Source organism: Astatotilapia calliptera, chromosome 13 (assembly GCF_900246225.1).
Source record: "Astatotilapia calliptera chromosome 13, fAstCal1.2, whole genome shotgun sequence".
NCBI classification, from domain to species: domain Eukaryota; kingdom Metazoa; phylum Chordata; class Actinopteri; order Cichliformes; family Cichlidae; genus Astatotilapia; species Astatotilapia calliptera.
The window spans coordinates 13,709,822-13,996,433 of record NC_039314.1 but is presented as its reverse complement, the minus strand read 5'-3'; the positions used below and the strand labels follow the sequence as shown (position 1 = coordinate 13,996,433).

Here is a 286,612-nt window from a genome sequence, read left to right as displayed (position 1 = left end):
TATAGTCTCTTGCTGGCCTGGAAATGCTTGTTCCCCTGGATAAGCTAGAGGAGGTGACTAGGTAGAGGGAGGTCTGGGCTTCTCTGCTTAGGCTGCTGGCCCCGCGAATCGGTCCTGGATAAGCACAAGAAGATGGATGGATGGATGTATTGATAGCAATGCTGAATATTCCGGCCTAGCAAAAAAAAAAGTTTGGGAACAACTGCCCATAAACTAGTTACATGTTTACATATCACAGCTGATTATAATATACAGTAATACACAATGTATAAATTAAAAGAAAAACTGATTACACATTATTTTACAGTTTAATTATATGTTAACTGTCAACACAGATTGATCTGTGGCATCTTTCTTGAGTAATTGATTAATAGATTGGTCTATAAAACATAAAAAAAACCCCCCAAACAATAGAATGTCAATGTCTTACAGCACAAAGTCCAAATTACAAATTTCAACATAATAGCTTTTCTAAACTCAAATAAAAAATGATGTGCAGGTCTGTATCTGGAAGCTACATTTTAGATACAGTTGGCCAATGTCAGCCAGCAGAAAGCTTGCACACGTTGTTAATAGTTAACCTTTTAAATTAAAAAATAGTGGTACAATTTTATATATTATGGATTTTTCAATGAGGGAGAAAAAATCTTCCCAATGATTTAATGTCCATCCAATTTTTTTCTTTTTCTTTTTTAGCAGTGCATGCTTTTGTATCTTTGGTGAATATGATATCAGATACAGTAAAACCTATAACTTTTACAGGAACTTTATACATATATGGAGACTCTCCCTCTCACGCTCACACACACACACCTTCTCAGTGCTGTTGATGTCACAAGTGATTCCATGCAGCACTAAATCCAATTCAGGTCTGTAACGGACTTTGTAGTTCTCAAAATGCACTCTTCCTGCCTCTGGCCACATCTGTGGAGGTCGAGTGTCAGTTACCCAGTCAGCCTGTAACAACAGAAAAAGAAGCAGAACGCATGTGTAATATAATACAAAAGCTATCAAATTGAGCTAAGTTAGCTCTTTTATATGTTGTGCATTAATATTCAAACCAAGATAAATAAGAAACAAAATTATACAGACGCCATACATACAGACATGCACACATTACACCACTAAAATAAAGGAAAAAAAGAAAACTTAAAAAGACGTCACACTTGGTAAAAAATTAAATAGCTCAAATGAAAATATGCAACCAAGATTAACAATTAAGGCCAAGTGTACATGTGCAATGTTATATTCTAAATCAGATTAAATTCAGTATGAACATCATGATGGGATGTGCTAATCATTGGAGCTCTGGTGCCATTATGAATAAACAACCCAACTCAAATATAACAGGTGGAGTTCAAACATGTGAACTCAAATGTTAGTGAAACATAAAATGAAATTGTTGCATCAAAATCTCGTTTGTTTGACAATTATCTGAACTATTATCGGTAGTATGTTAAGAAACAGTGGAGAAACAGCAGCTGGGAATAAAAGTATTATCACTGTACAGTGAGCAAATATTGCAGTTGATGTCGCACACAAGCGTATTAGATTCCCGTTAAACTGTCAAAGTTACAATAAACTCACAGCCTGTAGAAATCTTAAAATTCATGTCCTATTTAAGAAAACAGTAGATTTTAATTTAACCAAAGTATAAATAATGTCATATGGCAGCATGGTCGTTAACACTGTTGCCTCACTGCAAGAAAGTCCTGAGTAAGACTCAAGCATCTGGCTGGGACCTTTCTTTGTGGAGTTTGCATGCTCTCCCCATATCTGTGTGGGTTCTCTCTGGGTACTCTGGCTTTCTCCTACAGTCCAAAGATATGCAGTTACTGGGGTATGGTCAATTGGAGATTCTAAATTTCCCACAGGTATGAATATCAGTATGAATGGATGTCTGTCTTTTGTGTTATCCCTGTTTCAGATTGGCGACACATCCAGGGTGTATCACCCTCACGCTAGGGTAGCTGGGATAGGCTCCAGCACCCCCGTGACCCAGATAAGGATAGACTGAAGAGAATGGATGAATGGATAAATAATGTCTCGCTCACAAAGTATTTCTACATGCCTCGTTCTTAAGCTGAGTGTATTCGTTCACTCTCTCCACAGCTACAATATTGGTCTCCAGCTCTGAGGTCATCCTCACCAGCCAGTTGAGGGTCTGGGTTACCTGCAGAACCCCAACAGGAGAGAGGTCTGTGTTTACATTATTCCTGCATTTTAGTGTTACCGCATACATAAACACAGATGAAATAAGGATAAATTCTGAGTGTTTTTGTGACTGACATTAAGGGCATATGATACAGATAGGCCAACCACATTACTGTCAATAGAATCTCTGGAAATGACAGCAAACAGAGCAGCAAAAAACACCACCAGGTTTCCAACAAACTCCAGACGTATGGCCAGCCATCTGTCAAGAAAACAAACCCCACAAATATGCACACAAACAAATTTTAGGGTCTCATCATTTAGCATCACATGCTTATCTGTATTTGGTACACTGTTCAATGTCTGACCTGTCAGACACGATCCGCAGATAGATACTTTTGAGGTTCTCATCTATAGTTACTTCATTGTGTTTAAGAAACCTTTCTTGATGCTTGTAGGCTCTTATCACTGACAGGCCGGACACCGTCTCACCAAAGTGAGAGTATATCGGTGAGCGAGACACCGAGTCCAGCCGGCGCAGCTGTCTTGAAGCGGCAATATAAAAGCGCTGGGTGTAGAGAGAAAGACAAAACAAAATCAGTTTGCATGTCATATTATAGGAAAGTTAGGTTAGCTTTTTTTACATATCTTCTTTACCTTGTTTAGCTTACCTGTACAAAGAAATAGATCAGGGCCAGAGGAATGATAACTATGGCAAAGAAAGGAGTTGCCATGCAGATGACAAATACTGTCCCCAGTACAGACATCAGACACAGAAGGCAGGAGCGCAAGGAAGCAGGAATGGCCTCATCTATGGTAAAAATGTCCTTTGGGATAATATTTGGAGAGTTAGTACTTATTTAAGTAAAACGTCAATTTTATTTATAGTGCACATAAAAACAGAAAAAATACATAATTAGCAAAATTATAAGTGTAAATAATACTAAAAGAATAAAGTCAATTATTATAAAAGCTAAAGTCAGGATATTGGAAAAAATGTCAATGATAAGTCATGGATGTTTATCAGTGACTAAACACTTTTAAAGATTTGAGTTGTTCCTGAGATTAGAGCTGTTCCAAAGAATACAGAGTCTTACTGTCATGGTCCTGGGTCATGTGACCCAGCGTTTTGTGTTTATTATTATTGTTATGCCCCCAGAAATGTGTTCTTTGTGTTCTCTTTATCTCGCTATCGTAGCTTAGAGCGGTGTGTGTATTTTCGTAACCATGACAACACGAGAGCAGTTTACGCTGAGAGTCAGAAAGTGAATCTACTGTGTGACTCGGGATATTAGCGTGTGGGCTCATTCAACCGCCGTTACAGGATTAATCCTTTTCTCTTCGCTAAGGCATAGTCTGTGAGTATAATTCATTTTGTACAATTAAGCGGTGAAGCGTTTTGAACCGTTGTCTGTTATTCGGTTAACTTTATTGTGTCTCATATAAGCTATGCGGCTAGGCTGTCAAGCTGTGATAATTAGCCAGATGCTTTGAGCTTATTGCATCTATAATACATTTCATATATTTCATTGTATTGTGTTTACAGTATATTTCATTGTATTGTGTTTACAGTATATTTCATTGTATTGTGTTTACAGTTTCACAAAAGTGCCCAGTAAAAACTTCTGGAATCCAATCGTCTGAGTCCTGGAGATTTTCTTGGGAGTGTTTAAGCTGAATGGAAACTTAGCCCATTACAGTGAAAAGACTGCAACGCAGCTAATAGGGATACGAGGATCGCCGCTGTACGGAGCTACTCATTATCGAGAGATAAGCAGCCTCCAATATAGCCTCGGAAAACTTCGCCGCAGCCGACATCTCCCGATACTGGAGACCCAACGACACGCAATGTCACAACGTAGCAATGCTGACAAAGGAAATGGAGACAACCAGTCAGAGTGTGTGCGCTCAAGGAGCAGTCGCTCATCTGGTACATCGTCTGGCTCAAAAATCAGCATAGCCATTGCCATGGCAAAAGCAAAGGCTGAAGCCGCGCAAGCTAGAGCGGCACATTCAAAAAGAGAAATCGAGCTTAAAGTGGAGCAAGCACGTATTCAAGCCAGCCTCGACGCACTAATCGATGAAAAAGAAAGGGATGCCGCCGTTGCTGAGGCGAACTCCCTAGTAGCTGGTCTGCAGGATATGGGTCTCGAAGTACACAGCGAAGTTAACAGCCTGGTCCACCAGTCTGTCAAAGACCAGCGCGTAGCCGCCTTTGTCTCCGAACAGGCCAGCCTGAGCGCCAAGGGTCTATCGGCTACAGAAAATAACCTTCCCCCTTCTCAGCCAGTCACTCACCCGCATAACGCGGCTCAGACCCAAGCTGCCGCTCCTGCTGCTATTACGCCACACCAAGCTCTTCAGGGCCCCTGGAGAAGCGACGCACCAACACGACAGAGCTCCAAGTCACCCTTCTACCCCCCTCCAACTCCACTCCTACAGCAGAACCCCAAACGAGATTCTACGTTTCCCACGCATCAGCCCATCCACGGGACACTCTACGGAGGTGATTACGACCATTCTACAACCACTGACCTCATCAAATATCTCGCTCGTAACCACTTGGTGACTTCAGGTCTCACCGCATATGACGACCAGCCAATAAACTATTGGGCCTGGAAAACATCATTCCAGAACGCCATTGCCAATCTAGACCTGTCTGCTGCAGAAGAACTCGACCTCCTAACCAGACACCTGGGAAAGGAGTCAACAGAGCAGGTAAGAAGAATAAAAACGGTCAACATCAGGAATCCAACTATTGGACTGTGCTCAGCATGGGGGCGCCTCGACGAACTATATGGCTCCCCAGAAGCCGTCGAACAAGCTCTGTTCAGCAAACTAGAAAGCTTCCCAAAGCTCACGACAAAAGATCCACGGAGACTCCGGGATCTAGCCGACCTGTTGTCAGAGCTACAAGCCGCTAAAGAAGATGGCTACCTCGCGGGCATGTCGTACTTGGATACCTCCAGAGGAATTAAGCCCATCATCGAGAAACTTCCATACAGCATACAAGAAAAGTGGCTATACCACGGGACGAGATACAAACAAGAACATTTCGTCAGCTTCCCACCTTTCTCCGTGTTGGTGAACTTCATCCGCACCGAGGCGAAAGCACGTACGGACCCAAGTTTCAACCTCTTCACGCCAAGCCCCCCAAACGAGAGAATGAATAAATGGGAGAGGCCCACGAAGACGTCCGTTCACACCCACAAAACACAAGTCTCAGGCACTGCCAAGTTCGAGTCTAAGGAAAGCAGGGAACGTATTGACCCGAATAAACATTGCCCCCTGCACAAAAAACCCCATCCTCTGAGGAAATGCAGAGGTTTCCGCGAGAAGAGCTTAGATGATCGCAAACAGCTTCTGAAAGAACACTACGTCTGCTTTCGCTGTTGCTCGTCAACAGAACACTTTGCAAAGAACTGCACAGCCAAGATAACATGCACCGAGTGTGGTAGCGCTGCCCACGTTACAGCCCTCCACCCTCACCCACCTACCTGGAAATCTAAATCGTTCCCCTCCATCTCAGAGGATAGCGGGGAGGAGGACAAAGCTGATAACCAGGAGGTCAACGCAACGTGCACACAGGTATGTGGGGAAGGTCTGAGTGCTAGAGCGTGTGCTAAGATCTGTCTCGTCAGGGTGTTCCCAAACGGACGAAGAGAGGAAGCCAAGAGAATGTACGCTATATTGGATGAGCAGAGTAATCGCTCCCTCGCGCGGTCAGAGTTCTTCGAAGCCTTCAAGATCCCCGGGCGCTCGTACTCATACACACTAAAGACCTGCGCGGGACGTACGGAGACATCAGGAAGGAGAGCCAGCGGCTACACCGTAGAGCCGTTGGACGAGAAACTGAGTATCTCTCTGCCTACACTCCTCGAGTGTAACCAAATTCCCAACATCCGCGCGGAGATTCCCACCCCCGGTGTGGCCTATCATCATACCCACCTAAAACGCATCGCTGACAAGATACCACCTCCGGACCCAGACGCCAGCATTCTTCTCTTACTTGGCAGAGATATCTTACGGGTCCACAAGGTCCGAGAGCAAATAAGCGGCCCAGGAGATGCTCCCTTCGCCCAAAGGCTTGACCTGGGATGGGTCATCGTCGGAGACGTGTGCCTCGGAGGTGCTCACAGACCACCGGAGGTGAGAAGCTACAAAACAGCCGTTCTAGGGAACGGTCGTACAAGCCATCTCCAGCCATGTAACAACCAGATGAAAGTAACAGAGGTGTTTGAACAAGCACGTGACTATCAACAACATCCAGCGCGAACCCCGACGACGCTAATCGGAGACAATTTGGGGCAAACCGTCTTCGCTCGCACTCCCAACGACCACAAACTTGCTCCATCCAGGGAAGATTTGGAGTTTCTAAGGATAATGGAAGCCGAGTGTTGCCAAGACAGCTCCAACAGTTGGGTCGCACCTTTGCCGTTTAGGTCACCGAGGCAGCGACTCCCTAACAACAGGAAACAGGCTCTCGAACGCCTCGTCTCACTTCGGCGCTCACTGGAAAAACGACCACGGATGAAAGCCGACTTCCTAGAGTTTATGGAGAAGACGCTCAAGAAGGCGCACGCAGAAGCTGCCCCTCCCTTGCAACCCGGTCAGGAGCGTTGGTACTTGCCCCTGTTCGGCGTGTACCACCCCCGGAAGCCGGACAAGATCCGCGTGGTCTTCGACAGCAGTGCATCCTATGAGGGAGTATCGCTCAACGATGTCTTACTCAGTGGTCCCGATCTTAATAACAGCCTACTAGGTGTTCTTATGAGGTTTAGGAAGGAACAGGTTGCGATCACCGCCGACATCGAGCACATGTTCCACTGCTTCATCGTGAAAGAAGACCACCGGGATTTTCTCCGCTTCCTGTGGTATAGAGACAATGACCCTACCTCTGACGTCGTGGATTACAGGATGCGGGTGCATCTCTTTGGTAACAGCCCCTCGCCTGCCGTCGCAGTGTATTGCCTGCGGCGGGCGGCTAAGGCAGCAGAGGCCGACTACGGCAGCGATGCTAGGAGATTCGTCGACCGCGATTTCTACGTCGACGATGCCTTAAAGTCTTTCAGTACAGAGGAAGAAGGCATCGCAGTTCTCCAGCGAGCGCAGAAGATGCTCGCGGCTTCCAACCTCAGGCTGCACAAGGTTGCATCAAATTGTTCCGCGGTCATCAGAGCATTCCCCTCCCAGGATCGCTCTCAGGATTTCAATGGCCTGGATCTCTCCATCGATGATCTGCCTATCCAGCGTAGCCTGGGACTGTTCTGGAACATGCGCACGGACACTTTCACGTTCCAGATCGAGATCGATCAGAAGCCGTTCACCCGCAGAGGGGTACTCTCGACCGTGAACAGTCTATACGACCCCCTAGGGTTTCTAGCACCCATCACAGTTGATGGAAGACGGATCCTAAGAGAACTCACCTTGCAAGCGGAAGATTGGGACGCACCCCTTCCCAAAGACATGGAGACCGAGTGGACTAGATGGAAACAGTCTCTTCAAGACCTGGAGGGGCTCCAAATACCACGGCCTTATACGTCCCTCTCCACCACAGGAGCCCTAAGGAGAGAACTCTGCGTCTTTGCCGACGCATCCGTCAGAGCAATAGCGGCCGTAGCCTACATCAGGGTAACTGGCAAGCAGGGACAAACTGAGATTGGGTTTGTCTTTGGGAAATCGAAGTTGGCTCCCCAACCTAGCCTAACTGTCCCTAGACTTGAACTTTGTGCTGCTGTGCTCGCCGTCGAGATCGCCGAGATGATAGTCGCAGAGATGGACACAACGTATGACAACATCACCTACTACACAGACAGTAAGGTCGTACTGGGATACATCCATAACCAGTCAAGGAGATTTTATGTCTACGTACACAATAGGGTCCAACGTATCCTTCAGTCACCCTGTCCCGGCCAGTGGAAGTACGTTCCAACGCATCTTAACCCAGCTGACGTTGGGTCAAGAGCTGTAGCATCAGCCCTGCTCAGCAGTACACCATGGCTCAAAGGACCAGCCTTTCTTTGCGACGCATCAGGGCATCCATCCGAGCTTCAAGAGACGTACAATCTTGTCGACCCCGACATCGATGCCGAAGTGCTTCCACAGGTGACAACGAAACTCACCCATGTTGCTAAAGGCGTGGTACGCCCTCAACGCTTTGAACGCTTCTCCAAGTTCAGCACACTCCATGCAGCCATTGCACATTTGATCCACGTAGCTAGCTCCTTCGCTCGCTCGACGCAGGGCGAATGTCGAGGCTGGCACATCTGTCGTCCTACAGAAGAGGAGCTGCTGAAAGCCAAAGTGTGCATCGTAAAGAGTGCCCAGGGTGAGTGCTACGCGGAAGAGCTCAAGTGTATCGGTTCTGGAGTCGACATACCATCTTCCAGCAGCTTGTGGAGATTGCATCCCATTATGGACCAGGATCGACTACTCAGGGTAGGAGGTCGGATCGAGCAGTCAGGCTTAGGCATGAACGAGACTCATCCCATCATCATTCCTGGCCGGCATCACCTCGCAACTCTGCTTGTGTCCCACTATCACGAAGCAGTAAAACACCAGGGGAGACATCTTACTGAAGGTGCCGTTCGGGCCGCAGGTTTTTGGCTCGTGGGAGCCAAACGCTGTATCAGCAGTCTGCTCTACGGATGCATCACTTGTAAGAAGCTGCGAGGGAAGGCCGAACATCAACGGATGGCAGCCCTGCCGGCAGAACGGTTACAAGTAGCACCTCCCTTCACCTACATAGGTGTCGATGTCTTTGGACCGTGGGGCATCGTTTCACGCCGCACAAGAGGAGGAGTTTCGAACTCCAAGCGATGGGCGGTGATGTTCTCGTGTATGTGTTCCAGGGCAGTGCACATTGAGGTGATCGAAGCCATGAGTGCCAGCAGCTTTATTAACGCCTTGAGGAGATTCTTTGCGGTCAGGGGCCCCACGAAGCAGATACGCTCGGACTGCGGAACTAACTTCGTCGGCGCTTCCCGTGAGCTGGGGATGGACAAGGAAAACTCAGGGTTCGACAGGGTGGAGAAGTACCTCAGTAAACAGAGCTGCACCTGGGTGTTTAACCCACCCCATGCATCCCATATGGGTGGCGCATGGGAGAGGATGATCGGCATTGCCCGCCGTATCTTGGACTGCATGCTGCTTGAACAGAGAAAGTCTCGCCTGACGCACGAGGTTCTGACCACGCTTATGGCCGAGGTAGCAGCAATTATGAACGCAAGGCCGATCATTCCAGTGTCATCCGACCCCGAGTCGCCCTGCATCCTCACACCAGCCATGCTCCTGACTCTCAAAACAGGCTCCGCGCCTCCTTTGCCGTCAGGCAAGTTCGAGGAAGCAGATCTCTTCAGGGAGGAGTGGAAACAAGTTCAGGGCCTGGCAGACATGTTTTGGAACAGATGGAGGCGTGAATACCTCAAAACACTGCAACTTCGACACAAGTGGCAAGGGAAACAGCCGAATCTTCAAGAAGGGGACGTAGTTCTCTTAAAGGATGATCGGGCAGAGAGAAATGAGTGGCCCATGGGCATCATCACGAAAGCCTTTCCAGGGAAGGACGGTCTGGTCCGGAGAGTCGAAGTGGATGTCGTTAAAGATTGAAATAGAAGAGGATTCTCTCGTCCCATTACAGAAGTAGTTCTGCTTCTTTCTCCAAAGTCTGACTCTGCCAATTGATGTGGGCTCTTAAAGACCCCAAGCGGGGAGTGTTATGCCCCCAGAAATGTGTTCTTTGTGTTCTCTTTATCTCACTATCGTAGCTTAGAGCGGTGTGTGTATTTTCGTAACCATGACAACACGAGAGCAGTTTACGCTGAGAGTCAGAAAGTGAATCTACTGTGTGACTCGGGATATTAGCGTGTGGGCTCATTCAACCGCCGTTACAGGATTAATCCTTTTCTCTTCGCTAAGGCATAGTCTGTGAGTATAATTCATTTTGTACAATTAAGCGGTGAAGCGTTTTGAACCGTTGTCTGTTATTCGGTTAACTTTATTGTGTCTCATATAAGCTATGCGGCTAGGCTGTCAAGCTGTGATAATTAGCCAGATGCTTTGAGCTTATTGCATCTATAATACATTTCATATATTTCATTGTATTGTGTTTACAGTATATTTCATTGTATTGTGTTTACAGTATATTTCATTGTATTGTGTTTACAGTTTCACAAAAGTGCCCAGTAAAAACTTCTGGAATCCAATCGTCTGAGTCCTGGAGATTTTCTTGGGAGTGTTTAAGCTGAATGGAAACTTAGCCCATTACAATTATGATTATGATTATTATGATTATTATGATTATTATTATGTATTCTGTTTGTGGTTCTGTTTGTGGTTTCGGGTTCTGTTCTTCCTCTGTTTAGTGTTTAGTCATCCCTGTCATTCCTCGTCTGTACCTTGTCTCTGAGACCAGTCTGTGTATTTCCTGTTTTACTTTGAAAGTCAGTGTCTGATGTCAGTGTGTTCAGTTTTGCACCCTCCCTGTTTTGTCATGTTAACTAGGTTCAGTCGTGTCTCCCTCCTGTGTGTAGTTTCCCTGTTTCTCTGTGTATTTATAGTGTGTGTCCTCTCGTGCTCGCCGCTGGTCTGTCTGTGTTGTCTCCCTGAGTCACTCTGTGTTACTTCCGTGCGTTTCCCCCTGCATGTCCTTCTGTGGATTAAGGTTTCAGGTTTGTTTTACTACCTTCCCCAGTTTAGGTTTCCTTTAGGTTCTGCACATCTCTGCGTAAAAGCTCGAAGAGTTGAGCGCGAACGGGCAGAAGTGTTGAGAGCGCAAGCAACACATTGCGAGCGAGCGCAAGTGCAAAAACTGAGCGAGAGGGGCTGCTATTGTGTGTGTGTATGGATAATAGCAAACAACGAAATAAATTTTTTGCACGCAGCAATGAATTTTTCTTCACTCAAAATAAATTTCTCCTCAAACTGCAACACTTGTACCTGCATTTTTTTTTACGTGTGCTCATTTTTTTTACGTGCGCTCAGAAAAGTGGCATAAAAATAATGCCATACCGCTAGCCGTGACACTTACAACCATTCTAACGACGTAATAATTTAATGATTAATTATTTGTCCATTAAGACCCTTTTGTTGGTATAAGCAGGATGTGAGGATACAAGAGAAATTAGCTCCTTCTTCCCTTTTTCAACAAGTGGCTGAATTTAGTAACCGCAGCTAACAGAGACAACAGATCTACACACATATTACAACATTAACGCAAACAGGTTGATTTGGGACTGTGCAGATAAAACTGAAATGAATTGAACAGCATATTGATTTATTGAATATATTCATATTAAATTCATATTGACTCATAGGGAGTCATCTGATTGTTTGAGGGATTTTTCTTGATTGTTGTAAGAGCTTTACCTTTACAATACAATGTACCTTTAGTGACTGTTATTGTGTGTCAGCACCAGATAAAATTGAACTGGACTGCATACTTGAGGAGGCACTTGGGAAGAAAGCCTCTTTAAAGAATGACTTAAGGAGAGAACAATTTTAAGAATATTTAGGATTGTATTAAAAAATGTGAGATAAAGTGGGAAAAATTAAATTAAACAAGTGGATATACAACTTGCAGCAAACACAAATAAGCCTTTTTAAAAAATTTAATGTTTAGTTTTTTCAATTTTTAGCACTGTTATTTTAGAAATGACATTAAAAACTAGTTATACTTTGTATTTGTAATCATACAAGCCACAAGAAGATAAAAATAAATATTGAAAACTATGAAAAGAATCCTTAAAAAGTGAACTACAAGACCCTACCTTTGCAAAGCGGTTGATCACTCTTCCAATAGGTGTAGTGTCAAAGAAAACCATAGGAACTCGCAGGATGTTGTTAAGAAGTCGTGAATGCAGGATACGAGATGCATCAATGGAAGCATTGGCTAGGAGCAGTGTGCCAAAGAACACAAAGAGGCCTGCAATAAAAACAAGAACGTTTCTAAATAATAGAACTACATTTTTAACAAAGACAAATCCACTGTGGACAGAACCTTGAACTTACAGTAACACTCAGGTGTGCTTTTTCCTGCCTACTGATATAAAGTGGCTGTTATTATTACAAAATAATATTTATTTTCAAAAATGCTAATTGTCATTAAGAATCTTGTTAATTGGAGACCAGACCAGGTTTGGATGTTCAGAAATTCTTAATGACAAAGTTTAGGTTGTATGAAATTCAGGGTTGCAGGGGCTGGAGCCTATGCTGCCACAGAGCAAGAGGGAAGGCACAAGCTGGACAAATCGACAGTCTTTCGCAGGGCTATAATGACAACACAAATAGTATTTTACTTTTTTCAAATTCAATTCTTATTCTTATAAAAAAAAAAAATAGTTCAATCAGTAATATATGTACTGCATGTAAAGCTAAGCTCAAGATGAACCAAGGTCCAAATTGCCAGTCTTTTTACAATATAAAGCAGCTGGACTAAAACATATCACTTTGATCAATGTAATTGGTCACCCATTCACAATACGAAAGAGCAACTGTGGAACAGGGGGTTGGGAAGCGCATCTGTAACTGGAAGGTCGCCGGTTCGATCCCAGGTTCTCTGTCCTGGTCGTTGTGTCCTTGGTGTTGGCCAGAGGGGCCGATGGCGCAATATGGCAGCCTCGTTTCTGTCAGTCTGCCCCAGAGCAGCTGTGGCTACAACTGTAGCTTGCCTCCACCAGTGTGTGAATGAATAGTGGCATTGTAAAGCGCTATATAAATGCAATTCATTAAATGTACACACTTTTGGTGATTTTAATATCATATGAAAAGAAAAAACATACTTCAATGGTGCAAAAAAAATACTGTTAAAGAACTAATAAATAACAAATGTTTTCCCTCCCTTTGTACTCCTCTCTACTTTTATACTCATCTCCACCCTCTACATCAGCCCCATCATTCCCCCAGACCGAACAGCTCTGAAGCATCCACCTTATTTTTTGTTTTGTTTTTCATTGATTTGTTTAGTTTTATTACACTTTTTTTATTACACTGAGTAGTTTAGCTTGAGAAGATTCAGTTCAGCTTAACAGAATTTTATATATAAACAAATTCCTCCTAATTATTAACATAAAAAGTTATAGGTGCCTATGCACTTTTCAGCATGAGTCCCTGTGACAAAGGACCTAACGCACACAGTGCACAAGTCCTCTAGTACAATAAAAAGACTGTTTAGGTTGTCTATATAGCGCTCTAAAAATGAGAGGATCCTAAATAACAGAGTAGGGAATTTTCCTGTCTGTAAGACATAAAGTTCCTTAACGTTAATTTGCACGAACCTGAAAATATTTGCAAATACAAAAGGAATGACTGTTTTATTACCCTGAGCCACTCCAAGAGCTCCGAACACTCCCACCCTTGTGTCCCTCTTCCAGGAAGGGTATGTCATGTTGTAGTACTCCACAGAATCACTGGTCCAGTCACTCAGCCACAAATTCTGACCGATGAAAGCAGCGTTTTGGATGAAGTAAATCAGGAAAACCATGGCAGAATATCCCCAGCCCATGGCTCGCAGGTGCTGCAGGAACACTGCAAGCTTCACCTGGAAATCAGCGCGAGACGGCACTCAGGAAACAGGCTATCATTTGTTGTAATCTTGCGCTAGTTGTACAAAAACATTTTGTTACCTGTCCTGTTTCCATAGTTTCCTTCTCTATAAGCTTCTGGCCTTTCTGTGTTTCATCAGCATTTGCAGATTTTTTAATGGAAATATTTCTTCTTAATCTGACACTAAAAAAAATAGAGGAAAAGAATGAAATGGACATTCTGCTAAAGATGCTATTTGAGACAAGCTGTTTCATTGGTTTCATCTGCAACTTTAACAAGCTCGAACCTGCCATTGCGCTGGCTGCGGCGGATGCTGTTTTCTCGCCTCAGTGTAAGAGAAACAGTGTCCTCCGAAGCACCGTCAGGTTGGGCATCGTCTCCATCTGGGATGAGCTCAAAGTCTTCTGCGTCCTGGCCCTCACCTAAATTAACAATATACATGGTGTTTTATATATATGGCAGTAATTTATGGTATTTGGGTCAATATGTGAACAACATCAACACAAAGTATTCATAAAAGATGACAAAAAGAAATTTAATTCATTCATATTTGTGATGTATAATTTTAGCATAGGTTTTGGTTGTACAGCTAACAAAAACATGTGATGTGTGCAGATCATATTCCTAATATACTAAGAAAAGGTTGTAATTACCTGTTTCTGAATTTCTCTGATTGCTCTGCTCTTTGGCATATGTGTCGAGAAACTTAGAAAAAGTTCCTCCACTGGCACGAAGGGTTTCATAGGATCCAACTTCAGAAATGACTCCATTCTCCAAAACCACTATTTCATCCACGTATGGCAGGAAGCTTATGCCATGAGTCACCAGGATACGAGTCTGTATGGTCAGAATTCACCAATCAAATAGGGTTAGATAGGATTTACAAAAACATTGTTAAGTATTAAAGGAAAAGAAAGAAAAAAACATAAATTATGTTTAAATATGTTTATAAATTGTATTTATCAAAAAAGAGAATATGTTTCAGTTCACAGACTGAATTAACAATAATTGGTTTAATCATTTAAAAATCAGTTATAAAGCCAAACCTTTTCTAACTTGTAATTCCATTTCCAAGTGGCTTTTATTCCTAACCTTTCATAATTAGCTATTCAGTTATCCTGGTCATTTAGTGTGATATTTAGCCTATTGTAACCTCTATGTAATGCTCAGGTCCTGGGTAAAATGATGTAAAATACTACAAATTAGACGCCATGTTTTCTAAGCAAGTAACAGCTGGAATATCCTGTGTAGAAAGTATTTGTCAAGATTCCTCAGAAGAAATTAAATGGGAAATGGTCGCGTTTTTTTCACTTTAAATACTGATTTCTATTTAAAATATTAATTTTAAAGTAAAATGTTTAGCATATGGTTTTTTTTTTGATATACAATTTTTATTCGTTCAAGAATAGCATAAAACAACACAACCAAACAGAGAAGAAAGAAGAAAAAAAAAAACACCCCAAAAAAACCCACATCCACACAGACACACAAAAAAACATATTTTCACTCAATTACCCACAGATATAGAAAGAGAAAAAGATAAACTCCAAGAATGAATTGTCCTTTACACTTGCTTCCTATTTAACTGAGAACATCTTAATCGCAACCACCCCCCCTCAACAGTTGGGACAAATCATTTGGCAAATAAGAAAGCAAAGGGGACCAAACATTGAGAAAGAGACCCTCATTTCCTCCTAAAATAGCAGCAGTTCTTTCGTGAGGAATAACTTTAAATAATTCTCTGTACCACAACGTCACAGAGGGAAGTTTATCCTTAACCCAATTAATGAGAATACATTTCCTAGCTACCAGCAATAGTTTGTGACATAATTTGCGCTGCAAGTGATTCAATGTTAATTCTTTTGAGGGTAGGCCAAGAAGAAAGTACCCGGGGTCCCTTTGAATCAGGTTGTTAAAAATATTACTTAGTTCTTGAGATATGAAGCTCCAAAATCTTTTGATTAATTTACATTCCCAAAAGTAATGGAAAAAAGTGCCAGTTTCTTTTTGACATTTACTACAAAGATGGGAAATATGAGGTGCAATCTTATGCAAGACATTAGGAGCTATATAAAGGCGATGTATGATTTTGTATTGGGTTTCTCGCAAGCGGTTACAAGTAAAAGTGGAACTACTCATGTTAATGGCTCCTTTCCACTCCTCTTCGGTATATTGATTATTAAGATCTCTCTCCCATTTATAAATAGCGCTCAGTGTGTTGCTACTAAGAGTATATAGGAGAGAGTAAAAAGCTGAGATAAAATGAGTTCTGTCTTTTCGCTTAATAAGAAATGTCTCAATATCATCATATATAACTATTTCTGAAGACTGTGGAATTCTAGAATGAACGAAGTTACGAACCTGGAGAAAGCCAAAAAAGTGGTCTCTAGGAATATTAAAATTTGACTGCAATTGCTCAAAGTTCATCAGTGTGTTGTTTTGATACAAATCGCCAATTACCCTTAATCCCTTTTTGTGCCACTTATCGAACATGCTACAAGACATTCCTGGAACAAAACCTTTGTTTCTCAGTAAAGGAGTCAAGAATGAAGTGCAATCTTCTCTACCCAACCTTTTACGCATTTCCCCCCAGACCCTTATTGTATTATAAATGATTGAGTTATTCTTAATCCCCATTTTTAATATTGTTAGCATATGTTTTTAAGCACAAACCTTGTCTTTAAGTAATCCATTGGGTCCAATTACATTTTCAAATAGATGCTTTCCTACATGTGAGTCCACAGCAGACAAAGGGTCATCTAATAGATAGATATCAGCCTGACTGTAGACTGCTCTGGCTAAGCTCACACGCTGCTTTTGACCCCCTGAGAGATTGATACCCTGAAAAGAGAAGAAAGGAGGGGAAAAGAGACACACTCTTTTAGCCTTTCCTTTATAATCAGAAGAGCTCTTCTGTTTTGTTACTTTTTTGTCATGTATTTAAGAAACAAATATTTTACATGTGTTTATAATAAACGCCATACACAGTATTTGCATACAGGAAAAATATTTGTGTAACCAAAAACCTGAACCTTTCAAAGTGTAACTCACTTTCTCTCCAATCTCAGTGAGGTCTCCTCCAGGCAGCAGCTCAAGGTCAGGGGCAAGAGCACAGGCCTCTATGACCTTTTTGAAGTTCTCTTCCTCATGTGGAGATCCAAACAAGATATTATCCTTCAAAGTAGCATTTTGGATCCAGGCTTGCTGCGGTACAAAAGCAAGAGAACCCTGGAAAGAAACAAATTATGACTCAATTACAGATGTCTCACTACATCTGTCTTATCATAAAAAAAAACCTGGCATCCACACATTTTTATCCAGACCAAACACTACAGTGGCTAGGTGAAAAACAAATCAATTTACTGGAAATCTAAGAGAACAGTTTATTCTGTGGGTAAAATGGTTTGAGTTATAAGCAAATCATCTGCCTCCATTTCACAAAATTTGTGCAGAAATATACTTCTTTATTCAGCTGTTTTTTCCTTCAATACTGATGAGTTTAGACCAGATTATCAAAACTGGCTTGAATGAATTAGGCTGGTGATGTTTTTTTTATTTATGCATCTTTACTTTGTTTCTTAAAGTCTTTAATGTTTAATTGTTGAATTATTTTAAAAAAATTAAAATATTGTATTGTGATTGTTAAATTATACGCTTTTTGTGCTCCTTGAATGTAACTACTACTATGTAGATCACAAAACGTTTATGCTTTTCATGTAGAAATATTGTTTTCAGTGGGAGTCTATGAGTCTAAATACACTATGAACTTTTTGGGATATCCTTATCTGGATGATTGAGAATGCATAGATACTGCTATATAGAGGAATTTTATACTTTTAGTCATTAAATAAACTCAGTAAATGATTCAATCAACATTGATTTTCTCTGTATTTAAAAAACAAAAAAATAACGAACATAATTTCTTTATGGAATAATAAAGTATTCTGCCTTCGTGAAAGATGAGGGAAGGCGCTGAAGTAAAAACTGAAGCAAACTTAATTTGATTGTGCCACAGTCATGCTACATGTTAAGTTAAAAAAACAAAAAAACATTTGTGTGAACATTTGTGTTATTTTAGTTAAGACGTAATTAGATGTTATGGATTTTACATGTTTTTTTAACACACACTGATAAATACAAACGGGGAAAAAGCCATTACCATAATGTTGATAAAACCTTTGGTACTGTGCATCTCTCCAAGGAGGGCTGACATAAGAGACGACTTTCCTGACCCAACAGCTCCCACTACGGCAACCAACCGACCAGGCTCAATGTCCAAATTCACACTGGAGACACATAATAACTATACTCAATGCTGTGAACACATCAGGGGCAAATAAACAGACTTGAAAAACTTAAGCAATGCTAAAAAATCCTGGTGAACATCTCACAGTTAATTAAGTTAACTAGTAAATTGTGATGACCAACACAGACATACTCTTTCAGCAGAGGCTTTGCATCTTTTTCCCAAGCAAAGGAACCATCACATACGCTCACAGCAGTATCTAAAAAATGAACACAGACCAAGACAGAGCTTAACAGATGATCCGCACACATAAAAACTGTGACTAAGCTTCAATCTTCAGCTGTAGAACAAGTGCAAATTCTAATGGTGAACATACTGAAACTGGGGTCTTGGCGCACAATGTCACTGTCGATGTCTTCCCCTGCCAGAAACTTCTCCAGGCGCTTCTTAGACACTGCTGTCTGAAAATTCAAAGAACAGGTTAAGTTTGATGCTATCACAGGCTTGATACATGTGCAAGATGTAGCTCTGTTCACTTACTTGTACAATGGAAGCAATGAGCATGGGCAGCATGGCAAGAGGAGCTCGGAGGATGTTGAAGAGAGAGATGGAAGTAAAAGCTCTCTCAGCAGTTAACACATTATCGCTGCTCACACTAACAAATACTGCAAACGTGGCCAGAGAAACCTGCAAGTACAGACAGTTTAAGAAAAAAGGTTTCTTTACCATTTGATTCTAATCTCTGTGAAGCTCCTTGACAGAACTCACCAGAGCTGGACTGCAGCGGAAGGTAAGGATGGAGATGGACTGTAGGTAGGCAAACTTCTTCATGACTTTTAGTTCTTCCCCTCTAATGTCTTCCACCTGCTTCTGGAAGGATGGCTCCCAAGCATACAGCTTCAGAATCTGGTGGGAGACAAAAGAAAAAGACAGTGAGGAGGCAGTGAGGCAGAAGGAAGGGTGCGGCAGCAGAGCACTTATTGTTCAAGTTACTGCAGTTTCTTGAAGCATCAATGTCTTACATGTAAGGAAGGCATCTACATACACCATGAATACACTGAATAAGGGAGCTCACCTTGATCCCATTTAGAATTTCATTCATGATTTTCATTCTCTTATCTTTAAAGTTCATGTTCTCTATCTGAAAAGAGACACAATGTAGCTCATGTTAAACAGGCAATAAGACAATACTTAAAGTGTTTTGAACAGCAATTTATTCTGTGTAATTCATTTGAAAAAACAAAACAAAACAACTTTTTCACCAGCAAGAATCGCATGTTGAAAGTTACAGTGATCACTTTCTTCACATTATAATTAATATAATTAAACTCCAAAGAAATTTTTGGTCAGTTTATAGAAGGGAGACTGGTCTATGAGAGCAAATCTGTATGTTGACTGTGAGACACGTGGCTGAGCCTGCATGCTGCGTCACTCAATTGTCTATCTACTTTTGAGCCTCTGAAAGAGGGGGACTGTATCAAAATCTATTAAACAGTCAATGCAATAATTTAGTTAAACATCTTGAATAAAACTTATTAAATTTATTGTGTGAACTATTTACAGCACTGTAAATAAACGCACTGTTCATCATAAAGAGTCCAGCGTTTGGGTCCTCATTCCTCACATCCCGACGGCCTGCCACGCAGACCATGACATGATTTAGAATCTCGCACAGAGGTGTACAGAAGATTTGGCTAGTATTTCCCCTGACCTGGAGTTTTCTGGCCTTGGTTGCTAGCACTGCATTGGTTGGAATTATTAACACCATGACTCCCAGTCCTGCCAACACAGAAGGTCCTAACTCCAGCCACAGGAAAACAATGGATATGATGATCTGCAGAGGGCAGGACCACAGCAGGTGGATAGAGGTGGTCACATCATTGAAGCGCTGGGCATCTGCTGACATCAGGTTCACCGTTTCCCCTACTGTTGACTCCTTACGAGTGTCATTGGACACCACTAATGCCTTAGAAAAGGGATAAAAAGGGCTTATTAATTAGAAAGTGGGGTGAAAATTAAGTAAGAGAAGCATATAAGTGATATTTTGTCTTACTCTGTATGTTTTAGTACATCAACAAAGCAGGAGATGGGTCTTTGTGTCATTTTTTTTAAAACCATAATCCTACTCTAACCCTATATATTGAAAAAAGCAAAGCTGACCTTATCTAAGAAATAATGTAAATAGTTTTTCTGTGACAAGTATGCGCTGATAAAAGTTATTTATAACTGAAACATCTGACAACTGACTTAAGCAGAAAATTATGACTAGTAATTTTTTTCTTCTAATGTGTAACAGTAATTTATATTATACAGCATTTGATTTTTTTTTCACACCAATATCAATAAATGGTGTTCTGTCACTCCTGTTTTTACCTTTTTATACACAGCAGCCATAAGTGCAGTGCGAACCTTCATCCCCAGCACATGGCAGCGCTGGAAATACTGCTGTAGGGTTAGAGACTGTAGCAGAACCACCACCATCAGCAACACTGCATACAGATAGCCCTCCCAGGCATATCTGGATTTGTCCTGAGTGAACGAGATCATCAATCTAGGAAAAACAGAAAAAAAGAAGAAAACATGCTAATCTCCAGCTTCATCTTTAGCACTTATCTAACAATGTCCTCATTTCATCCTGCCACTCCTGTTATCGGTTATGAATGACTAGTGTCAAGACATGAGGGACAGAGAGAGATTAAAGACCCCCTGCCTTCTTCTCATCACATCAGAGAGAGGGTGAAAAGGCTTAACATCCCTTTTTTTTTAAGTGATTTATAGTTTTAATCTTTATTTTTATCCTCATTTTTTATTGTTTTTTTTTTGTTTTGTTTAAAGATAAATCAAAATATAAGCTTGATCAATATGTTAAATGAGAAATGTAGTTTGAGTAGTGAAACAGTCTAGATTTTGTGTCTGTAGACATGATCCAACTTAGTTCTTTACCTATTGGTGTCAGCAATGTGAAGGATGTCTCTTAAATGTTCAAATGTCATGAGATCTTATATGTTAAGAATTACGAAGAAAATGTAAAGAAGTGTTGTTGAAGTAAACTTTGATTAATCAAATACATATTGTGTGGTTGGACATCAGATGATCCTAAGTGAACAATGTGCTTGAATGACTAGATAGGAGGAGAGAGAACGGGGGGCAAAAAGGCACTTGGGAGAGTATAAAAGAGAGCGCCCAAATGCATTCTTTGCTCTTCCCTTCATCTGCTGTGAGATGAACAGTTCAGAAGATTGGATCTCAAAGTGAACTTTGTGCCTGACGGTGGTCAGGACTACAGAACACTGAGATAAGCACATCTTCAGACCTGGGCGTGCCTGTCTCCTCTCCAGTGTTAAGAAAAAACTCAGCATTAACTCATTATAATTTTTGTACAATTAAAGTCTAAATTGTTGATATTCACCTTTTAACCCGTTGTGAAACAGTACAGGTAAAAATCTGAGTATTGACCCATTTTAATGTAAATAGCTCTTACAGGTTACTTCAGCCCTTTACACATAACATACCCTTGAGGCCTACTGTCAAGCCCTCTAAAGCTAACCCACTTAATAAATACCAAGCACACCAATAAAGAGGGGAGCCGCTGTAACTATGTGCCTGACGGAGGCCAGGACTGCAAGGCTACTCGGGCCCCCGGATTTTATCAGATAAGCAGGAAAAACATACAGACGATTTTGAGACCATTAAAGCTGGGCGAGCTCCCTGAGCCACATCAGCCCCATCTGATCTCTGCATTGCCTGCTGGGTAATACTCATCCAGCGATTAGAACTTCTTAAACAGAGAGCTGACCCAGACTTCCTGTATAGGGGTGCTGGTCCCGCAGACTGACAATAGGGAATAGTTAACCCAAAGGATTGTAAAAGGTAACTGCAAGTGAATAAAAAAAAAAACATCTGTGACAGATAATTGTATAAATTCCTTTCCTTTTGTTAAGGAATATATATATATTTTTAGTACTTATTTTCTGATTATTTTTGTTTTATGCAGACCAGAATATTAAGAGGCCACTTTTCACTCATTAAGTGTTTTAAAGGTCATAAATTGCTGAGCAAGACTGGAACACGGTGCAGAACAGGAAACTGTGCAGAACAGGGAGTCTTGTGCAGAGCTGCAGAGGCAGAGTGTAGCGCAGAAGTTGTTTTGATCAAAACTGTGTGTGACGTGTAAGTACCAAAATAACAGGAGGAGGGAGCTGACTATAATATAGGTTATAGGCTTCTAATGCTTCAGATCAGGTCTGCACGCATTCAGGTCCAGACCAAAAAGGCTAGGCAGTGCATGTATCACCTACGACAACTGAAGAAGCCCTACAACATCCAGAGCCTTCAGGTACTCGGGGCGGACCTCATCAACACCAGGGGCTCTGCGACCAAGGAGTTGTTTAACTGCCTCAGTGACCTCGCCCCCGGAAACTGGCGGGTCATTCCCCTCATCCCCAGACTCTGCTTCCTCCTCGGAAGACGTGTCAGTGGGATTAAGGAGGTCCTCGAAGTATTCCTTCCACCGCCTGACAATTTTCTCAGTAGACGTCAGCAGCGCTCCGCCAGCACTATACACAGTGCAGGTAGAGCACCACTTTCCCCTCCTGAGACGCCTGACGGTTTGCCAGAATCTCTTCGAGGCAGTCCGAAAGTCTTTTTCCATGGCCTCTCCGAACTCCTCCTACACCCAAGTTTTTGCTTCAGCCACTGCCCAAGCTGCATTCCACTTGGCCTGTCGATACCTGTCGGCTGCCTCCGGAGTCCCACAGGCTAACCAAGCCCAATAGGACTCCTTCTTCAGCCTGGTGGCTCCCTTCACCTCTGGTGTCCAGCATTTGGTTCGGGGATTACCACCACGGCAGGCACCAACCACCTTGTGGCCGTAGCTCAATGCAGCAGCTTTGGCAATGGAGACGCTGAACATGGTCCATTCGGACTCAATGTCCCCAGTCTCCCTCGGAATGCTGTTGAAGCTCTGCCAGAGGTGTGCGTTGAAGATCTCGCAGACTGGGGCCTCAGCTAGACGTTCCCAGCACACCCTCACTACGCGTTTAGGTGCACCGGGTCTGTCCAGCGTCCTCCTCCGCCACCTGATCCAACTCACCACCAGGTGGTGATCAGTTGACAGCTCAACCCCTCTCTTTACTCGAGTGTCCAGAACATATGGTCGCAGGTCTGGTGATACGATTACAAAATCGATCATCGACCTATGACCTAGAGCGTCCTGGTGCCACGTGCACTTATAGACACTCTTATGTTCGAACAAGGTGTTTGTTATGGCCAAACTGTGATTTGCACAGAAGTCCAATAACAAAACACGGCTCGGGTTCAGATTCGGGAGGCCGTTCCTCCCAATCACACCCCTCCAGGTCTCGCTGTTCTTGCATTGAAGTCGAAGTCTCCCAGCAGGACAACAGGGTCTCCAGGTGCAGCACCTTCCTGGTTCCAGAGCTCAAGCCATGCGTAGAGGTGAGCCCGATTATATCTAGCCGGTACCTCTCAACCTCACGCACTAACTCAGGCTCCTTCCCCACCAGAGAGGTGACATTCCATGTCCCTATTGCCAGTCTTGGCAGCCGGGGATCAGTCCGCCAGGGCCTCCGCTCCTGGCCACCACCCGGCACACAATGCACCCGACCCCTATGGCGCCTCCTGCGGGAGGATGGGCCCATGTCTCCTCTTCGGGGTGTGCCCGGCCGGGCCCCATGGACTAAGGCCCGGCCGCCAGACGCTTGCCCTCGGGCACTTGGCCCCGGTAACCCTATTCCAGGCAGGGTAAACTGTTCCCTTGATGTTCTCTTCATAAGGGTCTTCTGAATCGCTCTTTGTCTGGTCCCTCACCCAGGACCAACTTGCCATGGGAGACCCTACCAGGGGGCAAAAGCCCCCAGACAACATAGCCCCTGGGATCCCTGGGACACACAAACCCCTCCACCACGATAAGGTAGCGATTCACGGAGAGGTCTCTCCAAAGATCCTCAGGATTTTCTATACAGGCGCTGTGGAGAGCATCCTCACAGTGGTTTGGGAACAGCTGTGTGAAGGACCAAAAAGCTCTCCAGAGAGTGATCCGTACAGCAGAACGCTGCTGCAGGATTGCTCTCCCCCCGCTTCAGGACACTTATACCAGGAGATGCCGGACTAGAGCAGCGCAGATACTGAAGGACCCGTCCCATCCTGGCAACAAACTGTTCCAACTTATGCAATCTGGTAGAAGGTTCCGCATCATCCGGGCAAGGACAGAGAGACTCAAGAGGAGCTTCTATCCCCAAGCCATCCGGGCCCTAAATACACACACATCCGCCCTCTCACATCATCTATAATTGACTGAGACAGGACTCTTCCAGACACTCTAAACCCAGGCACAATGTACATTTCAAATTCCTTTAATTTTAAATATGTGACAAATAAAGAACCTTGAACCTTGAACCTTGATCTGCAGATGCTTACATCGTGCGGATCTCTCTTCCGGAAGATAATATATTGAATAAAATGATTATAAATACTTTGAAGACTCTGAGTCTGCATCTTCTCTGTCCAGTAGAAAAATAAAAAGAACTGGTTTCAATATTTTCCTTTTCTTTTTGAAAAGTATGCATCAGAAAGTCAGAACAGTGAACTATTAAGAGACCACTGTAGTCCAATACAGGGTACAACACAGCTGAGTTGCTGGTTTAAGTCCAGCGACATTGTACAAGCACAACATTGTTCTTCTCTTAAATCTGTTGTTTTATTTCTGTAACCTTCTGTAATATCTTACTCACTTAAGAAGCTGAGGACTGACAAAGGTTAACACATCCTGCAGAAGTTTGAAGCAGACAGATTCAATCAGAATCCTTTTAAAGGTCTTGTAAATGGTGGTAATCAGCCATGAATTGGGATAGTTCTCTTCCTCCTTATTGTCCTTTTTCTTCTTTTCATCTTCCTTCTTCCCCCTTTCCTCCTAAAAGAACAGATCGTTTAAACACAGTTGATGAGATTTATTCAGAAAAAAACATAGTGATGTTGATTAGTGATGTTATTAAAATCCGTTTAGACTGTAGCTCAATATAGTGTACATGTGTGTGGAAGTGTTTGAATGCTCTCACCATCATTAGTACATCCTGACTGACTCCTTTCCCCAGACCACTGGAAAGCCCATTTTGCTGTGGGTTTTCCTGGGCACTGTCTCTGGTTTTAGCTGATTTGTTTTTCATCTTGTTCTGGAAGCGGACCCTAGCTGCATCCAACTCAGGCTTCATGAAATGCTGGAAACGCTCATTGATGAAAGCAGTGCTATCACTCTCATTCAGATCCCACATGTCCTCCTGAACCAGAGGTTGTTTGTAGCCTTTTAAGACCATACTGTAAAAACAATGAAAAGACATGGAGCACATATGTAGGTGCTTGTTAAGATTCCTACTATACTGACTTTAATGTTACCTGTTTAACCAGTTTAAAGTGATTCTGCTCAAAAATGGTGCACCTGCTTCAGGATTCTGTGGATAAAAACAAGATTAACATTTGACTCCTTATGAACTTTGCCCTCGGAAAACAAACAAGCAAAACCACTAACAAATAAAGGGTACCTTTTTTATAAAGTCTTTAGCTTCTGGGGGAATATCAGCCATAATAGAAAGAACTAGTGCAATCAGTTCAAGCCCAAAAGAAATGTAGAAAAGGCTGAAACGTGGGACATCACGGACCTCGCCCTAATTGCCAAAAATGAGAGAAAGAAAAACTTTAAAGGGTCCCGAAGAAAAATGAAAATGGTGTGTTATGCAACACATAGAGAGCTAAAAGTCAATCATATCAAGTTATTGCACCATGTCTGAGTAAATCTACTATTTGTCTTCTACTTTAAATCCAACTTGATCAAATGTCTTCACTCATACCAGTCTGAGAGCCTCTCGTAGGAGGGTCTGGAAAGGAAAGATGTCACACAATACAAGGAGCAACCAGAAGAAGAAAATAGAGGCAGAGTCTATTGCTCCTTCCCGTCTTAATCCTTCATGGCAAAGCAGGACAAGGATCTAACAAAGAAGACACATCAGAACATAAAAACAAATCCTTTCAAATTTAAATAAATAAATATAAAGGTTGCTCAATTTACCCATGTGACTGCAAATAAAACTGGATTTGCGTAGTATGCAGCAGCATTTTCTGAAGATTGGTCACTGTTTGGACCAAAATCTTCTCCTAGTGTGACTCCCAGGTGTGCTATGGCCGTCAGGAACAACAGAGACGCCACAAGCTGAAGGAAGAAAACACAGACCAGACAGGAGAATAAATCATGTTATTTTATGCAAAAAAAAAAATTAATAATCTTTTGCATAAACTTTTGACCAATACTATGTTTTTTTTTCATGAGATAACAAATACTTAAAACTAAGTTCTTTCCCTTCATTCCTTCAAGGTTTTAGAGAAGTGATAACAGATGCTTAAAATACGCAGAATGAGACATCTCTTTGCCCTTTTGCTGTAAATGACTTGTCCTTTCCATGTTAGAACATTTCATACACAGTATATGCATTTATAATAAACTCACAGAGAATGGCCTCTTGGTGTTTTTGACCTTAACAGTGAATTTACACTACATGTGTTTTAGCTTCAATGTATACACTCTTTTTTTACACTGACCTTTGGAAAAACATTGTTCTTTTTATATTACTCCAGTCCTCAAGGGCCAGTTTTCCCAAATTTTTCCATGTGTCCCTGCTGCAACACATCTGAATAAAATTCAGTAGGTCATAGGTTCTCAAACTGTGGTACGCGTACCACTGGTGGTACATGGGCTCCCTCTAGTGGTGTGCAGGAAGTCTCTAAAATTTTTTGAAGACTGAATAATATACCATGTTCTGATTCAGGGATTTCTGAAAAATTAAAACGTAAAGCTCTGCTATCACTTTCGACATAAATGACGACAGGAAACTAAACAGCAGTAACATTTATATGGTTACTGTAGTTGGACTAGCTGGTATATAATGATGTGCTACATGGTGGCTAGATACACAACTATGGTTAGCATAATATAAACACAGTGAAGCTGGAGGATGAACGCTAACTTTTTTCAACTCGACAAAAGTTAACGTGAGGTTTCCCAATGTTTAGGGACAAATGCAATTACATGTCGGGATGATGTAAATGGACCAAAAGTCAGTCATTACTGAGATAATCCATTCACAGTACGAGGTTGGTCATTAATATACTGCTGCATGGGCTGGGCTGTTGTTACATTGTAAGGTTTTCAAAACTGAGTTTTAAAATGAATAGTGGTAATAAAAATTGAGAGAGGTCAACAGTTATCACAGCCTTTTTTAGGGGCTTGTTCAGATTAAGTAGGAAAAGATACAAAGCATTAAACATGCTAAAAACACAACAGCCTTAATAAATGCAGAGTAGTTTTGACCCGAAGGCAGGGTTCATCACTTAAAGACTGGATAGCCACCTGCTGTGAATGTTTTAATGCAGTACAGTTGTTATTATTATCACTTGTCACATCCTGATTATGACAGTTAAAATAAATAACATTCACATAAGAAATAAAATTGTCTCATGTAAACTGTATATGGTGTTAAATAGGCCTATACTACTGTACTTTTGTTTGGGGTTGCCACCTCAGCATGCAGTCAAGGCATCAGAATAATATAGGAAAATAATGAAAAAGCCTAACAATAGGTGCAGTTGTAAAGAGGTTTGCACAGTCTGTAAAATGAGTAATATATGTATTGATTGGGGCGACCGTGGCTCAGGGGGTTGGGAAGCGTATCTGTAACCGGAAGGTCGCCGGTTTGATCCCCGGGCTCTCTGTCCTGGTCGTTGTGTCCTTGGGTAAGACACTCTACCCTACAGCCTACTGGTGTTGGCCAGAGGGGCCGATGGCGCGATATGGCAGCCTCACCTCTGTCAGTCTGCCCCAGGGCAGCTGTGGCTACAACCGTAGCTTGCCTCCACCAGTGTGTGAATGTGAGAGTGAATGAATAGTGGCATTGTAAAGCACTTTGGGTGCCTTGAAAAGCGCTATATAAATCCAATCCATTATTGTGTTTTTCATTGTGTAGCTATTTTTCTGCATTTGAAAATGCATTTGTGAACTAGCATGAAGTGTGGAAAGAGGGGAATGTTAATGCAATACTGAGAAACCCTCAGATTAAAGTGAAAGCTAATCTTTAATTAGGATGATTACAGTCCATAGGGGGAAATGAACAGCAAAAATCAAGCTTTTTCAGAGAACTTGGAGCACTTGAAGGCAGGTTAACATATGACCTGACAAAGAACAAAGGAAATAGGTTATAAAATCCACACATAAGAATTAAGGGAAATGGACATAGCTGGGGAACAAAGCAAAACTTAAAAAGAAAGAAAAACTAAATGCAAGAGACAGGAGAAAAATGACTAGCAAAATAAAAACAAAACAAAACAGGGAATGAGAAACAATAGTTAGAAAGAGGGAGACAAGAACTTTACAGAATGAAGAACACTGAATGAGCACATTGAGCAAACACTGAGAGAAAAACTTCAAAGTTCTACAATCAGGACTACGGTAACTTTGTACTTCTACGTAGTTCTACAAAGGTCCCTGCAAAGTCACAGAAAATGTTAGTGGTAACGGTAAACAAAACCTTTAAAGCACTGTAATTCTTCATACTTGCAAACTGCTACACAGCGTACAGATTAGCAATGTGCCTCATTTTTGTGTAGGTCCTGATGGTGTCTGTGAAGGTTCTCAGTCATCGAGGTCATCGTAGTCTAAGGCAGCGGTCCCCAACCCCCGGGCCTCGGACCGGTACCGGTCCATGAGTCGTTTGGTACCGGGCCGCGAGAGTTGAGGCTCAGGTGTGAAATGTATAGTTTTCAGGGTTTTTATCAGTTTTCAGCGTTATCTTGTTATCGTTTTTATCGTTTACTCGGTTTTCGTGTGTTATGAATAAATTTTCTTTTTTTCGGTACCAGTACTAGTTTTATTTTGTTGTATTTATCCGCGACACCTTAAAGGCCGGTCCATGAAAATATTGTCGGGCGTAAACCGGTCCGTGGTGCAAAAAAGGTTGGAGACCGCTGGTCTAAGGAGTTAGAAAGAAAAGCGTCTGAACTTCTATAAGTTGCTTGAAGAGGTTTCACCTCTCATCCGAGAAGCTTCTTCAGTTCTAAGGTCAAATGGTGGAGAATCCCAGATTTAAACCCAGTGGGAGTATCCCCCCAAAGAGGGACAAAGGACCCCTGATGATCCTCTACCTAATCACATGAGCCAAGGTGTGAAAACGGGAGTGGGTCACAATCAGCCAGGGTTTCCCTAGCTGGTGTTAGGGAGGATAAGAAAGACAGACAGCGAGGAATGCCCAGACCTCTACATTGGAGAGACCAAACAGCCACTTCACAAGCGCATGGCACAACATAGAAGCGCCACCTCCACTGGACAAGACTCAGCAGTCCATCTGCATCTAAAGGACAAAGGTCACTCTTTCAAGGATGCCAATGTTCACATTTTGGACAGAGAGGACAGATGGTTTGAAAGAGGAGTGAAAGAAGCCATTTATGTCCACTGTGAGTGACCATCTTTGAACAGAGGCGGTGGTTCACGACACCAACTGTCTGCCTTCTATAATCCAGTTTTGAGATTCCCTTTCCCAGACGCCTTAACGCCCACTCACACCCTGGGCCATCTGATCTCAGGAAATCACATGATAAGGTGGGGCCACGTTTCACAATGAGCTCACCCGAAACCCTGGCTCATTGTGACCCACACCCGTTTTCACATCTTGGCTCATGTGATTAGGTAGAGGATCATCAGGGGGTCCTTTGTCCCTCTTTGGGGGGAAACTCCCACTGGGTTTAAATCTGGGACTCTCCACCGTTTGACCTTAGAACTGAAGAAGCTTCTCGGATGAGAGGTGAAACGTCTTCAAGCAACTTAAAGAAGTCCAGACGCTTTTCTTTCCAAGCTCCTTAGAGTAGGTCCTGATGATGTACAGATAACCTTTTAGGGTTTTCACTGAAACACCACAGGTATGACAATTTCTGAACTACCTTAAAATGCTTATTCAAACTCACCTTTTTACCATACCCCTTGACACCAATAAGTCATATAATGAATGCTGAAAGAAAGAAAAGCAAGTCTGTTTGACTGGAGGGTCACTTGAATAAATAAAGCTGCCTAAATGCAAATAACAATAATAATAATAATGATAATAATAAAATGTGTACTGAACAGTATCTATTGCAGGTAGCCAAAAAGATAAAAACCCTAACATCACTTCAGCCTTTAGCTTTGCTAGCAAGCCTGCTCTCAGTATCATGCTAGGAAAGAGTTTGTTTAATAGTTAACTAACACCTCTGTTAACTATATAGAATAGTACTAGTCATAGAGATTTAGTGCCAAGCTAGAGTAAAGACAGTGTGCTAATAACACTGTGTTTGCTACACTTGACTTGCAGGTGCAGTGTGTACGGTTGTGCCCTGCTGCTGACTGTGACTGCTCCTTTTTCCTCCTTTCAAAGAAGCTATTGCTGTTTTTACAACAAACAATGTCAGACTGTTCTGGCCTGTGCTTATACAAAAGTAAGCACTGTTAGGTCTTTTAGGTTATATTTGTATAAATGATCCATTTTCCTCTGATGAATTGTTCCCTAGCTTTTTGAAAAAAAATCTTCACCTTCTCTTCCAAAAGGTAAAAATTCCAAACTGTCAGTTTGTAAGCATCCCATAATCCACAGTGACCTCTCCATATAAAGTCTGTTTCCTTTCTGTATCGTTGCTGACTTGAAAGCGAACTGCTATTAAGCTTAGATGGAAAGTGCCCGTCCTTCACGCCTAGTTTCTTTTTAAAACTAAAATGTGAAATCTTCCGGAGTTAAACCCTTCACTTCTTACAGACATTTTTGTATTAAAAAAAAACTAAGCAATTCCAAATACATTATGATCACTTTAGTGTTACAAAATTTATTAAAAAAATTTTTTTAATTTAAAATGCTATTAAATCATATAGTATTTTTAATTATACAATCCTGTGATTTCATAGGCATTTAACATGTATTGTCCAAGCTCATAGGCATTTAACATGTATTGTCCAAACTCATTAATATATCTTGAGAAAAATATAAAACATGTATTTTTGTTTTTATAAGTTTATGGTATATTTACCAGTTTTGGTCAATGATTCTAAAAAAGTACATAACCAATAAAAAATGCACCATTTTTTTAAAAATATACCCTGTGAAGGTTTACAAATACTAAATGGAAATTATTTACTCATAAAAGGAACATTTATAGATGTTGTCACCATTTTCTTGGGATGAATGTGTGAGGTCAAATATTTCATGAATCTTACTTTATATGCATTTTTATGATTTTGGCTGCAGTACAGTGAACAATACCAAAGCCTGGAATAAGTATGCATTTCACATACCACCATGACCACCATCACATGAAACCAGGCTGTTATACAGAAATGGGAGAGGCAGGTTACCACCCCAGATGTGTCCTCGCCTGACCGGAGGAAAGCGGAGTGCCAGAAGGCTGCGACCAGCCTTTGGGCCAACGAGGGATTGCCAAGTCTAAACCACGGCATCTCCCCAACAGTTTTGACCAATTAAAAGCATCATACATAATTCTCTGTAATGTTAAGTAAAGGTCGCTCTCTTTCAGGACGTTGGTTACAGCTAACTGCTTGCAGACTGTGGTTTTCTGAATCAAAGAGATCCATGTACATGCTTATGGGTTGAACTGCTTGAGGCAATAAATGATTAGAAACTCAGACTACATCCTTCTTTTACTCAAGATAAAAAGAATGCGCAACAAATGCTTCCATCAAAACACAACATATGTGTTAATTGTCAACAAATCCAAGTAAAGGTACATAAACTAGTTTTAATGTCATTTTGTCATCTTTTACTGTCATTTTACTGTCATTTGATTCATATTTTATATATTAAAAAAATCTCATTCAGTTTTTCCTGTAAATCCTGTAAAACCTTACAGTAAAAAATATTTATTTGCAGTATACAGTTAAACATTTGAAACTAGAAGACAGCTACCTAAGCTATGAACTGAAACAACAATTTTTTATGAAGATGTCTTTATTAGATAGTATTTCTTACCTGTTTGCAGATGTAGAGCTTGGACAGTTGTTTTGTGTTTACATTTGCACTCTGACAGAGAGCCAGCAGGTGCCATGGGGCACAGAGCCACAGGAAACAAAGGGGGATCCATACAAGAACTGTCTGTTCCACACATAGTGGAAGGTCTGGGTCTGGTCGCTTCAGATATGAAACATTCTGAAGAACACATACAAACAAACACATATACATAACAAAGTCCCGCTGCCCTTCTAAGGGAACCATAAAGTTGTTTTAAAAGTTCAACTGATTAACTTTTTGAAACCAGAAACTTTCTGAAACCAGAAAGTTAATCATTTTCTTTTCTGCCTTTTTGGAAGATGTCTCACAGTTGCTGTGACAAATAGAAACCATGACCTTCTTGTTTGTCCATTCTGTGTTGAACAGACTGACACAATAACATGAACAGCTTTTTACACGTATATCTTTCATTTTTACTGCCTTTTAATCAGCTTCACTTATCTTACAGCTTTTATTTCTCCAAAGCATAAAAAAAAAAGCAAAAAACTATGACATCAACATGTCCCTGACATGGTATTATAAGGTCAAATCAAATAAAATCAAAATTTATTTAGATAGCACATTTTAAAACAACAGTGTTGACCATAGTGCTTCACAGTCAGTAAAAGCATGAGACAATTAAAACAAACAATAAAACAGGACAACAAACAATAGGTAACAACACAATAAGCTAGAACAGCCAACTAGTTAGAATCAAAAGCCAAAGTAAAAAGATAAGTAATAATAATATAAAAAAAAAACGCCAAAAACTATGACATCAACATGTCCCTGACATGGTATTATAAGGTGTTATATGTCTGTTTGCTGTCATTTTCAACATACCTTCCAGACAATTTACTTTGTATGTTACTAGTCTTATATGTTTGTTTGAATTAATTCTTCAGTCTTTCTGCTTGTTTAACTCACCCAAAAAATGGACCCACAGTACTCCTCCAGAGCTGCCGCACACATGCTTTACAGTGATAGCTTCAGTCAACCTCAGCTGATCAGACAAGCCGACGCCTCTCACCCTCTGCCCCACTACTGCCGGGTTTTACTCAAATACTGCTGCTTTCTCCTCTGTCCACCCACAGCTTACTGACAATTGTAGGATGTGGCTGTAAGGGACTTTGATCCATGAGGTTTTTTAAGCAGAAAAAAAAAGTTGCTTATTCCCTCTACAGAGAAATGACATTAATCCAACAGAGAGGTGCTGGATTAGCGTAGAGAATACAAGATTCGAATCTGTGCCTGGTTTCTACAAAAAGTACACTACAGGCTTTCTAGTGAGTCAATGAGAACATTCAACCGATAAAGCAAAATCATTTACAGAATCAAGCTTTGTAATTTGCGCAAATAAGCTCCTGAGAGAGGAAAAAAAAGTGAAGGACTTACATAAGTCTTACCATGCTCTTTTAACTGTGTTAGGGGGAAAACCTACTGAAAAGGGGAAGGGGACGGGAGCATTTAGGGATTTGGAGGGAGTGGGGTCATTAGATCCCTTTTCCTGTTATTTTCTACATAAATATTTTAAACCAGTAAGGTTTTGATAAATGATTGTTGTCTGACTTTAAAATAAGAAAAGTACTCTAGTTCCACTTTGTCATAAGTACACATACAGTTGTGGTCAAACATTTACATAAACTCATCATTGATATGAATGTCATTCTATTTTTTTGGCTTTTAATGATTTCTTTGAAGTCTGTCATGGTCCAGGTGTGTGCCAGTGTGTCTCCCTCCGAGCCGGCATCTCCACCCCTGGGAGGAGCCTCAGTGTTCTGCTGATTGCTCACACCTGTGGGTAATTTAGCCGGGGACTCATAAGGCCAGCGTACTCAACCTCTCTTTGCCAGATTCTCAGCTAACCCTAGTTAGTGCAGGCCACCACCGTGAGTTCGCACTCGCTTGGTGAATTACCTTGTCTCATCGTGTGTTTCTCTCATAGCCACACCAAGCTGCCAAACATTAATCTCTGCCGAAGAGCTCCAACCCGGACACTGGACCACCTGACAGTCCCACAGGCTGTTCACCTGAACCACCTGCCTGCCTCCCTGCCTCCACGCCAGGAATTTCGGACCACACACCCGGACCACTCACCCCTCCACGTCACCACCGACCACCCGCGGCAAGTACGAAGTATGAAGGAAGATTCAGAACAAACGGCTTATCCATATTTCTCCTGAACCATACCTGAACGTCTGTACTCTATTTACAGTGACTCTGACCCAGATTGCTTACTTAGCCCAGGCTGCTTAAGACCCCTTTGATTCAGTTGTGGCACTCCGCACTTGTTAACCTCACTTTCCAGTTTATGAACACTTACTGAGTAAATAAACAGTCTCTAAAACTACTTACGTGCTGTTCAGCATCCTGCATTTGAGTCCTTTCACCTTTGAGGCGGCCTCGGCCGTGACCAGAGATGGGCAGTAACGCGTTACCGGTAACACGTTACCAGTAACACGTTACTGTAATCTGATTAATTTTTCAAGTAACGAGTAAAGTAAGGGATTACTATTGCAAAAACGGTAATTAGATTACCGTTACTTTCCCGTAGGAATACTGCGTTACTAAAACCGTGTTTGTTTGTTTGTTTGTTTTTTTGTTTGTTTGTTTGTTTTTTGCAAGAATGTCTCACGACAGTGACGTAAGCGAGTGCGCCGTTAGTGACAACAGCTGTGTGCAGATCAACAATGGATCACATATCGATTGTGGGAGAGAGTATGAGCGTGCAGCGTGGAAGTACTGACCTTTGAGTTTGATTCCATTAAAAAGTGACAAAAACATTAGCGTCCATCGTGCGTGGGAAGAAAACTTGAGGTTACTCTATTCCGTAACCCCTGTTCTCTGATAACATGAGTGAGGTGTCTCACTATGGGGAACGCTCTCTCAGCGTTGTCCTCAGAAGCCTCTATATCATTACTCCAGCCAGTATTGGCTGGCAGTCGTGACGCTTGCGTCAGGGAGGGGCCACCCTCCTCCCTATAAAAGGGTGTGACGCAGCGTCACCCGCCATTCAAGATAAGCTCACCTCTTCCTCGCTTCGTGCAAGGAGGGTGATCTGGTGAGACACCTCACTCATGTTATCAGAGAACAGGGGTTACGGAATAGAGTAACCTCAAGTTCTCTTTCAAACATTCGTTTCGGTGTCTCACTATGGGGATATGCAGACTCCCGTATTGCCAGATAAGCCCATCTGAACGACTGACTGCCAATTTAGGAGGTCTCGTGGGGACCCACACTTAACACAGTGTGGGCTAGAGACGGTGCAGTGACATCCAACCTGTAAAACCTTGCAAAGGTCAAAGGTGAAGCCCAGCTCGCAGCTGCACATATCTCTTCTATAGAGACACCCCTAAAAAGGGCCCAAGAGGTTGCCATCCCTCTGGCAGAATGAGCACGAAGTCCCTCCGGGGGGGGCAGACCCGTGCTGGAATAAGCCAATTGGATCGCCTCAACAATCCAGTGGGAAATGCGTTGTTTGCTAACGGGCTTGCCAAGATGTGGTTTAGCCCAGGAAACAAACAGCTGATCCGACCTCCTGAAAACCTTCGTTCTCTCCATATAGGTACATAAAGCCCTGACTGGACAGAGAGCATGTAGGCGCTCCTGTTCAGGGGAGGAGAAAGGAGGAGGGCAAAAAGCTTCCAGCTCCAATGGGGTGCATTGAAGATAAGGGTTTTTGGGCACAAAGGCCGGATTTGGCCTGAGTGTGACTCTAGAGTTATCCCGTGTGAAGCGGGTGCACTCTTTGTGTATTGACAGCGCATGAATATCACTGACACGCTTCGCAGATGCGAGGGCCAGGAGCAATGCAGTCTTCAAAGACAGGATTTTTATTTCCACCTGGTTTAGTGGTTCAAATGGTGGCTGTGAAACTGCCCCCAGCACCAGGGATAAATCCCACGTGGGAACGAGAGGTTTAGACACTGGGTGGAGCCGTCGTGCCCCTTTCATGAAACGGCAGACTAGCGGGTGATGGCTCACCGGGCCATCTACGAAGCCCACATGGCAGGCTGAAATGGCTGCTAGATATACTTTAATTGTGGAAAAGGCCTTTCCTTTATCTAACAGTTCTTGGAGAAAGGAGAGAATTGTTGTCACAGAGCACTGAAAGGAGAGAGTGTGAGACTTTCCACACCATTCCTCAAATACCCTCCACTTGTTCTCATACAATGATCTTGTGGAGGGGGCTCTAGCACTCTGAATAGTGGCTATAACACCCTGGGGGAGTCCTGCCGTACTCAGATTCAACCTCTCACGGGCCAAGCCCACAGGGCGAGGCGCTCGGGGTGAGGGTGAAAAATCTCCCCCCTGGCTTGGGAGACTAGGTCTCGTCGGAGAGGGAGAGGCCAAGGTTCGCTCCACAAGAGTGGCATGATCTCCGCTAACCAATGGGACCTCATCCACCTCGGGGCGATCAGTATCATTGTTAGCCCTCTCTCTCTCACTCTGGTTAGAGTGGGAGAAATTAAGGCCAGTGGAGGGAACGCATAAAGCAGAGCATGTGGCCAGTTGTGAGCTAATGCGTCTACCCCTAGCGGAGCCTCCTGGTCCCTCAGGGAGAAATACAGTGGACACTGAGCGTTCTCCCTCGAGGCAAACAGATCGACCTGTGGCTGGCCAAAGCGGGTCCAGATTTGGGTCACCACATGTGGGTGCAGGGTCCAGTCCCCGTACTGCGGGTTTCCCCTGGACATTAAGTCTGCTCCCAAGTTCAGGGCTCCTGGAATGTGAGTGGCTCTCAGTGACAACAGATTGATGCTGCTCCACATGATCAGTCTGCGAGCCAGCATGTGCAAAGGACGGGAACGTAACCCGCCCTGTCTGTTGATGTATGCCACAACAGTGGTGTTGTCTGTTCTGATCAGAACATGGTGGTTTCTCAACAGGGGAAGGGAGTGTCTCAGTGCTAGAAAAGCTGCTAGCAATTCTAGCCAATTTATATGAGCACCCCTCTGTTGTGAGTCCCAGCTGCCGCTCACTGCTCTGCCCTCGTGAGTGGCACCCCAACCCGTGAGACTCGCGTCCGTGGTCACCACCTTTCTGGCTGTGACAGCTCCCAGTGACACCCCCTGAGTGAGAAATGTGGGATTTCTCCAACAGTGGAGTGCTGCAGCGCAGTCTGCTGTCACTCTGATATAGCGGTGGGTATGGCGCTTTCGATTCAGTCTCAGTGATGCAACCCATCGCTGAAATTCCCTCATATGCAGTCTGCCTAGTGGAATGACTGCCAGTGAAGACGCCATTAATCCCAGCATCTGCAGGCATTTTCTGAATGGGAGATATCTTCCCAACTGAAAAATGCCGGCATGTGATAGCATTTTTTTTTTTACTCTGTCCACAGAGAGACACGCTCTGTACGAGGCGGAGTTTAGAGCTATTCCTATGAAAGAGATGGCCTGAGCTGGCTGCAGGACACTCTTTTGGTAGTTTATGGTGAAACCCAGAGCCATCAGATGATCCACTGTCAACCTGGTGTGCTCCCTTCCCATTATTTCTGACTCTGATAGCAGCAGCCAATCGTCTATGTATGTTGCTATGCGGATGCCCCGCCTCTTCAGTGGGGCTATGGCCGCCTCTGTGCATTTCACAAATACCCGAGGGCTCAGTGAGAGACCAAACGGCAGGACCTGGTACTCGTACATTCTGCCCTGAAACGCATAGCGCAGGAATTTTCTGTGAGGCGGGTAAATAGGGATGTGAAAATATGCGTCCTTCAGGTCTATTGATGTAAACCAATCGCCTGGGCGCACTACATGCAGCAGAGTGGTGGTCGTCAACATCCTGAATTTGTATGACCTCAGATGCTGATTCAGAGCCCGTAGGTCCAGTATCGGACGTAGTCCCCCTCCCTTCTTGGGCACGAGAAAATACCTTGAGTAAAAGCCGCATTGGCTCTGCTCCTGGGGTATTTCTCGTACTGCCCCCTTTGATAGCAAGGTAGTTATTTCTTCTTGCAGGATCCTGGCTGATTCGCCTTTTGCAAGAGAGAAAATCACTTTGTAAAATCTGGGAGGGGTGGTTGCGAATTGCAAACGATAGCCTCGCTCTAATGTCCTCACAACCCATTCTGGCGCAGCGAGAGCTCGCCATCTCTCTATTCTTGCTGACAGCGGCCCCAAAGATAGGCGCTCCACAGTAGACGGAGCTCTGGCTCCCTCTTGTGGCGGAAACTGGTCCTTCTGACCAGACCCGACTGCGCATGCGCGAGCGGCCCGCGCTTGACCAGCGCTTATGGGGCCGGACACCACTGAGGGAATCAACCCCGGTGGTGTCTGGGTGCGTGGGGGCATTATGTTTTTCAACATATTTTCTGTGTTTTTCACACATTTTTCCCGTGCCCTTGGCAACATGCCTGGATGCAACGGGTGAGTTTTTAATAAACAGTGTGTTTTGTGAGACAGACATGCTTGAATCAGCTGAACAGCGTTTCGTCGTCTCTTTTTTGAAATCCGCTCTGTGGGATCCAACTCGAGTCCCAGGCGCTGAAAGGTGGAGGCAGAACACACTTCTCCGAACGGGCTCCGGAACTGAGCCCTGGAGTGAACTTGGAGCCCGGGCTGGTCCGGCTCCAATCTCCCCGTGGGGGATGTTAGGCAGTCCGCTTCTTCTTGCGGTCCGACTGCTTGGCTGGTGGTGGGGCACCCTGAGCAGCAGCAGGCGGGACGTGTTTCTTGGGCCAGTGGGTCTTAGGGTTCTGCGATCCTAGAGGACCCTGGGCCGCGACCTGCGGGGCTGGGCAGCGAGGGATTTTAAACGTCGGCACGCCGGCTGGACGGCTGGTGACCTGAGCGAACGTGCGGCGACCGGGTGGAGGCGCAGCCTGGGTCTTCCTAGGGAGACACAGCTGGAGGGCCTCTCCCTCTTTCTTCTTCTCCTCGCACCGTCTTTGCATGGTGGCAACGGCGGTCCCGAAAAGCCCAGCGGGGTCGATGCTTTCGTCCAGAATGTCACGTTTTTCTCTGTCCGAAAGCCCCGACAAGTTCAGCCATCTTGCCCTCTCCTGTAGGACGATGATGCTGAGGGCTCTGCCCGCCGCTTGTACTGCTGCTCTAGTGAGGTGGAGACACTGGTCCGTAACTACGCCCAGCTCTTCCCACAACTCGCTAGCATCCGGGTTCGCAGCAGCCTGGTCCTGGAGCTCCGCCGAGTAGGCTAGCAGGAGCGACGAGGCGTTCAATGCCCTCGCGGTGGTGGCCACCGATTTATACGCCTTGTCAGCCAGGGAGGACTGCAGGCGTTCGGCCTTGGAGGGCAGGGACGGACCAGATGACATGGAGAGTTTCTGGTTCGGGTGGAGATGAGAAGCCACCAGATTCTCCACTGTGGGAATTTGGTAGATGCCCTTCTCTTTCATTCCAGCGCAGTCAAACGCCGCCGCTCCCTGCACGGGGTTGGGTGACAAAAATGGCTTTTCCCAGCAGCGTGTGACCTCGTCCACGCATTCGGGGAAAAGCGGCAGTACCTGCTTAGTAGTGCGCTTTGCTTTGGGGAGCCTTTTACCCTCGTATCGTGAGGTGGAGGTCTCCGTTGTCACCGCGGGCCATGGGATTGCCAGCTTTTCAGCTGCCCGTTTTGCAACGTCAAATAGCTCCACGCCGCGGGACTGTGTGCCGGGGTTATCACAGTCGGCCCCTTGTGTCGCAGAATTCCGACCAGAGGGGGCAAAGAAAACGTCGTCATCCTCGTCCGAGACGAGATGTTCCGACGCTCCCTCAGAGGATTCGCTGAGTAGCTCGTCATTAGCCTCGAGGGAATCAAGCATAGCTTCGCAGCTGACCTCGGCATCATCCACCAGCGGGAGGACGACATCCATCTCGTCTCCCCAGCTGGTGCCTGGTGTGGCGGACTCAGTGTGCTCCATCGGTGGGCCGATTGGAGACAGCATTGGGTCCTCCTTCGACAGGCTAGCCTGGCGGGCTAGCCTTCGGCGAAGGCTTTTTAGGGTGAAGCGAGCGCAGTGTTCGCATATACCCGGTGTGGAAATAGCCGCTTGGGCGTGTTGCAGCCCGAGGCACATCACACACGCGTCATGTGTATCTGAACCTGAGATTTTGCAACCGCAGGGGCAAATTCTGGGCAGCGGTTTGCAGTCTGCCATATTAAGGAAGCTTGGTGTAGCTAGCTTGGAATGGCTGGACGGCTAACGCTGATCCTTTATTTTTTTTATTTTTATTTTTTTTGGTTTTTTTTTTGTTTCTTCTCTCGGTCGGGTAGCTATGGTGAGCTAGTATGACCTGGCTAGTGTGGTGGCTAGCGCTTGTGCTACTTGGCTTGGTGACCGTGTGTAGCAAAGACAGTTAGCTTGATCAGCTAACTGTTGTGCTAGATGCGTGGTGGCAGCTAACACACTCTCCGACCTGGCTCTGTGGTGAAGAGCAGGCGACTCGAAACGCGAGCCGTGCTGGTGCCCGGTGACCAAGGTGTTAGCTTGCTCGTGTGGACAGTTAAGCTAGCACTCACGTTCGCAGTCAGGAGAGATGAGGTTTCTAAGAAGCGAGAAGAGGAAATTGAATGGCGGGTGACGCTGCGTCACACCCTTTTATAGGGAGGAGGGTGGCCCCTCCCTGACGCAAGCGTCACGACTGCCAGCCAATACTGGCTGGAGTAATGATATAGAGGCTTCTGAGGACAACGCTGAGAGAGCGTTCCCCATAGTGAGACACCGAAACGAATGTTTGAAAGAGAACTTTTTTTTACAGCGAAAAAAAACCCCTAAACTTCCAAGCAAGCACAGAGTGCGCAACGATGTAATGGGAAATTCACAGAGAAAGTCGCGGATTCTTCAACTGACCGCGGCACACCTGCACCAGGGTAAACCTCCGACTACCACAGTCCTGCTTTACAGGTGAAATAAGAGCAACAGGACCGCTGAGTCTTTGACTTGATTTATTTTCTGCTGTGTTTTACTTGCATCTATTTGAAAGAGTGAGTGTAAACACAAAAAATATTTTATTTTATGTGCTGGAATGTGCAGAAAATAGGTTTAAATGTTAAACTAATTTATGCAAGTCATAGAATGTTGCATATAATTAAATTTTTGCTTGATGCATAAAGTTAAAAGATTAAAACTGATAAAACAAGTTAAAAAAAAAAGACTTTTCCATTTGATTACATTTTGTATGATGTGTAGAAAAAGTAGAATTGGGCTGACAGATCTATCGCTTTATCACCTCTTCAGGTTGTAAATCGTGTTTTTAAAAAGTAACTAAGTAATTACTTTTGAAAATAAGTAATTAGTAAAGTAATGGGATTACTTTTTTGGGGAAGTAATCAGTAATTAGTTACTGATTACTTTTTTCAAGTAACTTGACCAACACTGGCCGTGACAAAGTCATCGTTTTCAAGGATGAAATGATTGTACAGCATACATCCTGAGTCACTTTAAAAAAACAAGAATTGGGTGCACAGGATGAATTTATTTTGGATTTTCTCTAATCAAGACAGGGTCAAACATATAAATACATGTCCACTAATATTTGGTCAAATGTATGGGCAGAAATCTGTGCCATCATAAACTGAATTTGAATAAGTGAAATTTGAATTTGAATTGCTCAGATTGAATCTGAATTGTAACTTGAATAAATGCTTTTGAAAATTGAATTTGAATTAGTCTAATTTGAAATTGAATTTATGGTTTGAAAATGATCATCACTAAATTGAAATTGAATTTTATATTTTGAAAATGAATTGATTTGCTTTGAAACTGCATTTTTATCCTTAAAAAATTCAGCTCTCGAATAATTTCAGTCTCACTTCTCACCATTCAGTTTCAGTTCTACAATTCAATTTCAGTTCCAAAATTCAGTTTTTTGGAACTTGCATCCGGTTCCGGTTCAAGCGCAGATTAATGGAACTACGTTTTACTAGCGGACCGAAAGTGTTACTGATGGGAATCTACAGCATCTTGAGCTGAATTAAGACTTCAGAAGTCATTCATCATGTCGAATGACCAGCGGATAAACTCTCAGGTTGGTAATAAATGTACTACATGTATAAGAACAAGCGTCATGTTAACAAATGATAGCCGTAAGGTAACTTTTATGCTTATTGTAGCTGCTAGCTAAAAACGCTAATTTAGCGTAGTTTGCCCTGAATTCAGCTTTGACAAAACAAATATGATCGAGTGTTTCTAGTAGAATTCCAAAGTTGTCATCTTGTACCCTCTCAGAGTACCCCCTCTGTATGCTTACAGAGACCCCTACAGTAGGGAAACATGCAAAACAGTGCATATATACAATTTAGTGATGATCATTTTCAAACCATAAATTCAATTTCAAATTAGACTAATTCAAATTCAGTTTTCAAAAGCATTTATTCAAGTTACAGTTCAGATTCAATCTGAGCAATTCAAATTTAACTTATTCAAATTCAGTTTATGATTGCACAGATTTCTGCCCATACAAACGTCCCTTTGTAAGTTACACCTCAGAGTGACATTTTTGGTTGCTGTCAACAAGATTCTGGAGTAATTATGGCTGGATATTTGACCATCTTCTGGACAGAATTGGTAGAGTTTAAATGGGTGAGTTTCCTAGCATAGACCCGGTTTTAAGTGTAATCGACAAATTTTCAGTAAGGTTGAGGTTAGGGTTGGGAAGACCATTCCCGAAGCCTAATATTAGCCTGTTTTATCCATTCCAAAGCCAGTTTTAATAGATGGATGTAAATGGATGCAGAGGCCTGATGAACAGACTAATAACATTGTATCAAAAAATAGGTTTTTTTAAAATTAAAACCAGTTAAGCATGATTTCAGAAAGAAATTTTATTTTTTACACAAAATGCGTTACATTTACAATATGGTTTTCCTATGTTGTTCCCTATAGATACGACACATATGTCAGTTTTGCTGCGAGATCGATCAACTTTAGACCAGACAACAAACGACGGAGGCTCCGGAAAAGTGCAATCAAACGATGAGTTTATTAACAGCCCGGAGAAAACATCAACATATGTCTTCTGACCAAAATACATGTTGTGGATACTTATAAAGCAGTGGGGTACACGCCCCCCCATGGCGTCAATGACAGATTAGAATAGGTTCCAGACCTTAGTCACAGTTAATCGTACGTCTTGTACATCTTTTAATAGCTATAAGCAGACATAGAACTTCTCTTTTCTATAACACCTTCCATACAAGGTAATAATCTTAAGCCCTCAGGGTCTCTGAGGCTAATTATTGACTCTGCTCATCTGTTACCAAGTAGAATAAAATGCAACAGGTTTGCAACAAGAAGCTGGAAACATTGGGGCCTCTGCTCAGGCCTATTCCTAGATTATATGTATTATATGTACTGTAAGCATGCATTGCAGTTATCCTTCTATGTTCTAGTTTCCCTCAGCATGTATCACCTGGACAGTCACGCCAGTGAAGCTTAAGACCCTTAATGAACTGAACATCAACTCTAACCAAGCACATTCATGCATTGTGTATAAAATGAACTCAACCTGTAAAAATAGAAAGGTTAATGTGATGACAAACATATTCAATGCAATTTTTATAAACCCTGCAGGAAATATTACCGATAAATGATACTGTAAAACATGTTATTAATACATTCTTCATAAGGCAGATTATATGGTAGCAATAAAAGAATCTCTGAATCCCAACAGTTTCTTTACATAAAAGTAAAATCAGGTCTTCACAATGAAACCTACAAATAAAACACATACACAGAAAATTGTGGCCCTAAATCTTCCCTAAAAAAAACAGTATAAGTAGAGATTATAAATTTGTGTTGCTTTCTAATGTTATCCCAGCATCTCTTGCCATGGCGTAGAAATGACCTTCCTTTTCAAGCAGGTTGCTCGGCGAATCAAATTCCACTACTTTTCCAGCATCAAGCACCATTACCCTGTTGGAAAGACACACAGGATTTAATAGTAGCCCACTGAGAAATGTCCATACTGTGTGGCTTTGGCAGCCCCAGCTCAAAAGTGAAAACTGATGTGTAAATATTTGTGCTGTCTCTGTGAACAGTTAACTCAGGGGAGATACAACAGACACCGGAGGGAAAGGGTACGCTCATTATTCTAAGGAATCAAAGTTTAAAGGGTTACACAAATAGTGCTGCCTTTTATTACAAGGTTGAGGTCAGGGCCAATCTGTTGTACTGCTAGTTGTTCACTTTTATAATGTCCTGCTAAACTGGCAGAACTATCTAGCATATACCCATTTAAAGATTCATTGAATCCAAGTGAAGTTACTAGTGATGTAACTTCACTTGATGTAACGCCAAAGTATAAACCAAAACAGAACAGAAATGGAAAGCAAAATAATCTAAGTAATGAAAAGAACACACAGAAGACCTACAAATGCACAGTATCAGATAGTCAGCTCAACATCTTAGCCAAAATAAAGTAACTTACAGTAAAGTAAGTTTTAGGTTCAAGTCCAAGTGTTAAAACTACTAATGGAAAACAGAGTCAGTACCCCTTGGTCTAGATCATTTGGTCAAATATTACTCTCATGTATGATTAGGGGTGGGTTTAAAAAATTGATTTCCCAATTCAAATCGATTTTAATTTGAATAATGTGATATCGATTCAGTAAATCCTGAAATCTGTTTTTTAATATAAATGTATTTTCCAGAAACACCAGCTTAAAACTTACCAAACTATTTCAGCAATCGCCATACAGCTAAACTAGGGTAAATGGATACCACGAAAAGATGTAAACACAAAGCAAGATCCAACGGCACGTACATGTACATGCTGTTGGGTGCTGAAAGCCGATATCTCATAGATTCTGAAACTACATGTTTTGTCAATCTCCGACCAAAATTCACTGAACCAGCAGCAAAACAAGACCAAATTTAAGCTTCATGTCAGAAAAACATCGTCATGAATTCCAAAAATGTTAAGGGAAAAGGTATAACTCACCTAGAGCTGTCCATGATACTGTGCAGGCGGTGGGCGATGGTAAGCACTGTGCAGTCTGAGAACTCTTTGCGGATGGTGTTCTGAATCAGGTTGTCTGTCTCCAGGTCAACAGCTGCCGTGGCTTCATCCAGAATTAGGATACGTGACTTTCTCAGGAGAGCTCGGGCCAGACACAGCAGCTGCCTCTGCCCAACACTGGAAAGATTGTATTAAAGTATTGATATCTTAAGAGGGTTTTTGTAGCGCAAAAGAAAAAAGTAAACCACAAATGACACTCATGTGTTCAAATACAATTAGGGTTTATGTAAGTTTTGCAGAACATTACATAAGGTTTAGAATAACGAACTGTACAAAACTTATACTTATATATAACTTATACCCAGAGGCCGTATTGTTAATTTTATTACCCACCTGAGGTTTTCTCCTCCCTCTGCCACTTTATGCTGTAATCCTTCCTGCAGCCCTGATACATAGCTCTTTAGATGAGAGAGCTCCAGCACTCTCCAAATCTCCTCATCGCTGAACTTGTCAAATGGATCCAGGTTCATCCTCAGTGACCCCGAGAACAAAACGGGATCCTGTGCACACGGGATTACAAATATCAGTGTACTTTTAGAAATATCAAACTCTTTGACAAGGTTATTGTTTATATTTATGTGTATACCTGTGGTATAATTGTGAGTCTGTGTCTCAGGTCGTGCAGGCCTATTGTAGCGATATCTACATCATCAATGAGGATGCGACCTTCAGCAGCTTCAATAATTCTAAACAGGCAGTTGGTAAGACTTGATTTCCCAGCTCCTGTGCGACCAACAATACCGATCTGAATGCAGTGAGAGAAAACACATAAGATCAAAATAACAGCTGGCACATATTTGAAGAAAAAAAAAAAATCTACACATTTTTCTTTCTGGATATAAATTGTATTTAACAGTATAGCAATAAATAATGCAATAATAAGCAAATATACTCAGTCTGTACTTAGTTTGTAAAAGATCTTAGACATTTCAGTAATGTTACAGAAAGAAGCAACATTTTTCAGAGGTAGCAGATATTTTACAGTGCTTATAGTCATCACTGCTATTGACAGTAATTCCATGATATATGTTATTGCAATGCAGACAGTCTTTACTCAGTTTTACTTTGACACCAATATTTCAAAGTTGTCAGTGTTTGAGCTTACTCCAATCCATTGGGGACTCTGTTGTCCTATTGGGAGACTTCAGTGCACACGTGGGGAACAACAGGGGGACCTGGAGGGGCGTGACTGGGAGGAACAGCCTCCTGGATCTGAACCCGAGCGGTGTTTTGTTGTTGGACTTCTGTGCAAACCAGTGCATGTAGCACCAGGATGCTTTAGGCCACAGGTTGATGATTGATTTTGTAATTGTATTACCAGTCCTGTGGCCATATGTTCTGGACACTCAGATAAAGAGAGGGGCTGAGCTGTCAGCTGATCACCATCTGATGGTGAGTTGGATCAGGTGGCGGAGGAGGATGCTGGACAGGCCTGGTGCACCTAAATGTATACTTAGGGTGTGCTGAGAATTGCTTAGCAGAGGCCCCAGTCTGCGAGATCTTCAACGCACACCAAACAACTTCTTGGTGGCAGAGCCCCTGGGGTGGATGAGGTATGCCCTGAGTTCCTGAAGGCTCTAGATATTGTAGGGCTGTCCTGGTTGACACACCTCTACAGTGTTGCGTGGACATCAGGGGCGGTACCTCTGGATTGATAGATGGTTCCCATTTTTAAGAAGGGGGACCGGAGGGTTTATTTCAGTTATGGGGGATCACATTCCTCAGCCTCCCCGGGAAAGTCTATGCCAGGGTGCTGGAAAGAAGGGTCTGTCTGTTAGTCGAACCTCGGATACAGGAGGAACCATGTGGTTTTCGTCCTGGTTGTCGAACACAGGACCAGCTCTTTATCCTCTCAAGGATACTTGAGTGTGCGTGGGAGTTTGCCCAACCAGTCTACATGTGTTTTGTGGACGTGGAGAAGGCATTCGACCGTGTCCCTTGGAGTGTCCTGTGCTCCAGGAGTATGAGATCCTTGGCCCATTGCTACGGGCCATTCAATCCTTATACAACCATTGCAAGAGCTTGGCCGCATAGCCGGCAATGTCAGGCTCGTTCTTGTTTGGTGATGGGCTCTGCCAGGGCTGCTCTTCTGTTCATAAATTTTATGGATAGAATTTCTAGGCGCAGCCAAGTGATGGAAGGCTTTCACTTGGGTGGTCTCAGAATCTCATCTCTGCTTTTTGCAGATGATGTGGTTCTGTTGGCTTCATCGGGTAATGGCCTCCAGCTCGCACTGGAACAGTTTGCAGCCGAGTGTGAAGCGGTGGGAATGAAAATCAGCACCTCCAAATCTGAGGCCATGGTCCTCAGCAAGAAAGCAAAGACCCAGGAAACCATGGAGAGATTATATCTCTTGGCTGGCCTGGAAATGCCTTGGTGTTCCCCTGGATAAGCTAGAGGAGGTGACTAGGTAGAGGGAGGTCTGGGCTTCTCTGCTTAGGCTGCTGGCCCCGCGAATCGGTCCTGGATAAGCACAAGAAGATGGATGGATGGATGGATGGATGGATGGATGGATGGATGTATTGATAGCAATGCTGAATATTCCGGCCTAGCAAATAAAAAAAGTTTGGGAACAACTGCCCATAAACTAGTTACATGTTTACATATCACAGCTGATTATAATATACAGTAATACACATAATGTATAAATTAAAAGAAAAACTGATAGTTCACATTATTTTACAGTTTAATTATATGTAATTACTGTCAACACAGATTGATCTGTGGCATCTTTCTTGAGTAATTGATTAATAGATTGGTCTATAAAACATAAAAAAAAAAACCCCCAAACAGTAGAATGTCAATGTCTTACAGCACAAAGTCCAAATTACAAATTTCAACATAATAGCTTTTCTAAACTCAAATAAAAAATGATGTGCAGGTCTGTATCTGGAAGCTACATTTTAGATACAGTTGGCCAATCTCAGCCAGCAGAAAGCTTGCACACGTTGTTAATAGTTAACCTTTTAAATTAAAAAATAGTGGTACAATTTTATATATTATGGATTTTTCAATGAGGGAGAAAAAATCTTCCCAATGATTTAATGTCCATCCAATTTTTTTCTTTTTCTTTTTTAGCAGTGCATGCTTTTGTATCTTTGGTGAATATGATATCAGATACAGTAAAACCTATAACTTTTACAGGAACTTTATACATATATGGAGACTCTCCCTCTCACGCTCACACACACACACCTTCTCAGTGCTGTTGATGTCACAAGTGATTCCATGCAGCACTAAATCCAATTCAGGTCTGTAACGGACTTTGTAGTTCTCAAAATGCACTCTTCCTGCCTCTGGCCACATCTGTGGAGGTCGAGTGTCAGTTACCCAGTCAGCCTGTAACAACAGAAAAAGAAGCAGAACGCATGTGTAATATAATACAAAAGCTATCAAATTGAGCTAAGGTAGCTCTTTTATATGTTGTGCGTTAATATTCAAACCAAGATAAATAAGAAACAAAATTATACAGACACCATACATACAGACATTACACCACTAAAATAAAGGAAAAAAGAAAACTTAAAAAGACGTCACACTTGGTAAAAAATTAAATAGCTCAAATGAAAATATGCAACTAAGATTAACAATTAAGGCCAAGTGTACATGTGCAATGTTATATTCTAAATCAGATTAAATTCAGTATGAACAGCATGATGGGATGTGCTAATCAGTGGAGCTCTGGTGCCATTATGAATAAACAACCCAACTCAAATATAACAGGTGGAGTTCAAACATGTGAACTCAAATGTTAGTGAAACATAAAATGAAATTGTTGCATCAAAATCCTGTTTGTTTGACAATTATCTGAACTATTATCGGTAGTATGTTAAGAAACAGTGGAGAAACAGCAGCTGGGAATAAAAGTATTATCACTGTACAGTGAGCAAACACGGCAGTTGATGTCGCACACAAGCGTATTAGATTCCTGTTGAACTGTTACAGTTACAATAAACTCACAGCCTGTAGAAATCTTAAAATTCATGTCCTATTTAAGAAAACAGTAGATTTTGATTCAACCAAAATATAAATAATGTCATATGGCAGCATGGTCGTTAACACTGTTGCCTCACTGCAAGAAAGTCCTGAGTAAGACTCAAGCATCTGGCTGGGACCTTTCTTTGTGGAGTTTGCATGCTCTCCCCATATCTGTGTGGGTTCTCTCTGGGTACTCTGGCTTTCTCCTACAGTCCAAAGATATGCAGTTACTGGGGTATGGTCAATTGGAGATTCTAAATTTCCCACAGGTATGAATATCAGTATGAATGGATGTCTGTCTTTTGTGTTATCCCTGTTTCAGATTGGCGACACATCCAGGGTGTATCACCCTCACGCTAGGGTAGCTGGGATAGGCTCCAGCACCCCCGTGACCCAGATAAGGATAGACTGAAGAGAATGGATGAATGGATAAATAATGTCTCGCTCACAAAGTATTTCTACATGCCTCGTTCTTAAGCTGAGTGTATTCGTTCACTCTCTCCACAGCTACAATATTGGTCTCCAGCGCTGAGGTCGTCATCACCAGCCAGTTGAGGGTCTGGGTTACCTGCAGAACCCCAACAGGAGAGAGGTCTGTGTTTACATTATTCCTGCATTTTAGTGTTACCGCATACATAAACACAGATGAAATAAGGATAAATTCTGAGTGTTTTTGTGACTGACATTAAGGGCATATGATACAGATAGGCCAACCACATTACTGTCAATAGAATCTCTGGAAATGACAGCAAACAGAGCAGCAAAAAACACCACCAGGTTTCCAACAAACTCCAGACGTATGGCCAGCCATCTGTCAAGAAAACAAACCCCACAAATATGCACACAAACAAATTTTAGGGTCTCATCATTTAGCATCACATGCTTATCTGTATTTGGTACACTGTTCAATGTCTGACCTGTCAGACACGATCCGCAGATAGATACTTTTGAGGTTCTCATCTATAGTTACTTCATTGTGTTTAAGAAACCTTTCTTGATGCTTGTAGGCTCTTATCACTGACAGGCCGGACACCGTCTCACCAAAGTGAGAGTATATCGGTGAGCGAGACACCGAGTCCAGCCGACGCAGCTGTCTTGAAGCGGCAATATAAAAGCGCTGGGTGTAGAGAGACAGACAAAACAAAATCAGTTTGCATTTCATATTATAGGAAAGTTAGGTTAGCTTTTTTTTACATATCTTCTTTACCTTGTTTAGCTTACCTGTACAAAGAAATAGATCAGGGCCAGAGGAATGATAACTATGGCAAAGAAAGGAGTTGCCATGCAGATGACAAATACTGTCCCCAGTACAGACATCAGACACAGAAGGCAGGAGCGCAAGGAAGCAGGAATGGCCTCATCTATGGTAAAAATGTCCTTTGGGATAATATTTGGAGAGTTAGTATTTATTAAAGTCACAGGACAATTTTATTTATAGTGCACATGTAAAAACATAAAAAGTACATAATTAGCAAAATTATAAGTGTAAATAATACTAGAAGAATGAAGTCTATTATAAAAGCTAAAGTCAGGATATTGGAGAAAATGTCAATGATAAGTCATGGATGTTTATCAGTGACTAAACACTTTTAAAGTTTTGAGTTATTCCAAAGATTATAGCTGAGTCAAAGAATATAGTCTTACAGCCACTCTAAAGACTTAATAATTTAATAATTAATTATTAGTCCATTAAGACCCTTTGGCTGTTATAAGTAGGATTTGAGGATACAAGAGAAATTAGCTCCTTCTTCCCTTTTTCCACAAGTGGCTGAATTTAGTAGCAGCAGCAAGCAGAGACAACAGCACTACAACCATATTACTGCATTACAGCAAATTGTTTTGATTTGCTACTGTGTAAATAAAATAAAATTGATCAGTATATTGATTTCATATGTTGTGTTTATACACCACTCTGCATTTAATTATTAATTATTATTAATCTCTGGCTCTCTTCCGCATTATGTCTTTGACTCGTCTCCCTTCTTTCACCCCCAAACAGACGGCGTCTCTGAGTCTAGTTCTGCCAGAAGTTTCTTCCTGTTAAAAGGACGTTTTTCATTCCAACTGTCACCAAGTACTGACTCATAGGGAGTCATCTGATTGTTTTTCTCGATTGTGGTAAGATCTTTACTATTACAATATAATGTACCTTTAGTGACTGTTACTGTGTGTCAGCACTAGATAAATGAAATTTAACTGAACTGTATACTTGAGGAGGCAATTGGGAAGAAAGCCTCTTTAAAGAAAGACTTAAAGAACGAACAGTTTCTTTACATTTCCAAGCTACAGATTTTGCATAGGTGCATGGACTCCATTAGAGGTTTGATGGTTGATAACTTTCTTCGACTTAATGAGGTGAAAACTGAAGTCCTTGTTTGTGCTCCTAAAAAAATTTGTACCTAGGGTTATGGAAAACTCAGGGTCACGTTCTACATTTGCCAAACCTTTTATCAGGAACCTTGGTGTAACTTTTGACTCAGATCTGACTTTGGACATTCATGCTAAATCTCTGGTCCACTCCTGATTTTATCACTTGAGAAATATTGCTAAGCTGAGTCCCATTGTATCACACTCAGAACTGGAAACTGTCATACATGCATTTGTTTCATCTTGTTTGGAGTACTGTAATTCTTTGTTCACTTGTCTATGGAAAGCTTCTTTGGAGCATCTGTAAGTTGTTCAGAACGCTGCTGTAAAGCTTCTGACCAAGACTTCTAAGTTCTCCCGTGCCACATGCCTGCTGAACCAGCTGCACTGGCTCCCTATTAAATTCACTTTAAGATTAAGATTATGACTCTGACGTTCAGGGCCCTGCATGGAAAAGCACCAACATATATCAGTGATCTTTTACATCTATACATGCTCAGAAGGTCCCTGAGGTCATGTGATAGGGCTTGCTGGTTGTCCATTATACGAGGCTGAAAACAAAGGGCGACAGAGCTTTAGTAACTGTGGCCCCCAGACTGTGGAACTCTCTTCCTTTGAACTTGAGATCTGTGGACTCAGTGGTCTCTTTTTAAAAAAAACAGCTAAAAACTCATCTTTCTAAACTTGCTTGATTTTTGTTTTTATGTTTTAGCTTCTCTGTGAAGCACTTTGTGATATTTATCTTGAAAGATGCTATACAAATAAAATTATACTTACTTTTACTTTACTTTAACAATTTTAAGAATATTTAGGGTTGTATTCAAACATTTAAGCTAAAGTGGGAAAAAATAAATAATACAAGTAGATATACAACTTGCAGCAAACACAAATAAAAGCTTTTTTTAATGTTAAATTTAATGTTTAGTTTTTTAATTTTTAGCACTGTTATTTTAGAAATGACATTAAAAACTAGTTATACTTTGTATTTGTAATCATACAAGCCACAAGAAGATAAAATAAATATTAAAATTCATGAAAAGAATCCTTAAAAAGTGAACTACAAGACCCTACCTTTGCAAAGCGGTTGATCACTCTTCCAATAGGTGTAGTGTCAAAGAAAACCATAGGAACTCGCAGGATGTTGTTAAGAAGTCGTGAATGCAGGATACGAGATGCATCAATGGAAGCATTGGCTAGGAGCAGTGTGCCAAAGAACACAAAGAGGCCTGCAATAAAAACAAGAACGTTTCTAAATAATAGAACTACATTTTTAACAAAGACAAATCCACTGTGGACAGAACCTTGAACTTACAGTAACACTCGGGTGTGCTTTTCCCTGCCTACTGATATAGAATGGCTGTTATTATTATTACAAAATAATAATAGGGCAATAATGACAGAAGAAATTGTATTTAACTTTTTTCATATTCAATTCTTATTTTTATGGGGAAAAAATAGTTCAATCAGCAATATATGCTCTGCATGTAAAGCTGAGTTCAAGCTGAACCAAGGTCCAAATTGACAGTCTTGATTCTTTGTCCTTAATTTACAATATAAAGCAGCTGGAATAAAACATATACAGTGGGGCAAAAAAGTATTTAGTCAGCCACCGATTGTGCAAGTTCCCCCACTTAAAATGATGACAGAGGTCAGTAATTTGCACCAGAGGTACACTTCAACTGTGAGAGACAGAATGTGGAAAAAAAAAAATCCATGAATTCACATGGTAGGATTTGTAAAGAATTTATTCGTAAATCAGGGTGGAAAATAAGTATTTGGTCACCTCAAACAAGGAAAATCTCTGGCTCTCACAGACCTGTAACGTCTTTTGTTAGAAGCTTTTCTGTCCCCCACTCGTTACCTGTATGAATGGCACCTGTTTGAACTCATCTGTATAAAAGACACCTGTCCACAGCCTCAAACAGTCAGACTCCAAACTCCGCCATGGCCAAGACCAAAGAGCTTTCGAAGGACACCAGGAAAAGTATTGTAGACCTGCACCAGACTGGGAAGAGTGAATCTACAATAGGCAAGCAGCTTGGTGTGAAAAAATCAACTGTGGGAGCAATCATCAGAAAATGGAAGACATACAAGACCACTGATAATCTCCCTCGATCTGGGGCTCCACGCAAGATCTCATCCCGTGGGGTCAAAATGATCATGAGAACGGTGAGCAAAGATCCCAGAACCACACGGGGGGGACCTGGTGAATGACCTGCAGAGAGCTGGGACCAAAGTAACAAAGGTCACCATCAATAACACACTACAACGGCAGGGAATCAAATCCCGCAGTGCCAGACGTGTTCCGCTGCTGAAGCCAGTGCATGTCCAGGCCCGTCTGAAGTTTGCCAGAGAGCACATGGATGATACAGCAGAGGATTGGGAGAATGTCATGTGGTCAGATGAAACCAAAGTAGAACTTTTTGGTATAAACTCAACTCGTCGTGTTTGGAGGAAGAAGAATACTGAGTTGCATCCCAAGAACACCATACCTACTGTGAAGCATGGGGGTGGAAACATCATGCTATGGGGCTGTTTTTCTGCCAAGGGGACAGGACGACTGATCCGTGTTAAGGACAGAATGAATGGGGCCATGTATCGTGAGATTTTGAGCCAAAACCTCCTTCCATCAGTGAGAACTTTGAAGATGAAACGAGGCTGGGTCTTCCAACATGACAATGATCCAAAACACACCGCCCGGGCAACAAAGGAGTGGCTCCATAAGAAGCATTTGAAAGTCCTGGAGTGGCCTAGCCAGTCTCCAGACCTCAACCCCATAGAAAATCTGTGGCGGGAGTTGAAAGTCCGTGTTGCTCGGCGACAGCCCCAAAACATCACTGCTCTCGAGAAGATCTGCATGGAGGAATGGGCCAAAATACCAGCTACTGTGTGTGCAAACCTGGTAAAGACCTATAGTAAACGTTTGACCTCTGTTATTGCCAACAAAGGTTATGTTACAAAGTATTGAGTTGTATTTTTGTTATTGACCAAATACTTATTTTCCACCCTGATTTACGAATAAATTCTTTACAAATCCTACCATGTGGATTCATGGATTTTTTTTTTTTCACATTCTGTCTCTCACAGTTGAAGTGTACCACTGGTGCAAATTACTGACCTCTGTCATCATTTTAGGTGGGGGAACTTGCACAATCGGTGGCTGACTAAATACTTTTTTGCCCCACTGTAACTCTGACATATAATTTGTCCCCAGTTTACAACATGATAGTGCTGGTTGCTCTATTTCATTGTTATCCATGGCAGCATTGACAATTCAATGATAATTTCAATAACTTCCTGGGGTATATTGATATCAACTGTTCTTCCATTAGATTTCTATTTATATTAAAATATGCTGCATGTCAAATGTACACAGTTTTTTTTTAATATCATATGAAAAGAAAAAAACACTTTTGAAAGGTGTAAATAAAATACTGTTAAAGAACAAATAAATAACAAATGTTTTCCCTCCCTTTGTTGTACTCTGTATTTTTTCACTCATCTCGTCCCTCTCCCTTTATTTATTTTCCATTTAAATAAAATAACTGTTGGTGATAAACTCAGTCTCAGGCTGCTCTTAATGTTGCAGTGAGTAAGATAACTTGAGCCTTTATATTTAGTAATAGTGAGTTAAAAAATTACTGTAATTAATCATCTTTACTTCCTGGATGTTTGGCTCCTAGTTGTACAACACTTCCACTTTCCACATGACATCATCATCATACTGATGTCATTGCTCTAGTTTAATTATCTTTCTACCCACCTTCTTCAAGCATATCTTTCTACTATCTCCCCTAAGTATCCACAAGTATCACATGTGGAGTTCCCCAAGGTTCCATCTTGGGACCCCCTCTGTTTAACATTTACATGCTCCCACTGGCACAGATGATGAAGAACAACAAAATAAACTATCACAGCTATGCAGATGACACACAAATATATATCACAATGTCACCAGGAGACAGAGGCCCTGTACAGGCTCTTGGTAAATGCATTGAGGAAATTAATGACTGGTTGTGCCACAATTTTCTCCAGCTAAACAAAAACAAAACTGAAGTAATAGTCTTTGGTGCCAAAGAAAAACGATTACAGGTCACCAGAGAACTTCAATCTATACATCTAAAAACCACAAACCAGGAGAGAAATTTGGGTGTAGTAATGGATGCAGACCAAAACTTAGAAAAACACATTAAGACAATAACAAAATCATGGTCCCTAAGGACCCCAAAGCGCTTTACATATCCAGTCATCCACCCATTCACACACTGGTGATGGCAAGCTACATTGTAGCCACAGCCACCCTGGGGCGCACTGACAGAGGCGAGGCTGCCGGACACTGGCGCCACCAGGCCCTCTGACCACCACCACTAGGCAACGGGTGAAGTGTCTTGCCCAAGGACACAACGATCGAGACTGTCCAAGCCGGGGCTCGAACCGGCAACCTTCCAATTACAAGGCGAACTCCCAACTCTTGAGCCACGATCGCCCAAGAATATTTCAAGGATAAAAGATCTGTCTCAACAGGACCTGGAAAAACTAGTCCATGCATTCATTTTTAGTAGGCTTGATTACTGTAACAGCATCTTTACAGGTCTGCCTAAAAAAATCAGTCAGACAACTACAGCTCATTCAGAACTCTGTTGCTCGAGTCCTCACTAAGACCAAAAAAGTGGACCACATCAGTCCAGCTCTGAGGTCTTTACACCAGCTGCCTGTCCGTCAGAGGATAGACTTTAAAGTTCTGATGCTGGTCTATAAAGCTCTGAATAGTTTAGGACCAAAATACATCAGTGACCTCCTGACCCAGTATGAACCTTCCAGATCCCTCATCTGGATCCGGTCTTTTATCAGTTCCCAGAGTCAGAACCAGACACGGAGAAGCTGCATTCAGCTTTTATGCTCCATATATCTGGAACAAACTCCCAGAAAGCCTCAGATCAGCTGAAACACTCAGTTTATTTAAATCCAGGTTGAAGACTCACCTATTCTCAGCTGCATTTGAATAAAACACCAAATCCACACTTTTAAAGCTTAAATTTCAAAACTTACATTTTAACTAGAGATGGCACGATACCACTTTTTAATGTCCGATACCGATTCCGATATCATAAATTTGGATATCTGCCGATACCGATATGAATCCGATATAGCGTATTTTGTAATCAATAAAACTGTTTTTTTATAAATATATTGCTGCATTTTGTATAAGTTCATACTCAAGTTTTAAAAAACAAGAGATTGAAGCTATTCTGTTATACCTGTATGCAAAAAATGCACTCCATTTTATAGTTCAGCAACACTGATCAATCTAATAAATTTAAACCTACACCATCCTCCCTATTCTGGTATTTTAAAGAGTACTTAGTGGATATATTAAGCAACCTAACTAATAGGGTTGCCAACTCCCAGCAAAAATATTAGGGAACCACCCCCCGCCCTTAATCGATGTAATCAACTTTAATTTAATGCAAGTGTAAAACAAATGCACAGAAATCAATTATTTTTCTTCAATATTTAAATAGATTCAACATCTTGCTTCAACAGAATTGCAGACTGCACAGATGGTACCTTTCCAAAGGAAAAAGTACTATAGCTTACTAGGGTGTATATTAGACTTATTAGTTACTATATACAATAATGGATTTCTATACATTTAATCAGATGACCACTTTTGTTGTAAGATTCAGATAATTATTTATTCAAAGTTTTTAAATGACATAACAAAGAAAAGTATTTCTTTGTGCCCCCCTCTCCCTGTTAGTGCCCTCCCTGGCCCCTGACAAAGCTTTGCTAGACCCGCCCCTGCACAGTTACCAGCTGTCAGCTACTTAGAAAAGGATCTTGGTGTTATTTGTCTCTCAGAAACAGTTCATAACTTCCCTTCAACTCATTCATGTCACCTAAAAGGTAAACCTGTTTCTCCATCACCTGCTCGGCTCTGATGATTCAGTAAGGACATCTCCTGGATTCATCTTCATGTTTCCCTCTCGCCACATATCCAAACAGATATCATGACCAGCAGCTTTTACAGCTGTGGCCCCAGCAAACCTCAGCTGATACTAGAAAGTAATGTTAAATACATTCTAACAACAGCTTTTCACGCTTAAACGTGCCGCTGGTCTCCTCTTTCTAGCGCAGTGGGCGATAAACAAACAAGAAAGACGGGACTTGCGGCAGAAAAGCCGATCAGCTGATGATTGATCAGTTTCATGTTTGAAGTAATAACAGGAGAGGAAGGGGGAGGGAATGAGAGAAGTAGATGCAACTGCGCAGCAAAGACAGAATAACTCCAGCTTTGTGTCTATTTTTTAATTCTAGCTGAAGTATGGGACAAATCGCTTCCTTTTCACCTCAATATGGAACTCCGATGGCCAGTCCAGCTGTGGCTCAATATATCAGTTGTTAAGCTTAACGTGGAAATACTATGCAAACATTCAGGGATGAACTTACACACTTGCTTTACTTCTCTGGGATAGTTTTCGCCGAGATGAAATGCCGCAGTTAGGAAGCACGTACGAGGCTCCAAATGCTCCAACAGACCGCCAAACAGCCGCTCTATCACGTGACACATACTGCTCCGATGCGCCGATCTGGGTTACGCCAAGTAGCGCGTTTTGTGAGGTGATTTTGTGATACTTCGGATCGGATTACATTTTTTATTTCTCTCCGATATCCGATCCAGTAATTTAGGTCCGTATCGGACCGATACCGATACGTAATATCGGATCGGTCCATCTCTAATTTTAACTACTGATTTTATCTACTGTTTTTTTTTTAAATAAATTTTAAATCATGCTTTTTTTTTTCTTTTCTTTTTTTTTATTACCTTGTTGTTGAATTGTGCTATATAAATAAACTTGCCTTGTCTTGCCTAATTCCTATTATTGCTGGAAATCCATTTTGCTAAGATGGGCCAACAGAGTTTAATCATTAAATAGCTTAACTGAATTCTGTATATCAATAAATTCCTCATAATTGTCTCTACTTATTAACCTAAAAAGTTATAGGTGCCTATGCACTTTGCAGCATGGGTCCCTGTGACAAAGGACCTAACGCACACAGTGCACAAGTCCTCTAGTACAATAAAAAGACTGGAAGTTTAGGTTATCTATATAGCGCTCTAAAAATGAGTGGATCCTAAATAACAGGGTACAGAATTTTCCTTACTTTAAGACATAAAGTTGCTTAATGTTAACTTACATGAACCTGAAAATATTTGCAAATAAAAAAAAGGAACAACGAACGTCTGTTACCCTGAGCCACTCCAAGAGCTCCGAACACTCCCACCCTTGTGTCCCTCTTCCAGGAAGGGTATGTCATGTTGTAGTACTCCACAGAATCACTGGTCCAGTCACTCAACCACAGATTTTGACCGGTGAAAGCAGCGGTCTGGATGAAGTAAATCAGGAAAACCATGGCAGAATATCCCCAGCCCATGGCTCGCAGGTACTGCAGGAACACTGCAAGCTTCACCTGGAAATCAGCACGAGACGGCACTCAGGAAACAGGCTATCATTTGTTGTAATCTTGCACTAGTTGTACAAAAACATTTTGTTACCTGTCCTATTTCCATAGTTTCCTTCTCTATAAGTTTCTGGCCTTTCTGTGGTTCATCAGCATTTGCAGATTTTGTAAGGGAATTATTTCTTCTTAATCTGACACTAAAAATGAAAAAAAAAAAAAATGAAATGGACATTCTGCTAAAGATGGTATTTGAAACAAGCTGTTTCCCTGGTTTCATCTATAACTTGCCTGCCATTGCGCTGGCTGCGGCGGATGCTGTTTTCTTGCTCCAGTGTAAGAGAAACAGTGTCCTCCGAAGCACCGTCAGGTTGGGCATTGTCTCCGCCTGGGAAGAGCTCAATGTCTTCTGCATCCTGGCCCTCACCTAAATGAACAATATACATGGTGTTTTACAAATATGGCAGTAATTTATGGTGTCTTGGGTCAATATGTGAACAACATCAACACAAAGTATTCATAAAAGATGACAAAAAGAAATTTAATTCATTCATATTAGTGGTATCCTGAGACTATTACCAATGCTATTATGTTCCCTTTCAGACCGTGCAATATTACCCAACAGTACCTTATTGAATATTTGTTTAATCCCCCTCATCATACGCTGCTACTCCCTTTATTCTATTGCACAATACTATGTCACTTTCTAGAATTGCCTGCACAGATAGTTAAGTTATTTATTTTCCAGGATATAGTTATATATATTACTTTGTTAGAGTTATTTGATACTATGCCTTTCACTATCCTACTGTATATTACTGTATACTACTATTCTTATTGTGTATATATTGTAAATCTTATTCATCTGTTCCTCTGTCTCTCCTGCTGCTTTGAGCATGTACATGACAAAAGAATTTCCCTCGGGATAAATAAAGTTATTCTTATTCTTATATAATTTTAGCATCGGTTTTGGGTTTACATCTAACAAAACATGTAATGTGTGCAGATTATGTTGCTAATATACTAAGAAAAGGTTGTAATCACCTGTTTCTGAATTTCTCTGATTCCTCTGCTCAGTGGCATATGTGTCGAGAAACTTAGAAAAAGTTCCTCCACTGGCACGAAGGTTTTCATAGGATCCAACTTCAGAAATGACTCCATTCTCCAAAACCACTATTTCATCCACGTATGGCAGGAAGCTTATGCCATGAGTCACCAGGATACGAGTCTGTATGGTCAGAGATATATGAGACTCAAGTGCATTCACCAATCTAATAAATGAAAATATTAATATTTATAAAGTATATAAACACATCTACTGTATATCTCCCAGCCTGACTTTAAAACCAGTATAAATTCACTATCAGATGAGAAGTGTTGCAAAAGCAGTAATAAAGCATATTAATTAAATTTAAAGCAGGCGCTAATAAAGTTCAAATGAGATAGTAATTAATAATAGAGTAAAGATATCCAAAGTTTAATGATTTTTAATAGACAATTATTAGAAGAATTAAATATAAATTCAACAATAACAAAAATACTGAACTGACAGGATTTACAAAAACATTGTAATTATTAAAGAAAAAGAAAGAAAAATGAAAAATTATTAAGTTGTATTTATCAAAAAGAGAATATAATTCAGTTCACAGACTGACTTGACAATAATTAGTTTAATCATTTAAAAATCATTTATAAAGCCATGTTTCCTAGTGTTTTGGGTTTAATTTCTATTTCCAGATTATTGGTTATTTGTGGTTTTGTTCTCTTGATGTTATTTGTTATTCTGGTTTCTAGTTTAAGTCACTGTCTTCCTTGTGTTCCATGTGCCATGTTCCTTCAGTCTGTCTCTCCATGTCAAGTCCGCATCTTTGTGAATTGTCTCTTAGTTCCTGTTTTATTTTGATAGTCCCAGTCCTATGTGTCTAGTTTTGCTTCTCCTTGTCTTGTTATGTATAATGAACCCCAGCTGTGTCTCCCTCCTGTTTCTCATTCCCTGACTGCTCCTGTGTTTTCTCCTTCTTTTTACTGGTCTGTCTGTGTTCCTCCGTGCTGTTTTCTCTGCTTGTTGGTCTTTGTGTTACCTCCCAAAGGTTTCCCTTTAGGTTCTGCACATGCCATCACCACTTCTGTTTGTATTGTCATTGTGTAAATAAAGCTCACTCTCATTTAAGTCAGTGCCTGCATTTTGGGTCGTATCTCACCTCCACATGGCTTGCCTTGCTAGCCGTGACATTTTCTAACTTGTCAAAGGAGCTTGCAAAGAAAAGCGTCTGGACTTCTTTAAGTTGCTTGAAGACGTTTCACCTCTCATCCGAGAAGCTTCTTCAGTTCTAAGGTCAAATGGTGGAGAGTCCCAGATATAAACCTAGTGGGAGTATCCCCCCACAGAGGGACAAAAGGACCCCCTGATGATCCTCTAATCCCCTGCAAGCTCCTTTGACTACGATGACCTGGATGACTGAGAACCTTCACAGACACATTTTCTAACTTGTAATTCTATTTCCAAGTGGCTTTCATTCCTAACCTTTCATTATTAGCTATTCAGTTATCCTGGTCATTTAGTGATATTTAGCCTATTGTAACCTCTACATAATGCTCTGGTCCTGGGTAAAATGAGGTAAAATACTACAAATTAGACACCATGTTTTCTATGCAAGTAACAGCTGGAATATCCTGGGCAGATAGTATTTCATGTCAAGATTCATCAGAAGAAATTAAATGAGAAATGGGAAAGTTTTTTTTTTTCCTTTTTCCTCCCTTTTTTCCTGTAAAATAATTATCAAATGTTTTTAAGCACAAACCTTGTCTTTAAGTAATCCATTGGGTCCAATTACATTTTCAAAAAGATGCTTTCCTACATGGGAGTCCACAGCAGACAAAGGGTCATCTAATAGATAGATATCAGCCTGACTGTAGACTGCTCTGGCTAAGCTCACACGCTGCTTTTGACCCCCTGAGAGATTGATACCCTGAAAAGAGAAGAAAGGAGGGGAAAAGAGACACACTCTTTTAGCCTTTCCTTTATAATCAGAAGAGCTCTTCTGTTTTGTTACTTTTTTGTCATGTATTTAAGAAACAAATATTTTACATGTGTTTACAATAAAGACCATACACAGTATTTGCATAGAGGAAAAATATTTGTGTAACAAAAAACCTGAACCGTTCAAAGTGTTACTCACTTTCTCTCCAATCTCAGTGAGGTCTCCTCCAGGCAGCAGCTCAAGGTCTGGGGCAAGAGCACAGGCCTCTATGACCTTTTTGAAGTTCTCTTCCTCATGTGGAGATCCAAACAAGATATTATCCTTCAAAGTAGCATTTTGGATCCAGGCTTGCTGTGGCACAAAAGCAAGAGAACCCTGGAAAGAAATAGACTATTACTCATGTCTTATCATAAAAAACTGGCATTCACAAAATTTCATCCAGACCAAACACTACCATGCTAGATGGGAAAAAAAATCAATTCTTTTACTAGAAATGTTAGAAAACTCCACTGAACTTAGTTTATTCTGTGAGTAAAATGATTTGAGTTATTCCCTTTTCAATATGGATAAAACTGTTCTTTGAACAGGTGGCTTGCCCAGTGGATTTAGCATTGTTTTACATTGTCTTTCTAAAAAAAATGATCACACCAAGCTGGAGTAAAGACACTTATGTAATAAAAAGACAAAAAAGAAACTGGAATTTAATTTTATGAATTAGAAACCTTGCTGAGCAAAAATTCTTATTCTTCTTTTGGCTAATTTTTTTAAGGGTTGCCACAGCAAATCCTCTGTCTCAATTTCACAAAAACTGTGCTAAAATGCCTCAATTTGTAGAAAAATATACTTCTTTATTCTGCTGTGTCTGAATTAATCTCCACCAATGCTGATGAGTTTAGACCAGATTATCAATACTGCCTTGAACGAATTAGGCTTTTGCTGTTGCTTCTATATCTTTGCTTTGTTAGCTAAAGCCTTTAATGTTTATTATTGCATACTTAAAAAAAAAAATTGTAATGTGATTGTTAAAGTCTTCTATGCTTTATTGTTTATTTTATGTGTTTGTTTTTGTTTTATTTTGCATGTTTTTTTTTAACACACACTGATAAATACAAACGGGGAAAAAGCCATTACCCCAATGTTGATAAAACCTTTGGTACTGTGCATCTCTCCAAGGAGGGCTGACATAAGAGACGACTTTCCTGACCCAACAGCTCCCACTACGGCAACCAACCGACCAGGCTCAATGTCCAAATTCACACTGGACACACATAATAAATATGGTCATTACTGTAAAAACAGTAGGAAAAATACAACTGTGTTTCATAAATGTGTGGAACATAGTGTACCATTTGGATAAAAAAAGCACGCAGTGATTTGCAAATCATTTAAACCCTACGTTTAATTTAAACTAGGACACAGATGATGTTTCATATGTTGAAAACGAAAATTTGTGTGAACTTTTAAACATATCCTGAGTTTAAATTTAGCCAGACAGGAAAAACTTTTAAAAAGTGCCTGAAGCAACATCTCACAGTTAATTAAGTTAACTAGTAACTTTTTGATGACCAACACAGACATACTCTTTCAGCAGAGGCTTTGCATCTTTTTCCCAAGCAAAGGAACCATCACATATGCTCACAGCAGTATCTAAAAAATGAACACAGACCAAGACAGAGCTTAACAGATGATCCGCACACATAAAAACTGTGACTAAGCTTCAATCTTCAGCTGTAGAACAAGTGCAAATTCTAATGGTGAACATACTGAAACTGGGGTCTTGGCGCACAATGTCACTGTCGATGTCTTCCCCTGCCAGAAACTTCTCCAGGCGCTTCTTAGACACTGCTGTCTGAAAATTCAAAGAACAGGTTAAGTTTGATGTTATCACAGGCTTGATACATGTGCGTGATGTAGCTCTGTTCACTTACTTGTACAATGGAAGCAATGAGCATAGGCAGCATGGCAAGAGGAGCTCGGAGGATGTTGAAGAGAGAGATGGAAGTAAAAGCTCTCTCAGCAGTTAACACATTATCGTTGCTCACACTAACAAATATTGCAAACGTGGCCAGAGAAACCTGCAAGCACAGTCAGTTTAAGAAAAAAGTTTGTTTACCATTTGATTCTAGTCTCTGCGAAGCTCTCTGACAGAACTCACCAGAGCTGGAATGCAGCATGAGGTAAGAATGGAGAAGGAGTGTAGGTAGGCAGACTTCTTCATGACTTTTAGTTCTTCCCCTCTAATGTCTTCCACCTGCTTCTGGAAGGATGGCTCCCAAGCATACAGCTTCAGAATCTGGTGGGAGACAAAAGAAAAAGACAGTGAGGAGGCAGTGAGGCAGAAGGAACGGTGCGGCAGCAGAGCACTTATTGTTGAAGTTACTGCAGTTTCTTGAAGCATCAATGTCTTACATGTAAGGAAGGCATCTACATACACCATGAATACACTGAATAAGGGAGCTCACCTTGATCCCATTTAGAATTTCATTCATGATTTTCATTCTCTTATCTTTAAAGTTCATGTTCTCTATCTGAAAAGAGACACAATGTAGCTCATGTTAAACAGGCAATAAGACAATACTTAAAGTGTTTTGAACAGCAATTTATTCTGTGTAATTCATTTGAAAAAACAAAACAAAACAACTTTTTCACCAGCAAGAATCGCATGTTGAAAGTTACAGTGATCACTTTCTTCACATTATAATTAATATAATTAAACTCCAAAGAAATTTTTGGTCAGTTTATAGAAGGGAGACTGGTCTATGAGAGCAAATCTGTATGTTGACTGTGAGACACGTGGCTGAGCCTGCATGCTGCGTCACTCAATTGTCTATCTACTTTTGAGCCTCTGAAAGAGGGGGACTGTATCAAAATCTATTAAACAGTCAATGCAATAATTTAGTTAAACATCTTGAATAAAACTTATTAAATTTATTGTGTGAACTATTTACAGCACTGTAAATAAACGCACTGTTCATCATAAAGAGTCCAGCGTTTGGGTCCTCATTCCTCACATCCCGACGGCCTGCCACGCAGACCATGACATAAACAATCAATCCAATACTGTAGTTAAACATTTTGAATAAAAAATTACAATTTGCAGTTTAATCTCATCCTGATTATTTGATTTAGAATCTCGCACAGAGGTTTACAGAAGCAAAGAAGATTTGGCTAGTATTTCCCCTGACCTGGAGTTTTCTGGCCTTGGTTGCTAGCACTGCATTGGTTGGAATTATTAACACCATGACTCCCAGTCCTGCCAACACAGAAGGTCCTAACTCCAGCCACAGGAAAACAATGGATATGATGATCTGCAGAGGGCAGGACCACAGCAGGTGGATAAAGTTGGTCACATCATTGAAGCGCTGGGCATCTGCTGACATCAGGTTCACCATTTCCCCTACTGTTGACTCCTTACGAGTGTCATTGGACACCACTAATGCCTTAGAAAAGGGATAAAAAGGGCTTATTAATTAGAAAGTGGGGTGAAAATTAAGTAAGAGAAGCATATAAGTGATATTTTTTCTTACTCTGTATGTCACTTAAAAAAAACCTCCATAACCCTATATATTGAAAAAAGCCAAGCTGACTTTCTTTTAGAAATAATGTAAATAGTTTTTGATGTCTCAGGAGTATTTTCTTCATTTCCTGATTTCCAAGATTTGGTAAAACTTAATAAAACTTCATAAAAACAAAAATTATGTATTCTGATTGGCTATTCAATCAGGGTCTTCACCAGTAGTGACTGAGAACTCACAAAATTAATCATTGAGATCAATAGTAAAAGTATTGATGGAAACTAGAGCTATAGACTAACACAGGTTTTTTCTGTGACAAGTATGTGCTGATAAAAGTACTTTAAAACTGAAACATCTGACAACTGACTTAAGCAGAAAATTATGACTAGTAATTTTTTTCTTCTAATGTGTAACAGTAATTTATATTACACAGCATTTGATTTTTTTTTCACACCAATATCAATAAATGGTGTTCTGTCACTCCTGTTTTTACCTTTTTATACACAGCAGCCATAAGTGCAGTGCGAACCTTCATCCCCAGCACATGGCAGCGCTGGAAATACTGCTGTAGGGTCAGAGACTGTAGCAGAGCCACCACCATCAGCAACACTGCATACAAATAGCCCTCCCAGGCATATCTGGATTTGTCCTGAGTGAACGAGATCATCAATCTAGGAAAAACAGAAAAAAAAAGAAGAAAACATGCTAATCTCCAGCTTCATCTTTAGCACTTATCTAACAATGTCCTCATTTCATCCTGCCACTCCTGTTATCGGTTATGAATCACCAGTGTCGAGACATGAGGGACAGAGAAAATTTTAATGCCCCCTGTCTTTCTTCTCAACATATCTGAGAGAGGGTGAAAAGGTTTAACATCCAATTTTTGTAATGTGATATATAGTTTTAATCTTTATTTTTATCTTCATTTTTTATCTTTCTTTATTTTTGACAAAAGATAAATCATAATATAAGTTTGATCAATATGTTAAATGAGAAATGTAGTTTGAGTAGTGTAAGAGTCTAGATTTTTTGTGTGTAGACATGATCTGGCTTGGATCTTGTAGCAATATAACAGTTAAACCCAGAATCAGAATTCATATGTGATTTAGCTGTTAGTTAATAGTGATAGTTAATTGCTGAAAGGAGAGAGAAGGGGAGGCAAATGGGACTTGGTAGAGTATAAAAGAGAGCGCCCAGAATAACCTTTTAACCCGTTGTGAAACAGTACAGGTAAAAATCTGAGTATTGACCCATTTTAATGTAAATAGCTCTTACAGGTTACTTCAGCCATTTACACATAACATACAGTTGAGGCCTACTGTCAAACCCCCTAAAGCTAATCCACTTAAATACCAAGTGCACCAGGGGGGAGCCGCTGTAACTATGTGCCTGATGGAGACCAGAACTGCAAGGCTACTCAGGTCCCCGGATTTTATCAGATAAGCAGGAAAAACATACAGACGATTTTGAGACCATTAAAGCTGGGCGAGCCCCCTGAGCCACATCAGCCCCATCTGAACTTTGCATTGCCTGCTGAGTAATACTCATCCAGCGATTAGAACTTCTTAAACAGAGAGCTGACCCAGACTTCCTGTATTGGGATACTGGTCCCACAGATTGGCAATAGTAAATAGTTAACACAAAGGATTTTAAACGGTAATAGCAAGTAAATCTAAAAACAACAAACTTAAGAGAGAACAAAATGGGTTTTTTTTTATGTTTACCTAAATATGGTAAAACTGTTACATCTGTAACAGGTAATTGCATAAATTCCTTTAACTCTCTGGGTTTTAAAGCAGGCTTAGGCTACGAAAAAGATTTCCCAAGCCTTGAACATCGCTTGACCAGTGCTCTACTGGTCAAGCGATCATTCAGAAATGGAAGGAGTATGGCACAACTGTAAACCTACCAAGACAAGGCCGTCCACCTAAACTCACAGGCCGAACAAGGAGAGCCCTGATCAGAAATGCAGCCAAGAGGCCTATGGTGACTCTGGACGAGCTGCAGAGATCTACAGCTCAGGTGGGGGAATCTGTCCACAGGACAACTATCTGTCGTGCACTTCACAAAGTTGGCCTTTATGGAAGAGTGGCAAGAAGAAAGCCATTGTTAACAGAAAACCACAATAAGTCCCGTTTGCAGTTTGCCACAAGCCATGTGGGGGACACAGCAAACATGTGGAAGAAGGTGCTCTGGTCAGAGGAGACCAAAATGGAACTTTTTGGCCAAAATGCAAAACGCTATGTGTGGCAGAAAACTAACACTGCACGTCACTCTGAACACACCATCCCCACTGTCAAATATGATGGTGGCAGCATCATGCTTCTCTTCAGCAGGGACAGGGAAGCTGGTCAGAGTTGATGGGAAGAAGGATGGAGCCAAATACAGGGCAATCTTGGACGAAAACCTCTTGGAGTCTGCAAAAGACTTGAGACTGGGGCGGAGGTTCACCTTCCAGCAGGACAACGACCCTAAACATAAAGCCAGGGCAACAATGGAATGATTTAAAACAAAACATATCCATGTGTTAGAATGGCCCAGTCAAAGTCCAGATCTAAATCCAATCGAGAATCTGTGGCAAGATCTGAAAACTGCTGTTCACAAACGCTGTCCATCTAATCTGACTGAGCTGGAACTGTTTTGCAAAGAAGAATGGGCAAAGATTTCAGTCTCTAGATGTGCAAAGCTGGTAGAGACATACCCTAAAAGACTGGCAGCTGTAATTGCAGCAAAAGGTGGTTCTACAAAGTATTAACTCAGGGAGCTGAATAATTCCGCACACCACACTTTTCAGGTATTTATTTGTAAAAAATGTTTGGAATCATGTATGATTTTCGTTCCACTTCTCACGTGTACACCACTTTGTACACCACTTTCATGTGGAATTCCAATACAATTGATTCATGTTTGTGGCTGTAATGTGACAAAATGTGGAAAAGTTCAAGGGGGCCGAATACTTTTGCAAGCCACTGTATTATTGACATTATTAAGGAGCTGATGTTGAAAATTAAAAAAATCTGAAAAGAATACACACTTTTGGGAAGTTTCATTCCATTTGCATTAACAGAATGAAAAAAGAAAAGTGAAGTGGCCACAAATGGCCAGGATAGAGCCCAGAGGGTTAAGTGATATAATTGTCTTATTGAAAAATATGCATCAGAAAACCTTCACAGACATACATCAGAAGGTCAGAAAAGTGAACTATTAAGAGACCATTGTAGTCCACTGCAGGGTACAACACAGCTAAGTTCCTAGTTTAAGTCCAGCGACATTGTACAAGCACAACATTGTTCTTCTCTTAAATCTGTTGTTTTATTTCTGTAACGTTCTGTAATATCTTACTCACTTAAGGAGCTGAGGACTGACAAAGGTTAACACATCCTCCAGAAGTTTGAAGCAGAAAGATTCAATCAGAATCCTTTTAAAGGTCTTGTAAATGGTGGTAATCAGCCATGAATTGGGATAGTTCTCTTCCTCCTTATTGTCCTTTTTCTTCTTTTCATCTTCCTTCTTCCCCCTTTCCTCCTAAAGGAACAGATCGTTCAAGCACAGTTGATGAGATTTATTCAGAAAAAAACATAGTAATGTTGATTAGTGGTGTTGGTAAAATCCGTTTAGACTGTAGCTCAATATTGTGTACATGTGAGTGGAAGTGATTTTGATGAAATGCTCTCACCATCATTAGTACATCCTAACTCACCCTTTTCCCCAGACCACTGGAAAGCCCATTTTGCTGTGGGTCTTCCTGGGCACTGTGTATGTTCTGAAACAATTTCCTTTTCATCTTGTTCTGGAAGCGGACCCTAGCTGCATCCAACTCAGGCTTCATGAAATGCTGGAAACGCTCATTGATGAAAGCAGTGCTATCACTCTCATTCAGATCCCACATGTCCTCCTGAACCAGAGGTTGTTTGTAGCCTTTTAAGACCATACTGTAAAAACAATGAGAACTTTGAAGACATGGAGCACATATGTAGGTGCTTGTTAAGATTCCGACTATAGTGACCTTAATGTTACCTGTTTAACCAGTTGAATGTTATTCTACTCAAAAATGCTGCACCTGCTTCAGGATTCTGTGGATAAAAACAAGGTTCAATCTATCTTATTTAATCTATGCTTATAAAACTTCACCCTCGGAAAACAAACAAACAAAACCAATAACAAATAAAGGGTACCTTTTTTATAAGGTCTTTGGCTTCTGGGGGGATATCAGCCACAGTAGAAAGAACTAATGAAATCAGTTTAAGCCCAAAAGAAATGTAGAAAAGGCTGAAACGTGGGACATCACGGACCTCGCCCTAAATACCAAAAATGAGAGAAAGAAATACTTTAAAGGGTCCCGAAGAAACAGAAAACGGTGTGTTATGGAAAATATACAGTCAATCATATCAAGTTATTGCATCATGTCTGATTAAATTTACTATTTTTCTTCTACTTTAATTCAACTTGATCAAATGTCTTCATTCATACCAGTCTGAGAGCCTCTCGTAGGAGGGTCTGGAAAGGAAAGATGTCACACACTACAAGGAGCAACCAGAAGAGGAAAATAGAGGCAGAGTCTATTGCTCCTTCCCGTCTTAATCCTTCATGGCAAAGCAGGACAAGGATCTAACAAAGAAGACACATCAGAACATAAAAACAAATCCTTTCAAATTTAAATAAATAAATATAAAGGTTGCTCTATTTACCCATGTGACTGCAAATAAAACTGGATTTGCGTAGTATGCAGCAGCATTTTTTGAAGATTGGTCACTGTTTGGACCAAAATCTTCTCCTAGTGTGACTCCCAGGTGTGCTATGGCTGTTAGGAACAACAGAGACGCCACAAGCTGAAGGAAGAAAACACAGACCAGACATGAGAATAAATCATGTTATTCTATTAAAAAATTGCATTAACTTCCTAGGACCCGGCGTCCACATATGTGGACATCACATTTTGTTTTGTCTAGACCAAAATACTAAATTTTGCTCTACAATGGCCTGATATCCACCTACGAGGACATTATACTGCCACTGTTCTATCGAAATTTAAAACAAACATCCTCATATGTGAATCTCATTTATCTTAGAAACAAAAAGCAGGTAAAAAATAAATAAATAAAATAAAAATCTGGTAATTCTTTGTTTTTACATTCATCAGGTGCCAATCAGCCCAAATAGCAAAGAGAAATTAAAAGTGCATGACATGAAAAAGTTCGGGTCTTAGGAAGTTAAAGGACTGTTATTAGTTGGAGTTCATGTACTGTTATTCCATATGTAATGCAAAAGATTATATAATACCCTTAAAAACATACTTAAACTAGTTGAACTAAGTAAAATAGTGATTGAAATTCTCATTAGATTATTGACAATTTACTGTTTATTTTTGATTATATCAACTGTAAAATGGATTTTTATATGTATCTGAATATAAAGTTAATTGAGTCACCTTTTTGTTGTATTGTAATTGCAATACTCTCACTCACAGTATAACAAGCTGCAACTGCACTATGTGAATGTACCTTGGGAAGACTGTCCGAATTTGACATTTGCCACATTTGGAGTAAAATGCCAATGGAAGAGACAGTGGCAATACACAGGAAAAAGCTGAAGAGAACTGAGTGCCACTGGACTGCTGCAAGGTTGGGGAGAGGAGACCGCAGGAGGGGGAGGACACATGGAGGAACACTGTTGTTTTAGTGTGGGAAATGAAATTGGGTTAAGGAGCCTGGAGAGAAAAAACAACTGCCTTGGAGTGTAGAATTGAGAAAGTTTCTGGAGCACCGCAAAGAGGAGAGGTACACAAAAATGACAAAAATAAGTATAAATGCATTAATCCTACTAACACAGACACACATGCAATAAAGCTCATGAAGATCAGATAGTATTTTAAGCATGCGTTTCTGTTATTATCATCTTGTCCGGTTCACTTAGTGGGATGAGAAGTGATATATAAACTAGCAGACTATTATTATATTCAATTCAATTCAATTCAATTTTATTTATATAGCGCCAAATCACAACAAAAGTCGCCTCAAGGTGCTTCATAGATACAGAGAAAAACCCAACAATCATATGACCCCCTATGAGCAAGCACTTTGGCGACAGTGGGAAGGAAAAACTCCCTTTTAACAGGAAGAAACCTCTGGCAGAACCAGGCTCAGGGAGGGGCGGCCATCTGCTGCGACCGGTTGGGGTGACAGAAGGAAGACAGGAAAGAAGACATGCTGTGGAAGAGAGACAGAGGTTAATAACAGATATGATTCAATGCAGAGAGGTCTGTTAATACATAGTGAGTGAGAAAGGTGACTGGAAAGGAAAAACTCAATGCATCATGGGAATCCCCCGGCAGCCTACATCTATTGTAGCATAACTAAGGGAGGATTCAGGGTCACCTGGTCCAGCCCTAACTATATGCTTTAGCAAAAAGGAAAGTTTTAAGCCTAATCTTAAAAGTAGAGATAGTGTCTGTCTCCCGAATCCAAACTGGAAGCTGGTTCCACAGAAGAGGGGCCTGAAAACTGAAGGCTCTCCCTCCCATTCTACTTTTAAATACTCTAGGAACAACATATGTTGGGGAAAGATGATTGAACTGAGTTGAACAGAATGCTGTAGAGGGCTTAAATAAGTAAGTGCCAACTCTAATAGATTATTGAGTTTCTTGTTCCTGATGTGTGGGGGATGTTTTACCAGGCACACCTGGTTACATGGGAAGAGACTCAATATCTAATAGACAATTAATGTTGTGTGAAGTGTGTGGCTGGTGGATGAAAGTGTTTTGAAATTCTAACTTCTAAATTTAGAATTCTTCATTCTAAATTCTCCTTTTTCCTTTTGAAATGATGTCATATTGCTGAAACTTAAGTATGCGGCACAAGAAGTTCTGCTATCAGCAATAAACATGAGGAGACTGACTGGACTGACAGTGGGGACTAGGGATGGGCACCGGTGTCCGGTGTCATGATGGCACCGGTTCTGACATAAACGGTAGTAACCAGACCGAAAAGCAGCGCACATTTCGGTGCTTTATTTCGGTGCTTTTTTTTCCTGAGCTGTGATACACTTCTAGCCAATCATTTTACGTTTCCGAGGATAGTAGGCAGGGCCAGGTACGTACGTTCTTTTAGAGCAGAGCTACAGATTAAAAATGCCCAAGGCGAAGCGGTCAAAGTCTGGCTGTACTTCACAGCAAAATATGCAAACTCAGCAGCCTGCAACAAGTGCTTTAAGCTGATACTGTGATACTGTCAAAGGAGGTAACACCTCAAATCTGATGAAACACCAGGCGACGCATAGCGGTTTTTTTAAAGGTGAGAAATGCGCCGTATTTGATAGCTTGCTGCGAGACCTCACACCGAGCACATCTACTGCGGGTGTGGTGCCTGTTATCGGACCCGGAGTTAGCAACATACCCAAAAACCCGAAGAGGAGAGTCCTGGCCCGTAGCCCTGCCAGTGTAGCAGAAATTATGAGAATGATGATGGCAGCAGCAGCCGTTCTTCTCTGCGTGAGTAGCTTAATGTTGTTCGTGTGTAATTTACGTTGAGTAGGCTAACCACGTTATTACATTAATGCACGTAAGGTGAACTAGCAAACATCATCATAGCTACATGCGGCTGTCCTCTTGTTTGATGGCAGATACTCCCTTCACCCTGGCCAAAAAGGCTAAAATGACCAAAGGAAAAAGAGGGAAACAGCCGAACATGAGAGGCTTTTGGACAAAGTTTGTGTTTTTTCCATTGTTTAAGCACTGCTTCCAGCCAAGAGTGATACCATATATGCCCCATAGCTGCAGAAAAGGCTAACATTGTTATCTTTTTACAAAAAAACAGCTGAACATGAGAGGTTTTTGGACCAATTTTGTGTTCTCCATTCTTTAAGCACCGGTTTGAGCACTGTTTGAGCACCGGCACCGTTTCAAAAGTACCGATTTGGCACCGGTATCGGATAAAACCTAAACGATACCCATCCCTAGTGGGGACAAATGTCCTCAAGATTGCACCTACTCCACCCAGACAGTGGGGGAAAGGGTGGATGTATGTATGTTTTTGTGTTTGGTTTTTTCTACAGGAGCAGGAAGATGACAGCGCCATACTAGGGTCGCATGAGCTTGTGGGCCATGCAGACTTAACTTTTCAGTTGCCAAATTCTGTGTGTACTTACCAGCAGTGTGTTATTCATGACATCATATTTACAATGCAAAGGTCACTGTGAGAAAGTGTGCAAACAGATGATGAAATGCACTGTGCTAACATCCATGTCACTTTTTCCACAGCAGATGGTTAATCATATGATTTAATCACATGATTTACAGCAGGACACACCACTGGATAATGTTTTTTTAACATAGGGATACAGGCCTGGAGCAGATCTACTCCAGGGGAGAAGCCCTGGAATTTTTTAAAGAGACAATGCACATATCTTCTTGTGCTTCTCTAATTGTGTTAAATTGACACATGGCAAGGAACATATGGCAAAAGAGGGTTTCTGGGGTAGTTTTCATTTTAAAATTACAGGTGCAGTGTTACGGAAGGAAATCATCCAAAAGGCACATCCAAAGTCAAAGTGAGAAGTAGGGACCATTTCCAACACAGCTGACAACAAGAGTATTTAAACTAGTGGTGTTTGATAGTGCATATTTTGGTATCGATCCAATACCAAGTAAATAGGGGCCAATATCGCTGATACCGATATCGATACCGATACTGATATCGGTACCTTTAAATAAAGAAGGTGGATGCGTCATTGAATTGCTAAATCTCAATTAATTTTCATGACCTTAAGTGTTCCCAGGGCATAATTAGGACAAATTTTATAATTAAATAGAAAATGCTTATCGAAAATGAATATGATCAATTTTTTTCTAGAAAAATCTTAAGTAAAAAGTGCAAACCAGTAAACAAACTAAAACAAACAAGTGCTGTTGAGAAACTATACAACAAAAATTACAATTAAAATTCTCAACAACAACAACAAGAACTGGTAAAAATATAAATGATATGTAAACAACTTAACAAGACCCAATGCGTCTAAGTCACGTCATGTGACGGCGCAACATTTAAACACAAAAGGGGAGCAATGTGTGTCTGCTCTGCGCTGATACAGGTGTGGCGAGTCTGGTGACCTGGCTGTTTCATCTTTGCCGAAACCACAGCATTGCAAACGAGAGTGGAACGTAAAGTAAAGAATCAATCTCACCACGCTAGTAATGATCCAATACCGATGCCGACTTGGTATCGATACTTGGATCGATCCGCCCACAACTCAGGGCTGTGCTGGGTTCGGGAGAGGCTCTGTCGGTCGTTTGCCCTGCGATGACTGCTCTCATCAAGCTTGGTTTTGTTGGTTTTTATTGAAGAATGTTAGCTACTGCTCACCGTTTGTCTGCAGGTTTTATTATAATTTTTGGTAGAGTCCCTTTCAAAACTGGTATCACTGGATGGTACAGCCATTCCATTCAAGTTGGATAGATAGTCCAGCGCAAAGGCGCAGTCTGTAAAATGAGTCATATATGTACTGATTGTGTATTTCATTGTGTAGCTGTTTTTCTGCATTTGTGCATTTGTGAACTAGCATGAAGTGTGGGAAGAGGGGAATGTTAATGCAATACTGAGAAACCTTTAGTGAAAACTAATCTTCAGTTAGGATGATTACAGTCCATAGGGGGAAAATTTAACAGCAAAAAGCTTTTTCAGAGAACTTGGAGCTCATGAAAGCAGGTTAACAAATGACCTGACAAAGAACAAAGGAATTAGGTTATAAAAACCACACATAAGAATTAAGCGAAGCAGATATAGCTGGAGAAAAAGGCACAGCTTAAAAAGAAAGCAAAACTAATTGCAAGATACAGGAGACAAATGACTAACGTAAAAAACACAGGGAAACAATAATTTGAAACAGGGAGACAAGAACTTTACAGAATGAAGAACACTGAATGAGCACATTGAGGAAACACTGAAGGAAAATGTAAAAGTTCTACAATCAGGACTACGGTAACTTTGTACTTTCCATATAGTTCGATGACTTTTTAGGATTTTCACCGAAACACCACAACTATAACAATTTCAGAATTTCCTTAAAAAGTTCAGAAAGCTTATTCAAACTCACATTTTTACAATACCCTTTGACACCAACAAGTCTGTGACAGGAGAGCGATGGAACCGCCCACATCTTAATGCTTTTAAACACTTATTTACGCTTGGTTGCTGTACACATCTACACACACCAACAACAATATCCTTCAGGACCTTGTTCGCCCTTATAGGCAGGGGAGGCGTGACAAGCTAATGCAGCTCGGGTGTGTCAGCCTCACCACAGCCATGCAACGAACCACGCCGGCTGCTTGTCCAGTGGCAACAGTGAAGCTGGTCTTCTCGACCGCATGGCAAGCGATGGTGGCGCACCACAGGCTTGGTCATGAGCCTGGGCTCACAGGCAGCTGGGCAGGCAGCTGACGCGCGCAGGACCACATCAGGAGAGCAGGAACACTGCCCCTGCCAGGCACCAGCCGCTCTCACCCGAGGAGTGGGGACAGATCCCAACAGTTTTGACCAATTGAAAGCACAAATTGATATATAATTCTCTGTAATGTTAAGGGAAGGTAAGTCTCTTTCAGGAAGTTGGTTACAGCTAACTGCTTGCAGACTGTGTTTTTCTGAATGAAAGAGATCCATGTACATGCTTATGGTTTGAACTGCTTGAGGCAATAAATGATTAGAAACTTGGATTCAGACTACATCCTTCTTTTACCCAAGATAAAAATAATGCGCAACAAATGCTTCCATCAAAACACAACAAATGTGTTAACTGACAACAAATCCATGTGAAAGTACATAAACTACTTTTAATGTCATTTTGTCATTTTATACTGTGATTTTATTGTAATTTGATTCATATTTTATGTATTTAAAAATAACAGAAATTCTGTTTTTCCTGTAAATTCTGTAAAACTTTACAGTAAAGCACTTTTTTTTTACAGTATACAGTTAAACTTTTGAAACTAGAAGACAGCTACCTAAGCTATGAACTGAAACAACAATTTTTTATGAAGATGTCTTTATTAGATAGTATTTCTTACCTGTTTGCAGATGTAGAGCTTGGACAGTTGTTTTGTGTTTACATTTGCACTCTGACAGAGAGCCAGCAGGTGCCATGGGGCACAGAGCCACAGGAAACAAAGGGGGATCCATACAAGAACTGTCTGTTCCACACATAGTGGAAGGTCTGGGTCTGGTCGCTTCAGATATGAAACATTCTGAAGAACACATACAAACAAACACATATACATAACAAAGTCCTGCTGCCCTTCCAAGGGAACCATAAAGTGCAACTGATTAAGTCTCTGAAACCAGAAACTCTGAAACCAGAACGTTAATCATCTTCTTTTCTGCATATTTGGAAGAGGTCTTTCATAGTTGCTGTGACAAATAGAAATCATTACCTTCTTGTTTGTTTAATCTGTGTTGAATGGGTTGACACAATAACATGAACAGCTTTTTACCCTTTTTACACTTGCCTTAAACCTTTTGTCTCCAAAGTATAGGAAAGAAAGATCTTCAAAAAAACCACCACAAACTCCAATACCAACTTCAACATCAACTTGTCCCTGACATGGTAATATGAGCTGCTATTATGTCTGTTTGCTGTCATTCTCAACATACCTTCCATACAATTTACTTTGTATGTTACTAGTCTGATATGTTTGTTTGGATTAATTCTTCAGTCTTTCTGCTTGTTTAACTCACCCAAAAAATGGACCCACAGTACTCCTCCAGAGCTGCCGCACACATGCTTTACAGTGATAGCTTCAGTCAACCTCAGCTGATCAGACAAGCCGACGCCTCTCACCCTCTGCCCCACTACTGCCGTGTTTTACTCAAATACTGCTGCTTTCTCCTCTGTCCACCCACAGCTTACTGACAATTGTAGGATGTGGCTGTAAGGGACTTTGATCCATGAGGTTATTTAAGCAGAAAAAAAAGTTGCTTATTCCCTCTACAGAGAAACAACATTAATCCAACAGAGAGGTGCTGGATTAGCGTAGAGAATACAAGATTCGAATCTGTGCCTGGTTTCTACAAAAAGTACACTACAGGCTTTCTAGTGAGTCAATGAGAACATTCAACCGATAAAGCAAAATCATTTAGAGAATCAAGCTTTGTAATTTGCGCAAATAAGCTCCTGAGAGAGGAAAAAAAAGTGAAGGACTTACATAAGTCTTACCATGCTCTTTTAACTGTGTTAGGGGGAAAACCTACTGAAAAGGGAAGGGGAGGGAGCATTTAGGGATTTGGAGGGAGTGGGGTCATTAGATCCCTTTTCCTGTTATTTTCTACATAAATATTTTAAAACAGTAAGGTTTTGAAAAGTACTCTAGTTCCACTTTGTCATAAGTACACATACAGTTGTGGTGAAAAACATACATAAACTCATCATTGATATGAATGTCATTGTAATCTTTCAAAAAAAAAAAAAAAAACACCACAAACTTCAATACCAACTTCAACATCAACATGTCCCTGACATGGTATTATGAGCTGCTATTATGTCTGTTTGCTGTCATTCTCAACATACCTTCCAGACAAATTACTTTGTATGTTACTAGTCTGATATGTTCGTTTGAATTTACCTTAATTCTTCAGTCTCATAAGTCTCAGTTATGTAAGACTTTTCCCCTAACACACTTTTTGTCTTTTAATGATTTCTTTGAAGTCATCGTTTTCCAGGATGGAATGATTGTACAGCACACATACCGAGTACATGTCTACTAATATTTGGTCAAATATTGTAAGTTACACCTCAGGGTGACATTTTTGGTTGCTGTCAACAAGATTCTGGAGTAATTATGGCTGGATATTTGACCATCTTCTGGACAGAATTGGTAGAGTTTAAATGGGTGAGTTTCCTAGAATAGACCCGGTTTTAAGTGTAATCCACAAATTTTCAGTAAGGTTGAGGTTAGGGTTGGGAAGACCATTCCCGAAGCCTAATATTAGCCTGTTTTATCCATTCCAAAGCCAGTTTTAATAGATGGATGTAAATGGATGCAGAGGCCTGATCAGTATTAATTGATTTCATTATTTGATTTTTTTAGTTCCTGGATATACACATGTTTGTGGGAACCTGATCTTACACAGGCAAGATGTTTGCATGTTGCTGTCATATAAAAATACAAATAAGTGCACAATCATAAACTGATAACATTGTGTCAAAAAAAGAGTGGTTTTTTTTATTTAAAACCAGTTAAGCATGATTTCAGAAATAAATTTTATTTTTCACACATAAAATGTGTTACATATACAATATGTTTTCCCTATGTTTTTCCCTATAAATACAATACATATGTCAGTGTTTCTTTACATAAACGTAAAATCCAGTCTTCACAATGTAACCTACAAATAAAACACATACACAGAAAATTGTGGCCGTAAATCTTCCCTAAAAAAAACAGTATAAGTAGAGATTATAAATTTGTGTTGCTTTCTAATGTTATCCCAGCATCTTTTGCCATGGCGTAGAAATGACCTTCCTTTTCAAGCAGGTTGCTCGGCGAATCAAATTCCACTACTTTTCCAGCATCAAGCACCATTACCCTGTTGGAAAGACGCACAGGATTTAATAGTAGCCCACTGAGAAAAAACATTGTCATGAATTCCAAAAATTTCATCCAAAAATGTTAAGGGAAAAGGTATAACTCACCTAGAGCTGTCCATGATACTGTGCAGGCGGTGGGCGATGGTAAGCACTGTGCAGTCTGAGAACTCTTTGCGGATGGTGTTCTGAATCAGGTTGTCTGTCTCCAGGTCAACAGCTGCCGTGGCTTCATCCAGAATTAGGATACGTGACTTTCTCAGGAGTGCTCGGGCCAGACACAGCAGCTGCCTCTGCCCAACACTGGAAAGATTGTATTAAAGTATTGATATCTCAAGAGGGTTTATGCAAAAAGCACACAAGGAACTCATGTGTATATGAAAGTTTATGCATGCATGTTTTTTTGAAAATTGCATTAGGTTTAGACTAATGAAGTGTGGAAAAGGTATACATCTAAAGAATTTTGCAGCTTATGTGCCAACATTCCCTAGGTTTGAGTTTGAAGTCATCATCATTTTCAAATGACCACAGAGGCCGTATTGTTAATTTTATTACCCACCTGAGGTTTTCTCCTCCCTCTGCCACTTCATGCTGTAACCCTTCCTGCAGCCCTGATACATAGCTCTTTAGATGAGAGAGCTCCAGCGCTCTCCAAATCTCCTCATCGCTGAACTTGTCAAATGGATCCAGGTTCATCCTCAGTGACCCCGAGAACAAAACGGGATCCTGTGCACATGGGATTAAAAATGTCAGTGTATTTTTTTAATAATATACTTAATTCTTTGACAAGGTTATTGTCTATATTGATGTGTATACCTGTGGTATAATCGTGAGTCTGTTTCTCAGGTCATGCAGGCCTATTTTAGAGATATCTACATCATCAATGCGGATGTAACCTTCAGCAGCTTCAATAATTCTAAACAGGCAGTTGGTAAGACTTGATTTCCCAGCTCCTGTGCGACCGACAATACCGATCTGAATGCAGTGAGAGAAAACACATAAGATCAAAATAACAGCTGGCACATATTTGAAAAAAGTTTTCATAAACTGTTGTCACAACAGGTAAAGAAAAGGCATTAAACAATGCTGACTGTAGATAATTCCACAACATAAGGAGCTATATCTTGTTCTTTTATATGTTGTTGCAATACAGACTGTCTTTTCTAATGTGTACTTTGACTTCACTGTATTCAGGGTGTTCACATTGTGTCCACTTCACATTATCAGTATGTCATTTGACATTTTATCCTAAAGATAGGCTAGTTACATATTTTGATATCACAGTTGTTTATAGTATAGAGTGATGTACAACTAAAGACACAAGCTGACAGTTTACATTATTTTTTACTGTTTGTTTAAAATCAATTATTGTCATTACTGTTTGTTCTGTGGCTTTTTTTTTTTTTTTGAGTAAATAATTAACAGACTGGACTGTAAAACATCAAAAAAAACTAAAGTACAGAATGTCAGTGCTTTATAGGACAAAGTTACATTAAAATACAAATTATTCTTTTTCTAAACTCAACTAAAAATAAACTTAAAGTCTACCATCTGTAAGCTACACTTGAGAAACCGCTATTATTTTAGAAGCTAGTGATAGAGGAAAAAAACCAAGCTATAATTTAAGCAACCTCCATGCAAAAAACAAGAATTTTTATAGTATTTGAATCTGTATCTCGTGTGAAAAACATATTAGATATTGTTTTCTATATCTTGATCTATTTGATCTACGAGGTTACTCTGTAAATCATTAACATATTAATAAATCCTGCATGAACTTTATACATGCATGCTCTCTCTCTTTCACTTTGTCTCTCTTTCAGATACACACACACACAAACACGTACCTTCTCAGTGCTGTCGATGTCACAAGTGATTCCATGCAGCACTAAATCCAATTCGGGTCTGTAACGCACTTTGTAGTTCTCAAATTTCACTCTTCCTGCCTCTGGCCACTGCTGTGGGGGCCGAGTGTCAGTTACCCAGTCAGCCTGTAACAACAAACACAAACAGAATAAATGAATCTTAGCTAGTCTTGATAACGTCTGCATAATAATGCAGACGTTATCAAGACTAGCTAAGATAACCACTAGAATATATCTTTTCTTAAATTGAAGCACTCACATATACAAAGATATTATAGTAATATCAAAACCTACATAAACATACATTAAGCAACAAAATTTCAACATTATAGTTGTATTTGAATTGCTACGTATTTAAACACTTATAACCTGTTATTGTAATGTACATAAGAATGTCATAATAAAACAAATGTTGCCAATACAAACAAAGTCAAATTTCTAACATAGTTTATTTAAATATATATGGCATGTTATATAAGTCTGACCTATTAAAAGATTGTCATTATTTGACCTTGAAGAAGAGATCCAGAGTAACTTGATATTTAGAGTCCCCATTATTCATTCCCTATATATCTAAATGTTGTCAGCACAATCAATGGCAGTAGCTGTGGTGTTTATATGGTAGTATTATATGTTGACCATATACACCAAAGATTCTAAGGCTTTTTGTCCATTTTCAACCAATAAATCATTGAGTTGTCCTTGAAGACCCTGGTGGCCGTAAGCCATATTTGAGTGGATTGTTAACATGATCCCACTGTAAACTCAAACAACAAAGTTTAATCAAAATTCAGTCAAAACTTCCCAGCTGTCATGTTTACAGACAGAACGGCAAGCATGTAAATGCTACAAAAACACATAACCTCTTTGGCGAAGGTAACAATGTGTCACTACTCAAGATCAGCAGCTAAAGCCCAGTGTACGTGTACGATATTGTACTAAATTGTATTATTATTATTATTATGTTTTTATCCCCGTTGCATTGTGGTGCTTACAATCAACTAACAACCTGAAGGAATCTTGAAATTCATGCCTTATTAAGATAACAGTAGAGTTTCATCTAATAAAGAGAATTGTCATTAAAAATCTTCTACATACCTCATTCTCAAGCTCAGTATATTCACTCACTCTCTCCACAGCTACAATATTGGTCTCCAGCTCTGAGGTCATCCTAACCAACCAGTTGAGGGTCTGGGTTACCTGCAGAACAGTGTAGAATAGACGTCAGTGTTTAAATTATTGCTGGATTTTAGTATTACCAAATACATAAACAGTGATGAAATAATGATAAAGGTATGAGTGTTTTAATGGCTCACATTAAGGGCATATGATATAGACAAGCCAACCAGGCCACTGTCAATAGAATCTCTGGAAATGACAGCAAACAGAGCAGAAAAAAACACCACCAGGTTTCCAACAAACTCCAGACGTATGGCCAGCCATCTGTTGAGTAAACAAGTGAGTGAAATGTCTAACAGTGAAATGTTAGGGTCAGTTTTATGAGCAATTTACATCACATGCTTCTCTGTGTTTGCAGGTACACCGTTGAATATCTGACCTGTTAGACACAATCCACGGGTAGACGCTTTTGAGGTTTTCATCTATAGTTACTTCATTGTGTTTAAGAAACCTTTCTTGATGCCTGTAGGCTCTTATCACTGACAGGCCGGACACCGTCTCACCAAAGTGAGAGTATATCGGTGAGCGAGACACAGAGTCCAGTCGCCGCAGCTGTCTTGAAGTGGCGACATAAATGCGCTGGGTGTAGAGAGAAAGACAAAACAACATTAGTTTCCTATTCTTAGTTAGTTAGGCAAATCTTCTTCTTCTTTCGGCTTACCTGTACAAAGAAGTAGATCACTGCCAAAGGAATGATGACTATGGCAAAGAAAGGGGTTGCCAGGCAGATGACAAATAGCGTCCCCAGTACACCCAGAAAACAGAGGAGCCAGGAGCGGACGGAATTAGGAATGGCCTCATCTATAGTAAAAATATCCTTTAGGATAATAGTTGGAAAGTTAGTATTTATTAAAACACAAGTCAAGTACATTTTTATCAATAAAGTGCATGTAAAAAAAATCAAAAGTAATATTAAAAATGGTGAAATTATAAGAGCAAAAAAAGTGTTAAATAACACAACAAAACACAATACCTGCTGAAATGAGGAACTTGGTGCAAATGTCAATAAAAGGAGGTGTTTTTTGTGTTTTTTTAATGGTTTATCCACCAACTTTTTTGTGTACTTTGAAATTTGAGGCAAAGTTGGTATATAAATATATATCAAAAGCTAATTAAATTTTTTGTTGATAAATAGAATATAGTAAGATCAAACTGGTCAAAGACTACTCAGCACACTGGAAGAGAGAAGGTTCTAGAGCTAGATGAGAGGATGACGTCCTAAAAGCAAAGGTTTTGTAAAAGAGTTTAAAATAAGTTTTCACAGCATGAAAGTGTTTTTACAACTGGAGCTGCATCATGGCGATCATAGCGGGTGGGTAAAACAAGATAAGAACACAAGACCTTTGGTTTTTGTTAGACGGGTTAGATATAAACCCTGTTATATAAACTGAACTATGACTCATAACACTGCTTTCAAGCTACTCAGAATACATTAAAATAATCTAATCCTGATTTTTTTTTTACTCTAGTTTCTACTAACACCTGTACCAATTCCAGACAGACCAGGGTACATTCTTGTATACTTGAGGAGGCATTTGGGAAGGACTGTATGCAAAGGTTTAAGCAGAACTGGGGAACATTCCACTTCTATTAATTTTGAAAAATGGAATTAAAAAATAATTGCATCTTGTACTTGTAAACATAAAAGCCACAGGATGAGAAAATAATGAAATCTAGAAAAGGAATGATTAAAAAGTGAAATACAAATGCTACCTTTGCAAAGCGGTTGACCACTCTTCCAATAGGTGTGGTGTCAAAGAAAACCATGGGAACTCGCAGGATGTTGTTAAGCAGTTTTGAATGCAGGATACGAGATGCATCGACAGAAGCATTTGCTAGGAGCAGTGTGCCGACGAACACTAAGAGACCTGCAGTAAAGGTAGGAGGGTTTCTAAATTATTCTATACTCTTCACAAAGAAAAATCCACTTTGAATGGAACATTAAACATAAGACTCAAGTGTGCTTTTTATGCCATTTGCAACAATTACTTGTACAAATTCTAACTGTCTAAAGTTAACTGGATTGGGCCAAGTTTGAAAAATCAAATATTCCTAATGACAAAGTTTAGCTTGTAAAAAAGGGACAAATAAAATGACGAGGTACAAAATTTCAATGTACACCCGAGTCTGTCTGTCTTATGCAGAGACAGTTACCTTTGTACATCTTAAAACACGATCCACTAGTTACTGCTGAAAATATACCCCTGCATTTAATAATTCAGGGAATAATTACTGTAGTTGTGTTCTCTTTTATTCTGAACAAAAAACAAACAAACACACACACTCACAGACACCCACTCTAAACCCTCTTTACACTAATTACCTGTTAGCTAAATACTTAAAGTTCCTAAAATTAGGCCCCATGTTAGCACAAGCATTATTCTGAAATGTTGAATAGGGCTACATCAATTTAGCTTTTTCTTTTATGGTTTTAACATCACTGAATTTGAAATGAGATATTTTATGATTTAAGTACTTGAAGAACTGCAAGCCTTCAAGTTCTACCACAATTTGCAATTTGCAAATTTTATACACATCATTGAATAATATTTTAAGTCCAGAATATCCCAATAACTGTCTACTGGAAAAACCCAAGTATATCTACAAGCATAAGGTAAGCATACGATTGTACAGTATAAGATAAGCATAAGCATAAGATATTATTGAGAAACAGATTAACTATTTAAATTGTTATAAAATGAGTTGCATATCGACTGGACACAATGTTTCTTTATTATTTTAATATCCAGTCAAACAGAAAGAAAATCTTTACGCAGTATAAAAAATACTGTTAAAGTGCAAATAAAGAAAGAACAAGAACATGCTATAGAAATTATGTGTTACGTGCTGTTCCCTTGTGTTTGCTTCCTCTTTCTTCTCTCGTCCTCTGTGCTCTTCTCTCACCTTTTTCACTTATGTACTTACTCCTACTTTCACAGATGCGTCTGCCACTGAGCTTCTATTTAGAGGAAAAGGCTCTTGCTATCCTTCGCCCAGCCCAAGCAGCTTTTTAGCATCTTTCCTATTTTCCTCTAGTTTCTTATACTATGAGTAGTTTAGAGACGGAAATTCCAGGTCTCTCGCCCCATTGTGTTGCTTCCACATCTTTGTTTCTTTCGGCCAGGCCTCCGGACATTTAGTTTATTTTATTTTCTGTTCAAATAACACAGCTGTTAGTGAGAAACTGAATCTCAGGTGTGGCATCCTCTGTGTGTATCACAGTTACTGAGATAAGTTGAAGCCTTTATATGAGTTAGATTATTAAATGAGAAAATGAACAGACATACGGTCTGTATAGCCCACTTAATAACATATCATATATCTTGAGAAGAAGCCATTGGAGATCAAGAAATGAAGCTGGGGGCAGTTGTCATGGCAACTTGATCTGATCATAGCATGGCTGTAGGAAGAAAACGGTCTTTGATAGGGGCAACAAGACCACAGGATTTAAAATTGAATACCCAAATGACTCACAGCTTTAATACTCTATGATTTGATTGCCTTATTACTTACATTACTGAAAGCTTTGCATTGTCCATAGACTGATGATAAGCTAACTGTCATGGGTTTTTAAGAATTAAGAATCAGTATGTGGGAAAATCAAATATAACAAAATTTGAGTGGTTGAGCTTCGTTCATCTCACGGGACTTCTTCCCGTGAGAAGTCACATGTTATATGTTTGACTGATGGGAAGACCTATGTGCAAGAAAGAAAGAGTAGTAATTAATATGGCTGTCTACGCATGTGTTAGGATCCTAGATTTTTGGGCCATGTGCTTTAAGTTTGATGGTTTTGGCTTTGAATTGTATTTCTGTTTTGTGAAGTTTTTATGTTCTTGTCCTAATGTTTTCTCTCTTTTGAGTTTAATCTTATTTCCCTTGAGCTCCCAAGTTTTGTTATTTATATTCTTAGTCCTTAGTTCTGTAACTATCTCAATCTCATCTTCTGTCCTTGTCTGTGTTTTGGTTTGGTCTGTGTATAGTTCACAGGTTTTTGTCAAGGTCATAGTGTATACCTGTTTATGTTCTTAGTTTATAATATTTTGCTGTCAGGCAATATTTCCTGTCTTATTTTAATGGTCCCTTGTCTCTTTTGCACTATGTTAAGTTTTGCTTACTGTCTTCGGTCACTTAGATTCCTCTCAGCCTTGATTCCTTGCTGTGTACTTATTGTCTGAGTCTCCCTCTGGTCTTTGTCACATCAACTAGCTTTCCCTATGTGCATGCTCTGGTTGTTTGTAACCAGTAAGTGTCTGATTCACGTTTAGCTTGTGCTTTGGTAGTTTTGTATTTTTCTCCCTGAGTTCCCGGTAATAAAACTGTTCAGAGATTAGTCCTGTCTCTGTATCTGCAATTCGGGTCCGCTCTCTGCCAGCCACAGACTGACACATGACAGCATGAGCCCCAAAAACTCTTGATCACTATAAGTCTGCAAAGAAATTTCTCAAAATATTTACTCAAATTTACTCATTTATACCCATCTAGTTCTTAAATATGACCTCCTGATAAAAACTAGAGCACATGTAAAAATATACAAAACTGGATGTTTAGGTTGTATCTAAACCATGATAATAATGATTTAATAATTTAATAATGATCCCAAATTTTACGGTGGGGAATTTTTCTTTCTCCAAGACATACAGTTCCTTGAACTTAATTAACATGAAAATATTTGCAAATAGAAAAGGATTCAGTGTTCAGTTACCCTGAGCCACTCCAAGAGCTCCGAACACTCCCACCCTTGTGTCCCTCTTCCAGGAAGGGTATGTCATGTTGTAGTACTCCACAGAATCACTGGTCCAGTCACTCAGCCACAAATTCTGACCGATGAAAGCAGCGTTTTGGATGAAGTAAATCACGAAAACCATGGCAGAATATCCCCAGCCCATGGCTCGCAGGTACTGCAGGAACACTGCAAGCTTCACCTGGAAATCAGCGCGAGACGGCACTCAGGAAACAGGCAATCATTTGTTGTAATCTTGTGCTATTTGTAGAAAAACATTGTGTTACCTGTCCTGTTTCCATAGTTTCCTTCTCTATAAGCTTCTGGCCTTTCTTTGGTTCATCAGCATTTGCAGATTTTTTAATGGAAGTATTTCTTCTTAATCTGACACTAAAAAAGGTGAGAAAAATGATCTGGTAAAACATGATTAAATTATTATATATTGTCCATATGTGTTGCACATTCTGCTAAAGGTGCTATTTGAGACAAGCTGTTTCCCTGGTTTAATCTGCAACTTTAACAAGCTCGAACCTGCCATTGCGCTGGCTGCGGCGGATGCTGTTTTCTCGCTTAAGTGTAAGTGATACAGTGTCCTCCAAAGCACCGTCAGGTTGGGCATCGTCTCCACCTGGGATGAGCTCAAAGTCTTCTGCGTCCTGGCCCTCACCTAAATTAACAATATACATGGTGTTTTACATATGTGGCAGTAATTTATGGTATTTGGGTCAATATGTGAACAACATCAACACAAAGTATCCTTAAAAGATGAGAAAAGAAATGTAATTAATTAATTCATATTTGTGATGTATAATTTTAGCATAGATTTTGGTTGTAAAACTAACAAAACAAGCAATGTGTGCAGATTATGTTGCTAATATACTAAGAAAAGGTTGCAATCACTTGTTTCTGAATTTCTCTGATTGTTCTGCTCAGTGGCATATGTGTCGAGAAACTTAGAAAAAGCTCCTCCACTGGCACGAAGGTTTTCATAGGATCCAACTTCAGAAATGACTCCATTCTCCAAAACCACTATTTCATCCACGTATGGCAGGAAGCTTATGCCATGAGTCACCAGGATACGAGTCTGTATGGTCAGAGATATATGAGACTGAAGTTTGAAATCACAAATTACTTAAGCCAAATAAATAAAAATATTCATATGTACTGTATTGTATCGGCTATCAGATAAAGAAGGTGTCACAGAAGTAGTAATAAAGCATATTAATTAAATTTAAAGTAGGCATTAATAAATATGTTGAATGAGATAGTTATTAATATAAGAATAAATATACCTAAATTCAGTTGAATCAGTTTAAGTTTAGTTTCACTCGACAATTATTAGAAGAATTAAATATACACCCAACAATATTTTAAAAAATTTAACAAAACATCCAAACTTTTTTATCAAATGGTATTTTAGAAAAATTATAAAATAGTGCATATGTTAAAAAAAATTCACAAATACACTATTTTAAAACTGAAAGAAAACAAATTGCAGTTCATAGAGTGAATTCACAACAGTTGGTTTAATCATTTAAAATCATTTAAAAAGTTATCAAACTTTTGTGATATTTTCTATCATAGTCTAAGGAGCTTGGAAAGAAAAACGTCTGGACTTCTTTAAGTTGCTTGAAGACGTTTCACCTCTCATCCGAGAAGCTTCTTCAGTTCTAGGGTCAAATGGTGGAGAGTCCCAGATTTAAGCCCTGTGGGAGTTTCCCTCCAAAGTGGGACAAAGGACCCCTTGATGATCCTCTACCTAAACACATGAGCCAAGGCATAAAAACGGGTTTAGGTCACTATCAGCCAAGGTTTCGGATAAACAGGCTGTAAAACCTCGCCCCACCCTATCATGTGATTTCCTGAGGTCAAATGGCCCAGGATATGAATGGGCATTAAGGCATCTGGGAAGGGTCTCAGAGCTGGATTATAGAAGGCAGAAAGTTGGTGTCGTAAACCACCGCCTTGGTTCAAAGATGGCCGTTCACAGTGGACATAAATGGCTTCTTTCACTCCTCTTTCAAACCATCTGTCCTCTCTGTCCAAAATGTGAACATTGGCATCCTAAAAAGAGTGACCTTTGTCCTTTAGATGCAGATGGACTGCTGAGTCTTGTCCCGTGGAGGTGGCGCTTCTATGCTGTGCCATGCGTTTATGAAGTGGCTGTTTGGTTTCTCCAATGTAGAGGTCTGGGCATTCCTCGCTACACTGTACAGCATGTACTACATTGTTAAGTTTTACAGTGTTTTGGAGTTTTGTCTTTGGGATGAACCTGGAGAAGTTTCTTGGATGAGAGGTGAAAGAAGTCCAGACACTTTTCTTTCCAAGCTCCTTAGACTACGATGACCTGGTTGACTGAGAACCTTCACAGACAGAGTTGACTGGTGAGCCTACAAAACAAAATTTTATATAGGAACAAACCAAAGGAACGAACACAGCAACTTTTGGTTAAAAAGTTTTTTCCATTACAAACTACATGCCCGGTTTCCAAATAATAGCTATTTTAAAGTGAAATATTTAATGTTGATCACAATACAAGCAGTCAAGCACAAACCTTGTTTTTAAGTATTCCATTGGGTCCAATAACCTTTTCAAAGAGATGCTTTCCTACGTGAGAGTCCACGGCAGACAAAGGGTCATCTAATAGATAGATATCAGCCTGACTGTAGGTCGCTCTGGCTAAACTCACACGTTGCTTCTGACCCCCTGAGAGGTTGATACCCTGAGAAGAGAAGAAAGGAGGGGAAAAGAAAAGCAGAGGCAAAAATAGGTTAAAAAAAAACCCACACAGAGCTTCTTTTAAATGCAAAGAAGCTTTTCCTTCAGCACAAGAACAACATTTCAATATAGCATTAACCCTGTAATGCCAAGTGCATCATATTTGATACATGAGTTTTTCAGACATCTACATTGTAAATGTGATTTTTTTTTATTTCTGAAAATATCACCAATAAATATTTTACAAACAATAAAAACCATATACATAATCTTTATAAAGATAAAAAATATTTGTGTAACCTAAAACTTGAATAATTCAAAGTGCAACTCACCTTCTCTCCAATCTCAGTGAGGTCTCCTCCAGGCAGCAGCTCAAGGTCTGGGGCAAGAGCACAGGCCTGTATAACTTTTTTGAACCTCTCTTCCTCATGTGGAGATCCAAACAAGATATTATCCTTCAAAGTGGCATTTTGAATCCAGGCTTGCTGTGGCACAAAAGCAAGAGAACCCTGGAAAGAAATACAGTGAAACTCATTTGCTGATGTCTAACCAACCTTTTATTTTGCCATAGAAATTTTGGCATTCATGCAGTTTTTCATCCAGAACAAATGTTACACTGGCTAGGAGGAAATAATACCTGAACTAAAGATACTTGTGTAAGAAGGAGACATACAAGGAACTGTTATTACATTTCTCAACCTTTTAAAGATTTAAAAACACCCTAAGAACTGATGGTTTAGAACACAAGTTTCATTGAAATCTTAGGGTCTGTACATTTTAATAATGTATGTTCTGCCTTTTTTTTTTTTTTTAATATCTTTGCTCTCTTCAATAAAGTCTTTTGCTCTTTATTGTATTCTGTTTCCAGTTGACTTTACTGACTTCTGTTTATGGCAATTCCATACTTTTACTCATCAAATAAACCCAGAAAATCATTGATCAAGAATAATGTTCTTTACATTTAAAAAACAAATAAAAACTTTAAATAAACAATAATAATCTCCCGATGAAATCAGTTTTGAGGAGAAATAAGAAAAGGCTCTTCATTTGATACACTAAAGAAAATAATTGAAATAAAAGATTTTTTTTTTAATGCACACTGTCAGATACAAACGGGAAAAAAAAGCCATTACCATAATGTTGATAAAACCTTTGGTACTGTGCATCTCTCCAAGGAGGGCTGACATAAGAGACGACTTTCCTGACCCAACAGCTCCCACTACGGCAACCAACCGACCAGGCTCAATGTCCAAATTCACACTGGACACACATAATAAATATGGTCATTACTGTAAAAACAGTAGGAAAAATACAACTGTGTTTCATAAATGTGTGGAACATAGTGTACCATTTGGATAAAAAAAGCACGCAGTGATTTGCAAATCATTTAAACCCTACATTTAATTTAAACTAGGACACAGATGATGTTTCATATGTTGAAAACGAAAATTTGTGTGAACTTTTAAACATATCCTGAGTTTGAATTTAGCCAGACAGGAAAAACTTTTAAAAAGTGCCTGAAGCAACAGCTCACAGTTAATTAAGTTAACTAGTAAATTGTGATGACCAACACAGACATACTCTTTCAGCAGAGGCTTTGCATCTTTTTCCCAAGCAAAGGAACCATCACATATGCTCACAGCAGTATCTAAAAAATGAACACAGACCAAGACAGAGCTTAACAGATGATAAAAACTGTGACTAAGCTTCAATCTTCAGCTGTAGAACAAGTGCAAATTCTAATGGTGAACATACTGAAACTGGGGTCTTGGCGCACAATGTCACTGTCGATGTCTTCCCCTGCCAGAAACTTCTCCAGGCGCTTCTTAGACACTGCTGTCTGAAAATTCAAAGAACAGGTTAAGTTTGATGTTATCACAGGCTTGATACATGTGTCTCATCTAGTTCTGTTCACTTACTTGCACAATGGAAGCAATGAGCATGGGCAGCATGGCAAGAGGAAATCGGAGGATGTTGAAGAGAGAGATGGAAGTAAAAGCTTTCTCAGCAGTTAACACATTATCCTTGCTCACACTAACAAATACTGCAAACGTGGCCAGAGAAACCTGCAAGTACAGTCAGTTTAAGAAAAAAGGTTGTTTACCATTGGAATCTAGTCTCTACAATGACATCCCTTCACAGAACTCACCAGAGCTGGAGCAGAGGTGAAGATAAAGGTAGACACGGCTGTCAGGTAGGCAAACTTCTTCATGACTTTTAGTTCTTCCCCTCTAATGTCTTCCACCTGCTTCTGGAAGGATGGCTCCCAAGCATACAGCTTCAGAATCTGGTGGGAGACAAAAGAAAAAGACAGTGAGGAGGCAGTGAGGCAGAAGGAAGCACTTATGGTCCAAGTTACTGAATGCAGTTTCATGAAGCATCAAAGCCTTACATGTAAGGAAGGCATCTACATACACCATAGATACACTGAATAAGGGAGCTCACCTTGACCCCGTTTAGAAGTTCATTCATGATTTTCATTCTCTCATCTTTAAACTTCATGTTCTCTACCTGAAAAGAGACACAATGTAGCTCTTTAAACAAGCAATACAGAAAATTAACATTAATAATGCAGACTTTCAGCCTTGATTAAAACATTAAACAAATTAATCATTAAGTGTTTGGAAATTAAAGCCATTGATATTTATTGTAACTCAAAGTAAACACAATTTCAAATATAAGGACTGTTTTAAATAAATGGACAATCATTTCTTTAGTCCACGGACGCCAAAGTCTATAACCCATGGACATCACCAAATGCTTTATTTCCGCCCTTGAGATTGTCTGCCAGGCCACGCCTGAGCCATCTTCAGTTTCTCACTGTTTGTGACTCTTTCTGCCTTCAGTAGGTGAATAGCATGTTCTATAGGGCTGACAGCAGTTGACTAACTCAGCCATTGAAGAATATCCCATTACTTTGTCTTTAGAAATTATTGATATGCTTTGGATTATTACCCATTTGAACTGAACCAGTGTCAGTCATTCGGTTTCTGAGCATTTAGCACTTAGAATAGCCCTGTATACCTAACAGTTCATCACGCTACTTTCATGACCAGTCACATCATCGATAAACAGTAGCAATCCAGTCCCACTGGCAGCTATGCATGCCTATGCCATTGTCTCCATCATGTTTGGCTGATTTCTGTTTCTCTACTTCTTCATTTGATTTGCCGTTTTTTGTAAACCCTCTTAACGGTAGACTCTAAGTGACGTTTTTTTCCTACCCAAGGAAAAACAAATGAAGTTCATATGGAAGTTTATTAAGGAACATTTTTAGTCACACGTCTATCTGCTTCCCAGGTGTTTGGTGGCTAATCAAAGCTTTACATCACTTCTACTTTCTCACACTGTCCAGCTCATTGCTGACATCACTGGTCTAGTCCAATCATCTTTCAACACCTCTATTACTTGGGTTCCATCCAAGCCTCCATCTTCATCTCTACCAACAGCTTCTAGACCCCCGTGGGTCCTGCCCTAATTCCTATTACCACTGGGTTTCCGTTCTTCTGTGATGGACTCTCAGATTCTAATCGCTGAATAGCTTAATGAAATCCTATATATCAATGAATCATGTTGAGTTCCTTCCAATGAGCTCTGCTTATTGGAGTATCATTTTGATACTACTATACTTACTTTGGGCCTCTAAAAAAATGGGGACTGAAAAAAAGATTCTTGTAATGCATGCAATAATTTTGTTAAGCCTCTTGACTTAAACCTGAAAGTCAAACCTACAAAAATGTGTGTCATTGTTCAGACACCTATTGATTGTACACAGAAATGATTTGGCAGCTCTGCTAACCTGGAGTTTTCTGGCCTTGGTTGCCAGAAATCCATTGATTGGAACCATTAACACCATGACTCCCAGTCCTGCCAACACAGAAGGCCCTAACTCCAGCCACAGGAAAACAATGGATATGATGATCTGCAGAGGGCAGGACCACAGCAGGTGGATAAAGTTGGTCACATCATTGAAGCGCTGGGCATCTGCTGACATCAGGTTCACCGTTTCCCCTACTGTTGACTCCTTACGAGTGTCATTGGACACCACTAATGCCTTAGAAAAGGAATTAAAAAAAGCATATCAGCCAAAAAGTGGCAGGTACATGAAGTTTTTGGCAATGTTAGAATGAGTATTTTCTTCATTTCCTGGTATATAAGAATTGCAAGAAAAATGTAATAAAATATAAATATATATATTAAATATATATTCTAATTGCATCATAATTCGTCACAATTAAGGTGAGGGTTGTTGCCAAAAATGATTTTTGAACTCGTAGAGTTAATCAATCAGATCATTAGTGAAAGTATTACTGGCAGAGCAGACAGATTTATTCTGTAAGTGATAAGTATGTACTCGTGCTGATGAAAGCGATTTTTAACTAAAGCATCTGACAATTAACTTAAGCAGAAAGCAATGACTGGTAATTTATGACTTCTGATATGTTAAAGTAATTTATATTACGTAGTCTTTGATTTTTTTTACACCAAAGTCAAACAAAAGTCATTCTATCAATCCCGTTTGTTTTACCTTTTTGTACACAGCAGCCATAAGTGCAGTGCGAACCCTCATGCCCAACACAAAGCAGCGCTGGAAATACTGTTGCAGGGTCAGAGACTGCAGCAGAGCCACCACCATCAGCAACACTGCATACAAATAGCCCTCCCAGGCATATCTGGATTTGTCCTGAGTGAAGGAGATCATCAATCTAGGGGAAAAAAAGAAAACGTATGGATATAGCATCTCAACACTTTCTACTATGTGTCCTTCACTTTTTTCCTGCTTCCTTTTTAACACTTATTTAGCAATTTTCTCTTTCCATTCAGGCACTCCTGTTATCAGTTGTTTAAACTGATCAATAAATAGTGAATAGTTAACCCAAAGGCTTTGACAATGTTGATTTTAAAAACCTTCAAGGACAGCTAAATGGATTTTTAAAAATGTTTACATGGGCAACAGAAGCAACACTGTTCTTATGTGTTTCTGTACTTTTGATTCTGTAATATTTTGCAATACTTTACTCACTTAAGGAGCTGAGGACTGACAAAGGTTAGCACATCTTGCACAAGTTTGAAGAAGGCAGATTCGATCAGAATCCATTTAAAGGTCTTGTAAAGGGTGGCAATGAGCCATGAATTGGGATAGTTCTCTTCCTCCTTGTTTTTGTCCTTTTTCTTTTTCTTCTTTTCATCTTCCTTCTTCCCCCTTTCCTCCTAAAGGAACAGATTGTTTAAGCACAGTTGATGAGATTTATTCAGAAAAAAAACATAGTGATGTTGATTAGTGGTGTTAATGAAATGTGTTTGGACTGTAGCTCAATATAGTGTACATGTGAGTGGAAGTGATTTTGATGAAATGCTCTCACCATCATTAGTACATCCTGACTGACTCCTTTCCCCAGACCACTGGAAAGCCCATTTTGCTGTGGGTCTTCCTGGGCACTGTCTCTGGTTTTAGCTGATTTGTTTTTCATCTTGTTCTGGAAGCGGACCCTAGCTGCATCCAACTCAGGCTTCATGAAATGCTGGAAACGCTCATTGATGAAAGCAGTGCTATCACTCTCATTCAGATCCCACATGTCCTCCTGAACCAGAGGTTGTTTGTAGCCTTTTAAGACCATACTGTAAAAACAATGAGAACTTTGAAGACATGGAGCACATATGTAGGTGCTTGTTAAGATTCCGACTATAGTGACCTTAATGTTACCTGTTTAACCAGTTGAATGTGATTCTGCTCAAAAATGCTGCACCTGCTTCAGGATTCTGTGGATTAAAAAAAAGCGCAATATCATATCATATCATATTTAACCCCCTAGGGCCTGGCTTCCACATATGTGGACATCACATTTTGGGTTGTCTAGACCAAAATACTAAATTTTGCTCTCAGAAACCAAGTAAAAAAAAATCTGGTAATTCTTTGTTTTTACATTCATCAGGTCCCAATCAGCCCAAATAGCAAAGAACGACTGAAAATGTGTGCCATGAAAGAGTTCAGGTCTTAGGACGTTAATATATGCTTATGAACTTAATCCTCTGAAAACAAACAAACAAAAATGAATAACAAATAAAGGGTACCTTTTTTATAAAGTCTTTAGCTTCTGGGGGAATATCAGCCACAGTAGAAAGAACTAATGAAATCAGTTCAAGCCCAAAAGAAATGTAGAAAAGGCTGAAACGTGGGACATCACGGACCTCGCCCTAATTGCCAAAAATGAGAGAAAGAAAAACTTTAAAGGGTCCCGAAGATGAAAATGGTGTGTTATGCAACACATGGAGAGCTAAAAGTCAATCATATCAAGTTATTGCACCATGTCTGAGTAAATCTACTATTTGTCTTCTACTTTAATCCAACTTGATTACATGTCTTCACTCATACCAGTCTGAGAGCCTCTCGAAGGAGGGTCTGGAAAGGAAAGATGTCACACAATACAAGGAGCAACCAGAAGAGGAAAATAGAGGCAGAGTCTATTGCTCCTTCCCGTCTTAATCCTTCATGGCAAAGCAGGACAAGGATCTAACAAAGAAGACACATCAGAACATAAAAACAAATCCTTTCAAATTTAAATAAATAAATATAAAGGTTGCTCTATTTACCCATGTGACTGCAAATAAAACTGGATTTGCGTAGTATGCAGCAGCATTTTCTGAAGATTGGTCACTGTTTGGACCAAAATCTTCTCCTAGTGTGACTCCCAGGTGTGCTATGGCCGTCAGGAACAACAGAGACGCCACAAGCTGAAGGAAGAAAACACAGACCAGACATGAGAATAAATCATGTTATTTTATTTAAAATGCCTTTTCATAGATTTTAACCAGTACTGTGTTTTTATGTTTTCATGGTGTGGGATTATAATATTATTTTATGCCATGTTAGACCCCTAATTAAAGATTGTGAATTATTATGTAGTTTTAGTTTGCATTATTCTCCTGAATTACAAGAAGGTGATAACTATTGAATTTGTTAAACTGATTTGCATTACATTAGACTGCTGATTTATTGTGAATGAATGATATTGTTATATGATGCATTATACTGCTGAGTTATAAGAAATACTGTTCGCAGAAAGTCATCGCCTTATTTGTCTGATTAGAAGAGAACAGAACATACTGGAGAGGTTTTCTGCCCCATCTCAGCAGGAGCAGATAAACAGGGAGCCAAGGTCGTAGCTTAGGCGCCGTGTGAGAGAAAGAATGTGAATGTTTAGGCTTTTATGATTAGGTGGGGGCCACTAGAGGCTATAAGAGTTTGATCAATGCTCCACCATTTTGAGATCTGATGCTGTCTGCGTACGGTGTCCATCTTCCACGTGTGTGATCATTAAAATCATCGTTTGACTCAACCCGGCCGGACCAGTGTTGTTATTTTGGTTTTTCCTCTTGTATCCATCCCCAATATTTGAATCCGTAACAGTTTGGGGGCTCGTCCTGTGGTATTGGGGTGGAAGTTGGAGGTTTGGACAGTCCGAGGTTGTCGAACGGACAGGCACGAGCCAGTGGTCTGACGTGAGTGGGCATAAGCCGGCTTATACGAAGGTAAGGCACTACCTGTTGAATCTATTTCCAAAGTGTGCCAAATTGGACATGATAAAATTAAAGTCTACTCACTGAAATTACTGGTAGATGTCTGTTTTGATTTTGATGAAAAATCTCATGAGTTAAAGCAGTTAGAGGCTGCTAAGAAATTGAGTTAGAGGCTCAAGTAGTTTGATAGGGAATTGGTCATTTTGTAAGTTAGAGGCTCCATTGGTTATGGTTGGACCTGAGTTGGTCATTTTGTGAGTTTGAGGCTCCATTGACCACTAGGTTGCACCTGCCTCAGTCATACCCTTGTTTTGGGGGGTTGACTTTTGTTTTAAAGTGTTATAAATTATTATAGGACGGCAGTTAGAGGCTGCTAAGAAGCGCAGTGCTCAGAGGTAACGCTTGCCAAGGCCGGGGACGCCTAGGCCTTGTCCTCTTTGAGGGATAGTCAGTTGGTAACTGTGGAGCTTGGGGCACTCCAGAATAACTAGTGGTTGCTCAAGCACAGGTACATGTTAAAATTCATAAGCTCATGTTTAAAAACCCAAAAAGGTTTGATCAAGCACGAATTTCAGCACTAGAGGTGGTGTAGTAATTTCATTTTACTTAGATAAAAGGCATGCTTATTTCGGGGTCGTGCCGAATTGAAATTTCACCTATAGGGGATCTTCTTTACATGAATTGCATTTGTCACAGTGAGTACGAATAAATGACTGAATACAGTGAATTTTCTTGAAGATGTGTGTTTCTAGGGATAATTATTACTGGTTTTATACATTCATATTAATGGAGGATTGTGGCTGAGAGTGTGGAGAGAGGACGTGAAGACGGCTTTGCAGCTGCTGGAGTGAGTAGCTGTGTGTGTGAGACAGGAACTCTGCATGCCCATAAAAGGCAACTGCCTGACTGTGTGAAATGTGCACCAAGAGAGAGAGAGAGTAAAATCTAGGCAGATGAAGCGAATGGATGTTTTCAGAAAAGAAATACTAAGCGAATTTTTTAGTGTTTTAATACAGGTGGATTTCTCTCAACCTGGAAACCTGAGTACAGCGGCAAAAGCATAAACAGAATTGGGACGACAGACAGGCCAAGCTTTGGCTCAAAAGTTTACAGCTTGACCTCTCACTTTGTCCCCACCCGGAAAAGAAGCTTAAAGGACATCTTCTCCTCCAGTTATTGGTTACCATCACTGGAAATTTTCAGGCAAGTTTTTGACTGAATTGTTATTGGCAGAGGTGGGACCAAGTCATTGTTTTGCAAGTCTCAAGTAAGTCTCAAGTCTTTATCCTCAAGTCTCAAGTCAAGTCTCAAGTAATGTCAGGCAAGTCAGAGTCGAGTCTCAAGTCACTGGTGTAAAAGTCCGAGTCAAGTCACAAGTCTGAAACTTTGAATTTCAAGTCCTTTCGAGTCTTTAAAAAAAAAAAAAGAAAAAATAATGTTGCAGTTATATGCTAAATGTAAATATTAGACCATGTAATTTTAAAATCTGTGTTTTTCTCAACACATGACAAAATAGTGAACTTAGAAAATATACACAAATTGTGAAATTGCACCTCTTTAAAATGCAGCTCAATTAAACCTAGCTCCAAGAATAATTTTCACCGACAGTTCTGAGATAAGCTGCATGTTATTCTTGGATGCGGTTGTAGGACCCGCTTTAAAATCGCATGACAAAAATATCATACACATTAAAAAGAACTGCATCACCAACGTAGCCTGGACAACATTTGCTAGTTAGATGAAGTCAGCTATCTCATCGTAGCATATTTATATGCATATTAATAATCATACGGTTCTTGGAGTGAGTGCATACACTCATGAAGTTTAGTAACTTCAGGTCACTGCAACAAGCCCAGGTACAGTTTACCGACGGATGGGTGCAGGACCTTGAAATGCACCGTGTAGAACGAAAGACCATCGTAAGTATCATAAGTTTACCAGTCTCACAAATTGTCGTCATAAATACACATTCGTTAACCGTTTATTAATAGGACCTTTGAGCTCAACGGTAATTAATTAGTAGTGGAAATAATTTCTGGTAGCATCACAGAAATGTAGCAGTGACAATAATATTGTATGCTGTAATCGTACTGGGCAATTAGTGATACAAAAAACCTGTTTTATCCTGTGAATAAACGTATATGTTTTTGTTAATGTACCATAATAACAGAAGCGAAACGCAATATTGTGTCAGGACAATTCACTATTTATGCACAATAAATAAAGGAGCATAGCGCGACAATTTCTGTTCAGCACCAGACTTGCTTGTAACCTATATCACTAATTATGTTATGAAAATGACGTATTAACTACTAAAAAACACTGACCTTCGTGTAAATGCTTGGAGCAGACTAACCTGTGAGCTGGAGTGTTCTGGGACGTTATATTTGATCTTTGAATGGCTGCAATCCAGTCCATCCGTCGCGTCTTTGTTACTTCGGAAACATGGCTTGAACAATTTCTCTTCAACGACATAATCCGATAACAACCGATCTCTTTACCTGTCGGCTTCCCGTGGCTGTCATGCGACCGGCTATTGCAGTTAATAATACAACGGCTTCTTGACATTTTTGTGTTTCTTTTTATCGCTGTGTGACTGATTTCAATTGAAAGCCTGCGTGCGCTACTACCGCTTGCCACGAGTTCCCAGAATCCTTTGCGGTTCTACCCGTGAATGACGTCACATTTTCAATCTCTATATAATATGCATGTTAAATTTTATATTTTGGGTAAAATATCAAGTCTTTTCAAGTAAACCGGTTCAAGTCCAATTCAAGTCCCAAGTCATTGGTGTAAAAGTCCAAGTCAAGTCACAAGTCTTAGAACATTTTTTCAAGTCAAGTCTAAAGTCATAAAATTAATGACTCGAGTCTGACTCGAGTCCAAGTCATGTGACTCGAGTCCACACCTCTGGTTATTGGCACCATGTGTCCCTGAATCTCACAAGCAAGCTCTAACTCCTGGCTGTAGACATGGAATGCTGTTATTTAAGGTGGGAAATCAAATTTTGGGAAACAAAATAAAAACACACACACACAACCAAAGAAACATATAAGAAAGGCACGTGTTAGAGAAATGCCTCGTTTGAGAAAAAAGTTAAAATAACCCACCTACAAACGCACACACACGCAATGAAGAAACAGCTTACATTCATGAACACGTGAAGATTTTCCAGCAAAGTTAAAGCAGCGATACTTAACATACACCTGTTGTTAAATGATAAAGTTTACCCACTACTAACAAATAAACTCTCTGGGTTGCAGGACAACAACTTAACTTTAAAAAAAAAAGGGACACTGGTCTGACCAACCAGTGATGACACGACAGATTTAGTGGTAAAAAGATTCAAATTGTGACATGTTTTCTGCTGATTGATTAATACAAGTGATTACTGAATGAAAGAAAATTCCTTTTTGGGTTTTTAAACATGAGCTTATGAATTTTAACATGTACCTGTGTTGTCCTGTCAACTTGGTGGGTTATGAGTTGATTATATAGTGAGAAAAACCAAAAAAAAGGGGGAGAGAAGGCTGACACAGGGCCTGGCCCCGTTGTTTCTCCCCTCTCTGAATAACACAGCCAACACAACATCATTTTCCTGTTCGTCTGTTTTTGTTTTGTTTTTGTTTTTTCTCTTTATGCTTTATTACAGGCTGCTTTGTCGGCCCGGAAAGCCGAGGCTGACCTGGACTCCTGCTCTCCTCTACCATCTTTGATGTGACCCTGACCAAATGCTACAGCAGCTGGACCCACAACAACAACCTGAAAATGTCAACACTGCTGCAGGAAAACGATCTCATGCAGCAGAGACAGAGAGCGTTAAACCCAAGGCCTGTTTCACTACACGGGGGAGATTTCCAGACAGCTTCAGCTGACAGAGCTGTGACGAGACGCCCATTAAGCCCAGATGAAAAGTGAGGGCGAGCAAAAGAATTCTGACCTTAACAACTCTGCATTAAAACTGTGCAGGACAGTGACGGACCAACACGGATGATCGGGCGGCAAAAAGGGCGTGCCAGAGACAGGAGAAGTAACTGAGGTCAGGAGGCACCTCAGAATGGACAAAAGCACAAGAAGAAAATAAGCTGCAGGCACAGGTGTCGGGGCTCGGCCAGGAGCTGACCTCTGAGAAGAGCCGAACAGCAGAGCCGCAGAAGGCCGTGGAAGCAAAGCAAGAGAAACATCAATGGACTTCAATCTGACTTGTACGGAAAAGACTCTGAGGTTTCTGCCCTCAGTAATTTTCAATTCAATTCAATTTTATTTATATAGCGCCAAATCACAACAAAAGTCGCCTCAAGGCGCTTCATAGATACAGAGAAAAACCCAACAATCATATGACCCCCTATGAGCAAGCACTTTGGCGACAGTGGGAAGGAAAAACTCCCTTTTAACAGGAAGAAACCTCCGGCAGAACCAGGCTCAGGGAGGGGCGGCCATCTGCTGCGACCGGTTGGGGTGAGAGAAGGAAGACAGGATAAAGACATGCTGTGGAAGAGAGACAGAGGTTAATAACAGATATGATTCAATGCAGAGAGGTCTATTAATACATAGTGAGTGAGAAAGGTGACTGGAAAGGAAAAACTCAATGCATCATGGGAATCCCCCGGCAGCCTACATCTATTGCAGCATAACAAAGGGAGGATTCAGGGTCACCTGGTCCAGCCCTAACTATATGCTTTAGCAAAAAGGAAAGTTTTAAGCCTAATCTTAAAAGTAGAGATAGTGTCTGTCTCCCGAATCCAAACTGGAAGCTGGTTCCACAGAAGAGGGGCCTGAAAACTGAAGGCTCTCCCTCCCATTCTACTTTTAAATACTCTAGGAACAACAAGTAGGCCTGCAGAGCGAGAGCAGAGCGCTCTAATAGGGTGATATGGTACTACAAGGTCATTAAGATAAGATGGGGCCTGATTATTTAAGACCTTGTATGTGAGGAGCAAGATTTTGAATTCAATTCTGGATTTAACAGGAAGCCAATGAAGGGAAGCCAAAACAGGAGAAATATGCTCTCTCTTTCTAGTCCCTGTCAGGACTCTTGCTGCAGCATTTTGGATTAGCTGAAGGCTTTTCAGTGAGTTTTTTGGACATCCTGATAATAATGAATTACAGTAGTCCAGCCTGGAAGTAATAAATGCATGAACTAGTTTTTCAGCGTCACTCTGAGACAGGATATTTCTAATTTTAGAGATGTTGCGCAAATGGAAGAAAGCAGTCTTACATATTTGTTTAATATGTGCGTTGAAGGACATGTCCTGGTCAAAAATGACTCCAAGGTTCCTCACAGCGTTACTGGAGGCCAAGGTAATGCCATCCAGAGTAAGAATCTGATTAGATACCATATTTCTAAGATTTTCAGGGCCGAGTACAATAACCTCAGTTTTATCTGAATTAAGAAGCAGAAAGTTAGCGGCCATCCAGGTCTTTATGTCTTTAAGACATTCCTGCAGTTTAACTAATTGGTGTGTGTTATCTGGCTTCATGGACAGATAGAGCTGGGTGTCATCTGCATAGCAGTGAAAATGTATGCTATGTCTTCTAATGATGCTGCCTAAGGGAAGCATGTATAATGTAAACAGAATTGGTCCTAGCACTGAACCCTGTGGAACTCCATAATTAACCTCAGCGTGTGAAGAGGACTCTCCATTTACATGCACGAATTGGAGTCTATTAGATAGATATGATACAAACCACTGCAGTGCAGTACCTGTAATACCTACAGCATGTTCTAATCGCTCTAATAGGATATTATGATCAACAGTATCGAACGCTGCACTGAGGTCTAGCAGGACAAGCACAGAGATGAGTCCACTGTCAGAGGCCATAAGAAGATCATTTGTAACCTTCACTAAAGCTGTTTCTGTGCTGTGCTGAGCTCTGAAACCTGACTGAAACTCTTCAAATAAACCATTCCTCTGCAGATGATCTGTTAGCTGTTTGACAACTACTCTTTCAAGGATTTTTGATATGAAAGGAAGGTTGGAGATTGGCCTATAATTAGCTAAGACTGCTGGGTCTAGAGATGGCTTTTTGAGTAAAGGTTTAACTACAGCCAGCTTGAAGGCCTGTGGTACATAGCCGATTATTAGAGATAGGTTGATCATATTTAAGATCGAAGAATTAATTAATGGCAGGACTTCTTTGAGCAGTTTTGTAGGAATGGGGTCTAAAAGACACGTTGATGGTTTGGAGGAAGTAATTATTGAAGTTAACTCAGAAAGATCAATTGGAGAAAAAGAGTCTAACTTAATATCAATGGTACTAAGAGTAGCTGTAGATAATATTACATCTGTGGGATGATTATTGGTAATTTTTTCTCTAATGATAAAAATTTTATTTGTGAAGAAGTTCATGAAGTCATTACTAGTTAACGTTAAAGGGATGGTTGGCTCAAAAGAGCTCTGACTTTTTGTCAGCCTGGCTACAGTACTGAAGAGAAACCTAGGGTTGTTCTTATTTTCTTCAATCAGTGATGAATAGTAAGATGTTCTGGCTTTGCGGAGGGCTTTCTTATAAAGCAGCAAACTATTTCTCCAGGCTAAATGATGATCCTCTAGATTTGTGACACGCCATTTCCTCTCCAGATTACGAGTCATCTGCTTTAGGGTACGTGTTTCAGAATTATACCACGGAGTCAGGTACTTCTGATTTGAGGCCTTAGTTTTCACAGGAGCTACAGTATCCAGAGTCGTACGTAGTGAGGAGGTGAAATTATTAACAAGATAATCGACCTCTGTTGGGGTAGCGTTCAGATAGCTACTCTGCTCTGTGTTGGTACAGGGCATTGAAGATGATAACAGTGGGTGGATTATATTCTTAAACTTAGTTACAGTGCTTTCAGAAAGACATCTACTGTGATAGAGTCTGCTCTCCACTGCTGTGTAATCAATTATTGTAAATGTAAATGTTATCAGGAAATGATCAGACAGGAGAGGGTTTTCAGGAAACACTGTTAAATGTTCAGGTTCGATGCCATATGTTAGAACAAGATCTAGAGTGTGATTAAAGTGGTGGGTGGGTTCTTTTACATTTTGAGAGAAACCAATTGAGTCTAATAACAGATTAAATGCCATGTTGAGGCTGTCATTTTTAGCATCTACATGGATGTTAAAATCACCCACAATAATTATTTTATCTGAGCTCAGAACTAAATTAGATATAAAGTCTGAGAAATCAGACAGAAACTCTGTGTAAGGCCCAGGTGGACGATAGATGATAACAAGTAAGACTGGTTTCTGAGTTTCACAGCTGGGGTGGACAATGTTAAGCATCAGGCTTTCAAATGAATTAAAAGTCTGTCTTGGTCTTTCATTAATTAATAGGCTGGTGTGAAAAATTGCTGCCACACCGCCCCCTCGGCCTGTGCTTCGAGATTTCTGGTAGTTAGAATGGCTCGGGGGTGTTGATTCATTTAAACTAACATAATCATCCTGCTGCAACCAGGTTTCTGTAAGGCAGAGTAAATCAATTTGTTGATCAATTATTAAGTCATGTACTAACAGAGACTTGGAGGAGAGAGACCTAATATTTAATAATCCACATTTCACTGTTTTACTCTTTGGTTCAGATGTGGATACTGTATTGTTCTTTCTTTGTGATTGTTTATGTTTAAGTTGTTTGTTGCTGGTTTTTAGTTTGTTTTTTGTCTTTTTGGAAGCTGACACAGTCTCTATGGAGATGGGTTTTTGGGGGGGTAGCAGGAGGAGAGAAGCTGCAGAGAAGCGTGTAAGACTGCAACTCTGCTTCCTGGTCCCAACTCTGGATAGTCATATTTTGGGGGGTTTAATAAATTTGTCCATATTTCTAGAAATGAGAGCTGCTCCATCCAAAGTGGGATGGATGCCATCTCTCCTAACAAGACCAGGTTTCCTCCAGAAGGTTTGCCAATTATCTATGAAGCCCACATCGTTTCTGGGACACCACTCAGACAGCCAGCAATTTAAGGAGAACATGCGGCTAAACATGTCACTCCTGGTCTGCCTTAAGTAAGAGCTTAAGGCATCAGAGCAGAAACTGAGCATGGCTCAGGAGGAGCTGGCTGATAATCGAACCCATCAGTCAGGCTTGGAGTCCCAGACACAGGACTTGAAATCAGGCCGGAGCTACTGAGAAAAAAACGGTACTGACTTTAGGATTAGTAAATGTCCACAAACAATTCACCCAGCCTGTAAAAGAAGGGTGGATGTTTTGTCTTGCTTTGTTTTGTTTTTACAGGAACAGAAGGATGACAGGGACTGAAGGGGGAGGCTGTAGCTTCACATGAGTGTGAACTGCAGACTTAACCCTTTGGTTGCTAATTTTGAGTTACTGATGTTTGCATTAAGAATATTGTGTTTTAGTAGCTGTGTTTCGATTAATATATCACATTATATTGTTGGGAAGGTTAAATGCTAAAGTGAAGAAAAGCTTTGATTTCACTCATGACTGAACATGTTATTATTAACCATAGCGGGCCTCTGTAAAAAGTCAATTAACTGTTATAGAGGGGGGGGGAAAAAAAGCCAAAAAACTCTATTAATATCTATGGATAACAGGGAAATGGTAGGCTTGTCACATTCAAAAGGGAGATATGTAATAATAAACACTGGTCCCCGTTTTTTAGGTGCTTTCTTGAAATAGTCAGCAATTTAAAAGTAGGATAGAACCGACAGGGGCGTGTGATAGGAGGTGGTGCTGCACAAGAACAAAACCAAAATAAAGAAAAATTATTGTGTTTAGCTTTGATAAATTCAAATTAAAATGTACCATTACACTCAGAGGATCAATATGAAATCAAATATATGCTAATTTTGTATGAAGTAGGCTACATGACTGATAACTGTTCTGTCCTGAGCTTTTGTTTTTACAGCACCCACTTGACCACACCAACAGTTTCTCGCCACCAAAAGGGGGCACTTGCAAAGAATAGGGAGGAATATCATCAACACTGGGAAAAGTAAGCCCCGAAGGGGGTGATGACACCATAAATTTCATTTATGGTCAAATTCTCAAAATTTGACCCCAAACATGAAAAATTCTTCAAACATTTAGAGACAGAGTGGAGTTCTAGATAAACATAATGTCGCAAACCAAATAAGGATGGAGCATTGGAATCGATAAGATGGTGAAATAACACGCAGTAAAATGTTGATCGTGTTGATTATGTTTATTCCAGTGTGCAGAGCAAGGTTATTATCATTAACGAAAACTAACGAAATAACGAAAACTAGAAGTGAAAAAACATTTTCGTTAACGAAAATAAAATAAAATTAAAAAAAGGAAAACTAACTAAAACTGTAATGAGTGTTCACAAAACTAACTAAAATTAACTGAATTTATAGCAAAAATGTGTTTAGTTTCATTGATGTGTGCGTGTCATACAATAGTCAAGGGTGAAAATGAAGTTTAGTTTCCAGATTTTTTCTTGCCGTCTCATTATGCCAGCAGGTGGCCAGTACGTTAGTCGAGTCGTCTGTGTTGCTGCTCCGTCCACGCACAGAATCATGTCAGGAAAAGTCGGGAGAAAGCACCAGAGTCCAATTTGGGATTACTTTGAATATGACTGTGTTTTGGATAAAGCAAGTGTCTTGTAGTGGAAAGACACAAATTATGAGGGACATTTCTAAAGGGAAAAAATCCCACAAACCTTAAAGTGCACTTGAAAAGCTCACACAAGAAGGCTAACCTAGCTTACCTAAAAATATAACTGAAACTAATCAAAACTAAACTGAAACTAAGGATTTTCAGAGAAAAAATAGAAACTAAACTAAACTAGCAAACAATTGGTAAAAACTAATTACAACTGACAGGAAATTGAAAATCTGAAGTCGAAACTAAATAAAAATAAAAACTAATGAAAATTGCAAAACTATTAAAACCCTGGTCCAGACTAAGATGGCGTTGGACATCTTCAGGGCGGAAAAGGGTTGGTGTGACCAAGGTGTGGTTTGGCTTGTTGTATGTATATTTCAAGATGATATGGCTCTGGGTGGACCAGTTACCAAGGCATGGAAGGAGGACGGACTCATTAAATAAGGAGAAGGAATTTTCTGGGATTGGAGATCCTCTGGGTGAGTGATTGACTAAAATAAAATAAAATAAAAGCTATTTTTCATTATTGATTGGTAATAGATTGATAATTGGCCACATTTACAGCTGTATTGACTTGTTGTGGACGTAGTCTACTTCATGTTTAAGCACTCTAATTAACAGATTGGAAATAGTGACATTAAAGGACAAGTATGCAGCGCCACTCTGTCAGTTACCAGTGACGGTGGGGCTCAGTGATGAATCAGGTGAGCTGGATTCATGGCTGAATCAAAACAAAGCTTCCCCTGCTGTGGTCAGTAAGGGAAAAACAGGGGGAAATATAATTTAAAAGAGGCATTTATAAATGTTTATGTGTGAAGTTTATAAACGGGACAAAAGGGGGTGTTTTACTGTTATTTCAGCATCAGCATTATCGTTACATCAGAATCATATAACAAGCATTGCATTAAACATTGCTTGAAGCTTTATTCTAAAGAGCTCAACAGGGGGACTGTGGGATTATAATATTATTTTATGCCATGTTAGACCCCTAATTAAAGATTGTGAATTATTATGTAGTTTTAGTTTGCATTATTCTCCTGAATTACAAGAAGGTGATAACTATTGAATTTGTTAAACTGATTTGCATTACATTAGACTGCTGATTTATTGTGAATGAATGATATTGTTATATGATGCATTATACTGCTGAGTTATAAGAAATACTGTTCGCAGAAAGTCATCGCCTTATTTGTCTGATTAGAAGAGAACAGAACATACTGGAGAGGTTTTCTGCCCCATCTCAGCAGGAGCAGATAAACAGGGAGCCAAGGTCGTAGCTTAGGCGCCGTGTGAGAGAAAGAATGTGAATGTTTAGGCTTTTATGATTAGGTGGGGGCCACTAGAGGCTATAAGAGTTTGATCAATGCTCCACCATTTTGAGATCTGATGCTGTCTGCGTACGGTGTCCGTCTCCCACGCATGTGATCATTAAAATCATCGTTTGACTCAACCCGGCCGGACCAGTGTTGTTATTGTGGTTTTTCCTCTTGTATCCATCCCCAATATTTGAATCCGTAACAATGGGAAAACAAACTGAGTTCTTCCCTTCAAGGTTTTGGAGAACTGATAACAGATGCCTGCCTTTCTGCTGAAATTCCAGAGTGCAGGAATGACACATCTCTTTGTTCTTCTGGTGTGGATCTCTTGGCCTTTCCACGAAAGAACAGCACATACACAGTACATGCATTTATAATAAACTCACAAACCTTATAGGAGAATTTTCCTTGCATGTGTTTGTACAAAATGATGTACAAACTTTAACTGCTGAACCTTATCTTACATTCACATTCTGAAAAAAAGTGTTTAAAATGTCGACAGAAAAGACAATTTTTCCATGTTAAGGTCCAGATTGCAGATGCGTGGTGTAAACATTTGAAACCAAAAAACAGGCAGCTGAGTTATAAAATTAAGCATTTGTGTTTTTGATGGGATGTCTTTATCAGAGAGTATTTCTTACCTGTTTGCAGATGTAAAGCTTGGACAGGTGCTTTGTGTTTACTTTTGGCCTTCTAAAGAGAGGCACCAGGTGCCACGGGGCAAAGAGCCACAGGAAGCCCAGAGGTATCCAGACAAGAACTGTCTGTTCCACACATACTGGGATGTCTGGGTCTGGTCGCTCTAGATATGAAGCATTCTGAAGGGCACATACACACACACAAACACACATGCATCACAAAATCCTGCTGGCAAATCTCATCAATCTCCCACCAATATTAAATCACAGACACAGACTCCGTTTATCACAGATTAAAACGTTTAATGTGTAAAATTATTTTTGAAAAAGTCTAGAAATGGTTCGAAGTTTAACTATCGTCAGACCAAACAGTTCAAACTAGAAGTATAACATGGTAGCTTATGTGAAAAAAGCAGCAATCCTTACCATTTTGTGTTTTCTTTTTGAAGGTGGCTAACAGCGATACATAACTCTTTTAATGGCTAATGCATTACTGTATTGAAGCAAACATCATGTGACTGAAGCGACACATATCTGAATGTACTTTAACAAGTGTTTTTATTTAAAAATCTATAATAACACAGAATTAAAGCTGTGGCCGAGTCACAGGTTACGTCATGTCCTAGTGATTACTGGCCTGTCACATATTTACTATGTGTAAAGGGGAGGAAATGCTGATGCTGCTTATGATAAAATTCTGTATAAAACTTAATCATCTATTTTTCTGTATTCTTGGAAAATCCACTTCATGCTTCCTATGAAAAATAGGAAGCACAACCTTCTATAATGATAACAATGAACAGCTGTTCATTATTGTGTAATCTTTCTGACAAAGTCTTCAATGTATGCTGCCTTTTAATCTGTCTCAAATAGGTTAGATTTTCTCTCTTGTCATACAGTAGCATAGAAAGAAGCACAGAAAGGACTTCAAACATCTGGCTACACTATGACATCAGCGGGTTTCTGGCATGATGTTTTAAGATATTGTGTCTATCTTTTGCAATTCTCAACTTATTTTCCAGACAATTTACTTTGTAGGTTACTAAACATATGTGTTTGCATCAGCTTATTGAGTGATTTTCAATCTCAAGAGGCTAAAAACACTGGAGGCCACAGTGAATCAATTTACCTAAATTCTTCAAGTTTTCCTCAATTCTTAAAAGTTACTTTTTTACTTCTTAGTTATTTCTGTTTGTTAAACTCACCCAAAAAATGGACCCACAGTACTCCTCCAGAGCTGCCGCACACATGCTTTACAGTGATGGCTTCAGTCGACCTCAGCTGACCGGACAACCCGACGCCTCTCACCCTCTGCTCCGCTACTGCCGCGTTTGACTCAAATACTGCTGCTTTCTCCTCTGTCCGCCCACACTCCACTGACAATTACAGGATGTGGCTGTGAAGGACTTTGATCCATGAAGCTTTTAAGCTGAAAGAAAAAGTTGCTTATTCCCTCTGCAGAGAAAAGACACTTATACTGGATTGGTGTAAAGAATAGAAGAACTGATAGTCATGTCCCGAATGCTGATTTCTTTCTTTTTCGGCAGATGTTCTTTAGTTGGATAACAGTGTCTTCAAAAAGTCTACTACAGCTCTCCTAATGAGCCACTGAGAACATCCAACAGATTTAGCAAAGTCATTGAGCATCGAGCTTTGCACCAGCACAAAGACACTCCTCCACACTCACATGTTTAAAGTTCAACATGTCGTGCAGATGGGTTTCTCACAAAAGAGAAGGCCTTGCATAAGTCTTACCATGCAGTTTTTGCAGTGTTGGGGGACAGCCCACCAAAGGGCATGTGTTTCAGGAAAGGGAGGGAGTGGTCTCATTAGACCCCTTTTCCTGTTATGTTTCCACTTCTCCTCAGCACGTCTTCACTGTCTTCTGAACCGAGACTCATTTGTGGAACAAAAGTCAGATTCAATCGGATCAAAATCAATTTGATTAGATTTGGGTAGTCATGCATTTGAATGAGGCTGCTGAAGGTTGAAGCTGCTGAACTGTAAACAAGCTGCAGGCTGACAAACTGCTAACTAGTGAAGCTGTTTCTTTCTCGTTTGCTGTTTTTTGTGTCCCATTCTGATCAGGGTGCATGCTCCAAAAACCAAAGAGCAACGTAAGATTGAGTATAGATTAATTTTCATTGTCTGCGCTCTGCAGAAATTTAACTAAAGGTTGAGAGCGTCTCTGGAGGAGCAATCAAGCTTTTACAGCTTAACAAAAAAAAGCTTTTGTGCTGCTGTCAGTTGTGTTGATGGACTATTTTTGTAGGAGAATTTTTTCTAGGCACCAGAGACTCAATCACCCATAAAATGAAAAAATCATCGCTGCTAATAAGAGTGAGTCTGTCTACACAGGAGGATAAAAATGAAACTACTTAAGATTAAGAATAATCAATAGGTTTTGACAAACCAATAGAAGTTATGTGTTATGCAAACCTCAGACACTTCTCAAAACAGCAAGAGAAAACACAAAATCACCTTTGAACTTCACCTCTGTACATACTCCTAACCATGCTCGCAACTAATGGCAGACCAATAAACAACTTGGTAAACAAGATTATCAGTGAATTTTTCAATAGAGACTTCCTAAATTGTAGTTGCAGTTAAATGAAGAATCAGCATGACACAGGGAAAGCACGTTAAGCAGGGAGGTTATTAAAGCGCGTGACAACACACAAGTGTGTGTGAGTCTTTTACTGATTGCAATGGTCCTAAAACTGGTTAATTATTAAAATGTCTGGTAACATCACATGACTCATTGGGTGTAAAGCATCAAGGACAGCTATGTTACACGTGAAAACAACTCATGCATGTCGTTATCCAGTGTTTATCCAATTACATTGACAAGGACTTGATTTTAAGATATCTGTACAAAGGGTAGGACACTCACAGCAGGAAAAAAAGATGCAGCTTTTTCAGAGAAATGGTAAAGCTGACTGTAGTAGATTTTAAATATGATAAAAGTAAAACTCAGAGATGTAGATGAATATTTGAATAAAAAAAACCTCTTCTCTGACTTTAAAAACTTTTCTGGTTCCACTTATATATGTACATATATACACACACATATGATTGTTTTATCTGTCATCAAAACTCAGATTAGCTTTCCTTTCTACTGACACGTAGACTAAACTATTATCAAAAATGTACTTTAATAAGAATAATCACTCTGTACTGCCCTTATAATAGAGGATAGAGCGTTTTGTTCACTTGTAAAAAACTTTGTCTCTGACCAGACGCCACCAGCTGATAAGCAAAGATAAGCCAAACAACAACAGAAATGTCTGTGCAGTGTGTCAAAAGTCAAATAAAAACAATTAAAGAAACTAGCTTTTAATATTTCAACCAAGTCAAATCATTTTAGGGAAAGTTTTGTGCATAATGCATAATATTTTTTTAAAAGACAGAAGATGTAATCTAATATGAAAACTGTTTTTATTAAAAGAAGAAGAAGAAGAAGATGAAAATGAACAGAGAAAAAACGAAAACAGGAAGTCACAACTGTGCATTATGTATCACTTTAAATAGGGAGTTATGTAAAACTGATATTTTGTTTTGCCATTTTAAAAAGCAGTTATCTTTCATTAGGAAAAAAATACACATTTTCAGTGTAGAAATCAACTGTAGTTGAACATACATGGGGGGCATTACTGCAGCAATGTCATTTGTTAGTGTGCAGAGAGGTGTGAATCTGTTTGACCTGGATTACTCTGTTTTATGAATGCCTATAAAAAAAAAATAAAAAAGAAAATCTATTAAGATGTGAGACCAGAGGTTCATGACTGTGTAAAATAACAGTTTGTGCATACATAGATCATCAAAACAAATTAAAACTACAATGAAAAGTTTTTACCTGTGTAAAAGACTCAGTATGTGAATTATACACTAATAATAAAAAAAGAAGAGTACAAATGGCCTTATTATTATTGAAAACTTTACAAACTACACATTTTTTCAGCTTCTTATACTCCTCACAGGTGAGGGGCTTTTTAAACATCTCATATTTACAGAATCTTTTACACACACACACACCCAAAAAGTGAACTTTTACAGATTTGTGTACACATCTCCTGTATGTTTAAATTATTAACATATTTTAGCAAACCTGTTTTCCAAATCCTATAAATCAGACTGCACATTCAGACACATGAGTAGTTCTCTATGCACATTATTGGATGATATCACTAGAGAAGTGCTCCCATATATAGACATCATATTATTCACAGATACTCTGTGAGATGCATTAATGTCTTTGCTCTTTAACTGGACAAGGACTGATTCATTGGTGATTTTATATCTTAAAAGAAAAAAACAAAAAGCAGAGCTTTCTGGCGATTATGACATTTATTTATGGAATTTAATCAGTACACATCAGTATTATTACTCATGATTACTTTTGAGGTATTTTTTTTTTCCAGTCTATCATGACTGTTATACAGTCACAAGGTATTTTTGGCTATTGCGTTTAGAGTTCGGACTTTGCTAACATCTGCCACCTTCAGGCCGTACTCAGGTGCTGAGAAAGAAGCTCCCATTGAGACGCAGGTGTTCCTGCACAACGTCAAGAGAAGAGAAGAAGAAGAGAATTATATAGAAAAAATAATAATTAGATCGACATGAGGTTGCAAGAAGTCTCCTAATGCATGCAACCAAAGGGACAGATCCCACCTCTCGCCTGAGACTGGAAAATAAACACACCTGAACTTCATTGCAGATTCCCGGCTGGAGCGGGCTGAGCAGTGAAACTCTTGAGCCCCTGACCCCTCTAATATTCTCTGTAGGTTCCTTTCTGTGATGCCTCCTCCTGTTATCAAAACAAAAACAGTGACAGTGAATAAATAAATAAGGTTGTAAAAATTCACACATAAATAACAAAGGAGCAATGGCGGAGGCACTAACCAGGCATTATGATAATTCTGCCCTTTGCCTGTTGAGTAGAAATGATGTGAAAATTAAAGGTTTTATGAAAGATCAAGAACAATAACCTAACAGCTATTAGAGTTTCATATGTCTGCATGTAAAGAAAGACAATCATATGGGTACACGTACTTGATCAACAAGCCGTTTAATGAGAGGCAGTCCCTCCAAAGCGGAGCTGTCACAGCCACTAGTCAACACACGCTCGAACCCTAACGATATCAGCGCCTCCAGAGCTACTGCTGGGTCATGAACCATGTCAAAAGCTGCAGTAGGATCATGATTAGTGTCATAATAAAAGCCCAGGCTTAATAATATATCATTAAGACGTTCTATACCTTTTCGGAGCTATACCTGATAATAGCATTATGTAAGGCTTTTATTCCATTAAGAATTTGTGATGCTTTTTAAGTGTAACTGTAGCTGAAAAGAATTTTAAAAGCTTAAAGCTGAAAAGCACTTTGAAGAAGAAACTTTTACCTCGGTGGAAGGTGACAGGCAAGGGACGGGCAGCAGCTAGTGTGCAAAAAAGTAAGAAAACAAAAGAAAGAAATGGAAAAGTACAAAATGTCAAACAAAAGTGCAAAACTGTGAAATACGACTTGTATAATATAAGCAATATAAGCTTTTTTTTTCCTACCTTTATGAAAGCCATCACTCATAGCCAGCTGTACTGCTATACTCTATATCAAAGATTGTTGGCTTCACTTTTTTATACTGCATATTGCAAGTAACAATGCAAAGATAGTGATAAAAACTTGAGAGAATATATAGTGTCTGATTTTTGGAGGTTAGCCCTACCATGTTCTGAGGTCTCAGTAGGACCTTTGGAAATATGATGAACTCATGGTGCTGGTTGATTTCGCTTAACATGGGTCACAACTATCTTGTGGAGATGTAGTGCATTTCCTTCTCTGGAGAGCTGACATATGACGGGCTACATGAAACCTTGTGTGAGATTAAAACTGGATTACCAAGCCTGCTGTAACACGTCTTTACCTGTGCATCTTCATAACAAGTGGTGTCCCATAATAAATTAGCTATATTTGCATAGTAAAAATACAAATATTGGATACTCAAGCCTACTAGTTCAAACTCTCTGCACTCCTGACAACCTGTAAAATGTTCCTCTTTCACAAAAACAAAATTACTGAAACAAACTGGTGTCTGTTTCAATGTTATCCCTTAACTAACGGCAAAAATACAGAGCAAAGTGTCCATCAGCTGATTGGATGATTTGAACTTTTCTGGTATGCTTTTCCATACATGTGAATGGGTTATTCAGACCAAAACAATATAATTTAATAAATGTTTTGGAGGTAAGCGAAACAGTGTGCAGGAGTTACATTCAATTGTTTTGCACACTATCATGTCTGCACCTCCTAATACAGTTTCCGGAAGATCTTTTGTTGATCCCTTAATAAATAATTAACCCAAGTTAAGGTCAAACGCTCATGTTTAGACTGCAAGTGCTTTAGGCCTTGTAAATTATTTGTTTTCTTTTTAAGTGAAAACATGTGAAGAATGAAGGGTCCAGAAATATTGGCTCTTGTGTGTTTTGCCAGCTTTTTCAGAACTTTACAATTCAACAGCAAGTTCATGTTTATTTTTCTTTTTTGTGGCTAAATAAAAGGTGCCACACTGAAGGAAATGGAAGGAAATCTGATGTGACTTGATTAATATAGAAATAGTCCCGATCAAAAGTTTGAGACCACTTGAAAAATGGCAACAATGGCCTGTTTCAGTTTAACCGTTGTTTTCAATAAATTGCAATCTCAAATAAATGTTTTGTCTCACACCCATTTCTTCTTGTTGCATGTTGAAGCTCTACTTGGAAGCTTGTTAAGACCCAACCATGCAAAATATTACTTTTTGCCATTTTTCAGCATTTGATTGGGACTGTATTATGGATCTGTCTTATCATTGAAAAGTGACTAAAAATCTTGGACATAGCAATGAAATTTCTGTGGCTTCTACACTATTGTGATCATATTTTGCCTTTCTGACTTGCATTTCATTTTTTAGGAAAGTATATTTACAATATTGCAGTATTGGAAACAATCTGGGGATACTATTTAGAATAAATCACAAGTCTCTACAATATAAACCAGAAATATTTAATTTTAAAAGAAGGCATATGTTTTTGTGTACTCTTTCTAAAGGTTGATGGTGTTTCCTCAATCTATCGAACTCATAGATATAATTCTTATAACTATTGGTTTATTTTTAGTGTTACTGTATATATTCTGTCTGGCCTTTTCATTGTTATTTAGAGTGATGTAACAAATCAGGTCAAATATATAAAGAGACCATACCCAATAACTCCATGCAGAGCTCTGCATCCACCCGTCCATCTTCTGTCAAGGCACCCAGAACGAGCCCATCGGCTCCTTGGCTCTTCATAAGCTCTATGTCCTTTCTCATCACGTCCACTTCAAGGTCGGAGTACAGGAAGTCGCCCCCACGAGGGCGTATCATTACATAGATGGGGATTTTGACATACTGCTTCACTACATGTAGCACACCTGGAGTAAAGTACAGGTGGAATTATGTGTCATGCAACAAATGCCCAGGCTTCCTATATAAAATAGGATAATGCTTAGTACAGACTATGGACTACTGAAGACATAGTTAATTGGGTTCAAGTTATAAAGGCATTATATGTATTTATATGAAACTCTGCGAATCAGAGGGTGGAATAAAATTGTTCAACAGTGGTTGCTGTATTGGACTAAACACAGAGAGTAGGTATCTATATTACACAGTCATAATAAACTGGTATGGCACAACGTAGGGGAAGCAGCGGAAAAGAGAACATCAAAAGTAATAAAAACCAATAATAGACATGAATAGACATAACAGCCAAAATAAAACTCTCCACAGCACAAGCAACATCCATCATGTCTCTGACTTTATCCCACCAAACTGAACCAGTATGACCTTCAGAGACATGATGACAGCAAACCTGCAGAGAGGGCGGTAAGAACGACAAGGATCTACACACTTTAATGCTTTTCTTTCATGAACTGGGCTGCAGTCACATAGAAAGAAATTGCTTAGGAAGGTTTCTAACCGACTGAAGTGTGTCTAGGTGGCATAACAAGAGCCAATCGAGTTCTCTAAATACTAAGAAAAGGTTTTTATTCTTTTATTTTACCTCTCTTAGCAGAGGCTGCATCAGAGCAGGCTTTATGAAAGAAAAGGACATAATGACATCCCATAATTCAAAGAGATACACTACCTGACTATTATTAAAAACAAACATAGCCATAATCGACAGCTAACACATTAACTGTGTTTTTTTTTTTTTATTCTATTTTATGTCATAGTCTGCTGATGTTTAGATTTGTTAAAGGGTATATAAACCCACAGGTGACCTCTAAACATCATACTCCTACTTTTGAAGTAGAGCTGTGTGTAAGAACAGTCAAATTCTATGTGCATCCTGTTCTTTTTTCCTAAGTCCTTATTAGATCTCTTTTTCCATGGAGGTCATAGTAATGTGATTGAGAAAGGGTAGAAAGTCTTTTTGACCCAAGCCTTGTCTGTTAAATAGTATTTAAGGATTTTCCAGAAGATGGCAGTAATGCAACTTGGCAAGTTCCAGTTGACTAAAACCTGAAAGATCTGCTGGCGCCTGATGCGACAGCTTTTCTTTTCTTTTCTTTTGTTTTTTGCTAGGGGTATCTGCAGATGCTCACCTAGACTCGGAGTGAGCCCACCCTCCAGAAGACTAGAGCACAGCTCAAGTCGACCCGCACCTGCCAGGACAGACAAGTTCTGATTACACCTATATAGACTTTTACAGCCTGTAATCTTTGAGGAATTAAATAACACTGCGTGCCAATTTAATACTCATGGTAGAGATATGTCTGAGCTAACACTTCAATATTATGCAACCGTTAACTCTGTTTTTAAGTAGAACTGCCTGTGCATGACCAATCTAGCAAGCACGCCACAGTGAGTTTAATAATAGTACGGCATGACAGTGTTCACTACTGTTCACTTTACTGACCTCCTCGTTCAGCATTGACAGCAGACTCCACTGAGTCCACGCACACCTCCATTAAAAAGCACTCTGCCATACTGACAGTCTAATAAGAGACAGGAATACAGTTAGTGAGCAAACAAGATTACGTGAAAACTCCTCAGTTAACACGTTCATTCATCTTTAGGTTTTAACTACTACTACAGCTACCTGTTAAATCCACGTCTTATCGACTCATGGAACCGTATCAGTCGTTTAAAAACGATATGAAGTCAGGTCATGTTTTGTGAGACTTACTTCAGCTCATACAGCTAGTCCGTAGATCACCGTTTTCCGGGTCGTTGAATTCAAAACACGCGATTAGACGGGTGATAATATATAAACGTTTTATGATGCATTACTGGGCGAAATGCGACGTATGCCCGCCCATGCAGGATACGCCTGAAGAAAAAACAAGCCCCCCTCCCCCCAAACGTTCTAGTCTGTGTAATATAATTTCGAAAGCCTGGTATATTATTTATATGTATATATATTTTGTTGTATATATATATATATATTTATTTATGTTGAGTATGTTTCGTTCCTGACAAAGAAAAAGACATAAATTTTATTTAGTGAGTAAATTTCTTGTGACGTCAGAAGGTCAAAGTTGAAACTGGCCGTTAGGAAACCAGCCGGGTGACAGCACAGTAACAAACGTGCTGAAGCTTTTGCAACACTGTTGGATAGCTTCAGCACTAGCGACGAGTCTTGGAGCACAGAGATGTTAATTTCGTCGTTGCGGACAACAATTTTTTGTGGGTGCAGAAGTGCTGGAAAGAGCTTTCAGTACAGCACCGTGAGTATGACTTGTGTTAGCCGCTAATTTTAGCCAATAGCTTAAGTAAGCGTCATTGGGAAGGTCACACGCTGCCAGTAATATACACAATATGTCACATTACACATCTGTCAGCTGCTCTTTGTTCAGCTTTGTTTTTAATATGTGTTTGAATTAGTTAGGACAGGTAACATTAGGTGTTTAGGTGTACTCAAGAGTAGTCACGTCCAACAGCTAACTTACATCACCCATGTCTAGGCAATGCAAACTCTTAGATTAGCATTTGAGCTGAAAAAATAAATTCAGAATGGAAGAACTAATATCATAGACCCTTTAAGAAGGTTTTTGATTTATCAGTAACTAAATTTTCAGAAAAGATAGTGATATCAAATTCAGCAATACCGTAAGCCTTTGTTTATAAGCTTGAAGTAAAGTAGGTTAATTAGCTCTTACATATCTAAAACTATAGAATCACCTTACATGTGTTGTGCTTTCGTAATTTGTTAACATGCTGCTTATATGCGAGTATATGTGTGTGGTGCACTATATTGGAGGACAGCTAGACACTGGTGAGGTGTGGGGTAGCAGTGACAGATGGGTTCAAGGTGGGGGTGTCACTGCATCCAAAGCCACAGTGAAGAAGAAAGTGCAGGCAGTCGTGGGTGTGGGTGGAGACCAATGCCAGGGGTGATTTGTGACAGATAAGATAAACCTTTATTAGTCCCACATGTGGGAAATTTGTTGGGTCACGGCAGAAAGTGGACAGTGCAAAGTTACAAGCAGCAAAAATTAAGAAAATCAGTGGAATAGGATAAAAGGAATAACATGCAATATAAAATAGAATAAAATACTATGTGTCGTCAGATAAATTACACTTAGTGGTACTGCACGTGTGTGTGTGTGTGTGTGTGTGTGTGTGTGTGTGTGTGTGTGTGTGTGTGTGTGTGTGTGTGTGTCTGCATATGTGTGGTCATCCACAGAGTCTTTGTTGTGGAGTCTGACAGCAGATAACAGGAACAGCTCAGGTTGAGTGGACAAAATTAAAGAATAAAGGTTGAGATGGGTTGGACATGTGCAGAGAAGGGATAGTCGATGTACTGGATGAAGGGTGCTGAGTGTAAATGACATTTAAAATGACTTTTTTTTTATTTTTATAATAAGGTAAAGTTGAAGCTTTAATGCTTGTGTTGTCCATCATCATTTCAAGCCACTTCTCCCTTTTATTTACATTAGCGTTCACCACTTCGAAAATGGCTCTTGAAGAGAGGTCACAGCACCGTCACAGTGGAGGGAGGAACGTCCACTTCAGCAGCAGCAGCTTCTGTCCCCAATGCAGCCTCAAATCGCATAGTGGGTCGATGGTTACTTGGCTGCAGTGGACTGGTGGTTGGGGCTATTGTCTTGGGTGGTGTCACAAGGTACGCACGTTTTAAAATTAGTATGTCTGTATGTACTACTTACTCACTGAAGTACTGTTAACAGGCATTTACTACATTGCTGTATTTTTATGTATTTTTTTTTTATTAGACTGACAGAATCTGGGCTTTCCATGGTTGATTGGCATCTGGTGAGAGAGATGAAACCACCACAGTCAGAAGGAGAGTGGGAAGCTGAGTTTTCAAAGTACCAGCAGTTTCCAGAATTCAAAATGTAAGGTCTCATTTTTCAGAATCAGAGTACATAAAGGCCTGATAAATTTAATTAAATGTGTCTCTGTGTTATGTATTGGTCTGGCCTCTAATGCGGCAATTAGTTAATTTGGTATTATTATGTGTTTTGTTTGTTTAGATTGAACCATAACATGACTTTGCCAGAGTTTAAGTTTATCTTCTACATGGAATGGGGACATCGTATGTGGGGCAGGCTGGTTGGCTTGGCATACATCCTCCCTACTATTTACTTCTGGAAAAAAGGATACTTCACTCGCTCCATGAAGGGAAAAGTGCTGGGTCTTTGTGGATTTGTCTTCTTCCAGGTAAGACACAGCTGTGGAAATGAGAAGATCACTGGAAATAATCATTACCTCATGCCTGATTTAGACTTCTGCAGTGAATCTTTGTTGAGCCTACATCATAACCTGCAGAAGTAGCCATTAGTAAACTTATTTGTCCCTCAATGCTTTCTACCTCTTTGTGCATTCTCTCACTTATATTCTGGTAGTTGCAGCTTCTTTTCACACTGACATTGCTGACATTTCTGAGTCCTTATATTTTATGCTATAATTATCATTCCGTATATTGAGACATTAGTCTGTCACTGACAAGTTTAAAAACTCCGGCGTAAAAGTAGCCGGAATTGTACAGAAGGAATCAGCTGTACTGAACAGGCTGCGTTGTTAGTTTCAGATGTGTTTTGGATTTACGTCATAGCTAATTCTCAGTCACTTATAGCATTGTTTTTTTTTTCTTTTTTCTTTAAATAGGTTGATTGTACTAATATTTAATTATTGTCACCATCGGGTTTATTATAAATGTAAAGTAAGGAATGTGTATACATGTGTTTGTTTTGTCAGGGCCTTCTGGGGTGGTACATGGTGAAAAGCGGGTTGGAGGAGAAGCCCGAGTCTCATGACATCCCTCGTGTCAGCCAGTATCGTCTGAGCGCCCATCTTGGTTCTGCCTTATTGCTCTACTGTGCCAGTATGTGGACAGGGCTTACTCTGCTGCTGCCAGCTCACAGGGTACAGAGGGACTCTTGCCTACAGAAAAAACACAAATGATAAATTTTGGAGAAATGTAAAGTGAAACAGTCTTTTTTTTTAACTTGAATAATGGCACCTTTTTCACAGATAGCAGAAACCAAAAAACTCATGCAGCTCAGGAGGTTTGCCAAGGGTACTGGTGGACTCGTCTTCCTCACTGCTCTTTCAGGTAATACTGGATCTTAAGAGAATTCAGTGTCACAAATGGGGTCGCAGAATCTGTCTACCGAAGTGCTGCTTTCAGTCTCAAGCCACTTTGGGGAAACAAAGTGAACTACCTGTAACTACAGCAAAATTGCACAGAAATTTCTCAAAAAGCAGGATGTTAATAGTGAAGACGACCATCATAGAAGCATAGGTGTTCTTTAAAGTGGCACTTGTGATGACTGGTTTAACATACTGTGCCAGTGAACCAAGATCTATAATAGTGGCCTCAGAAGCGCCACCAAAAACCATCACTTCTGTTTTCTGTTCATTAAAATGTAAAAAGTTCAAAGCCATCCAAGTCCTTATTTCATCAAGGCATCTGAGCAGCGGGTCTACTGAGAAGCCATTTATCTTTTTAAGTGGGAAATAAATCTGGGAGTCATCGGCGTAGCAGTGGAAAGAAATCCCATGTTTCCTGAAAATAGACCCAAGGGGTAGGAGATATAGAGAGAAAAGAAGCGGGCCTAAAACTGAACCCTGTGGAACCCCACATTGAAGAGAAGCAGTAGAGGATACAAACTCCCCTAGTTTCACAGAGAACGTTCGCTCTGCCAAATAGGATCTGAGCCACTGCAGTGCGGTACTCCGCATACCCACCAACTGCTCTAAACGGGAAATTAAAATATTATGATCCACTGTATCAAAAGCAGCAGTTAAATCTAACAGCACAATAATAACACAGTCACCTGAGTCATTTGCCAAAAACACATCATTAAAAACTCTTCAAAGTGTTCTGCTTATTTGCGTCTGCAAAAAGCACAATGTGTTACATAAAATTCTTCAACTGTAAATTCACAACAAGACTGACTAATGAATACTAGAGTGACAGTCACTCAGAGTCATTCATGGCAACTCACAGCTGACTCCATTAGAGTAACCCTAAGTGTATATAGTGTCACATTTCCTCTCTTAACAGGCGCATACTACGCCAGTCACCTCACAGTCTGTATGAAGCTTCGCACTTTGACTCTGAAACTTATGGTTTGAGGAAAGACATTTGGCCTGCTACCCCATGTAATGTTTTTGGGCTACAATTTGAGTACTGTATCTTGGCTTTTGGTAAATGTTGAAACAAAAAGCTTATTCATCTGGTTTGATTTTAATCGAAAGGTCTTTTGTAAAGTTGGCTCTTAGAGGGCAAATGGGTTGAGCGGCTGTGTAGAAAAGTAAAGTTAATGTAATTAAAGGCAATACAAATGTGGTTTAATCTCTATTCATGGAGATGTATTTGAATCACTTATGCATGTACCTTTACACAGGTGCCTTTGTCGCTGGTTTGGATGCTGGGCTTGTTTATAACTCCTTCCCTAAGATGGCAGATAGATGGATTCCTGATGATCTGCTGGCCTTCTCTCCGACCCTCAAGAATTTCTTCGAAAATCCCACCACTGTGCAATTTGATCATAGAATTTTGGTATGCTATTATAGCTAAAAAATGTTGGCATTTCATTGTTTTTATTCTAATTAAACATAATATTTCCAAGTTTTATAACTCTTTTAGATTGATGTGTAATGAAATGTTAATATGTACCCCTCAAGATGTCTTTTTCTTTTCTCAGGGGATTACTTCTCTGACTGCAATTACAGGCCTGTATCTGTTCTCAAGGAGAATGATGCTTCCCAAGAGGGCTAAGATTGCCATCAGCCTCCTGGCAGCAATGGCCTATACACAGGTAGGCTAGAAGACACTGTAATTGCTATACAAATAGGTCCATTACCCTTCAGTATAAACAAATTGTGCTTTTGTGCTTTTCAGGTTGCACTAGGTATCGCCACGCTGTTACTTTATGTCCCCACTCCGCTGGCTGCAACTCACCAGTCTGGCTCAGTGGCTCTTCTCTCGCTGGCTATTTGGGTTCTGGCAGAGCTTCGCAGAATGCCCAAGTAAATTTCTGCTGTTTTACAGAGAAAACCTATCCCTGGTCGCTGCAGGTCAAAGTTTTAAGAGGCAGTAGTGAACTCGAAAAACATGAAACTGTGTTCTTTATTTAATGATGGACTTTTCTGTATATGCTGAAGCATCTGTTCAGTGGGGTATGTCAGCCCCCACTTAAAAAGCTCAAACAATTTCACCCCTGCACATTGCAATCTTTTTTTCCCCCAATCACGAGTAATAGAAATCACAATACAAGTTAAACTTTATTTAAATAAAGATAATATTCCTAAAGTGGGAAAAAAAGAAATCACATTCATTAAATTCAGTTTTACTTGAGATTTTTTTTTCCACCGGTCATCCATGTCCCACTTGCTGTGCTCATGATACTTTACACAGGAGAGTCCTTAAAAAAAATATGCATCAAGGCCGTCATCAGAAATACACTCAAATGATTGCGAAAGCTTTTGCTGTCAGAGAAACCCAACTTGTGAAGTGTTTTGCTGTGCCAGGAATTTCATTAGAACATACGAAACAAAACAAAATTTTCAGCTTTAATAACCTGGCAGTTGAAGGCTGTGTACATGGTTTGGAGTCAGCTGGTTCTTCAGAAATGTAGACTGAATTACTGTATTTGTTGATGCTCACACTTTTAAAAAATGTTCTGGATGACATTTTGGTTATGAAATTGTCACATGGTCGGGTGAATCTGCATAGATACTACTGCCTGTTAGTGGAAGGAGACCTGGCTCCTGGGATGGTTTATGTAATTATGTATATTTAAGCTGTAAATGTTTCCTGTTGACATTATGATGAATCATAATTTGAATATTATTATGGACATTGCCTATTTCCCTTTTTTTGGACTCACAGATGTGGAAAAAGGGGGAATTTATGATGACTCTCCCAAAGCACTGAAAGTGTACCAGAATGAATAAAAGCAGGTCCTCACTTAAGCTGATATACACTGTTTTTTCCTGCTGTGACAGGTCAAAATGTCAAATGTTATTGCTACAGGTACTTTGTACTTTATCTCACTGAAAGGACGTATTTTAATAAAGACAATTTATGTATAGTCTGATAAATTCACACGCCAGTCCATTTTGCATAGTAACTGTGTTTTTTGTTTTTTTTATTATCTCTGTACAAAATATACACATTTTGAATATGCTATGCAACCAGTTTAGGCTAGCTAGACAGTCAGTACCACGGGTTAGTAGGTTTTCATTGTTCTAGACACAGTACATGCGGGTATAGACAGGTTTTCCTTGTGTTTGGGGAAAATAACGTAACTGTGGGCAGGAACAATCAGAGCCAAACCATTCTTCCAGAACGTATAAATGTAAAAACTGCAGAACATAAAAAAATAAGAAATTGCAGGGCCGGAAGTGCATATTTTAACCAGGGCCGTTATAGTGTGCTCTGAGAGGAAGGAGACGTTGGGTGAGTGGAGAACATTATTGCTATTTCATGTTTGTTTCAGCTTTTAAGACACTTGGCCGATTTAATTACGGCCCGAGTGCCTCACATCATCTCACATTTGTGTTGCTTAGTTCTAGTGTGAAAAGAAGCAAATAAGTGGTTGCAAATTGCTCTAAAATAATTAATCTGAGCCTAATGGATGGGTTCACAACCTAAAATTGCACTTGACAGCGTGCAGATAAACTACATGTAGTCTACCTCTTATCTCTGATTGCCCCTTATCCAGCTTGATACCCAGTAACTCCCTCTGTCTTCACCCACAGGTGGGCTAAATGTCTTGCCTTAAGTGGCTTTATGTACCTTTTTAATTGATATCTTTTCTTTGGTGTTACAGAGAGGGAGAATAAGAAATGGAGTGAACAATGGGGGCACAGAAAAAAGAAAACTGCTATCAAACTTTGTCTTCCCCTGCTACACACAATCACTTTATGCCTCCTTGAAATGGAAATAGTCAGATTTAATGCAAAAAGGGTGTGGGGACTTTTGTGTTTTTTCAAGTGGTAGAACCTGTGACAACCACATGACATTTCAGATTACAATAAGTTCACAAATACAATCTGCAATCTAATAATCTTCTCTTTGAATGTATATTCATAGACTAGTACGATTGTGGTATGTCATTCCCATGTCGAGAGAAGCTGCTAGGGTCAAAACGGCTCATTAAATTATAGTGCAATCCCCACATTGTACAGCCTAATATCACACCACTGGGAATGCTAGAAAATGTACAACAGTCAATAGACAACTACTGTTAGGATTGTAATAGTTTGGAAGGCTGGGAATTACTCTACCGAAATCTTGTGAATGAAGGTGGGTGTTGTGTCACAAGAGTCTTACATTTGTAAGACAGATGACATCTCCTGTTACACATGCACGCACACATACGCAAAGGGTGAGGCACCTGTGAATGACTAGGACAGCAGACAGACGAGCAGACTTTGGAGTATCTCTGTAAATACATAAGTAGATATTAGTGACATCATCATGCGATATTTAAATCAGTCCCTTGTGGAAAAAACGAGTTTGAAGCTCCCTCCGTAAGACGGAATCGCTCGGATCACCAGTTTGTTGGTTGCTCCCTCAGGAAGTGTCTTTTTCTCTCTTGTCCACCAGGTGGCTGTAGATTCATTTCTATTTGTATGGCCAGCAAATGAGCCATGAGTCTTAACGGCTCCAGGAAGGTGTTACCCACATCCGCAGAGGCAAGATCAGGTTCACAATGCCATCTCTCAGCCATTACGGAGGAAAGGGGAAAAGTGATCTGAGATCAGGGTTTTGGGAGAGCATCCTTCTTCTGAGTTCAACCATTAAAAGGCTGTGATAGTCCCTCCGTCAGCAAGAGCAATAAAAGTTCAAATAAAACAGGCAGGGGCTGGTTGGGTGTTAGGTGTGCAGGTGGCTGTGAGCCCACTGCTTGCTTGCTTTCTCTGTGTCTCTGGGATAAAACATAAGGTTCTGCATGATGAGGATGGGCGCTGGGTACTCTCCTTTGTTGCTTGGAGGAAGCCACTGGGGGGTCCAGTTAGAGGGAGGGGGCCCTCTCTGTGTCCTCAGGACTCAGCTCTCAACAGAGACACGAGCACAAGCTTGCAAGTCGGGAGACAGCCACACACACGCAACACACATGGAATCAGACTCTTTCTCTCTCTCTTCAATCCCGTATTCCTCTTACACACCCACACACACGTACCCCTCTCTGGTGCCAGTGTCCTCACTGGTCCAGATGTTTAGATGACATTGTCAAACAGCTGCATGGACTGCATGATGTTCTCATCCTACAAAGAGGTAAGAGATGTGCACAGGTTTATGTGCAATTTGTGGCTTTATGGAGAGTTATGTGCAGAAAATAGTTCTTGGTCAGGTGCAGTGATTTCCTAGAAAGAGCAAGACTAGATGTCTCCCCTGACTTTCTTTATGCTACAATTAGCTCTCTCTCCAGTTGTAGTTACATGATTAGCGTGGTGGGATTCTAAAGGAGTGCATTTCTAAAAATGTTTTCAATACTCCTTCAGGATTTGGAATGCTCTACCTTTTTGCAAGACTCAATGAATTCATCTATGGTGACCACCCCATCTTTATTCCGGTCCATTTTCTGAAATGAAAATACAACAACCAGACATTTATTTGGCTAACAGCATCATTGTTTTCCCCAAAACAATATTGGTGCCATCAATATTTTTCTGCTTTTAAACAATCATTAAACGAGGGGGAAAGAAAACATGGTTTTGTTTGACCTGGAAGAAGCTCTCCACATGTTCTCTTGGGGCATCGTCCTGCATGGTGGGGTACGTGTATTTCCCCATCATGTCATAGATGGACTTCATGATGTCCAGCATCTCCTGTAAAGTGTATCGAGAAACAGAGAAAACAGTATTGAGAATTTCCAATAAAAAATTATTATTTTTTTTATTGTGTGATGGAAAATGTCATTGATAAATATTCTGCCAGAAATCTCTACATACTTGCAAAATATTGATAATGAGTAATCATCAGCAAGTAATTCAAAGGGACCAAGAAATCAACAAATCCAACACAATCACATGTGTGTTACCTCTTTGGTGATGCAGCCATCCTTGTTCAAGTCATAGAGGTTGAATGCCCAGTTTAACCGGTCATTAATGGTCCCTCTCAGGATGATAGACAGGCCAAATACAAAGTCCTGCAACAAAAGCGGGAACGATTTCCTGCATTGTGTTATCTTTACTTAAATGTTGACACAGTAAATAAAGTCAAACCTTTATCACAGCCTAATCTGGGTGTACAAATACATATTTGTGTGCAAACACAAGTGATGACAAATTTCAGAAGAGCACACATCTTCCTTTATTCCTCAAAAGAAGCTGAAATGTAAGAATAGAATAGAGCTTACCTCGAAACTAACCGAGCCGTTTTTGTTCGTGTCGAAGGCTTCAAACAGGAAATGTGCATACATACTTGAATCTGCAAAGGTAGAGACTTACTATAACCCGTGTGCCCTCAAAACATGTCTTTGAACAGCTGCGATTAGCAGCAGTCTAAATATAGAGTAGATATAAAAATAATTTCAAATACAACTGGAGGTGAGTGGTTAACATTTCATCAACCTAAATATTGTGAAATGAAAAATCACTTTGCCTCTCTGCAGTGCATATACCTCAGTCAAGCCGAGTAGACTTAGAGTAAGATAATTATATTTGCTTCACTGTCATGACAAAAAGCTAAATTAACATTAACAACTGTTGTTTTAATTTCATTTTGAAATAAATGAAACTACTGGCACTGTTGGACTTCTTCGTGCTTATTGCTGGGAGAACTCACCTCCCTGAGGGAAGAACTGGGAGTAAATGTTCTTAAAGTTCTCCTCATTTACCACACCACTTGGGCACTCCTGGGAAAAAAAATAAAGAAAATACATTTAAAAAAATGTAAACTCATTAATTCCCATCTTGCACAGGATATGCACACATTCAACTAGAACCCCTGTTTTCTCACTGTCTTCTGTAACCAGACCTACATTTTTGAAGCCCCTGTAGAGGACTTGGAGCTCCTTTTTGGTAAACTTAGTTTGCTCCTGCAGCTTGTCCATGCTTTCAGGGCGATGGCACACAGTGGATAACTCAAAGTCATCTTCCACGCTGTCTGTGAGGGACAGATAAGTTTTAGTTAGCATCTACACCACATTAACCCCCAGTGTAGCCATGACCTGGCCAAGATATCTAGCTGAAGTTATCAAACAGATCTTGAGCTTATCATAAAGTTTAAATCTTTATGATATCTTGTGATATTTTAATAAATTAAACATAAACAAACACTATTTTCCATACATAGCTGTGAGATTACGCTAGAAATTTCCACACATCTTTGCAGCATCTTAAGTATTATCTGAAAAGCTGAAGCACACTACAGACAACGAGTGGCCTGTGAGGAAGTGGAAGAAGAGGTTTATCATTCGTAAAAATGGAAGAGACATTTAAAAAGTTCAAAGTAAAGACACTGCCAGATATTTCTTATTTCATTTGCATTCTAGCTGGAACCTATTAGCTTGCACCTGACTTTGACCTCTGTACTGTAAACATGGTATTTCTGGTATATTACATACCAACACACACACATTCCAGTACCCAAATATATGGCACACGCCTCAAATCACAAAAAGAAAAACAGCTCTGACCCACAATCCACAACACCAGATAGTTGTAGAGTTTTTGGAGTCTGTAAGGGTGTATGTAGATTTATGTGTAGCCTGAATGTTTTGATGTGACTTTATCCACACGAGCGTCTGCGCCAGTCTTCTCAACTGACTAAAGAGGCAAGTAGGAGAAAGCAGAGATGTATAGAGTGAAAGAGCACTTGCTTTGACTGATTGAGGGGGTAGTCGAAGGCTTGCAGCACGGCAGCAGTTTGAGGAATCGCTGCTTTATGGTTTTTTTGCTTTGGCTGGTGGAAGGGTTACCTGAAATCACCAACCATAGCACAAGAGTTAGATACACATACTGTGATATACACACACACACATGCCTATAAAGTCATGCAACGGACAGATTCAACAACAGACGGATTCATGCTGCTGACTTGGCTTAGCAAAGGGAGACCACCAACTTCAAGCTGTAGATAGTACCACCTGCTCTCAGCTCACCCCAATAAACACACAGTTTACCTCATAAGACTGATTTGTATCACGGTGCCATATCCAGTACACTGACTTTAGAAATATTAGTGCCGAGTATACCAATTCAAAACATAAACCAGCATTGTACTCACGTTCAGGTTAAACAACCACTTAATGGTAAATGGCCTGTATTTGTATAGCGCTTTACTTGGTCCTAAGGACCCCAAAGCGCTTTACACTATACACAGTCATCCACCTTTTCACACACACATTCACACACTGGTGGTAATTGAAAGCAATTTGCAAGAAGGGTGAACAGAAAAACAAACCCAGCCAGAGCCCATAACATCTACCAGAGATTGTTTTGTGTGTCACGAAATGGATATTAGTAGACGTAAAACACATTGGCACAGATAAACCTGGGTACTTACTGCATAGAAGTCCACATATCCCTTTAAGGAGGACCCCAGCAGTCTGAGGGATGAAGTAGGACATGATGGACTGAAAACCAACACAACCACAGCACCCCCACTGATTTATCTCGCCTTTGTTATGTCTCACCCTGTTATCTCTCTGCTCTGTGGAGCGTCAGGGGCTCTTGCCCTCCTGACAACATGTGGCTCTGGCATCATTTGCAACCAGAACAAGCAGAGCACGCTCTCCAAGCATACCAGATTCTTCTATCGAGCAGTCTCACAGAGGCTCAGCCATAGGCACAAGGGTCTGCTTGTGGGCAAGTGTGTTTTTTTTTGTTGCAAACAGGTTCATCAGCTGACAACAATGCAGACATAACTATCAAATGCTTAACAACCAATGAAATGTGCAAAAATAAGTCAGAAAATGTCCAGTGTAACCCACAAAAGATTAATCATGGAGTAAGTGGAGCCATAAAATGAATGAATAAATTAATGACCTTTATGATATTTTAATATCTTAACTTCCAGAAACCTTCAGAACAGCTATTAAATGGACCTTGAGATGAGTGTTTCATTACCTACTTGTAATTTCTTCATAGAGTATTGTTAGTCTAATTAACATATGAGCGTATCGCTCAGTATAGTTCATCATATTCAACATAAATAGCAACTATAGGTGTCAAAGAAGTGACAACAGTGTGCAATACATCAATTTGAAAGAGAGTAAAGAAGCATACCAACAATGTATGAACACTAGTTACACCTAAATTGTTTTTAGTGCTCCAAAACCAGACATTTTTTGTACCGGTAATTATAACACTGCAATCAACATATTAGTACAGCAAAAATGCTAAATCATAACATTTCTATGATTGGAAACTCTCTTGGGTAGCATTCCAGATTACAGTTTGAACTTATCAGCATGTGTTATACTGATATGAAGGCCAAAACAGAGACACAAACAAACGGAAATGAACAAAAAAAATTGCTGTGATATCTACTGCCTGTGCTCCACATGGAACACTGAGTTTTAAATACTTGTGAGACCCATAAAAAGCCAAATCTGCTGGAGACTGTCAGTGATTAGATGTGCTTGTTTAGAGACACATTTTCCTGGCTCCCTTTTAAAGCCCTCGCTCCATCTTTGTTATTTTGTCTGTATTTTTGTCCTTTTCTGGCGTTAACATTTCTTGTTCTGATGTCTCAGTAAACGTGCTTTAGATGTCATGGATATGATTCTCCTGAAATAGAGATATTTGATCTCAGAGGCAGTAACCTTAATATGCACACATATCTATCTATCTATCTATCTATCTATCTATCTATCTATCTATCTATCTATCTATCTATCTATCTATCTATCTATCTATCTATCTATCTATCTATCTATCTATCTATCTATCTATCTATCTATCTATCTATCTATCTATCTATCTATTATCCTCCATACTAACAGAGTCCTATGTCAAAAACAAGTAGGTTACTCTACTCCTTGAGCTACTGAAGTGACACGTGATCAATTTGTTCTCTAGTCTTTGAAGTTAAAATTGTTTTTTGAGTGGCACTGACAATGAGACCAGAACTTCTTTCATTCTGGCCTGAGTAGGCAGAAAAGTAAAAAAAAACACTGTTCCTTATTGTGCAGCATCACAATGCTCTTACCCAGCATGCCCTGTAGTGATGCAATTAGAGCGCGATAGTTTCCCTCAGGGCACACTGACAGACCATCACAACACTTCAGTAAATAAGAGAACAGCTCTATTTTTAGTAAAATGGTGGCAGCACATTTTTGTCAATATTTAGTAACTTTTGAAGGAACTTCCTAAACTTGAGAAATCTGAGGATTTTCTCAAGGAATGCAGAAAATCACGTGTAAGCCCTGAACCACAGGGAAGACAGCAAGCATTACAGATACACTGTACTGCTTAGTGTATCTGCAAGCCCAACACTGGGACTTTTAGTTATGATCTCTAGGAGTGAAGCCACGCAGAGCTACATTTTAAAAGTGGTTCAGTTAGTTCCCCAAGCACCTTTAGTTTCAAATGAGTCCGGGGACCTTTACCTTTACTTTCCACTTCTCCTTCCTCTTTTTCTTCTAAACTGCAATCAAGCTAGTTAGTAAGGTTGGAGGCAAAAAAAACCCCCCAAAAACAAAAGAGAGAGAGAGAATGATGCTCAAAATCAGTGCAGCAGAGGAATTTCCCAAAATGCCTCCACTGTTACAGCCTTGCTGTCTGGTAAAAGCTTGACTGTTCCAAACAGCACGGTCCCAGTCTGCCATGCAGCCTTAAAAATGTGTGGCCTCAGGGTGCGCTGGTGGCACTGTGGTTAAGACACATTTCACATAGCTGCAACCTGCTGGTTTAATTCCTTTATTGCATATAATAGCCCTCTGTCTCCCTCCCCCATTCTGTATCTGCTTCACTACTGTACACCATCTAAAAATGTTAAAATGCCCTAACCTGCTCGCCCACAAGAGAAAAAAAAAAGGAAAAGGAAATCAGCACTCTTTAAGCCGAGGCGTAGACACGCCTGAAGACACCACAAGGGTGGCCTTTCTCAGACTTTTTAAAACTCTCCAGAGAACACTGTAAAGCTCTTCATGATGAACAAACTGAGTTTTTCTTTAAATCAAAACAATGAGAATATTTTAAAATGCAGGTCCTCGTCGCATTAATAAATGTCACGTATAGCCTGTGGCTGATTATAATGAACGAGGTACTGAATGGGCTGCAGTTTTAATACTTTTGAACTTATGTGTGACATAGAGAGACACAGATACACCAAGCATACACCAAGCCTCATAAAAAAGATCTCTCTCTCTCACACACGCACATAGACACACACACACTACACAGGGCTGTAAATGGGTGTGACAGACTGAACAGCTAGGCAGTGAAAGAATTAGGCTAAAACTACTTCATGTTAACCTCAAACACAGAAACCCACCATGAATACATATGCAGACGCCTGCCTCTCCAGGTAAGTGTTCTCTTCCAGCTGTCCCCTGACTATATTTATCAATTTAACCCTTTCCGTGCCTCTTTTTTTCTTTTGAATAATTTCTCTTACCTGTCATAGAAATGTCGATGAGCCCCAGAAAGTGCATCAGTTTGAGGGAACTGCAGACCACCAGGAGGATACCCACAGTCTGCAGCCCCTCCACCTCCCACTTGTCTTGGAAGAACAGATGCATCCTTCCCCCTTCCTCTCCCTCTTTTCCTATCACCAAAAATCTTTCTCTTGCCTAGGGGCAACCGTGCCCCCCTCCCTCAGTTTCCAGCCCAGAATGCAATGTCTTTTTCTTCAGCCTCTCAGTCTCCAGCTATATCCCGGCGTTCAGCCATCCTAACTCCGCACAGCTCCCCACCCGCTGTCTTCACTGAAGGTAGATTGTTATTCTCCTCGTTTCTTCTTCGAGAGTGGTAAGTGCGTGGCAGCAGGAATTTCGACTTGCTACTCCACCCCCACCTCCTCTGAGGCTGTCAAAGGTGGTTTAAGTTCCAGGTGAACTTCGGACAATGCACTGTGTATGTCCTGGCAGGTTGGTGGCAATTGTTTTCTGACTCTCTCTGGTTTTCTTGCTGCTGACTCAAACTCTCTGTTCTTTCTGCCTGTCCTCCCTCTCTTTCTTGCCTTACCTCCGTCACTCTCCTACTGCTGTGTCCCTCCCCATGTTTAATTGGGTCAGTGATGGAAGTGAAGGGAGGAAAGAGGGGGATGAGAAATTGAGGCGGGGGAAGGATAGAGTAGTACTACTTGTAGGTAAAGAGGGGAAACAGAGAGGGGGAGACATGCGAGAGACAGATGAGAAGAATGAATGGAGAGATGAGAGGGGAAGATAAAGGAGGGGCGAGAAGGAATGGTCAAAGACAAATAACGATAAGAATAGCAAATGCAAAAAAAAAAAAAACCCAAAACAAATAATCACTCCAAAAGAGGCAGCTATGGGAAATGGAAGGATAAATTTAGGCAGAGAAGAAGCAGGAAAAGACTTAACATAAGGGAGGGGAAAAACCGCGATGACAGAGTGGCAAAGCATCTGACCCAGCAACGACTGTGGACAAACTCACAGATGTGACAATCTCCCCTGAGTATAAAGTCAACACACAAACACACAGCCTGGAGGTGAAATCTGGCTATCAAATATTGCATTTGAACTCCAGCGCAGCGTGGAACATTTCAGCTGGAATGAGATCTATTGCTGTCACATCTGGCACACTGACATCCAAGCACAGACAGACACACTGAAAAAAACCCAAAAGAACAACACCCTCCCCCTAGAAAATAATGGATTTAATGTACCAGAGTGGATAGGAAACTGATTTAGACACTTAACCTTTCAACAAGGTGCACAAGGCATGAGTGAGTACAACAGGTAATAAAGTTATGAGCCTTCTAAAGCACAGTGTATAATGGATACATGATCAAGGAAATTATATTTCTAAGTGGAATTGAGATATCCCAGCTGAACCGATATTGGATCCAGTCATGACCTTATTACTATAAGTGGATCTGTTATTGGCAAGATGCGGCCAATCCACACTAAAGTCATTTTCTTCGTTTGTCAGTGCAAAAATTGACTGTCTGTAGTGCTAAACCTGAAATTAAGTAACACCTACAACTGATTACTGTGAGTGGTGGTAACAAGAACGATGTACTGAGGCATAAGAATTGCAAAAAGTCCTCCAAATGAAATGACAAAATATGTAATTGATAATCTTGTTCCACAACAATGCATTTCTACATTTTCTAATAAACATCTCCTGTCAGCAGGGCAACATTATTATTTGTTTTCTTATTTCAGTAACAAATAACTGACGGAAAAAAAATGTTTTCTAAACTGCTACATGGTTCAGATGTTAAGAGGAAAAGTGCAATATATATTTAAATACAATAACTACTAACAGATATAGAAGGCTCATGGTCATGGCTAGGGAGGAAGCAATATTAAGTTTTTATAGGAAACGGGATGAGAACAATGGTCTTGTGATACCATGAACCCAATCTCAATGTCCACACTCAAAGACTTGCAGACTTTGAAGTTCGTTACAGCTAAATCTGTGAGGTTTTAGGGCTATCCCACTGTCAAACAGTCAGGTGCACAAGGGCTCTTTGGCAAACATTTTGAGTCCTGTTTGCATACTGCATTTGTGCAGACTGTGCCTTTGCCAAGTTCATTGTGATTTCGCTTTAAACACACTGTTGCAGAAAGAAAGAAGAAAAGCAAAGTTTATGCATAAATCTTTTTTTATTTTTCTTCTTTCTTTTTTTTTTACATTTTTGTTTGATGATGAAGTTTGAAAAAACTGATAAATTATTTAAAATAACTTCTTCTTTCCACTCTGCAAGGTAGGAGACAGGAAGATTTCAAATGACAGTTAAAGTACAGAGTTGGTAACTTGCGTTTCTTTGCCAAGGCAGGCAAGTGTTTTGGGAAAGTAATGTCGTCTACTCACTAATCCATTCAGTAGTGCTATACAAAAAGGCAACCGAGTTCATGTTCAGTGTCAGAAACTGGGCAATCACTGTCAACTGTTTCCATTATTCTAAAGCAGACATTTAATTTGTGATGTCAAGCAAGGAACAAGTGTTCATTAAAATAAATGTCTTCACAGGTGCTGTTCTATAAATAATCTACATAACGCATTGTATGCTCACTAGATACGTCATTAGGTGCATCTGTTCAACTACTTTAAAATGGAAATATCTGATCAGCCAGTGACATGATAGCAATTCAGCGCATTTAGGCACATAGATATGGTCAAGACGACCTGCTGAAGTTCAAATTGGCCATCGGAGTGAGGAAGATTTAACCGACTTTGAATGTGGCATTGTTATTTGTTCCAGATGGGCTGATCTGAGCTGTGTACTGGGATTTTACCACACAAACACCTCTAGGGTTTACAGCAGGGATTTCACACTCATTTTACAATGAAGGGCACATATAGCCCACTTTGATCTTAAGTGGGGTGGTGATGAGTGAAACTCACCTCTCAGTCTTCACCTACACATTTAATCCCTCAGATATCTTAATATAAGATAAAGAAGGGTAATCTTGACACCGCATCTCAGTTTTTCTACATCATAAATGTGTAAATTGAGAGAAAATCAGCAGGAAAAGCTGCAAAACTTCTAAAAAATAAAGTTAAAAAATGTATGCCCGCTTTCATATTTTCCAAAGCCGTCCAGTGGGAGTCGTTGCCAGGCCAATTCTTTCCCACAGGCCTTGTGTTTGAAACGCTGGCTTAGACAGAATTGTCTAAAAAAAAAAAAAAGAGTAGATATCTACAAATGCCATGTTGATACCAGAGGTTAGAGGAAAATGACCAGACTGCTTCAAGCTGACAGGAAGGTAAAGTAACTCAAATAACCATTTGTTACAACCAAGGAGAGCAGAAGAGTGAGAGAGAATGCAGAAGAGCATCTCTGAAGACTTAACACACTGAACCTTGAAGTAGATGGGCTACAGCAGCAGAAGACTACACCACGTACTACTATTGTCAGCTAAGAACAAAAAACTGAGACTCATCAAAATTGGACAACAGATGGCTGGAAAAACATCGTCATGTGGTGACTCTTGGTTTCTGCTGTAACATTCAGATGGTTGGATCAAAATTTGGTGTAAACAACAAGAAAGTATAAATCCAGCCTGCCTTGTATTAATGGTACAGGCTGCTGCTGCTGGTGTAATGATGTGAGGGATATCTTCTTGCCACACTTTGGGTGTCTTAGTTGCAACATAATTCCCTACCTGAGTATTGTCGCTGACAACCCTTTATAGCCACAGTGTACCCATCTCCTAATAGGTGCTGCAGCAGTCAAGAATTTCAAATCATCTCAAACTGGTTTCTTGAACAACAGTGAGTTCACTGGACTCACATGACCTCCACAGTCACCAGATCTCCATCCAACAGATCATCTTTGAGATGTGATGAACGGGAGATTCACAACATGGACGTGCAGTTGATAAATCTGCAGCAACTGTGTGATGCTGTCATGTCAATAAGGAACAGAATCTCTGAGGCATGTTTCCAGCACCTTACTGAATCTATGCCATGAAGAATTAGAGCAGTTATGACGACAAATGGGGATCCAGCTCAGTGCTAGTAATGTTTAGGTAATGAAGGGGCTAGTGAGTGTATTAACTTAAATAGAATACGCAACATAACTTTCTAAATACTGTGATATATTCAGGCCAAACTCTCAAATACAGTCAGAGTCAAATCAAGGATAAAAGTGCTACAGCTCAAGGCTGGTCATACCTATCTGTCATTATCTCTTACCTAAAGCATTATTATCCCTGTCATATACCAAGACGTTGCTTCTCTCCTCAATATTTGTTCAAACATGACGGCTCTGTGAGTCCAGGAATATTCTAAGGCACTGACTTTTGATCTTACTGTTGCTTCTAATAATGGTAACAAAGTTTAGCTTGCTTCACTGTTGCACTGTTTGCATCCCCGTACGCACTGATTTGGTGACTTGTAAGTCAAAATATGTCTAGACATCCAGGTAACTGTAAAATCAGAGTGGGCTAAATTTGGTTGAGAAGTGAGGTTTTTTGTAGACATCTGAAATGAATGCAGCACATCCTTTGTTTCAACGGCTTTTCACATTATATGTTTTCATGTAGTGCAGAAAAAAAAAAGATTATGCCTTTATAATAAAAGTTATGCAGAACTCAAACAGGAATTTGCATTTACTAAGCCAGGCAAAAGATAGAGGACTCAAATGCAGGAAACCAGCAGATAATTTTAAAACTGAGAGCTTTTGATATGAAGAAATGCTGATTTGATTATTGCTGCTGAAAAACTGGGAAAAAATCTAATTAAAGAGCAGAAGTAAAACCAACTGGGTTGAGTGATTGATGAGTGATTTCAAAAGAAAATAAAACGTAAGCAAACAGAACCACCTAACAGCAACGGCAACAAACAAGTAAGACTTCTCTGTGAATCATTTTTAGTTTTAAACTTTTAAAGTACATTTAAATGACAAATTCACACTTTACATGACAATGCCAGGAGACACTGCAATTGTTTCTTGTCAATGACGGCCCTTAGCGACCAATTACCAACTGACGCTGCCATCTCTTGAGCCAGGCCATTACTGCGGCTTAAAACAGAATGGCTTTCACAACTTATCTAACAAGCTGCAACTACAATGGCTGGAAATGAAGCAAACTGTTAATTTTAATGAATTTTCACTTTCAGTTTGACACTGCCTCCACTCTAGCTGTAAATTTGGGAAGAGATTTCATCTCCCAAAACCATTTTCTTGGGTCCAACATAGACACCTGAATCACAGCTCTTTTTTCAGTTGATACTCATCCTCTGTAATTACAAAAATCTGGTTTTAAGAAAGGCTCAGAGCAAGAAAAAAAAATTAAAAATTAGACTACTTTTTCCATCTTCTTCGTATTACTCCTCCTTGGGTCCTTGTATTGCCTATTCATTAATCCTCCCACAACGCTCAGTGGCCCGATCATTTTTCAACTGAGAAGCTGTTTCATGTCACCGTAGAAGATGAATCAGTTACTTTGGTGAAGTGAAGGGGGTTAAATGGGCTGGACCCGGGGAAATGCTTGTACTGATTTTGAAAATCATTTTACTAAGCTTTCAGGAGGCTTTAAGGTTTGAATGTGTCTCAGATGGCCAATGACTGAAAGCAATGATTGACAGTTCACTTGCCTGCTGCTATTCCCTGGCCCCTAAACGCATCATGTCAGTGATACTCCCACCACCATCGCCAATACTCATGTATCGATGCTCCAGGAATTATGCTTTGAGAACGTCTGGATGCAAATTTGACTAGAATTTGATATCTGTCCATGTCACAGAGTAGCTAGAGGAGCCAATATTATCTTTGATGGGGTTATTTTATTTATATTAAATATATTCAGGATGAGGTGGAAAGTTGGATTTATACACTGAACAAAAATATAAACACAACACCTTTGTTACTGCTCCCATTCCCCATGGGATGGACGTAGAGACCTAAAATTCATTCCAGATACACAATATAACCATCCCTCCCAAACAGTGGTCACAAATCAGTCCAAATGTGTGGTAGTGGGCACATCTGCTATATTGAGATAATCCATCCCACCTCACAGGTGTGCCACATCAGGATGCTGATCTGACATCATGAGTAGTGCACAGGTGTACCTCAGACTGCCCACAACAAAAGGCCACCCTGGAATGTGCAGTTTTGTCTCACAGCAAAATGCCACAGATGCCACAAGCAATGAGGGAGCGTGCAATTGGCATGCTGACAGCAGGAATGTCAACCAGATCTGTCGCCCGTGCATTGAATGTTCATTTCTCAACCATAAGCCGTCTCCACAGGCGTTTCAGAGAATATGGCAGCACATCCAACCGGCCTCACAACCGCAGACCTCGTGTAACCACACCAGCCCAGGACCTCCACATCCAGCAGGTTCACCTCCAAGATCGTCTGAGACCAGCCACCCAGACAGCTGCTGGAACAATTGGTTTGCACAACCAAACAATTTCTGCACAAACTGTCAGAAACCGTCTCAGGGACGCTCAACTGCATGCCCGTCGTCCTCATCGGGGTCTTGACTTGTGTGGGCAAATGCTCACATTCGATGGCGTCTGGCACGTTGGGGAGGTGTGCGCTTCACGGATGAATCATGGTTCACATTGTTCAGGGCAGATGGCAGCTGAGAATGTCCCAGTTCTTGCATGGCCAGCATACTCACCGGACATGTCACCCATTGAGCATGTTCGGGATGTGCTTGACCGGCGTATACGACAGCGTGTACCAGTTCCCACGAATATCCAACAACCTCGCACAGCCATTGAAGTGGAGTGGACCAACATTCCACAGGCCACAATTGACAATCTGATAGACTCCATGCGACCATGTGTTGCACTGCATGAGGCAAATGGTGGTCACACCAGATACTGACCGGTTCTGGGTCCCCAGACCCCCAATAGCGCAAAAAACTGCACATTCCAGGGTGGCCTTTTGTTGTGGGCAGTCTGAGGTACACCTGTGCACTACTCATGATGTCAGATCAGCATCCTGATGTGGCACACCTGTGAGGTGGGATGGATTATCTCAATATGGCAGATGTGCCCACTACCACACATTTGGACTGATTTGTGACCACTGTTTGGGAGGGATGGTTATATTGTGTATCTGGAATGAATTTTAGGTCTCTACGTCCATCCCATGGAGAATGGGAGCAAAAACAATAGTGTTACGTTTATATTTTTGTTCAGTGTATATACTTACAACATACTAATCTCCAAATCAGTCACACTGTGAAGCTTCTCTGTATTTAAAAGTTTGGTAAACAACAAAATCCTGATTAAGCTCCTCATACAATAATTGTCACTTCATTTTTAATCAGCTGAGGTCTTTGCAGTGAGTGTCCAACAGAGTGTTTCTGTTTGCTTGGAATCTGACAGTCTGTGTGATATAATTAGCAGGGTAGTGGTTATCTGAGATAGTGCTCCTTTTTTTATCCCCATCTTAACCATCCATCCCATCTGAAGGTGTTTAAAGGGCAGTTTGAGAAATCACAGATGAAAGGGTTTTGGGGTTTGTTTGTTTTTTTGCCTAAATTGTTTATGTGTCATACAAATGAGAAGGTGGCAGCTCTAATGCATCCCGAGGGATATAATGACAAACATTTACTTGGGAGAATTTTAATCTACAATAAATGGTGACACCCTCACACATGCGTGCACACGTAGACTATAATAAAATGTTGGGTTAATCAGTCTTACTTGATTAGCCTCTGTGAGGCATAGTTTGCCCGAGGCCAGACACACCAAGTAATTGAAATACCTCCATATTTAGACGTCTACCTGGGCAATTATTCCTCTCAAAACTGATTAAAATGTCTAAGAGAGTGCAAGGGGGGTGGGGGGTGTAATATGTGTGTGCGAAAGCGTGCAGCGAAGGAGACACAGAGGAGGTCATTGACAAATGGTGCTCAAAATTGGCTAGTGTGTTTCCAATTAGATAAGTGAAATAAGAGATCCATTTGCATAGATCATTAGCTTTTGAGGATATTTTTAATACGGCGATGGGGGACAAAAACAGTTTCTACTGAAGCCGAGTCCTTTCAGTATAAACTACAGAGACCAGCTAATGAACAGTTTTCTTTAGAAAGTGCACACAACCCGGTGACACTGACGGATCAAAAATGTTGTCTGTTTGGAGGAAATGAGATGTACTAATTTATGTTTTTGGGAGACATCGGCAGCATCCGAATGCTAAGTTTGGGAGTCTCTCTCTTTTACTCGTGTGACATTTAATGATAGGGACTAAAGTTAGGATCAACCAGAAAAGCTAGATCTGTTACAGTTTATATTTAACAAATACATGATGAAAGTGCCAAAAACTACTGGAAGGATATCATTAGTCTTAGTTGTTAAATGATCGTGTGTAGGTTAAAAAAAATGTAGCTGATCTGTTTACAGCTCATTAAATCAAATGTGTTTAAGGTCTTTAAGGCACAAAATTGACCATTTTAAATTTTGACAAACTTTAGATTGAAGCGATTAAGCAGCACACCTGTAGAGGGCAGTGCAAGGTAAGACATGCAACTAGCAAAACAGCAGTCAACAATGCTGTTCAACTCTTGGCATGCTCTTTCCTTGTTACTGTCCTTGATTTAATTCAGCTGCAGGGAGCAGTTTGAGAGAAATGAAAGATCACAAGCTATTAATGATTTCCAATGCCATCTCTCTCTCTCACAAGCGCGCATTCCCTGCAAGATCCGCGGTTGATATTATGGCATTGTCTAAGATCAAAGCAGCAGCAGACCAAACAGCATTAAAGTTGTACTTTGAACTTTCTGACACGCAGCTTTCGTGCCTTTTTCTAATGCATCCTGTGTTTGTGAGTGGTGTAAAGCAGTCAATCTAAATTGGGTTTGCATCGCTGACAACAATCCTCTAAACCTATTTCTATCAAGTCATGAAACCTCTGCTCTGCCTTTTCCTGCCAGGAGCCAAATCAGGAAAACATCCTGTGGGTCGATACAACAGAAAAAAAAGGGGAAAAAAACTTTATCAGCTAAGAGGGTTGGAATCTCAGCACTCCGGAGGTTTGGTTTCAGCTATGGAAAGATTTGTTTCTAAAACAACCACTAAAACAACTCTTAAGTTTAAATTAGTGCCACAGCAACTATATTACGGAGCAAACCAACTACTTTCTCAGCCAAACAACACATTACTATGCTGGAACACAAGACAGTGAAACATGTACTTTGAGGACAGCTCAGCCAGCGTGCAGCAACTTACAGGAAAGTTATCCCAAATGCTTACTGGTATCCTGCCATGAATAAAGATCAAATTGGCAGTTAAATCAATGGCAGAACGACAGCAGCCTGTAGCCTTATTCTGTTGTTGTAGGACAGGGTAAACAATAGTCACTGTCTGTCCAACACAAATGTTTTATACTCGTGAATCCTGCTGCCAGGTTTCTGTGGCCTTGTTAATACTGTAATGTAAGAATCATGAGAATCAGAGAAATTTTTAAAAAGATAAGAATAAATAGAGAGCTGCACCATCAGGCAGCGCTTTCAGTCTTTACTCCAATTTACATTCAGCCCATTGGGGTCAAAACCAAGCAAGACACAGTAATAAAACTACAGATGTGTGGCTGAGACCTGAATTATTCACGACCATTTGCCCTGATGGTTACCTCTTATATTCTAATACATGAAAGGAAAGTGCAGCTTTACCACAAGTAATGTCTGCGGCCTAATTAAGTAGTTTTAGGAGTAATTGTTCTTACCATAACCACAGCTTACTGTCTTCTATCCCAGCATAACCATTGCCGTCTCAGAAAACTATGTCTTATATTTTAACAGCGCCTGTGTTCAACTGCTATATGGGTTCTTATACCAAAGAGCAGGGATGTCAAATTCCTTTTAAGGTGGGCCACATACAGCCTATCTTGATCTTGAGTGGGCCAGACTGTGGAAAATTCCATTTCCCATTCAGTTCTAGGTGTATTTGCAGTTTTTGTGAGTTCTTATTTTATTTATTTATTTTAGTGTGGACACATTGGAAGGAAAACTGAAATTTCTAGAGTAAATGGTTAAAAAAGGGAACTTTTCTATAATTAAATTGTTTAGCTCTCACTTCATTAGTTTGGTGTAGTATGAATGGCCATGGGGGAGGTCTTTATCCCTAGTGCAAGCTTTAAAATGTATGAAAATACAGTTAAAAGTAAAGATTTTATAGCCACCATAAGATTTTTCAAAGATGTCCACTGGGCTGGATTGGAGTCTTTGCTGGAACATTTCTGCGCCCCAGGCCTTATGTTTGACATCCTTGCCATAAAGCAAGATACAGTCTATTCAGCTGCTGCTTATCAGCTGGTTCAAGGTAGCTCTAAAGAGGATCATCATTTTGTACTTTGACTCAAAACAATGCTACCAGGTTTAGTCTGTCTGACAGATCTGCTACAGCTGGGTGGGTGAATATTTCATCAAATATTGCTGGTTTCTTTTGTGCCTGATAAACTGCTGAAGCAACTCAGAAAAATCAAATTCATCTTGAAAACAGCACAGCCGAACATTAACGGGTTAAGCTGCTTGGCGTAAAATGGTCTTCAAATATGAAGCTAAGCCGCGCTAATGCAAATCTTTCAAATTACAAAAAAATGACAGATTTTTTTTCAAGGTTAGGTTTGTGTGTGTGTGTGTGTGTGTGTGTGTGTGTGTGTGTGTGTATTCATTAGTTTGTTCTCAATGTTATCATCTTTCTCCAGACGTGTGTCAGAGGAAGAGCAACGGAACGTCTACAACTTCTGTTCTTTTATTCACAGAGCACCTGCCATACAAATACAGTCTCTCATTTACACACACACACACACACACGCACACACACACGCACGCACGCACGCACGCACGCACGCACGCACGCACGCACGCACGCACGCACACACACACACACAACTGCCATAATGAAATCAGGGGATGGGGAGCCAGAGAACGAAGACAGACATTGACAAAAGCAGAGAGGAGGAAGAAAAAATGAAGAAAAAAAGAGAGATGGAGTGAGGGAAGGATGCAGAGGAACAGAGAGAGTTGCGTATTAAATATCCCCTGTCTGATCCTCCCGTGTCCCAGGCTCTCATCTTCTTCCTGGCTAGCCATCAGAGGGGCAGAGACAGAAAGAGGCTCAGGCAAGGTCAACAAGGACAGTCTCCTTGATCCTCATTGCACTTTTATTGCAGTTTATAAAGTTTGCCACAATCGGAATGATCCTTGTCCAAACCATTGATAAAGTGTCTTAACTGCTATAGTTTTTTCAATTTCTCCAAAAGAGCCCAATGAAAAGTCTTTCAACAATTCACTGCTGCAAAATGTATGACTTTCGGATAACATTTTTAAATGTGCTTTTGGTATGATATAATATAGGGATGGTTTTAGCGTTCACAGACCCTTATACTGGGTGTGAAGCAACACAACTTACTCTTAATGGACTGAATGGACTGCAAACACACACACAAACCCCCATCTGCCCTCATTGTAATTGCCCTTGTGTTGATAGGTAAGCTAATAGACAATGCGCCTGTGTGTGTGTGTGTGTGTGTGTGTGTGTGTGTGTGTGTGTGTGTGCGCGCGCGCATGGGCATGCATATGTGCTTGTGCTTAGACATAGATAGGTCTTCTGCTGACCGCTAAGCTTTTTACCTGCTCTTATCCATCTCCTTCATGTTGTCATCATACTTCCTTTCCATCAAATAGACACACACCAACCACACACTGGCCAAATATCCTCTTAAGCATGAAAAAGATGATTTGCTGAGCCTCACTGTAGACAGGAAGAGGATGTTGTTCTATAATGGACCTAAGATATAGTGCTTACCAGAGAAAAATATGCACATACAAATATCTGGCCATTCAGAGTTAGAAACCTATAGATTGTTATATAGATTATCCATTATTATATAGTTTATAATACATTTAGTGAATGTATATGTTTTATTGTTATCACATCCATCTTCTTTTGAGAGAAGTGTACTAGAAAATACAGTATTTACACAATTTTTTAAAATCTTTTATGTCTTATTTAAATGATTAGACCTGTTAGTGATGGTAATATTGCACTGAAATGTATGTAATTGAGCAATAAGAAGCAGGAAACTGGGTGACATAATGTGGAAATCAATGCCTATTAAACAAAACCAATTAGTAAGTGCATAGTAACATACTGGTAACAATATAATATCCTGCTTAAAAAATTTTTTATTAGTACATTAGTACAAAGGCATATAAACTTTCATATGGTCAGGATATTGAAGTATAAAATCTTTTTGTTTTTTCCAGTTGTAGGTCTTATGATGAGAGCAGAGCAGTTTACTCTTCTATCTATCTGGTAGTGACAGTGAAGTACCATCCACATTTAACAAATACAGATATGTTTGTCTGGTCTGAGGTTTTCAGCTGTAGAAATATTACTATAAAATCGAGGAAAAACGTATAGTTTTGCATTTTGCAGCCCTGGTTGCTTGTTATTACAAATACATTATCACGTATTTCTATATAACTATAACATTACTCAAAGTTTGCTTTATTATATTATTACATGGAATTCACATGGTATTTCTTATAAACTACCAAACATGTAGTATCAGGTAATAAGCCACTGTATTTACATGGTTATCTTCAATGAAAGAATGCTGCAGACAGAAGGTGGGATTAATTCCAGCAATATAATATCCAATACTGTTATATGTAACCTCATTTTAATGAGGTCACAACTGCTTTAAAGTCAGGTTATAAAATGTTAATGCACAGACGTAACAGTTATTTGGGTAGCAGTTTGCAATAGTGATAGCAGGATATATTACTGTACTCTTACTAAATTTGTTTCCACATTATTTTCTATGTAACCCAGTCACACAGATTTAGGTGTAATATTACTCAGTTATAAGTATTGCTGACACAAGATATTATTTGGTTATTGTTTCATATTACTTTGGTGTTTAATTGGTAATAACTTTCTACATTATTTCCCTATAATAACATTCCACCTGATTGCTCAATTATTAACAATAATAACAATAAAAGTGCAAACATACTGCCACTATTACTTCTATTACTGCTACCACTAAAGATACTATTTTATTATTCTTATTAATAATAATAATAATAATAATAATAATAATAATATGTCTACAATCCTGAATAGGATAAGCAAAAGAAAATGGATAGATGGAAATACTACTACTACTACTACTACTACTAAGAAGAAGAAGAAGAAGAAGAAGTTATGGTCAGTTGCACAGAGCAGGTGAATACCTGGATGATGACGAGTTTTAAAAGATTTTAAGCGACGCAGCTAACGGAGCAACTGCAAAATTTAAAGTCTATTCTAAGTCTTCTGTCCAAATTGAAGCTCTGCTGTGATATTTCCCCTCGGATCGACCACAGGACTCTGAACCAAACAGTCCTCATATTCTTACTCAATTGTGCGCACCTCACCTCAAAAATCATCACATATTCACTGAACCATAGCGAAACTAAAAAGTAGAAATGGCAATCTCCAGGTTGGTTTGACATACAGTGGGGCAAAAAAGTATTTAGTCAGCCACCGATTGTGCAAGTTCCCCCACTTAAAATGATGACAGAGGTCAGTAATTTGCACCAGAGGTACACTTCAACTGTGAGAGACAGAATGTGAAAAAAAAAATCCATGAATCCACATGGTAGGATTTGTAAAGAATTTATTTGTAAATCAGGGTGGAAAATAAGTATTTGGTCAATAACAAAAATACAACTCAATACTTTGTAACATAACCTTTGTTGGCAATAACAGAGGTCAAACGTTTACTATAGGTCTTTACCAGGTTTGCACACACAGTAGCTGGTATTTTGGCCCATTCCTCCATGCAGATCTTCTCGAGAGCAGTGATGTTTTGGGGCTGTCGCCGAGCAACACGGACTTTCAACTCCCGCCACAGATTTTCTATGGGGTTGAGGTCTGGAGACTGGCTAGGCCACTCCAGGACTTTCAAATGCTTCTTACGGAGCCACTCCTTTGTTGCCCGGGCGGTGTGTTTTGGATCATTGTCATGTTGGAAGACCCAGCCTCGTTTCATCTTCAAAGTTCTCACTGATGGAAGGAGGTTTTGGCTCAAAATCTCACGATACATGGCCCCATTCATTCTGTCCTTAACACGGATCAGTCGGCCTGTCCCCTTGGCAGAAAAACAGCCCCATAGCATGATGTTTCCACCCCCATGCTTCACAGTAGGTATGGTGTTCTTGGGATGCAACTCAGTATTCTTCTTCCTCCAAACACGACGAGTTGAGTTTATACCAAAAAGTTCTACTTTGGTTTCATCTGACCACATGACATTCTCCCAATCCTCTGCTGTATCATCCATGTGCTCTCTGGCAAACTTCAGACGGGCCTGGACATGCACTGGCTTCAGCAGCGGAACACGTCTGGCACTGCGGGATTTTATTCCCTGCCGTTGTAGTGTGTTACTGATGGTGACCTTTGTTACTTTGGTCCCAGCTCTCTGCAGGTCATTCACCAGGTCCCCCCGTGTGGTTCTGGGATCTTTGCTCACCGTTCTCATGATCATTTTGACCCCACGGGATGAGATCTTGCGTGGAGCCCCAGATCGAGGGAGATTATCAGCGGTCTTGTATGTCTTCCATTTTCTGATGATTGCTCCCACAGTTGATTTTTTCACACCAAGCTGCTTGCCTATTGTAGATTCACTCTTCCCAGTCTGGTGCAGGTCTACAATACTTTTCCTGGTGTCCTTCGAAAGCTCTTTGGTCTTGGCCATGGCGGAGTTTGGAGTCTGACTGTTTGAGGCTGTGGACAGGTGTCTTTTATACAGATGATGAGTTCAAACAGGTGCCATTCATACAGGTAACGAGTGGGGGACAGAAAAGCTTCTTACAAAAGACGTTACAGGTCTGTGAGAGCCAGAGATTTTCCTTGTTTGAGGTGACCAAATACTTATTTTCCACCCTAATTCACGAATAAATTCTTTACAAATCCTACCATGTGGATTCATGGATTTTTTTTTCACATTCTGTCTCTCACAGTTGAAGTGTACCTCTGGTGCAAATTACTGACCTCTGTCATCATTTTAAGTGGGGGAACTTGCACAATCGGTGGCTGACTAAATACTTTTTTGCCCCACTGTATGGGCCACATCCTAATGTTAAATCTGGTATAAATTGATATGAGACATTAAAGTATCAAAGACCTTGCAGAAGTGATGAAGCAGCACTTCAATATGTCCCTGACACCAGCTAACTCATCCAACCTGGTGCCAGGCAAATTTATTTGAAAATCAAAGGCTAAACGAGGCTGTGGAGCATATGGCAAGATGCCACACTTTTCATTCATGAAGTGAGTGAATACATTACAGCACAAACAGTAGGCCTTAGCTTGATTTTAGGATATTAGTCACTGATATTCTCAGAGAAGTAAATCAGCAAAAGAAATAGGCAGAGTAAATACATGTATGTTTATCACAGGTAAATACTTACACAGAGATTTCTTTTGTTTCTTGAATAAGTTAAAGTCAACACATTCTACTCAAAGAAAAGGGTGAAGATGGAGGAAACTGCAGTGTTGATAAAAACTCTTCTCAGGCATGCTGCCATCCAGCACAGACCAGCACATCCCTTCTATTTCCACCTCATAAACTTCCAAAGAACACACTCCAGCCATTAGCCATTAGCTTTAAATCTATCAGAACCTTGTAAACTTCCCGACCAGAGTGCACTTCACGCATGCTGCATGCATCCTCGATAACAAAAGAGTTTCCTCTCCTTTTCTCCACAAAAGTATGTGCATTTACTTTGTATATATGCGTTTAATCACCAATGGGTCAGTAGCACAGCTCATTAAAGTAATGAGAATCACACAGTCTCCTTATTTTACTGGTCTCGCTCTGTCTCACCAGAAGATGACTCAGTATGGGTACAGGAAAATGAGTCTGGCAAGAGGGAGCAGAGAAAGAATGAATATTTTATTTCTTTTCTTCTTTCTTAGAAAATATCAGTTTTGGAAAATGGAGAAATAAATTTTACCTATCATTTCATAATCTCGTTTTTCTCAATCCCCACTGGTAGCTTAGTAAGGGGGTAATCCTAAGGGAGACAGGTACTAATGAGTTTAAATGGAATGGATACTTGATCAGTGGACACAGTGCATGCTGTGTAATGTAACTGTACTGGAAGTTGCATTTGGCATGAACATACATAGCACGCATACTCTGAGACTGTCACACGCTCATATATGGTTTGGACCTAAACTCTTTGGTGATTCTGCAGATAGTCTGAGTGATGCATTCATTCTGCCATCTGGACTAAGTTCCTCCATTAAAAAAATTCATTAGCTAAAGTACTCACAAGGGAGTTGGCACACATGCACACACAAATTTATTAAGGCGGCTACTTTCCATAAACCATGGTCAAAATATGCAGAAGACTGATGTCCTAAGTATAATGGAAGAATAAATGGGATCTCCACTGTGTCTCTGTGTGTGTGTGTCTGTCTGTGTGCATGCTTGGTATGTAGAGTGCTGTGTGTAGATGAGAGGTTTCCAAGAGGAACTTTATTGAGATGACAGAGCTGCTGGCACACCTTGACTACTGGGTGCAGTCCAGCTGGTGCATCAGGGATGAAGAGTGTCTCCTCCAGTGTAACATCCAGAATAATACACCAGAACTTTTAATATGTGAAGGTTTTAATATTTAAAGCACTCAAAAGTGGAGTAGAGGTGCTTTGGTACTAATGCTGAGAAGAAAATCTTGCTAGAGTGCTAAAGTTACTTGAATTGAACAGAGCACTGTGGGCAATGTGCAAAGAAAAAAACAAGCAAGCAAACAAGTAAACAAAACAGATAATAGGGATGCGAATCCCATCTGTCCTCTTGTCACCAACAGATGAAAGATAAGGAAGCGTGAACAACATAAAGTAGGAACTGGATGGGGGGGGACAAAACACAGGTCACCCTGATAAGACAGGCCAAACAGGGCCTTGGTGTGTGGTGACAGCTCCTGGAGGTGAGCCAGAGCAGAAATGGACCTTTTTTTCTTCACTAATAGGCAGGTGCTTTTGTATTTTGTGTTGTAAATGTATCTTTCAGTAAATATTACATTTTGTTAAACTGTTAAACCCCTTTAGTACAGCTTTGGTACAAATGATTCAACGATCAGAAAAGCACCAAAATTTATTTACTAAAAGACGGATCTGATTCAGGTTTGACTTTCTCAAATAAACCCAACAAGAAAGCGCACTGACTTGAAAATGTTCAAAGAAAATGTTCCATATCTCCCTTCTTTACCCAACTATACATTTAGGTTTTAAGCTAATGAGAGTACAAACAGTACGGCTGACATTCCCTCAGTGAGACAAGTGCCTCTACACTGCACTCAGACCCACTCTTTCCATAGTGATATCGATTAAAAGGTAAAAGCACACACCCCTGGGGCAGAGAGAGGCCACACACACGCACGGCTAAAGTTACTCTGTATGTGTGTATGTGTGTGTGTGTTTGGGAAATGAGAGAGTGTGTTGCATGGCCCACTGTTGCACTGGTAACCCAAACCCTTGGAAAAGATTGCAGCTCATTCAGAACCAGAAGGAATGCGTGGTGCAGATAAAACTGTTCATGCGCTCACTTGTACAAACAAGTATCATTTAATATCAGAGAACTCAATTTGTTTATGTTTATATAATTATTTTTAATAGACAAAACTCTTAAAGAAACAAACAAGCATTACCTTCCCCACCGACAGGTTCGAACATCCCAAACTGCTCTAAGACTTTGATGAAGAGACCCATGACCAGCAGCACCGCAATCACCTCTAACCCGTCCAGATTCAACATCTTGAGAGGCCGCCCATATGTCCAAGTCAGGACATGTAAACCTGTCCAGCTGTCCTCAGCCTGAGCACTTTAAGCTCAGCAGAGTTGTCTTCCACTGTCTTCCTCACTTTTAGTCACTTTGATGAAGTCCAAAGTGTTCTAACTTCAGAGGGATTTTACAAAGTGAGGTCAACTATAACGATAAGCGGCTGATAGCTTGGCTTGACGGGCGTTTCTCTTCTCTCCCCAGAATCTTTCTTCAGTCAACCCCTCTTATTCCCCGGTGAAGGCCATAACCACTTAAGCTACAGGCTGTCACACAGAAGTCCAGAACGTCGCAACTGTTGAACTTTTTTAGGGGGCATTTCCCCCTCCCTTCTCCTCCTCTTCTTCCAGGCCCCCCTGCCTGCCGAGTGATGGAATCTAGGGATGCGCTGCGCCTGCTAGTCCTTTGGCAGTGGTTGTCAGAAAGCAAGTGTTGTGAGGGGGAAAGAGGGAGTGAGTGAGAGAGAGGCGGCAGATAAAGAGAGGGGAGAGGATGAGAGGGAGATGGCATAGAAAATGAGAGGGAGAGAGACAAACAGAGACAGATACACACACACACACACACACACACACACACACACACAGCGAGGCAAATCGTTTGGGGGAGATGAGAGAGTTGAGGTATACCCTCCCTCTCCAGCGACATTACCTTCATTGATTTGCCTAATGTGGTTTCCTTGGTAACTGGGAGAGAGTGTTTAAAAGCAGATTTAAGTAATGGAAAAAAAACATATTTACGTTCACCCTAATTCATCTCAAATGTGTGTTTTCACTGTAGAGATTGCAGCATCTGTTCTGCAGACGTTGTTCCTGTCGGTCGATAGAATGTCTCATTAACTTTTTTAATGTGTAGCTACAAGGGCTCAGATTTCTGGCTCTGGTATAGAAATGCTTAATGCTTCTATGAGAAGAATGTCAATGTAATAATTCAAGGTACATGCTGAGGGGCATGTTATGTACTTTACAAAAATGTTACGTGTGGCACAAAATTAGCCTACATGGCAGAAGCGGTTGAGAAAGTTCTACAAGAACGTCCTATTAGATTACCTGTACTCAGGTAAATAGTAGACATGCTATAAACATGCTAGCTATTGCTATTGTTGAAAGAAAACCTTTGGGCTTTCTCTACATTTTTTTTTATTGGTTATCATGTTAGCTTCTTTGCAACCTGGGACCTCTTTTGCTAGTTTGCCAATTTTGATGTCTAGGCTTTGACTTCCTGTTCTATCCACGGCTCAGTGTTTGCAAATTGCAGACAAGTTTAAAAAAGATAATAAAAAGTCAAATCATGCTGCAGTTTTCCCACTTTTGGCTAATTCTACCCTGCCTTTAATCTCCACACAGGGTCCCTGTTCGAACATGACTTTTCAGTAGAACTTAGATGACAAGTGGTTTAGAAATTAAAATCAGAACAGTTGACATAGTTGTTCATCCAGCTCTCAATCCCCCACACTTCAGAGTTTATTGTAAATGTGTGAAATCCAGAAAGATATAAGTTTGGCTTTATTTGACAAACTAATGAGGATTAAAATCAATTGAAAATGACAAATGTGAGCTTGTCCTTGAGCACATTTTGGGTGAAGACCCACTCGGTTACCATTGCATGTAAATGTGTTTAAATTATGACCAACACTGTAGCAGGAATAGTGCTTCTTGTAAATTGTGGATGGACAACAGATGAATCAGCATGGCATGGGCTCATTGGTCCTTTGGCCAGATGAGCTAACCACAAAGCTTCCAGTAATGAAAATCTTGTCCTTTGTTTCAAAATATCCATATTGACATATCTGTTGATAGAGATAAGCATTTCTATAGAATTGTTTTGACTTGTGGTCACCAACCATGAGTTGTCCATAAGTTAATCTTATATTACTGATGGCGTAGTTCAAATGCTTCACACACAGTGGAGGATTTATGACAGAAAAATGTGTAAAGTGAATGAAAAACAAACATCATAAATGTGCGGTAATAAAGAAAAATTGGTAAACTAATTAACTCTTACTGCCAAATATTTGAGATCAGTTCTTGATCTTTTTTTTTTTTAAAGAAAGAAAAACATATCCTCTTTCATAAGGACTCGTGCTGTGATTTGGTAATTGCATCACCCCTAAATATTCATAGTGTTTGTCAGTCATCAGCTCAGGTTTGGATACCTAAAGATTCAACTTGAATCTGTGCAGGCTGTTACTGTTACCCACTATCTAAGTAAATTCTGCCCCACCCTGAATAACTCCCAGGGAGGGTATCGCTTCACATTATGCTGCAAAAATAACAGAGCTGGGGGGAAATGGTATGTTGCCTCTCTGTCTTATTGTCCCGCTGTTCTTCCCATTCTGTCTCTTTCTTTGGAAAGTGGAAGGGTTGAGAGAGGAAAGACAGCAGCAGCTTGACAAATGTGCAGTGTCTGTTTTTACTTCTGCTCTTGTTTCTCTTTCTTGACATTCCTGTTGCTACATTTTCAACTGGGCAGTGCAGTGGCATACCTCATTACTGTCACATAAACAGCGCCATCGTGGACATGGTGGGTCACACAAGCATGCACATTTCAGACAAGGTCACAGGAAACCTATTCTTGGCTGACGTTGCTTTTACATAAACAGTGTCAAAGCCGAGAGACGCTTCACCACCATAGCTGTTTTTTTTCTCTTAATTCTACAGCAGCAGTGTATACAATTTGTATTGAAGCAGAGCTCTAATTGCAGACATGGTAAATGTAAACAGAGAAATATTAAACCAGTCACTGACAACAGAGACAGAGAGAGGGATATAAAGAAACCTGAGCCCGACTTGTTGGTTAAAAATGATTTCTCTACCCACTTTTATGTTGAAGAGTTGCCATTCAAGGGGATAGATGGGAAGAAGTGAGGCAGGCTGCTGCAAGACACGTGGTGGCAGGGGGAAGTAATGAGAAGTAAGAAAAGACAGAAACAGAACAAGAGGGTACAAAGGAAGGACAAACTGAGGAGCAGGAGTGACTGAGGTCAGATTCCTCTGTGTAGCGAAGTGCAGAGGGAAGAGGTATCTATTCTTTATTACCCTCCAGCATCTCTCGCCTCCTGGAGGATTTTTCACCTCATTCTGGCTGTCACCATAGAAAATTGGACCCGCAGACGTGTCCTCTACTCCTCCGCTATCCTCCTACCCTACTTTCTCTGCTATTTCTCATCAAATCTACAACTCCAAAGGCTTTTAATTTCAAAAGAAAGGACGACCCTCTCAATCAAAAAGCTCATTAAGTTCAAAAACTCGGTGCAACAGGTCCAAAATTAGACACAGTTAGACTTCGAGCTCCATCACACTACAGTGCCATCGACAGCTTACAAATACAGCATATACAAATAGTGTATACTGCATAAACTGTTTTGCCACTATTTTATGAATGGTCATTAGAATAGAAAATACTCTTGAATTTGTCTGAATTATAAATTATAAATAGCTGTTTTTATGTTTTTCATGTAATGTGTGACTTCTTTCTTTATGTTATTGAGATCATTTTGCATTTAAACTTCTATATTAAACCAAAAAGTATCTACATATGCTCACGCTTCAGTTTAAGAGCTGTCCAAATGTTGTGCATGGTGTTCACAGCCCAGTAAAACCATGAAATAAAGGCCTGATCCATGCAGAAGTAAAATAGTCTTCTTCTCTCTCTGCAGAGTTGAAAGGCTAGTATTAAGACAATGTGGATACATTTTCAACTTTCAATTTATGAACTAAATAAACATCACATTAAAACTTCAAGAAAGTCTTTGAGAATTTTTATGTATGTACACATATGGCCCATTAACTTAAAATGGGTAAGAAAATGAGAGATCCCACAAATATTCTGTCACGTTGTAGTTTACATATGTTTATGCATCTTCAAATTATAATAAAAGTGGACTAAACTGGTTTGATATGAACAAGAATAAACTCCATGCACGACTCACTAATCCATATAGTTAAAAAAAAATCTCTATCAATAACTGTTTTTTCACTAACCATTTGAAAGGCAATTAGTTCAATCTGCAACAGTGTTACAGAGATTCATCTATAAGATGATACAGGTTCTAGTTCGCTACTATAGATATGTATCTGGTATGATTTCATAAATGAATATCATTTATGAAATAGTAGAAACTACAAATAGTAGGGATGGAGTTATGTGGAGAACTTTGCTAGAAGAAAGGCTAATTTCCATACAGTCTGGTAAGTATATGGTGCCTGAGGTTACTTTGTGTGTTCCCTGCTGAGACATCGCAGACTAATGAGACCTTAAAAGCCAAACCTTATTTGCTCTCTTTTTCTAGTATGAACCATATTATGAGAAGACTGGAATCACTTATGTTTAAAAATAAATCACAAACTTCCCAGCCTACTATTGATTTTTCCAAATTTCTTCTGCTGCTAAATATACCGTGAGAGATGCTGTGAGACATAAGCACTGAGGGGAAGCTAGACAACTGATAGGCGCTAAACTGTGGAGAGTGTTGTTCTCATTTGTACTGATAGGTTTATGGCTTTTCTAATAGACTCGAGTGAATTTACTGACATGTGTCGTCTGTATTTATGGAGGGCGATCGTGGCTCAAGAGTTGCGAGTTGGTGGTCAGAGGGCCCGGTGGCGCCAGTGTCCGGCAGCCTCGCCTCTGTCAGTGCGCCCCAGGCTGTGGCTACAATGTAGCTTGCCATCACCAGTGTGTGAATGGGTGGATGACTGGATATGTAAAGTGCTTTGGGGTCCTTAGGGACTAGTAAAGCGCTATATAAATACAGGCCATTAACCATTTACCATTCTTTCTATATGTCAAACTTAAGACTCAGGGGATTATTATGGATGCGTGAGCTGACATTTGAGATCAGATCACCTCGGGGTACATTGATTGAAGGAATGAAGATTTATGACAGGCTACATGCTTATATTGCTCTTAAGGGCTCTATGGAGATGTTTTGCTGTACTGACCCTGTCATGTATACATTACTATTGATCTCTGCATTAATAACGCTTGACTTAACATGCCTAAGAAAAAATACACACACAAACCTATTTTGTTTCCACTTTTTTAACATATAAATACAAGGATAAACATAAAGTATGGTCGTTTAATCACTATAAATGTGCCTGTATGGCCAAACATGTCATCTTTTGTGTAACTGCCTTATTATGTGACAGTATAATCAGTAAAAATACTACACAACATCACTGAACAGGTCTGACTTGGGGGTTGGGAGGAAGAATATGGACGTTCTTAAATTCCAGATCAGCTAGACTGGGACATCTAGTGGGCACAAAGGGCAAAGATCAGGTATTTTAATGCTAAACCAGACACTCATGCGGACTTGTAGGCATCAAGGGAAGAAGCATCACATTCAGTTCGTTTTCCATTCAGTTTCATTACCTTACTGTATAACATCCATGTACCTAAATAATCGCAGCTTCTCTTCTTTTTCATCCCTTGCAATAAATAGCCCAACTGACACGCCCCTCACTCCCCTAATAGTGTTAATATGTTATGCAAGTTAGTAAAATTATAATACATCAACAATAAATCACCTACAAATAGTACTATTCGCCAATGCAACAATACCTCGCTGATTTCCTAAATCTCATTTTTGTTTTGTTTTATCTGTAACATTTTGCTTCTCATTAGCATGGAGACTAAATATGAAGTGAAATATCCATTCACTTGCCATTCCTACTAAATCTGCCATGTTAAAAGGGATTTCCAGTGAGCCAGAAATGCAGTTCCATAAGTAGCAGAGTTGTAAATGGCCTGCATTTATATAGCACCTTATAACGGCAGCTATGATCTTCAAAGCACTTTAAAGTGTTTCTCATGTAACAGATCCTGGATCTTGGTGGATCCTTTAAATCTTTCATTAACCCTTCAATAAGTTTATGATACAGATTTCCGCTTAAAATAGCACCTTCAACAAACCTTAAACAAATTAAGAGAATGAGATCTACAGAAATCTTTAAATCTTTCTAAGAGTGACACTCACCTTTCTTCATGAACAGCCAGTAAGACAGAGGGAATATGGAAATGAGGATGAATGCATAAAAACCTCCAATGCTCTCCTCGGAGTTGCTCATTATGACCAGTGACTGCAGAGCCCACATAACCAACACAGGTGGGCAATGTTTGGCTTGTATTATGAAACAGCTGTATTTTGTGGTAGCACAATCGTGTATCTCTTTCTTTCCTGTGGGCGTGACATAATGTTTTTTCCCATGTACTGTGTGCATCTATACATGAACAAACATGCACCACCTGTTTTGATAAGGCATGTTTTTTTTCACCCTCAGGTTTCATGTACTAATGAAAAAGGTTAAAAAAAAAGACACCTACTCTCAATTACCTATTCAGCAAGACTGAATGAGTCTCTCTATGTCTTTCATTTATGTCTAATATGTGCACTGACAGTGTGTTTTGTAAATTACCGCTGATATATTATTCTCGTTATGCCCCGTGGCAGCGCACAATGCATGTGGAACGGTGACAAAAGTCTGCAAGCACAGTGCACAGGCAACAAGTGCAGCAACAGAAAATGGCAACACAGCTGATTGAAAACACAGAGATAAGAATGTAGGAAATTTCCAATTTTGAACTCTCCATGCAAAAACAAAAGTACAAAACCAGTCTGGCGCGTGATGGTTAGAAATAAACAATGTATTATTTATACCATATCATATTGAATGCAGAATGAGTGACTTTTCAATTTCATAGTGCCGGCGAGCAGGTGCTGGATGGTGAGAAAACCTACTGGGAGAGAAGAAAGAGAATGGGAAAGAAGGTTGTGGGGGAAGAAAGGTAGACTGTGAGAGAGGAAAGAGAATTACAAAATATTGCAAAAGTGTGCCTTACTACTGGAAAGTGTGGGTGTACTGTGAGCTCATGGACTGCAAGAGGGAATCACAGCACAGAAACGTAAAATAATCAGCCACACACCTCCTCACTGGACGTTTTCAACAAAACAAGCGCAACTTCAAACATCGTCCACTAGAGGTCAGTGCAGATTAAAGTATTTATAGATATTTCAAAGCAAAGAAAGCACACATGCCCTCTTGCACATAAAATAAAACCTACAACACACTTGAATGTGTAACAAATGTTCTGGTAAGTGGATTTTATGTGCCCTTCAATGTCATTTACACACCCACTAACCAGAAAAAAGCATGAACAAGTTTTGAGTTGCTGCCAAATCATTAACATCGCCTCATTAGCTTAACCTTAAAGTCAGCCATGTGTACAACATTACAAATAGGAAGACCAACTGTTTTTCCTGTAAATAACTTAGACTCACAGCTTTAATCGACCATTTTAAAAATAAAAGCCCTGACCAGCAACAAAACGCAAAATAAATTCCTAATTACAGCAGGTTTAATACCTTCTCTGATATCTTCCCTGTTAAAAAGGTCGACTGCCAGTTGAATTCCTTGTTCATTACTTTGACTGACTCATACAGCCTAGGCAAGGACAAATATAATATAACCCATCTGGTGATATCTAAATGAATGTCTCATGGACAACAGGACAATAGGACAATGACAGCAAGCACGTGGAGCTGATGCCACGCTGAGTCAGCAGCTAATCAAAAGGCACAAAATGATCCAACCTGTACCAAAGGACAAACCTGCCTGTACTGCACACGCAAAGCCCTGCAAAGTCACAGAGGGGGGATAGCGCACTATTGATGACCACGGATAAAAATGCATTAAGCACAATCACATGCAAACACGGTGGATATTGAGAATCTTTACGCGCACATAGAGCATCTTTGTATACGAGTCAATACGTGCAACCGGTTGTTTACATCGGGAAATCACATATAATGTAGATAACAGAGGAGAGGGGACGAAAGGGAAGCAGAGGAAGCCATGATTGTCTCAGACAGCCAGGCCCAGTCAAATGCTCTATTGTGTTAAATCTGTCAACTGTCACCAAAGAGAACAAGCAAGAGAGAAATGGACTGACAGAGGGTGAGAGACATAAAGAGGGAGAGAGAAAGAAGCTGTCGTCATGGACACAACGCACAGCATCAATTCCCCAGGTCTGGGTTGAACATAAAGCCACACACAAACCGGCATACACACACACTTACAACCATCTATTTTCACCCTGCCCCACGTATCCCTTAAAAAGGACACAGACAGGCGTTCCAATTTTATCTCTTACATTGTGCCAGTGAATATAACACATATGGTAACACAGTCAGAAACATGTACACAATGCTGCTTGTGCTTCATCACACACAGCTTAGTTTGTGAACCACTGTCTCTCTGATATTACATTGTGGACCTGACAAACCATATTAACATGGCTGGGAAAGCTATGGCGAGCCATTAGCATTCTGCAGAGCAAACACACATACAAACTCACGCATGCAGACTGAGTGGTTATTTCAGAAAAGAGTTGAGCATGCCTTCCAGAGAGTAATTATTTCTAATCCTTTTTCCTGTTACTCTCCCATCCTTTGAGTAAATATACTTTACTACAGTTGTCTGAAGAGACGTCCAAATCCGGGCTAAATAAAACCTTGCAGTGTGATTGGTTATACTCCTAATCAGCCATTGTTTTCTAGATTTCTATGTTAATCTTGATCTCATTAATTTTCACGTGACCCGCTGTCTTCATAGTTAATTTGATGACAGTGCCCTAAAGTTTAAAAAGGCAGCTAAGTTACCCCGATTTTCAATATGTAGACATGCAGTTGTCATTTGTTCCACTACTGTATCTCCTTCAGTTACTGTAAAAGTCAGCTGATCATGGACTGTTGTGTAAACTAACAAGTACACAATGTAAGGCTGTTGAACTTGTGAGCTCAACCAGTGCAATTACATTTAAAATCATTTTCAAGTAACGGGATTGTTGTCAGTAACAGATTGTCCCAACCATTGGGCAAGTAAAAGAAATTCGATTTTTTTATGAGAAGGAAAAATCTGAATTCTTGAGACCAGCCACACATTATTGGGGTGAAAAGTAATAAAGTGCTTACTCCAAAACAAACCTCATGTTTCCTATTAAGCGTTACTTTTTCTAAGTCTGGTCATTGTGATATGATCATTTATACTCACATCTTCTGATCACTTTGCTAATGCTGGGGTTTAAAAATAGTCCTGTCATTAGAACAGAATAGAATAGAATGCCATTTATTGTCACTATACACATGTACAATGGGATACAGAGCATCTCCTGCTCAGTGCAGACATGAGGGAAAGAAAGGAGGGTGGTGAGGTGCATCGTTCTGTGGCACTATATACATATGAACGGTATTCAAAAATATCAAATGTACAAATATCAGGGAAGAAAATAGTGTTATATATTTACAGTGTGGATTTCAGTAGGCATCCAAAGACAGCACTGTCTCTCTAATCAGGCTTGAAGTGCAGAGGCACGTGTCAGAGTAAAATATGAGAGCTGATATTTGAAATGATAGAAGAAAGTAAGAAATGTGACATGGGCACAACAGTTAGCTGAACAGTCAGTCATTTTGTAAGTTTATTTAATAGAAAAAAATAATATTGTACTTATAAATATAAATAGATTAGTATGTAATTACATCTTCCAATAAATATATGCATTCTCATAAACATTTGTTTATGAGGGCACCAGTGTGTGAAAGCCACCTTGTTGCCACACAAGCTTGAACACAGCATTTTATTTATGTGGTTAGAGACCCGCCACACGTGTCTCATGCCAATAGATAGGAGGCGAGAACATTAGTAGGTGTTCTAGTGTCATGGAGGAAAATTTTAATTCATGTCTGCATCTTCTGTTTTTTAAATAACTTTTTTTTTTTTTTTACAGCTACTTTCATTAAAAACTTACTGGGAGGCCATTATCTGTCTTCAACCTTTAGTGGAAAATATATTAAACTCATTGGACTGCTGTAATGCTGCACTTAAAGTAAGAACAAACTTGCATGTAGGTGGAAAAAAAATGTAGAAAATGTAGTCTATTTGGCTATCACATTAATCAGTTAAGCATTTTAGAAATGCACACCTGGAAATTTTTCCGTGTACCACACAGCATAAAATGCAGCACTTCAGATGACTTGTGCTGGCACTGAATGAGACAAATGAGTTAACTCCAACTGAAAACCTTGAAATACACAGTGAGTAATCAAGTATTTCTCTTGACTATGAAAATAAGCTACAGAGAGGACACAGACACAGTCACCTGATAAACCCATGCTGCCCCTTTTCCCCAAAGGCAGGTAGGAGCACAGGTCATGATGCGATGCACATGGTGGAGTGGGCCACAACAGCTATAAATAACTCCGAGAAGAATCCGATTTGGAGAACCGGAGGTGGGAACTGATGAGATCACACATACCCATATGTGACGCGTGTGTGCGCGTGTAAACATGCAGCCGCACAAAAGGCCTGGATCAGAGGAAATGGAGATGGAGTCAGACTGACATCATGCAGACTCGCAGACAGATGAGCAGACAAAACAATGGAAAAGCAGCAGAACACAGATCAGGATCAGACTGAAAGCATCACTGTGACTGAGAGCAGGGAAGTGACACTGTGGTTACTACAGCTAATAAAAAACTGTAAAGGAGCTTACTGTAGTAATAAAACAAAGTATTACATTGATAAATTAAATCAGTCTTTATTGAACAATAATGTCCCTGTATTAACTGCAAATCAAAGTGGATTTGTACAAAGACAAGCTTACAGTTTTTTAAAAGTATACACTTCTGTATTTGAACTGCATGAGTGAATTTGATAAGAGTACCATGTTTTCAAAAAGTTTGGACAGGGACATGTTTTCTACTGCATTGCATCACTTCTTTTATCGATGTCTGGAAACTGAGGAAACCGAGTGCTGTAGTCTTCAAAGTGAGACATCTTCCCATTTTTGTTGATACAGGATTTCATCCTTTGCCATATTTTTCATTATATAATGCTCCGCGTGTGACAGGTCTGACCTGAACTTAAGTTAAGCTGGTGCAGCTGGTGCAGATTGTGCTTTCGCTGTGTCTTGCTGAAAATCAGAAAGGAATTCCTGAATAAGACATCACCTCAAAGACAGCATATCACTCCAAACTCTTTATATATTGTTCCACATTAATGGTAGAATTTCAATTTTTGATCATACTAAACACAACACAGTTTTGCAGGCTGGACACAGATGAGCGGTGGCTGTTTTAGATCTTGTCTTCATTTTTTTTTCTCTGCACTGCAGTTTTAACCCGTGTTGAACATATATATTTTATATAACTTTTTCCTTTCGCTACCTTTGCAGCATGTTTGCTTGTTCAACAACATTTTTTTTATTTTTGCCTCTGTCCAAACTTTTTGAAATGTGCAGGCACCAAAATGTTATTATTTCAAATGGAGCTTCTAATATCACCATAACTTATTTATTCACTAACCCTTTAAGGACATCGTGTGTTTACAGAGTAGTTTCCACAGTGACTAAACAAGTAAAAGGTATGTGGTTTGATCCTGGGAAGAGACACAAATATCTTTGGGGTTGTTCACTCAGAAAAGGAGTAGAGGAAGTGTTGCTAAGACATCCAACAGGTGCCCATCAGGCTCACTATGAAAGAGGCCTCAGAGGCCGAGGCTCTCTGTTTAGGATAAAATCGTGTAACAAGTTTATTGTTGGACCAGTTCAGCAAACAAAACAGATCAACATGCATCAACCTCTTTGGGGTTGTGTCAGAAAGGGGATCCACCATATAAAAAGTCTTAAGACCCTTTAAGAATAAGCATTCGGAAGTGTCTTCTTTATATGTCTCTATGTAATAACACATGATGGGTTTTGCCTGCTTCCATATAACAATTATTTGAAGGAGTTTGGTTTTCACAGTGCTACTAAGCCTTAACAATGGAAGACAATCAAAGACCAAGAAGACATTTAGGAGGGAGAACTCGCAGTATTTTGTTTTATGATGAGATTAAAAGAAATGTGTAGTCTATGGTACTGCTGACCACTAAGGGTGTAAGAGTCCCAGACATGATTGGACTTAATAAATGAACCACTTTTCACTGTTTTCCTTTATTTGTACTGACAGAGCAAATACTGAACGTTGATCCACTGCAGTGAGATGCTAAAAATTACACTGGCGATTATTTCCAGCAGGAAAGTAAAAATAACAACAACAAAAAAGAACTTTCTGCAGTTTTTTTCCTTCATTCTTGAGCATCTGCGAGTGCAGCATGTGATCAGAAAAAAGTTATGTAAAGTTGTATCGGAGTATGTCCATGCCGAACCATGAAAATATCCAGCTATAAGACGACCACCTAGAAAGATGCAAATGCACAAAGATGAACCCATGCAGGGACACACCTACACACACAGGCTCAAACACACAGACACGCACGCACACACACACACACACACACAGAACTGACTGACAGACATCAAACTGATGCAGAGCTAAAAGATGACAGACAAGTGCCACTTGAGAAAATGACAGGCAAGTGAGACATTTACACTGATAGAGAGAAGAAGAGGGACACTGAGTACTGTCAGTCAAGAAGACTGGTGAGGAAGTCTCTTAGTGGGGTATGATATATTTATTTGTCTGTTAGTTATTTATAAAATGCTTTTTTAGTTTCATTTTCTACCTTTATTTGTCTAAAAGAGTCACAAATGCTTGAGGCTTTTTAAATTAACAAAAAAGTAACTCTTTAATCAATGTGGAAATCAAGACAGTGATATAACTCAATAAATCAACCATCAGTTTGTGATTGTTTTACACTAGTCAGACGAGGCTGGGGAGTAAACATGCATTACACTAAATGTTAATGTGCTCTGACATGCTGTGAAATTGATTATTATGGGCTGATGCTAGAACAAATTAATTTAAAAAGTCTAAGCACAGAGATGGAGAGAGCGAGAGAAACATGATGTTTGAAAGATTTGTGCACAAAAATATTTACAACTTTTAAGCTTGCGTATCACTTCACTCAAACACACTCTTATTGTCAAAATGAATCCTTTCCTATCTGCCCCACTTCAGTCAACATCCAGTTCTTTCTTCCCATCCATCCGCTCTCTCCTTCTCGGCCTCTTGCTCTCTCTCTCCCTGTCATATCGACTGGAGGTCAGCAGCACACTCTCTCAAGGTCGTATCTGTCTGAGACCGACCCTCCTCATGCCCGGATGGCTGAGTGGAAGCGACAGCTCTGTCCCAGCTGGGGTCCATCAGACTTTTAGTGCCTCTGACCACCAGTGTCCCTGGTGGATAGCCCTGAAGTGCACCCTTTGTCCTCAGCGGCTGCTGTCTATTACAGAAAGTGTCACACAGAGACAAAGGAGGGAAATAGAAGGTTGGCTAGAGGAGGGATAGAAGAAATCCAACTAAACATTCCTTTAAATGACTCAAAAACAAATTTAACATAACATAAAAGAAAGATCCTCCTTACAGACTGAGCACCACCGACCCCACTCCTGCTTTACAGGTGAAAATAGAGCAACAGGACCACTAGTCTTTGATTTTAGTTATTTTCTGCTGTGTTTTACTTGCATCTATTTAAAAGAGTGAGTTAAACACAAAAAAATATTTTATTTTATGTGCTGGAATGTGCAGAAAATAGGTTTAAAATTTAAACAAATTTCTTCCAGTCAGAGAATGTTGCATATAATTTAATTTTTGCTTGATGCAAAAGATTAAAACTAATAAAACAAGTTTTAAAAAGAGACTTTTCCATTTGATTACATTTTGTATGATGGATTATGCAGAAAAAGTAGAATTGGGCTGAAAGATCTATCGCTTTATCACCTATTCAGGTTGTAAATCGTGTTTTATAAAAGTAACTAAGTAACTAAGTAACTAATTACTTTTGAAAATAAATAATCGGTAAAGTAATGGGATTACTTTTTGGGGAACTAATCAGTAATTAGTTACTGATTACCTTTTTCAAGTAACTTGACCAACACTGCTTATTATTACTGGCATCACTTTCCAAGCTCACTGATGTGTGCACAAAGCTGTTATGGTGACACCTCTTTGGTGGATGAGGTAAAGTTGTCATGTTTACTTATCTTTAAATTAAGTTTTTGGAGAGAATTTACATGATTTACAAAAATTAACAACTGATAATTAAAAAAAAAAAAGCAAAAGGCCAATTAATGTACCTGTGCTCAGATTCCCTTTGATTTATCTCGCTATATGTTACAATGAACATATTTTACATATTTTTGGGTTGCTTCAAGGTGAATATTGGTTCTCTTAGATCTTGTATCACAACAGTTTTGTGATGTGTATTCATACTTTTTTCCAGGCATTTTATAATATTATTACTATTCGACAGGTTAATAGCAAACTTTGAAAACGTTCCTGGTTTTACTTAAATTTTACTTCAACAACAGGTTTCGCTAAAAATAAAAATACACAAAATTCTTCCCTTATTGATACTTTAATTATACTTTGTTCATGTGCATATTGAAGAAAGAATAACAAAAATGTTCAGGTGGATACTTCTGTACATACTACTATAATAATCTATTGGTTACTTGAGGTGCTCTTCTTTGTATGTTTGGCAAGCCTGCAGTGAAAGCATTCAACTTAACCTCAAGAAATAACGCTGTCCTAAAGGTAAAGAATCCAGCGTACATGTGCATGCAGCAGTGGGAGTGAAGCTGAGAGATCCCCGAGGCATTTAATAGCTATAGTTAGCTTAGATTTATCCACTGCTCTGATAGCTATAGTTAGCAGTAAATTTATCCACCTGCCAAGGGAAGTTGTCAACGAGGGGTGGGAAATACACTTTCATTGAGTTAGTTAGCCTTTAATGACTGAGGGACTGGCTGCAAAGAGCTGATTAGAAAATTAATTATTTATCAAAATACTCCTAAAAATTTCTCCTGAAAACTGAAAAAGTGAGAACAAGTCATTAAGGTGTAAATTAAATGATCTGAATTCCAAATCAGGCCTTCATGTATCAAGTCGTTATGTGTGAAGCCACATCTGTAGCTTTTCGCTTCATTTATTTACACTGTGTCTATTCATCAATTCATCAATCCCATGGGCAGCAGCAGAGTAACATGAAAAGTGTCCCTGCTTAATATTGGAACAGATAACTACTACTAAGCATCATTTAGACTTCATGTTTTTCTTTTTTTCTTGGAGAATAACTAACATTACTAAATAATGTAATGAGTTATTAATTTCCAATGTGAATATTTCCATTCACTTTAACACTGCGAGTTTTGAACTACTTCACCCTCTGCTGACCTCCCTTCTGTCCTGGCCAGCATGGCTGTTGACAAAAACAGCTGTTTTCTATTAAAAATAGGACAAATGGCCATACTGTGACCATACGTTCAGTCTAATTCTCTGTTAGCCTGTAAACCTTTGTTACACTAAGCTCTGTGTTCAGTTCAGTGTATCATAGTGTCACAGTTAAATTTAAGCACTTTTTTTTAATTATTAATGTTCTCCAAAAGAGGGTATTTTCTGTTATTGCTGAGATTTAAGTGCAGTAAAGGGTGTCATGGGATTTCCCTGGGGGGTTACACTGAGGCTCAACAACACAATCTGTCACTCTATCATAAATACAAGCCAATGTACCTTTAAATGCTCATAAATCCACCGATCTAATCTCGATAAACAGCACTGACTTTCTATATGAGTGTGAAAATCATTTGACATAATGAGTTTCACTAAACTTCCAAAATGCTCATAGTTTTTGGGTATAGATGTAAAACAACGCTCCTCATATTAATGTCTGAAAATAAGACAGAAACTACTCTGCTCTGCATTAAAGTTCATTGCAAACTACACAGTCATGTATAATTGTTGTCATCATTTGACAGCCTACACCACGGGAAGACAGAAACCAGAGGAAACACAAGAGTTCGAAGGATAAGGGACACACTGAGGGACAAAAACACAATTTATACAAGATGTTTGGGTTGCCTAGAGATAATACAGACACAATTTTGTGCTGAGCAGGATTGGAAAAATACATTGAGGGAAGTAAATAAATACAAATGATCGATTCCTGTTTTCACTTGATTATAAGTGAGCATCTCTCAGTCCCATCCAAATATGCCGTCTATGTGACAAAATGTACTTTTGGTTCACAGAAGCATCTTAGCCATATTTGTGTAATGCAGAAACACATTTTGTTATGCGTCACTGAGCACAGTAGGGCCCCTGTGAGCTTGATATACATTCATAATGGATAATTTATTACAGTAATGTATGCCTCAGCCTATTAGCAACAAAATCTGTACATTCAACAAGTATCAAATACCACAGAACATAACTAAATGCAGCAACAGTGTAAGTGTTTATTACATTAAATAGCCATTAACGAGCCTAAAATAGCTTCAATGGCCATTAGCCATAAAGGCAAAAACTACTTTCTAATCTTGCTGCTCATACATGCCACCTCTGCCTCTCTCCACAGGAACTGGAACTGCTGCTGACTCCCACTTATCACTGGCTGTCTCTTTCTTTAACCACTTCTGCCAGTTTTTGAGCACTTTGTCATGTCACCACCTGAAGTGATTAGTTGCAGACCTACATCCAGGCTGTGATAGAAATTGGCACTGTTCGCAGACTTGCCATACTACCATCCTGTGCCATACTACTGATGAAGGTTTGGGGGTCATGGGCAGTGTGTCAAAGGCTGCCCTCTAGGAAAGCTGATCAATGCGTTGCCCGACACATAACTCCCTCCTTTGATGTCCGCTGACCTCCTAAGCCATCTCTTTCCTTCTTGCAGCCACATACATCCATCTTTTGTTGTTCTTTTTCTTTGACAAGCAGTGCAAAACCGAACGCATAAACTCTAGATGAAGAATGAATTATGAACATCTGAGAAGATGATTTAAAATACATTGTCGGTTCTGTTATTAAATAAAGTCAAGTTTTTTTTTTATAAAAGAGGATTAAAAATGAAAAAGCCTTTTCCTACAGTTCCTCCTCTTTTTGCCTCCACACTGTATTGAATTTTCCTTTTCTCCTTTCTCCAACAGTTACTTCTAGTTAACCCCCCCTCACTCTCATCACCCCTCACTCAGACTGCTACTAATAGCGGTTTATTTTTAGCACATGTGAGGTGTGTGTGTGTGTATACACATGATGGATGAAGGTGATGTTTCACACCTTTCTCATGAGGGGGAAAAAGTGGTGGATGGGATGAGTGGAGGAGAGGTTGAGGGTGAGGCAAAAAGCGAGCTCGTGAGAGGACACATGCAGAGACAGCTCTTACTACACAAAAAGTGAAGGATTGAGGGAGACATGGCTAACACCTAAAATCCCCACTGGTGCAGCACACTGATCTACAAGAAGCTGAAGATCAACAGGCCACGCTGCACCAGATAATAGTCTTCCTCACAGAGATGAGGGATGACAGGAGCAGCCTTATGGACCGTACCGTCCAATTAAGAAACAGTGCATTAGCTTAGGGCAAAAACTGAAATTTAATCACATGTCAGTTCCTGCTTCTCATCTTTACGGTCAAATCTCAAGAGAAAGTTGCAGAGCTGATCAGAGGTGAGAAAACTCATAACCTACTCTGAATTATGCTGGGAGTGGATATCGAGGAGAGAAATGCAGATGGTACATCACCTGACAGGCAGAGCACTGACTTAATCAACGTTTGACGGAGCGAAATGTGAACAGCATGGAGCAGATTAGGGCTAAAACAGAGGGACGGGTGCCAGTAAAAACAAAGGATAAGGAAGCAAGCAACAGATACACAGAGGGATTATTCGGCATACACAGAGAGCACAAATAACTACAAACCAACTGTCGCTTTTCCTTTAATAACTTGATCTGGAATGCCACTGCATGTGCATATAATTGGCAGCACGTGTAAAACAGAAATGTAATTTTTAAATATAGCTACTCAAAAGGGAACTTTTTTTTCTGCACGTGTTTTGACCTTGAACTTCCACAAGGAGTTTATTTTTAGGCCACCGTTTAATCTCCTTCCTGAATCTGCAAGTCAGGAGGTGTCAACAGCAGACAGAAACAGAAGCGAATAATCAGCACAAGCAAGTGAGAATTTTCACGTCTGGCGACAAAACGAGCCTGATCTTAAAACGGGTGCGATTGCTGAGATGTGATAGAATATGTTCTTTCTTTTTTTACATTTCCTATTTACCCCTTATGATTTTTGTCGCTGTCTATCTTTCTTCCATCTCACTTTCTTACAGACCTTTTTTTTCCAGTCAAATGACAAAAACACTTCTCACACCATGCACAGCAGTGAGTAAAATAATAATACCCTAAATGAAGTGGGACAAAATCTTGGCAGGGTCTGGATGCATCTCTTTGTTTCTGCCCCACAAGTTATGTCTTCTGAGATCTGATGCTTAAGCACTACTTCCTGCCGCGTTTTCGTATTACCTATTATATGAGGCACGACCATGCTCTGCTTGGCAGAGGGTCTCCTTCACCCCACAGTTAAGCACACAAACAAGGGACTTTAGCTTGGAGTAAGATATACTTGTAGTAATGAGCAATTCCCTTCCCACTGTGAGTGCCATTACCACACACTGTAATATGACTTAATGCTCTATATACACATAAATATAGCAACGCTAAACCCCCTAGAAGCACGTGTCATAATTTGCCATCATAGGGAGCCCATGGTGTTATTTATTATGTCTAAAAGTGACACACTGTGTCAATTTTTTATCAAAAGTTGGGGAAAGTGATGGACACGAGTGTAGCGACATTTTTCAAAGACAAGAGGGATGGTGTTAAACGTATAAGGTACAAATTCAAACCAAAAACTCGCATACTTCTCATCTAATCAGCATGCTGAGCAGTTATGACGCTTAAGCATTTAAGTGTTGACTACTGGCTATAGTGGCTGCAAACAAGTCAGCCCGTGCAACTGCATGCACATGGCCTGCTACCAGAATAACAGTATTATAGTTTTCATAATAAAATAAAGAATGCATTGAAATTCAGCACCATTGCATGCACACAAATACACATGAAGCAATGCCAAAGCTCACACCGAGCATATTTTATTCATAAGTGAAAGGTTGATAACAAAATCTCTTTGGTCATGGCCACAAGTGGGTTGCAAAGAGAATCAGCTTCAAGGTATGAGAGCTGAAAAACAGAGTGTAAAGAAACGTGTGTGTGTGTGTGTGTTTCTCTAGGCATGCATATTTATGCACGTTCTCTTGGCGTCGAACTATGCATGCCCCTGCAAGGAAAAAAAAGGCGGAAGTGGCACGTAGAGGAAGAAAATCAGACGTTATTAATTAGACAGTACAAAGTTGTAATGGCTTTTCAAGGAAGATTAACACCAAGTTTCATTTGGAAAAATGTCAGAGCCCCTAACAAATGACTCATACTCTGGAAAAGGAAATGAATGTGACTATTTCTTGGTCACATTCATTGCACAGGATGCACAGGAAGTCCTTGTGAAAGTCTCCTGTAGTAAGAAAGGTGCAGTGGTGGAGAATGCAGTGTATGACATTAATAAGTTACAGGAAACTGGTGTTTGCACGCGTATGATCTTGATCACCTTAAGAGAATTAATTTGCAGCAAGGTAAGGTATGTGTTGCTCCTCAGCGCACCAAACACATTAATCTTCAGACATGAAATATTGATTTAGGGCTGTTTATTACAACCTCAGGCAATTTACAAGTCAAAACATTGTGTTTGTGTACAGTTACTGTGGAGTAAAGCTGTTAGTGGGCAAGAAGTCATTTTTTAATTTGATGGGAACAAATTTGTTGTTTAGCTGAAACAGAACGACAATGCCTTCAGCTACAATTGAATGTATTCCTGTAAACAAGCTGAAAATACACTGATAACTAAGACAAAGTAGGTTGTTTAACAGTGTGATCAGTGAGCTATTGATCAGGCAATAGATCTGGACACAAGGCAATAGATCTAAAGAGTTTTTTTCTTATTTTAGAGAACACACAGCTATTGGTACAAATGACAAAATAAAAGCTTAAGGATTTTCTTCTTCACTCTAAATGGCCATCACACAGGGATTCGTCACTGTACACAGTATTTTCTTGTCATCTCTAGCTACTCACTACTTCTTCACAAACCAACACATTTGCCTTATTTTAGTATTCTACATCATATATTAATTTTACTAAACTGTACACCAAGCTGTAGTGAATACAACTCTCTGGTCTTTGCAGGTATTATGTGAAACAGTTGCACAGATCTAGAGGCTGGTAACCTCTGCACCCAAACCTCCTTGTGATTGTTTTAGTTGTAAGCAGATTGCCGTGGTCTCCTATAGGTTGCATGGAAGACACGGACTTATCTGGAAACACTAGCGATTTCCTCTTCAAGTTGAAGTGAAACAAAAAAGTGTAATGCCAAACTTTTGTAGGCCAATGGTCTCCCTTTCTGAGTTGCATCATACCATCCAGAGAGTAAATTTAACTAAATGATCTTGCATAAAAGTTAGATTTGCAGACAAGTCTTCCATGTAAATTAATGACAACCTACTAATGACCAAATCAATTTGCCTGTAGGTGTTTTGGTACCTACATGCATACCTCAACTTCTTGCTAGCAACTGCCAATCTCTCAATCAGCTGGTTGCAGAATATACAATTTTCCTTAGTAACTGGTGGTTATAGCAACTGGGGTCAGTAACTGGTCTCTAATCTTGAGCGAACTACTAGGAACCTCCAGAACTGTGCGTTCCTGTCATGTAATAAACACAATGACATTGTGTGGGTACTCCTTATCTTGAGACCTCCGGGGCTATCCTGTGGGACAACAAAAGGTGGGACAACACATTATCCAAAGCTGCACTTTGGATAATGTGGGTTGTATGGTGACACCTCTGTGGATTTGGCTTGTTGGAAAACATAATGTGAAATCTCAGTCACATAGTGATCCAGTTGAATTTGAAGGCCATCTCACGCCATCTTCTTGTCTATAAGAATCTTTAGGTTGCTGATAAACAGGGATGAGAATTAATAAGAACTTAGATTCCGATTCCATGATCAATGTCACTTATTGATTTGTTTCCTTTTTGACTCTCTTATGAATTCTCATTGGGTTCTCATAGGCTCTGCTCACCCCCATGTCTAAGCAGCATATCAAAGACATTACAATTATGCAAATTAACTGCATGCTGTGCGGTCAAATGTTTGTGCATGTTGGAGGTATTTCCCCACTTTACAAGAAAAAAATCATGTGAATGGGATTCCTTAATGTATGCATTTTTATTAGGTGGCGCAAACAGGTTAGATAGTATTTAAAACATTTTAATTTCACTAAACAACCCTTGTCCCACTATTTGATAAAGGAACACAAACAAAGCTCTGGGGAAGAAGAGGAGAAAAGGAAACACAGAAACACACGGACACATACACACACACTAGAATGGCCTTGTTTACCTTGGAGAAGCTAATGAAACAAGCTAATTAGTGGGAAACGTGGAGTTAAAATGGAGGGTGATTAAAAATGACTGTCATCACTAATGCATACACCAGCAAGGGCTAACAACACACAATCAGCATCCTGACCCTTGTGTAGGCCTGTGGTTGAAGAGGCGCAGGACTGTGATTAATTGACAGAACTAATTATAGACACATGAGTCTTTTCAGAAACATGCTGTGTGCTACCAGTAAGGGTATGAGCACGTAAAAAAATTAAAGTTTTTTCATACATGGTCCAGCAAACTTATTCACTGAGGTGGAATAAAAACACCTATTAACCAGGGGCTTTCTTAATGTCATCAGTCCTTTTCTGCATAAGTTAAATCGCTGCTAGGTTCATACACAGTTTGATGGCAGTGCAAAATCTGTCTCTCCATGCCTGACTTAAATGGCGTGTCCCTCAGCACCTTGGCACAGCCAAAAATGCTACAATGCCCAAATACCAAACTATGAATGGCCTTGATGAAATCCCAATGTAGCACAGCCATTATACAGTTCAGCCCTTTCTGGCTCCCACTGCAATGAAGCAGACATCTCTCTTTTTCTCTCTCTCTCTCCCCCATTGGAACAGACACGCAGGAGCCAGTAGTCATGGTAACTCCATTCTGAGTAAACTTAAGGATGTGTATGCACACACACGCACACACACACACACACACACACACACACGCACGCACGCACGCACGCACACACACACACACACACACACACACACACACACACACACCAATTTTAATAAATACTTCATAGATGGGAGCGAATGTGCTTTGATGCTGCAGTAGCTAGTTAGCTGGTTAAATAGTTAGTAGCTTATTTTGCCAGCAGACTGTCAAACTGCATTATTTCCTAAAGTTGCTCTGTTTCTGTTTGTGCCTGTTTCAGGGTGCATGCACCAAACACATGTCTATGTCCGGACAAGGTATGAATATCAATGAGTACAATTATTCCAACCTTTTCATAACAAGGATGTATATGGAAAAAAATAGGCACTTAAACGAGATTTGTTTCATTCCTTCAAACATTGTCACACCACTCTGCAAAGCCCTAGTGAGTCTATGAGGGTAGTGTATGAGTCTGATTATCTGTTTACACATGGGAAGGGAATGTGGGTATGGGCTTGGAATGGTTACCACTTTTGCTGCTTGAGCCCATGATGGCTTTGTTTTTCTGACCATTGCCCCTAAATTGTATTTTGGTCCATGTAGTAATTTCATTTTTTATAAACTCTGGTGGTAGTCTCCTTTAACGTTGCGTCTTATGAGTTTAATTTTAGCAACAAAAAGTGAATGTTTGTGCATGACTGCTGGAACAATACAAAGTTTGATGTAGTGCCTGTGCTGTAGTGCTTTGTTGCTAATTACTTTAATTACTTTAGTAGTGACTTTTTTTTCTTGTCGTCAACACATCCCAAGAAAACATCAAAATCACCAACGTGTTAGTCCATCTGTCATTGCTTTTCTAGTTCCCAGCAATCTCTGTGCCATTCATCCCCAAGCTTGTTTGTGCAAACTCAAAGGCGCAAACAGTATAATTAACGGCCACTACAGAAACTTTTACTATAATATTTGGGCCTCCAGCTGAGGACGTCAAGCAGACAACCAAGTAACAACCAGGTAACATTGCAGACACTGGCACAAGCTTTTTTTTTCTGATGATGTAATCTTTTGCATAGACATTTATACAGCAATTATTAAACCTCAGAGTGTTTATTGGGAAGCATCCCTCAAAATCTTTATCAGCACAAATATTTGTGCTGATAGTGTCATTTCCAGCAGAGTGTTTTTGTTGTGATGAACACACACTCACACATGGGTTACAACATGTGCATTTATATGTCTGCGCTTTCTCCACGCATGATAAGCGGCTGCATTCAGATCACGAACATGAAGCTCTGCAGTTGTCAAAGTCTGAAGAGATAACGAGGAGAAAAAGCAGAGGTGGAGATGAGCAACCCTGATGTCAAATTAGCATTCACACACTGCTCTATTGACAAGGTCATCTAAACACAGCTTTACCTCCACCCTCAGGATCAACTGCTGGGATTCAATAGAACCACCCTACTCTGTTGTGTTTTCCCCAAGGCAATGTGAGCTGCTGCTCAATATCACTCGTGAGAAAAAAAGGAAAATGGGTGTAAAGCTTAGCGGCAGGCTGTCAATAGGCAACATTATAAAGGGTGATTTCTGGAAAGGACACTCTTTAGCCAGCACTAAGCCCAGGAGGACAAAGAGTACGTGGATGCTAAAGAAATAGGACCTTCTCAGTATGACGAAAAGAACTTGACTGCGCTTACATAATTTTATTCTAATCTCGCTCCTCAAATTAGCATTGTAAAGTTCTGTGTAACTGTGCAGAGGAAGCTGGAGAGGGAAGGAGGATGGGGATGGGTTAGCTGAGAGGTGGATGAAGGGCTGGGTAAAAGGCTGTGTGTGTCTTTCTTCCACTAAGAGTTTCTCAATAGAGGTGGAATGCCACATGCTTCCAGAGAGCAATCTGTTTGACTGCTAGAGAGCGAACAGGAGGAGACAGAAGGACAGAACTGTGAAGGCAGGACAGAGGGAAGCAGAGATTGAAAAAGCAGATTGAAAGAAGGGAAGAGTGAGTTCATTCAAAGCCAGCAGCTTTCTAATTCTCGCTGTGAATTCATTATTGATTCTATTATTATGTGTTTGAATTGAACAAGCTTAAACAATGTATGCTCACAGGACCATATATACAGTACACATCATTGCAGACCCACATTCAAACCCTGCAGGTTCACTGACATGCTTTTAGATAGTCATGTTTAGGATTTATGCCACTGAGGAGTGCATTTACTCTTTTGTAAAAAAAAACCTGAGCCACACACAGAGACTAGTGACCTATTTGCAAAGATCTCAAAACACACATCAGCACCTCTGCTATAAACACAGCAAACTTTAACTTTAGACCATCTCCACCTGGCTGCTGCGCTCAGCAGACCCAGCAGCGAACCTCTGGGTGTGGAAGTGGAAGTTTTTGGATGCCTACCTTGGGTGAGCGTTCCCATGAGGAAGCGATAGAAATAGCGAGCCACCTTGGTGAGCTGCCTCTTGCACCTTTTCCTGCACTGGCTCATCTTGGTGCAGCTGAGGAGGTGGAGGTGATGATAGTGATGGTAGTATTAGTCGACTTGTCTGCCAGGGGAAACGAGCTCTCAAGGTAGGAGGGGAGGCACAGAGCACTGTGAGTGAGTGTGTGTTTAGGTGTGTGTGTTCGTGGAAGTCTGACTGCCGCTGCTTCTCTTCTCCTCCTCCTCCTCCTCACTCACCGCTTCTCTTTCCTCTCTCTGTGTTGTCTTCTCCCCTTTCTCTTCCTCTGCGTTCTTCTCTCCACCTGTAGGGCGCTGTCAATCAGCCGGCAGCACTCTGTCTCCTCCCCCTCACGTTCTGAGAAGCCCTTTTCTGGCCTCTCATTGGTTGGGAACAGAGTGTGGCGAAAAATTACGGACCAGCGCACATGTGAGAGAGTGTGTGTGTGTGTGTTTTTCTCTGTGTGTGTGAGAGAGGAGTATACTATAAGGAGGCCGGCTTGACTGGCAGGTGGTGGTGCTTTTTTTCTATCTGCTTTCGCCACACATCTTATTGATGCTATTTATTCCCATGCATCTCCAGTCATGAAACATGAAAAGACAGCCTGGGAGAGCGTGTGTACATCTGTGTTTGAGCCGCTATGAGGTTGAGTAAAGCGACAGAGAAAACTAAGCAAACTCATTAATTAGCATCGCACGTCACTATCTGCTTGCCTGCTCATTAATGATATTCGTAACAGTGAGAGGTAAGTGAAGAGGGTAGGAGCAAAAGGGAAAAAGTGAAGTTACATGAAGAGACAGGTAGGGAGGTGGAGAGGGGGCAAATAGGGGAATGCATTAATAATATCTTCACTCCCTTCTCAGCATGGTGCAATTTTAAAAGAGTGGAAAAGCTTGACGAAGTAGAAAGAGGCTTTTTGGACAAACACCAGCCCTCACCAGCAGTCGATGAAAGGATTATTATCTGCCGGCAGAGAAGGAGGAGAAGTGGGGAAGAGAGAGGAGGAGCTTTTAAATCCTGCGGGATTGAGAAAAGAAATGTATTTATGTAAAGCCTTTCTGTCTTCATCCTTATCATTCTGGCTTCCCTCTTGCAGAGTTGCTCAACAGGGAAACACACTCAACTCGTTTTCCCCAGTGTCACATATTTATTGTTTTGCCCTCTACAACTCCCACATTAGCCTGCTAAACTGCTGCCAATCCACCTTTATCCCCTCACTTTCCCTGATGCTGAATTAAGAGTGATTACAGTTACCTCAGCAACCCCAGACTCCTTGGATGTCTGTTTGTTCTTCAGGTCAGAAGAAGAAAAATAGAGAAGAAAATCAATCAAATGTCAGGCAGATGCTTCCTCTAAATGCCTGTGTCTTTTTCTGTCGGCTCTGTGATCTTGTCCTCATTTAAAAGTCAAAGAGAGAGGTCAAAGTATAGAGTACAGGTGAGCATTTGACAGTGAGAGTCTAGAGCAGCTCTGGCAAATAGTGACATAACCACGTAGTGCAGAAGGACCTGTTTCCCAGATTCTGAGAAAATGGATTTAAAAACATGTGGGAGAGCAGATGGAAAAGACTTTAAAAAGGTTTTTTGGACTCAGTATTAAATGGTCATATAAGGATTCTTACAACTTATTGGTTTTGACTCCTGGCTTCTCAGTTCAGTGGTCTCTAATGGTTCAAGTAAGGATTATCTCTCCTATTTCTGAGTGTGTGCGAGCCTTCATAAATAACTGCAGACAGAGTGTGCCGACCGAGATATACCATAAGAAGTTTGTGTGTGTCCTTAAACTTTCCAGTCTTGGTTCAACAGTGCTGTTTTCAGTCACAGGTGGCACAAACAGCTACTGAAAAATTTAATAATCTCCAAGCTCTGGATTAAGTCTCAGTAACTGCCACCTCAGGTTTGCTTGCACTGACTGTTTATTTTGGTTTCTTTCTAAAATAAAAAATAAAAAATAAAAAAAAAGGGAGAAGTTTGAATAAATCCCTCATCACCAGAACAAAACGGTCCACAATGAAAACTCACAACAATCGAGAAACTACAAGTAATTCTGTGAACAGTGCTGGGTATAACACGTGCTGAAGTAACACATTACTATGCACTATTCAATCAGTTTGCAGTTATAGTTATGTTTTTACTTGAAGTTTCTTCAGTTATCTGCATGATGAGCAGGCTGAAAGAAAAAAAAAATGCATTGCTTCCTTCACACTTACACTACAATCAGCAATAAGTTTCAATGCAGGGAGGAGAAAAATAGAGCAGTCTGTAGTAGGGATGAGTACCGGTATCCGGTGCCATCCTGACATAAACAGTAGTAAGCAGACCGAAACGTAGCGCATATTTCGGTGCTTTATTTCAGTGCTTTCTTTTTTCCTGAGACGTCATACACTTTGGATTCTAGCCAATCATTTTACATTTCCGAGGATAGTAGGCAGGTCCAGGTACGTACGTCCTTTTAGAGCAGAGCTACAGATTAAAAATGCCCAAGCCGAAGCGGTCAAAAGTCTGGCTGTACTTCACAGCAAAAGATGCAAACTCAGCAGCCTGCAACAAGTGCTTTAAGGTGATACTGTGCAAAGCAGGTAACACCTCGAATCTGATGAAACACCTGGCGACGCATAGTGTTTTTTTAAAAGCCGAGAAATGCGCCGTATTTGATAGCTTGCTGCAAGACCGAGCACATCTACTGCGGGTGTGGTGCCTGTTATCGGATCCCAAGAACCCGAAGAGTAGAGTCCTGGCCCCTAGCCCTGCCAGTGTAGCAGAAATGATGATGGATGATGATGGCAGCAGCAGCCATTATTCTCTGGGTGAGTGGCTTAATGTTGTTCCTGTGTAATTTACGTTGAGTAAATTACATGCATTATTACATTAATGCATGTAAAGTGAACTAGCTAACACCGTTGTAGTTACATGCGGCTGTCTTCTTGTTTGATAGAGTGATACCATATATGCCCTATAGCTGCAGAAAAGGCTAACATTGTTATCTTTTTACAAAAAACAGCTAAACATGAGAGGTTTTAGGACAAAGATTGTGTTTTCCATTGTTTAAGCACCTTTTCCAACAGAAAAGGCTAACTTGGTTATCATTTTGCAAAAGAGACTGCTAAAAATAAAAACATAAGAGCTTTTTGGACAAAGTTTGTGTTCTCCAGTCTTTAAGCACCGGCACCATTTCAAAAGTACCGGTTGGGCACCGTTATCAGATAAAACCTAAACGATACCCATCCCTAGTCTGTAGTGTTTGAGGAGTGTAGATGTGGACATTACTTTCATTTTTGTTATTAGAAAGAACAAGCAGTGTGATGGTAAAGTACAAACTGTGTCCAAGAAAGAAACAACTGAATTAAGGTCTTTACACATAAACACGTAAAATCCATCCATGTAAATATTTCATCTGTTAAAAACATTTTTCAGACTCACTTGTAATGCAGCCATTCACAGTAACCATGTAATTTTGCAGGGCAAATTTGCAGCATTAATATTTTTCGAACCAAGCTCGCTTTTTTTCCCCTTTAGACTTTTTCAGATCTGAAAAAACAGATCTGACCGATTAGGTAACAAGTAACTCAAAATGTGTGCCGGTGCTGAATAAAGTTAAATAATACTATTTTACCTCAAACACACAGCTAGGTCAACTAGCTACTGTGTTACTCTTAATAAAAATAACAAGTAATGTGTAAAACATTACTTTTTGAATATCAAACCCATCACTGGATATGAAACATTAAGTGATCCAGACTTAAGTCTGTAATTTCAGGAGCAAATGAAGACACTAAACACATATCAAGTATTGACAACAGCTAAAGTAACCAAAGAAATTGTGGTTGTAAAATTGTGAAAATGGTAACATGTTAATATCAATTTTTAGAAAACAGATAAAACATCTGAGGTATCAGTGCTTAATTGTGGTGCTGTGGGGAGGGTTTGTTTTGTTTTTAAACAGAGTTTAAATGTGTTTTGCAAGCCCTGAAAATTGTGTGATGTTATGAGTGATTTTGACTATGAGCAAAATTTTTGTTCCACCCCTATGTATGTTGAAGCCCTGGAACTCAGACAGTTTTCATTATATGAAGGTCAAATTTTGCATAGCTTCACTGAATAGACTACAGTTGTTGTCTGAGTAGATCCGCTGATTCTGAGGGGGTCAGGTGAGCAACACTCACCGATTTCCCATGAAATAAGATAATCTTCAGATAGTTATTGTATCTGAGCTAAATGATGGTCAGCAGGATTATACCCAATAAGATGATGATGATCCTTTGTTGGTTTTAATAGAAACAGGCAGACATGTGATGATCAAGAATCACAATGTGAACAAAAACACGGGCTTTCACGCACACTGCTCCTCTCTCTAATCCTATAAATAATAGAGCCGGCTAGATTCTAGGAAGAGAGAAAGCAGCCTCTCATACACGTAGTTTAGCCTAAAAGTTAAAGAAGAACTGAAGCGACAGATTGAGTGATCAGTGTAGCATGAAGAATTAAACATTAATTGCTCGATGTAACACACCATCTCCTGCCGCACATACACATACATAGACACATACACATTCAGGGTTGCATGATCTGATAATGACAGGTTAAAATTTAATAAAGCCAGCTTTTCTGTCAATGGGATGAAGAGAGGAAGAAAAAGAGACTAATTATGATTTATATGTCTGGGATTTTAAAGTAAGGCAAAGAGTACAATAACTTCAGGCAGTTCTAAGGAAGAGCATAAATAATGTGAAAGATACTAAAAGTAAAATAAAACTAATAAAAAATGTAAAAGGGCTCTAAAAGCAGAATAAAACATGCGTGCGTTAAAGTACCCTGTGTATTTTCTTGTAAACAAACAAACAAAAATAAATATACTTCATTCACTGTTAGTTTCTACAATAGATTATGCGTATCCTTATAATCCTTTACGTTAACATTCATGTTTACTTGTAAGCAAGCAAGCCTTTTTCCTGCCTCTGCTGAGTTTCTTGGCTTGTTATCACCACCTGTTGACACTGGGCAGACAATCATAGAAAAACTTCTCCATCGCTGTAGTAGAGGTCAAATACTCCAGATGGTTACCTTTTATAGGTACCATCAGTCAGACACAAGGACAGCATTTATGTTTGTAATCTGATTTAATCGCTGACCCAGTCAAAGTGAGAATTTTTCAACCTTCCGGGCCTTATGTCTTTCATTTTGCTGCAAAAAGTCTTAAAGCTGCTTAAATGCTCTTAAATGTAAAAAAAAAAAACCAAAAAAAAACTTTATTGTGTTGTGCTGCAAAATAAACCTATTGTCCTTATATGAGGACATACTTTTACATCCAACTAATCTCAAGTACGCATCCAAATCAAGAGCTCAGGTCTCAGGCGGATAATGAATTGATCTTTTGTTGAGTCAGTCACAAATCCTATTTCCTTTTCCTAGTCTTTTAGTTACTGGAATGTAGAAAATTGTGGTTACCATTCACACTCAATCCCGAACATGAATTTGTCTGAAATTGTGAAGCAAAGCCGCATGACAAATCAGGAGTTGATAGCAGCAGTGACATTTTGGAGAGCATTAATGGGCTGTTTACCAATATACAGGAGTCATCGATATTGTTGCCTTTAAATCAATCAAACAAAAGTTTACCATAGAAAGTTTTGTACTTATTAGTTTCACTGTGGAGGAGAAGTAACATGTTAGATTTCTTTTTTTTTTACACTAAATTTACAGCTCAACTTCTGAAAACTTTGTGTGAAAAGATCGTGTACATTATCTAACTTTGTCTCAGATTTTCACCTTGGGTGTGACAAAAGCTTCACTTGGTCCTACACCAAAAGCTTTTATCTCCAGCATTGACAGCAGGGGTGAGGTACAGCCCGTCAGACTCTCTGCTTGTACCTGACAGCTTTATTGAAAATGTACAGAGGCTTCCCTGCAACACTGAGGCCCCATCAGCTGAGCAGCAGTAAAATTTCACAATATCTGTATATAAGCCTGTTATCCAACAGGAAGATAAAAAAATTTCTATTGGGGATATGAAGAAGGTGATAAAAAGAAGTAGGAGGAAGGGTGAGGCTGCTCAAGTATAAGAGTTCTACATCCATTGTTCATTCAAATCCCGTGACATGTGTCCAGCGTTTGTGCCAAGACTCAGCCGCCTGTTCTCAGCACATGTACATGTGCCTTTTTGCATCAATTTTTTTCAAGTGTTTACTTCCAGGACTCTGACTCACCACCAGCACCAAGATGTCCAGGGTGTGAAAGCAGCACAGCCAAACACCGGCAACAGTCCATTAGCAACTATTACCATAGAAAATCAACACAAACAAAGAACAACACTTCACACTGCTGGCCCAATTATCAGCTTCAGTCAAATTCCAGTAACTCTTAATTATATTCTTGCAAGGACAAAAAAGCAGTTACTGTCGCAACACGTCAGTAAAATAACCATAAAATATAAAAATTGGCAGACGACGAAAGAACATTGTGGCAGACAGATAGAGGGGTCAGAGACATAAGAAGAAAGATGAGTTCAGAAGCATGCAGAGTTACTGCACTTAACCTATTGATGAAGCTACAGATCTAGGCTAGATGTTCATTTGAATGAACTGTCAGTAGCAGAATTAACATAGCTGTGTGACTGATCTCATCCTTTCGGTTTATAGATTCAAAACTTAAAAACTATCGTATTTAGCTTCATAGTGAATAATATAAAACACTAAGAAAAATACTATGCAGACTTTATGTGCGTGTGTGTGTGTGTATGTGTCACAAGTGACAAGATAATGATTTTCCACAGATTTGGAATTGGTGCCGCAGTCTGTGCAGGCTTCCACATGAGCGCAAAGGCACACAGGAATGTTGGAGGGCAGATGTGACACTGACACTCAAGTATCTGGCAAAGACACACACACACGCACGCACATACACATTCTCACATGCATTTGTTTTTAACACTATTTATGTGGCAGGCAAAGGCACCAGCTGGTGAAATCCACTCAACACTCTATTCACTGAGGACATGTGACGGTGGAGGGAAGGAGAGGAGAAAGAGAGAGGGAGTGGGAAGAGAGGGAGAAGCAAGAAAGAGGCACAGGTGGAAACACTTATCTTCAGGGATGTGTGGTTAAGGCTTAAATACAAACAAAAAAGCAGGAAAGTTTTCACACACAGACACACACACACACACACACACACACATATAATCCCAGACACACATCCAGTCCTTCAGGTTTGTAGAACCCCATCTTCCCAGAATCCTGTGTGTCCAGCCTCCAGGCTCGAGTCTTACACTGTATTAAAGATGTAAATGGATTTATTAACAAGCATATCAAAATGCATCCTTCATATCAAATCCTCCTCAGCTTACTGAATACACAGCAGCTTATTCTGCTTGGTAATCAAAGCAGATTATGATGGATACACATGCAAATAGCTAGAAACTAATATTATGTGATCTAAAACTGCCCAGACGGTTTAAGGTTAAACAGTATATAATGCAGAATAACAGAACAGTTAAAGTGAGCTACAAAATCATTCGTATCCATGGAGATGAATGTTATTTCCTTATAGAGTAGTGACTGCATCCTACAGCCTGTTTATTTATACCCTCCCCTTTAATATGCTGTGAGGACTCTCAAGGGCTGCAAGGATGACTTAATGCAGAATGACAATCCACAGTGAAGTACAAGTTTGTGAGAGTCATTTGGGAAAGGGTCAATATGCACACGTATAGAAGCTTTAATCTATAATTGAACGTTTACCTCAGATAAGCCAAAGCAAAGGAAAGCAGGAACCACAGCAACTCGAGCAAAACTTCAAATATCACACACTCTTGATTTAAGTAGGACTAGCCTGCAAATATTTTTATATGGTTTTATTATTATCCCTCTGTGGCATGAATTTTAGTGTAAAAGATATTTCACCCTATTTTTTGAGAGCTTGTGTGTCCCTGTTGATGTAACAGTCAACAAATTTGTACCCCTCACCTCTCCTTACCAGAAACTGGTTTATTGCCTCAGGGCAACAATGCACCAAAAGGTACCAAAATCTCACAGCTTTCTAAATAATCTCATTTAACAAACATGTAATTTTATATTTTAATATACTTGTGTTTCTTTGCCCTTCATAAAGTCCTCACCCAACTCCAGATGAACTGTCATCACGTACATACACACATTATTGCTCACGTATGTCTGACCCTCGACTGATCCCTGATCTCCTAACTGTTCTTCAAAGCTGATTCTGGGGTCTGCTCTTACTCACTGTCACTCTCATCACCTTCACTGTCCTCACCCTAACTGTCCAATCACATCGTTTTCTCAATGCATGATTTGAGTACTTACATATCAAACTACTACATCCTCTACTGCTTTGAGTGTTCTCAAAACATTAACACAGATGTTCTCCTGAGGACCCCAATCCAAGCTCAACTCACCTTATTCAAATGATCTCCTGGGTATTAAATGATGCAACTGCCTAATTACACGATGGTCATTTGGAATAAGTGTGTTGTAGCAGGGGAACACCTAAAACCTAACACGAGTTGTCCCAAGGACCAGAGTTTAGAAGCACTCCTTCAGCATTATTACCGGAAGAAAACTGGTCTAACTGCATAATGTTGCCCTGAGGAAACAAAATAATGTTGTATTAGTAATAAATGAAATCAAAATCTGAGTTTAACCAACCAAATGTGTTCCTTCATATATTCATGAACATATTTGGATATTATTTACAAGTTATTCCAATTTAAACATATATTAAAATGATATTAGTCTAAGCAATAACTGGTACTGGGTCCCATGTGGATTTGGTTCCTGAAAGGATTGCTTCACTCACAGGTCAAAGGTCAAGTGTTCTTCTACTACTCATTTTACTGAACAGTGATGCGTCTTGCATCATTAAATAATAAATAATACTATCCCATATCGTTAGCTTCATAGCATAAGTGCCTAAGTCATTGACTTAGTCAAATGACTTAGGCACTTATGCTATGAAGCTAACGATATATGATTTTAGATTTTAGTGTGCACACTGTGTTATTCACACAATCATAATCAACAGATTTGCTTTGTTCTTGCTAGTAAGATGTACTAACTTACACACTAACAGCTGTTCTCAGTGATGCTGGCATATAAGTACAGTTCCTACACACATGAAACTCACTGATCTGTGATTATAAGAAGCTGTCATCCACAAATATTTGCTAAAATAGAGCCCATCTGGAGATGGGAAAACACCAGATTGTTGTTTCAGGCCAATGATTACGGAGTACTTATTACTACTTCATACAATATTTTGTCCTCTCAAGTCAGCATGTGTCCATCTTTAAACTCAACTTGTGATTTTGTCTTGAACAGCTGTTATACTGTCATGCTGACAAAACCTGCCAAAGAACAATTGACATACACTCACAGGGTAAAAACAATTTGTATCCCTGTGTCAGCTGGTTACTATCATATGATCATACAGCGGGTGAAGATGGATAAAAATCGGTCAAGTGCCAAAAATGTATGGATGTTGGGTGCTGCACATATACACAAACATGCTTACAAGCTTTAAATATGTCACAACTAAATTAAACAAATAAATGAGACAAAAAAAATGTTTATGTGTCTGTCATGTTTGCAGCAACACAATGAACACTGTTATCCATCTCCTGCGCTAGTGCTGAGGTTTCTTTAACAAATGCTTCAATAGTGCAGAATTTGGCTGTCCTGTTGCAGAGCAAACACCAGAACATAATCATTGTGGTGTTGCTGACATCTGCAGGCAGAAAACTGCATAGCAACAGCACAGAGCAGCCATCAGCCCTCAGGGCAAACAGATGGACTGAGAAGGCAGGCACATGGGAGAAGAAACTTAAAAACTTCACAAACCCATACACACACAACTAAGTTTAATGAAGACCAGAGAGGAAGAGAGGCTATTAATGAAAGGGAAACACTTTAAGTAACTAATGATGCATGGCTCTTCCAGCTGGAAGAGAAATACCACGGTAGAGCACTTTAATTTGATCACTAATGAATATTCATTAAAAGCTGTTTTAAAGATAAGAAATATCGATAGTGAAATAATTATTCCTGTGTGCATGAGCAAATATTTGCTCGTGTGTCTGTAGGCATGTCAAGGCTGAGTTACCCCGACATAACTTAAATAGCTTCGATATCCCAGATCTGAGCCCCTTTTTTTTTTTAATTATGTGAGAGGCACTTTCATTGAATTAAACCACATAAGGAAAGGCACTACATCAGCTTTGGAGCAAAGGCTGTCATAAAGATAACAACAAAACAAAATAAAAACTATTAAAGTATACTGAAATAATATTCTGATCGATGTACCACTGCACAAACATTTTTTTTAGCTATGATATTTTGACAATTATATATACACAATCATTAAAAATCGCCACAAATTAAATTTAGCACTAGAATAAACACATTATTTCATTAAGATGCTTGTACTTAACAGTGTTGACCAGTAGAGGGCAGACAGAGCTCAGTAAACTCACAGACATGATTGAGCATATCAAAGCTACTGCATGTCAAACACATTATATTATATATAATTATATCAAATAAAAATAATCATTACATTCCTTCTGTATTTCAGTTTTGGGGATGATAACAGACAAAAATGCAAACATTCAACGCTTCTTTTATCTAATCTCCACAAATAATATATCTAATCTGCACATATAACTAAAGACATTTTATAGCTTAGTCAGTTAATCATCTTGCCCTGTGAAAATACAGAAGCGGTGTAACTGAACCATTGCAAAGTCAGAGGTTAACTGCAGCTGAGATGTTTATCTACATCAACCTACAGCAAAGCACCAGCTTCTGATTTAGGAATTAGACTTTTGCTATGCTCCCTGCTCTGGACATCAGCTTAATCTGTAAATCTGCATCAGTTCAGTGATGGTAAAAGAGGTTGAAAGGTCATGAGAGGACATGCTGATGTGTCATATGAAAAAGAATAACATCATACAGGAATCAAAACGCCGCTACATTTGTCAAAAGCTAATCTTGGTTTTCGCTGTGGTTCAGATGAAACAGAAACAAAACAATAAATAATAGATAGAAGACACAACTCCCGTTCACTCTACCCTTGTCTATGATTACATAAACATACTCTCTTCCACTGGTCCAAGTGTTTATACCCTTTGGGAGCTCACATATTCCCTTAGATAAAGTCAGGAATGATGCTACTACTATAAGATGGAGAGGGTACTGACCCATGGGAGACAAGAGTGACAAATAAAGCAATGTAATAAAGCAAAAAATGGATTGCTGGGCCACAAAGGCCATAAATAAACCCAAGAGAAGATCCTGTACCGTTTGCATTTGTTTTATTGCAAGACACCAACCAGTCAGTCATCAGTCAGTCAAGCCTAACAGTGCAAGAGGGGAGCCACATGCTGCTACCTGCACCTGCGTGAAGGTATTAAACATCACTGAGTGACAAAAGGTCTCTGATAAATTCTTGCGATTACTCCACCTTTGCCACATCTTGCTTCCCTCTTATTTTACATGTTACACCGTGTATTTCTTCTGAAGCCGACTCTATCTTTCTCTCTCTGTCACACCCAGCCTCTCGGCTGCTTGACTGCTGTTCTTCCCCCCTGTCTCTCCATGCCTGTGTGAAGGCAGGCAGCAGGTGTTTTGTGACTCGAAGATCAGAGAGCCTCAGAGAGATGGAGCCCCTGTGAGCCAGGCTGTGTAGGAGGAGGAGGAGAGAAAGTCTACACTTTCATTTTCAGCCTGCCTTCTCACTGCTACAGGAGAGAGCTCTTATCCCTCCCCCAGACCAACATCACCGCCAGTACAATACAACTGCATGTCTTATCGATATCATGTGCTCCTAAAGGCTGAGTGAAGAGCCTTTTTTAGAGAGAACGGGAGCTTACTGCTAACATAGCAAATGAGGGGGAGAAGGGAGAGGGAGGGTTGGATGCAGGTAGAGCCTGTGAAAAAATTTGTAGTCACACTAAAATACAGGATGACTTTGATCTCATTAAATTTATCACTTTTGAGGTCACCCAATTTCACAGCACCCCACTCTCTGACCTAAAACTAGTTTCAGGGATGCTGACTCAGGACACTGCTTTACTGCTTTACTCACTCATTTTTTTGTTTCTTTTTTTTCTCCTTTTTTAACTATAGGTTTTTGAATTATAATAGATTAGTATCCACGCAGTCGCAGTAACGATTCCAGAGTTAATGGCAGGAACGCTCACTGAAGCACATCGTTTGTAAAAACCTGCTTCTTTTTTACTTTGCCTCTTTCTCTCTCATCTGCTCACTTTTTCCCAAAGCAGCAGCCAGAAGTGCTCAACTGTGCCTTTCTTGTTCATGTATTCTACATTTTAAAGCCAGGTGGGAGGCTTCCAGGTTATGAGTAAATAACAGAACCATAACATATACTTTGGCATAGAAGTATCTGACTGTCCTACTTTAAATACAGTTAGATCCAGAAGTTCTTTGACTCTGTGACATTTTTTGTGTCACACACTTTCACCTTTGATCGATTTTGCAAAAATAATGCTGTTCATGATAACTGTTCAGGAAGTACAACAGTTTTGGAGTTGATTCAAAGTAAAACACTTGCAACTGGTAGCTGTTCAGTGGAACTCAAACTTAATATGGGGTTCAAAGAGATGTTGATGCAAGTGTAGGAGCCAATCATTGGTTGAAAAAAGTAAAAGTAAAGTTCAGAGAGAGAAAAGATTAGATTTCAAGATTAGGCTTAAAACTTTCCTTTTTGCTAAAGCATATACAGTGGGGCAAAAAAGTATTTAGTCAGCCACCGATTGTGCAAGTTCCCCCACTTAAAATGATGACAGAGGTCAGTAATTTGCACCAGAGGTACACTTCAACTGTGAGAGACAGAATGTGAAAAAAAAAAATCCATGAATTCACATGGTAGGATTTGTAAAGAATTTATTCGTAAATTAGGGTGGAAAATAAGTATTTGGTCACCTCAAACAAGGAAAATCTCTGGCTCTCACAGACCTGTAACGTCTTCTGTAAGAAGCTTTTCTGTCCCCCACTCGTTACCTGTATGAATGGCACCTGTTTGAACTCATCATCTTTATAAAAGACACCTGTCCACAGCCTCAAACAGTCAGACTCCAAACTCCGCCATGGCCAAGACCAAAGAGCTTTCGAAGGACACCAGGAAAAGTATTGTAGACCTGCACCAGACTGGGAAGAGTGAATCTACAATAGGCAAGCAGCTTGGTGTGAAAAAATCAACTGTGGGAGCAATCATCAGAAAATGGAAGACATACAAGACCACTGATAATCTCCCTCGATCTGGGGCTCCACGCAAGATCTCATCCCGTGGGGTCAAAATGATCATGAGAACGGTGAGCAAAGATCCCAGAACCACACGGGGGGACCTGGTGAATGACCTGCAGAGAGCTGGGACCAAAGTAACAAAGGTCACCATCAGTAACACACTACAACGGCAAGGAATCAAATCCCGCAGTGCCAGACGTGTTCCGCTGCTGAAGCCAGTGCATGTCCAGGCCCATCTGAAGTTTGCCAGAGAGCACATGGATGATACAGCAGAGGATTGGGAGAATGTCATGTGGTCAGATGAAACCAAAGTAGAACTTTTTGGTATAAACTCAACTCGTCGTGTTTGGAGGAAGAAGAATACTGAGTTGCATCCCAAGAACACCATACCTACTGTGAAGCATGGGGGTGGAAACATCATGCTATGGGGCTGTTTTTCTGCCAAGGGGACAGGACGACTGATCCGTGTTAAGGACAGAATGAATGGGGCCATGTATCGTGAGATTTTGAGCCAAAACCTCCTTCCATCAGTGAGAACTTTGAAGATGAAACGAGGCTGGGTCTTCCAACATGACAATGATCCAAAACACACCGCCCGGGCAACAAAGGAGTGGCTCCGTAAGAAGCATTTGAAAGTCCTGGAGTGGCCTAGCCAGTCTCCAGACCTCAACTCCATAGAAAATCTGTGGCGGGAGTTGAAAGTCCGTGTTGCTCGGCGACAGCCCCAAAACATCACTGCTCTCGAGAAGATCTGCATGGAGGAATGGGCCAAAATACCAGCTACTGTGTGTGCAAACCTGGTAAAGACCTATAGTAAACGTTTGACCTCTGTTATTGCCAACAAAGGTTATGTTACAAAGTATTGAGTTGTATTTTTGTTATTGACCAAATACTTATTTTCCACCCTGATTTACGAATAAATTCTTTACAAATCCTACCATGTGGATTCATGGATTTTTTTTTCACATTCTGTCTCTCACAGTTGAAGTGTACCTCTGGTGCAAATTACTGACCTCTGTCATCACTTTAAGTGGGGAAACTTGCACAATCGGTGGCTGACTAAATACTTTTTTGCCCCACTGTAGTTAGGGCTGGACCAGGTGACCCTGAATCCTTCCTTGGTTATGCTGCAATAGACATAGGCTGCCGGGGATTCCCATGATGCATTGAGTTTTTCCTTTCCAGTCACCTTTCTCACTCACTATGTGTTAGTAGACCTCTCTGCATTGAATCATATCTGTTATTAACCTCTGTCTCTCTTCCACAGCATGTCTTTATCCTGTTTTCCTTCTCCCACCCCAACCGGTCGCAGCAGATGGCCCCGCCCCTCCCTGATCCTGGTTCTGCCGGAGGTTTCTTCCTGTTAAAAGGGAGTTTTTCCCTCCCACTGTCGCCAAAGTGCTTGCTCATAGGGGGTCATATGATTGTTGGGCTTCTCTCTGTATCTTCTGTACAATACAAAGCGCCTTGAGGCGACTTTTGTTGTGATTTGGCACTATATGAATAAAATTGAATTGAATTGAAAAACTTTAGGAAAATGAACAATGTATTCTTAAAAAGAAGGAAGAATCCTTCTTCTAACATATCATCATTATCCAAATCTACACTGAAGAGACGCTGTCATGAGTGGATATACAGAGGGTTAAGAACAAGATGCGAACCACTGGTTACAAGAAGGCCAGATTAGACTTAAACGATCTTTGAACAGATGAAACCAAGTGGAACTTGTACCAGAATGATGCGAAGAGAAAAATACACAGAAGGAGAAAAATAGCTCACAATTCAAGGCATACCACAACATCAAACATGGTGGGAGCAATGTTATGGCATGGACATGAGGGACTCCCAGTGGAACCTGGTCACTAATGTTTATTGATGATCTGACCGCTGATAGAAGTAGTAGAATAAATTGTGAAATGTACAGAGCCATACTCTGTTCAGATTCAGCCAAATGCTGCAAAACTGATGGATGGTGTTACACAGAGAGAATGGAAAATGACCCAAAGCATACTGAAAAACCAACCCCAGAGTTTCTGACGACCAAGAAATGGGAAATTCTTCAATGGACAAGACAGCCAGCTGATCTCCCCCCAACAGAGCATGCTGTTCAGATATTAAATATAAAACTTAAGTTTAAAAACAAACCTTATATTAAAGATTATGTTAATTTGCCCAGTTACTTTTGAGTCTGTGGCCTAGCTGTACTTTTATGTTTGCTGTATGTTTTTAGGAAATCACTTTACTCATACAAATATTTAAAAAGTAATGCACGTCTGGAAATGCTTGCTTCGTATATCTATCCTAAACCCTATCTAAACTTTTCTATCCCACAAGCTGTGTTAATGACTGATCTGAGTTTTTAAACCATAACCAGTTTTGAAATATGGCTGCATTATGTACATATAGAGAAACTTAACAGATTTTCCTCTCTCAAACCTCCAATATGCATACATTACTTATATACACTCAGAAAAATTATGGTTCTTAAATGGTTCTTCAGATGGCTTCATGGTTCTTTAAAGAACCATCATACGTCAAAGAACCTTTTTATTTTGTGGATGGTTCTTCAGCTATTACAAATGGTTCTTTAAAGAACAAAAGGTTCTTCATCCTTAGCTATCTAAGTTTGATGGTGTAAATGGCATAAATATTTATTCACTATAATGAGGCTGTGAATTATACTGTGTGTTTTCTTTGTGTGCATGTGTGTGCGAAGGGAGAGGGCGGGTTACCTGGCAACCCTTTAAGAGAAGATGGTAGGAAACTGAATATTCAAATAAAAGTTAGAAATATTTGCTTAAAAATATACTGGTGGCAGGGGTGGGGGCCAAAGCCTAAAGACCCTAACCCCCCCCCACACACACACACACACACACACACACACACACACACCCCTAACCCCACAAACACATTATGAATATGGTGAGTTAACAAACAGTAGACACAATACACACATTCAAGTACTGTACTTTAGTTTTAAATTTTAATAAAGCATTACTATTTTCTACTCCAAGGCATTACTTTTGAGATTATTATATATTTTTGAAAATACAGCATAATGATAATACTAGTTGTTGTAAACTTTACAAACCACCCAGCAGTATGTAAAGTCAAATTATAAGATACAAGTAAATAACAATTGCAGAACAGAATGTCAGTGTAATGAACACACTTCGTTTTGACAAAGCACAGCTTAGGTAAATGATCTGAGTAGTTGTTCATCACTGAGCAATTTGTTAATATGTGTTTCGAGCCAAATAAATGACAGAGAGAGAGAGTGACGTCAGAACACGTCATACTATAACCTCCCGGGAGCGAACGGAGGGGGTCAGTCGTTGGGATGCGCATGCGCAGACCGAGTGTGCGAGCGGCGGGCCTTGACCTTTCGGGGGAAAAAACTCACGGACGGTGACAGCGAAACGGATAACAGTCTTCAGTACCTGCTGGACTTTGAAGCTGTGGATTCTGGGACTGTTAGTTAAAATGGTTCTTTTAAAGAACCATTTGAAGGACCTTTTTAAAAATGGTTCTTTAAAGAACCATTTTTAAAAAGGTCCTTTGAAGAACCTTTAAAGGTGCCCCAAAGAACCATTTCTTGATGGTTCTTTGGGGCACCTTTAATGGTTTTTCAATGAACCACTGAAAGAAATGGTTCTTCAAAGAACCATTGTTTGAAAGGTTCTTTGTGACACCAAAAAAGGTTCTTCTATGGCATCAGTCTAAAGAACCACTTTTGGTTCCAGTTGGCACCTTTATTTTTCTGAGTGTATGTATATAAAAAAATAAGTGCAAAACACAGAATGTTAGCATATTATTAGGATTATCACACCAGAGGGGACATCGCATGGTGGGGTGAAGATGTAAACAAAGAGACTCTGGTGCAACGATTTATTGTAACATTAGCATTACAGCGCAAAAGCAGAAGGCCTAAATGAGTCTGTATTTGATGCAGCGAGCAAAGGTTGTCTCTGCTTCCATGAGAGCTGGATTGAGATTGTAAAAATTGATATCTGTTAACACTATACTAATATACATCAGCCTGAGGAGTAAAAATGACTGACATTGTTTGGAATTATTTTTAGTTGCACTTGTGTTTTGCTCCTGTTTAGCTGTTTAACACTAACAACTACAGTAGCTTGTTTTACCGTATTTTGCGTCTGCAAATTTGAAATACCAAAACATACAAAAGAAAAAAACTTAGAGCTGTAGCATCATTAATCAGACAATGTAACTAACTAACTAACACTAACTAACACAGTAGGTTTATAGCACGTGAAAAAAGTTTTGAACTACAATTAAATTATTTAGAAAAAAATGCTGAAATGTCTCTGTGAATTTGGAAAACTAACATAAAACATAAATATAGAGGAAATGTCCTTAGTTTTAGTATTTGTTAGTCTGGTACAATTTGTTATTACAACTTTGCTGATGAGTATTTAGTGGACGTGTTTATTGAGACTCTGGATGTCTGCAAGACTGAGTTAACTGCTCTCAAATAGCTCTCTGTTTTTATTGTAATACATACTTTATACTGGTTTTCAAAACTAAGAATCGTTAACTTTTTTTAAAACCAAACTTCATTACACACAAAGTGAGTTGCAAAAACTCAACACAAAATTTTACATTTTTCACATCCAACTTGCCATTTAATCTAATGTGTGTGTGTGTGTGTGTGTGTGTGTGTGTGTGTGTATATATATATATATATATACCGCATGTAGCATGATTTTTTTTTTTGGGGGGGGGGGATTCCTCCACAAATAATTGTGAAAAATGAAGTCAACATTAAGCAATGATGAGCTGATCCTGATGTTTTAAGAAATTCTGGGTTCATCCTAATTTCCATGAGAAGACAGCAGGAAGTCAAATTTCATGGTTAAATCCAGGAGCTGAAGCTGTATCACGGATGCTTTCGTAGATATTTCAGGATGTCAGTGGGTATTTTGAGCTGCTGTTGGCAGATTTGGGACCACATATGAGGAGGCAGAGATATTATTTCAGAGAACTGATTGACTCTAGCTGGGTGTCAGAGATAAAACAGTATTATTTTACTCTTTGTGCATTGAGTACTGATGTGCATTTTGAGTTCTGAGTCACTTGTTGCCAACTGCAGCAGTCTGATTGGTCAGATCATGTTGTTTGGGAAAAAACAAGTTGAATGTATCTAAAATTAGCTGGAGATTACCAATTCAGGTACAAAATAAGAACTGCTACACCCAATGTCCCGGCGGAGTAAAAACCTTTAAACTTCTTTTATTTTATTTTATTTATTTATTTTTTTTTAACTTTAAACTTCTAAGTGAGCGCAGTGAAATCAAAATAGCTCCCTGTGTGGATTATGCTGATGTGGACACACACATCTGTAGTTTTCTGGTATAAGCCTGAGCCCCTTTTTGCCACAGACCTACTCTACCCACTCTGCCATTCTGGTGCCTAGGTTTCTCATTTGTGAGTTTCCTCTTCATTGCCTGCCTCTGTTCCCCTCATGGCTTCTCGAGAGCCATTAACCAAGAGGCTCAGTCTGGTGTGTCTGATGAGGACAGCTGCTGGGTTAAACAACCCATCTGTATCTAAATGATATAATCAGTTCTAATAGAACAGGGACAGATCAGTCCCATAGCTGTCAGCCAACAGGAGGACAAGAGGTCACCTTCAGCACAATTTAGGCACAGTCCACCTGATTGGGAATCCACAAAGAGACGTTGCCCGAAGCTGTGAAACTGTCTATTTGTGCAAGTACTGCATGTGTGTGTTTGTCTCAACGTGTGTGTGCTCGTATGAGCTATGCATAAAGTGGGAAGAGTGTCATTTGTCTTTCGACAAGCTTACAGAAACTTTTTACCCATGTTCGGTGCAGCAGGGCAGCCACAAATTCTGCTCAGAAAATGAAGAACTGGATGTGGGTTATTGATGAGAAAGTATTTGTGCCCTGCACCTCAAGGGGATTATTCATCAAAAAGTGTCAGTCGAAAGGTTATACAGGCATAAGAGCATGGTAAAGCCGCATCTAAGCAGGGTTGTTAGAGTGACTGCCCCGAGACAGACAGAGAATACATTAATCCCAAAACAGCCATATATCCTGGCAGAGTCTCCTTAAGCAAGGCCCAAACCTACACCTTCCCACTCACTGACAAAAAACAGCACCTAAAAAAAAATGAGCAGAAAATGTCAAATACCTCCCACTCTCTAATTTCTTACCCTTTTTTTCTCTCCAACTTGACAGTTCTTCCTTTTGAGCTCATGTTACATGAGCCTTATTTGATCCTCACCGAGAGCACTAATAGCAGCTTTGATCATGACAAGTGCAGCACTTATGCTACACTACTATAATCACTAACTCTCCCTAATGTAATCCCTCACTTCTCTTGACACCATCTACACTTTCTTAAGGAGGCTCTCTTAGTCTGCCTATCCAGCAGGGCTGCTACTGAACTATCCACCCCCCCTCTCAACTCAATTTTCAGAGCTTGCTCTCACGTTCTTGCTGGGCTACTTGAGTGCTTCCACTCTGCTATTTCTGCTGAATGAGTGTGAGTGCAGAAGATCCCGCTCTATATAATGGTGTGGTGGATCACAGCATCTAAAACAGAAAAGAATGAGGTTATGGAAAATGTTTTTTTCCTTTGCTTATCCATCTCTTTCTGTGTCTCTAGTTCTCTGCCATGTGAGCACAGATCTAGAGGTGAATCAGGGTGAAATGCATCCCACTTACAACAACAAAGTGATGAAAGACTAGACACTCAGCAGACTCTGGTGCATTTAGACAAAGCTGACAATGTAAACACAAATGCGCACTACACAAACATCTTTCAGGCAAAAAAGAAAAAAAATATGTTAGAGTTGGATTGATTCCTGGAGGGCGCCGAACGTGTCGCCTGAAAGTCTTCCCCTAACAAGCAGCTCATCTATCCTCCATCGCTGTAAACACAACTGTTATGTAAGACACAGAGGACAGCGAGTATGTGCGCGTGTGGAGGAGTGTATGCTAATGTTAGTACTCGCGTACAGTATGTGTGCTCATACGACTTGCTTTTTTATGTAATGAATGGTAACTCCAAAGAAGGAGCCCGAACTGGTTGAATTCACACCATCAACCGACAGCTCCTGGGAAATCAGTGGGTGGATGGGTTTGGATCGGTGACAGTAGGCGAAGGATTGCAGACAGATTGGATTGGGTTCACTCGCGATCACACTTTAATACTCTTATTCACTCTGTGTCTCTCTGAGGAATTATTTTTCTTCATGTCTTCAAAGAAACTGCACCTGGTCTGAGTGGTTAACTTTTTTTTTTTCCAACAGTTACCATCTCTTTGGACCTGAGCTTAAAAAAATCATTATCAGTACGTACTGGGGAGATGGGGATAGATAGTGTCAGTGTGCTTTTGCAACAGGTTTAGCAATGAAAAATGCCACGATCAAATATTTTAATAATCACAGTGCCGCTCGCTTATAAGAAGGGAAGAAGGCGCTTTGAGAATAGATGGTGGTGCACCTGGAAATGTGGGCAAAAACTGATAATATCCATTATTAGTAAATAATTGTAAATTTACAGTTAATTAAACTTCATGAAAGTGTTATTTGATTGTTAGTGATAATTAAAAATGTAATAATAATGTGACGTATCACAGCTGATAAGGGGGATAACAAACTGGCTCACATAACATTTTACTACATTGTATTTGTTCATGTCTACCAGATGTTACTGGTGTTTGGTACTAAAGGCTTCACTAGTGATCAGTTAAACTTTTTATCCAGAGTCCTGCATTTGAGACCTTTCCAATTCCTGACAGACTGATCTGGAAAGCCAGTGTACTCAGTGGACTCTATCCCGTTCAGCGTGCTTTTACCAGACAAAGAGCCTTGCTCGGAAAACAAAATCAGGTGTGACGCCAGCTCTCCAGTTAAAAGGATGTATTACTTCAGCAAATGGAGGTGAAGGATATTTTTACATCCTGTGTGTTCACCATTAAAATCAGCTGCAAAATCTCCATCGTCTTCCCCTCAGTCTATCGTAGCACAACCAGGGCTCAAAATCAGCCTGTGGCCCCTCCACTGACACCCTCTGCTGAGCCTCCAAATCCAGTTCCATAACTGCTTATTTATTTATTGTGGGGCAGAGCATTAAGGTGGGTTCATGTAAAAGCAAACGGAAAACTTTCTTATGCTAATTTTGTTAAGTTTAAAAGTGTGTTTGACAAGTCTTGATGCATGCTCAATCATCTAGGTAAGGAAATCCCACAAAGTTGATTCTGTTCATCTGGACTCAGCATTTTCAGTCCGAGAAATGTTTTAAACCATAGGCCAGTGGCCACTCTTTCAATGATGGGGATGCACATATCCTTGGTAGGGAGCAAAGCTTGTTTGAGTGGGGAGTCAAGGAGGCCATTTATGTGAAAAGGGAAAGACCATCTTTGAATCAAGGAGAGAGACAGAGTACATCTTTTACCATTTTAGAATGCTGTCATTGCAGCCATTCCCCGGCTCTCTGTGAATGGTCATGACCATTGATCATTAGTATTTGATCAGTGGTTGTTGATCAATGCTCATGGCAATTTGCATATTAATGATCAAGAAACTGACATCACAGCCCATTGTTCACCAGTGGTGCTGGTTTTGGTCATTATGCAAATATACTCTATATAAGGGTGAGAAAACTTGCAGTCAGCTGAGGCTGAAGGAGTCACTTGGATGAGTGATGAAATGTTTCTCCCACTGAAAACGCTACGTCCAGATGAACAGAATCAACTTTTTGGGATGTGTTTGACAAGGGAACAAAGATTGTTTTGGTGGCCATCATTAGTTAAAAGGCTTTCGCACAGTACAGAATGCACAAGGTGTCCTCCGGCATCAGTAACAAGGGACTCTGAGTCATAACAATAATGAGGCTGGTCTCACTCCAAGCCTTTCAGTTATGGCATGTTTCAACACGCAGGGTCACGGCAATGAGCAAGGATTTATTAACACAGACCAGGACACTGTCTTAAACCTTTCCAAGTAGTGCTGAGGCTTAAACATCGAACACCAAACACTGAGTGAAAGGGAAAGTAAACACAGACTGAAGAAGAACATGAACAGTGGTTTCCAGGTTCACAGTGTTGCGATCTACACCACCACACTTATCAAACAAGTGTCATTCAATAGCAGTTTCGACTTTTTAATAGCTGTCCAATTTATGTTGATGCAATACATGCACACCATAGTTATTAACCATACAATGTTCTATAAACATCTGCTGCAACATTACATACCATACAGATACAATTTATGGATGGTATATTAAACAATACGGAAACATGAATCATTATTCATATTGTATCGTCGCGCAGTGTCACCTTACAGAGAGAAAGTTTGGGGGGATTTCTTTGTGTTTGAAAGATATGAAAGTTATATTAACGGGTAATCTGAATTGATGAGTGTGTGGCTGCCTGTCATTCTGTCAGCCCTGTGTATCCATTATCCATCATGTACCCTCGCACTCACCTCATGACAAGCAGGGATAGGCTCCAGAGAATGAGATTAATGTTTGTTAACAGTAAACAAACTATCAAAATTACCATTAATTATTGCTGGTTGTTAGTACATTTGACAATAAATCTAATAATTAGATCAAATTTAGAAGAAATGTTTGATTACTCCTTTTATGTCCTGCTTTGGGATTTAAGTTTTAGACACTTGACCAGCACATTCCTATAAATGATACTTTTTTATATATTGACACTTTCAGCACTAAAGCTATAGTGTTACATGGAAAAGCATTTTAATAGCACAACCAGGCCTCAACATGAACACTAAAGGCTTTTCACTAAGCTTGTTTTCAGCAAGCAAAATGAAAACTAGACTACGTTAGGTTAGAATAAAGATCCGATTTATGTGTTTCTTACACTTGCCAGGCTAACAATAAATTTAAGAGTTTATTTCCTCGATGAGTTCAGTGACCAGCAGTCCACCTGTCAAGCAATACTTTTTTCGTCGCTCCCCAGTGATATCCTGATCTCTACGAAACCATAAAAAACAGCAGCTCAATTCCAAAACTACAAAGAAAAGAACAGCCCTTTGTCTTTTCATTAGTCTCTGTGACAGATGTGTATTTGATGTCTTACAGGGATAAAGAAACAAACAACTCTGTAAAGGTCTTGTCAAAGCAAGAGGTAATGAAAAACATCTAACTCTGTATGTTCACGAGTGTCTACGTGTTTTACTGGAACATGGCAATGACTCATGCTTGTTGTTGTTACAGCTTCTTTCCATATGCCCTCTATGCTGTAACAATAATGCCTTCATTATAATGGATTCCTCTGATTTATTATGTCTTCCCACCAACTGTCTTCTAACTACAGCTCCCTACTCTCGCCCCACTACCAGTGTAATTTTCTGCTCCTTCCGGCCTTGTTCTGGGTTGTTTTCTTATAATACCTTGCCAATTATTCAAAGGCAGGACATATGTTAGTGCAACTTAATATTGCACATGAATAAATAATGAAGCGAAGAAAGTCAAACTTGCACCATCACAGACTTAAACAACATTATTCTGATTTATTCATTTATTTATGGGATATTGCTCCAGGTCAGTTAATTGCTTTCCCTGCTGATGGTTTTTCTATTACATTGTCAATCTTTAATATTCTTTCTTTGTGAACACTGCCATATAACACCTTTCTGCACTATTCCTTTATTGTTTTCTCCTTAAATATAAATCCTGTTTTTCTTTCTCCTGCTGTTCACCTTCTTCTTTTGTTCTGGATGAGTGACTTCAGAGAAGGCAGTGCTTCACAGGATGAAACATGGAGGGAGGGCAGCAGTTGAGAAAAGAAAACTCTCAGTGCTTCAGAAGTTTTCTTTATCCATAATATATAGTGTAGCTGATATTAAATGCAGCTGTGCTGGCCTTTATTCTAGATTCTCTAAATCTGCTGGTTTCAGTGTGAACTCCTCTGCTGAAAAACCTCCCCCAAAGTACTCTACAATGTGAAAAGGCTGCAGCTCCTAAAGGATGCTTTGGGATTTTTTCCTGTCTTATGTTCATTTATCCATTCCCCCTCTTATCGACCCATCTCTACCAGCCATTTTTTCCCTTTTACACTCACAATCTCTGACTCAATCTTTTCTCTCCCACCCTTTTCTTTCTGCTTTTTAATTGTTGACACACACTTTGGAAGGATGGACAAGGACGAAGGAAGAGGGAGATGAAAATGCAATGGAGGAAATGCAAAAGCAATTAGAGACAGAAAGACACAGGCGGGCATTCACACAGTGCTCCAAAAAGAAAACCATGAATGATGCACTAAATTACACACGCAGTTTGAGCAGTCTGTTGCTCTTATGCTTTATCTCATTCCCCTCTTTTGTTCTTAAATTCTTCAGCACATATAAATGATCTCTGCCAGCTTCTCTCTGCAGAAAAGGTATACTAAATGACACACACTCATGCTCAACCAGATCAAGAGAAATGATCCTTCTGATTCCTGCACAAAGAGGGCCAGGAGGTGGTGAGGAAAAGGCTCACCCACTCATGCAGACACACACAAAACATCCTGAGAGGATGTCAGAGAGTTTTACATCATGGTTGATTTAACCAACCTAGAAATTAGCATACACAAGAATGTGCGTTTTTCTTTTTCTTTTGCATTGGCAGATTGCCTGGGGAGAAACAAAATACTCTGACAGCCTGACAAACAAGAATGGATATGGTGAGCTATCACCACAGAAGCAACTTCTATTTTTGTAGTGCTGAGGCGACATGTTTACTGTGATAGATGGCCAAGGACAGACGACCACAGCACTTTATGATAGTACACCTACAGCACAGAAAAACAACATATTTCGTTATTCAGAGTGAAAACAGTGGAGCTCAGAATGACAACAACTGTCATTGCATGTGATAGATGCTATAAAGACTTTCCTGCAAGCTTAAGCTTTACACAGCCACACTCCCCAACAGGTATATGATGATAACAAAATATTCTGTTAGAATATGATCTCTCTTTTTTTATCATTGTCCAATGTGTAGATATTACACTATTTGTCGTTCACAACATTTATTCCCCTGAGCCTCACTTCTGTGATAAGTCGTAGTACCCACAGAATACCCACTAAATATTGGATGGCATATTGAATATTGGATTCCTGTTTTTCTATAACTGGTTTATTTATTTCAGTTAATCACCTTATTTGTTTGTAACCAGGTTAAATTTGACATTTATTAAAATGTGCTGAAATATTAAAAACATGTAAAGAAATGTAAAATAATAATGGTTAAGTATTTAGAAAGTATTTGTTATTTTGGAATTTCTTTCAAAAGGAGTACAATGTGTTTAATATATTTAAAAGAGCATTTCCATTATATATTCATTTTTACAAGTATTTTCTTTTATTGTGAAGATCTTTGTAAAAGGAAGTACATGTAGTTGTGATTACTACCAGGACTGAAGTTGTGCCGAGAAGTTTGTGCCAGTGTGTATGCACGAACTGGACGATCTACTCGACAGTCTTTGTCGATGTGCAAATTTTTCAAATTGCTTGTGAGAAGCTGGAGACATTTCTCACTTTTGCTTGAAGCGCCCTTACCACTCTGCATCATCATTCCCACATTACTTTTTCTTCACAGAAAACAAGTCCTCCACCCTCTGGAAACATGAGACTACATGACCTGTAGAAGCAGTATAAAAACGACGTCTAATATGAGTTGAAGTTTAACATTGAAAAGATGTCCACAACAACACATTTTAGCCCGTGCACGGAGGTCGTACGAGAGACATCACTCCAATATCACTTTGCGCAGTGGGGAAGAAGCCATGCAGATGTAGGGAGAACATGCAAACTCCACATACAAAGGATTTGAACCCATGATCTTCTTGCTGTTGCAAAGGTGCTAATTCATTTTTTTAGTTTTAAAAAAATTTATTTTGCATCTTTAGTTATAAAAATAATTTTTTTAAAATCTATCAACAAGCAAAAAAAGTTGACAGAGTATATTGATTTAGATTAACTGACCACTTGTAGGTACAATTGGCAGAAAAGCCACTGAACCATAAGGAGGAGAATGGCCAGACTACTTCAAGCTGTTATGAAGGCAACAAGTAAAATAAGCACTTGTTACAACTAAGCTGAGCAGAAGAGCATCTCTGAATGTATGATACGTCAACCTTGGATGCAGATAGGCTTCAGAAGCAGAAGATCAGACCAGATCTCACTCCTTACACCTAAGAATGGGAAGAAACTGAGGATATATAATTCACACAAACTCACCAAAACTGAACAACAGAAGATTGAAAAGAACAAAAAAAAAAAAAACAAAAAACAATGCCACACACACACACACACACACGTGTGTCTGTTTGAACATAAATCACGCTCATAAATCCTGAATGAAGTTTCTATTTCCTCCTATATCTCTCAGGAGACAAAAGCCAAACACACTTCTACCCAGTTGGCAGTTCACTCGAATCGCACGCACGCACGCACGCACGCACGCACGCACACACACACACACACACACACACACACACACACACACACAAGTAATAAAAAGAGTGGACTATCAAGGAGAAAAGACAGCAGGGAGCAAGGAGAGGATCCAGTACAGAGGGGTTGACGAAACTTCTTTCTGGCCATAAAAAAATAATGTCTACTTTTAAGGAACACCTCTGAAATACAACCATGTGGAGCTTTGTCTGTGATATTTATATGTTCAGTCCCTTAAGCTGTGAAGTAATAATAAAATAATAAAAGTTTACAGATGTTGTAAGGACAAGTTCTAGTTTTAATGACAATGTGAAAGATCATGTCGAGTCAGTCGCACTATAGTGAAAGAAACACTGTGATACTTGACAAGTAGGGAGCACCGATACCACAAAGGCTCTCTGTATGGAGCATGTAGGTGTGCAGTTTTGTATCTGGGTGTCACAAAGATTATAATTTAAGAGGCAGGAGCAAAGAGCACAAGTGTGACATTTGAGCACAAAGGCCATTCTGCCACCTACTGTTTCTGTGTGTGGGACAGATTTTCTCAAACGTTGCCGACTTGTTTCTTTGGAAATCAACTCCCTGTAGATCAGCTTCCAGCACACTGACTGCAGAGCACAGCTTACTGTACTATAGAGTAGGAGGTAAGAGAAGAAAAGAGAACAGAGCCGCTACACGTGACAAAACTTGTGCTTCATATACTGGATTCTCAAAGCTAAATACATTTTAAATGTGATCTGAGGTTGCCTGGCTCAGTGAGTTTGCTAATTAATACTACTACTATATACTCATAATACTCACAAAAACAGCATGCACATCAAAGTAGCCCTTCTAAAAGTATTTATATGACTAAAATTCTTAAAGTCTTTATAACCAACAAGAATGAAAAAATAATGAAAGTAATGAAAATACCAATTCTTTCTTTTGATAAAAATCACCCTTTTTGACACCATCCAAGTAGGAGTTAAGGAGTCCAAGGAGGACCTTTGTTGTACATTCTGCTACACATATAAACTGATACACATAATTCAGTCAACACTTACACCATTTATACCACATCTGAGCATTGCAGGGCCCCCGGGCCACATCTAGCCCTTTCACTGTGCCTGACTGGCCCATAAGAAGTTAATGGGAAATTAGATTTCAAGCATCAATAAGTATAAATCATGCAGTGTGTCCCATTTCAGACTCCACTTACTATCTATCAGAGAATGGTTTACTGTTTTATTAATTTATTTAGCGTTGCACTGTGATTGGTGCTTTTATTTTGAAGGTAACTGGGGGGGGGGGGGGGGGGTGTACTTACCTACATGTGTACAAGAGAATGCAGTGAAGTTGTTGTAACAGACATTTGTGAGCGATGTGAGTTTGCTAGCCCTGACAAAATGACTGATGCAGAATGTAGAGTTTTTAAGCAAGAAAATGGACTTCAAATTATATATTTACTAAAGTCGGACGTAAAGCTGTGTGTTTACTTGTAGCGAGCACATCAATGTGTTTAAGGTTACGCTGTGTAAAATTTTCACCATTAGATGTCAGTAGATTGCTGAATGCAGCCTGTTTTCTTTCCCTTCCTAAACCTAGCTACTATGTTTTAGTCAGCCATAAGAGTTCAAGAACAGTTCAAGAACAGCTGAGTCCAGCTGGCGTGTTTCTACTACTGTTTCGATCAGATGCAGATCTTCCCTAGATTTTTTTCCCCCCTATCTGTGGACGGCTGTCAGTCCACTCAGCTGTCAAAGCGTCCACCTTTATTTACTCAGGAAGAGGCTATAAAACTTGTGTGTCCATCCTCGTGTGAAAGGAGTACAATACGGGTCAGTGAGTCAGAGAAGCTCACTTCTGACCAATCACAGTGATACTGAGGTGAGTTTTTAAAGATGTGCTGAACTGCCCGTTTTTTCCTCTGTTAGCTACTTTTTGCCGATGTTAGTCAAACTTTCTTTGGATTGGATACAACTTTGTTGGACTGAACCTCTCATACCATGTGAGGATGTAATCAAACTGTTTATTAAAGGGTAAGTGTGATTTTGAGGACACTCGGTCCTAACATTTTCTGGCATATTGTTAGCTCTTGTTCTTGTTTAACCTGCTTGTTGTCCAGGGGTGAGAGGGTCTCCTGAGAATAAGTAACTGTGACTAGAGATGGACCGATCCGATATTACGTATCGGTATCGGTCTGATACTGACCTAAATTACTGGATCGGATATCGGAGAGAAATAAAAAATGTAATCGATCCATTAAATATCAAACAAGCACCTCACAAAACTTGCGACACGGCATAACTCGGCTCATAACCGTAGCACGTTGGAGCAGTATGCTCACATGATAGAGCAGCTGTGGGTGCCTGACCTGTTGGTGGTCTGGTTGAGTATTTGGAGCCTCGCTACCAAACCGGCATTTCATCTCCGAGAAAGTTATACCAGAGAGAAGTAAAGCAAGTGTGTAAGTTCATCTCTGAATGTTTGTAAAGCATTCCAGCGTTAAGCTTAACAACCGATATATGGAGCGACTGCCTCTCTCTCCCTCCCTCTCTTGCTGCTACTTCAATCAGGAAACTGATCAATGATCAGCTGATCGGCTTTTCTGTCGCGAGTCCGTCTCTCTTGTTTGTTTTTGACCCACTTCGCGCCAGAAAGAGGAAACCAGCTGCTGAACAACAGCAGCACGTTTAAGCTTGATAAGCTGTTGTTAGAATTTATTTAATGTTACTTTCTACACCAGGATCTTTTTCTACGTAGCTGACAGCTGGTAACTGTGCAGGGGCGGACCTAGCAAAGTTTAGCCAGGGGGGCCGATAGGGCATTAACAGGGAAAAGGGGGCACAAAGACATACTTTTCTTTCTTATTCTCATTTAAAATGTCTAGCTTTTAATAAATAATTATCTGAATCTTACACCCAAAGTTTTAATAATGTAAAATGTATAGAAGTCCATTACTGTATATAGTAACTATTAAGTCTAATATACCCTAGTAAGCTATAGTACTTTTTCCTTTGGGAAGGTACCATCTGTGCAGTCAGCAGTTCTGTTGAAGAAAGATGTTGAATCTATTTAATTATTCTTGAAAAATAATAGATTTCTGTGCATTTTTTTTCACACTGCATCAAATTAAAGTTGATTATGTCAATTAAGCATCATGAGGTGGAGGGTGGGTGGTTCCCTATTTATTTTTTTTGCCGGGAGTTTGCAACCCTATTAGTTAGGTTGCCTACTCTATAAAATACCAGAATAGGGAGGATGGAGTAGGTTTAAGTTTATTAGATTGATCTGTATTGCTGAACTATGAAATATTTTGGGTGCAGTGTATTTTTTGCATACAGGTATAACAGAATAGCTTTAGTGTTTTGTTTAGTTTTTTTAAACTTGAGTATAAAATTATACAAAATGCAGCAAGATATTTAATAAACAGTTTTATTGATTAAAAACACACTATATCGGATTCACATCGGTATCGGCCGATATCCAAATTTATGATATCGGTATCGGACATAAAAAAGTGGTATCGTGCCATCTCTAATTGTGACTATATCAGGAAAAAATAGACATGTTTAGGTACATTTTCATGCGTTAGAGCCCTGACTTCAATTCAGGATATGAGGCTTGAAATGAGGAGGAAGTGAGGATGATGTTTTATCCAGATGACAGTCACTTTGTCTCATTCCTTCATGTTTTTGCTTCATATCTTGAGTCTGAAGGTGCAGACATTAATTATAATTTGCCTGTGAGTTCTCTTATCCTCTGCCTTGGTGTACTAAACATGTGGCCGGTCTCTAGCCACATATGTAAAAGCAATTAGTTGGAAGGGGATGGCCTTCCAAGCCACTATATTAATATTTGGCGAGGGTGCATGGTGGGGTATTACTTTATGACCATCAATCTATGTATATTTATGGGTAAAATGTCGTTTTTTATATTACATAACCTAAAAAAAAAAAAAATCACATTATAATGCTAAAATAACCCAAAAGTGATAAACACCTGTCCGCTGTCCTTCACATTTCTACTTCAGACACTGAGCCTAAATTGAATGCACATCACTGAACAAGAAAAAAACAAACTGAAAAACTGTCTATTTAATAATAAAACTACAAGCAAAATACCAACAGCACTTTTTGTAAAGCTGAAAGCCTTTGAAATGTTTGTAAAACCATGCATGCTTTGTTCACAGTTTTAGGGGTGGTGGGGGGATGTTAATGAATTAGTAATAAAATGCTGGGATTTTTACTATGTCTAATTTAAATTATAATTTAAATCTTCAACATATAATCTTACCTGTACCAGTTTTATAAAGAGATTTACTGATACTGTTTGGTTTCTGTGTCATGTTTGCCTTGTTTAGAGTTATTGCTTTGATTTAGTTCTTTCCATTATGAATTTAGCTATTTTATGTTTTATAGAGAGTTTTTCAAGTCAAGTCAAGTATTTATTTATTGTCATTGTCAAAGAACAATGAAATTGCGTTTGGGGCTTCCGTACAACCTGTAAAAAAAACAAAAACAAATACCCCTTAAAACCCAAGTGTAAATATTTAACCCAGTGTGACTTCAGTGCAATGAGACAATCCTTAGCAACAACATGAGAACAAGACAGGTAATGTTCATAGGACATTCAGACAAAGACCCGAGAAACATGACAAAATGCAACAATGCAACCCGTTCAATATTATTGTACTGTGAGATATGATGGTTGTCTATTTAAGAAAGAGGGGGGGGGGGGGGGGGGGAGGGGGGGGGGAGAGAATAAAGATATAATGCACCAATGCAAACCAGTTCAGTGCTATTAAGAAGTTGGATATGGTTATTGCCCGTGAGAGGGGGGCAGAGAGGGGAGGGGGGCAGAATTCAGGAGCCTCACAGCCTGTGGAAACAGGCTGTTGGCCAGTCTGGATGTTCTGGCCTGTATAGACCTGTACCTTCTCCCTGAGGGCAGCAGGTGGAAAAGGTGGCGCGCAGGGTGATGTTGGTCCCGCAGGATACTGTGCACCCTCCTCAGACAGCGAGTGGGGAAGATATTACTAATCTCTGGCAGAATTGTTCCAATAATTCTGCCAGCTTCTTTCACCACCTGCTGGAGTGCTTGCTGGTCGGCCTTGGTGCAGCTGGGGAACCACACTAGAAATCCATGCGTCAGGACGCTGCTGATGGCACAGTTATAGAAGTTCAACATCAGAGGTCTGGGAATGTGTGCGCTCCGTAGTCTCCTCAGGTAGTAGAGGCGCTGTTGGGCCTTCCGTGCAACTAAGGTGATATGGTTGCCCCAGGACAGGTCATCGGTCACAGTTACCCCCAAGAATTTAAAACTGCTCACCCTCTCCACCGCCTCACTGCCAATGAAGAGAGGCAGATGGTTGTTATGACCCTTCCTCCGGAAATCTACAATGATCTCCTTGGTCTTTTTGGTGTTTAAGACCAAGTTATTGTCGTGGCACCATGACTCTAGTTGTTGCACCTCTGTCCTGTAGTTTGTCTCATCGTTGTTGGATATAAGTCCGAGCACTGTGGTGTCATCGGCAAACTTAACAATGAGATTGGACGCGCAGGAGGAAATACAGTCATGGGTGAAGAGAGTGTATAGCAGAGGGCTCAGAACACACCCCTGAGGGGCACCGGTGTTGACCACAAGGGTGGAAGAGGTGTTCTTACCCACTCTGACACTCTGTCTGCGGTTAGTGAGGAAGTCCACAATCCAGTTGCACAGAGAGGAGTCCCAGTTGGTGGAGTTTGGGACGGAGTTTATATGGCCGGATGGTATTAAAAGCCGAGCTGTAGTCTACAAAGAGGAGCCGTGCATAGGTGTTCCTGTGTTCCAAGTGCTTCAATAATGTGTGCAGCACTATGGCGATCGCATCCTCAGTTGACCGGTTCTCCCTGTATGCAAACTGGTGCGGGTCCAGAGATGGTGGAAAAGCAGCTCTGATGTGTTTAATGACCAGTCTCTCCAGGCATTTGGCGGGAATGGGGGTGAGTGCCACAGGTCTGAAATCGTTCAGACATGTGACATTTGCACTCCATCCGGCCCGGCCGCCTTCCTGGTGTTAATGCTCCGGAACACACGCCTCAGCTCATGAGTGCTCAGGACCGGAGCAGGGTCGGTTGAGGGGAGAGGGGACAGGACAGGGTCGGTGTTCTCCCTATCAAAGCGGGCATAAAAGAGGTTTAGGTCCTCAGCCAGAGTAGGACTATCGGCTTGCTGCAAGAGTCTTCTGTTCTTGCGTACTAGCTGGTTTCTGTTTATGGTTATTCATATTTCAATTCAGCTTGTTCTTGCCTCCCCTCTTGTCATGTTGATGTTCTCGCTGTGTTATAGTTTCTTTCAGTTTTATTTTTGTAAGTCTCTTGCATTTAGTTTTGCTTCCCCCGTTTTGTTTTCTCCAGTTAGTTCCAGTTACAGTGGGGCAAAAAAATATTTAGTCAGCCACCGATTGTGCAAGTTCCCCCACTTAAAATGATGACAGAGGTCAGTAATTTGCACCAGAGGTACACTTTAACTGTGAGAGACAGAATGTGAAAAAAAAAAATCCATGAATTCACATGGTAGGATTTGTAAAGAATTTATTCGTGAATTAGGGTGGAAAATAAGTATTTGGTCACCTCAAACAAGGAAAATCTCTGGCTCTCACAGACCTGTAACGTCTTCTGTAAGAAGCTTTTCTGTCCCCCACTCGTTACCTGTATGAATGGCACCTGTTTGAACTCATCATCTTTATAAAAGACACCTGTCCACAGCCTCAAACAGTCAGACTCCAAACTCCGCCATGGCCAAGACCAAAGAGCTTTCGAAGGACACCAGGAAAAGTATTGTAGACCTGCACCAGACTGGGAAGAGTGAATCTACAATAGGCAAGCAGCTTGGTGTGAAAAAATCAACTGTGGGAGCAATCATCAGAAAATGGAAGACATACAAGACCACTGATAATCTCCCTCGATCTGGGGCTCCACGCAAGATCTCATCCCGTGGGGTCAAAATGATCATGAGAACGGTGAGCAAAGATCCCAGAACCACACAGGGGGACCTGGTGAATGACCTGCAGAGAGCTGGGACCAAAGTAACAAAGGTCACCATCAGTAACACACTACAACGGCAGGGAATCAAATCCCGCAGTGCCAGACGTGTTCCGCTGCTGAAGCCAGTGCATGTCCAGGCCCGTCTGAAGTTTGCCAGAGAGCACATGGATGATACAGCAGAGGATTGGGAGAATGTCATGTGGTCAGATGAAACCAAAGTAGAACTTTTTGGTATAAACTCAACTCGTCGTGTTTGGAGGAAGAAGAATACTGAGTTGCATCCCAAGAACACCATACCTACTGTGAAGCATGGGGGTGGAAACATCATGCTATGGGGCTGTTTTTCTGCCAAGGGGACAGGACGACTGATCCGTGTTAAGGACAGAATGAATGGGGCCATGTATCGTGAGATTTTGAGCCAAAACCTCCTTCCATCAGTGAGAACTTTGAAGATGAAACGAGGCTGGGTCTTCCAACATGACAATGATCCAAAACACACCGCCCGGGCAACAAAGGAGTGGCTCCGTAAGAAGCATTTGAAAGTCCTGGAGTGGCCTAGCCAGTCTCCAGACCTCAACCCCATAGAAAATCTGTGGCGGGAGTTGAAAGTCCGTGTTGCTCGGCGACAGCCCCAAAACATCACTGCTCTCGAGAAGATCTGCATGGAGGAATGGGCCAAAATACCAGCTACTGTGTGTGCAAACCTGGTAAAGACCTATAGTAAACGTTTGACCTCTGTTATTGCCAACAAAGGTTATGTTACAAAGTATTGAGTTGTATTTTTGTTATTGACCAAATACTTATTTTCCACCCTGATTTACGAATAAATTCTTTACAAATCCTACCATGTGGATTCATGGATTTTTTTTTCCACATTCTGTCTCTCACAGTTGAAGTGTACCTCTGGTGCAAATTACTGACCTCTGTCATCATTTTAGGTGGGGGAACTTGCACAATCGGTGGCTGACTAAATACTTTTTTGCCCCACTGTATGTCCCTGGTGTTTACTATCGCTCCGATTACCTTGTGTGTGTTTTTATAGCCTTTGTATTCCCTCATTTTTTTTGCCATCATGTTTGCTCCAACTGGTCTTCCCTTGTGTGTCTCTATTCTGGTTTCTGGACTTTACTGCCTACTGGATTTTTGCTTGCGGAAATAAAGGTTTGTTTGGTTTGTATAAATTCTGTGTTTGAATCTTAAGTTATTTATACAGGAAGATTTGTAAGCTCTTAAATCGGAGCAACAATGAAATTACGCTGAGACAGCACATTCAGAAATCTACAATATATTGTGTTGTCAAACAAAATAAAATTAAATAATAGGGCAAGTTAAATAAAACAAGAGTTATACATCATGCTCGTGAACAGTAAGTCACAACACTGATGTGACCTACAAATACTAAAAACGTCTTCAACTACATTTTTTTTTTTAAATAACCATTCAAGTTCCATCAAATATTTATTTCCACTGGATCATTCTCCAGTTTCACATAAATATTGTACAAGAGACAATAGAAAAGAAAATGAAAGTTTTTATATAACCAGTGTTAGGAGTGTTGCAAAAAAGGGAATGTATTACACATGACTCATCACTTTTCTTAAAAGTACATTACTAAATTACTCCCCAGAGAGAGTAATTTGCTACACTACTCATTAATTTACTTTTGCATTATTCACAACATGGCCTGAAAGACACTGTCACATAATTACCACTTAATATAAACTACAGGCTACAGTCCAACATGCTGACACATACCTATCCTAATAAACACACACATACAATCTTGCTTTTACAGTTTAATTATGAGCACAAAGCCAGCAACACAAAGCAATGATGAAAACCTGCCCAAAGAGATTTCTAAGAGATCACCAAATTGAGTCTACGAAAAATATATACAGATAGAAATGGAAGCAACTGCTCATCACTGCTTTTGCTGTGCATTGAAGATCAGACTCTAGCTGCTTGGCTGGGGTTGGCAGACACTCAGCTTTAACAACACCCTGGCTATACAAGACTTTCAAAATAAAACAGGAAACACACTGGAACGTAGACATAACAACACAAGCTTGACGACAGAACATAGAAACACGCACACGTAACAGACTGGGGAAACACAGAACGCAAGGAGAGACACATGGGAACAGATCATTGAGACGAAAGCACGGGCAAAGATAGAGATCCAGAATAAAGATGTATTTTGTTTCAATCTCTTCAATGTTAAAATGCCCAACTTAACAGCAATAAAAAGTCTATTTATAGCCTGGTAGAAAAATGGCTTTGTCTCTGTGGGATATTTCCCCATTTATAACAGCTATACAGGGTTGATTTAATCAACCCCATATCGCCGGATTTTGCTAAGGCTTAAGTTAGTGGTTTGGCTGCTTTGTTTGATAGTTGAGAGGCAGCTGTAAACAGCTGGTGTCTGTTTGGTTCTACCCCCTCTATTTAAGTCATTGAACTGGACCTTTACACTGTGCCTGTGCTATTGAGGCTCTTAAATGAAATTATCTGACAAATAGTTATAATATTAATATGGCCTGCTTTATAATACAGCCCACTAAAGACGTCCATCCATCCATCTATCCATCCAGCATTAATTAGCAGATAAATGAGACTGAGTAATGCACCCAGACAGTGTAGTTGCTAACCAAAGTTGGTAGTATTTCCTGATAACTAAGCACTTCACCTTCTCATCCAAATATGGTCACTTTTATTGTTGTGGCAAAAAAAGAAACAGCTAAATCTATAGATAGATTCTTCTTTTTTTTAGTTTCAGTATAATTTCCTCCAAGTGTCTTCATTTTCACATCAGATTTTCTCCTTAAATAAATAAATAACCCCTGACAGATTTCAGCTCCTACATACCCCAGAGAACTGCATGCCAGATCGCTGTAACAGCCCAGCAGGTGTTCAATAACAAAGTGAACTGCTGTGGCTGTGACTGCACTGTCCTTTAGAGAGCTTGAAGGAGGCACATCTGTTCTGTTCTGCTGGCTTTCGCATGGATTGAATCAGCTATTCGGATGCATGTTAAGAATATGATCATCTAGCTACTGACTCTACAACCTATTGGACAGTTAAAATTCAAGCCAATGATACTAGCATAAGAATCCAACCTAAAACCATCAGCCTGATATTGTGTCGTTCCTTTATGTGCCATAAAAACAGCTCTATTGGAGCATGATTATTGGAGGTGTCCTGTGGTGTCCAGCAACTCATGTGTTGCAAAGTAGAGATATGGGTTGTTCAGATGCATCTGATTGGACTGGGGTCTGGCCGCAGGTTTACAGCCCATCATTCTCCATTGCGAAATGATGGATGGCTCCCTTTGGGTTGAGGGAGACTTACTGGTGCTTCCACTGCAGTAATGTGGGCATTATGCTGCACTGTTGAGTTGAATGGTGTGTTGAGGCACAACAAAGGTTTGTATTTAGTATATCAACTGATCCATAATTCAACCATCATCTCTCGGCCCGTGACAGTTGAGGCTCGATTTATGGTTTTCAGGGTTTTTATCAGTTTTTATCTTAATTTTTTTAATCATTTTTATCATCAACTTGGTTTCCCTGGGTCTTTCTCCATGTGTTATGAATAAATTTTCTTTTTAGCGGTACTGGTTTTATTTTTTTGTATTTATTTGCGACACCTTAAAGGTCGGTGAAAATATTGTCAGACATAAACCGGTCCGTGGTGCATAAAAGGTTGGGGACCGCTGCTCTATAGGATGGCGGTGCTCAGCTTTAGAGATAGGGTGACGACCTCAGATATCTGAATGGATCTCTGAGTAGAGTTCCTGCTCTTTCACAGCCTCCTGGACGCCTCCCTTTGCATTTTTTCCACACACATCTACAGTAACTGGAATGAGATCCCCGCTGTAGGACCAGAATAGGCCTATGAGTAGAGAGGGGGGGGGGATTTCCACTCTTGATTGGATGTGATCCTCTGTTTGTTGAGCAACTCTAAGTGTACCTGTTACTGAGGGACTGCATTGCTGTTGTTTGCATTGCTCCCTCACTCATCACACAAGGTTAATTGTTGGAATGACCTTTATCTTAGAAAGACCTCAGAGACATTAAAATCCTGGCAATACCGTCAGCATGGAGAGACCACAAATACACACAGTATGTCTGATAGCATCCTATGACTAATATTTGTTGTGGAGCAATGAAAAAGTCCAAGAGATGGAATTAGATTGTGTGACGTGTCAGCAAGTCAAAGTATTAAATACTGCTGGATTTTGGCCAGCCATTGGACTATGTGTGGATGAAATGTCTCTCTGAATACAAAAAGCAATTACTGAGAAAAGTATTCATGTCAAATAAAAATTCCAGTAAAACGAAAGACAGGTACTTGATGTCCAAGAATACAACGAAAAAATAAATACTAATACACATCCCAGTAGGTTTTAAAATGACAACAACAAGCTGGGCCACAGTTTGACAAAAACAGGGCAAACACAGTGGCCACATGTAGTAGTAGAAAGAAACAAAGGGAATGAATTATGTTTATTAAACAGAGACTCCTGTGGATAGGAACCGCTGCCCCTGGTATTCAGATAATTAGAAAGCGACGTGAAGAGCAGCATAAATAAAGGCATTTTTGTCCCCTACACTGCCACCACTACCTGTTAAGACTTCACTTTTATTAGAAAAGGCCAGAGTACAGCGGAAGTGATAAGAAACTGTCAGAGGATTGTGTGGGTTTAATTAGGGAGGGCTGGGGAAGCGTGTCTGAGGAAAATCTTGAAAGACAGTCCAATTACTAACCTGCGTCGGTGAAAAGTTGCTTTTTCTAATCAATCTGTTACATCCTACTGAACACAATCCAACAGAGTGGTAAAGTTGCTTTAGGCAATATCTGGTCACTCGGGGACAGCATGGTTCAAATGGTGCAGCGGGTTATCACTAATCGTAGGGCTGGAACTCCAGTCGTCCATGAGCCAAAGGCTATTTGGACAAGATACTTTTAGAAAAGAAGTTAAAGTGAAAGAAAATTAAAATAAAACTAAAAGAGTGACATTTACCATTTCATCTTATTTAAGAGTTTCATGGGCTGCCCCCTAGTGGCAAAAAATAAGCCTAAAATATCTCAGTTTGTAGAGTGCTAGATGCTTATCTTTTCCCCCCAGATGCATTCTGTGATGGATAGATACTTTACTTTGGTTTTATCAAAGCTTTATATTTAAAAACTGTTTGTTAACCCTGAAAAGTATCATGCTGATCTGCAGCATCGTTATGAGCTCCCCTCCTTTAAATACAGTCACATGAGGCAACAGAGGTGGGACCAAGTCATTGTTTTGCAAGTCTCAAGTAAGTCTCAAGTCTTTATCCTCAAGTCTCAAGTCAAGTCTCAAGTAATGTCAGGCAAGTCAGAGTCGAGTCTCAAGTCACTGGTGTAAAAGTCCGAGTCAAGTCACAAGTCTGAAACTTTGAATTTCAAGTCCTTTCGAGTCTTTAAAAAGAACCCGAAAAAAAGCATGTTGCAGTTATGCTAAATGTAAATATTAGACCATGTAATTTTTAAATCTGTGTTTTTCTCAACACATGACAAAATAGTGAACTTAGAAAATATACACAAATTGTGAAATTGCACCTCTTTAAAATGCAGCTCAATTAAACCTAGCTCCAAGAATAATTTTCACCGACAGTTCTGAGATAAGCTGCATGTTATTCTTGGATGCGGTTGTAGGACCGGCTTTAAAATCGCATGACAAAAATATCATACACATTAAAAAAACTGCATCACCAACGTAGCCTGGACAACATTTGCTAGTTAGATGAAGTCAGCTATCTCATCGTAGCATATTTATATGCATATTTATAATCATACGGTTCTTGGAGTGAGTGCATACACTCATGAAGTTTAATAACTTCAGGTCACTGCAACAAGCCCAGGTACAGTTTACCGACGGATGGGTGCAGGACCTTGAAATGCACCGTGTAGAAAGTAAAGACCATCGTACCTATCATAAGTTTACCAGTCTCACAAATCGTCTTCATAAATACACATTCGTTAACCGTTTATAAATAGGATCTTTGAGCTCAACGGTAATTAATTAGTAGTAGAAATAATTTCTGGTACCCATCACAGAAATGTAGCAGTGACAACAATACTGTATGCTGTAATCCTACTGTGATTAGTGATACAAAAAACCTGTTTTATCCTGTGAATAAAAGTATATGTTTTTGTCAATGTACCATAATAACAGAAGCGAAACGCAATATTGTGTCAGGACAATTTACTATTTATGCACAACAAGCAAAGGAGCATAGCGCGACAATTTCTGTTCAGCGCCAGACTTGCTTGTAACCTATATCACTAATTATGTTAAGAAAAATGACGCATTAACTACAACAGCAGACTGACCTTTGTGTAAATGCTTGGAGCAGACTAACCTGTGAGCTGGAGGGTTCTAGGACGTTATATTTGATCTTTGAATGGCTGCAATCCAGTCGCCTCTTTGTCACTTCGGAAACATGGCTCGAACAATTTCTCTTCAACGACGTAATCCGATAACAACCGATCTCTTTACCCGTCGGCTTCCCGTGGCTGTCATGCGACCGGCTATTGCAGTTAATAATACAACAGCTTCTTGACATTTTTGTGTTTCTTTTTATCGCTGTATAACTGATTTCAATTGAAAGCCTGCGTGCGCTAGTACCGCTTGCCACGAGTTCCCAGAATCCTTTGCGGTTCTACCCGTGAATGACGTCACATTTTCAATCTCTATATAATATGCGTGTTAAATTTTATATTTGGGGTAAAATATCAAGTCTTTTCAAGTAAACCGGTTCAAGTCCAATTCAAGTCCCAAGTCATTGGTGTAAAAGTCCAAGTCAAGTCACAAGTCTTAGAACATTTTTTCAAGTCAAGTCTAAAGTCATAAAATTAATGACTCGAGTCTGACTCGAGTCCAAGTCATGTGACTCGAGTCCACACCTCTGTGAGGCAATATCAGTATAGATATTATGCTGGTTTTGACTGAGTGACTGACTTACATTTATACTCATCTGTCTCTGATTAAGTTCCTTTAAGGTGTTACAATGTGATAAGCTCTCAGCTACTCATTAATGCAACTACGGCTGAGCAACAGTTGCAACATAGACAGGGAAAGAGACTGTCTAATCATGTCAATTATGGCAGGCTTAGCAGGAAATCTGCTATGGTTTATCATTTTCTTTTTTTTTTTTTTATTGCTGCTGGATAAGCTACAGACAGCTAACTATCAAAACCGCCAACCTTTCGATTAGTAGATGACCTGCTCTACCCCTGAGCTACAGCCAAAAACATAAAAGGATCCAGACTGTGCTTTTGTCTTTGTTCTCTACTTACTCTAAAAACAGACAAAAGCAACATGTACAGCGTGTTTATATGTGCACTGGTACAATGGTACAGAGAGCAAAACTGTTGGAGTAAATTATGGAATAAATAAGTGATGGAAAGACACTGTACAGATGTCTGGTTTTTTTTGGTGTACAGAGCTCTGTAGTGCCTACCAGATGGGAGGAGCTGGAACAGGTTGTGTCCAGGGCGTGACGGCTGAAGTCCTGAATGGAGGGCAAGTTGGCACAATGATTTTTTTCTTCTTTGCCAAAATCATCTCAGTGATTGGCTCGAGCTTCTGATCTCTTGCACAAACACTCTGGCATATGTGCTACTTGTTGCTGCCAGAGTTATCTCTGTTCCACCTCCTCTGTGTTGATTTCAAAGAAGTTGTTAGGAAAGAAGTAAGTAAAGATAATTGGCTCATACAGGGGGCAACCCTCCAGCAGCTATGGTACCTCACACACACACACACACACACACACACACACACACACACACACAGTACAGGTGGTTCATTAAGATGTTTAAGTTAGTGAGGAGAATGGGGGAATAGAGGCTGGCTGTAATCATTAACAGCCACAGGCAGGTGGCATTGCAAAATATAGCAAAGAGAACATCTAATGACAATTTAACGGGGAAAGACCAGCTGAAATCAGGTGGACAATATTTCCTCATTAGTATTTTTTCCCCATAATGTCCACACAACTTGTAGCCATGAAATCTGGATGAGCTCCATGGATGTGTGTGTTTGCTTACTATCTGACAGTTTTTGTGTGTCATTGTGCGCCTGAAAGCGTGGTTTAATTGTTTATGAGGGTATGTGAAGCATGCCAAATCACTGTCCCCCTGTCTTTTAGTGCTGGGAAAGCTAGAGGGAAGAAGAGACCCCTAGATCCCCAATCCAAACCACAGCTGGCAAAGGGCGATAAGACAAACAGGCTGCCCCATCAGGACACAGCTGAATAGGAACAGAGGAGAAGAAGATGAGCGAAGAGAAGAGGAGAGGAGGTGAGGAGAGAGCGAGGTGTACAGCAGAGAAATGTCACAGTTTTGTAAGATCTACACAAGAATGTCTACATGTCTGTGTGTATGTGTTCATGTGGGCGGGTGTTTGAAATCGTTCTTTCATATTGGGCCATTAGCCAGTGCCATTACACAGTTGTATTTCCCATCTGTCTATAACTTTTTCAAAGAGCGACACTCAAAAGGCCGAACTTCAACAAGGTCAGAAAGACACAGGAAAAAAGACAGAAAACAAAATCTGGCAAGAAAAATCCCCCCATTTGTCGAACAATTCAAGTATGACTCACACATAAAAGAAGTCGATAACAAGAAGTGGCTCGATTGCGTATAACGAACGACGTGTCCCGGAAAAAAGAAAAAAGAAAGAAAGAAAAACAGGTACGGAGGGAGATGGAGAAAGTGCAATGCACAAAGTTCATCTGAAGTTCAGTTTGGCAGTCTGATAGAAATTTTCACCGATGTTAAGGCTTCATTCATCTCACACAATTTGCACGTCAGTCTATGACGAATGTGCATGCATTCTAAATCAGATGGCTTCAGTGATGTCTGTGTGTGTTTTCAGGATGTTGCAGGTAAACACATAGGTAGCAAAGTCAACAAAAGAAGATGATGTTGAAACAGAGGCTGAAAACATAACCTGCAAAACTACGCTTGGTTATGTCTTTATGCATTTATGTGAACACAAAATCTCTGTCTGCACCAGAGCATATCTAACATCTATAATACAATGGGAAAAGCGCTCCCACTTGAGCGACTTGAGTGGAAACCTATACTTTGACACTCCGACACAGCAGCTGTCTCCTTGTGACAGAAAACATTCTTAGTCGTGCAGGCTGGAGGGAGAGGAGGATGATAGAGGAGGTGAGGATGAGAGCAGAGGCGAGGGGATTATTGTCATAGCTTCCCTATCATTCCTGCCACAATGCAGGTTGCAAATTCAGCAGAGGGGAGAGGGATGCTGAAGGAGATGGGAAGCAGAGGGGAGGAGGATTTCCTACTGCGCTTTGACTAACAAATGGGAGATAACTGTTGTTATCTGCATTTCAGAGGCTTATCAAATTCTTAAAGATGCATCATTTTATTTTGGAACCACAAGAGAACAACGACCATTACAGTATTCATCAAGTCCTCTCAATGTGTCTTTCTCTTCTAAACGTCATACTTTCTTCTTATCGCACGCACCATCAGGGTAGTAAGAGCAGCTGCCGAAGCCTTTCATCACTTTCCTCCTCTCTGCACACACCCACACATTAAAAATGCCATGAGATACTGCTTTTCATTACAAAGGTGTTTTTTGAATTTCCAGTGATAGCTTTGAAATTGTGCCCAATCATGTCTTATCAGGCATGGCGATTTTTAGCTGATCATACTGGCTGCCCAAAGATACCAGATTCTATAGTCTACACAAGACATTAAAAGAAAACATTTTTAATTGCATGAAAATGTCACAAATTATTGTGGTAAATTAGCTATGAACTAAGGTGTAATAAATACAGGATGCCTAATGATAAGCAATTCTCTTCATTATGGAAAGAAAATGGCATCGTGCATAATCAGTAATGAGCAGTAAGAGCAAAGCGTATAAACTCGTCATTTTAAAGTTTGAGCCATTAAAAAGGCAACGAAGTACCAATCATTGCTTATTAGAGCAGAGCGGTAGTGCGGTACTCATTGTTCCATTCTATCTTTAGTCTGCCTATCAAACTCAAAGCTAAGTGAATGGGGGAGCAGAAGCTTGTTTAAGAAGCTACTGAAACATAGTGGGACAAATTCATCTCTGCTGCTATAGCGTGAAGCAGGAGAAACAGACTCGGGAAAGTGGAACACACACCTGTCTGTTTTTTTGTTTCCTCTCTGTCTCTGCTGAAGGCATACCACACATACTGTACTCAAAATCTGTCACAAGCTCTGCTGTGTGTTTGTCTCTGTCACTGTCTCACTTAAAACACGAAAGATGGAGAACTGAATAAGAGGAAGACGCATAGTTTCCCCTCGCAGGTGGAACAGAGTGTCTGTCACTGACTCAAATGCACAAATATACAAAACAACCCAAATGTACAATGCATGCAGTCGGCAACGAGGCTTATAGTGGCTGCACATGTCAACGTGATTCATCCTTAATGTAAAGTTCCCATAGAGATTTTATAGAAAACATTCCTTCAAGAGGAGAGCAGCAGGACTAGTAGCAGTACTAAGGTTGGAAGCATTTTGACAGCTCCCCATATTTTCCCCAAAACACACTCCCCCTAAAACCCAGAGACCTCCATTTACTTCTCTACCTCCCACACATGGCCTATATTTGGGTAACAAAGCTAGTATATTAGCAGCTGCCCAAATACATTTTGACCCACTTTACCAACAGTGGTGGTTCATCAAGACATAATCAGTTGTCTCCAAATCCCCAAACTGAAGCAAAAACAATTGGTGTATAGTGCACCTCATTATCCACTGTCAAGCTGCATGATGCAAAATAAGCAGAACTTAGCTCAAATGAGAGTTTGACAGTAATTTTTTAAGGAGCTGCTGGAAGTGTTGGAAAGTTAGAAACAAATGCCTTATAAAACCTAACAAATCATTTCTATTTTTAGGTTGTTAACTCCAACATTGACTCTTTTCTAAGGCTTCTGCAATGGAACTGAGTTAGGTTTGGAGCAGTTAAGAGAAAATAACTGACATTGTTACCAATATAATTTAGACTAGTACCGGGGCTGGGACTGGTATATTAAAATATTTGAACAGGGTGATATAATCTGTCGCATACTGGATTTAGATCCTCCTTCGCTGTATCATTAAGCTTCAAGAAAAAAAGACAAACACAAAACAGTTCATTAGGAATGTCAATTACATTTTATGCAACAACCAGGCCCACCTCATTATTTGAGATTTGGCACTTCATTCAAGGACAAAAGGTGAGGGAAGCTAAAAATATTTCCCATAAGCGTTATAACTCATACAAAGCCAGACTAAGAGGTAGGAGAACAGTGATAGAGCATCTTTCCAGCTGCTTGGAGATGATGACAGAGAGCAGCTGTGGCATTATAGTTCTGAATCAACAGATCAGCAGGCATCAGTCTCGCCTCCAATGTGGGTTTGTGTTTCTGTGTGCGTGTTGTGTCTGCTGCACCTCAATTGACTGACAGCTGGAACCTCATTCTACTCCTTAAATGGATGCCGCATTAATCTATAAAACTTTTATTTGATTTTCTGCCTATTGAAGCAGATACAGTACAAGACCAGATGATGCGAGTGCCTTCCAGGTTTGAAGTTATTTCATTTTCCTCGAAGAATTGACCTACAGGGTCGTTTCTGAGCTTATTAAATTGCTTCTGCCCATGAGTGTGGCGATGTGTGTTTGCCCTGATCAAATCTGATTACACCTAAGCCTTTTTTTCTAGGATCCTTGATAGAAATGAGTGTGCATCAGATACAAAATGATCTGAGGCCGGGCAACTTGTTCCCGTTTTGAGATTTTATACGAAGATCACAAGATCGGTGTCTCTCGAGTGCGCGTGTGGGCACTTTCTCTCACTTGTAGGAGACTGGGAATCTTTGATCTCCTTTACTCAGAGCTCTGAAATTTTTAGTATAATAAGCCCACAAAGTACAAATTAACAACCACTGAGACGAAAACTGAATAAGCTTTTTTTAAAAGACCACATCAAGTTATTTACACAGTTTAGTGTATCATTATCATATGATAATCATTATAATGATGAAAATGGCTCATAATTTTATCTACTTACTAATTTTTCAAGCTATAGTGCAATAATTGATACTAACATCTGATCATAAAATATTTTTTTTACATAAATAAAATGCATACATTTTAAGATCCTATCATTTTTCTTTAAATGAATTGTGAGAAATTACAGTTGCACAAGGAAAAACACCAGTTGGAGACCAAAGTTACTGCAACTACGTGCAATAAACTGGCAATCTTGTTGCCTTTTGATGGTTGTTTCTCAGATGGGGACCGGGTCTGCAACCACTCGCAGTCAGTTGTTGTCCTCAAAACAGCTTTGGTGTGTCAAGAGTAGGGATGGGTATCGTTTAGGTTTTATCCGATACCGGTGCCAAATCGGTACTTTTGAAACGGTGCCGGTGCTTAAACGGTGCTCGAACCGGTGCTTAAAGAATGGAGAACACAAACTTTGTCCAAAAACCTCTCATGTTCAGCTGTTTTGTTTTGTTTTTTGTAAAAAGATAACAATGTTAGCCTTTTCTGCAGCTATGGGGCATATATGGTATCACTCTTGGCTGGAAGCAGTGCTTAAACAATGGAAAAAAAAAACAAAACAAAAAAAAAAAAAACACAAACTTTGTCCAAAAACCTCTCATGTTCAGCTGTTTCCCACTTTTTCTTTGGTCATTTTAGCCTTTTTGTCCAGGGTGAAGGGAGTATCTGCCATCAAACAAGAGGACAGCCGCATGTAGCTATGATCATGTTTGCTAGTTCCCCTTACATGCATGAATGTAATAACGTGGTTAGCCTACTCAACGTAAATTACACTCGAACAACATTAAGCGACTCACGCAGAGAAGAACGGCTGCTGCCATCATCATCCTCATCATTTCTGCTACACTGGCAGGGCTAGGGGCCAGGACTCTATTCTTCGGGTTTTTGGGGGATGTTGCTCCGGGTCCGATAACTGGCAACCCACCCAACGTGCACAGTGTGAGGTCTCGCAGCAAGCTATCAAATACGGCGCATTTCTTGGCTTTTTAAAAAAACGCTATGCGTCGCCAGGTGTTTCATGAGATTCGAGGTGTTACCTCCTTTGACAGTATCACAGTATCAGCTTAAAGCACTTGTTGCAGGCTGCTGAGTTTGCATATTTTGCTGTGAAGTACAGCCAGACTTTTGACCGCTTCGCCTTGGACATTTTTAATCTGTAGCTCTGCTCTAACTGAACGTACGTACCTGGCCCCACCTACTATCCTGGGAAACGTAAAATGATTGGCTAGAAGTGTATCACAGCTCAGGAAAAAAAAGCACCGAAATAAAGCACCGAAATGTGCGCTGCTTTTCGGTCTGGTTACTACCGTTTATGTCAGAACCGGTGCCATCATGGCACCGGACACCGGTACCCATCCCTAGTCAAGAGACAATAAAATAGGACTGAAGGAGTCTGCTATCCATTTGTGATTGAATGTGGTCAAGTTGGCAGTTAAAGGCAGTTTTTTTTGTAATAAAATGGTGACAGAACTGTAATAAAGCAGCCAAAATGGCAAATCTGTTGCTGTCTGCATACACAGAAATGTATATTAACATACTTATATTTAGAGTCAAGCCAGAACCTCTTAGATATGTAACTCATCAAATACAGAAATTCCTCCACAAATAGTAACATAGTTTTTGCAGGACCATGATATAACTGCTATAACCGCTATTGCAAAGACACACATATCAGATGTGTTCATTGCCACAGGCTGACTCAATTTGCCATGTTGCCAATCGCAGCATTCGCTAATCTCTCTGACTGCAGTGAGTCTGAGTCGGACTGCGATTGTTTGGAGACAGCTTGCACCCAAGTTGCAATTTAAAGAGATCAACCAAGATGTTGATGGGGTTGTACGCCCAGCCTCTGGGCAACCAGTTGGTTGCTCCAATTACATCCAGTTGGTATCCAACAGCAAAAAAAAAAAAAAAAAAAAAAAACGATCACTAGGCAACCACTGATTTATCATAGTCACTAAGTGGTTGCTGTCCTATTTTTTACTTTTGTTTGACTGAACCATAAATGAATTACAAGTCTGGCAGATGAATCAATCTCCTCATTATTTTCTGTTTTAAAATAAACATGTTTTGTGATGTTGCCTTAAATACTAAAATAAAGGCTAACCAACAAACAAGAGCAATTTGCATAATAAAAATCATGCCGTTTTGTGGATGTACAACACATTGTGCGCAGTGTGTGGATGTATGCATGGTTGAGCCCATAAAAATCAGCACACTTAAGAGTGTGATAATGACGCAGTTTCCACGGCTGCTGGTCATTGTAAGCTTATGTTCTTCAAGTGTCTTGGAGAATACAATGATGTCATCGAGAAACACGATCACTTCGCGCAGGTTCATGTCGCCCATACATTTCTCCATGAGCCGCTGGAATGTGCTGGGGGCGTTTGTAATGCCTTGGGGCATTCTATTAAATTCCCAAAAGCCGATGGGACATACGAACGCCGTCTTTGGTTTGTCCAGCTCCTCCATCTCAATTTGGTAGTACCCAGATTTTAAATCCAGGACAGAGAACCATTGTGACCCGATCAAGGTGGAAAACATTTCCTCCAAATTGGGGAGAGCGTAAGCATCTTTTATAGTCTGTGCGTTAAGCTTTCTGTAGTCGATACAGAGGCGGACTTCACCATTTTTCTTCCGCACGACTACAATGGGTGAAGAGAAAGGAGAGGTAGATTCCCTGATCACGCCAGCTTCTTGCAGTTCTTTGAGGTGCTTACGGACTGCTTCCAGGTCGTTCGGATGTATGGGACGCGCTCTATGCTTGAACGGTGTTTCATCTGACAATCTGATTGTGTGTTTCACTTGATCCGTCTTTCCAAAGTCAAGATCATTCTGTGCAAACACTTCGGGCATTTGGCTTAGCTTTTTGGTTATGCGCTCCTTCCATTCAGCGCTAATGGGGGAAGAGTCAAAGTTATGTTACATTTGACTTCTGCTCAGTTCGGGATCTTGGAGTTCTCACTGAGTGTTCGTGAGATAGAACTCTTTGATATGCACTGACTTCTCCGATGACACAATTTAGAGGGATTGTCACATCATGTTCGGATTCATTGGTAAGTATAACTGGAACAAGGTAAGGTGCTCGTTCAGGTAGGTCTATGAGACAAGGTTTCACAAGGATGTCACCAGGTAAGGCTGACATTCGTGGATACTCTAACAAGAAAGACTTTTCACCGTTACCGGCTGACACAGCTACAGCACCATCTAGAACAACAGTTTGGCCTGCTGGAATCAACTGTGGCTCTTTGTTGTGCATCGTCACTAAACCAAGACTACTGTCTTTGGACTGTTTGTGTCGTGACTCAAGAACTTTTAGAACTGTACTATAGCCATATGGCAGGTTCAGCTGCAGTTCATGGCATGTGTTAGAGTACAGCTCATAAAGTACATCTAATGTGTTTGTCCCAATTAGCACTAAGGACTGAGAAGCTGTGCGCACATCGGGGACAACTAAGGCAAGTGTCGGCACTTCAGCTTCAATGCCAAGGAAGTCCTTTGGGAAAGTGACATGCAGTTCAATGTAGCCTAAGTAAGGCACAGACTGACCGTTGGCACCCTCAACTTCTAAAAGTTCAAACAATGGCTTAATCTCATGAGAGGACAAATGCTGACGATAGTAGGACTCGGGGACTGTAGTCACCTGGGAACCAGTATCTAGCAAACAACTCACTGTGTGACCATTAACTTTCACTTGTGCAGTACTCTTTGTACCAATTAGACCTTTAGGAAAGTCAAAGGAATCTGATCTTGTGTGTGACTTTAGGCTGGCACGCTTTTTAGGTGAAGCTTTTTGTTTAACCTGGGTGGGACGGGTTAACAAAGCATCAGCCTCCATTTGTCCCGCAACGGAGGCAGAATTTAGTTTAAAGAAAGCTGGTCATTCTGCCTGTCCCATATCTGCCTTCTCACTCTTAATTCCCTTCGTTTTGCAACTACAAGGGCAGGATTGGGCTCTGACTCACAAGTGGCTACTATATGTCCATCTTCCCCACAGCGGAAGCAATACCAGGGCTTGGGCCTAGTACTGGGGCGGCTGGGTGGAGGTGAGTTTTCAGGTTTGGCATGGTCAGGTTTTTTTATTTTCAGGTTTCCTTGTTCGAACCGTCTTCAGTGTTGCTTGTTTCTTTGGCTTCACAACGGCAGCTAATTGAAAGGAGACTTTCAAGAATCTTACGAGTTTTTTCCAACTCGGACAAAGAAGCATCTTCCATCAACAAGTCAACATGAGAACGCCATGTTTCATAGTCCGCTTCGCTGTAAGGTCTGGGCATCTTGCCAGAGAAAGCTCTGAGTCTTAATGTAGAGTGAGCATGTGATGTCTTTTCAACACTCTTGACAACATGCTCGACTACTACTTTCTGAACCTCTGGTGGGTTGAGGTCAGTTGGACTCAACATTTGAGGTGTCAAGTTTGGTCTCATGGGGCGTTGGAATGCGCCCTGAATGGGTTCAGGAGGGTGAGGCAGTTCAGTTAAGACTGAAGGTGAGGCTCCAAGTTGTGTGGATCCTACCACAGGGCAAGTCTGATCAGCAGCATCATTTTCAGGGTTTATCTCAGCAGCTTCGATGGTCTTCCCTATTGTGGATAGGGCCTCCCGCAACACTTCTTCGAAATCCTTCCCACTTAACTTGGCTAAACCCTTCAGGTTGCTAATGTAAGCCTCAGTAACACTGCCCCCTACAGTCTTAGTATAGATGTCAGTTAAGGCTCGAATGTAAGGTAAGGTAACTTTATTTATACCTAAAGGCAAGGTAAATTTGCTTTACAGAAAAATGACAGCATTTGACATCCCTTTAAAAACACACATACCTAGTAAATATATAAAACTCACTGTGACACATACTTTAATATTTCGACATACTTTAATATTTCGAATGTGGTAACTGACATCTGGATTGTCAGTAGACTGTAAGAGGTAAGGCAGCTTAGGTGCTAATATTTCAACGGCTGCACCGGACTCGAACTCTACAATCTGACTTTTGTGGAATGCAGAAGAGTCATCATCGACAGCGAGTACTCTACGAATAGTACCATGTTGCTCCAGAAACTCAAATACCTCTTTGTCTTTATCTCTATCTGTAACACCGCTAACAATAATGGCATTTGGTACTTTAACGGCATACTTCTCGACAAAATCCATTTTCACAGTATGTGAGCGTTTGATCAAAGGTCAAAGAGGATTCCAATGTTGTCACACAACACTCTAGGCTCCTGGCTGGCTCGCCACTTTTTTTACTTATGTAACACTGGTGGTGCAATACTAGACCTGTTAGTGCTACTTCTTGCCTTCTTTGCCTGTAGTCCGGGCAGTATAGTTACTTTTAACCACAGTACGAGGACAGAAGGGAAATATGGACCAGATCAGACAGGTTCTAGATTCGTAGGAGCCAAGGGTGTATAACAACAGAGGACTTGTACACAGGTGTAGAAAACACAATTGCATTTATTAACAATTATTAAAGTTGTGCACATTTAACAAAAGTAGAGCGCTCTTCTTGAAAACAAAATAAAATAAAATAAACCCCACAAATAGTCGACCTAAGGATATATTGTCTTTTGTGTCTTTTTTAAAGTCAATTTCAGTCTTTCAATGTTCACTAGTCACTCAGTGTGTTTGTAACCAGTCGGGTTACAATCTACCAGTTCATCCGGCTCTTTGGGCTGGGCTCGCCATCCAGTACTGGAAAAGGGATCCTCGATTCTTCTCAGGTCCTCAAAACCAATCCAATCCAAATAAGCAAAGGGAAAAAACCTGACCTGGGGACCAGGCCAGAACACAGTAGTTCAACATTTAAGCTATCATGCCTGTAACTTATTATTACTACTGGTTGCTTGTAGTGCTTCTAAATTTCTTTCAAAATATTCTATGTTGTACAACAAATTATTCTCATTTCAAAGGGAAAAAGTGCATAGGAAACACACATTTAAAATACAAAATAGCTCAGCAGTGCATTAAAAATACACATTGGCTTGAGACTTATCAAGTTTCAGCTAAGTAAAGTGCAGGTGAAGGCACTTAATTTCACATTGCTAATACTTAATTGTGCAGAACTATAATTAGCACCATGAGAAAAGGGAACATGTGCTAACATAACATCGCACAAAACCATACATTATACATCAATACCACAGTAATGTGACATAAACCTTTAAAGAACATCTCGTATAAAGTGCAGCAGACTCAGTGCTAATTACTTTAGCCTCAGAAAAGGCACTTTCATTGCAAAATGGCTAACGGAAGTTAGCATCAGAGCTAGCGGCAAGTAGCATGCTATGCTAGCGCACGTGTACTGCCTGGGACTTACCATGCAAAGCAACAAATGCTACACGGGGCTTCACAGTGCTCACGTTGGCTCACGGCCTCTGGAATACAGTATCACTCTTATTATTCTTGCCGAAAAAAGGACTTTCACTATCCAGCTAGCTTCTTCGCCACACGGGTAAACTGATCTTTCACCGTCTGTGTCTCTGGCGTATCTGACTGGCACACGAAGGCACACAGGTGTCTGAGCAGCGCACAGACTGGGGGAGGGTCAGACCAGCCAATGATTGGTCGCTGAGTGGATCTTGACAAACACACTCTACAGGACTAAGTCCTGCCCCCACACCATTTATACATTACATATACATATGTACATATTAATTAAACTTATGTTTACATGCTTTTTATCAGTATTTATTATAATTAACTTTGTTTTTATCAATATTTATTCCCATCGTGAGAGTATGAATATTTATACTTTTAATCCCGTTTTTAACACTGGGTTACACTTAATTTTTCCGGCCTAAGAACACCTGCTGTTTCCTTGTCAACTGAAATTTAGCACAATTTTAAAAAGCTGAAAGCAATGAGGGCAAATTATGATCTGCAACTTTTTTCTTTCAAATGGAAAACCTAACACAAACAGCAGCCCGGTAATTACTGGTGTCTGGTCTTGCAAAACAATTCTAAAAGCACGTTAGGATTCACAAACAATTTGATGAGGAAAATTGCAACAATTTCCAAAGTGTAGACAAGTAAGAGAGGCAGGGCAAGAGATAAACAATTAAAGAGAAATAACAAATAACTAAAAACTGATTAGAAGTGTGAAATGCTTATATGTAACATCATATGAACATATAATCATACCAATATTATTGTGTGATAATTTTTCACATATTCTTCACATTGGCACCGCCCACTCTTAACAGATTGTTATGTAAAAAATTCAAAACTTAGCATTAATAATAAAAGGAAGCTTGTCACATTAGAATTGGTTCATCCTGGAAGTATCCCAGATGGCCCGTTGATATTGTGCTGCTTATGTCACTTCTTAGCACAATACATACAGAATTTTCTTCCATTATTCATCTGGAGTGATTTCCTCCCATGTACTTTAAGACTGATTCATCTCTCACAAATAATGTCTGACAGGCAGAAAGATGTCTGTGCTTCACTTCTTTAACTATTTGACCTTATTCAGAATTCACTGCACTGCCCTTACTCAACTAAAGGACTAATGTGAATAAATCTCCCTTAGTGACAAACAACCCCTGCACACACACACACACACACACACACACACACACACACACACACACACACACACACACAGAGGAATTTCCAGTAATATGCCCAGTACACCCACAACTTGTGCTCACCCAAGCACAGGGACTGGAGATGAAACCATTAACTTTATATCCACTTTAATCACTTTTCCCACCTCTGAGAATGGGAGGAGAGGAGAAAGGAGAAGGATGGAGAGGAGGAGTGAAGAACAGAAGAGAGCAGAGTGAGTGGAAAAGCCTCATTACTGGTATGTGTCTCATTCATAAAAGTAGAGGGGGAGAAAAATAAAAAAGGGGAGTGAAAAGTGAATACATGAGAAAAAAAACTCATGTGTTTGTCTCATGTGCAGTAGATGCATCTTGAAAAGGAGGTCTGGCAACATTTCTGCTTTAATTTCTATGTAAACATCATCTCTAAAATGTGGATTTACTCAGGGAAAAACTCAGAAAGAAGCAGAAAGATGCCTGTCTGTCACTCATTTAACTATATGACCTTAAGCCAAATCAGTAGTGTTAGGCTTCCACCAAGGAGGACACTATAAACAAAAGCCATAATCATGTATTCAAAAATAATAAATAACACCATGCACACACATGTCCAAGTATTTGAGTAACAACTGAGTCACATTAAATGATATGCTCAGAGCAATGCTTATTAGACCTCTGTAACACACTCTCACATTCTGAAACAGCTGGTGTGCACCTCCCTCCTGAGTTTTTCTACTGAAAATTGAATTGCAAATTGTCCACTGGTTGATTAAAGGGGAAGGCAAAGTTTCTCCACAATGGCCTAGAGGCCCAAGGAGTTGCCAGACCTGCCAGTTCATAAGCTGCTGGTGCAACTGAATTATGAAAATAATTTCCAGTATCCACCCTCGATCTGTCCGAACCAGAAATGAGCAGCTTCTTCCTTTACCCATGCTCCACCTTTTCAACACTTTTAATTAAAAAAAAAGGTCCAAGTTGTATGTCTGTCTGCTAACAGACTGACAGACAGACGATTGAAACATGACACACTTAACTCTACACTAAGTGGATTTGAATTTTGGTAATGTATTATTATTACTGACTAGATTTCATGGGATATATTGAAACAAGTCATTGTTCTACAGCTCATTTATTTTTTAGACATAAGGTTATTCAAGTAGCCAAGTAGTGGCTATAAAATAATACAATTCAGTGTTTTCTTCCTCATATCCTCTAAGTCAGCAGCTTTAGGTTCCAAGGAATTAATTAAAATGGGAAGATCCAAGAATGATTGGAAAAAGTATTGCCCATATGCATATGTATTTTCTTTTATAAGTTACAGGCAGTGAACTTATTTTACAGACTTAGAGTGAACACACTACAGTAAACAGGATGACTGGCACATTAAAGGCTTGTAAGAACTATCCACTGAATATAAAGTTACAGCTTTAATCACCCCAAACTGTGCTTATCCTCCTAAGTGCGAGTCAGGACAGCCCCACCATCAGTAATGTCTCCTTTGATGCCAAAATCCAGCAGAGCGTCTTTTTGCCGTCAAAATCAGGCCCATATTTTAGCGCATGAATTCATTTGGGCCTCATTAATAATCGTTAGCCTTCTTAATGACTTTTTGAGTTTGCAGCAAGTGTGTTCTCTACTTCTCCTTCAGTCACCCCGTTTTGGAAGCATCTTTTGGCTTGAAAGAAAAAATTAACTAGAGCGAGCAAATAAAGCATCCTTCAGACAGGCACTTCTCTACAACTCTCTACAAATATGATTTTTATTATGGCTTTTATTTAAACATGCAATATTAGATGCAAATGATTGTTATCATTAAGCAGTTCATTTCCTGCATTCAAGAGTTTTTGTTTGTTTTTAATGCAGCAGTTTGCGCCTTTCCCTCCATTAATTTAAGGTGGAAATGTTTCATATCAGAGGAAAAACAAGGAAAAGAAAACATCATGCAACACCTGACAGTTTTAAAATATATTTGAGTATCACTCTAAACAATTAAATAATCATACCACTATTAAACCCCTGCTTAGCCAGATCACATATGTACATTTTCTTTTCCTTTTTCACTTTTGTCCAGACTCGAAATAATTAAAATAATTTTACCAGACAGTCTAATACAGTAGGTTACATCTGTGCCTTTATGAAGAATGGAAACCTGATAAATCAGTTCATTCGGTACGTCAAATACTGAGCAAGCATTTTCAGCCAGCTCTTATATTCTCCACTTTATTTCAAGTCTTACTTTCACTGAAATGATCCTTTTATGCATTTTCTTCTCAGAGTGCACCTTAAGCTTTTTCAAATGGTCTAAAATTCATTAGTTAATTTAAAGGTCAGTAAATGTATCATATGAACATTAATATAGGTATTTAGACACTTTACTGTAACTTTCAGCAAGCTGACTATAGAGATCATGGCAGATGAATGTTTATAACTACTGAAAAATAATAAAGCAGCTTTCTAGGTGTTATACCGTATACAGCAGAATTCTTCTGGCAGGCTGTCAGAAGTGACTTTGACATCATAATATCTGCTTGTTCCAGCCATGTAGCTTCATCTTCTGCACTGCAATGTTCACTGCACGAAGAAAAGGGCTCAACAGGAGTTCAGAATCAGAATGAGAGAAACTTTATTAATCCCACAGGGAAATTGTGCATGGAAGAATCAAGAGGAGCCAACTGATCGATGCTGAGGTATTTTTTGTATAAATAGTTCCTGTTGGTGACAACAAAGGTTTTACTCAAAGAAAGAAGAAATGCTTTGTAACATGTTTACCATTTCAACCTGCAGGCTTTTACAGATATCACACTGTTTTGGTCGGCACTTGCTAATGGACTGCTTGGGATGCTTGAACTAAGCTGGTGATAAGGACATTAACAAAGTATCTATTAGAGTGATCTGAAAGAGCTTTGGATGGAGCTGAAAGGCAGAAGGATGCTTGATGTTTATTTCCCCCGATTTTGCAGGATGAAGGCTCCTGGGACACAGAGTGTGGGTGGCTGCCTGAACACCAACACACAAGAATATATTTACAATTAGGAAATGTATAAACATTCTCATTTGAATTCCTGCAGACAGGAGACTGGAGGCTTAAAGGTATCTGCTGCTTTGCAGGATAGTTTTTAGAATGGAACACTGATCATTTTTAGCTGGTGTGAGAGTTTGGGAATAACACTTCTTGTGCAGGGGGAGACTGTGTAGGAGAAAGAACTGCAGATGGAGCAGGCTAGAGTTTTATGATGAGCCAAACGTCTGCTAATTAGGGACAGGTCAGTCTCTGATTGGATTTTTCTATACATGACACAGAAGGATTTATGGGATTCATAAGTCAGAGAGTGGAGCCAAATAGGTGTAAGCTCATCTCTGCATTCCAGATAAACTTCACATAAGGTGTCTCTAAAGGCACCAAAGGTAACACTGAATTCTGCCAGAAGGTAGTTTTTAATATTTGGGGCTCTGTCTTTTATAACTTTCAGAATAATATCTACAGTCCATAAATCTTTTGATACCAGCTTTACAATTGCATAGCCGTATCTTCACCAGATTGAAAAATGCGCACAAAAAATTGGGGATAAGTATTAGTGTAATTATTATAATTTTTGAATGAGAAAGTCAGGCGTGGCATAGAAGTATTTGACGGTTGTGGAGGACATGTATGAGGATAACGAGACAGTGGTGAGGAATGCGGTAAGAGTGACAGATTGGTTCAACGTGAGGGTAGTATTACATCAGGGATCGGCTCTGAGCCCCTTCTTGTTGGCAATGGTGATGGACTGATTAACAGATGAGGCCGGGCAGGATTCTCCGTGGACTATGACGTTCACAGACGACATTGTGATCGGTAGAGAGAGTGGAGGTGGAAGAGAGGCGTGAAGTGGAGATATGCTGTGGATATAAGAGGAATGAAAGCGAGAGAGAATGCATGTGTGTGAATGAGAGGGAGACAGGTGTAACAGTGAAGATGCAAGGTGTGGATATAGTGAAGGTAGATGATTGAGAGGTGAGCAGTGAAGGAGAGAGCCCGGGCAGGTTGAAGTGGGTGGAGACAAGTGTCAAGGGTGATTTGCGACAGAAGGATAGCAGCAAGAGTGACAGGGAAGCTTTACAAGATGGTATGAGACCTGCTATGATGCATGTCTGCACTGACAAAAAGACAGAAGGCAGAGCTGAAGATGCTAATATTTCTGTTGCGAGTGACAAGGACGGGCAGAATTAGAAATGAGTACATCAGAGGCGCAGCTCAGGTTGAGCAGTTTGGAGACAAATTTAGAGAGGCGAGGCAGAGATGGTTTAAAGGTTTGCTGGTAGATGTGCAGAGGCGGTACTGTATGTTGGACAAAGAAGATAGAGGGTTGAGGTTCTGATTTCCTCTTTCTTCATGAGATAATGTTGCTTGTTTTTGTCGTACCTCTTTCTTGCAGCTTTTGGGTAGGATGCTATCTGAATCACCAAGGTTCTGCTTAAACTCATTGATGTCAGCTTTGGTGTATTGCTCTTCCAAAAAGCTTCTGGTCTTATAATAGGTGGGAGCTGGAGGTTTGCCCATCTGTTTAATTCTTAGAGCAACCCTTGGGGGACTGAGGCTCAGTTTCAGGAGTGATGGCAAGTTCTTCCCTGACAATTGAAACTTTTTCACCCCAACACTAACCCGAAATAGAAAAATGAAAGTTATAGAAATCAACAAAGGAAGCTGGTAATGTCACACTAACCAAAAAGCCAAAAAAAAGATCTGAAGGACCAGAAAACTAAATCAAGAAATGACCTGAGAAACCAAGAAAGCTGAAAAGGACAGGAATGCACACCAATAACAGCGCTGATATGTCAAGAGATGAGTGATGGGAAATTTGCAGTTCTTACAGACTGCCGTATTTGGAAGGCGTTTAGCTTAACTATTTGACTCGCAGGCAATTTTTCTTATATTGTAAAAAGGTAGAATTTGATAAAAGTCAGGAAGCTTTTTAGGAAAGAAACTTTTCTCACCTGTTTCTCTACCTTTCTTTAATATTTGAAATCATCATCACTCTTTGTCCTTCTCTCAGTCCTTTCTCCTGTTTACAGCATGAGGTTCAGGTCCAGCTTTTCTAATGTCAGGGACTGTTGCCCTGCTCCAGTCGGTAATGATCCCGTTGCTGTCACAACTGTCACTCCAGCAATCAATCAAACCTGCCTGTGTGTGAGTTTGCGTGCCTCTGTCTATGTGTGTGTTGATTAGTATACTCCATTAACTCTTATGAAATTCTGGCACCAGGCCACGGTGCCTGGGGAAAAGCACTTATGGAACGTCAGGTTGCTATGTGAGTAATCGGTTTACCAGTGCCAGAGGGAGATAGCAAGGGGAAAATAGGATTTTCAAGCCCCACAGCCAACAAGCAAATACCCGGAGCAAACAGTGTGCAATGGAGATGATTAAAGAAAATGGATTTTCAAGTATACAAATATGTTGTTAGTCCGCTTAAGTCTCCACCTTTGCAGGTTACATGTGCCTAGCTTTGTGTGTCTACCTGATAGTATAGGCCGGTTCAAGACACAGACATGGTTCTGTGAACATGAACATGAAAATCTCAGCTCAGCATTTTGCCCTTTCCTAACAACCTCCTCTCACACATGGCATACTTGCTGGAATGCTTTAGATTTTGTTTCCTCGCACATGTCACAGTATGCATATTTAACTCACTGAGATTTTTGGCTGACTTCAGCATCTCTCCTGGGATGAGATAAAGACCAAGCTGTCAAATAGTGTCCCCTCTGACAACCTGGCCCCAGGCTGACAGAGAAGATATGATGATGGTGGCCATTTTGGGGCCAGAGCAAGGGCAGCTTAGGTCTGGCAGGGAGCTAATGATGCTAGTTTAATGATTTCTGCTGTCAGATGACAACACCTTGCAATGTAACAAGCAGATACAAATTGGATTCTCGTCTCCTATAGCATTTCATCCACCTGCATCATTTATTCTTAATTTGTTTGTCCTGCCAGCACCGAATGTAAATTTCTGTTTTGATACAAGAATGAGTCATTTTCTTCTGGGATTTCAGGATCATTGAGTGTGTTTGCATTTGGTTTTTAATCCACCACGTGTAGTGTAGATTTTGCTGGTTTACAGTCTTTTTGTAGTTTATAACTTTACCATTAAATCTCAGAGATTGAATTAAAACCCCAAAAGACAAAAACAATATGTTTTTATTTAGAGTTTTCAGTAAATCTGTAAGAATTTTATTCAATATCTCAAGTCCATGAGTAACTCTCCTTCTGGTTTAGAACAGCAAAGCATGGAGCTTCTCATTGCTACCGAGCAAAGCAGCAGACAAGATGCTCCATTAAACTTGGCTTGATTGGGCTATCAGTTAGAGACTGTGTGCACCGAGAGACATTGAGTTTATTCTGACTGCTAGGCTAACTGACAGATATTGACCAGCTTTTTCCCACTGTGGTTCCTTCGTTTCCCACTATGTGTTGCTCTGCTTGAATGTGTGTGTGTGTGCGTGTGTGTGTGCGTGCGTGCGTGCGTGTGTGTGTGTGTGTGTTATTGACTACAGCCTGTCCAAAGTTCTGTCAAAACTAACTGATTGATTGTAAGACCAGCAGAATTATTCTCCCACACTACTATCCCTCAGGCCAAATAAATTAGTGTGTGAGTGTGTGTGTGTGTGTGTGTGCGCGTGTGTGTGCGCGTGTGTGTGCGCGTGTGTGTGTGTGTTTCATCTTTGTGGTGTGTGAGCATATGACCATTTGCTTTGACAAGCTTCCCCTAATCACCTCCACCGCTCTTCTTATCGCTCTGATTGTGCTGTCAATCACACCAACGTTGTTTCTCAAAAACTTCAGTAGGATATTTATCAGTAAAAGCTAAATTAGTTTTACTTAATTTTTCCTTGTTTGAGCCATCTCTGCTTTTCACTGACTGAAAACACACGCGCACCAGATCGGCAGATAATAATACGCATTCTCTTCTTTAAAATTCAATTTTGCACACATGCACCGTTTGAATTAGCCACCGGATTACTCTGAAGTTAAAAAAGGACATGGGGGAAGGCAGTGGCACACACCCACTCACTTCTCCAGACATCCTTTCCCCTGAAAGACTCGGTCACGGTTAACCTTCAGACATCCTCTACACAAATGTCTACAGCCTCACACACGCACAATATTCTCCTATCTTCCATCTGAGATGCGCAGGATCTAACTCCTAACATATACAATAGAGACCAAGGGCATAAGTAAAGGGTAGCAGTTCTAATCTAGATTATAATATACAGAATTGCATTGTTTGCTTATTCTGTACCTATACCGATGAGTAAGTTCCTGTCTAATAGAGAATGGCTGAGCTAATGGACAGAAAATAATTTTAATGCAGATCAGATGTCATGAGTGACACGACAGTGAGGCATGAGGGCGACACACAGTGAGTGACACAGGGTTCTGTCACACTCAGAGACACTTTCTGTCAGTCAATCTCTCCCTTGTTGATAAATATCCCTGACAAGGTAGCAGCATTGGACTGATTTGAAGGGGGGGAAACAACCCTCTGACTTCATACGCTGGATTAAATGTCTCTTTTCATGTTTTTTCCTCATTGTCCGTTAATTCCTTCATCCTTAGCCTGAGACGCGCATTGACCATTCCCATGCAAACGCTGCTCCTTCATTCAACCTTCCCATCTCCTGTTGCTTTGTTCTCCATCCTCTGAAGTCTTTTCCTCTCCTTTCCCCCCTGTAGGTATTTATAAATGAATGTGTTTACAGAGCAGAGGAGAAGGGGTTGGGGCGTGGAGGGGGAGGTGAACAGGGCTTATTTTAATTAACAATCGCCTGGCCCTCCGTAGATTTGGTCAAAGATTAAAACTCGTTAGGATTGATTCTTGCCTCCAGCCTTATTAAGCTATGGCCCCGCTGTGGCTTGACATAGTTGGAGAGGAGGGAAAGCAGGATCAGGGCTAGGGAAGGAGTTTGGTTTGACGATGGATAGTTGTAAAGCTGACAGACACGGGAAAGGCGAGCAACAGAAACTAAAAGATCATTTTAGAACGGATTATTTAGAAATAAAAATCATAAATTAGGATGATAACATTTCCATTGCAATACTCAAACGTCTAATTTACTTTTCATTAAAAAGCACAAATTTGAATGTCAAAAAGAACTTATGTCTCAGGTGGGCATTTTTCATATTACTAGACAAAAGCGATTGTTAGGAAATGTGCATTAGCAGGATTTGATTGGCAGAATAAGCTTTTATAATAGGGCAACCAACGCCTACAGAGTGCCGAAGAGCACTGCTTGAATTTGCCTGGCAAATGCATTACTGTCTGAAAACTAATTCATCATCTTGCACTTTGCTTCTGTCCTTCCCTTGCCACTTTCCTTCCTTCCCAGCTTTCATTATCACATCCTTCTCTCCTTCCCTCAGCAATGTAACCAGTGTGACAGATAAGCCCTAAGTGAACCACTCTGAGCATTTCTTTATGTAAGCATACGGCCAACTCACGTTGGCAATTCTGGCAATTCCACGAGGAACCTGGGCTGAGGAACGAGGGTGAGATCCCAAAAAAAGACAACTAGTGTCACACATTTCCTGGCACATCAGATGACACATTAAATCAAGGCTTTTAATTAGTGCCACTGGCCATTACAGTTCTAGCTGCAGCAAAAGCCGCCATGCCTAGAAGGTGACTCTAGGCTAAACTCCCTTTGACAAGCTCAATTATGAAGGCAGTCTATCCCCTGAAATCAGTTTGGTCTGACAGTTGTAAATTATGATTTTCACCATGGGGGCTTTGGCTCCGTCAGGACTCTGAGTTATGTGTCATGAGGCTTCCAAACCATCTAATAACTTTGATGTCAAAACCTCTACCCTCTCTCACGGCTATCTTTCTTGATCCGAACAAAGTCCATCGTGACTTTAAGCCTGGCACGGCTCTCAGTGCTGTGCTATTAACATGACTTATTACAAACAGTGTGTGTGTGTGTGTGTGTGTGTGTGTGTGTGTGTGTGTGTGTGTGTGTGTGTGTGTGTGTGTTTGTAATAAATAATCTGTCCAAATTAAGTGTGCAATTTGTAAGACTGTGACTTTAAAAGGTTAAAGAATTAAACACTTCGAAATTGAACTATTATCAGCAGAATATTAGCAGATAATTTATGTAAAAACAAGATACACTAATCATGCGAAACGTTATGATCACCTGACTAATATTGTGTCGGCCCAAAAGAACAAACAACTGCGATGCACTGTATATTCTAATACCTTTCTTTCAGAACCAGCATCAACCTTTTTCAGCAATTTGATGTACGTCCACATCTGTTGGATCAGACAACATGGGCCAGCCTTCGCCACCCACGCCACCGCCCCCTGTTGTACTTCACTGTTCCATCCTTGGACTACTTTGTTACATTCTGACCACTGTAAATGTTCATTTGCTCTCTAATATATCCTACCCACCAACAGGTGCCATGACGGAGAGGTAATTAGTGTTTATCTCTTCACCTGTCAGTGTTCATAATGTTACAGTATGACTGATTTGTGTATATGTGTACTCTGCTGCTCAGAAATCTACTGAAGAGAGTCAGTGTAGCGTCAAGTTAATCCCAGTCAGAAATGAGAATAAGAAGAAGCAGCGCAGCCTGCTTTGAGATCTTTTCTACAGTCTGTTATTCTGACCACTAGTCAGTCATGGTGAAAGACTGGCAGTATATGAATGGAAGGTAACAGTAAAGGCAGGCAACAAACACTGGGCAGCAGGCTGAGTGAGACAGAAGATCAGTTTGCTGCAGTTACTGTACGTTTTCTTTTAAACTCCAAGGGAGTGACCCCTTTCCTGGTAACTCCCTGCAACCACCTGAGACTGTGCCAGTTGTTTTGACGTCCATAAGCTATAAATTAATTAAAGAAAAAAGGATCCTAACCCTGCTGTCTGCTATTGACCTGTTCTACAGTAATATATTCTACATATTGCACCTTCAGTAAAAGGCTAAAAATTGCTCCTTGTGGCAAGCTAAGCTGGTGTATTTAAAATGAATAGTTCCCTTTTGTCCCTTTTGTAAGTGTGTGTACATTTTCCTTTATACGCGTGTGTCAGTAAACCTTCCATTTTGTGCTGACTGTTGAAAGGTGGGCTATCGGCTCAGATGCCTAACAATGGAAGATGATGTTTTTCTGACATGTCTATCACGTGTTTTACATCCTCTGAACACAAGCACATGCATACACAATATTTTCTATCTGTAGCTGTCATTCAGGAAAAACAAATTCCATCACTTCTTGAGCCCTTCATAAAGATTTTTAGACCTCCACATGCAATATTTGATCCCTTAAAAGTGTGAGTGGATGTGGCAGATGATCCAAGCATGAAGACAGAAGGCATGGAAGAGGATGAAGGAGGAGCAAAAACTAAACATTTTGCTAAAATTTTTTAATACATGACATTTACCAACCTTGTCTTCCACTTCAGCGCAATGACTCGCACACACTTACTCTATCATATCACTAGCTTTTTGATAGTATTCTGGATTTGGGAGAGAGCCAAGGGAAGCTTTATTAAGTTGAGATAATAGCAATGTGCATATGCGAAGACATTGTATGTCTGTGTGTGTCTGTAGTTGATATGATTCCTCTTGAGTGTGGATTGTGAGGTGGAAGAGGAGATTACTGCACCACGCTTCTATAATTACCTCTCATCTCTCAGCCAGTGCTCTTACACACAACGGGGAATGCCAGGCTACCGCACACTCCAACACATGCACACACGCAGTGGGGTGCACTTCTGTACAATGTTGCAGGCTGAGAGGGAGTTATTTCTAGAGGGCTACATTTCACTCAAATTGTGATTGGAGACCGCCCACACTGCCTTTAAGCAACACAGGTCAGCCTCGCTCCGAGCACGCAAACACACACAGAGACGCACACACACTCATCCCGCTGAATCCCGTTCACCAGCTACTGGTAAGTAAGAAGAATGACTCACCTGTAACCGTCCTTCCCACACACACACACACAAAACACCTAAGAACCCATTTTCACAAGTCATGCACACACATCACACTGTAGACTTTTTCTGCTTGGTCCCAATAATGAAGAAAAGTCTCCTATCATCTGTTCTGTCTCTGCTGCACAAACTCATGTGCACTTTGGGCCACTTTGTGGTCTTCTGCTTCAATAATATAGAGAAGAAAATGCCATAAACTAAAGATGTAATGAATACAGCATACAAGTTGCTTCACATTTTCTTGGCAGGAGCCTGCCTTAATCACCATGCAAACTATCAGGACTAAGTATGACTTAAAGTTGACAGCGACTTGCAAAGATGAATTAACCATGCTATTCACAGCTTTGAAAAAGCCGTTAATAACTATGCCAGAAGTAAATTGCTCCAGCACAGTGAATGACTTAGTACCGCTCTCTCGCCGCCTTTGCTCAACTATTAAAATAGCAATATGACTTCTTGTGGACAGTCAGACACAGGGGGGCAGTTCAGCAAGCTGAAGTGAAAAGAGAGAAGGGGATAAAATGATGTTTCTGATAGCTTAGATTAACATTACAGAGAGTTTTGTGTCCTGCTCTGTTACATTTCTAATCTAATCCTTATCTACATCAAACTCACATATGAAAATTCAAGGAAAAACAAGAAGAAGAACGAAATGCGGAACGAAAGAGGAGAAAAATAAGAAAGCTTATGGGTGTTTTTAAATTCAGCAGGAAAAAAAATAGTTGCTTTGAACTTTCAACAATGGGCAATAGAAAAAGTGTAGCTGCTGCTTCTTAGATCGCCCACGCATACTGTACATACCTGCACACAAAATATTCACAGCACGCACACTGTTGCAGACACTAACATCAGGGCCGCAGCAATCTTTTCCTAATTTAGGATGCATTAAAAATGTGACAAAGCATTGCTTAGCTGCTAATGCGTGGAAGAGTGCAAACGAGATTAAAGTGTCGCCTTCGAGCCTGAGGCATACAGCTGTCTGGACTGGACAGGGACAACTTCCCTTCGCAGGCCTGAGATGTGTTCAGGCATGAATGCGAGCAATTTATTTAGGCAGCTGGCACTTAATAAGCAAAACGGTGCACACATAAGCAGGGGGATGCTGTGAACACGCTGACTATAATGTGACAACTGACGGCAACAGAACATCTCGAGGGAGTGTTTAGCTCTCAATGGGCACACACACACAAAGCATAGGTATGCACAGGGATGCTCGCTTGACACTCGATAAATTGGTTCATTATATCGCTGTAACACTAATGTGTGCCGAGTCTCATCTGTGCTGACAAAGTGCTACGAAAGGTGCTGTCTCTAGCTCACACGCATACATGCACACACAACAGTTTCGTTTCACTGTAGCTGGCACTATTGGACCAAGTTTATATTGATATTAGCCGCACTTGATAAAATATCACTCTCCTATTTTATTTCATTTTTTCAAAAGGTCCAAACTTGAACACAATAAGAGCACCGAGACATGACAGGTTCCCGTCTAAAGTGATAAAACGTCAAAAAGAGAGAAATGTGTTGGAACTTCATAATCTGGCAACTGGCTCCGGTCAGCCAAGTGATATATACCCGCAGCGCTTTTAGCACCAGTGGACACAGTTAGAGTAAGGTGGTCCCCCCCATCGCTGAGCCAAGCCAGCAAAATCACACAGTTGATCACACTTAACATTCTTGCAGAAACAGTCCATCACTCGCCTACAATACGCACCACATTACGCAACTACAGCAACATGCAACACTGATACATTTAATGCTTTTTTGTCTTTTCAATGCACTGTTTCAACTTGTCCATCCTCTAACTCTTTTAGCTGACAAGCAAAAAACAATAAAACTATTTTAAAGTACTGATAAAAACAGTGAAGCTCGTTGTCAAAGTATGAAAAATGTGATTTATGCCCCTCCATTAAAACGTTTCTTTTTTTTTTCCCCCAAAAGGCAAAAGACATAAATTAGCAATTTTTTGAAGCATTTTTTTTTTTTGAACAGTCTGGTGAACGGCGGACAGGTTGTAACATTTCAAAAGCACCTGAAGTTCGTGTTTTTTCCACAAAATATTGACCTGAAGCAAATCATTCAGCAACCACCGGTGTTACAGAAGCTCACTCACCCGTTAGCTGGTCATAGGATCCGTCCAGTTCTCTGGAGTCCGACAAGCTTTGGTCACGGTTTTTCGCCTTCATATTCCCTGTGTGCGCCGGAATGTGGAACTGTGGGAAACAGCTGATAATGTGTTGGCGATTCTTGCGAAAATAATTGTGGTTTGTTTTTCGCCTTCACTGAGGATGGCTACAAGTATAATGACATTAACAAGTCATATTTGCTTCGTCATGAAGGAAAAGGAGAGAGCCACGCGTGTGCCGTTATGTCGCGTGTCTGTTTCTGTGTGCGCTCTCGGCATCCAGAAGCTGAGTGAACCAAGAGCGCTCCTGGTCGCTACTTTCGCTTGGGCTGGCACGCGCGCGCACACACTTGACTGTGAACATGCGCACACGCAAACAGAAAGAGAAAAGAAAATTCAGAAAGATAAGATTTGACGGGAGGTCTTAAAACATGTAAAAGGTGAATAAAGTGTGAATATGAAAATACGGTGAATCCAGTTTCCCCCGTCTCCCAGCATTAGAGCCCTTTTGGCTTCATTCATGCAGCATGTCAGTGAGTTGGTCGTCTGCCTGAGTCTTTACCATTAATATCACCATCACATCCTCTTCAAATGTTCTCCAGAGCCAGAGCCAGGTCGGATGTGTACAGAGACATCAGCAGGAGCAACAAGGAGTTCAGCGCTGCTGCCAGGCAGAGGTTCTGACTATATCTGATCTATAAATACTCACTGGCACTGGGAAGTCTTGTGTCTATGCTTTTTCTTCCTCACTTCTCTCCTTTTCAGTGTCTTTGCCTCATTTTGCCTCACTCCTGCTCACTTACCACAATATGACATTTGGTCACAATCTGTCAAGCAATCTGTCTTTGATGCCAGAGTTTTCTACATTATATCAGGGGTTGCATCAATGATGATCTGTATCCTTCTAACCATGCTCCATGCATGAACAGTTGCAGCATCATCCTGTGTCACCTACTCTGCATTTGAGGCGATTTAGATGTTTCTTCCACTTGCACAAAAGAGCGCTGTTAACTGTAGTGACCTAGGTGCTACAGACCCCATTCACTATTATGTTTGCTCATCCAGCCTGCTCTCAGGGGAAATCCTTTGACATGTCAATTAGAAAAGTGTCACTGAAAGGTTGTTTGCATGACTTCAGCTTCATTTGGGCTGTCTTAAGTGTTCTGTCTGCAACTGAATATACACATTATGTGTGCATTTATCCCACGCAGTGTGCACATTGTGTCTGCAAGCAAATTGTTAGGGCATGTACCTCTGCACTTGTCTCATATGTAGTGTAACGTGACGGTTATGTAGAGGAGTGCTGCTGATGACAGCTTGCTTCTGTAAGAGATGATTTGGTTCCACATTAATTTTGAGTTAAGTAAAGTCTTTGCTATAATTTATTCTTGTTGAACTGCTCTTAAAAGTTAGTGATTTTGTTCAGCCATTCACTTCAGAAAGCGAATTTAAGAAAGTGTTACTGTCTTATTATGGAATTATTAAGGTGTTTTTCTAATCAAAATAAATAAAGTATTTTCAGTACAAAAAAGGACTGAATTATTAGTTTTGTTTCCCATTAAGGCGTTCAGTCTATTTTTCAGCTAGAACTGCTGGCTGACTGACGCACTGAAGTGAAAGTTTTTATCATCTCCAACTCAAATTTGAAAAGGAATGGAGCCAACCCCACCTCTGCCTGCAGATTTAATAACGTCTATATAAACTTTGTGATCACTTCTAATCACATTGACACAGTTTTGTGCGAAGCTGAGGAGAAAAAAAAAGCAAAATGAAAAAACTGGAGTATCTTATCTCTTATTGAGCTCCTCGCTGTGGTTTTATAACACATGTCAATTTCTGTGTTCTTGCGTGTTTACAGACCAAAAGACACATGGGGGTGACAGTTGCTACCTTAATAAACACTGGAAAAATAAACATGTCTTTGGCCCTGGTATATTGAGGCAGCTTGTCTGGGCATGTCTTTATTTTGTTCCTCTACTCTTATTGCAACTTGTTATTTTTTAATACATTTCCACCAACAGAAAGAGACCTTATCACTGCTTCTTTTACCTTTGCTCATTTGGTTAAACTTGGGAGCAGCAGGTGCATGAAAACATCCTCATATGTGGCGCTCTGGCTACTCATTACCTTGCAGATGCCTTCATGGCTGTTTTATCTGTTGGCATTTATAATTTCATTGTGAAGTACACCGGAAGGACACCAAAACACCTTGGAAAAGAGGTGAGATGAGGTCATGAGGAGTTGGATGTTCCCCCCGTTAAGCTTCATTTGAAACCTGCATGCTGCCAATAAACTGAGGGAGCCCGGCAATAACCGCAAGGCCTGCTTTTTCTGTCATCTAACACCAACAAAATATTTCACAGATACGGACAATTGGATAGTGATTGGATTTCTGTGTGTGGTAAATGAAATGAGACAAGGAGAGGTGGATTCTAAATGAAGCCGAGGAGGGGTGTGCGAGAATGAAGGATAGGGGAAGTGGGGAGATCGATTCATGGCCAGTTAGAGGGGATTTCAGTGATTCAAAGTTATAATAAAGAAAATGGGCAAGTCGCTGATGAGAAGGCTGCCTGTGACTGCAAAGCTAGCCATGTAGACAGACCTAGATGTGAATGTGTGCACGTCATAACTGTGCAGTGACCCAGAGACAACCTTGTTGTATCCCAGAACAGAATAGCAGGACCCAGCAACCAGGCATGATGCCAGCTGGATAGTGAGGTCTGCTGCTGTTTTGTTAGCAAGTTGTTGTTTGCATCTATAATTTTAACAGAGACCATCAGGGACAAACAAGGGTTTATTCATGCTTCTAATTCAAGATTATTTCCTGCTCTTCAACTATAAGGAGACGGCATTATTCATTTGCCATTTTTGTGAAAGGCTATTGAACTTCCCTGACACAACTCTCGGGAATATATCTACATATGCTAAAATGTACAATAATCTCCTCTTATGTCACAGCCCGATGTCAGTGTGCATGTGAAAGAAGCTGCACATTGCAAGATAGAAAATTCAAATCCAGCCCGAATTAGCTGCTTAATCCGAGCCAACCCATAAACCCCCAGCACCTTGTAACCAGATTTTTCACACCTCAAAGGCTCAAACAGGTTACGGACTGTGCTTGGTGTCTGTATGTAATTGATAAAAACTCAGAAGTAGGGAAGCAAAAGAGGAGAAGAAAGAAAAGGCTGTTGAGATGCACCCTATGGCTCCCCCTGCAACCCCAAGGTCAGTCCCCTGTCCTTGGTAACTCTTTCATGAGCCAAACTGCACTGTGAATATTAATAGCAAAAAACTCTGGGAACCCCAAACAAAGATTCATGCATGTTACTCAAGCAGAAAATAATTTAAAAAAAAACAAATAAGAATATAACAAAAAGCACTGTCACAAAAACTATTGGTGTTTTTTTTTCTCTCAAAAACAATATTAGATATTTGGAAATGTTTTTTGCAGTTTCGGTAATGGGAGAAAAAGGGTAACGATTCTTTGCCTGAACACTTCTGCAATTCAGCACAAAAAGATGGAATAAGAAGGATTAGCTTAGAAATAGCTATCGCTGAGTATATTTGAAAGCCTGTAGCTTCTCACAGTAAAAAGAAAACCCTCCTTGTAAAGCAGCTTTATATAGAACTTCAAAGATCTAAATGACACTTCCCTTCATTATTCACTGCAGCCAGCAACCTCCAGCACAGAGCTGACAGTTTGCCCTCAGTCATGCAGCCAATACTGAGTGAGTGATTGATGACGTCCAGTGAGACACACAGACACACTCATGCATGCATGCACGCACACCCTCCAAGTACAAACTGAAGCACACTTATATTTATAGCAATATACACTTTCACATTAAATCACAAATCGGTAGAAAATATTCAAGCTGAATATCTTTATTGATATAGACTGTATGATTTGTTGAGAAGATAATGACGCAACAATGGTCAGTAAAACCAAAATCATCAACTTTTTGAATGATTTGAAATCATCAGTAAAGTTTATGACCTCTAAGTTCCTGAATGGACTCACAAAAACTGGGCACGGTCTTGACAGGATGGCAGATGGTGTCCTGGGGGATCTTCTCCCAGATCTGGATCAGGTCATCAGCGAGCTACTGTATAGTCTCTACTTTGGGCTGATTAATAATGCTATAGAGGTTCTCACTTGGATTCAGGTCTGGGGAACATAGTATCAATGTCTTCTAAAGCCCCGTGATTGGGGATGGGCATTAATAAGATTTTCACGATTCCGATTCCAGTTTCAATTCTGTTTAATGATTCGATTCTTTATTGATTCTCTTATCGATTCTTTTTTAAAAAGGAGAACACTAAGGTCGATTAGCTTAGAAATTTGTTTTATATCTTCTCTTTGAACAAGATAGAAATTTAGGAGTAACATGGCCTTACAAACCCAACAGTGAGATCTTAAGAGATCCAGCCTATGGCTCTTCAATGGGGTGTCACAGGGTCCCCAGGAAAAAAAATTGTAAATGTAAAATAATAAAATAAATATTCTTCTGTAGCAATAACAAAGTATAACATAAATTATTCTGTAGCAATTACACAAGAATATCCAGTAATGTCCCTGCCTACAATTAAACACATTCACTTACCGAAAATCGGAGGCATGTGCTGCAAATGGGTGCAAGCCTTTTACCACAAACTTAGTCACTACTCGGTGACATTCGTCTATCCTGGCCTGAAAGGAGACGCTACCGGTAGACTGCAGCGAGAACTGCCAGCATCTGAGCCAGCCAGACTCTGTCTCTCTCATCATGGTCACCTAAATGCACAGTAATGGCAGGTTTTGTAATAAGGCAGATCGCGCTAACATAATATGCACTGTTAGTTGATTATTTGGGGTGGCTGTATCTCAGGTGGCAGAGCAGGTCAGCCACTAATCAGAAGGTCGGTGGTTCGATCCCAGGCTGCCTCCTGGCTGCATACCAAATATCCCTGGGCAAGATACTAACCCCATGTTTGCCTACTGGTGGTGGTCAGAGGGCCCGGTGGCGCCAGTGTCCGGCAGCCTCGCCTCTGTCAGTGCGCCCCAGGGCAGCTGTGGCTACAATGTAGCTTGCCATCACCAGTGTGTGAATGTGTGTGTGAATGGGTGAATGACTGAATGTAGTGTGAAGCGCTTTGGGGTCCTTAGGGACTAGAAAAGCGCTATACAAATGCAGGCCATTTACCTGCCGCATTAACGGGAGAGGACGTGCAAACGTTACCGCTGCTGCTGGGTTGAGATTCACGAGTCCGGAGCGGAATTAAAAACACGACATTCATTTAAGGTTATCGCGTGTTTTGTGAGCAAATGCTTTTGCATATTCATAGTGTTTCCTCCCTTAAATGAAACATCTACTTTTCAAGTATTGCAAGTTGTCCTGTTGTCATCCGTTCTCGTAAAGTATAACCAAACTTTTGAGCGTTTGAGCCGCTTAGGCGCCGTGTTTACTGCCAGGTAAATGACGCTCCGCAACGTGGTGACGTCATTCGGGGCAACTGGAATCGATAAGGGAATCGTTTGAAAAAATGGCAAACAATTCCAAGGAATTGAAACAGTGGGAACCGGTTCTCAACAAGAACCAGTTTTCGATACCCATCCCTACCCGTGATGGCATATATGATTGTGCAATTCTGGAGGAACCAGAGTACTTGAGCAACAGTGACAGGAACACTACCTGAAAGCAAAACTATTCACTTTTTGGTTGTTTTGTTGTTGCCAGTGCTCCTGTTGTCACTTTCATTAGTAGTTGAAATGGATTCACAGCAGCTTTTGCTTCATAACCAGACAGAACGACAGTTTGAAGTTTAACTTACTTTGTGTTATACTGTTTTGTTTTTGTTTCCTGACTTCTTTTGGCTGTGGGTTTTCCACAGTGCCTGCTCTCCTCCTCTGGGTGGAGCCTTCATCATACCTCCCAGGATTCCCACCTGAAGCTAATCAGACCGGCTGTATTTATGACCAACGTTCTCTACCAGCCTTCGTCAGAATATCTGCTAACTTAGTCGGATCACCAAACCTTGCCATAACCTCTCACTCCTGGACGCTGGTCTCCTCTGCTCACTCACAGCTGGTAACGTTGCTTTGCATGCTCTTTAGCTTCACCTGCCTCCCTCCCTGCACCTCTGCCTTGGATTCCTTGGAACAATTCTCCACTGACCCACTCACTCATGCCCCCCCCCCCCCCTCTTGCATTAGTTCACCAGCTGACAAATGCCGTAGACCACCAGCTCTCCAATCACAGTTTGCCTGTCAGTCCTGTGCGCCTGTATCCAGTCGCTCAGCCCGGAGCGCACTGTTCATATATATTGCATTTAATTATTCCCAGTCTAGAATCTCGTAGCTCATGTTAACTATTCATAGGTTTGTTCACAGTTCAGCTCATGCTAATCACTCAGTCTTGTTCAGAGCTTTAGTTCTTTATTTCCAAGTTGCCTTATATGAAAGGCAACTTAGAACTTGTTTCTCATATACACATATCTATCGATCGATTGATAGATAGAAGATCTCTATAGATCTATAGATATATTTAAATAAGATCCACAACTTCTTCTGAAGGCCTTCGAGAGGTCATTAGACATATGTGATAACAGCAAAGCGAGCACCTAATCGGGAACCCCAATTCCAATTTCATGGATTTTAAGGTGTGATAAATGTAGGGGTGTACTCAGTTTTCCATGTGATTGTTTGGTAATGTATTTACATTATGACGTTCAGTAGAAATATCACATCATTTGTCTGAGCAAGTCACTTTTATTTACAAGAAATGTTTGTCCAGATATATCAAAGAAGTTAATTATTGCCATGAATTGTATTTATTTTTATATATATGAAACCTAAATACAAAAGCTGCAAACTCCACAGCTACAGTTGTTTCATACATTATGCTTTTCAGACCCATACAATAATTTTTTTATAGAGTTTTAATAACCAGGGCAGTAGTCCCCAAACCATATACTGTCATCTAAACTTGAAAAGAGTTGCAGATTCTCTTCCTAGCTCATCCCCAGTCCTTTAGTGGTTTATTCTCATCTTAACCTTGTATTAATAGTTCATTCTGTTTTCATCAAACATGCTCTGGGCCTAATCCAAAGTGACTGTGTGCTCTCCCTCACTGCACGTCCCCACCGTGCTCATTCCCTTCTCTCTCTGCATCTTCATCCAACCCCTCCTCTAAGCCGCTCATATGCAATTATGCAATTCAGAAAAAGGACAAGTGTGTGACCTTCAGAAAACATGAACTGATTCCCTCTCCATGTGTAATCACACTTGACTGAAATCGTTTTCATTCTGTACTATGATGTCGTCCCAGTAAAAGAAGGAGAGTGTAAACCATGACCCACAGGTTAGTTTAGTGTTACAAGGAAGGATTCAAATCCTGATCGTTTTTGACAGATGTCAGCTGGGCTGCAGCTACCGACGTCACCTTTTGCCTGAGGGATGACATCCCCTGAGACAGAGTGGCACACACATGCAGTCGTGCCATAACTTGTCTGTCATCTCAGTGGCACAGAGTGGGTGTCTGGGAATTTATAACCAATCTCTTTACTTGCTGTCTTGCTATAATGTAACCCTGCTTTTGCTTTAGGTCTAGAGCACCACAGAGACCAGCTGAATAATGTTGCATATCTTTATGTTTAGTGGCTCCCAGGCAAGAAAACCAGGTGGAATAGAGGCTTGTATGAATTACTCATGAGTGTAAAAGTGTAAAGTGCATGCTTTCGTTCTTTTTCTTGCTCTTTTTCTCTAACTCGCTGTCTTCATTCATTTTTTTTCCTTACAAGTGTTTTCTGCCTTTTTGCAGTCTTCTCCAGTCCTGCCATGTGTCTTTGTGAAGTCTGTCCCAGACACGTCCTCTCTGACCAGACAGTGGAGTCATTTCTGTGAAAAAGGTAGGCAAACAGACTCACGCAGCCACACACATTAAGGCTGGAGCATATTATTCAGAGGTGCCCTCTGTGATTGGTTAATCAGCAGACAGTTGGTGTTTGCCCAAATCGTTCATCTTTTATGTGCCGTGTTCCTTTTTCAAAGTCATTCGAGTTATTTTTAGAAGGAGCTAAGTTCATAGAAAAAAATAATTTATTAATAATAATAACAACTTAAAAACAAAATTTTGGTGCTAAGTTGTAAAAACAAAATTGCTAAATACATAAAATTTTGGAGGAATATTGAGGAGAGGTAGAGGATATATTCGGCAATGGATGCTATGGAGCTGAAAGGTAGGACTTTAAAAGGGAGGCTACAGAGAAGGTTCATGGATGGAGTAACAGAGGACATGCGGAGCTTTAGTGTGACAGAAGAGGATTTAAGAGATCGGGTGAGATTGAGGCAAATGATCCAGGAGCAGCTGAAGAAGATGAAGAGGACATTATATTTTGGAGGATGTTGATAAATAGCATAATTACAGATGCATTAGGTTTTCTAAAAAAAAAAAAAAAAAAGAAATGTTCTGACTGAATGCCTACTCCCCTATTTCACCATGAAATGCAATGTTCCTCCATCACAAAAGGTTAGCAGCCTTGGTTGAACATCGAGCATCGTCGTTTTTTTCCTCTGTTACTGTCATCCCTCTCTGTGCTTTAAAAATAAATAAATAAATAATAATAGCAAAATATGCCCAAAATGTATTCAAGAGTCACGCTGTCTGAAAAGATGTGCATGCATTGGAGCATTCACTCAGGTGCACATGTAGTTCCGGTGCTACCCAGGCTAAAAACAAGTGGTATTAAGTGGACCAAGAGGCTGTTGTTTACACCAGAAACCTCAAATTGATTTGCTTATTGGATACCTGATTGCATTGCTCTCAATTTAACCGTCCAAGATGAAACACCGCTGAAATTCAAAGTTAATAGGCATGATTGGAAGCACACAATAATCACTTTATAATCACCTGGTGTTTTCTATTCGGGTGTAACAGTCAATGTTCAAAGGGATTCTACATTGATTTTTTTTTTTTAAGAGCACTGTCTGGTTTCATGTTCACCTCACAGCGCTGATGCGATACATGTCCTTCCATCAGAGAAATGTAACCCCAGCTCATGTACTCAAGCAATAGCAGCAAACAAATACACTGGATCCACATGTCTATATGGATGTAGTCAATCAAAGCGAGAAAGAGAAAGAGGTGGGTTTAATGTCAAGATATTGATTAGAAAGTGAATCCACAAACATCTGTTACCTATTCAACGTTTTTCCACAGCAATCTTATTATCACTTCCCATTTCCCTGATGTGTCATTGATCTGTTGCCTCAAATGAATTGTCTTAACGTTATAAAACCCATTCATATTTTTCATCAGTGTGCCATAAGTGCAAATGGTTTTAATGTGTTGGACAAACACTCAGAATAACAAATCGCCCTGGCTTCGGTGAGGATGGCTAAATAGCCATTAGTAGGGGAGAAAAGCCCATAAAATCATCCTCTGATAGATGTCTTGGGTGTGCTTGGCTGAAGCAGGCGCATGGGTTTTATAGGCACGAGCAGGGGAGGGGGGGAAAAAAAGCCACTAAGGGAGATGAATGGAGAGCAAAGACCGGTGAGTAGATGCAGGATATGATGGAGAGAGCAAACAGGAAAAATGTCAATATGCCGAGCAGACAAAAGGATGGAGTCTGGCGGGCCGGAAACTCTCTACCCCAGCCTCTACCCTGAAAAGTGTTGTCCCATTAATGTCGCCCAAGGGCTGTTTTCATGCTGCAGCCAAAGTTGTTGATAGTGTGGTGGAGGGGGAGCGGGTTTGCATTCCTGCTGTCATAGCTCAGTCTCTCTCCACTTGTCTCCGCAGTGAGAGACAGGAGCAGCAGGCATCTGAATTACCACTACATGGTGAGATGATTTCCTCTCTCGTGATGCTCTTAAGAACCCCCCCTTTTTTTTTATCAGGATGCTCTTTACAACATTGCCGGCTCTCTTACTCATTGTCAATCTAATTACTCTGACCATCTGTAAAGTGGCTGCGTGATCAGTCTGCTATGATACCAGCGCAGAATGAAAAAGATGAATGGGAACTATAGAAATTCGATTTGACTCTATAACATATTAGATAATTCTAACTTCAGCATGAAGACTTAATGGTCAGAACAGCCTTCTGAGTCAAACCCAGCGACACAGATAATGCTCGAGTTAAGTGATTCAAATGCATCGTGTCAAATCAGCCATTGTTTAGTGTGTGTTCCTATGTGTGTGAAGTGTGTTATCTGTTTGTATGCACCAATTGTGAACGTGCATGTGTGTCCTAGGGGTGTTGAATAAGTAATGCAGAGGCGCCTAATGAAAGATAATGTCTAGTTAATGATCTGTCAAAATGAAGTGTTTGGTTATTGAAGAAGGGATCATCTCAGGCTTTAATTTCCACCCTGTGACTCATATTGGAGGATATTACTTCTATGTACACACATATTCACGTGTACATATAGTACACACAAACAAAAGGGAAAAAAAATACAAATACATTTCAGTGCAGAGTTCATAATGCTCAGGCTTTGCCAGCGAATGCGGGTTTGTTTGTGCCTATACGAGAAGTGCCGAAGCATCTCATCAACCACTTCAGCTGCCTGCGGATTAACAGAGGAGATGGAAAGAGAGCACAACAGCCAAACCACCCATAAATGGCCATCTAGCCAACAGCTATGGAGGAAGGATTAGCCTCTGCTTTATTCACCACACATAGCTGTCAGGAAGAGCCCTTACTGCTAATCTTGGCAACAGCTCTCCTTCTCAGTGGGGCCAAGCAGCTACAGAATAATTCTGATTACTTGAAGTAATGAGTGTTGCTGTGATTTACTATAAAGAGACTGAACTGAAACAATGCACAGTCAGGCAGGCCACGAGTGAATGGACTCTTGAATGAAAGACGAGCTAAGAGACAGCACACGTTAAAGTGGATAAACACTGATAAGATGATGAGTGAAAACATGCACGTGGCTTTAAGCAGGGAAAAGAATTGTCAATGAAGAGGTCGCACACAGGTCAGAAGGGCTATTTAATTCTGAAAAAGAGCAGATAGTGGAGGAAAGACAGATGGGAATGCAACAAAGATTGACTGAGCTTCTCTTTGTGTGGCTGGTTAAATTTACAATTAACTAATTCATCAAAATTTTAATCTCTACTTATATCAATATGTAATTTCAGCTGTTAAATTAGGCAAAAATAAAATGCATGCATTTCTTAGAGAATATGAAATTTTGCTGCTTCTTTTTGTAAACTAAAATGTCATTAATAATAAAACACTTTGTTTGAATCTGTACTGTATTTCATTTCCTTTATGGGGGACACTTCCAGAAATAAGATCCTAATGGGACGCAGGCTTCCCAGTTTAAAAAAATGATGACAGGCGACCCACGGAGGTAATGTCTGACACGAGCACAAACAGAGCTAATAAACAACATTATGAAACTAACCCGTAGTAGATGGATTAAATTGGAGGGAAACACAGAGGCAATTGGTGGGTTGCCTCAGTTGAAACATGCTTTTTCAGGGAAAGCAAACAGGATGTTGCTAGACAGAAAGGACAACAACCCACAGAGTGGGGGAAAATGATGGAAACCAACGCAGGCACAGGACAGAGCAAGATACAGTAGATTCCTTTGATTTGCTGATCAAGATAAAAGTCATGCATCTTCTAAGACTAACAGAGAAAAGGAAGTGGTGACTATATTAGGAAATGGCAGTTTATGTATTACAGCTGGTACATCAGCTTGCAAAAGCAGATGTCCACGTGTAATAAGTAACAGAATAATAAAGTATGAAAATTCTACCACTCAAAACTGGAACACAGACAAGCTATATCATGTACTGTATCAGATAACCACATGAAATATTCTCCAAAAGGCACCAATCCCACAAAAAGGGTTTAGAACGTGCAGAGATGAGAAACCAATGAGCTATGGCTACCAGTGTTGGTGTCCGCTAATACTAATCGTAGAAACCTTAAGCTCTGAAGCGGTTTATATCAGAGAGTTATAACATTCAACATCACCAATCTGAAGCAAAGGAAAGAATTTGCTAATCCACCAAAGCTTTTATTTAGCAAGAAAGCTGCATGAAAATGAAACACTGCTCCTTAAACACAGCTGCATAACCAGATTTGGATGAACCCATTTTCCCAGCCTTGTCCACCATCTAGTTATTGCCTACCATGTGACTCCTGAATCCAACTCCTGGGGTCTGGTTTAAGCACAAATCAGTCCGTCTTCTCCACAGAGATTAGCGGTATTGCATCCTGTGCTATTGCTGCTGCTTAACTTCTTTGGTTGTCTTTTTAAACTCACTAGCTTTAAGCTAACAAATGCATGTAGATTCACTTAATTTTACTTGATGTTATGCCCGTTTCCCATTGTCATTTTAGAGATGTTGCTGCTGCTCACCAAAACAATAGTGCCAGACAAAATACTGGATGTGAAATTTTCATTTTATTTGTTTTCATTTATGACAACATATCTCAACACATACTTATAAAATTTGGTGAAGATATTTGGGGTGGCTGTGGCTCAGGTGGTAGAGCAGATCAGCTACTGACTGGGAGGTTGGTGGTTTAATCATTGGCTTCCCCAGTCTGCATACCAAGTATCCTTGGGCAAGATACTAACCCCAAGTTGCTCTCTGATGCGTCCATCGGAGTGTGAGTGCTTAGATTGCACTTAAGTATAGAAGGAAGTGCTTGTATGAGTGGGTGCGAATGGGTGAATGAGGCATGTTGTATACAGCGCTTTGAGTACTCCAGGAGAGTAGAAAAGCACTATATGAGAATCAGTTCATTACCATATTTATCCGGTTCAGTTGCCACACTATTAATCTTAATGACTTTTGAGACTTTTCCTTTGGGAGATTCACATTCATGCTTCTGAGAAAAAAATATTCAAACAAACTGCCATAAAATGTGGTTCAGACATTCATTCCCTCTTTAGATGAACTATAGTAACTCTGGTCATCTTTTGCAGTAGCAGTTCTTTGGTGGATGACCAAAAGCCTTGTGAAGATACAGCATTCATTCAAGCTATGCTTCACACAGTGTACTATTATTATTATTATTATTATTATTATTATGAATGGAAAATAAATGCAGTGAATATATCAGTATCGTTACATTTCCTACTTCTTAATTATTTAACAAGCTGAGATTTTTATGTTTTTTGTAACTGATAATATGCTTGTTTTGTCCATTTAAAAGGAAAATTGGAGCAACATCTCTAAAAGCTGGTTTAGTGCTAGGCAAAAATCTCCTCTTGTGGTGCCTGAGACACAAACTCCAAACCATAGCTGCTCATTGCTGATTGGTTCATTCACACTGACCACTGGCCTCCTAATCAAGTGAAACCTTCTGGATTCTGTACATACATAAAGACTTATACTGACAGACAGGATATTAAATCAGGGCTGGCAGAGCACCTGTTTATAGTATACTTACTGTGATGGATAAGACACACGGTGCAAGTCTGAGGGAAGCTGTCTGATCATTTTAGAGTAAAAGACATGAATTTTGTTTTCCCCTCTGGTTATTTTTCCCTGAGGCTCCACCACAAACTTGGGTTTAATAAAGATAGGGAGCCACAAGTCACGGTCCTCCAGTGCTCCTGTGCTGGCTAGCTCATTTCTATGTTTTCTCTTCTCTTTATTGCTCGCCCTCTCTCTCTTACTATTTGTCACCCAAAACCTGTCTCAGTGCTGGTGACTGTGCATGTTTGTGTGTTAATCACACCTGTGTTTTCAGGGGCGGGTCCTCCTCTGGTGTCCCAACCTTGCATTCTGCACACCTGGAAGTAATGAGCTCACCTGTTAGCAATTATCTGAGTCCCATTCTCCTAATTAAGAGGAGGGAAGACCCTCAGTTGAAACCTGATTGTTGTTTTTGCCCTGCAACTTTATCTTAGCTTCTGTTCTTCTCTTTGCAGAAACCTGGAAGTGGGAAACAGTGAGTTGCTGAGAGAGAGAGATTTCTGTGGATGTGTCTGTGGGACCCTTGCCCTCGCTAACTGAAACTTCTTTGTCTTGCACGTTTAACTATTGTAAATAAATATTTTGAACAATTGTCCCAATTCTGCACATTGAGTCCAGTCTGGACCACTATGACAACATGTTGCTTTCTGCGCACTTTTTTTTTTTTTATCAATAAAACTGTTTCAAATGTTTGTGTTGAATCTTTCTTGTCTCATGAATGCAGCTTTTCATTTTTTCTCGTAGAGATTTATTTATGTAGATGTTTTCTGATTTCAGCCTGCTTCCCATTTAATCATTCTTTCAATGACACAGCTCGAAACTTTGCCGTAGTCTATTGATTCCCAGGCGAGTATGCACTGTAATCAGTGTGCTTTGCTATCCATAAAGGCTCCATCTCTGTGTGTTGTCCCACTTAAGATTGGCATTTTACTTTGTGTAGTCAATAATATTATAAACTAGTGGCGTGTCATCACTTTAATTTATGGAGACTGTGTCCCTCATTGACACCGGGGAATTTAAATGGATTCCCTATCTACTGCAGTGCAACCCAACTTCTGCCCCAAGGCTTCCATCTGTCCTTAAATGCCACCACACTGTGTGTGCGGGCTTATAATGACCTAGCAGTAAAGAATGCACATGGGATATATGTGACACCACTGGCAAAGCAGAGGAGCCATTTCATTGCATCTCACTGACTCTCATAAATCATTTGCAGGCTGAGGAGGTCTACTGCATCCTGAAGAGCTGCCATCAAAAGATTTCTTAAAACAAATCTCATGTAAGTTGAGATCAGTTAATATTTTAATGATCTAACCTTTCTTAGAATGAACTAAATCTACAAGAATTCCACTTATCTCAGCTATTTTCTTTTATTTCTAGTCTTAAACAAAATCCAGTCAGACGCTCATATGATCAGCATTCAGCTCAGCACCCTCCTGTACCTGTTGTGAGGGGAGCGGTGCAAGAGCCAAGCTGGCTCAGGCTTCCTGCTGTTTCCTCCCACAGGGCAGAGTTATCATCAAACAGGGACACTTCACTGGAGTTCACCCGATCTCTGTCACCTAACCACTAGCTTAGTGCCACATGGCCACACAGACTGAAGATTAGGAGACAGATCTATATGGAAGTAGTAGATGTAGTGTTAATCAAAAAACAAGAACACAAGAAAAGCTAGCCCCAAATATACCCTCTATAATCATGCTGTTGCAGATTTCTTTGTTGTGAACACACACAGCTCAGTTAACATGATTTTGGACACAATTTTTGTTATTTGAGTTGGTTATTTGATGAATATTGCCTTAAAATGTTGTCTTTCAGCTTCATTTGAGGGACTGGATTAAAAAAAATCTAATTTATTATCTAATATTGAACAATTCTCTATTTTTAAGGATTCAAAGATAATTAAATGATAATTTTTCATTCTTTTTCTAAGAATTAGTTGGACACAATGTGTTTGTTCATGAGTCTCTCTACCTTTAGTTTTGCCTACAGCGAGTTAATTAGGTTGAAAACAGGTGAATGGCTCACTTCACTTCTTTATCTCCAAAAACTTTGAGGATTCTTTTATGTGCTTTGCGTCATTGTCCATCTAAACTTTGAAAACTGTAGAATGAATTTTGTTGTATTTGATGAATATGAGCACAAAGTTCAGGTGTGTAAACTTCATCATTTGTCTGCCAATTAACACCATTTATCCAGGCAATGGATGATCACCTCATCACACTGACACCAGAGTATCTTATAGATGATTTTGCACATTTCAAACTTCATCTTCATTTTTTTCTTTCCCATTCATTTAGCACAGGCTAATCATAGTATCATGTGTCCAGACAGGAACTGTGCTCTGTTCTGAGCCCCTTCTTGTTTGTGGTGGTGATGGACGAGTTCGCAGATGAAGTGGGGCAGGATTGTCCATGGACTATGATACTCGCAGATGAAACAGTGACATATAGTGAGACCAGGGTGCAGGAGTAAGAGAGCCTGGAGAGGTGAGGGTATGCTCTTCAGAAAAAAAGGAAAGAAAGTCAGGAGAAGCAAAACAGAACACGTGCATGAATGACAGGTGTAAAAGTGAAGCTACAAGAAGATAAAGAAGGTAAAGAGGTAAAGTTAAAGGTAGATGAATTTAAATACCTGGAGCCAAATATCCAAAGCCTCTGGAACAAATGGTAAATGTTCCAAGTGGGTTTTGTTTTTATGTTTAGGTTAGGGTTGCTGTAAGCTATATTTAGGTTACTCATGTCAGTTTGCTTATGATAGTTTTTAATAGCATTAGCTAACTTCTTGGCTAATACTTCCTGAATTGCACAGGCAACTGGATTAGTCAGTTGCAATGCTCATCCTGGACCATGGAAAGGATCCTACGATCATTAAACACTGCTGTCTTCTGTGTATGTCCAGGCCATTTATGTTGCCAAACATTTTTCTCGGAATCTACCAAACTACTGATTTTGGACACTTCTGCCACTCCTGCTGCTCTCTTTGATGGATTTTTTGGGGGGTATGTTTTTTCCAGCTTCTTTGGCTTGCATTGAGGATACCTTTGACCAGGTGTTGTGGTTTCACAGCTACATCTTCCCAATGCAAATGCCACCTTTGGAATCATTTACAAATCTTCTACCTGCTTTAACATCAGCAGTCTACATGGGTTTTACCAGCATAGCTCTACATGTTAAGTTTAAGATAGTAGAGAAAAAAAATAGAAAGTTAAAACTTCTGCAAATGTAACTTAACTTTTAGACCGTCATTACTTTCAATAGATGTTTTATTCCATAGGAGAATTTCTTATTTAGCACTTAACAATGACTTTTCTCTAGTTCAAGTTTCCCTGTAAGCCATGACGTTCATTAGCATCCTTTAAGTCTGGTAAGTCATTAGTTGCATGGAATTAGCCATAGCTGGTCCTTTAATGAAGCGCCAGTGTGGCTCTAAACCTTGTATCCTTTACTAGCTCTGTATTCTTTAGTCTTTCTAACACAGATTGTGACACTTTTTACCCAGCAGACAATAAGAAGATGTCACACAGTATCAGAGGTGGTGTCTGTCCCACAATCAGACACACACTGTCAGTTGTTAAAAGCTGCTCTGGTTGATGTAGCAAACAGCCTCACACACAGATGGCAAAATCAATCATGAAAATCTCTAGAAATACACACACACACACACACACACACACACACACACACACACACACACACACACACACACACACACGTATATGTATATAAGCGCATTATTTATGTGCACATATATATTTTGCTCTTAGCATAAACAAACATTACTTTGACTAACGCCAGACTAATGATGCAGTACTTTAGACAGTACATGCAAACATAAGCATTCTAAAATAAACAGTAATGAGAGTCAGATGTATTATTACCCAGGGCAGCCATTAGGCAGAGATTTGTGGGAACACTGTTGTGACGAGGGGCGGTCATCACAATCAATACACCAATTCCACCATACTCCCTCCCATTAGCTCCAGATATTTATGCCTGATTTGAGGAGCTGTGGTCGTTTGTTCTCATAATGCAGATGCAAAACAAATAAAACCCCTGCACAACAATGTCCAAGCCAAAGATATAGCCAAAGAGACCAATTAAATATTCTTGTTTATTTTTATTTTTTTAAGTATAGAAATGTAATTCAAATTCAGTGCACATTAGTGCTATATACATCTACTACACCATAACCCTGTGAGCAGACTTAAAGAAAACTGGGACACTTAATAAATCCAAAGGAATTAAATATATTGAAAATAAATTAAACAATTCAAAAAGCAATGAGGCAAAATTGTGCACAGCACCAGGCAAATTTTCCAGTGGAAGTTTTTTGTTTTTGGTGGTTGGATGTATATAAAGGGAAATTTAAAAAAATAAAAGAAAGATCTAAGAACCCTGATTTCACATGTCTTGAAGGATGCATCGGCTCAGTGAGGAGAAGAAGAAAACAAACAGGAAGAAAAACAAAAGGAGAAGGATGGCTGCCAGGGGTGAGGAAGAAAGACAAAGTGAGAGAGCCCGCAAAAGCAACAGTAGTGGTGTGATAAGGGAGTAAGCAGAGCTCAAGGCTTGAGATGACAGGTAATCACTCACACACAATATGTTCTGACAGCACAAGAAACAAGTCAGAAAGGATCCCCCACGCAAACAAGCAGTACCACTCAAAGTGACACATGCATGCAGGCATTCCCACACAGAATCACGAAAGACAGTCCTCATCGATTGTAAATCAGAGACTGGCAATATCAGAGAAAAAGAAACACCAATTTTCTCCTTACAAGTTGATTGTTGAAACTCAGAGGATCCCAAGTATTTAAAGTGTCTGTTAATGACTATTAATGTACAGTATTTAATGGTTTGCAGGTTCTTTTTTAAGTAGATACTGATGCATTAGGTTCACGACAAAAGATTCGAAACAAGCCTGCCTGGCTTGTTTCGAATACACATAATTACAGTTAGGCAGGGCTTTCACTTGGTACAAATAGGCAGCGAGTGTGTCTACTTATTGTCTTTGCATAGCACAGAGCCAACAAATCCAGAGTGTGCTCAGTGCCCTAGGCAGAGAAGCAGATGTGCCATCCGCAAGATGAATCTACTCCACAAATAAATCAGACCTTCATCGAGTTTTCTCTGGAGGATTAGATTTGCTAGGGCACACCTGCGTACTTACACATAAAGACACATACAGTAACTACAGTACAGTATTTAACTAAAAAACACTCATTTAGTGGCCAAAAACAGACGTACAGACATGCAATCAAACGCTCAAGTACATGCACACACACAAAAACACTCACACACACACAGGGACACAAAGGTGCCGATATTACATAACACAGACTCCCCTTCTAATCCCAGGGTGGCTGGAGTTCCACATTCTCCACCTGAGCAGAGGAAAGTGATAAGGGAAAGAAAGGCTTCAGTGGATGAAATTCTCTTATCTAGTGTGAAATCTCTCAGAAAAGTGTGTAGATTAGTCACCCTCTGTGCCCATGAGCAATGCACTGCTACATCTGCGCTTGAAGTGATGCTGAAGGTCAAACTTTAACAATGTGAAGCAAAGGCCCAGCTAGAACTAATAGATATGCATCAACAGTATGAGCTGGTGGCATAGATGGAAGATTAAGTGATTAAGTTGGGAACAGAGCTTAACCTGGAAAAGATTAGGAACTCCAGAATACATCCTTAATTTACTTTTGTTTGAGTACAATTCCCCTGGAAGATAGCATTTAGGAGATTACATTTCAAAATGAAGATTTAATAGGGATTAATCCCTTCAAACCTAAAAATAGGTTGTTTGAAAGCAGACTGGACTACAGCACATGCATACAGTATGTGTTTTTGATTGAGTTGTTATTCACTTTCAGCAATATGAAATATATTGTATAAGCTAAAAAACAAACAAACCCTAAACTCTGAAAATGTGAGAGGACACAGAGAAAACAGGTTGACAAACAGACGAACTGACAAAAGGCTGCTGAGAGAAACTTGCTGACTAACAGAGCACAGCTGAAACTAATCAGGGCCACAAAACACAGCCGTAAAGGCGACAATTAAAACAACGAAAGGTGTACAAGTGAAAAAATATTCAGAACACACAACTGCCGAGGGAACAGAAGAAGAAAAACAAAACAAAACCCTATAAACATAATACTTCCTAACCACAGAATATTATTCTTCGGTTCAGAGTGGAAAAGGATAAACCTCTTTCCACCTATAGTACTGTGAACAAGTGTGTAGCCACACAGTTCTTTATATTTTTCATCCAATGAGCTAGACTTTGCTGAGGGGTTTAGTTTAGTCATTTTTTCCCCTTTATTCAACAGTGGAGCAGTGAAGGTAGACAGAAAAGTGGGCAGAGAGAGAAAGTGAAGACACGAGGCAAAGGGTCAGACACAAGCACGGGCCGCTGCACTTCTGCCATTTGTTCTAAGGTCACCTTCTCTCCTACTGAGCTAAACTGGCACCTTTTTTACAACTTTCGATCTTGAGTAGTAGCTCTCTTGGCCTCCTGAAGGTCCTCCAAAGTTTTTCTTGGGACACTGGCGCACTCATTTTCAGTTCAGTCCTTGCACCTGATCATTTTCAAAGAAATTTTCTTTTTGACCCATGAATTATTCAAGCATGAAAAAGGCCCCTAACTCAAGGGATGAACCAATGTTGTGTCTGCACGTAACAGGCAAATTACCAAAAAAAAAAAATGTAATTGAAAACATTTAAACATTTTTAAGCACATTGTTGGCAAAGTTGCAAAAAGATACAAATTGTTACTATTTATTTATTTGATTTCAATTCACAGTTTGACAGGCATCAAATAGGATTTTTGATCCAACAAGTTGATTTCCAAAAAAACAAAAACTTGCATTGGACAAATGGAGGGCAAAAGAAGAAGTTATAGAGCTAAAAGCTGTCTACAACAGATGAATAGTATCTGAAAGCGTTGTCCCTAAGAAATTGGAAAAAGACCTGACACAGGACATGAGAGATGTATCTGGCTCTTCAGTTGATCCATCCCATGTTCACCACAGCCTCATCAGATATTTCTGGGGAAGGGTGTAAGAAGCTTTCTCAGTATAGCACTTCAATATTATTGAAGAAATGTAGGATCATCTTGACAGAGAGCAGAACAAAAGGCAGCCACGAAGCAAAAGAAGAGATTTAAATGTCCTTCAAGAGGCCTGGAAAACTATTCCTGAAGACTACAGACATTACAAGAATGCTTGTCTAAGAGAGTTCAGCCTGTGTTGAAGGATAAAGATGATCATATAAAATATTGCCTTTCAAGATCATTAGAACTGTACAATCACTGTTTTTGCCTTTTATACTTTCCATTTGTGTTTTGCATGTCTTTCAACAGCTTTTTGCACTTCTTTACCTGTGGTAGGGTTGTGGTTTTCGGCTCCGCTGCAGGAGAGGGGTGGTGCAGCAAGCTTGAGGGGCAGCACCAGAGAGGCTGATGGGGCAGCTGCACCTCATCATGTAATCACGGCTTTCCTTTTTTCCAGTGACGCTGGGAACTGGGGAGGTGTGTGTGGTGTTGGCTGGGGAGCTGTCCTGTGAGCCAGTGCAAAAATGGTGTTCATTACTAATAAAGATTGTTGCAAACCACGTCAGTGTGTCAAGTTTCATGACTGGGGTTACATTCCCATTTTCCTAACAAAATTTAAAGAAATGTGGAGTGGGTCGAGACTTTTGTGCTGTACAGTGCTGTATGAATTGAATTTTTGTTTTTAAGTTTTGCCACACATCTACAGCTTCCCCACTGACTGGAGTATCAACAGTAAACTGTATTTATATCAAAATGTTCTAAAAGTTGATAAGTTCTGTCCACTGTCTCATCCCTGTGCATGTCTTATTATCTCCATCCCTTTATCTCCTGCTAGACACAGTAACCCTTGCCCACTTAAACTCTTAGCCATTAGTAATACTATTACTAATCCAGGAAAATGAAGATGTATTCAAATAGCTCTTATCATCGATCAAACTAAAGTGTCACACAAAAAAGGCACAGGAATCTATTGTTAGATTGTAAACAATGAGTTGTAGGAGTAGTGTTTAATCATAGCTGAGCTAACAATGCAGCAATGGTGCTTTTCATGCAGTTTATATTTAGTTCACAAGCTACAATGAATCAGCCACCTTATAAGTATTCTGGCTGCTGCATTCAGTCAATGATGAGGAACTCATGGAGAAAAAATAATTGCTTTATTTGGGAGTCTTTGATGTATGCAGCCAGTTCAGAGAATAAGGTGTAGTTTCGAAATAAACCTAATGACTGCTAACAACATCTGTCATTTCTCCTAGATTTCTAAAGGCACAAGTTTTAAATGAAATGTCCAAGTTTAGCTTTATTCTTTGTCATGGAAACTCTCCAAAGTCCTCCTGGGCTGCAATTTAATTTCCACAACAAAATGCATTAAGAGTGAAACTAAACTAATTAAAGTCAGAAAGACACAAAGCAAGAGTGTATTAGAGCATGATACAAATGGTGCACAGCTGCAAAAATAGAAAAGTAAAGCAAGTCCTTGAGATTGAGTTAGTTTCATCAAAAGCTGGACAGCATTCCCTTTGGCGGTGACCCTGGGTCTGCTGTTGATAGACAAGGGAGAAGAAAAGAATGGGTCTGAGCAAATGAAAAAGAATGGGGATACAATACAAGGAGCAGGAGGGTAAAGAGAGAGAATGGAAAGCAGGGGTTTAAGGTAAAAGAGTGTGTCAGGAGGCATGAGCAGGTGGACGTTGAGGTTAAAAATGAATGACACACAAAAGAAAAGGAGAAGATTAGAAAGAGGCAGCAGAGCCTTCCTGATATAAGTAAGTGGAGCGAGATTAAATATTTTTCTTGAGTCTATTTTACAAGTTTGGTATCAATTTGCAGTCAACATCATTCTTTATGCGCTCGAGTTGATCTCCATTATTTTTAAGAAAAAAATCCCCCCCAAGCAAAAAAAGCTGAAAATTTCATATTTCAATCCATAAAGGAAAGTTGAGTAGGCACCATATAGTGCTATATTTATTTTCTGTGACTTCCACTGTGATTTTCTTAGATGCATATACAAAACTAGATTAATTATGTTGCAGCATAACACCTTGCACACCTGCTCTGCAATAAACAGCAAACTTCTTCATAAAGAAATACAAAAGATTTTTTTTACTAATGATATCAAGAAATCTGGATTTTGTTTAGTTACCAATGCACAACCAAAAACTAACAAACAATTAACACAATAATACAAACAAACCAAAATTTAAGACCAACACAAAGTCATCACAAGTGTTCAGTCCTGCAAGCCTTACCTCAGAGTTCCTATACTTTTGGTAGGTGCTACACCCCAAGTGGTGATTATTAAAGGGATGACATTATTTCCCCGAAATGTAATTTAGACCCTGCTGTAGTTAAAATGCACATCCCACAACCGCTCCCATACTCTCTGGGGAAATTTCCTCTAGTGGGAACATGGTTTAAGCTGCACAAAGACCTTATCAGTCTCCAAAAACCAAAGCCACTATCCTTTTGGCATCAACAGTTCTCCTCTCAATCCCTCTTATCCCTTGTTCCTGCCCCCCCCCTCTGGGAAGCCCATCAAGTTGAGGCATTACAACCCCCCACCTTGATAAACGAGCTGTGGGAGGGGAAATCTACAGTTGTGCGGAGCAGAGCAAAGTATTATACATGGAGAGAATGGGGTTATGGATAAGGAAGAGTGGAATGAGAGGAACAGAGAAGAGATAGCTGCTGCCTTCAAAGATTAAAGTGGTGGCTGGTCACTGGCCTGTGAAATACAGCCAGTGGGTTTTTTTGAAGCAGCAGCTCCGCTAGCCAAGATCTCCCCGGGTATAGAGAATCCTCTTGTCTGCTACTGGCTGTAGTTTCAAAGGATGTGTGTCCCTCCTAATTCCATTGTAAATCTGAGAATTGTGAGCAAAAAAGAGGTTTTGAGGGTAGTTTCCTAACAAGGGAAATCTCAGGGGCGTCGTCCATCTGTTCTGCTGACTATTTGTTATACATCTCAATATTGCCATTACTTTTTTGTGACATAACAGTGGAAAGGTACTGCAGTGCTGTCACGTTTAATGTCAATGCTGAAGGCATAGAAGAGCTGTCTCTTGCCTAAGGTCTTTCTTGCCTCACACAAGAAAGCACTGCATTTCAAAAGACACTGCTGGACTAGTCGGTGAGGATGTTATTGTTCTATCATTTCAGTCAGTTTTCTTTCTTGCTAACTAAAGTAGAACTAAAGCAGCTGCTTAATTAGTTCAGCGACGTCTTGATCGGGTTAAAAAATATCTGACAGCATTCTTATGAACTACAAGAGACTTTAGTAAAACTGTAGCTAAAATGCTTTTGCATGTAGCAGCAGAATCAGTGAAACTGGATTTTCAGGCTAATTCTAAATTCAAGGACAATAAAAAAAAATCTGTTCTAGTTTTTACTAAACAGCATCCTACTAAAAGTATATTTGGTCTTTAACTAGTACATTGATTTGCATTATGAGGACCAATAACGCATCGCTCTTCCTCCTCTTGGTGGCAATCTACAATGCAAAGTTATCAGTCATGCTCAACCGTACTCTGTCATCTCACCATTGCCCAAAGGGAAAACAGGGCTCTCCCCCAAATCACATCTCTACACCCCCTTGAGAGTTAAAATGGCATGTGGTAAATGTGCAGGGGCATGTGGTAGAGCCATTTACACATGGCATTTACTCAAAAAATGTGCTCACTGGCCTTTGGATAATGCACACTCACTGATTTTGGCCCTTTTTTCTGGCAAAAGAGAACTAATTTATCAGAATTCTTTGGAGCACAATGGCAGAATATTTTGCTGTTTATCTAGATACAGTCATTATATGGGAAGTCAGACTGGTCCGAATGGTGGACGACTGCTTTTTGAGACGAGAACAGGAAGCACATTTTTGCTAGCTCTGTTGGGAAACTTTCTCTGTGGATCCTCACAGAATGGCGTCTTTGTCATGGAAGCTTTTCTCTTATATAAGAGAAACATGGAATACAATAGCTGTAACCCAATTTCTCTGACAGCACTTTTCACACATCCTTTTTTGAGGTCATTGTCCATGACAGCTTGAGTCTTGGCTGTTTCCCAATAGTTTATTTCTGCAGTAAAGACGATGGGAAAAGCCACAAAGATGTCTTCAGTCATCCTGAGTTTATGTCCTTTGTGGCAGCAAAGCACAGAAAATGAGCTTCTTGGCAACCAAAACAGTTTTAGTGCCAGCGAATTCACAGTATAAACACACTATAAATGGACAATGTAAACATCCTGCTTGGTGCTAGAATTAAAACAAGTTGTGGGTCTAGGGTCTGAATACAGGTGTGAATACAACCCCAGTTGCAAAAAAGCTGGGACACTGTGTGACATAAAAACAGAATTTGAGGATTTACAATCCCCATAAACCCTTATTTTAGTTACAATAGAAGACAGAGAGCATATCAAATGTTTAAACTCAGAGATTTTACTATTTCATTAGCTCATTTTGAACCTTTTTTTTAATGTGTTGATGCCATCAAATTAAAAATGGGCTAAAATATGGGTTTATGAGATTTGTAAATCATTGCATTTTGTTTTTATTTACATTTAAATACACAGCATCCTAACTTTTTTGGGAATTGGAGTTGTACACAAATTAACCAGTGACAGTCTTTTAAAAAATCAAAGTGTTATATGTGGGCCGCTAGAGTGTTTCATTTTAACTCTGATTTAAATGCTTTAGTTGAGTGCTTTCATTCTGCCCTCTCCTGCCCGAAGCAAGTGCGAATAGGCTACAATATGAGCTGGTATTGACTGCTCCCAAAAAACCAAAAAATCACTCAGGTGGGAGGATTTTAAGAGTTTTTCCTCTGCAAGATTGTCCATTGGCAAGTACTGTATTTGCCTCACTGCGTTGGGCTGGCATGATTGTGTGTCAGCAGAGTAAGAAATAAAAATTTGATATGCCCAAGAAGAAAATCTTGAATGGGAGATTTATTTACTTTTCTGAGGGATTGCACTGTTCACCCTGCAATGTCACCATAGACCTAAAACTTGTTAAGTAAGCAAACATCAACCTCTGTTTTAAAGTGACACAAATTTTCCATTGAGGAACTTTGCTAATGAGCAAAAGCCTCCATCTATGACTGAGCAGTTTTCAATTGGAGAATCCAGTTTCTTAACCCAGAGGCAGCATGTCTGGTGAGGAGTAAGACCAGGTGCATGCTTGTCATTTCTTTTTCAACACTTTTGAGAATGAAGTGGTTCCCCAGACCTGTTATTGCAGTCTGCTTGTTCTGAGATGTCTGAGGTAAAAAAAACAAACCAAAAAAACTGTGGTGGATACCAGCATAAGCCAGCACAGAACGCAGCTGCTGGGATACGCCAACACAATCTTCACTAATCAGCTGGATCACTCACCAAATTTGCCTCCCTGTAACTTCATCCACTTCACAAAAATGAAAATGAAGTTGAAGAGTCAGCTAGACCAAATCCAGCTTGCATGGCAAGTGAGCGAGCACCTCTCAGGCACACATACGGACATTTATCAATAACAACTACCATGCAAAAGGATGAAATCCTCAATTATTAACACTCAATGTGAATCTTCACTCTACATCCATTGTCCAGTTCATAATACTTCTGTTACAGACACGTGATCCTTTGCTTTGTTTGCTTTCTCTTCCAAGTAATTTCCTTTAAAATTTGATGTGTGAAAAAAAGAAAAGAAAGGCAAGAAAGCTTCATTGATTTCCTTTACCTTCATTTGCACACTAAAGGAAATGAACTAAAAGAAAAAGAAAGAGAGTTCTGACGGAATAAGAGAGTGTGTTTGAAGAGGACGTGAGTGGGAATAAGACAGAAAAACAAAAGTTGTATAAAGAAGAAAAAAGGGGACATGAAGAGAATCTGACAAAAGCTCGTTCTTCCCGTCACATCTCAGTGCAAATACAGCACAAAAACAAAGAGAGCAGCAACAAACCTTTTTTAGTCTCTTATCGCAGGGGAAGAAAATTGGACACAAAGTAATCTCAGTGAACCTTTATCTTACTTTGTAACGGAAAGGAGTCTCCAAAAAGGAAGTAAGCCTCAGCTTCCTGACTCAATGTAAAGGATGAGAGAATGTCATCTGTGTGACGCAGTAATCATCTCTAATTACTGCTGCCAAAGCTCAAATCCCTGCTATCACAGTGAGGCTTAGCTATACTTATCACATTCTCTACTAATTGGATCAGTTTGATTGAACGCGAAGGGTTATCATTTGAATTTATCATTTGACATTGAACATGCAAAGCCTACAAAAACATACAGCAGAGTTTGGAAACTTTTATGTGCATTTAAAGCCACAATATATATATGAGGAAAACTAATAAGGAAATGAATACAGCATTACTGGATAGTGAAGAAAGGTGCACCCTCCATCATTTTTAAAGACTTTGCTTAACAGGACATAATAAAAATGATCTGCTCCTTAGCTGGTAAAGTCCATTGAGCATAATCCAACTGCTAACATAATGCAAAGACATCAGCACTGATCCCATCAATCTGGGAAGGGCAATAAGGCCATTTCCAAATTAACTGAAGTCTGTCGTTCAGCAGTGAGAAACACAATTCACAAGTGGAAAACACTGAAGATGGTTGCCTCCCTCCCATGAGTGGATATCCCAAAAAACACACCCCAAGGCAGACCGTGAAATTGCCAAAATTTCAAGAGTTACATTTCCGATTCTGCAGGCCTCAGCTGGTATGTTAATTATTCATTTACAGCACAATTTAGAAATAGACTGGATTAGTATGGCTTGTTTCTCTGCACAGTGGCATGTTTAGAAAATAAATCCAACTGTCAAGCACGATGGAGGAGGGGTGATGATTTGGGCTTTGTTTACAGGATGTGGTCACCTTGTAGTTATTCAGTTGACCATAAAATCCTCTTTATTATTCTAGAGTCAAATATATATACATCTAAAGCTTTGCTGAATCTGTGTCATACAGACAACAATTCAAAATACATCCGCAGATTTATAACAGAATGGCTGAAAAAGAAAATAATCAAGCTGCTGCAATGATTCAAAGTCCAAATGAAATGCTGTGGTCTGCATCTTTGTACATAAGAGTGGGACACAATTCCTCCAAAATAATGTGAGAGGCTGATAAAGCCTTTCAAGTACTTCAAGTTATGGCTACTAAAGTTGGCTCTACAAATAACTGAATCATAGAGACTTATAGATTAACAACTGCATCTAGTTTTAGATGCAGGCTTAAATGCCTTAGAGGTGAGAATAAAAAGCTGTACAAATTCTCCTAAAACGTCAAAACAAATATGTACACAGTTTTACTTGCAACCTGAAATTTTAAATAACTAATCAGAGCTGCTGTTATAGATTAAGCTATCATTAAGAATCTAAAGATCCATGGCCTTGTGTATGCAATACTGCAGTTTTCATACTGTGAAGAAGGTTGCAAAACATTAAAAAAAATGTAAAAACAGAAAGCAGAAGTCAAAAGACTCCAATATTTGGTGGTTTGTCCTCAGAATCAGTAACAGATAAGACTGACAGGCAGTCAGTGCAGTCAGCTCAGAGGCCCGTGCACTGGCCCAAATGAAAAGGTGTGAAATCAAAGTGGATGTGAAAAAGCAAGTTACTGCTGCTATGGGTGGGAGCAGAAGAAAAACTGGAGCTGAAGCAATATAGTGAAATGGGGCTGCAGTTGTAGGAGAAACTCTTCTATCTAGCATCCTCCCAACATGAGAGGGTAACTCAAACAATTGATGCATATTAACTAAAACGTTGCAGCTGACAACAGTTACACCATGTTAAGAACAGATTTATGGACGATGACCAGGCTGGACGCACTGAGTTACACAAATTGCCAATTTATGCCACAGATTATAGTCTAGAAACTGGGGGTTCATGTGCCAGAGATGCAACCTAACTACACTACAGCCTAACCAGAGTCAGTCCAGTCATTCACTGGAATTCGTGGCTTTATTGATTAGAGGCAGCAACTAAGACAGAATCACAAGGTAATGGTGAATACTGTGAAGGCTATCTATAGAGTATAAGGGAAAATGAAGGGTACTTTTGATGACATAAGCAACCTATTAAAAGGACTGGTTAAAAATACATGCTAAGTCTGAGTTTTGTGCACTGCATGCAGATGGTACTGTATAGTTGCTGCTTGGCTAAATATAAGGCTTATGCACTGCTCGGCTCCTTTTATTCATGGATGTCTGCACGCCTCAGCAACTCTACGGTCTGAGGTACGTTAACATTTCCGTGTTACATACAAAGAGAAACTGCCCACTTTCTTGGTTTGGCACGGTGAGTAAGGCATGTAATTTGTGAGAAATTAGTTTCACTCAGTTTTCATTGTGCTCAGTAATTCAAGCGATGGAAGATGGAGAAAAATAATTTTTCCTCCAGCGTTCCAAGAGCTATCAACTGAAAATAATGATGCCAGCGGGGTTTTGGCCTTCCTGATATTAGTCATTATCCACATAAGCCCCATGTTTGCGACAGTTTTGTCACATTAAAAGGATACCTAGAAGGTGAAACACTATAAAACTGTGTTCTCTAGAGTTCAGTGACTGGAATGGCATGCATTGAAATTATCAAATGTTTTGACTTCCTGACAGCTGTCCTTCAGAACATCCTACAACATATTCCTCAACTTCTTAATAAGTGTGTTCTCTGTAAATAAATCAAAGACGGCCTTTTTAATCATCTATAAGTTCTACATCATATGAGAGTGTCACGGTGTGGCATGGCACACCGTGGAAGGAGTGGGGAAGGAGGACCCAGGCGCGGTGCTCTATGTATAGACAGTGTTTATTTACAAAGTGAAACAACGTAACAATAAATCCCCGTGTTCTCCCAGACTCCAGTGTCGTGTCTCCCCGTGAATAGTCCGTGTTTCTGTGCTCTCTCCGCTCCCGTGTCAGCACCCCCCGGTGCTCGCTGCTCTCGTGTCTTCCACGCTGCTCCTGCGGGAAACATAAGACGCAGCCGTCAGGACACATACAACTGCGGGCATGCACACACACACTAACTCAATAACAGGACGACTAACGTGGAGTCTCATGCAATGATCCCGCGTCGGTGGGAGCTCCAAGACTCTCCTAAGTAGCTCCCCCGACGAGCCCTGATCAGCGGCAGGTGTGTGGCTTCGGGTGTGGCCAGTCCTTCCACAGGGCCACACCCCTCAGGCCTGCAGGTGGCTGAGCTCCATCCTCCAAGCATACCCGCAGACGTACACACACACACACACACACACACACACACACACACACACACACACACACACACACACACACACACATCTACAAGCATGGAGAAGAGCAGCAGCAACACCAAAATACATATAATAATAATAATAATAATAATAATAATAATAATAATAATAATAATAATAATAATAATACAATACATAACTGCTCAGGGATCCTGGGTCGCTCAGACCCAGGATCCCTGACAGAGAGCTTGCCTGGAAATGTGTTGAACCTAAAGATTCTGTTGAATGAAAATAGAAACCTAGTAGCTACAGTCACTGTAGAAGCATCAATATTTCAACTTTTTGCATGCACTTCATGCAAAATGAACGACTTAGAAGCTTTGAAAAACACATAAGCACGTAATGGGGTTTTTTCCCATACAGCTATTTTTTTCCGTTCATTTTACTCATTGAAGGAGGACGAGGAGGCAAGTTTATGTATTTTTAACTGTACAACAAACTCTTCTGCAACCTTTTCTCTTCATTTACTCGCTCTTTCTTCTTACAGGATCTAATTTGGGGTTGTGAGTAAATATCGAAATTTGTGCAGAATTCAAGTGGTTATCCTGTAAGCCTGAAACACATTCATAAACATCTACAAGAACTGTTAACCAAATATAGTGTAAAATACACACACACAAAAAAAAATCAACTGAACTGATGGTGGGTTCCTTACTTCTCTCTTACCACAGTTTTTATTTAACTAAGCCTGACAAGACCTCCTCCCACAGCATTTACTCAGCTTTGGACTCACTCTGGAAGGACATGAAAGTTTAAAATAGAGTGCTGTTAGTTATAGGGAGAGTGAGAAAGACCAGGGAGCTTCTGCAGCTTCATTTCTCCAAGAGAACAAAATTATGAATAGCTGTATTTTTTTGGTGATTTATGTGCTTTCATCCTAAGGGTCTGTCATCTATCTTCCATTTATGGTAAAACGGGGGGACAATACACATAGTTTTTAAGGTCTTTCCTTTAGCTTTGTTCATGTGGCACCAATCTGAGCTCAAAGATTTTTTTTTAATGTGTCAAACAACACGGCAATTCCTGCTTAATCCTTCTTGCACTTGTCCTCCAGCAGAGCTTGATCCTTTTATCAACAAAGGCTTAAGCTTTTGTTTCCGGTGACCTACCTGCTTTACATCCTTTGTACATACAGCATGTACAGCTTGCAGGTAGGTTCTTGGTTTGAATACCAATAAACTGTTCAGTAACACAGCCTGCCTTCAGTGCGTCAAGTAGAAACCTATCACATTTCGTTTTCGATCTAAATGCAAAGATAGAACCAATCTGATTTATTCCAGAGTGTGAAACTAGTCTGTCATCATTGCTGCAGTTTCTCGTGAGAATACCAAATGGAGCAATGAGTGTGAGAGTGGAAGGACAAAAATGAGACAAAGTACAAAATAGACAAGAAGAAATTAAAATACTGTGTGTGTGTGTGTGTGTGTGTGTGTGTGTGTGTGTGTGTGTGTGTGTGTGTGTGTGTGTGTGTGTGTGTGTGTTTGTGTGTGTGTGTGTGTGTGTGTGTGTGTGTGTGTGTGTGTTTCTGTAAGAGAGAGAGAGGGTGATGACAAGAAAAACTGAAGGATGGCATGTTGCACCCACACCAATCTCAGAGGTAGATGGCTAATTAATCTCTCAGCGGGAGTGAAATGCCAAATTCTGAACCTCAGACCCAAAACAACATTGGGAAGCAAGAGGAGGGGGTTGACAAAATATCAACTGGAGGATGGGAACTGCAGGATATAATAAGGAATTATAAACCTGGAGAAATAATAAGCACTTGAGGAAAAAAAACTGACAGCTCTTTGATTTTTCAGTTGCTCGTGACTTGTCAAGGCAGCAGATTGATCATGATGCTGGGAAGGAACAGTGGATATCTGGATAATCAGGAAGGATGGAATGATATGTACCTGAGAGAGTCCTCAAGTTGAGCTATGAAGTATCACTCAGCCATGAACTGTACTCAAATCTAGCAGCTTATCAAAGTCAGTGGTCAGTAGAGTCTCACTGACTTTGATAAGAATAATCGACTTTACTGAATGACATTACAACAAATTTCCAAATTCAGTTTAAAATTGTTGTGATATTTATGCTGCAATAATAATATTCTAATAATGGTACAGAAAACACTGAAACACTATGAAAAGATTGGTCACCTAAGAAGGTAGTGACATTTTTACCATCAGACTACTTTCAACAACTCATAATGACAAGAGGTGCTAAATACTACTCTTAAATTTTTTTTTCAAATTTAATAAAAATCAGAAACTTAAGCCTCTTAATTAGATAAAGATGTTAAGTTTCAGTATGTTAGTTGTACTATGTTGATTTTTTTTTTTTTTTATCTTTTTGTTCTGTCTCTCTCCCCTGATGCCAACCTGTGACGGCTGCCAATTCCTGAGCCTAGTTCTGCCAGAGAAATTTTGGGTTTTTCCTTCCCACTACCACCAAGTGCTCGCTCAAAGCGGGTCGTCTAACTGTTGAGATTTGCTCTGCATTACTGTAGGCACATTATATTACAATTAAATGCGCTTTGAGGCGGCTGCTGTTGTGATTTGGTGTTATATAAAGTGAATTCAACTGAATTGAAATAAATAAATTGAATTCTTATAGTCTTGTTATCTTCTCAGTGAAGGGCAGCCAATCTGATCTGATCTGATAATATACTTCTTAAATATATAAGAATGTGTATGAATGAAAGAAATTATATACGTGGTACACGACACAAAAAAACCTGCTTGCTGGAGAGATCATTCATAAATGTGTAGAGAATATCTCAGATTTGGCACTACCAGAACCATGTTTGGATACTCTACAACAGGGGTCTCTTATTAGGGAGGATTTGTTTGTTGTTGAGTGCAATGTTAAAATAGGTTCTTTAAAAAGCAAAAAGTTATTTAGTATGAAGGCACAATGAGCAGTGAGAACAAACATGTTTGGGTTTGGCTGTGTTAGTTCAGCGAGAGAGTTACTGTAAAGAAAAAAATGTATGTCTGGAAATATTTGTGGTTTACCACATATGTAATTTCTATCATTCATACAAAATCCTATATCTTTAAGAAAAGTAGCCCTCCAATGAGATGACAGCGTAAACAGTGGCCCACAGATCATTAAAGTTTGAGACCTCTGCTCTACAATTTATAAATATGGAAAACCTTTGGATATCTGTTTCCAAAGGTTTTCCATATTTGTGCAATTGCAAATTTATGAGAATGATTTAAACTAAAACTATAGTATGTGTAAGTTTGCTTTTACAGCTGAACTCTTGATACAGTCTCACTCTCGAGATTTGTCTCCAACATGATCTCTTTATGTTTGATTGCATTTATTGTTATGTCAGTTATGACTGACCCCCTTTCTTCCTATACTCTAGAGAAACACCTCGAAACACCATGTTTTACAGTAATAATAATATTTGACAAGTGGTGAGCAGTGCTTGGGGTGCTATGTAACCCTCCCTCTCAGCCGAGTATTTTCTTAAGCTCTGTAATAGTGATTGTTAATTCCTTCATGCTTAAATACTTTTATTATGTAAATGTAAAACAAAGCAAAGTTTCCTAGTGTTTCTTCCACATCTTCTCAGTGTACCCAGGAGCACAGTCAGAGCTTTAAGAATATATAAATAAAGTGATCTTTGCGTCACCATAGCTACCAAGAAGGTCAAACATTAAATCTGAATACTCTTTGAAGCTACTATATCTAACATAATGAAAATGAAAACAAACGTAAACTACTCATTTTGAACATTGTTTTCCTGAGGTGTCTTCTCCAAGTAAGTTGAGAAGTTTGAAATATACTATATCAGACCGCTCTCCTGTAGCCCCACCAGTCGCAGCAGGAGCTGTAGAGGTTTATACTTGTATGCCTTCGGTTTGGTGCCTGTAGGTTGGGGTTTTCACAGGTGACAGGTACGGTTGCTTCCCTATGTTTGCTTCCCTTTGTCCCTATGTCTTTGGGTCCTTGACTGCTGTTTGTACTGGATGGGGTGCTTGGAGCTTCCCCTACTTGGGACTCCAAAGCCCTTCTGGAAGGGTGTGACTGGGAGAAATGGCCTGTCAAATCAGTCATTGCAGTTAATCCATAACAAGCACCATATCTAAACATAAGGGCGTTCATAATTATGCTTGGCACCAGGATGCTTTAGGTCACAAGTCAATGATCAATTTTGTGATCATATCATCAGACTTCATGCCATATGTCTTGGCCACTTGGGCAAAGACAGGTGTAGCACTCTCACCGGATTACCACCTGGTGGTAAGCTACACCAGGTGGATAGGCCTTTTATATGCAAACACCTAGTGAGGGTGTCCTGGGAGCACCTGGATTCCCAGGTTTGACAGCATTCTGCCGACGCTGTACCGTCCTGTTGTGGTCCTGACTGTGAGAGAAATGCTGTGTATTTATTAGTCAATCTACAGTCCTACCGTCAGCTATGGCCACAAACTCTGGGTAATGACCAAATGAATGAGAGCTTCTTCTAAAGGGTGGCTGGGTTTGCCCTTAAAGATAAGGTGAGGAGTTCAGTCGTATAGGAGGAAATCAGAGGACAGCCACTAGTTCTCCACATCGAAACAAATCACTTGAGGTGCTTGGGCATCCAACCAGGATTTCTCCTTGACACCTCTGAAAACATCTTCTAGGCATGTCCTACTGGTCCTACTGGTCAGATGAGCTTGAAGAGGTTGCCAGGGGAAAGGAAGGACTGGGTAACTCACCTTAACCTACTGTATCCACGATTCAGGCCTGAATCATAGGCAGGAAATGGATGGATGGTTATCCTGGAGTTTAAAGAGAAATTCTGTAACTCTTCTATAGTATGTCTTAATGCATGCTCAATCATCCAGGTAAAGTGGTGCTGTTTCAGTCATTATGCAAATGAACTGTTTATACGATTGGGGAAACCTGCAGTCAGCTGACACTGAAGAAGTCACTTGGATGAGTGACAAAATGTTTCTCCCACTGAAAATGCTACGTCCAGATGAACAGACTCAACCTTTGGAGACTTTAATAATTATCTATAATAATTATCTTTATGGCTGGAGTACTTCTGGCTACAGCTGCGAGTAACAACTGTAATTTCTGCTGATGAAATAGTTGATCAATGCTGGCTTGAACTGCACAGCCAGCTGTCCATTTTTTCCCCTTTTTTAATCATTTCTCTTTAGTATTAAAATAAGCATAAAGAAATTAAACAATCCCTTTTATTAGCATGAGAGCATCACCAATCTTGAACTGAATCCAAAATGGAGTAAGCTATCAAAACATAGTCTGAATTGAAAAGGTAGATTCTTCTTTCTTTTCTCTCTTTTTTTTTTTTTTTGCTGAGCCGCTGTGTTAAAAGGCTTTAAATTTTATTCACGTTGTTGCTCTGAACTTTTATAATAACCTGAAATATAGAGCGGGAACCTAAAAATAGAACCGAGCTGAGACAGGAAGGAGAAACGTAAAAGTCTTATGAAGTATGTTAATGCTCTCAGCTGCTTTTCCACACTGTCTTGCTCTTTGGTTTTCATGCACATCAGTTCTCTACTCCATCCATGCACACATGAGTGTATACAGAGACATGCGACAACTCACACATGATGATGGGAGCTTGACGCTTCATCCATCTCTGGGAAGTCTCTGTACAAGCACAAAAGCAACAGAGACCACACACATACACAATGGGTCAAATACAAGTCAGATACATCAAACTTTCCTACTGTGACTGGAAAAACACACCAAGGGCATTTTTTACTGGGTTGCTGACTACTCCCCAGATAGTCACTGTACTCTGAGGAAACTGTTGCTACACTTAATGAATATCATCCACTCAAACATGCATGCAGACATGTCTGCACAAATGAACACAGATGAGCCTCGCTGAAGTTGAGATTGTAAAATCAGACCTTAAAGAGGTGGCCCATGGTAGCACATATACTGGAGCACACAAACAAATATACAAAAACATGTAGAGAACAAGACAGAAAACATTTAGGCCTATTAATGTTAATGCTGTGTATTTATATGCAAAGCAATCTGCGCTTTGATCACAGGAGAAACATTGACAAATTGCATCTTGTAGGCAAATAGTGTGATAGCATTTTTCTAATTACCTGAGGCTATCACTGTAGATCGTGATCCATGCATAATGCACACACTCAAACACACGCACACTCATCAGCCACTAGAGCTGTGAGCAGGCTATCGCTCTACCCCATCAGCTGTAATAGGTTTTCACAAACGGCATCACCAGCCAAGCGTGCACACACACACACACACACACACACACACACACACACACACACACACACACACACACACACACGCACGCACACACACAAACACGTACACGAAAGACCAGTCACACCTGAGGGGATTCATTCTGCTGTTGCTATTTTTGGCTGTGAATGAATCGTATCTTTCATAACTTGCATTATTCAAAAGAAATCCAAAATTCTTCTGATTGAGAGAGCGTAGAAAAATGCCAATGGGTTCTGGGATATGCAAATGGTGTCTCTTCAGAGTAGTGCTTACACACACAATGGCACACACACATAAAGCAGTAGAGCCATGGGCTTAGCTGTCCCTATGACAAACGAGGCTCTGAGCCCACAGCTATTCAAGAAAGGTCTGTAGCCAGACTACAGAGAGGGAAACCCCACCACTCCCCTTCCCAGTCCCTTCTCCACACACACACACTTTTGCTGACTACATTCATTTCTTTCCTTTCTGAAAGTGTGCTGTACTGATGTGACAGATCAAAATCATCAGGATAAATGAACCTGATATTATATTACCTGGATCCATCGTATATACACCCATTTTGTCATTGTAACTGTGTAAATGTGCTACAAGTTAGGGTTTGAGTTCGGAAAGTTCATCAGGCTTGCTAAAGTCTGCACAGGCTTAAACTATTAAAGGCCAACAAGCACATTAGATGTCTGCACACACTTTGAGATCTTCTCTTTTGAGATCTCAGCAGACAGATAATTTATGTTGTGCTGACTGAGCAAAACTATAGTTTGCAGTTTCCTTCTGCCTTACATATTGATTATGTAAAACATTATGTAATTACATTGATTATCTCTTTGACTCTCTCTCACTCTCTCTTTCTCAAGTCCAGGGACGAGCAATTAATTTTCCCAAGTGGCCACATGAGGAGCTGGAAATGCTGTGGAGGGGCCACACCAATAAGCTAAACTGAATTCTGGTTGATATTAATTTAATATATTTAAAACTGCTCTTATGCTACAATATATAAAAGTAAAATAGTCATAATAAAAAATGGCAACATTTTATCACTATTTAATCAGTGTTCATATTTTGTCCCATTTCAGCTTCAGTCTATAAAGATACATCCATGAACACATCACTCCCTGTCCCATCACTGAGCACACTGCTGCCAGCTCCTCTATGACCTCAAACTCTTCTGTGGCTCACTGGGCTTTGTCTTCACATCCAGAACCAAAGAGAAAAGCACAAAATTGACCACTTGGTTTTTCACATCGAAAGAGCATCGGCAGAACATTCTCAAATGCTTATTTTTTTCTCAGTCTTTTCCAATCTTCGGTCCTTCTTTGCCGCTTCTGCAGGACCTAAAGTTTCTGTCTCGTGCTTTTCTTAGATTACTTGTAGGCCTCTCGGTAGCAAAAAACAAAAACTACAAAACAAATCTCTCCGTTTGGAGCTCCTTTTACATTTCTGTGATATTATATCTAAAACAATTATAAACAGCGACAGTCAGAAAACTGTTGCTCCACGTCCTGCTTACTTGTCCAACCTTTCATCACCACACGGTGGCCCAATACGCACTCGCTTTACGACACCTACCAACACTTTACAACAACACAATAGAACAGAACGAATTTATGGAGCATAATAATTTACACTGCAACATAAAATATTGAAGATTAAAATGAGAAACAACACAAATTAAAGATCATAACAAAATACTTAAATATGGCCCGATGCATTTGAGTAAAATATTGATATTTAATATTACTGTTTTGTTTTGTTTTTGGGGATTTTCATGGAAATCACAAAGCTGGTCTTAACTGCTCCATCCCTGAATGTGTAAAGTTTGTGGAGAGCACAACGTCCGATTTCAGAAATACTTAGAAGTCCATATTTTGTTAAAAGTTCTACATTCTGGATCGATTTTTCTTTTTTTTTAGTGTCTGTTGGGGCTATTAAAATCAAGTCTAACAAGAACATCTGTTCCAACACATTTACTTGGAAACATGTTAAAAAACGAATCGATAGACCTGACAAGACTTGGAGCAATTGTCTAACTCCACTACCTTAGAAAAAAAATCCGACTGTTTCTCACACAGTCTGTTTCTGGATTAAATGGAAGACTTAAATGTCACGTTACTAGAGTGACTTCTATAAAATTTATCACTGGGTGTTAATGGCTTAGAAATGTCACTCATGCACACTGCTTTCCAGAGGACCAAGGAAATATGTCTGAGAGGAAATGGGCACTGGCACTTTGAATGGAACCCATAAACACAAAGATCGCATCTCAGCTGCCGGTGTGCTTATCTGCCTGAAGTGTCTCAAAGGGGTAAGGAATGGAGAAATGCCTACTTTATATTTATATGGATGACAGCCTGTTTTTTTGCATTTGTGTGTGGTGGCTCCGTCAGGCTAACCGACACTGATTGTGTTCAGTTGTCACTGCACTTTTTTGGCTCTTAGTGAGCTCTCTAACATTTATAAGGATTAAATTAAATTCAGGTCTGCTTTACTTCTGCTTCTAGGACTATAGAGCTATTGATTTTATTCAATATTTAGTAATCTGCAAATTATACTGTGAATAGTGTGCATCATATTTCCCCAGAGCAAAAGGTGACATTACATCCCAGCAGCCAAAGATCTGAAGGGGAAACCACCAAATACATAAAAAAACCAAAAACAAAATCTGAAGTTTTTTCTATATTTTGTCGATCGTCTAGTCAGTTAATCAACTGGCTTAATTATTTCAACTCTATTAATAATATCTGTCAGATGCAGAACTAATAAATTGGTGTGTTTTGTGTCTAAAAATGCCTCTTGCCTCTTACTTGTCTTATTCTGTAGTGTGTCTCACTGTTGAAAATAAAACTGTACACGCACAAAAAACAATCAATATTGATTCTTTTCATGGAGCTCACATTATTACAGAGCATTGTTTGTCAGCTAGCTTTTACAGAGACACATGTAAACTAAAATAGATGTACTATATTGAACCACGTGGCTGGTGGGTTTGAGAGAATAGGTTATGATGTTATTTGCAGCCTATGTTACACATTTGTACCTAAACACATAGCAACAAATGTGAGTTATGCAGCATTGTTATTGTATTTATTGTTCCTTTTATTTCCAATGTGTGAATTAATTGTAAAATATAACTTTAAACATTTTAGTCATCCATATGTGTATTTTTTTCAAGCAAATTAATATTAATATTGTATGATTTTTACCTTTTCCTGGTCGCAGTTAAACTGAAATGAATAAATAATGAAACAATATTCACATCACATTTCAATACTCGTGTTTTTGAGCATTTATACAATTCAACTTCCAAGATTTTTTTTTCTTGTTGAACAAAAGTGGCCATCTATTTTGGTAACCGCTGAACTGGTGTATAATTCATGCACACTCTGATCTCTATTCTTCCTGCACACAGACCACACCTTTTCTTCTGCCTTATGAAATATCCATAAAGGCTTTAAAAAAAATGTTGAAGTTGAGACTTAGAAATAGGTCATGTTTTGATTCTTCTTTGTTTATTGGTTATGCATTTTCCTAAACAAGAAAATGTGTTTTATGTTTTGTTTCCATTAAAGGACGAGGAAGGAAACAAAGAAAACGCTGCATTAGCGCTGACTAAAGCAGATTTTGGCAAACCATAACTGTTATTTTGTCAGTGTCATGATATTAAAAGATATTTTCACAAATAGAAAAAAATAAGACGTAAGAAAAAATATCAAATGAAATCAATGATCCAGGAAATAAAAAAGAAAGATAGAAAACTCAGAAAATAACACCTTCTGTCTTTTCTTTGGTGAAAAGGGGAAAAAAAGGTTAAAACAAGACAAAAAAGAGGACGTGTCACAAAAGCACCGGTGACATTTTCTGAAGACAAATCATCACACTTTTCAACCCAGCGTTTTATATTACTGTCCAGCTTTCAGCATGAAGTGAGAAGAGCCCGAGTGAAAAGGCGAAATACACTGACGTGATGCAGCATCAATAAACAAGTCTGTCCTTTAGAGTCAAAGCAAAGCAATCATCCTGGAGCATTAAATGACAGAGTTTTGGAAGTTGTCACTTGTGTGTTTATGTACAAAGTATCATTGGGCAGGGGGGGCAATAATAGTGTCAGCCGAGAGCCAGCGGTCCCTCTGTGTTTGGAGTTTGGAAAAGTAGCAGTGGAGAAACTCGTAAATCTATCAGCCCAGAGGCCATGAGCTTACGTTCCATTTTGATCAGTCAGTTTAGTGAATTTTTTCCACAGGCTTTTTGCTTTTACTTTCACTCACTAAGTGTAGGTACACAATATTACTCTGGTGCGGTTTAGGTGCTAAAATATGCATGATTTGGTTTTAAAAGCACTTAAAATGCTTGATTGCGGATTTGAAAAACCTGTGGTTTGGACTGAAATAAACCCCTTTGTAATGCTTGGCTTTGAAAAAACTGCATTTAAGTGAAAGCAGGCTTTGAGGATGTACAGGGGTTTTGTCTGTACCGCATTATAGTCATCTGTATAATATGTAACATTTCCATATTAATAAATCACAAAAATAGCCAGTGTTATAAATCCTTTTCACTTGTATTAAACATTTCCCAGTAATATTCAAACACAGAGAAAAGTATGATCATATTCAGTATCCAGATAGTGCTTGAAATAACACTATAACGTTATCATGATTATTATCGAATGCAGCTGTGGTTTATTTCTCAAATGAATTCATCCCATTACATTAGCAACAGTTGCTGGATGAGTCATCAGCTTTTCACTAGTAAGTTAGGAATTAATATTATGTTTAAAAGCAATAACATGCTTTATTTCTACTCTAGCTTTCTACACCCAAGATCCAGGAAGCATTTACAGCCATTTTATTAAAAATAAAATAACAAAAGGTCACATAAATCACTAAATTTCCTTAACTCGCTGCTCACTTTAGCTATCATCTACCTTGATCTCAACCTATTCCCAGCGTCCTCTTCTTCTCTGTGGTTTCCTTTCTCCTCCTGCCTCCATCTACATTATCCTTTGTCCAGTATGTATGGGGCGATCGTGGCTCAAGAGTTGGGAGTTCGCCTTGTAGTCTCGGTCGTTGTGTCCTTGGGCAAGACACTTCACCCATTGCCTACTGGTGGTGGTCAGAGGGCCCGGTGGCGCCAGTGTCCGGCAGCCTCACCTCTGTCAGTGCGCCCCAGGGTGGCTGTGGCTACAATGTAGCTTGCCATCACCAGTGTGTGAATGGGTGGATGACTGGATATGTAAAGCTTTGGGGTCCTTAGGGACTAGTAAAGCGCTATATAAATACTTTGTCCAGTATGTTCACTATCCCTCCTCTGCACATGTCCAAAATATCTCAGCATTGCCTCCAAACTTTGTCTCCAAACCTCTTAACCTGAGCTTTCCTTCTAATCCTCTCCATGCTGGCCAATCCCAGTGAAAATCTTTCCATCTTTTTGTGCCACTGCTTCCAAAACATAAATCCTAATAGGGCGTCACTATCATCTTCAGTCTTGCTGCTGTCCTTCTCATATATTAAACCGAGTAAACTACTAGCACCACTATGTGTGAAACACGTTTTAACTAGCAGCTTTTTGTCATCTGACTCTTAAACTATTCATGTTTCTGATATGATTCTAATTTCACAGTTTCATGCCCCCCATAACTATTCTGTTATTGTCCCATGTGTTATCCTCAAAACACCAGAATGAAATGCAGCTCCAGTCAATTCCTTCAACCCATTAGATAATTCCAAAACAATCAAAAAGCAATTTTTCATCACCAACATTTTTAAAAAGTGCTTTCAAAGGGCACTATTCAAATATTTGAATACTCACATTTGTTTTGGTTTTATTTTCTAAAACAAAACGACCAGTCACAGTAAGCAGGCATTAATGTTCTCATAATTCTTTTAATTGGTTTATCTGTGGTCACTGAAATTCACTGAAGTCTTCATCCACATTATGATTTAGATTCAGGAGTAAACTGAACAAATGTCGAATCAGCATGATGGATTATATCTGAACAGCAATGTGATCTCTCTCTGTCTCTCTCTCATGCACACACACAGTCTAGACCTACATGTTGATGTTATGTGCTTATAACTGTGTGAGATCAAAGTGGGATCAGTAGGAGCGCTGTAGTTGATTCTTCCCGTGTCTGTGTGGGTTTCCTTTTGATGCTCTGGTTTCCTGTCACCGTCCATAAACATACATGTTAGGTTACATGCTGATTCTCATTTGACCCATGATTTAAATGTGCATTATCATGGTTGTCAGTGTCTTTCTGTAACCTGCATTTTGTCCTGTGTTAGCTTTGATGGGGTCCAGCCCCTCCAACAGCTCTCCTCCTTCTATCAAACTGGAAAAGCAATTAAGAAAATTGATGGATGGATGTGTTTTATGGGATGGCAGATTAATATGTCTTAATGGAGAACATGTGATTGAAGATAACTGGTTGGTTTATTACTGAAAATGAATGGTGAAATGAATGGTACGGCTTCTTTTTTTATTTTGCTACCAGTGGTTGTACCTTTAGTAAATTTAATCTTCCTTTTCTTACCTCTGTATTTATGTGAAGAGGAAAAAATAATATTTCTGCTAATTGTATTTTTAATAATTGGGTGTTTTAGGTTTTTTTGTTATCTGACCTTGTGCTTTTTTCTCTGTGTTATACAACTCTGTTTAGTTGGTGGGTTAGTCAAGAAGCTAAAATAGAGTTGATAGTTAAGGTAATAGTTAGTCAAATAAGCTAAACTACTGTTTGTTAATACCCAGTAACAAACTGTGCTAGGTGCAGCGTAAACATGGAATATACATTTAATAAATAACACAAATAAATGGTTTTCACACGAAGTGCATTGGAATGCAGATTATATATATCCAATGCTACGGGCTCACCCTAACCGAGCGCCTAATTAACATTTGATAGAAGAGTGGTTTTATAGACCTACAGTAACCTAACCTACAGTATTTGTTGCATTTTACTGATGCTGCTGTTCGCAGAACATTTGACAACCCCTGTGAATGAAACCTAAGCTTTCACTTACATACCGTTAGGCTCAGTTCTACAGGAAGGAGAGGTGTATTTTTTTCACAAAGGTACTGTCTTCAATCGGATTCGATTTCACCGTGTCATAGTCTTCAACTATAAGATAAACAGCTTGAAATTATATGAGGCTTTTGAATTTTAGCTTTAAGAGACTCCCATCTCTTTGCTGGAGATGGGAGTCTCCGATGACATGTCAGCTAATCAGACTCATGTCAGTTATGGGAGTTAACTTGGATATTATAAGACAGCTTCTGCTTTGATGTAGAAATCAGTAATAAACTAATTTGTGACCACTCGTTCAAGATTCTGGCTGGACAGACAAGGCTGTCAGAATTCAGCTCTGGTATTTTATTATTTCCCCATCTATGAACCTTTTTGGAAAACTTAATCTTTCTGATCCAAGATCCAATCTGGTTAAATGTTTCCTCCTTGACAGACTGAAGGAGAAACTGAGAGAACAACTGTCTCCCCTTATCGCTTGGTGTCTTTGAAGGAGCAGACACTCCTGAAGACTCAGCCTCAGATATTATGAAGACAGCTCCTGTGATATGATGAGCGGTGACATTTAGGAGTTAATGTCTTTTCTCATCAGCTGTTTCTTCACCCGGATTGGATGGATGTGCCAAATCTCTTCATGAGCTGTTTTCCATATTTTACAGAAGAAGATGGGAAGAGGAAGTTTGAGTCCACAGAGATGTCTGAGACCTTCTTTAAAGTCTTCAGAGTTGCTACAAAAAATGTGCAAGAAAAGTAGCAGTTGGTGCTGGTCCAGCTGTTGTCCAAAGATCCAGGTCAACATCAGCTGGATGAGCAGGTGAGCACTGCTGAGAGTGACCAAGGAAAAGGAGGTGGTTGGGAAATGACAGAGCTTGGTTCTGCTGGAGGTTTCTTCCTGTTAAAAGGGAGTTTTTCCTTCTCACTGTCGCCAAAGTGCATAGTCTTATGATTGTTGGGTTTTTCTTTGTATGTATTATTGTAGGGTCTACCTTACAATCCGGTTGTTCAGTCTGACGTCACTAGCCGTGTCTGGGTCTAAACTCCGCTGCAGGTCCATATATCAAACGATCACTATGGCATTACTGAGAGTTGAAAAACTGTCTAAAGCCTTTCATCTTTAATAAAATAATCAGCATTCTGCTCTACCAGGTGTAACAATTGAGTTTAACATCCAGGCATCCATGAAAACGGAATTTATGACATTTAACGGAGTTAGCAGGGAGTTAGCTCGCTAGCTTCTATCTAAATACAATATAGCATGTCCTGACTGCAGGGTTTTGGAAACAAATTAAAACGTACAGCTCTGTTATCACTTCCAGCATAAATGAAGACAGAAAACTAAACAGCAGTGACGTTTGTAGGGTTACTGAAGTTGGGCTAGCTGGTATATAATGATGTGCTACGTGACCGCTAGTGACACAGCTATGTTAGCATAATATAAACAAGCTAACTTTTTTTCCACTCGATAAAAGTTACCGTGAGTGTTCTCGGTGGTCACGAACAAATGTAATCGCATGGCAGGATGCTGTAAAAGGACCAAACTTCAGCCAGGAGAACAACTGAGATAATCCATCCACAATACGAGGTTAGTCATTCATATACTGCTGCATGGGCTGGGCTGTAGTTACATCCTAAGGTTTTAAAAACTGAGCTTAAATAAATGATTAGCGGTAATAAAAGCCGAGGGAGGTCAACAGGGATCACTGACTGTTTTAGGAGCTTTTTGAGATCAAATAGAAGAAAATACATAACATTAAACATGTTAACAACACAAAAGCCATATTAAACGCAGACTACTTTAGACCCGGAAGTAAGATTCGTCGCGTCATCACTGAACAACCGGATATAAAGCACCTTAAGGGGACTGATGTTGTGATTTGGTGCTGTATAAAAAAATTAAAATTGAATTGAACTGAAATTGAAAAAGTAAACAAACTTTTTCAGGTTTTTTGTCAACAAGTTTGACCATTTTTTCTATTGTTTTTTTTTTACATCCTTTGATGACTGAAATTATCATTCTGGTCAGAGCTGGATCATTCACAGAGTGTGAAAGTAATGAAAAACAAAAATAATTTCCTCTCTAAGCGATTAAGGCAATAATCCCCAGCCTGTAACCAACAGCACTGTCTTTCACCAATGATTAATTGAGAATGATACAAATGTTGATATTAGTATATTACATATGGTTACAAAAACTGCAAAGTGGGGCCGATTATGTATTGCCTCTTAAAAAAAAACAGTTTAATGTTAAAAGCGAGTTAAAATAGTAGTCTGTGAACACTGACTTTAAAGAAGCCTCAAAGCAAATGAACTTTTTTGTCTCTTTTATCGATCTTGTCTACGCATCTTGTGCAGTTTAAGTAGTAATTAAGTGATTTTACAAGCAATCAGCTAACAGGGTCTGTGTACGGTATTAAGAAAAACAACGATCGAAGAGCTGCCAGGAAGAAGACATTAATACAGAAATTGAAGCAAGATTTTTAAAGGGCAGAGAGAGGCAGGCTGGCGTGAAAGTGAATATGGAGAAGGCAGTAATTACATAATAACT

The 286,612-nt window shown here is 40.1% G+C and overlaps 6 protein-coding genes and 1 long non-coding RNA gene across 16 annotated transcripts; 2 read left to right on the top strand and 5 right to left on the bottom strand.

Moving 5' to 3' along the window:
- Positions 1-387: 387 nt before the first annotated feature.
- LOC113035543 (canalicular multispecific organic anion transporter 1-like) lies at positions 388-33,239 on the bottom strand. The gene is made up of 28 exons (XM_026191179.1): positions 32,950-33,239; positions 32,005-32,181; positions 26,022-26,162; positions 25,804-25,941; positions 25,498-25,620; positions 25,352-25,407; positions 25,018-25,273; positions 24,694-24,872; positions 20,315-20,492; positions 19,653-19,907; positions 19,017-19,082; positions 18,710-18,847; positions 18,482-18,628; positions 18,318-18,402; positions 18,134-18,200; positions 17,855-17,981; positions 16,747-16,923; positions 16,369-16,536; positions 14,349-14,532; positions 13,982-14,117; positions 13,776-13,878; positions 13,471-13,690; positions 11,922-12,076; positions 2,826-2,981; positions 2,523-2,722; positions 2,290-2,416; positions 2,072-2,173; positions 388-957 (listed from the first exon to the last, which is right to left on the bottom strand). Exons 1-28 carry the CDS (start codon positions 32,992-32,994, stop codon positions 757-759), a joined length of 4,107 nt encoding a protein of 1,368 aa, XP_026046964.1. The 5' UTR covers positions 32,995-33,239; the 3' UTR covers positions 388-756.
- Positions 33,240-43,356: 10,117 nt separating this feature from the next.
- Positions 43,357-77,213, bottom strand: LOC113035525 (canalicular multispecific organic anion transporter 1-like). Of its 2 annotated transcripts, XM_026191142.1 has the most exons (33): positions 77,010-77,213; positions 76,343-76,519; positions 70,788-70,900; positions 69,975-70,115; positions 69,757-69,894; positions 69,462-69,584; positions 69,304-69,359; positions 68,987-69,218; positions 68,633-68,811; positions 65,780-65,957; positions 64,957-65,211; positions 64,234-64,299; positions 63,927-64,064; positions 63,700-63,846; positions 63,536-63,620; positions 63,352-63,418; positions 62,903-63,029; positions 61,970-62,146; positions 61,592-61,759; positions 59,835-60,018; positions 59,082-59,217; positions 58,888-58,990; positions 58,583-58,802; positions 52,401-52,555; positions 50,184-50,339; positions 49,880-50,079; positions 49,647-49,773; positions 49,429-49,530; positions 48,180-48,323; positions 45,571-45,729; positions 45,318-45,484; positions 44,907-45,101; positions 43,357-43,879 (listed from the first exon to the last, which is right to left on the bottom strand). In XM_026191142.1, exons 2-33 carry the CDS (start codon positions 76,476-76,478, stop codon positions 43,750-43,752), a joined length of 4,704 nt encoding a protein of 1,567 aa, XP_026046927.1. In that variant the 5' UTR covers positions 76,479-76,519; positions 77,010-77,213; the 3' UTR covers positions 43,357-43,749. The 2 variants fall into 2 exon arrangements, with proteins under 2 accessions (XP_026046927.1, XP_026046928.1); XM_026191143.1 differs by lacking the exons at positions 68,987-69,218; positions 69,304-69,359; positions 69,462-69,584; ... (3 more) ...; positions 76,343-76,519; positions 77,010-77,213 and adding an exon at positions 68,963-68,983.
- A 1,304-nt stretch (positions 77,214-78,517) lies between these two features.
- Positions 78,518-110,098, bottom strand: abcc2 (ATP binding cassette subfamily C member 2). Its single transcript, XM_026191141.1, has 32 exons — positions 109,585-110,098; positions 108,383-108,559; positions 95,932-96,072; positions 95,714-95,851; positions 95,413-95,535; positions 95,045-95,100; positions 94,704-94,959; positions 94,364-94,551; positions 93,869-94,046; positions 93,140-93,394; positions 91,786-91,851; positions 91,490-91,627; positions 91,260-91,406; positions 91,096-91,180; positions 90,922-90,988; positions 90,474-90,600; positions 89,673-89,849; positions 89,177-89,344; positions 87,523-87,706; positions 87,154-87,289; positions 86,910-87,012; positions 86,605-86,824; positions 83,613-83,767; positions 82,561-82,716; positions 82,279-82,478; positions 82,037-82,163; positions 81,819-81,920; positions 80,703-80,846; positions 79,672-79,830; positions 79,415-79,581; positions 78,964-79,158; positions 78,518-78,857 (listed from the first exon to the last, which is right to left on the bottom strand). The coding sequence occupies exons 1-32, from the start codon at positions 109,627-109,629 to the stop codon at positions 78,728-78,730; spliced, it is 4,710 nt and encodes a 1,569-aa protein (XP_026046926.1). The 5' UTR covers positions 109,630-110,098; the 3' UTR covers positions 78,518-78,727.
- Positions 110,099-112,707: 2,609 nt separating this feature from the next.
- Positions 112,708-117,679, bottom strand: cutc (cutC copper transporter homolog (E. coli)). 3 transcript variants are annotated; one of them, XM_026190913.1, is made up of 9 exons: positions 117,585-117,679; positions 117,315-117,393; positions 117,001-117,060; positions 115,615-115,824; positions 113,780-113,815; positions 113,432-113,565; positions 113,282-113,309; positions 113,081-113,186; positions 112,708-112,933 (listed from the first exon to the last, which is right to left on the bottom strand). In XM_026190913.1, the coding sequence occupies exons 2-9, from the start codon at positions 117,382-117,384 to the stop codon at positions 112,822-112,824; spliced, it is 756 nt and encodes a 251-aa protein (XP_026046698.1). In that variant the 5' UTR covers positions 117,385-117,393; positions 117,585-117,679; the 3' UTR covers positions 112,708-112,821. The 3 variants fall into 3 exon arrangements, with proteins under 3 accessions (XP_026046698.1, XP_026046696.1, XP_026046699.1); XM_026190911.1 differs by having other exon boundaries at positions 117,498-117,678; XM_026190914.1 differs by lacking the exons at positions 117,001-117,060; positions 117,315-117,393; positions 117,585-117,679 and adding an exon at positions 116,457-116,578.
- A 237-nt stretch (positions 117,680-117,916) lies between these two features.
- On the top strand, positions 117,917-123,194 carry cox15 (cytochrome c oxidase assembly factor COX15). The gene is made up of 9 exons (XM_026190855.1): positions 117,917-118,125; positions 119,338-119,522; positions 119,632-119,754; positions 119,893-120,079; positions 120,617-120,784; positions 120,893-120,974; positions 122,272-122,426; positions 122,572-122,685; positions 122,769-123,194. Exons 1-9 carry the CDS (start codon positions 118,051-118,053, stop codon positions 122,898-122,900), a joined length of 1,221 nt encoding a protein of 406 aa, XP_026046640.1. The 5' UTR covers positions 117,917-118,050; the 3' UTR covers positions 122,901-123,194.
- A 1,609-nt stretch (positions 123,195-124,803) lies between these two features.
- LOC113035340 (Kv channel-interacting protein 2) lies at positions 124,804-241,726 on the bottom strand. 6 transcript variants are annotated; one of them, XM_026190856.1, is made up of 9 exons: positions 241,097-241,726; positions 128,701-128,799; positions 127,861-127,985; positions 127,665-127,734; positions 127,237-127,307; positions 126,919-127,026; positions 126,602-126,706; positions 126,397-126,459; positions 124,804-126,142 (listed from the first exon to the last, which is right to left on the bottom strand). In XM_026190856.1, exons 1-9 carry the CDS (start codon positions 241,167-241,169, stop codon positions 126,095-126,097), a joined length of 762 nt encoding a protein of 253 aa, XP_026046641.1. In that variant the 5' UTR covers positions 241,170-241,726; the 3' UTR covers positions 124,804-126,094. The 6 variants fall into 6 exon arrangements, with proteins under 6 accessions (XP_026046641.1, XP_026046646.1, XP_026046642.1 ...); XM_026190861.1 differs by lacking the exon at positions 241,097-241,726 and adding an exon at positions 132,444-133,292; XM_026190857.1 differs by lacking the exon at positions 241,097-241,726 and adding an exon at positions 129,387-130,700.
- Positions 241,727-246,775: 5,049 nt separating this feature from the next.
- On the top strand, positions 246,776-255,201 carry LOC113035245 (uncharacterized). Of its 2 annotated transcripts, XR_003274329.1 has the most exons (4): positions 246,776-247,176; positions 248,908-248,995; positions 250,891-250,931; positions 254,996-255,201. It is a non-coding gene; the product is annotated as an uncharacterized LOC113035245 (long non-coding RNA). The 2 variants fall into 2 exon arrangements; XR_003274328.1 differs by lacking the exon at positions 250,891-250,931 and having other exon boundaries at positions 246,787-247,176.
- Positions 255,202-286,612: the final 31,411 nt, after the last annotated feature.

Bases quoted from the DNA above. Each gene is read 5' to 3' on its own strand.
- LOC113035543 (XM_026191179.1), bottom strand. From the start codon at position 32,994: ATGTGTGCGGCAGCTCTGGAGGAGTACTGTGGGTCCATTTTTTGG. The intron at 18,848-19,016 runs GTGAGCTCCCTT...GTCTCCCACCAG, and splicing joins AAATTCTAAATGGGATCAAG to ATTCTGAAGCTGTATGCTTG. The intron at 13,691-13,775 runs GTAACAAAATGT...GCTGATTTCCAG, and splicing joins AAACTATGGAAACAGGACAG to GTGAAGCTTGCAGTGTTCCT.
- cox15 (XM_026190855.1), top strand. From the start codon at position 118,051: ATGTTAATTTCGTCGTTGCGGACAACAATTTTTTGTGGGTGCAGAAGT. The intron at 119,523-119,631 runs GTACGCACGTTT...TTTTTTTATTAG, and splicing joins GTCTTGGGTGGTGTCACAAG to ACTGACAGAATCTGGGCTTT. The intron at 119,755-119,892 runs GTAAGGTCTCAT...TTGTTTGTTTAG, and splicing joins CAGTTTCCAGAATTCAAAAT to ATTGAACCATAACATGACTT.
- cutc (XM_026190913.1), bottom strand. From the start codon at position 117,384: ATGGCAGAGTGCTTTTTAATGGAGGTGTGCGTGGACTCAGTGGAGTCT. The intron at 115,825-117,000 runs GTGAGCATCTGC...ACTTTACTCCAG, and splicing joins TGGGCTCACTCCGAGTCTAG to GTGTGCTACATGTAGTGAAG. The intron at 113,310-113,431 runs GTACGTGTACCC...TCTACTCAACAG, and splicing joins TTAAACGGCTTGTTGATCAA to GCAAAGGGCAGAATTATCAT.
- LOC113035525 (XM_026191142.1), bottom strand. From the start codon at position 76,478: ATGTGTGGAACAGACAGTTCTTGTATGGATCCCCCTTTGTTTCCTGTG. The intron at 69,360-69,461 runs GTACCCTTTATT...TTTTATCCACAG, and splicing joins CCAAAGACCTTATAAAAAAG to AATCCTGAAGCAGGTGCAGC. The intron at 50,080-50,183 runs GTAAGCTAAACA...CTCTACACCCAG, and splicing joins TGATCTATTTCTTTGTACAG to CGCTTTTATATTGCCGCTTC.
- LOC113035340 (XM_026190861.1), bottom strand. From the start codon at position 132,567: ATGCATCTGTTCTTCCAAGACAAGTGGGAGGTGGAGGGGCTGCAGACT. The intron at 127,986-128,700 runs GCAAGTGCTCTT...TGTCCCTCACAG, and splicing joins TACCCCCTCAATCAGTCAAA to ACAGCGTGGAAGATGACTTT. The intron at 127,735-127,860 runs GTAGGTCTGGTT...TTTTTTTCCCAG, and splicing joins TCTACAGGGGCTTCAAAAAT to GAGTGCCCAAGTGGTGTGGT.
- abcc2 (XM_026191141.1), bottom strand. From the start codon at position 109,629: ATGTGTGCGGCAGCTCTGGAGGAGTACTGTGGGTCCATTTTTTGG. The intron at 94,552-94,703 runs GTGAGAGCATTT...CTGTTCCTTTAG, and splicing joins GTCAGGATGTACTAATGATG to GAGGAAAGGGGGAAGAAGGA. The intron at 94,047-94,363 runs GTGAGTAAAGTA...TTTTTCCCCTAG, and splicing joins GTCAGTCCTCAGCTCCTTAA to ATTGATGATCTCCTTCACTC.